Consider the following 278024-nt stretch of genomic DNA (forward strand, 5'->3'; position numbering starts at 1 on the left):
TTTTGCAAGCTTAAGATTGAATACCACAGAATCAATCACCAGAACGTCAGATTTTGCACTTGCTTGTCCCAGAATGCTTCCAAAAAAGGACTAGGGAAGGCAATGCATTTACATTAATGATACATTTATATATCTGAGAACTGAATGAAGCTCAATGTATTTAAAATGAGCAGGACACAGATCTAACAGAACTTCCAAAAGAATCACCTTCCAAGTGAGATTGTTGAGCCTAAATAAGAACTTATATAACAGCTTGAATAAAAGGATCATGAAGAAAATTATTCCAAGGTAACTTTGAATCCTATGTACATTTAAATTTAAATTTAAATCAGTGGAGATCTGTTAAAGGCTCCAGCCAAATCCAGTGTTCAGCCATGCAGAGAACCAGATGCTTATGTGCCAACCATGCAGAGAACCAGATGTTTTCATGTCAACTTGGAAAAGGACTTAGAGCATGATGTATGAGGTTACTTAGGGTCTAATAATTTTGCTGGCATGGGACATGAGTATACATCCAGCAGCAATCAGTGTGAAATTAGTGGTATTGTAAATGTGAATTAGTGGTATTTTAAAAGAACAAATAAAAATATTTCACTGTATCTTACTGAGTTCACCATCAGAAGATCCTGACAATTGCTATCTTTTGCTGTTCTTCCCTCCCAATGGAATTCCTGAATTGCAGCCTGCCACAATGACCATTAGGTTACAAGGAACTGAGTGTGCATTTTACGTGTTCTGGAATGCACAAGTGCCTGCAAAGGACCTCTGAACTGGGGGGATTCCTGGGAAATATGTGAGGACCTGTGACATGTCAAGCATGGCACTCCCACACAGGGAACAATACCTAGAGACAAATATCTCCTAAACTGCACCTAGGTCTTATGTGAAGATGCTTGCTTAGTTCCCACAAAGCAGAAGCACATACTCAGCCTTGTGGCCAAGATCCAGGAGTTCTTGGAAAGTTATGTTCTTGTCAATGTAAACTTCATTTGTGTCATATTTAAGACTGCGGTAGCTATTTCATGGAAATAAAGGCTACAAAACACAAAAGTGTGTTCTGAAACAGAAATCCAAATGGAGAAGTTACAAATGTAAAATAAACCACAAAATGGTATGGGGAAAAAAAATAAAACAAAACAAAACAAAACAAAACAAAAAAAAAACAAACCCCCCCCCCAAAAAAAAAAAAAAAAAAAAAGCAAAACATAAAGATTTTTCTTTGAATTTTTTTAAAGATTCTTGTCTCTAGCAGGTGAAAGGCCCTCTAGAAAAAAAACAGTCTGACTCATCAGGTGCCCTTTGAGAAACAGCCAGAACAAATAAAGATGGCTGATAATGTACAGTAAATGTCATCCACAGATAACATTCAGCCTAAACACACTCTGGGAAGGAAGAAAACTGAAACATGAATATGATTTCTTAGTCAGCCTGATTTAATTATCCATGCCCTCAGAAAACCCACAAAAGATAGTAACTTCCTATGGAAGACTTTACAAAGAAAAAAGTTTTAAAAATTTTCTGAAGTACTCTTTTCAGAGTACTTCATTGGTTACATTCTAAAATCAAATATATGAAATAAAAATGTTCTGAACCAATACATCTCACAGGTATCATGACAATCCTCCAATCAGGATTAATGATTCAGCATCAAAGTGATTTTGAGGTAGGCAGAAACTCTGTAACTATTTTGTATGGTGTCAATCTGCCCTGGGAGATTTATTTTATCATTTCTGTCTTCCCATATATAGTTACAGACCTGAAAAGAGCCGATCTGTACGATGATGAGGGAGGGCAACAGCAGTTCCTCCAGACAATCTTTCCCTCTCTCAGAACACTGCAGAGATTCATATTGCTGAGCCATGATAAACTGTGGGCAAACAATGAAAAACTGACAGTCTCCTACAGTTGTTTCAGAACTCAGAGCAGCCATACAGTTAAGTGACCTCTGCTTCTGCCAGGTCACCAAGAGGTAAATAACAAGAGAAAGGCAATAAATGAAGCATTATTGTGTAGACGCTGCCTGTACTGTATCAGTTCTGTGTAAAAATAAAGGTTTCCTGTGTTCTCTTCCTCCATGGTCTCAATTGCATGATTAAGTGAAGCACTATGCTATGCATGGTGTGAGTTAATTTGCCCCAGGCTGAGTACTGGGAGGTTCAAGGGAACAAAAAAAGTTCCCAGAATGATGTGGTTTACTCAGTGAGAGCATGGGTAAACTTCTTTATATCTATGGCCTGGAACATATTGGCTGAGCAAGTCTCAGTCCTGTGCCTTAAACTGAGAAGAAGGAAGAGGGAAGCCTGGTCCTGCAGATTACCTATCCCTTTTCAAGCCACTTCTCCCCACAGTTTACCCAGGCCATTACTTGCAACACCATCTTTCAGTGACTGCATTTACAGAACTTGGTCTTGCTCATAAAGAGCTAGTTGCATGCCTTGTGGTGGTATTCTCAAGGAAATGTTTAGCCCTTCTCTAGCAAAAAGAAAGCTTAGAAAACTGTGATGTTTTGGTTACATTCTAAAATCAAAATAATGCAGCTATATGAAACACAGAATTTTTAAAAAAATTAACATTTTGGGGGTTTATGCCTTTGATTTCTAGTCAGTCTCATGGATGCTAATTTACAGTTTTTAAATGTTCAATACCCAACATATCATGTTAAAGTAATTTTTGCTCCAGCAAAAAGGTGGTTGGATTGTCAATCAAAATATGAAGCATGGTCAATGTTGACTTGAAACCAGAGTTGAGCATGATCCTAGAAGCCTTTATTCTTTCCAGTAATCCTCACATACATGAACAGCCCCAGTCAGTCAGGATTATCCACTTTAGATGAGTTAGCTACGACTGGCCCATTATCTTCCACATTCTGAATCTCATCTGGAAAACTCATTAATGCATGGCTTGGCCACATTCCTTTTGAACTTCTTAATTTAAAGCAAGAGGTCTTCCAGGTATTTGGATCAGAACTGCGCATTATGTTTGGAATCTGAAATCTATTCCAGCCAGGTTTTGACATGCAGAGATTAACTGCTTTCATGATCCACTTAGTCCCTCTTCCTCCAAGGATCCAGACCACAATTTATCTTGTGCTTTTCTACTACAAAAGAAATTTCATACATTTAATAGGAACAAAGCAATACATGACTTCCCAGATTCAGGACCGGATTTGAAATAGCCATAGCTTTGAGCTGCAGTCCTGCTTTGTTTGTAACCCTTGCTAATACACAGCACTGGAATACATTTCTCATAAAAGCCAGCACATGCTGCACTTACAGGCTGAATTATGCTATTGGCTACCAATATCATCTTTAGTAGCTACTTTGCACTCAGTTGTCCATTACATATTATGGACACATTGGCAAAGTTGATAAGGTGACAAGTCAGTGAACAGGAAAGGCAAGACTGATGCATAAATGATGGAAGATGTGTAAAGATGCATGTGTTTACAAGAGTAAAGAGGGAGGAAGATGAAGAAAGAGACCACAATAGATAGCATATCTAGAGAATGTGTAGAATATCTGTTAAATGTCTGAGTCTGAAAATATTTTTCCCAACAAGCTTATCTGACATAAGGAGAATTAAGAATTTATTTCATTACGTCTGGCTTTTAACAAAGTATCTGTAACCAAATCAACCCTGGCTTGGGTGGCCAGGCTGCTTTGGTGGTCACTGACTTTCCCATCAGAGACATTTAAATTCATCTCAGATTAAAGTTTGACCATAATTTTATTATCTGCAACAGCAATCTATTCTCATTCAGACTGCTGATATATCACTCTGAGCATTCTGACTAACAGAGGAGGTCTTGAAAAACAGGCCAAGAAATGCCATGGATGTTTATGTACATCATACCATTCAGCTATTTTACAATGTTGAGATATTTCTATTTATATTTTCATTAGAGATAGGAGGTATTTATATTTTCTTCTAAGAACAGTTGATTAAATAATACTTGTCAACTAAACTTTAAGTTTGCACTGTTTTCAAGGAATAATCTGAGAATTAACTTTTTAAATGTTGAATTAGACTTCCTTGTAAAATGCCAGAAAAACTGCAATGTAACAGCTGAGGCCTTTCGAAGGATAGCTGTCCTCAAACTGGAGTCTCAGGGTTTAAAGTTGATTTGATTTTAGTTACTAGTGGAGATAACCACCAGAAAAGTACAACTTTTCTGCACTTCATCTGGAGAGACTGGCTTATGTGCATAGCACTTGCTTGAACATATTAGGGGCGAAGAGCTGGGCATGCCATCCAGCCATGAATTATGTGACTTGCACCAATGTCAGAAATATCTCCTTGTGTCTGCCAGTGTATGGACAAAGACAAAAATGAGTGACCCAAGCAAATACACCTGAGCCTGTAGTCACACCTTCTTCTCCTTCTTGCTGTGATTGCAGCTCTTACACAGCATAATTCTTACACAGGTATCATTCATGCTTACACCTTTCCTGGGTACATATGGCTCCTTACATGGCAAGTTCAGTTTGGCCCCTCACAGAATGACTTAGTCTTTCCTTACAGACTCCTCTACTCTGAGAAATATTTCACTGTAATTCCTTCCCAGCTGAAAGATTCATTCCATACAGCTGCCAGAAGAACAGCTCTCCATACCTCGACAGACAGAGTCCTTCAAATTGATTGCTTCATAGGGGACTATGCAAGCATCACACAAAAGCCATATTACAGAGTATAAAATTCTTAATTTATAAATCTTTGGTTCTCAATTAGTACTGACACTGTCTCAAGGAAAACATTCCAAATGCAGGGGAGAAAAACCTTAATGAGGGAATTGCAACAGCATTTGTTAGAGCATGCACACCAAAGTCATTGCCTGGCAAAACATGTGAGTACTTAATTTTCTAAATAATTGGTGCTTGGTGAAATATTTGTGCACACTTATCACTGTGTCAGAGATGCCAAGGCAAATTGAACGTCTAAGGCATTCCTCAACTGAGATGACAAAGGCCCTCCACTGCGTAATTCACACTGCTGGGGCTTAGTGAAACCTTTTATGTCACATGTCAGACAGACATATTCAAATGTATTTGCTCTGCACGACATTGGTGACATTCCTTCTCGATAGCAATGGACTTTCTCATTTAGGCTGGATCAGCTAGAGTTATGTGAACAGGAAGGATATGAAGCCCATACCACGTGCAGTTTAGTATGTGATGCACACACAATCTTTGCTTAAAAAAGCTTTCAAATATTTCTTGTATAAGTGGGTTCATTACCATTTTAGTCTTAAAGGGACACTTCTGCTGTCTTAGTATCTGCCCACAATTAGCAGGTGAAGACCATTTAATCAATACTAAAACACCATGAATATATGACTGGATTTATGATTTTTATTTCATACCACCAGGAATTCTGTTATAAGCAAGAACAAACACCCTTTCCCTTTATCTCCAGCCCATCACTAAGGAAGAGAGCACTCCCTCTGGTATGCTGTAATAGCCCCATGCCATGTCAGATATGCAAAGCAATCATAAATCCACTTTAGCTTGTTAGTTTACTGCTGTTTTCTATCACCAGACAAGCACAAAGCAACTGGAATGTGTCAGTGAATCTGGCCCTAAATCACACTTCTTTTTTTCTTTTCTGAGTGGTATTTTTAAGCTGTGCCAAGTAATAACATTCCAAGACACCCAGGGAAGAGAGTTACAGCACATTCACTGACTTTCTAGCATGTAGAGGAAATGATTCTACTGATTCTCTGTGGAGTTCTCTGGACTGCTTGGCACAGTTTGAGCAAAGCAATATAAGCCTGGCTCAACTGAGTGGTTAAATGGAGTTTACTACAGTAGTATGTACAATTATAATGGTCCTGAAAAAAGTTCACAAGGATTTGATAATTCAATTTATTTTGTTTTTGGTTTTGTTTCTGTTTTTGTTCTATAAATATATTTCAGATAATTTGGAAATTGTAGTGGAAAAAATTGTTCTTAAACATTGTCTAGGAGGAATAGTTTTTTTTTCGCTTTCTTACTTTCCTTTTATTTTGAAGAATGCTACAACTGTATTTTACTGCTGTTTTTTAAGAGGAAAACCAGAACTACATAAGCAACAGTCAAGAAGATAAAATTGCACTATTAACCCAAAGTTAAATTCATATCTGAATCAGGATTACAGGATACAAAAAATTCACATAGAAGATCCAAAGACAGTGGCTGATGAACCTAGAGAGACTTTCTTTCTTTAGCAAGACATGGAAACACATAAAAGTCTCTTTAACCTCGCATTCCTGACTAACTATGTCTGGTTCCATAGTCAGACTAAATGAAATGGTAATTGCTCATCCATTACATTTGACAAGGATGCTGCCGTTATTAAAAAAAATAATAAAAATTGCTTCATTTGTGTGCCATTCTATTCCAAAGAAAACCTTGAGAGTACACAAATGATTCATGAGACATTGTGGTGATATGAGCACTTCTGTTACCAGGGAATGACTTAAAAACATATGACTCTTATTAAAACTATGGCACTTATATTTTTTTGCTTAATGTGATGGAAAAGAGCAAGAACCTAATTCTGTTTTTCTCAAATCATGCATAACAGCTTTAGTTGCTTTAAATAAATAAGTGGATCAAATTACCTACATAGATTAAGAAAACAATTCTCAAGAAATCAAATAAAATATGCCAACATATAGTCAGTAGCAACTCAAGTAACCTAGGGTATGAGAGAGATTATTTACTGGGAGACAGCTACTACATTTGTTCCTTAACCCTCCAGTCCAGCAGGACTTCAAATAGAGCCAGCAATTAAAGTTAGTTAGGCAATCAAAGATTACATAGAGACTAATGAGGCCATAAAGGGGCCCTGCTCATAAAAAATGTTGAGAATTACAGATTTCTTTTGTGCATATTCTGTTCTTCCACAGAAAAATATACTGTATAGGTGTGTTAACTTAGCAGCATATGCTTTCTCAGAGTAGTTTAAAAGAGAGAGAACTAACTAGAGATTGGTAAAATGCAATGGCTTGGTTTCACAAGGATATGGTTGTCTTTTTCCCCGTAAGCCTGTACTTTTTCCCGATTTTTACAAAGCTAATAAAGGGCTGTCAAGGATTTCAGCCTTTGGTGCAATAGTTGTCTTTAAAATAAGCATCTTAAAAGCAGCATGGGAACATGCTTCACTTTCAGAATATCCCATGTTCATATCCCTAATACATGGGTGAAGAGCCCACCTATGCATACCTTTGCCCTGAGCCTGCTGCCATGCAGTGTATGATGATGCCCAGAGGCTAAATTTATACTAGATCATAGAACAGCTGGGACTGCTGCTCAGGTCAAGTTGCACAATTGCCTTTGTCTGTGAAGCACTTCTGAGCATTTATTGTATGAGAAGTTGTAATCTGGGATGTGTAGATTCCAGCCACTGGATGTGTCTATTTGTAAGTTAGAAAATACCTACTGAGAAAAGGAGGAAGGAAGTCCTAGAAATCATACATGACACAGTATCTCAGTTTCCATTTAGTTTAACAGTAGTCACACTCTTAGACAATTTTCTGATTAAATGTACAAAACCATATTTCACCTGTATCAGTGGCATTTCCATTTGGGAAGCAGCCATAGTGTAACATGATCACAGTATTATTCAGGTGGAAAGGGACCTTGGCAGGTCTCTAGTCCAAGATGCTGCCCTGTGCAGGGGTAGCTCTGAGGTCAGATCAGATTGCTCAGGGCTGGGTACTGTGGGGTTTGAAAACCTGACAGAGACAGCACAGCCTCTCTAGGCAACCTGCTACACTTCTTGACAGTCCTCAAGGTATGTGGATGTTGGTTTATTTTTAAATTGTATGACTTTATAGCTCTTCTGTTTCAATGTACCGCTGTCATTTCTCGTTCACCTGCCATGCATCTCCTTAAAGAACCTCTCTGTCTCCTGATGAGTGCCCTGTTATATCCCCCCACAGCTATCCCCTATCCAGGCTGAACAAGCCCACATCCCCCAGGCTTTTCCCAAAATGCAAATGTGCTCGTCCTCCTGAGCATTCTGGTGGCCTTCCACTGGATGATTTTTGAGTTCTGAACAATCACTTCTTCTGTACATGCAGCTGAGAAGGGAATTTGTGTGGGAACATTGCTTATCAAGGTTATTTAATTCAGTATTTGTTTGTAATAAACAAGAGTTCTCACTTAAGCCTGGCATCACAAACACTGCAGAGCTTTCAGATGTTCCTTTTTAGACTTTCACATCACAAATGAATATGTCTCTATTATAATAATATGTAAAACTATACTCCATATTATGTTCCTTCACTCCCTTGTGGCTTTCACCCTTCTCTGCATATCTCCCTTTTTTCTTTCTCATTCCTTCCTGCTGAACACATCACATCTTCCTTAATATGGAAAAGAACATTCCAACAACCTTTTTTAATACTTTTGTTGAGAGCGCTTTTAGATTCACAAAGCTGTAAAGTTACAAAACACACAAAAGAAAAAGACACTTAGGTCCAGCTTTGTTTCCTCTGATGGGTCTAGGCTTGTTTGGAATAATAATATTAATAATAGTAATAGAAGTGTATTATAGTAATAATAGTAATAATAATAGTGTAGTGCATCTTAAAGCAAGACTTGGCTAACTGTGTGACAATTTGAAATGAAAAATACAAAACAAAACAGAAGAAATACACAAACAAAACAATCACAGTCAGTTCTGACAGGTACAAAACATTTATTTTTCATGACTGTTTTCAAATTGCTATCCCAGCAGTTAGCATTTAAAAAGAATAATTATCTTAAGCTGACAGGTTAAAGCAATCTGAAATCTTCTGAACTATAATAATAAAGGTAAAAGACCTATTTAAACAGAAATATGACTTTGCTTTTGAAAAGCACTGGTTAAAAGAGTTTAGAGTTTGGCAACTGGTTGCCCTCTGCTTTGGACAGGGAGTTACAATTTCCTTACAGAAATTTCCCAGCTTCGGGCAGGAAAAACACATTTTGGAATTGGCATGCCAGTTTTGTGTTTTGGTCATTATTAAAATGGGCTCTAAGCTAGGGAGCAAAGTGGAGAATGAATTGAGGTACCTGCTGTGTCATTGTGCCTGTGTACATTCAGAGTGCTGCTCTTCCAAGATTAAATTTTTCAATCTGCTACTTAGACTGCTACAAAAAAAGGTGATCTATAAAAAAATGCTTCTATTCTGTGCAGAAAAATATTCAGGCCAGAAACGAAAGCATGCTGACAAGCATGATGGTCTACTTAAATGGTCAGAAACAGTGTGAGAAAAAGAGGTAAAATTTCCCATCCCTGTTTCCAGTTTACTCTGACTATATGAAATTAAACACAGCAAAAGTCCTGGCAGATGGTTCCAAAGCCCATTGAGTTGTTGCGTAAAAAGCATAATTATAAAGCCGTGGGCTGTCATTTTAAAAAAAAGTGTCAGCCAAACCTGTCAGTGTGTGTTATACATGCCTAAAATACATTAGGTGTATGGGGCATATCAGGGAACTCAGGCAGAGTTATATTCACTATCCAGATTGCAACTCAGGCTCAGACACTCAGCTCTGCTCAAATCAGAGCAAACCTGGGTGTAGCTGGAAACATGAAAGTCACAGAGAGAATTTTTAATGGCATTTGACTGTTTCAAGTTCTATACTACCTGAGTGTAATTTTATTTGGATGCATTTCATTTCAGCTTAAACTCTCCATTACCTACATAATTCCTGAGTTGTGATCTAGCTCTCAATGTACCTACACCAGCTCGTTTCCTCTTTTTCCTTGTTTCATTTCTCTTTATGGCAGATACCAACAACATAAGGATAGAAATGGTCATACAGCCCTAGGAAAACAGCTCCTATCTGACCCAGCCTCCCAAAGTTAGGAGTTCTTTTAAAGTAGTAATTTCAAAGGAGAAAGATAAATGCTGATGAACTGACCTTGTTTAAATACCTTGGACAAAAAAAAAAAAGCTCATGCTGCATGCCAAAACCCATGCCAAAAATGGTTCTGTCTTGCCTTGAGAAATGGTTTCTTTAAAATCTTTAATGCAGCACATTTCTCAAAAGATTTTTTTTTTTTATTTTGACTGCAGTTTTCTAATAAAAATCACTTTCTTGAGAAATGCCTAACTGCTTTTACCCACTAACAGGACGTGAGGATTTTTTTAAGTTAGGTTATGACATACGAGTTGGCTTTACCTTTTTGAGAAACACAGCAGACAGTTTCACCAAGCTGCAGATTTGTCTGTTTTGCACTGGTTTATGAGCAGTCAGTAGCCGGTAAACTCTGCTCCTTCCGTGCAATAACAAAAGCAATGTGCATGACAGGCTAAAGCACAAAAACCTCATGCAGTTTTCCTCAGGATTGTCCTGGCAAGTTCCTATCAATTCTTTAAAGTCTTGAAGGAAAGTTAGATAAAAACATAATTGTTTTGCTCTCCAGCCATGACATGGTCTTGACTCACCAGACAATCAGTCCCTTACAGAAGAGTCATCATCTCTTAGTGGTCCCTTGAAAGTGAGACTAGTATGGACAGAAAAACAAGGAAGGATTATATTCAAGCATCTTAAAAGGAATGATGTCAAGAGGGATAAATCAAAACAACACAAATTAAGAATGATTTATTATTTTTTCTCTTCTGGAACAAATTACAGCTTGTCACAAAAATTGTTCCAAACACTCGTGTGGTCTGGTTTTGGATTATCACAATTTTTTGGGGCTTGTTTATTCAAAACAGTAAGTGATATATAATTAAGAACATTAGGGTACTCAGTATTTCACACTGATGAGGGACATTTTGGATCAGATTATTGGCTGCTCATTTGTTCTTTTGCTTGTCTCATTTGGCTAAGACAGCACCACTTGTTTATATGTCTTGATATGGGCTCATCAGTAAAGTGGGGACTTAGCCCTGCCCTAGGACTGTCCTTAGTCAAGGGAAATTCAGACCAGAATCCACTGGAGTATTTGTTTAACCATCCTACTGGGTCAGGAAAAGTGATGAGCATATTGGCAGATCAAGTCTGCCTGAATGATACTTTGATAGGAAGAAAAACTTATATGGAACCTCTGAATTTAATGTACACTGCACTCTGGAACAAGTAAGCAGTCAGGATTTGTTATGGAAGATAAAGGAAGTACTTTCTCTCTGCTGTTATTGGAGAGACAGGAAAATATTCTCAAGGTTACACCTGGGTAAAGATAAATTGTCTAAAGACCCTGGGTGTCTCACAAAGAACCTAAATCACTTTTGAAAGGTAAAGTATGGAGCACAGGGCATCACCAGCATTTTACATAGGACATATGCTCTTGCTTCAGAAATTATCTATATCTAATTATTTTGGGCTTATAATTCTTATGTTATTTTCTGCATTTTAGTCCCAGCCAAGGGAAAAAAAAAGGCTTATTACAAAAATAAAGCACAACTGAATCAAATATATTTAGAAATTCAGAAGTGGAAACAGAAAGAAACTGTTGACACACAGTGTGTTCATAACAAACTAATCAAATGTTACACTTAAAAGCTCATCAGTAATGTGGTGGATAATCAAGGCCCCTAGACAGCTGTTGTTCAATTTTAGCATGATTTTAACAGTAAAAAGGTAAGGGAACACTGGCACTATTGGTAGAGGAAGAAAAGGTTTCCATGAATGTGTTAGGCAAAAAGCAGTGTGATCTCACAGGGTTAAAAAAGATCTATCAGGTCTTCCATACATACCATTTGTCATTGTATGACTTTTCCTCTGACAGCAAATTGGTTATTGGTGCACAGGCCCAGCAATATGTGGCAAAAGGTACCTGTTAATGTCTTATCTCTGCAGTTACAACATAAACATATTTTACTAGGATCAATATAATTCCCATCTATTCCACTCTGTTGACACATCTGCATAAATTGAGTCTAAATTTAATTCTAGTTCAGACAGTAATTTCCTACTGCTAAACCACCCAAAAAAGCCTTTCGTTTTCTAGTTTCTATGAAGAGTAGAAATCTTATTCTCAGCCTTATCTTCAGCACACAGGAAAACTGCACAACCATATATAATGAGATTTCATCATGTCACTTAGGCTTCTCCTTACCTACCTCCAAACATTGCAAGCATGCAATCCAGATAATTCCCTGCATCTCTACCTGTTCCATCTGAGTATCAGGACACACTTTTTTTACTGTAAGGGTGACTGAGCCCTGGCTCAGGTTGCTCAGGGAGATTGTGGAATCTCTAACGCTGGAGATATTTAAGTCACCTGGACATGGTCCTGGACATCCAGCTCTACATTATCCTGCTTATCAAGGGAGTGGACCAGGTGATCTCCAGAGGTCCCATTCCAAACATCAGCTTTTTTGTCTTTCTGTGGTAGTGTAATCTTCAATGCCAAAAAAAAAAAAAAAAAAGTCTTTCAAAGGAAAGAAAGTAAGACTTTCAAAGGAGGGATGATATGATACTGGCTAAGAATGAAAAAAAAAGAAGCTGGGACAGAATAGGAAATTCACCTACATTCAAATATTTAGTAAGAAAAGATATCTAAGGCTACATATTAGCTTACCATAGCACATGTAAGCATACATATAGCATATTTACCATACATTTTGCTACATGAGTCTGCTAAAATTCAGTTGTACATTTGCTTTTTCTGATAGCTGAGAGTGCATGAAGACACAGCAGAACACACTGCTTGGACTTCTGCATGATAATGCAGAACAGAACTTACATCAAATATGAAATACCCTGCCACATTTATATTACACTTCTGTCTTTGGCATTTGGTCCCTATTAAACAGCCTGGAAACTTTACCAAAGCCTCTAAGAGTGGATCCCCACATATATATCTGAAATATGGCCACATCAGGTCTCTGTAGCAGTGAGATTTACCTACTGTAAGATGCAGCAACTCTTTCAGAATCCTTTTTCTCCTCAATAACTTCATTCTTTGGTAAAGCCAAATTCTATTTCCTTCAGGGTTCTTTGTTGCCTCATGAGGAAAAGAAAAGTCCAAATAGTTCTTCACTTTATAGCATATAGTGTTCCTTTTTGGTCCACAGCTCTCAAGAAGCTCCTTAATTAAGGCTGTTCTTCAACTGCTTTTCAGATCTTTTTACAGATCTTCCTGTATCCAGTCCTGGATATCAGTAGGGATGTCTGAAGTCTCTATCTGCATGATCTAAAATAACTTAGACACTTTTTTTCAACTTCCCAGGTGTCTTTTAAGTACTCATTCTCTGATACCATTCTAAGAAGTCTTCCAGGCCTTCATTCCTCTATCAGTTCAGGAGACAGCCGTATTTCATAATATTGGTATGAGTTCATCTCACCGGACTTCACAGGAGTCCTTTGAGATGGAACCTGGAGACTTCCTTTATTTTAAGCAATCTTGTAAGTGAAATATCTTGCTTGATCTGCAGAACACCTTAAAAGCAAAACCATGTTCTGTTACTTTTCCAAATAACAGTTTACTTGATTAGCAGCTGATTCACGCAATTTGCAATTAATTGAGTTTAGATTACTTTAGTTGGACATTAAAACCACATTACAAAGATTTGTGATGTTTCTGTCAGGTCACTTCAGACTTGGTAACCGGCTAAGTACTTAATGAAGTGTTTTCATACAGAAAATCATAGGCAAGATTTGGAAAGCTTGGATAAACCAACAGATGTCCAAATATTTAAACGTTGTTTGAACTTAAAAAGTTAATGACATGAGTTTCTCTCAAATACTTCCTAACTGTAACAGTGCCAAAAATACACGAATGTTGTAATTTCTTAAAATATACTGACACATGCATATCTAATTCTTCAGCAAATGAGGCTCTGTAACCATTCAAAAACTATGTTAAACAGATTTAATTGGTATGATTTTGGAAAAGGCATTATGAATTGTGGGCCTAATTGTGCTTCCTATAATCTTACTTCTTTTTTTACAAAAAAAGTTATTTTCTAAAATACCAGGAATTATACTGAACAATTGGCAATCAATTGTGCTAAAGCAAGCAAAATCCTCTGATGGCTTCTGGAAGTCCCTAACACCTTTGCAACTTTAGAGTATTTATCAGCACAGAAGTAATGGTTAAAGTCTTCTGTGAGATGAAAAGGAATACCCAGAATCTTATACCTTCCAAATTTATCCAATTCATTTAGCTCACCTAATCTGTGTTTTAAGGCATAAATTACTATGACAAGATTCTTTTAATACATCACAAACAGCCAGTAAAAATGAGTTTTTCCTCCTCACATGTGTAGAAATAAATCATCCGTATAAAATAGAAATTGCCTGTGCGCTTTTTATGAAAATAACAGAGCAGCTCAGACAATGTAGCCAAGGGTGGGACTACCAACGGTTATAAATAAAACATTAACAACGTCATTGTATTTCCCTTGACTTCCACACTTATATCTCTGGGGAAATAAAGGCCCTGTTACTTACTAACTTGAATTCCTGTCATTGTACTTTGGGAATCGGTTGCTTGAGATGAAAACCTACAACATATACATAAGGTTATCGTATTTGGGGACATTCACAAGCACTGATGTAGAGTTTAAAAATTTTTTTTTTTTTTTTTTAAAGAAGCACAGAGTTAGAGAGACTTGTAATAAATCAAGATAAACAACAATCTATGTGATAGCAAAAATTGCAGTGGAAAAGTGAAACATGTCCCACTCTTTTTTTTTTAATTAAATAATAAACACAATGTACTGTTATAATCACAACAGGTTTTTTTAAGTTTTCAGTCCATCTGAAGTGGTGATGTGTCAAGCTTTGCAAAAACACCTGTTCATCATTTCCTTCCTGATATCTTTCCCTCCTTTCTCCCACTACTCTGTTAAAGTGAACTAATCACAGCAAAACCTTGAGCAAAATTTTTTCCTATTCTAGCAAATGCCAGTGGGTAATTTTCTCTCAGGATTTACAGGAAAGGAGGAAGGAGAAGGGGAAGGGGAAGGGGAAGGGGAAGGGGAAGGGGAAGGGGAAGGGGAAGGGGAAGGGGAAGGGGAAGGGGAAGGGAAGGGAAGGGAAGGGAAGGGAAGGGAAGGGAAGGGAAGGGAAGGGAAGGGAAGGGAAGGGAAGGGAAGGGAAGGGAAGGGAAGGGAAGGGAAAATTATTTTTCTCAGACAAATTCTACCCATTGAACTTCACTTGTATGACCTATGTATGTAATTATTTCTAGTTAAATCAGGTCAGGGACCATTCTAACAAAAAGATTGGCAGAGGCAGAACAATGCATGAGCTCACATTTTCATACTTCTTAGTTTTCTTGTAACATATGATGAAAGAGACATCTAAACCAAATGCATTATTGCTATATGTTTCCTTACTTGCCAGTAGATCCGAATCACAGTCTGCATATGTAGATCATTTCCCATCGAATATATAGGTTCAGGGAAAAATAAACTCCAAACAAATATGGATCAGTTAAGTTCATACATTAGTTGGAACTAAACCAGTTAAAATTTTGACACATTTATCAAACAACTTGTATGAGAATGTGAAGCTCTCAGGTCAAAACCTGTATTCGATTGCTATTTGTGCATAGTCAACAAGACCTAGGCCATCAAATTCAGTCAACTTATTTTTTGCATAGAAATTGTTTTTAGAGTTTCAGATAGTCTCAAAAAAAATGTAATCATCTTGATGATTCATATTAAAAAAATTCCATTTATCAGAAAACATTGTTTTCCATTTTTAAGTACCAAAAATTTAGAACGTGAAAATCTCGTCAGTAATGTAGGGTATCTGTGTCCTTTGCTCATGACAAATTTATTACACCTGGATTTTGTCCAGAAAAATAAATGACTGATGTGAATTTATTTATTTTGGTATCACTACTTTTAAGATAATTGAATTTACAAAATATATTTATTATTAATGACCTCGTCTGCCTTTCAGAAGACCAATGGGAGTGTTATTACTGATTTCCTAAAGAGAAGGATTAGGTTAAAAACATCTGAATCAATGCCAAGGAAAAGTTTGTTTTGGTCTGAGCTTATGGCTAATTCCTTAATCCAAAAATAGAGATAAAGGAAATGTTTCATCCTGATCATTAATATTAACCCACTTGAATCAAAGTATATGTTAACCTAATTGTGATTTTAGAAATGGAAACTGTATGGATTATGCACCCAGCCATTGTCTAGAACAAGTGATCCAAATTTACTGGTGGCTTAAGTGGTGACTAATGTTACATATGCAGAAATAATTGGTTAGGAAACAGATGTTAAGATGAGGAATGAATGATAGAAGAGACAATATGATGTCATTTGTCCTTGAGTGTATCTAAAATTTATGTGACAAGACATAGACAAATTTAAGGAATCCCAATAAACTCAATAAACAGATGTAGGAAACACCTTTTATTTTTAATATATTTATCCTATCCTTCTTCAAGCTAAAACTCAGACAATATAAGCTTCACCTTATTTAGTTTTAAACAGTTAAAAGATTGAAAATTTCATCTGAATTAGTTACTATACTCTCAGCAGACCCAAAGGAGAGAGAATAATAGATTACCCAGAAGACAAATCCTCTGAGCAATCCTATAAGTCCAGATGCAATTAATCACCTTCAGAGACAACTGATTTTATTCATGCAAAGAAATCTTATAAAAGCTGCTTCAGGTTTAGCATCTATCATGCAGATGCCTAGCTTGGAAATGAATGCAGAGTACAGCCTCCAGCACACTTTTTGCAGGTAAACAAGGAGATCAGGAAAAACAGAGCTCCATTTATCCAGAAAACATCTGCCATTGTCTAGTCACTGATGAAGGTTTTATTTGCCTCCTACTCTTGGAGAATTAACACAGTGGTGTTTAGGCATACTATGGCCAAGCTGCAGAGACTCATTAGGATACTTAGGTCTCCACCTAGCTTTAGAAAGGGAAGGGTTTTTTTTTTTCCCTGTTCCACAGATACAATTCCCTTACAGTTCAGACTGCAATGCTCCATTGTTTTGCCAGATGATCCTTTTCCATCAGCTGCTCATCTTCTCTGCTATCTGCATTACAAGTGGATCCTGCTCTGACTCTGTGAGAGCTTTGTCTGCTTACATTGGGGCAGTGACTCACGAGCTGCATGTTATTCCTTGCTGGCAGACGGCAACTCCAAGGTCCACTGTAACTCTGTCTTCTAGGCTTCCCTGGAAATTGCAGGATATGTCTGTAAACAGGCTTAGCCAGAAACTCAGGCATGCTGCAACTTACTTGCACACATCTAAACCCTCTTCTCCACAACACATCCCATCCCATATACACAAAAAAAAAAAAAAGTGGCTGTGTCCAGATTCTTTACTGGAACAGTCTGAATTATGCATCATCCCATCCATAACACACCCAGGCATTATCTAGGTGTCTAGCTGGCCCAGTCACAACCACACTGCTATGTGGGGGTTCTCTCAGGAGTGGTGAATTTAACTCACCCATCCATCAGCTAATTAGAAATATGTGAAATTACACTTCCTTGTTTCCCAAAACTTGCTGTTGAACAGTAACCTTTAGGTCCATAACTGTTCATGATGTTCAATGGGCTGGCATGCTCACAAAGTAAGTCACCTGTCAAGAGGGTGGTAATAAGTGGGACATTAAGCCCTCAGAAATGATGGTTGATGTACATTCTTAGGAACATATTCATCAAGATCCAAGGGAATGGCTTGAAGTTGTGTCAAGGGAGGTTTAGGTTGGATATTAGAAAAAGATTCTTCACCCAAAGGATGGTTGGGCACTGGAACAGGCTTCCCAGGGAAGTGGTCACAGTACCAAACCTGTCTGAGTTCAAGAAGCACTTGGACAATGCTCTCGGGCACTTGCTGTGACTCTTGGGAATGGTCCTGTGCAGGACCAGGAGCTGGACTCAATGATCCTCGTTCAGCATATTCCATGACTCTGCAATTCTAGCTCAGCATATTCCGTGATTCTGCGATTACTCAGCTGCTGATATGTGGTAGGAACCACTGATTACATGTTTACAGCTAACATGAAAAATTAGGGAAGGAATCTGATTCTCTAGCTGTTCTTTTATTCCAGATGCAAGAAATATATATACCACTTTCATCTTTCACCTATTGAGCCTGCTGGGGTTTAAAATATTAAAAGGGGCAAAAGGTTTGCTTAAAATAGCAGCTGAAAAAAGAATTATAAGAAAGCAAGTGGAGCATATCTTTTATTAATATTGAGGGCATGCACAGAGTTACATTAGCAGGCTCATTATTGGCCTGAAGTGTTGACTAACCCCAACTGCCTTATGCCATCAATAAGCAGCAGCAAATCTGCCTATCTGCATTATCAGTCCATAAAAAGGATTCAAATTTAGTAGGAAATAATTTTAACATTCTTATATTTGTACTAATGAGATACTTTTGGCAAACTGGATGCTACTACAAAAGTTATCAAAAGCAGAGAAAATTACAGTTGCATTCTTAAATGTTATGGCATCTTATCTTTGCCCTAATTCTCATGGCTTTTTGCTCTTTGCATCTGCACTTCTGGCATAACACAGCTATGAAAGAAATGGTTTCAGTCAAGTGATTTAAAGGAAGGTTTGCATCAATCTAAATGCACAGGAATCATATCTGAGGGATTAACTTGTATTTAACCAGGAAATTCACACTAAAATAAAGTGCCTTGTTTGAAGAGCATTCTTTGTTTAAATATAAACAAAGGAATGATGCTCATTCACGTCATTAGAGTAGGTAGGCAAGGAATCTGTATGAGAACATGGGCTAATGGGTTATCATTCTTTTATATTTAACCTAAAAATACAACTTTGGTACTTTATTTTTAACATAATAGAAGCTAGCTCATTCTGCTGACTATGAACAGAAATAGGGGAAATGGCTAAGATATATTGAAATCTTCTCTGACATTTTGCCCAAATTAGAATGACCCTTTTGGAAGATGCAATATTTGCACTTGCTTTTCTTCATTGTCATTGAATTTTCTTCCTTAACTGCTGGCCAGAAAAAGAAATTATGAAGAACCAAGTACAAGATAGCTCTTGCACAATTTCATTCCTGACTAGAAACAAACAAACAAAAAAATAGACATGGACATAGACTGAGTTCTAGAGGATTAAAGCTGTTTCCAAAAAGTGCCCAGGGAATGCACATGCCAGCTAACATGAGGTAATACAGTACTGTGAATTTCTGTTCAGTTACTTGGCACATTTTACATGGTCCCATTCTAAAAGACAATTGTATATGAATGTCAGCCACACCAGAAAAGAGGAACACAGGGCACAGGAGTAAATCCACAAATCATTTTCTCTGTTGTGCAGATAAGTGAGCACAGGAAGACAAAGGTGTGCTAGAGTAGTATTTCTGGGTCACCAGGAGACTGGTATGGTGGAGAATGAGAAATGAACACTATGGACCTGGAATTGTGAGAATTATGCAGAAGAATTTTGGAAAACAGATCTACTTGTCATTTTCAAGAAGCCGAATATTTATTTCTTTTAAGAATATTATCTGCAGGTGAAAAACCCTGGAGAATTTATTCCCAGGTTACAAAGAGCCTTTAGCAAGATAGATTCATGTGGACCACAGCTCAGTTTGGAATAGGCTTTCTAAGAACTCCTCACCTGTTTGAATAGTTTTTCTGAAACATGAAGTTGAAATTTCAACACAGAATTAAACACATTATATTCTGCCCATCTACTACAGAATTACAACCTTAGTTACAATAAAAGGACTATAAATACATCTGTGGGAAAATACTGACATTATGAAGGGGAGGAGGTATCAGCTTCTGCAAACAGTAAGGGAGCAAGATCAAGTTTCCAAAGGTAAAAAATGAAACATTAAAAAAAAAAGTCAGCAAATTTCACCTATGAAGGAAGGTAGGATAATGGCAGCAATATTTGAATATCAGTTTTGTCCAAACAGATATCTGAGTCATGCTGTTTGGCTGAGAATCTTTAATATGAAGGTCTCTCAGGATAATACGTTCATGTCATCATGAAGCTTTGAAGCGGGAGAGTTGGAGAAGAAATCAGAGGATTGCCTTGAGAAGAAATAGTATTCTGTGGCTGTGTCCTCCAATAAAGTTCAAGTTCCTCTATGGGAAGATTTCAAAAGATGTGGTCAAGGCTTCAGAAAGTATATCAGGTATAACAGGAAGAGATATGCCAGCAGCAGGATTTCAATGACAGAGTGATAAAAATATAATAATAATTTGAAAAAAAGAAAGTAATCAAAAAACAATAACAAAAAGATCAGGGAAAAGTGAAGAAAGTAGCAATGGAGAAGAGTAAACAATGGAACAGAGATAGAGCTGGACCTTGAAGACTACATTTGTACCCCATGAGAACTAGGGGAAAATGAAGTGTGCACTGATATTCTGCCATAGTAGGAAGTGTCCAGCTTAAAAAAGTGATGGAAAGAGCTTAAGGAGTTAATTTCTGAATGACAGAGTGGAATATGATTTCATTGGCCTGGAAGCTTAAAACAAAGAGATACAGGTACACTTCTCTAGCAAAACCGAGAAAGGGTCATAAAGGGGAGGTCGCAACAAAATGGTACCTAAAGGTCAAGGATGGGAGAGAGCTAAAAACAGGTTAGGGAGAACGTTTCCCTGGAGAAATCAAAATGTATTTTTGAGCAGGAAGTAGCTTTGGAGAGTTCCTCTTGAAACAAGAATACTCCATTTCCTGGAGATAAAAAATAGATTGCTGTTAGGAGCTAAGAAGTCCACCTCAGGGAATGGTGGCTTGATCTAAGAGCAAATATATGACCAGGCTTCCAGAGCATCTACAAAATGTTATTGTAGATCTGTCAACTCAGAAATAAGCAAGATAATGCTGTGTTAAGGGCTGCAAGTGGATTGACTGTACCAAATTCACACTTGTGCCAGCTGGGTACCAGAGTTCTGGTCTCCTCAGTCCAAAACAGATACAGAGTGGCTGGAAATACAGCAGTAAAAAGACACAAAAAGTATGACCTTCACAAGTCCTTTCCAACCTCAACCCTTATGTGATTCTGATGGTAGTGTCTGTGGCTACTAAACCTACTCAACTGAAGTACCAAAGACAGCAGGAGAAAATGTCACACAAAACCACAGTGATTTAGAAATCAAAATGGATTCCAGAAAAACAGAGCAAAACAACTCACAAGCACGTGTGAGAAAAAAAAAGACAGCAAACTAAGAGAAAAGTCCATCATGTAGCAACAGAGTGTTCTGTCTTTTATGGGGGACTTTGAGGTTGCAATACCTGTAGGGGCTATGTTAAAGGATTATTTTAATAGTGACCATACACCTAAACAAAAGGACCCTCTTAGGTCTTCCAGCCCTAAGAGATTCCTCAGTCTGTTAAAATAATGTGACATACTTTTGTAAGGGAAGGAAAGTTTTTGAACCCAGAAAATCTTGGTACGATCAATATAAAGTCAGATGTTGAGGCTTATTCCAGAAGCCACCTTCTACAAATAAACAGTATCTGGAGACAGAATTCCCATATTGCCTTGGCTGACAGCATACAATCTTCTAGCACTAAGTATAGATCTATGTAAAACTGGGTATTTACAATTTGAGCCTTTACCATATAAAAGGAGAAGACATTACTCCATTACAACATTTTTAAATGCTAGAAGGTAGATTTTGTTGCAAAATGCACAAGGTAACAATAATACATGCCTGTTTTCAATATATTAAGGGCTGTGTTTGTTAATGTCCTGAGAAGACATGCATCTGTAGTAAATAGAGAATGTCTGCATAGAATACAAATCCTTCAGCAACACTTTGGGATATGTATTAAAGTAGTCATATCATCAAGCAGCTGCATTGATTTGAAAGAGTGTGGTTTCAATTCATTAAATCTGGGCCTCTCAAACACCTCCTGCCAAAAATGTGGTTTCCAGTAGAACCATCAATGTTAGGAATTTCCAAAAGATAATAGCCAGCAGCAGTCTTTGCAGACCTGCAGAAGACAGTGCCCTAATGTTCTCTGAATTGAGAGATGATGAGCTACAAAGATCTTTCCATGGCCAACACCCAAAACTGAGAAAATGTCCAAGCACTATTTTCATTCTCAATCCAACATTTGTTTGAAATAAAAGTGAAGAGCTTCTTCAAAAGTCTGATCACTAAGGACCTACTTACACATGTGAGATCTTTTTATGTCCTGTAAGAGAAAATCTTAGAGCCCAAGGTCATGACGTAAATTGTAGAAAGACTTTTCAAGCTCTCTGAGCATTTGAGTAGCTTCCAGTCAACCACATAAACAGTACTTCTACCTCTTTGGTATATGGCATCTAAACATATCTCTACATGGCCACACTTGCAGAAAAGCTTGGATGAGTGAATAACAGCACCTCTTGCTGAAGTCAAGCATTTTGTCTGGAAATGAATTTAACCTAGACTTTAAAATCTTGCCTGGAGTAATCTCTGTGTACAACATAAACAATGTATGGCCAGTTATCACCTCCCTTGTATAAATGCATACATACCTTACACAGAAGCTGAAACATGTACTTTTTTTTGACAACTGATCTTATCTAGGCTTCCTGGGCAATTCTGATCCAAACTTATATTACAGCTGGAATTTAAAAGTAAACTTGTTCACCTTTATTCTATTGAAGCATCCTGGGGAAAAAAACAAACAAACATGCAAAAAAGATTTTAATCATTTCCATAAAATTCAGAAATGTTCTTCTTTCAAAACTGCAGCTACTTCCCCAAACCCATTTCAGTAACTTTTCCCTTAATAGACAATGATTCAGTGTGCTTTATACCTCAGTTTAATTACATGATGCTATATCCGCTTCAGATATGTAATTTACCTTGTGATTTCCTTTGCTGCTGCTGAATAGGAAGAATGAAGGGAAAAAATCCAATAAGTGGCATATTGGTTTTAATTTTAGAGTTAGATGGGAAGAAAAATGAACTTAGTTCCATTTAAAAAATCCCCAAACTCTTATTAAAAAGACTATAAAAAACAGATGTTTTCTTAGTACAAATTTGATTGTCTTTCATTGTTTTCATCTTGCAATCATATACAATTAATCCACATTAAAACAGGTATCTGCATCCAAACTTCATGTTTCATTGGTGCTATCTAGTAGTAAGGTTTTATTGTAACTTTTTATGATAAATTTTGTTTCATCATTTCAAGAATTAAGTATTATGTCAATACACTGCAACTGACAGCCAACACTATTATTTATGGAAGTTGCTAAGCTTTGTAGAAAAAGACAAAGCATAGCTATACATCATACTAAAAAGAACTCCATATTTATGTGTAAGACTAAGAAAAAAAATGAGACAGATAATGTCTAGTACATGAACATATGCAGTTACAAAACTGCAGTATCTTAATATCTCAATTTCTCAATTTTTATTTTTTCACAATTGCCATTGGTAATGTTTCTATAGTAACTTTTGTAACACAGAGGACTATTTTCTGACTTTAATTGAACTCATGCATCTAATGAGTGGCTCACACTGACACAGCTATTCTTTCTATTCATCCCAGATTTGCCCCAGTTAGTGGGCAAATTTCCACCAGATTCAATAAAAAGAAAAGCAGGCCTGATGGGGCAGACTTCTGAGGCTGCTTTTGTTGCTGAACAACATAGCAAAAACAAAAAGTTAATGGGATTTGCGAAAGTACCTGCAAACTCATAACAAAATTCTCATTGATTCAATAAAGTATTATATGAATTAAAACATACAATCCTGCAGTGTGTCTCATAAGCTTATTAATTGAAGGACTTTTTGATGCCATAATTGTGACCACTCCTCATGATTTATATTACATGTAACATAACAGTCTTTAAAGTCTTTCTGTTGTTAAAAATCATCCTGGTGATGATTATAAGTTACCCAGTCTTTTTACTTTGTAAATGGTATTCCAAATTAGAAAAAAAAAGCTTGAACATTATCAGTCATTGATGGAAATATTGCATCTGACTTATAATTAAAACAGTGACTGGAGAGTTCATATAATTGTTAACATCTAGTAGGATGAAATGGAGTGGAAGTGCAGAATACAATAAAATGAGTAACGCGCATTCTAGAGGATCCAGCTTTTCCTGCTTCATACAAAAGTGAACTTTCCATAGGACAAGGAGTATTTCTGCTATCTGGGAAAAAGCCAGACACATTAGCAACAGCTTACATAATCTTATATAATGTATTCCATACAATTTAGTAAGGAATTTCTTTCATAGCTTAATTAGCAGAGGCCACTTAGAGGGCACAAGTTTATTATATTTACAGATGTTTTCTCTTGTTGCAGTTTAAATTAACCTTGTTAGTTGATATTCATTCAAATTACAGTTAATTTGCCAAGATATCTGATATGGTCTTGGTATTTAATACAGTACTATCTTAATCCTCACATAGATTTATGCAAAACTGTGTTTTCCTTTAATTTTCATTAATTAAATCAGATTTATTCCACAGCATGTGCTGGGTTTAATTCCTCAAATATCTGAAAAAATACTAGAAACAAAAAAGGGTGGCAAATTTAGCTAGTTGCAGCCAGAAGCAGCTTAGATGCTTTGTCGCGTGGACTCATTTTGTGCAACATTAAAGAATAATGTGCTTTGGGTATCAGCATCTGCCCAAAACTCTGTATATACTAAGTTTGTGTATACTAACATTAAACATTTCAGAAATTAAATTGCTGTTACTAAAACTTCTGGAGCTGGCAGCAATGGAAGTGCCACTAGTAGCAAATGTCTTATGGAGCTGTGATAACAAAACTGTTATCAAATAGCAAATATATCTCACTGTGGTGACAAGATAATTCTTGATCGTCTGGATCAGCACAGAAGCCTTTGAGACTTACCTGGAACCTTGCAAGTAAAATAGCATTTTGAAATTAAAGTTAATGCTGTGTAATCGGCAAGAGTTTCTAAATCAATATTGCATTTAGCAAAACATTGTTCACTTATGGATTGCTGAATTGGAAATTAAGGAAATGCAAACTTGAAAACTGAAAAGACTGTTTAAATCCCAAGGGCTCAGAATATAATATGGAATTCAATGTTCATACCTTTATCTTTGGGAGACGAATCAATCATGGTGTTTAAAAAATAATCATGTTGCACAACACAGTCTTGAAAAGCATGAACTTGGAAAGATCAGTCTTCCAGCTGGAGTGCAATCAGCCTCCAGACACCCTTGTACAGTTTAGAAGGGACTTTAATGGCTGTATTCCACATACTGTAATTTAAAATGGAAAGAAAAATCACTGTGATGTAAATGAGGAAATTGATCAAGAATGATTGAATGGGAAAGGTGTTTAATAGAAAAGTCTTTTAAACAAAGATAAAGATGTGAAAAGGAAGTTAAATGAGGACAAGAAAAGGCTGTCTGCTCCAGTAGCACAAGGGTATGTTAGCAGGAGATGCTGGAAAAGATTAGATAAATCAGATCACCAATTTTTTTAAAAAAGCATGTGGTTTTCAGTGTTTTCCCATATGGGTTTGTCAGTAATGTGGGTGAGCAGGTTGCTTCTGTAACTAAGCATGTATATATTCTAGATTTAGCATCCAGAATGATTTAAGAAAAAAAGAACATCAGGGAGATGTACACAGAGATGCTGAAAAACAGTTTTAAATTCAACTCTCTTAAGTTAGACATGCAATTGTGTCCAACCTGCAGAGGCTGTTCTTAGTCTCCACAAAATCCTGTACAAATCTCTTTCCTCCTTTCCTTACGCTTCACCGAAGGGTGCAACGACTGGAACGAGTTCACTGAGATCAGACGCCTTGCTAAGGCTGCCCAAAGCGGCAACCAACCAGATAACCGAACTGCAACTTCAGGGCAGTCAAATTACTATTTCTGATGTCAGAAAGGTTTTGTGAAGCGCTTTAAAACGTGGCACTGAACTCGTAGACGCAGGCAGCTTCTTCAGCGTGTGCGCCCCTCGGGCTGTGCAAGGGGGGTTCTTTAGGCGGGAGAATCCCGTACCCAGCTACTGGGAGTGAGCCTCGGACAGGACAGAGGGTGCCCTCTTCTTCCCAACTGTCCTCCAGCAATGCCCATACCTCTTGTAACAACCCTCATGAAAAATTGTTTCAAAGCCCGAAAAGTCTGCTTCTTTAGGCTGCCAAATCAGCCTGGTACAAGACAAGGGAGAGGTCGCAGGGCATTCCGCCTGGTCGTTACCGAGGTTGGGAGCCCTTCGGCCGGGGGGGACTCCTGACAGCGGTGATGGGAGGCTCCGCGGGGCCGGCGGGCGGAGGGCTGGGCCGGGCTGCGCTGGGGGCGGAGGACGCGGGTGGGGTCTGGCTGTGACTGATGGGCCAGATGCGGTTGAATGTTTTAGAAAAGGGGGGGCCTGCGCCACCGGCACGACTTTGGCCACAGGGTCGGTGTGCGGCTGACGGACACCGGGCTCTGCCGCCGGCGCCCGTCCCTGCCGCCTACGCGAGCGGAGCGCCCATCGCTGGCGAGCGGCGGCAGCTGGGCCCGGGCGGGGACACGCAGCCGGGGCGCGGAGCGCGGCGACAGCCAGCGGAGCGCGTTTGCCTTGCCTGGCCGGCGGGCGGGGAGGATCGGCTCGGCTCCGCTCGGCGAGGTGAGCGGGAGACGAGCGGGGCGACGCCGAGCAGTCCGGCCGGAGGGGCTGCTGGCTACGGCCGCCACCGCGCAGCTTTTAGTCCCGGCGCTGCTCTGCCGGCTGAGCCGCCTGCAGCGCCAGCACCGCCCGGGGACAGGCAGCGCCCCGGCCCCGGCCCCGGGGCAGCGAGCGGCGGGGCGCAGCGTCCCCACAGCTGACGCCCTGTCCTCTCTCTCCGCGCAGGTCGGCGCTGACGGCGGCGGGGGCAATCTGCCGTGCCGCACAGCCATGCCTGCCCTCCTCCTCCTGCTGCTGCTCCTCAACTACCGCGCTGCCGCCGAGGACGACGGCTCCTTGCTCCGGCCGGGCCCGGGCAGGCAGAGCGCGGCCGCCGCATCCCCGACGGCCGCGACCCCCGCGCTGCGCGGCGCCGAGCACAACGCGTCCCGCCCGGCCGCGCTGCCCAAGGGCGCGGGGGCGGCCGGAGGGCGGCCGCGCTCCGCCTCTCCCCCAATGTGCACGGGGCAGACGGAGATCAAGGAGACTTTCAAGTACATCAATACGGTCGTGTCCTGCCTGGTCTTCGTCCTGGGCATCATCGGCAATTCCACGCTGCTGCGGATCATCTACAAGAACAAGTGCATGAGGAACGGCCCCAACATTCTCATCGCCAGCTTGGCCTTGGGCGACCTGCTCCACATCATTATCGACATCCCCATCAATGTCTACAAGGTGAGGAGGGGCCGGGGATGGATTCGGGAGCGGGGGCGGGGGTGCGGCGGTCACCCCTCGGTGCTCCTTGCCGGTCCCCGCAGATGCCCGTCCCCGCCGCGGGGAAACGCGTCCCTTCCTGGCTGGGAGACACCCGTGGACTTCACCTCACAACAAAACCCTGCCGGAGGGTGGTATTCTGGTCAGATGTGGTCGCAGATGTCACCTTCTCTGTGCCTCAGTCCCATCCCTCTGAGCGTTCCAGGCTGGGAATGGGGCAGAACGGAGGTGGCCAAGCTCTGAAAATCACCTGGAAGCAGGTGCTGTCGCAGGGATAAAGGAAGTTAATGCAATAGATAAATGTTCAGTGGGCTGGTCGAGGAATGGAGGTGAGTCACAGAAGACCCTCTCCTGTGGGTACCACTTGGTCCCTTGTGCTCAGCTGCGGCAAGCTTGGTCATTATACTTTACATGGGTCTGTACAGTCCCTTTTGGCGTGGGGGCTTTTCTAGGAGGAGCCAAGATCGTTCAGTTAAGCAGTTTTATACATCTCTTGGTTGGGAGGCACGATGCTTTCCTGAGCTGTGAACCCTTTCACCCTTTGCTAGTGTTGCAGCTTGGGCAGCATAAAAGGGAATGAGCCACACCTGCACCTCTCACACCTTCAGTAGTCTGTGCTTTGACTTGATAAGACTTGCCATGGAGGGGAGACAACCCCTGTCTTCTCTACCCAGCTTGTGCAATCCATTTGTCCTAAGGAATTAACTGGGCAGTTGAATCCAGCCTCTAGTTGTAATCTAGCACTCTTTGAAGGTGCTGGAATATTATACTGGAAATAATTCAGCTCCTTCTGCTTTGAAAGTTTGCAGTCTGGATCCCTGAGCACCTATCAGCAGCTTCATAAAGTGAACAGAAGAGTCTTTATCTATCATCTTCTTTTCACTTTGTATACATGATTGTAAACTAGGGGTTGTTACTTGTACTTTTAGAAAGCCATGTTGAAGGGACAGATTTTGAATCCATAATAATTATCCCAGAAGCTGCTGAGATGAGAGAATCTTCTCTCTTTATCCTTTTAAAGTATTTAAGTATTACAAAGCAGGGAATGTCATCACTGTGTTAAATTCATGATCCAGTTAATTTGGATTACATGATTGTTCTCAGATTTGAAGTTTCAGTGGTTTTTATACTATACACTCTCTTAATTCTTGTGAGAGGAGTGTACTCTTTTGAATGAAGGTGGAATTTAGAAAACAAAATAACTGCTTTAAAAATGTGGTTTTGTAAAAAAATATATTGAACAAAAAGATTCTGTTCATCTGTTCTCAGAAAAATCAAAAAGATTAAATCAATAACAGTTGTTCAGTATGAGACTTTGCGATGTCAGTGATAATTTCAAAATTAATGTTAATGTGTGGTAATATACCTCAGTTCTTACTCTCGATTGAATGTCACCAGGCGTATCATTATGAGCAGGTTGGAGCAGGAGGAATAAAGGGTCAGACTACTAACCAATAAATATTGCACCAGCTGTGAGTCTAGGATTTTTATTGTGCTACTGATAATGCTAGGAGCTATGCAATAGCTCTCAGGTGCTAAATGTCCCTCACTGCTAATCATCTTACTGAAGAACCCATACTCACTTTATATTATCCCTTATAATAATGAGTGAAATATTTGCAATTTTAAGACAGAATTTTTTAATAAAGGCAAGTTTAAAAAGAAAAGGAAAAAACAGCTATTAGATGCTATATTTATTTAATCAAATTTTGAGGGCAGTCTGAGTTGATAACTTTTTATCAACTGTACATCCCATTTCATTCCAGAGCAACAGGGAGAATACATACAGTAATGCAATAAAAAGACTGGTTTTGATCACTCAGCAGTACGAGAAGCAAAGGCTCCCTCAGTAAATCAAGTATACTTAGCATTGTAACTTGCAGTTTGAAACAATTTAAGACTGCATGAAACAGATCCAGATTCAGCATTTGCTGCCACATCATCAGTGAGGCAGCTGCATGAAACTGTGAGAGAATTTCTCATTTTAATAAAATGCCAGCAGTTCTTTCTTCAACACTTGCCCTAGAAAGTGGGAAAGTGTCTGTGAATGATTTCCAGATAGACCTGTAGGAGACAATTCAAATGCTGCACTAGAAGAAGCTTTTTATTAGGTATTAAAAGGGATAACTGCAAAATATGTCCCCTGAGACTGTTTAAGTGAATACATAAGTAGCTGAAAAAGTGCACAAATGAAAATTGACATCTCCTAAACCAAGGGTATCTAAAGAAAAATAGGTGTTAGCTGGATAGGGAGGCAAATGCAATCCAATGCATAAGATGCTAATTAGTCCATTACATTCCTAAATTTGAATATCATGCAATATGTTCACTAGAAAATGGAAAATATCAGAATATGTCACACAGTCAGGAAACTAGCTATGAAATGAGGGCTGGCTTGAATGGCATTCAGTTCCAGCATGTAGAACCTGGCAGACCTTTTTGGCTTTCTGGGTCCTGGTCTGGCTTTGCCTGGATGTTTGAGCTGTAGAATGGGAAGCAGAGGAAAGTCTGAGACAGTCATTCTGCAGTATGTAATGTTTTGGCAATGTAGAAACTTTGCAAAATCACTACTAATTGGATGTGCAGGTGATGCTATGCTGCTCCACTGAACAGAATAAGTCCTTGTTAATTTGAGGCTGCAAACAACAATTAAGGAGCAGGATGGAGTAGGTGGTCAGTGAGCTTTTTGTGTCCTTCTCTGCACTTAAACTTTGGAAGCTAAGACAGTGGCAGCTTGTGCATCTGACAATACAAGTCTGCAGTTCTAGACAGATTATGCTGACTTTCACAAGTAAATAAAGTTGTTAAGTTCCATGTCTAAGACACCAAAACATCAGGACTCGAAATTCTAAACTTACACTAGCTTTGCCTCTCATAGGCTTAAAAAGCCATAACCACATCACATACTAACATGCTTTCTCTTCTGATACACAAACAACATCTCTCTCTCTTATTTTGTAATATTTGTTCCTGTATATGAAATCAAACTTATTGTCATATCCCAGTGGACTTTTAACAAGAGGAGCAATCGAGGCTCTGCACATTATTGTGGGGTGTTCTGAACTCTTTGACTACCAAGAAATGTCTGAAGAAGAAAATCTACCTGGCAATATTGTCATAGGTTCCTTTTTCTCAGAGCACAATGGAAGAGTGGAGAAAAAATTCAAGGGAAGGAAAAAAATCTAGTCTTTATCCAAGCCACTAATCAAGGTCCAGAGTCAGCTTTGTAGGCACTGATTTATTTTCATTAACTTTATTTAGGGATTGCATAAAAATTCTGGTTAGCATAATATGGCATTATCAAGCACTGGAAATACGAGAAAGACTAGATTAGGCACTCTATATACCATGTAGATACAAATTGGCTCCTTTTTGAATCCAGGTATTCTCTGAAAAAGGCACTGAAGATTTCTGTAGAAATTTATTTGTAATGAACTTACTCTTGTAATACAAGTACTGTAGGGCATGCATTATGATAAAGCCAGCCTTTTTCTAACTTTCTAATCAAAGTGCTTCTCTTTAGAAAGGATTCTCACTCTTCCATATTAGAACTCTTGGTTGCTGGTTCTTCTGATGTTAAAGGTAGTGGCCATTTTATTGGAAGAAATGCATTATTTCCTTTCTTCCAAGATCTGAACCACTTACTTGAGGTCTTGCAAAGTTCATCTCAGAATTTCTTACAGGAAGTTTATTGATTTCTGACCGTATTAAGCCAGAAGTCTGTTTTGCTTAAGAACCTTTTATGGTGAACAAGTGCAGGTTATAGGCACTTAAAGATCTGAATTGTCCAGTGGAGGAACCTGTCTGGACTCTGCAGGCAGTGGCGGGGAGGGGTAACTTTATTCTGTATTTAGATGGGAACAGTCGATTCTGAAGTCAGGTATATGGAGTAGTGGAAATGTCTGAATGCTGATAAAAGTACACATACGTAGTTTCCATGGTAGATCTAAAAACTGAAGTTAGATGATGCTAGTAATTCAATTTGTAAATTGAAAATAGTTTTTTTCATATGTATACATTGTATATACAGTCACATGTATAAAAGATACATGTGACAACTTTCAAAGCAAGTTTTGACCTGTTTTGGCTTCTTCTCCCCTGTATTTATGCATCCCAATCTGACAGCAGCATGGCTTTCTAAGTGGTTACTTTTGATGCAGTCTTTCCAATGGAGTTGTGAAATTGCAGATATTTTTTAGTTCAACAGCACATTACGAGGTTTCTGTCATTTTCAAGATGACTCTATAAAATTACTTTATCTTATTTTTTTTTTACTAAGTTTCAAGCAGGAGTATGAAAATTGCTCCTACAAGGAAATAAAATAATTGCATGGCTCATATTAACATTTTACACAGTTTATTAGATAGATCAGTAAAACAATCCAGGCTATGCTTGAAAGCAGAAAATACATTTTCTTGTCTGTAGGGGAGATCCTCACCTGACATAAGTATTGCTAAATAGTAATAAGTTTGTAATGTTGTCTGATTTATCATTTATCCTTGACCATAATTTTAATTTCCTGGGCAAATTTTCTGTTTTGAAAAATTCTTGTTCATGTAAAATATCTGTGTGTCCCTGTGTCAAAAAAAAAAAAAAAAAAAAAAACACCAAAAAAAAAAAAAACCAAAAAAACAAACAAACAAAAAAAAGAACAACAAAACAAACAAACAAAAAAAAAAACCAAAAAAAACCCACCAAACAACAAAACCAAACAAACAAACAACAAAAACACACAAAAAAAAAAACCCCACCAAAAAAACTCAGGTGAAAATCTACCAGTCATTTCAGAGATACATTGAAAAACTGTTGTGTGTGAATTATGTCTAGAGCTGCATGTCTGTTTTCTCTTGTGCCTGCTGTTTATAATGATGAAAATCAAGTCCAGTGTCCTGCAAATGAGGCTTGCTGTGAACGCACACCTTGGCAGAAGCGTGAATTCCTGCTCTGCATTTCCCATGTGCATTCACTGCTTGGGACTGGAACACTGGTGGCAATATTCACACGTTTTGCTGCTTCTTCCTGCCCCACTGCAGCCCGTGAGCTGCTGTGGGCTGGAGCCAGGTATCAGCCTTCTGCCTGGGGACCACAGCAGCTGAGCCCTAGAGCTGCACATCGTGCTCACAGCCTGGCTCATTCCAGCAGCAGATTGAGAACATCTCTCAGTTCTTGCACAACTAAGAGAAAGCAGAGTAGGAATTGTGATTCACAGGTGTCTGTGAGTCACATCATCTCTTGGGGCTTCTTTCATAGCTCTGCAGCTTGTACATCAGTTTAGGCTCAGATCTGTCTGGTCTGAGAAAGCATTGGCTAGGCGTGCATCAGATGTATTGGTTCTTTTAAGTATGCTTTCACTTTATTCATTGCAATGTTTTCCCTTTCCTTTTGATCTATTTCATCTTAAACACGTCTCTGCTGCTCAGCAATTAAAACTTTGCCTCTGTAAAATAAGTGACTGTAAAACATTGGAAAGGTCACTCGGAATACAGCCAGTGGTAGACGGCTCTTGGCATCTTACTTATGAAAACACAACATTATTTTTCTCTTTGCTGCCACTTGGCAGCATCTCCTCTCATGGCTCCAAGTCATTTGTAAAATGATAATCTTTTTACAGCTACTCTATTGTGACTCCTAAGAGAATAATTTTAGTCATACAAAATTTCAATAGGCTACATCTGTATTTCACTAAGAATTATCATTGTCCATGAAGGTGATGCTCCCAAATACTTTACATTGGATCTTCACTGTACTTCAAAGCCGTATTTGAAGGGGATAGCAATACAGAGAACAAACAGAAACATCAAGGAAACATAGTTCAGCAATCAAAACATTCTTTTGGTTTTTTCCTTTTACTTTCTTAATGTTTTCAGGCTTTTGGTGTAAAGCCTGTATCATTAACCACTTGCAGTGGTGGAGAAACCATGATAGAGAAACTTGTGACTCATGCATTAAAATGCTCAAATTTCACAATACATCAGCTGCAAGACATAAAGCACATGTTTTTGCAATCCAGTGCAGACAGCTGCATGTCCATTCTGCCCTGATATAAGCTGGCTGAATGAAAGTAATGTTTTTATGTTATGATAAACCGAAGCTAATGCACCCTCTCAGTAAATTGCATTCAGTCATGTGCCACACCTCTATAATCCCAAACTGGAGCTGGCTCAAATCCAGTCAGTTTGGAGCACAGGTGTGACTGTCTGCACCTAAATGATAAGTATTAGTTCAGCAAAATCTACAACAATTGGCTGAACTGGTGTGATTTTAGAGGAGAGAGACAGGCTCTACATACCAGCTAGATGTAAATAAAAGTTTTCAACAGATCCTACCAATAGAGATTTGACCGAAGTCCTGCATTTCAGTTACAAAGAAAAGAATATTTTACTTCAAAGTGCTTTTTTTTTAATAAGTTCTCCCTAGTCTAGTATATACTCATGTACAATGTACAGTAGGTACCATAAATAAGTATACAATGTACTTACTACCCAGTCCTTGATTTCTATGGCAAATAGATGTGAAAGGCTGGAGGTTCACTGCCTGATTGATATAAATCAATATAGGTGTCATTCAGTTCTGTAGGGTGTAAATTTAGAATACATTTGATTATTCACATTACAGTTTTAATAGTAGATTGTTACTGTCAACCCCTTACAGAAATTCAGAAGTCATTCCAGGGAGAGGCTTTATTGAAAATACTTTAATTGCAGACTGTGTTATTTTCCTACATCATATAAGCAAAAGATACTGTATGGTTATTACAACCTCATCCCTTCTTCCTCTGCTTTATTACTTTCCATAAAATTCTTGAGAAACGTAAATCCTTAGAATTTATTTCTCTGCTTCATTTCTGCAGAGGCATTATATTTATTGTCTTACTTAAGTAGATCATTGAAAAAATAGAAAGCTGAGCCATGTTGCAGTTTGTCTACTACTATTCTTTTAAAGATTCCATTACGACACAGAGCTAAAGCAGGTATTTGGAGGTATTCTGGTATCTGAAAATACTGGTGGCCACTTCATAGAGATTCCCAAAAGCCCACCATCATGAAATGTTCTTAACTTCCTTTTTGTTCAAATAAAATTATATTTAAATTATATCAGGACTCTTCAAAAAACTCTCATGGGCCTTGTAAGTGTTTACCCTTAGATGGACATGTATGTTTGCATAAGGACTTTGCTGAACCAAACCAGTGTGAACAGGCAACTCTGTGGCTACCTTCAATTACAGAATCGTGGAATAGTTAAGGTTGGCAAAGATCTCTTAAGATCAAGTCCAGCCATCAACCTTGCCACCACTGTGCTCATCCCTAGACCATGTCCCCAAGAGCCACATGTACATCTTTTTTTGAACTCTTCCCTGAGCAGCCTGTTCCAATGCCTGACAGGCCTTTCAGTGAAATTTTTTTCTAACACCCAATCTAAACCTTCCCTGGGGCAACTTGAAGCCATTTCCTCTTGTCCTGTTGTTTCTTACACGCAGAAGAGACCAGCCCCCACTTTATTACAGCCTCCTTTCAGGCAGCGGTAGAGAACAAGGTCTCTTCTTCTCCAGACTAAATAATCCCAGCTCCCTCAGCTGCTCCTCATGCAACTTATTATCCAGACCCTTCACCAGCTTTGTTGCCCTTCTCTGAACAGAGTCCAGCACCTCAACCTCAATGTCTTTCTTGTAGTGAGGGGCCCAGAACTGGACACAGCACTTGAGGTGTGGCCTCAGCAGTGCCAAATACAGGGACAGTCACTGCCCTGGTCCTTCTCATACAGGCCAGGATGCCATTGGCCTTCTTGGCTACCTGGGCACACTGATGGCTCATGTTCAGCCAGGTGTTACTAGCACTCCCAGGTCCTTTTCTCACAGATCTTTACAGCCACTTCCCCACCACTCTTCCTGCCTGTAGCACTGCATGGGGCTGTTGTGACCCAAGTCTTGTTGAACCTCATAAGCTTGGCCTTGGCCCATCAATCCAGCCTGTCCAGAACCCTCCGTAGAAACTTTGTAGCCTTTCTGGTTCCCAGAAACATCCACACAGTCTGATGAGGTATTCTTCCGTTCTTACAGCCCTCTTAAATGAGTTGTTTGAAGAGACTCAAGCCAAGGGAAAGATTTTCCAGTGTTTTTTGATTAGTCCTCATTCTTCCTTCTCCTTTTGTATTCTGTAGCCCTGTATTTGCAACAGATTCCAAAGACCTCATTTGAAGAAAGGTATGAAAAACAGAGATGGGTTTAGATAATCTAACTAATTACAGAAACTCCGAAAGTTTACTCTTCTATATAACTGTTGCGTCTATTTCTTGGCACAACCCTTGTTGTGGAGAATGAGAATGTTGTTTTAATGAAAACTGGAAGATTTGGCTCTGCTCTGGTGTATTTGACCATCAAAGAAGCTCACAGCAGAGTTCAAAGAATAAACATTGCTAAACTGAGGCTACAGATGTTTGTCTGTTCACATAATCAGCTGTAAGTAAGGTGCTTTCTGTGTCCAGTAAATCTTTTCCCCTAAATCAGATAAAAGATAAAATGTGCAGCTGGGGATGTGACAAGATTTCCATTAAAGTGTATGATTCAAAGTGCAAGTGAGCCATCCTGAAACGCATTGTGCTATTTTCTCTATTTCTTAGTACTTAAAATTTGCTGAATGTGCAGATAGTATTTTTGGTATTATTATAGAGAATGTTGGTGAATTGTTCAATGAAGACCATTAGTGAGGGATTCATCTGATGTTTTTACCTGCTGCAAAACATTTAGATCAAACTATCTGCCTGTGCTCCTGGAATGTCCAGTGGGCCCTTTCATTTGTTCTCAGATGGTCAGCTAAAAACTGTGGCGTGTATGTTTCTTGCCAGTGTTGCCTGACCTTTCCGCTGATGGAGCCTAGACACTAAGCTTCAAATAAACTCCACCCCAGATATGCACCTGCTGGCTTTGTCCCTGTTCTGATCAGCCTCAAGTAATTTTCTGTATTTCTGACCAAGGGTGTGTTATTTGGGATGTGTAAGAAAAGCAGTGAACACTCAAGGCAAATAATGACAATTCAAAGATGTGGAGGATGCTCACCTGCTCTGTCATTTTTTTCCCTAACTTGTTTCCCATAAACAAGTTAGAAGCAAAAGGAGTGGACTTTGCAGAGCTTTAAGAGGCAGGACTAAGACTTAAGTGATACCCTTATCCCACCAGAGTGTGACTACACTGCTACTGTCTAGTTTTTAGGACACAAACCTCAGGGACTCCCTCATGAAAAGGTTCTTCTTGACTAAGTTTTGAATAGAATCATAAAATGGTTTGACTCAAACTTTAGAGGTTGTCTAGTTCCTACCTCCATGGCATGGCATGGGCAGGGACGCCTTTCAGTGGCCCAGGTTGCTCAATGCCCTGTCCAACCCAGCTTTGAACACTTCCGGAGGTCAGGCATTCACAATATCTCAGTTTAAAGACATTTCCTCTTTGTTCTATGACTAAACGCCCCTAAAAAGTCCCACCCCAGCCTTCTTTCAGGCCCCCTTTAGTACTGAAAAGTTGCTACAAGGCCTCCCTGGCGAATTCTCTTCTCCAGACTGAACAAACCCCATTCAGCCTGTCTTCACAGGACAAGACCTGGTGGAAAAGGAAAACAGGCAAGACAGAACTCCATGTTTCAGCACTGGGAAGGACTTTTTTTAAAATAATTGTTGTTTTCTTTTCACAGCTACTTGCAGAGGACTGGCCCTTTGGTGTTGAAATGTGCAAATTAGTGCCCTTCATTCAAAAGGCCTCAGTGGGCATCACAGTGCTGAGTTTGTGTGCCCTCAGTATAGACAGGTGAGACCCATTTTTCATTGAAGTCGCTAATTTGTTTCCTATATGGCCATTGGCTCAAATTCACCTTTCCACTCAGCTGATACAATGCAAATAGGATTTAATAATAATAGCCAGTTAAACTGGGTGAGTTTTCTTGTATTTTGAATTTGTAAATGTGTGCTGTTGCTTCAGGTACCGAGCAGTCGCTTCTTGGAGTCGCATTAAAGGAATTGGAGTGCCAAAGTGGACTGCTGTGGAAATTGTCCTCATCTGGGTCATATCAGTGATACTGGCTGTTCCAGAAGCTATTGCATTTGACATGATTACGATGGAGTACAGAGGAAGGTATCTTAGAATCTGCTTGCTTCACCCCACACAGAAAACATCCTTTATGATGGTAAGTCACTAACATCGATAAAATCTCTAGGCGAGTTCCTTGGATCTTCACGGTGTTGTGTGGATTGTAATGTGCACAGGTGTATGTGACATGTAGGTGAATATAATGTTCAAATGAAATACTGACATTTCTGAAGCATACTGGTTCAAAGAAGAGCATTCAGAAATCTTTGACTTTTTGTGGGCTTTGAACATACTGCTGTTTTGTCCAGTTTTCTCACTTCTAATGTACACCTTACAGAAATGCTTTTCAGGACAGGCTGACCAATTAGTTACAGCACACTTAGCAAAATGCACAGCATTTAATTCCTAACCATGTTTTTGCTTTGCTTTTTTCTTTACAGTTTTACAAGCAAGCTAAAGACTGGTGGCTGTTCAGCTTTTACTTCTGTTTGCCACTGGCTATCACAGCATGTTTTTATACTCTCATGACTTGTGAGATGTTACGAAAGAAAAGTGGGATGCAGATTGCTTTAAATGACCACTTAAAACAGGTAAAAATTTATCCCTGGCCACTCTGTAACTGTAGACAGGCTAACTAATCACTTTATTGATTTTCCTGCCATATCATTCTGTTCTTGTATGACTTCAGGATTAGAAGCAAAGTGAACTTTCCTAGCAGTGGTGCTGCTGAACTCATATACATTTGTATATATCAGAGCCCTCAGGAACATAAGATTTTAACTGAAAATCAAAAATTTGTTTCATTCTTGTTTGGTTTTAATGTTTCAGGTTTTATAGGTTTTATTTCTTTGCTATAATGAGAGTTGGCTATTTTGTAATGAAAACTGAAGTCATGCACTAGTCTAGAAGGTGGTGCTATTAAACTGTTAATTATTTTGAAAAAAATTCTTGCTGAAATCCAGTGAGGTTAACAGTATATGTTAGCAGAACATATTCTAGCAGACATTCCAAGGCACTAGTGCCCCAGACACAAACATCACTAGAATTAAACTATGATTGCTCTCTAATGTGTATTTCTGCTCCTTTCCTCTTACCTGGTTAGAGCTGTAATTGGAATCTCTTGGGGCATCTAAAATAAGATGTGAGATCAAAGTACAAGGAAATGCAATAGAAAACAAGCTGGTATTTGAAAGTGATCGGGGAGACAAATATGTTTTAAATTTTAATTTAAATTATTGCTTAAATTAATGTTTTCGTGACCTCGATTTTTCATGTTATTACTCATACTTCTTGAAATAAGAGACATATCGAATCAGTGCAAGACTGTTGTACATCTAAAACAATAGAAAAGATGAAGCACATATTCCAAGAAAATAATCTATTTGATGCTTTCCTAACTCCTATTGTGATAGGCTTTTTAATCTTGTTTATTAAACATTTGAATATTAGAAGACAACAACAATTCAGAGGGAGAGAGAGGAACTGTAACACTGTTTTGTCCAATTTTCTTTCTCAGAGACGCGAGGTGGCCAAAACTGTGTTCTGTCTGGTACTTGTTTTTGCCTTGTGTTGGCTCCCACTTCACTTAAGCAGAATCTTGAAACTCACTATTTATGATCAGAAGGACCCCAACAGATGTGAACTTCTAAGGTGAGAATGCAAAAATAAAATGTCTGTATATTGTGGGCATTCTCCATAGGAATGTTTGGATTTCCTATTGAACTAGCTTACTCTGTATGTCCAGAGTTGAACACTGCTTCTTCATGTCAGACCCTCTGGTTTCACTCCAATAGCAGAGAAAGAAAATTGTGAGGAATTCCCCTTCTTTTCCCCATCTTCCTCCTGATCCTTTTTGGGACTGTTCTTCTGTCATGTGGTGTTATGAGAATAAAAAGGGGATTTCTGTCCCTGTTTTCCATTTCAACAGAGCAGCTAGGATTCAATTTGTGCAAAATGACCTTTTGAACCTCTTCGTCCAAAAGTTAAGATAGTTGGATCTCCTGAAATTATTTTTATGAGAATGGTCTTGTGATTCAGACTTTATTGTTGAGTATAACTGTTACCCACACAAGTTAATCCTGTTGATTTAAGCCCCATTACTATTACATTTAATAGCTAGTCTTGATTAGTGAAACCGAGTCCAATTTCCATACTTGTAAACCTCTACTAAGCCTTTTCAACGCAAATGAGAAGTGTCTCACTTTAATTTCCACACAGCTTTTTTCTTGTGATGGACTATATCGGTATTAACATGGCTTCACTGAACTCCTGCATCAATCCAATAGCTCTGTATTTGGTGAGCAAAAGATTCCAAAACTGCTTTAAGGTAAGTTGCTGCTAGGAGTTGCTCCTCTGGTTAAAAGATGATGTTAGTAGTAAAATTCATTGCTTAACATGCACAAAGTGTCATTAAATTCTACTTTAAGTTTTAATTGGGTTATGGTAAGTGTTCTCTCCCTCTCCTGCTGAAGTTCCGTAGGAAGGAACTAAGGTTTGATGGGAGCAAAAAGAGAAAGCAAAAGAGCAGAGTGTACCATAAACCCTCTGGGGACCATGCTAATCAGTGCTACATCACTTCCTAACTGAAGCTGGCACCCAGCTACTTCCAGAGCACTGACGAAGCAGACTCAGACTGTGCTGCAGAGATTCATGTAGGCATATCCTCTGCATCCTGATAGGGATGAGCCTGGGCTCCCTCATCCTGACTGAGCACTTTGATTAGTCATCTGAGGCAGAGGGTGCAAATCTGTACTTGTCCCTTTGCAGCACCAACATTTTATGAGACAGATCTGTTTGTAGTCCTGGCTTGGTCTGAGTGAATAGAACTGGGCACTAATTCTCCACACAGGATTTTGGGCTCTGGATTGCATGTGGCTGGCAGCCCATAAGTCCTTCAGCTTTCATGTCTGCTTGGAAAATACGAAGAGTTGGGCTTTTTTTGTGAACCCTTACTATCTTTATACACTGTATTGGAGTCCTTGCATTGCCTATGGCAAATTGTTAGATTTTTCTTTTCTTCCTAAGCATTTAACCACTGGCCACAGCTAGGGTTATAGCCTGGCTGTTTAAATTCCTTACTAGCAAGATGGAAACATCTTTCAGTCAGTAGCCAGTCAGCTCTACATCTAGTAGTGTTAATGTATTTCCCACATAATTGTGACAGCACAGGTTGCAGAGGTTTTAGTGTTGGTCTTGTCTTCCCTGTCTATGCTGCTGGCTCCATGAAAGAGTCACTGGAGCTGAAAGCAAGTAAGAGATCTCTGGCATCCTGAGCATGGAAGTAAGTGTGAGGAAGGCACTTCCAGCAACCAAAGGCCAGACAGGACCATGAGAAAAAGGTCTGCAGTACATCTAGTAAATGTATGAATTGTATGTAGGATTTGACCCTTCTTTTTTTTTTTCTTTTTTTTTTTTTTGACTTCTTTTTTTTTCCACCTGAGAACAATGAGCTAAATAGCAGCATCTTGCTTAGAAAGCATAGATAAGAATACTTTTTTTTTTTTCCCACCAAGAGAGATTATCAGAGAAAGGACAAGGAGTCATAATTTTATTTTCAGATGCATTTAGAATTGCAGACCAGATTTGAAGGGGTATGTGTGTGGTGGCTGTTACTGTATATAACTACTCAGTATAACTCTTCCTGTATTCCAGCAGTAAGGTTGCTGATGAAGCCATTTAAGCAGCTCAGAGTTGAACCCCATTTCTGTGTTTTATGCTCTAACCCCAGAGCAGCAGCTTGCACATTTGCCATTTCCTACTCTACCCCTGAGAAAGGGCAGCTTTTCAGTGCGTTTTGCCACATGTGCAAAAACAGAGTGATGTAAAATGTTTATTTCTTTTATTTTAACAGTCATGCTTGTGTTGCTGGTGCCAATCCAAAGATCTGTTGTCCCTGGAGGAAAGGCAGTCCTGTTTAAAGTTCAAAGCTAATGATCACGGATATGATAATTTTCGCTCCAGTAACAAGTACAGCTCTTCATAAAACAAGCATAAAAGGTATATTCTCTTACATTAATGCTGGTGCCTTTTTAAGTAAAAGTGGCAATTACTTTTAACAAGGTGGCAACATCCAGAAAAATCTAGTTTTGTATTTGCACAAAAGAAAGAACATTAAAAAAATTGCCTTAAAACTCTGTCACATTGAAAATCATGGACATTTATGAAATCATCATTTATGGAACATGAAGAGAAGCATAGAAAGAACAAGTCATTGTTAGCACTTGAATACTTCTGAATCAGCACTTCCAAATGATCCCCACTTCCTGTACATTAAGTTTGTATTCTCTGTAACACTTGTAGGAACTGAAGTCACAGTAATTATTAAGCAGCATAATATCAAGTTAATTGGATCAAAGCCATTATTATATATAGCTCAATGTATTGTCTTTTATAAAGCAAATTAACCACCATCACTGCTGTGAATTTTTTTAAATAAAACATGAAATACTTTGTACTAGAAGTCTAAATATTTAAAATTAGAATTTTTATCAGGTATATTATAGAGGTAGCCACTGAAAATATTAAAGGATGCAGTAAATACAAAGGTGCATTTTACTTTGATGATTGTTTTTTACCTATAATTGTCAGAAGGAACCTCCCAAGGGCTCTATAAATTCCTTTCTGTAGCCACTGTGTGTCTTAGTGCATTTGCCAGCACTTTGGGTATGAGTATTTGTGTCTACTGATAGCAAAGGAGAGAAAAACACACCAGAAGCAAAAAATTACCACTAGCAGAAACATATGGACAACGGCTATTATTTCAGCTATTTTTAGTTGAAAACAAATGGATAGTATCCTGTGTAAAAAGTGGGCATTCCAGAGCCTGATGGCTCTTTACTGGAGATACTTTTGTGACAATTTAAAACTGTTTTACAATCCAAATACTGTCTTGGGGCAAAATTTTTTAGAAATAATGGGTGAAAAAAAAATGTAACCAAGGTAAAAAGAGATCATTTGGACTTCTATCTTCATTTAGATTTAAATCTTCATAAAGAAAATAATTCATGAACTGTACTTCTAGAGAAGCGTACTATGTAGCATGCTTATCTTCATACTGTTTTAAAATATATTCTACTTCTGTAGTTCCATATTTTTGGGCATAAGATGTGTGATTAGTTTCTGCTTCTGTAAATAGTAGTGAAAAGTAATTAATTGTAAAGTATTAAGATATGGGCAGGACCCTGCAAGCACAGAAAAAGATAAAGGTGCCTGTAGTAAACATGATGTGTGTTGCCAGGAGCAATGCATGTTTTGTACGTACATGACAGGTCATTCTTTGACTTTGCATTTCCTATTAATTTGTTACAGATGTCCCCAAAGACTTATTAACATATTTTGTGCACTAAGGCATGAATTTATCAAGAAAAAATTTCATATAACATGCTTTTATAAAACACATGTTTTCAATAGGCTTGGTATTTTATTATAATAAAATTATTTATCAAAACTCAGGATTTTTTTTTTTTTAATTTTAAATTTCCAGATATCACATGTAAGGATTTTTATATTTTTTCCAGTCTTGATTAACTTCATATTTTTTACTGAAGTGCCTCAAAGGTGCTCAGGATGAAAACAGCTTCCATTAAAATGTTCAGCTGATGTTACCTTAGATGGGTTTCTGACTTTAGGTAGCTACAGCTACCTTGCAGACAGCTAAAAACAGGGTGCTGAGCCCCATTCCTGGTGTTGCCCGCAGCAAAAGCTGGTAAGTGAATGCTTGTATAATCAAGCTGAGGAGGATCCCTGCACATGCATTTGGGCATGGGCATTTGTGTGTTTGTATGAGTGTACGTGCAAGCGTTGTGTGGTGTGTACCATAAGGTCGCTGTTGCCATCTTGCTGCAGCACATCCACTCAGATGCTATAATGCTGAACTTTTATACATATAAATCTATTTTAGGTTTCCTTTTTTACATTTTTACCTTAATTTTCATGGTAACTTTCTCACAGTAAGCCATGAATATCACTTCATGTCACCCTACCTGCATCTATTTCTGTGAAATGCGTTTCATCTGTTAAGGATGGATAATAAGTGAAATCTTAGATTTGATACTGATCAGTGTTATTTTCATCAAGTTATATCATTACAATATTGTACATGTATATTTTTGGGTTTTTTTATATAAAATATAGCTGTTGTATTGGCAACTGTGTAAAATACTTTTCATTTTTTCCTGGACTAATTGTTTGTTAAGTCCTGCTAAGTCAGATACATAGGTTTTGCAAATAAAGACCATATATACTGCCCCCTTTTTGGGTTCATATATAACTAATAGTACACTCTTAATCATTTTTTCAGTATTATTCAAAGCAGTATTTTTATTGAAGCTTTCATTTCCTGTAATAAAAAATTTCAAAACTTCTGTCCTTATACAGCTCTAAGATTAAATAATAAAATACTCCACACAGGTGTTTTCTGAAATCCTCAGTGCAGGTTTGTTCCTCCATTCACTGAAATCAGTAAACATTTAACCATTCAATTCAGTTTGAGCAGAATTAGGGCCCAACATAGCTCTTTAAAAAACCTATCCGACATTTGCCATTTTGAATGAAAAAAGAGAAAAAGCTAAATACTTTTTAAAGGAGTGAAAGAAAGAGGGTGAAATCAGCTTGTGGGGTAAGACATCCAGTCCAATGCTCTCTAATCCTCAGACGGGGTCACAGGTAGCAGGACAATTGCACAGAGACACAGGCATCTTTATAGGAGTTCGATGTGCTTGCCCAGAGCAGTGTCACAGAGTAAGAGTCATCTGTCCCAGTGGTCTGAAGAGTTCACATGGCTCAAGGTAGAAAAAACAACTTGTAAGAAACTACATCACAACTCTGTGTTTTGGCTTTCAGATAGCTGTTAAATTTTAGTTCCCAGCTGCTCTGAATTCTGCCTAAACTGAACTGAAACACTGGTACCTCAGAGAATCAAATGCAAAAGTTGATGGTTGTGGAGCATCTCCTGTGAGCTGTGACATTTCAGTGTCCCAAACAGCTCTTAATCAAGACACAGCTGGCTTAGCAAGAGAAAGTTGTATGTACTGAAATAATGTTTAAAGGATTTTTAAAAATTGTTCTGTATAGCTGTGTAAAATAATTCTATATTTCATTTTCTGTGATCACTTAAAATAGCAACTTCTGTAGATCAAACAGTGTAAACATTCTAAATTACCAATAAAATATTTGTAATTTTGATTCTTTACAAAAAGGCGTCTTTTTTTCTCCTAGGGGGTCCCATTTAATTGTTAAACAGTGACAGTGATGTAAAAGAAGTAAGCAATCCTAATCTAAATATCAAAGCTTTGGGTGGGATGGTTTTATACAGCTGCTTGAAAATTGGAGAGGGTTCAGACTTGCATATGCATTGCAAAATTGTCTGATGTTTATTGGAACAATCATGCCTATCTTTGCTCTGCTTGTTTTTGCTCAGAATGTCAGTCGCAATCTGTTCTCTACACACCCTTATATAGTCACAAATTCTCGTGTGTTTGAAACATCACAAATAAAAGGCAAGAAGCTTTTAGTTTGTTAATTTAGAAGTTTATGCACTCAATGCTGGAATATGCCACATGAATACCATCATCCCTTTGCATGCTGACAGTATAATTTTGTGTGTATTTTAATTTCCCTTTTCTTGAGGAAGTGGGAAACTGTATCAGACTAAATATGCTGTAACTGGTCAAATACATAACTTTATTTGCTTGTGGTATCTGTACGTCCCAAAATGTGTTTGATGCTACTGCTGCTTTGTTCCAAATAGTTCATTTTCCTTCTGTTTATTTGGCGGCCTAGACATAGATTTGTCTTTTTTCATGGTCCCAGGACCTTTAGCACATAGTTTCAAGTTTCCTGTACCTGGAACAGAAGCACCTGTGGAGATGAGATCCCTTGTAAGTAAATGTTCTACTTAGTATCTCTCATGGCCTCTTCACTTCCTTTCCCTTTACCTTGTGCTCTGGTCCAGGGTCTTCATCAGCCACTCATTATGAGGAAGCACTTTTTGTGCATTTTTTTTAAGATCCTACAGCCTTCTACAGGTAGGCCACAACTGCAGCTTGTTGTCAGTTTTCTAAACATGCCAGAACTTTCCCAGCAATGTGCATGTACAGGTATCTTACATTCTTCAAATACTGGCTTACTCTGACCACTCTTGAGAAGGGCAGATTTGGCACTCTGGTGTTGGTGGAGCAGGATGGTCCAGCTGGTAACCTGTGGCTGGGTCTGGTCCACAGAGTGGTTCACATTTTATTGCGCTGTCCTGTAGCCTGCTGCTCTGACCACCACGTTCTTGTATTCTGCTCAAGAAGGCAACAGAATTCTCCATGTACATGATGTGCTCTTGGGTTCAAGTTTCTAAGCCAAGTTGCTGAACACTTCAGAAGACCAAGGCAAACCAAAGGACTTAAAAGTGCTGTCAATAAATAAAACCATGACATCTCTTTGGTCTTGTCAGTCCTCCTATGTACTGTCATTTAGCAATGCAGGCAGTGAAAAGGTACCATGCACCCCTCCCCTTCTCTTACTATCAGTAAGAAAAATCTACCATAATGAAAAGTAAAACCTTCAGAAATTACTGTTTTACCTTAGTGATCAGTATCCTCAACCTTTGTGACAATCCTAAATCATTGTGACAATCCAAGGATGTCCTGATTGTGGGAGGTAGTATATGGAAGGAATTTTAAGGTACAATGTGGCAAGTAGCCAGACACATCAATATCTATATGATACCCATCAGTAGATATCTTCAACTTCAGTGTTGCTATAAAACTTTGCATCTTGCGTAGCCACCCTAGAGGAGCACTTTGGAAAAAAGTGGGAGTCAAATCCTGAAACCCAGTAAAACCTGAAAAGACACACTGGTGAGGAATTAGGGTAACCAGACCTTCCGTAGAAATTATGTCCTCCAGAAGTTACTTCTACTTTTTTTGCTCTTGGGTGAGCAGTATGAGGGGAAGCATTTGTTGCCCTTTTACCTTTTCATGATCTTCATTTCCCAAAATTTGTGTGAGTAGCTCATACACCAGATTACCCTGAAGAAACAGATCGATGGTGAAACCAAGGGAGTCAGACAATGGCTCTCATTTGAAGCTATCAGGGAAAAGAATAATGACAAATCCCCAGAAAATTCACATCTTCCCCAGATAAATGGGTCCAACACATGCAGCTTTTGCAGGAGCAGGAGAGAAATATGCCAAGTTAACAAAACCAAAACTGATGGATTTGATAAGTATTAGTTGGAGCTGCAAGTGAAATGGCAAAGCAATTCAAGCAAACTGGAATTTTTTTTCTTAACTAAACTGTAACAAGCATCATAATTGCTAACAGGTGTTCACAGGACGAGTGGATTTTGCCAAAGATACAGGAAGCTTCTTCCTGGAAAGCACCTATAGCAGGTAGCACATTCTACAGATTTGGCCCCACTGGTCTCGGGGAACTAGCGTAGATAGAGCATGAAAGGTGCATATCTGCTGTAGTCAAATACTCAACACATGTAGTAACCAGGTGCATACACTTTTGTACATAGATAAGAGTACATCGATAAGAATACATATGTATTTATATATTTATACCTATACATATCTAAATCAAATATATTTTATATTATTTAATATAAATTGGGTAGTATACAGAATACTTTTCATTAGTTTTATCTGAAAAAGTTTTCAATGAAATAAAGAATTTTTAAAAAACCATATCACTGAACAAAATATGGCCCACCGTCTTTAAAAAAAAACACAAAGACACCACTTTAAATGTATTTTATCACTTTAATCTCATATTTTGAATTTTAAAGGGTTTTTAATATATTTGGAGACAGTCTTACATTAGTTCATGCCATAATATGAGTAATGTAGGCTATGTATGTCACTCATGCAAACTATGAATATCTGCCTAAGCGCTGGACTTGTCTATTGCATTTTTAAACTTTGTGTTCATTAGCATGAATAATAAAGACTGCTGAGCACTGCTGCAAATATTTTTATTGTTTTCTGATGTGGATATCAGTTTATATTAATAAAAGTTTGAAATGCTGACAAATCGTGCACTACTCACACTGAATGGCTAAATTATGAAATGTAATGAAAATATGTATAAACATTTAGTAAGTGGTATTCATAAATTCCAAAGAGAATTGGTTAGGAATATTTTTATAATTTTGTCTTTTTAATAATTTATAATTTAAATAATTAATAGCATCAAATTCTGTCACTTTTTTAGCCATTGAATGACAACAGAAAATATACTTTTCCAAAAAATTCAGAATTTTATCTTTTTATAGGAGATGGAAACAGATTGTGAAATGACCCATGACATTAATGCTCTTCATTGAGCACCTCCACATAGCTTATAAAGATACTTCCTATCAGACTAACTACTAAAATTCTCGTTAAGTTTGTTTACCCAAATTTCATGTTAAAGTACAAATAGACAAGGAATAGTGCAAGCTTCTTGATATTTGCAACTCATTTAGAATCTTGAAAGTGTTTGATCTTTAAAACAGTGTTCATACTGAAGTTGAGATACATCACTTACAAATATCTTCAGAGGAAGAACAATATGTCACACATAGGTAAGGCCATTTAATATTTGTTTACATTTGCACTCAGTTTATGCAAGAATTCAACAAATTATTTTTAGTTGACTGAAAAAGAATAAATTGATATTGTAATAATGTGCAAGTCAAATGCCTTTAAATTACTTTATTAACATAACCATGCATATATGCATTTTTACTTCTGTGTGTGTGTAAATACCTATGTAAATATACATAAATTACATAAGATAATGGTCACAATACAAAAGACGCTGAAAAAACTAGAGAAGGTATAGCTGGGGGTAAAAATACCAGAAATACATAGCATGTGTGATTTGCTGAGACTTCTACCGTGCTTTTGCCTGAACTGAAGAGCTTACAGCTTTCAGCTAGAAGTAACCAAATTTTCCAACTCTTCAAAGTTTGACCATCCTTACTCCGGTCTTCCCAATGAATTGCAAAACCTGAAGTAGAATGGCATTTCATGGCACTCTTACAACAGAGCAGAAATGCCAGCCATGGTATCTTGGCCAAATTCCAAATTAAATAATTACAGTCTGTTTCCTCTGTTCCTCTCGCTTCCTGCCAATTGCAGTGTGGGTTAGCAGAGCATCCTGCCCCACTCTTTGGTTTCACACTCTGCATGGAGACATCTGCTCTGTCATGTGCTGGAGGTGACCACATTTCCATGCTAGAAAGTGAGAGTCTCCCAAATCTGTTGACAATTTGTAGAGTATTTGGGAGTGTTTCAGAATGAAAAGTGAAATTTAAATGTAAAATCAGAGTTTCTTTAAGCATATGTTGACTCAAAGTTAAGTGTATCTAAATCACCCCTTTTTTACTGACTTTGTTAAGTTTTATAAACATGTCTTGAAAGGCTTTTAGAACTTTTTGTGTCATTTATTTGTATACTTGGAGAGATTTATTATGATCTGGAATTTGTTAAATAGTGCTCAAATATTTGAAAAGGCATTAAGGATGTCTACAAGGCTGAGTGTAGAAAGCCATGAGCTGCAGAGATCAGTGTTCTCCAAGCTCAGACTTGAAGCAGTTGCAGTTCTTCCAAAGCAAACCAGACTAACTTCTATTCAAATCAGATCTTAGGTAGACTGAGCTAGTGTCAGTCTGCTGTCATGCAGGTGGATCCTAAGTGAGGGTTAACAACTTAAGTAGGCAAGACTAAGTGTTTGAACCACTAGACTGTACAAGTATAATGAGTTCATCATAATTTATTGCCTGTATTAAAAAAAAAAAAAAAAAAAAAGAGTTGCTTGCTTATATTCAGAAATTTCATAGACTGGTTTGGGTTCGAAGGATACAGTAGTAGGCAGGAGCAGCAACTACTAGACCTGGTTGCTCAAAGCCCGATCCAACCTGGCCTGGAATTCTTTGAGGGATGGGACATCCACAACTTCTCTCAGCAAACTGTTCCAGTACCTCACCACCTTCACTGTAAAGGAATTTCTTCCTAATATCCGGTCTAAACCTGTAGTTTCAGTTTAAAGCTGTACCCTCTGCTTCTATCACTATGTCCCCTTGTAAATAATACCTCTCTGGGGCCTCTCCAGTATATTTGATTGTATTTGTTTGAAACAATCAACAAAGAACTGGCAATATTTGCTTAAAGGTATCTAATTACTTAAATGCACTTTTGGAGGATTTGACAGATAAGGAGAGATTGAGAGAAATGGGACTCCATACCCTGGAGAAAAGAGGGCTCGAGAGGGTATAGCTGATGTGTATAAATACCTGCAATCTTCAGTGGATATTTTAGAAAGATTCTCTTATAACATACCAAAACTGACTTCATTTTTGAGAGAGCTGGACAGCTATAATCAATGGACCTGTGGAAGACAAAGATTTGTTGAACGTTCTTAGGTAATAGTTCAGTTCAGTTCAGTTTAGTTTAGTTTAGTTTAATTTAGTTTCGTTTAGTTCAGTGTGGGCAAATGCATATCAGGTATAGTGCTAACAATACTAAGCAAGTATGTTTACTTTTTAGTTTAAATATTCAGTCTGCACATCTTCTTTCTGTGGACTGTCTGGGGTTTGTCTACTCTTTTATATCGTTCAACAGGGCTTAAGTTATGATGGTGCCTCTCACTGCATTATTCTTTCATGATATAGGAAATACAAAGCCCTGCTCTTTCAACTATTCTTTTTTTGAATAGTTTTTTTCCTATAACTTGATTAAATAAGATGAACCTACTGCGTCTTTTGGAGGATGAGAAGCAAAGGTATATGTTATTTGTAAGGTGACGCTAGTGATAGTGTATACACTCTCCTCCATTTTGTCCTATAAACAATTGTATGCGTTTCAAGTGATGTTGAAGTAGTAATTCTGTTGTTCAGAAACCTTTGATTTTGTTGCTCTTCTTGAAAAGCAGGAAGGAAGTTGTGAAACACACATCACATATATACAGATGTCAAGTACAGTTAATGAAGAGAAGCAGATGCATTCCTTAATAGCAATTAAATAGGAGGAGGAAACACACTGCCCGCTTCAATTTGGAATTTTCTCTTCAAGTCTCCCTACTTGACAAGGCTTGTCAGCTCCTTCACCTCATTTATATCAATATATTTTTACATTACTCCTGAAAATATACACCACATTAAAAAAAAAAACCCACCAGACTTCTGTGTAAGACAGGATTATAGATTTGCAGCTGCAACTGCAGTGTAAGTACTTAAAACTGTGACATTTTGCTGTAACAGGCACATGATAGACACTGACAAACTACTGCACAATATTTAAAAGATATTAAAATCAAAGTTATCTCACAAAATATTCATCATACATATAATTCTCCTTTCAGCATGCTCCAAAATGAGATTTTTCTTTTTTTACAATGATAAAAAACTTTAAATTATCTTAATATATTGGTCTGATCTTTGCTTCTTGTAGCAATGTATACTACTTGCCTTTACAAAGTTTCACATTTACAGTTGCAGACTGCCTTAGTGGTCTCCGATTCATCAAGTCAGTTTTGAATTCTAGTACCATCTCCCAGACTGCTTCCAGAGTCTATTTCATACTCAATTTCTTAAGTGTACACTGTGTATAAACAAACCTGCAAAAGTGCTGAACAGAATCACACACACAAATGATTCTTGCAAAGTCTTGCTTGAAATTATCCACTTGCTTGACAGAGATAGCACCTGCTTGAGGATGTTTTTAGAACATTATGAGTTCAGAATAACCTTAGAGTGATTACTTTATAGGTAAATCTTGTTCGGGGTGTTCACGAGGACATTACGTGAGACAAGATCAAGGAAAAGTTGAAGTCCAGCCTCTAAGCTAGTCCTTATTTCTGTCTCACGTAAATCAAACACATCATTGCTTGAACCACCATTGAATATACAGATCTCTTGAGCAGACCCTTCATTCTGCTCCTGTTCATGCTGTGTCCAAGTGATTCTGTGGTGCCTTCTGCTGAAACTACCTTCCCACTCTGAGTTTGGACAACACGGATTGTGAGACACAATAAGGAAGGACTGGAAACAATCCTATGGCCACCGTGACTATCTCAGCAAGACACCTCTTTTAAAGAGCGATTTTCTGAGATATCCCTTTTTCTGAAGCAGAAGACAAGCAGAATTGATGTCCCTGTCATGGCTACTGCTTTGAGTACAGTCAGCTAGAGGTTCTGGGCCTGAAGAAATGGCTTCTTGTTTGTGTGCAGGGGGACAGGATTCTCAGTGCTGAACTGAACAGTGTTCAAAGAAGCTGTGGGAAGGGAAGGGAAGGGAAGGGAAGGGAAGGGAAGGGAAGGGAAGGGAAGGGAAGGGAAGGGAAGGGAAGGGAAGGGAAGGGAAGGGAAGGGAAGGGAAGGGAAGGGAAGGGAAGGGAAGGGAAGGGAAGGGAAGGGAAGGGAAGGGAAGGGAAGGGAAGGGAAGGGAAGGGAAGGGAAGGGAAGGGAAGGGAACTTAAAAATCTATATTCCGGTCTGCCACATAAGCAGCTCATTTAGTTAGTGAAACTATAACAGAAATACCTTCCTGAACAAAAAAAAAAAAGTCAGAGGCAGAGGGAACACTTTCTGGTGCAGCCTGGTGTTCTGTAGATTATATTCTGTACCTCATGGTCAGGTTTTTAAAAGCACAGTCACGGCACATGACCCTTAATATAGCACAAAACCCACCCTGGGATGGCACAGGATTTCCCATCAGCCTTGTATTGTCACTTGTCTGTCAGATATGCATCGAGCATGACATGGTCTCCACAGGTTCACACAAGAACATCCCCATCAGACACTGGAGGACACTTCAAATGGAGATAAATTTTGTTTCTTGAAAAACGAATCTACTTTGAAACCACTGAAATTGCCCTAAGGTCCAAACCAAATCCCAGCACGTGAAGAACATTTAGGGGCTTATTTACAAACTTCTGAAGACAGGACACAGAAGCATTCACTTTAGGAAGAAAAATTCAGGAGGCATCTAAAATTTAAGTACAGCTTTCTCCCTTAGTCTAACATGACTTTATCTACATATGTGTTTACTACTTTTACACCCATTCTCAGCCTTCTCACCTATTTCTTTGTGTAATTGCTATTTCTTTTTCAAATTATTAAAGTTTTTCTGTGCTTGCATTTAGTGAGAAGGCTATAATTTTAATTTTGAGTTTTCATCATATATTTGTGTATTGACATTGCCTAGGAAAACCCCTTTAGAAAAGATGTTGTAAAGTTCCAAGTGACTGTAACATGTAGGAAACCCTTGTTAAAGCAGAGTACATAATGTACACCCCTAACCCACACAGGTATCATGGAATCAGAGAACATCTCTGGGAAATTCCAGGGATGAGACCCAGTAATACAAATAATTACTTGCATGTTGCAAATATTTATCTGGAGCAAATAAAGAGTAAGATAGGTTCTGGTGCAATGACTCACCTACTGACTGATATGATAAACAGTTACAAACAACTGTGAAAATGTCTCCATTAGATTTTTGTCATTTCACATTTTTTTCATAGAAGAGTTATTCATTTCCTCATCATCTATTTCCTCTTCTGAAGGAAAAATAATGTCACAATAAATCCTCTGTTCAATGTTCTCATTAAATGATACAAGTAGGAACATGAGAGCCAAAAAACAGCAAAGAAAACCAGGAATAATGTGTCATAATGTGGCTAATATGCAGAGAGAACTAGACACCCTGTCATGTCTCAGCTATATCTGGATACATAAAAGAGTTTAAAATACTACAATACAAGTTACAGTAATGACTCTACCTTCATTAAAGAGAGAAGCACTTTATCGTGACCATTTTCTTTAGTACAAGAAAACAAACTTGCTTAGGGTCTATATTGAACTATACATACATCAAACAGCTGCACAACCCTGGACTGTGTAGAGCCTGCTCCAGAAAGGGAAGCAGCAGAGTCACATTATCACAGATGATTGACTGGCCCTTGTGCATGACACGGCTAATTAGCCAGAGCTCATCACCGGAATAACACTGCTGTACTGCTTATCAGATCTAAGGTAGCATCGTCCCCATGTCATTACATACAGATAACCAGCTCTCTCAGAGCACATATCCATACAGCCATAGAAAAAGAGCAGCAGGGCTCAAATACGCAGTCTGATCCCATCAATGACAGAGTCCACAGAGTCTCACAGGGTTATTTCTGCTTCAGCATAAGTAAACTTGCCTTTTGAAACCCAATCTAGATTTAAAAACTGCCAGTGATACCACACTTCTTCAGTGAGTGAATATAGCCATTAATTTAATGGATTGCTAAGGAAAAAAGTGCCTTATTTTGTGTTTGAGTTTTAACTTCACCTTTTTGACAGAGGAGCTTGTCAGACCTCTGACTGCTGGACTGAACAGCTCTTTGCTATTTGCCCTGTTTTGTGTACCGTGACCAGTTATCCTTAAGTCATCACTTTGATAAGCTGAGTAGATTGCACTGCTGGAGACTTTCCAGATCCTTAATATTCCCATGGCTTTTTGTTGACCCTTCTCCAAATTATTCACATCCATCATGAATTCTGAGCACTAGAACTGGACACTCTATTCCAGTAGCAATTGCTTCTCTGCCAAGTATGGCAATCCTGTAACCTTCCACTTCTGTCTGGTGGATATACCTAAGGATAGTATTAGCTAACTTTTTCCATGTACTCTAAATAACATGTATTCTTCAGAATCTCTACTTCACAAGAAAATCCTCTCTCTTGTTTTTATGGATTACTTTTCTATTCCTATATGATAAACTCTCTATTTGGCTGTACAGAAATGTCTCTTTTTTTTCCTATTCTTGCTTACATGTTGTCCCTGGATACTCTTTGTTCCTGATCCATGTCTTCTTCATTTTTCACTCCTGTTATCCTGTGTCATCACCAAAATTTTCCAGACAAAATGTGATGTCCTTTTGCCCAGTTATTGGTAAAAGTGCTCAATTACATAGAGCAAAAATTGTCCCCCTGGGACCTCTTGGAATACACAGTTAACCAAACAAGACACAAAAACGATTATGTTTGGAGATAAACAGTTTTGCATCAGTATAATGTCTGCTGCATTGACCTGTTTTTCTGTGGTGTATTAGCGAAAATCTCACACAGTACCAAATCAAACCTCTACCAGAAGTTTCTCAGTTCTCCAACCAAATTTGGATCTTCATTCAAAATATTCAGTAACTTTGCCAAGATATATTTCTCTCAATTTTATTGACTAAAATTAATTATCTTAACATATCTTTATGTTTTAATCTATGTATGTATACTGCGCCATTATTTGTCCTAACACTGTGCTCTGACTGCCAGACCTGCATTATTCAGGTCTGGGCTTTTTCTGTTTTAAAATAATGGCACAGTGTTATCTTCTCTGCAGTCCTCTGGAAATTCCAAGACTTCTTGAAAAGCAACCAGAGGTTCTTTACACTAATCTCAACATTAATCTTGACAAGGGTTTGGTTGCAAGATTATTGGAAATGCTAACTTAAAATCATGTGATGTCTTGCACCTGCTAGTTATGCTTAGTACCACTGGAGAATATCAGCATCATCCAACAGGAAGACATAATTAATTTTTCTCCCAGAGAAATTAATAACTTATAAATTCTCCCAGTCCATAATAAAGAACTGAAGCACTTATGGAATGCTTCTGCTTTCTCTGTGTCAGTCATTGCAATTCTATTAGGGTCATCCTGCCTTTATTATTGTTAGTATTGGTTTTGTTTGGATCTACTCAGAAAATATTTTCTCTTTAACCCAGATGGTTACTCTTCCATTCCATAATATTTTTCATTAATTTTCTTTATTTGCTGGCTTCTATGCTGTTCACTGACACCACTCATAAATATATCTCTGACATCACTCATAAATATGTCTTCTTTCTTATTATTTGTTCTGCTCTGATTTCTCATACATTGAAAATGCTCCTTTTCTTAGATACAGCACTGTTTTCTTTGGGATGCTGTAGCTTTTTCAACCTCTTGTAACATATTTCAAAGCAAGTTCTAGTTATTAATATTTCTTTTCATATTTTTTCTTCCAAGTGGATATGTATATCATATTGAGTGATAAGGATTAGTACTGTGCATACAACTAAGAGATGCAGACTGAATTGCAAAGGCTGCCACTCCCAGACGAATCACGCATCCTGCCACTTCAGCTATCTGGCAATGGACCACCACAGATTTAAAAGAGAAAACAGCCTCAAAAGGATCTAGTTACCATTGCTTTGTACAGAAAGCAGTAAGAGTCTCCCCATCACCAGACAGCAGTACCATCCTCATTTCAGCAGAAAAAGACATATAGGAAAGCTCTGCTGACACTGAAGAATTAATGTAGCATTCAACAGCTACATCTTTGTAACAGCATACACAAGACCAGTGTCAGATATTAAATATATATATATATATATATATTAAAAGTTAGTTGCAGTCCTTGGTAGTCTTTTAAATAATATGTGCTATTTGTGCATGCTTAAAATATATGTTATTTTTTTAATATTTATTTCCTACTTTGAGGCAATGAGAGGACAAAACAAAATAAAAAGAAAAATCCCTCATACAGTATTTGGGTTTCTTTTTTTTCTGGTTGTGGTTAGTAGAAGCTTTAGTGTGCATGTTTGAACACAAATATGAAGGCTACAACTTACCCTGTTGTCTGATCCCAGGAAAGGGCAGAGTATCATTCTATTCTTTTTCTTGGCTCCACACATCTAGGCTGCCAGCACGAACACTTCCTGTAGCACCTCTGCAAAAATGAATCCAACAGTTACAAATCCCAGCTGTTCTTTTGATGTGTGGCTCTGCTGTTCTTCACATTAGCCTTCCATGCCAACTTGCTTTCTCCGCACCAGCTTAATGGCAGAGCAGCATGGTGACAGAGGCCAAGTGGAAAAAATCTCCTGTAATGTAAAACCACAGCTTTTGTTAAACCTGAAATGTTTTATTGTGGAAAAAAACGATGTGCCTATATAGAAACTCTGAGATCCTTAGAACAGAATACCTCCAGCGAAAACTGCTACTGTCTACTGTGATGCTTTGGCAATCAGCTGGTAAGAAAATTTAAAAACTGAAATATAAGCATTTACTCATCACAAAATAATAAATTTAGCAAACTAAAACCCTTCATGCTTTCTCATAGATTAAATCTGTCAATTAAATCATTTCATGTATTTAAAAAATAAAAAGCAATGTTTCAGAAAAGTTATGTCATACATTGTCTTTTGCCTTTTTATAAGTCTGCTGTCTATGTGCCAATACCTTCAGAGATCCCTTCCACTTTTTTCAGCATTCATGGACACCCACTGCTTTCCCTTTGATGACACATCCAACCATTCTATTATAGAAGGCAATCAGATCCGGTTAGGCATGATTTACCTAAATCATGTAAATGTAAATGACATTCTTTTTTTCCATGTGCCTGGAAATGGTGTCCAGGAGGATTTGCTCTATAACTTCCACAGACTGAACTGAAACTGACTGGCCTGTCATCTCCCAGATCCTTTCCCTTGCACTTTCTGAAGGTGTACATGACATTTGTCTTTCTCACACCTTCAAGAGCCTCCTGCACTCTCTACTGCTTTTCAAAACCATGCTGAAGAGTATTCCAATGCCATAAACCAGCTCCCTCAGCAATCTTCAAGTCATTCTGTCCAGCCCCATGTACAGAATGCACATGTCCAATTTGTTTAAGCAGTCTCTAATTTCTACCCACCCTGCTACAGGTAACAGTTCTCTCCCCCCAGACTCTGCCACAGAGATTTGGGAAGCTGCAAAACAGACCTTGCCAGTAAGAACCAAGTCACTCTGTCAATCTGTCTTTATCCTTCATCATTAAGTCATCTATCCTATTTAGTGGCAGATTTGTAATTTTGTTGGTTTTCCTTTTGCTCCCAATGTACTTCTAGAAGTCCTTCTCTTTGCCTTTCCTATCACTCACCAGTTTAAACTCCAGTCCAACCTGGGTTTTCATGACCTCACCCCTTCAAGCTCATGCTAATTTCCATACTCCTTTGCTGATCCCCACTTCTATTTTCTGTGTATTTCTATTTTGTGTTTGAGCTCAGCCAGGAGCTCAAGTTCCCTGTTCAGCCGAGTTGGCCGCCTGCCACACCTGCTGTTTCCTGCACCTCCGGATGGTTCTCCTGTGCTTTGAGGAGTTGTCCCTGGAGATCACTGCCCTGCTCTGCTCCTTTGAGAGAGGTCTTGCTACGGAAGTTGCTGCCAAAGAGTTCAGCATTTCTACAATTCTGCTAGAATAACAGTTTATGTTAGGGTTTCCTAATCCACTTCAGACAAAGCAAACCAGGTAAACTGCTTGAACTAAAGAAATGAACCCAATCAATTTTTCCTGAAATGAGTCAAGTATTCACAAATTGCTTTAGGTCTGGATATAGGGCAGTAAATAGCACAGACGTGGTAACAAACAGCTGGAGGGAAACAGACCATTGGAACTTGGTGAATCTATGTCTTCAGCCCAGGAAATACTTAGAGCACATTCAAATGCGCAATACTTGGAGCAAAATTAGGAAAGATCGATCTGGCACCAATCAAAGTGCATATTTTTCAAGTTAGGTGGCAGAACTACCACCCCCAGCACACAACTTTATATTCATATATATATATATATATATATATAATTTTTGGACAAATAATTTTAAATTCATTTTGCTATTTTAAATGCCTTATGTACCTCTAGATACCCGAGATATTTTGATACTTTCTTTCCTTGTCTTTTACTAACACAGTTTCATTTTGTCTTAAATACTTCAATTATTCACATGTGAGAATGAAAGTTTCTTATAATTTTCCAAACATGGGGCTTCAGCCAGATGAGTAGAAAGAGTCAAGATAATCTCAGAAAACGGCAATATGTTGAAGTTGCAGCTTGGTTATGTGGATTATGGGAGAAATTCTTAATTTTCAAGGTGGGGGGGGGGGAAAGTAGAAGCACTTTTAAAATTTTTTTTAATGGATAAAGCCCTGAAAACATCTGAAAAATAAAAACTGCTCTTGTAGCTACTAACTGCTCTTGAACTAGTTGTATCCCCTCCTTGCAGTCCCACTAGCTGTCTGTACTCCTGGAGCCAAGTGCACAAGCACTCCAGCAGTGATTGTGATGATTTCTGGCTGTCAGCTTGCCAGCAGGCTTGGAAAGGTTGAAGAATAGTCGAGCTGGAAGAAACTCTCTACAGTTACACATGGGCATTGTCATCGTGCAAAATCACAGCTCCTGGCCTTTAATGTGCCACTGCCCTGTTGCTGGCAAATAACCAAACTAATAGGAGAAAATATTATTCAGGTCCAGCCTTATATTTATTACAATGCTTTTATAAAAAATCAGTCACAAATAAATTATAAATGTCAGTGCTTTGGAAAACAAAAAAGGCAGCAATTTTCCTCTTTCTTTCAAATACATACACCTTTTTTCCTAGTTATTTCCTGGGTAAAAATTCTAATGCTCCCTCCACTGCTTGTTTTTTTCGTAATGATTTTGCCATTGTTAAATCTCCTCCCCTTTACTGGAAATAACATTTCATTTTTCCCTCTCTTCAAACATCCTACTCTGCAGATGAGCAGGATACAGAAAAAGGCACACCTACTTACTGAATCTAAACATGCCTGAGTTATCATGACATCTTCAAAGTGCTCCTCTTCCTTCCACTCTTCCCCCCACCCTTGTTGCCACATAGATATTACAATTGCTTTTGATGTCAGTGTGTCTGGATTTCTGGTTCTAGTGACAACCATCATTTAGGATACTTAAAAGAAAAATTGAAAGAGGAAGAACGAGTCAGACTAGGCCTATGTATTGTTGCAGGAAGCCTTCAAAACAGAAATCATTTTAGACACAGGAATAATTGGATTAAAATCAGAGGGATTTAACCCATTTGATCTAAGAAGCTGTGGAAATATGTTGCAAGCCCAAGGTCTAAGGGCAAAAGCTAGATCCATGGTTTTGTAACCATAGCGTAACTTGGTACATTGAGGTATGCTAGGAACCAGGGACCAAAGAGCAGATGAATGGTATCAGCCATGCTAAGGCCCAAGCAGAGGTTTTCAGTTTCCTAAACACTACTGACTAACTGGAAATGTCTTGCCTTCTCTTTCCACTGTCCTCTTGTGTGGCATAGTTGATGTGCTCGGTGTAATGCATGGTGAGACACCTCTCTGAGGTCTCTGGGTCATCTTCCACAGATCCCCTCCCCAGTCACCCTACCCCCACCCCTCAGTTATTGACCCAAAAAACAACTCTACATGGGCAGTGACATTTTGGATACGGTCCCACATCCACACCAGTGAATGTCCTGTGACAGCATCTAAGCAAGCACAAGATTCCTCCTATTTTGGCACAGCTGAGCAGCTCAGCATATATCTCATGTTTATACATAATTGGGATTTTAAATTATGCTTGTTTTCCAAGAAACCCAGTCTGGCAGGTATACTCTATGCACACATAACACACTTCTAAGGAATAAACTCCATGAAGAATACACCAGTCATGACCACCTTCCTTCTAAAATTCAAAACTATGGTATTTGCTATGCAAAAAAAATTGTATTTATTATTCAAAAAAAAAAAAGTTATTCACTGTCTTATTTCTTCTCAACCCTTTATAGAGCAACTCAAGAGACCTTTAGAAGTACCTTATAAAAAGCAGGGGATGACAACAGTGTTCTCAAATCTCAGTTTTCCTTTCCTCACCTCCAAAACATGTACTAAACATCAGGCTGCAGGCTGTTATGTCAAGAAGCAAAGCTTATCCGTCCCTGATGTTCATGTGTGCTATTATACATAAATCAAAAGTGCAGCCAAGATTGATTAGTCTGGAAAACAGCAGAAAGCTGATTACTCTTCTCCAGCAATTAGGACACTCACTCACAAATATGGGCTTCTCATTCCTACTCCAATGTCTGCATTTGACACCAAACAGTTACAAGCTAGCATGAGCACTGAGTGCATTCATGATTTTCTTTTCTTGCTAAATTTTGCAAAGCCATGAATGAAGAAAGAAAAAAACCCAATGAAATCTTTCTTCACTAGAAAGAGTACCTCACCAATGCATTTCAAAAGTCATCACAAAAAAAGCTGGATTTGCTGTCTGAGACTAAATAGGATCTATTCAAGTCTCTATTTAGAACAAGGATAGTAAGGTCATGGCAAGTCAGTCACCAGAAGTATTTAATTCAGAAATCAAATTATTATGGATTGCTCTTTGTATTTCTCGTGATATGTAAAAAGAGAAGAAACACATTAAGCCGCAGCTTATGAGACAGGCTAGGTATTAGTTCTAAATTCAGATTTTTTAAGGTAGCATAGATAGCAAAAATACATCAGTGTTAACATTGACACAGATACACACAAACCTAAAATTGCTGATGGAAAAAGTCTTATACTTTTCTTAAAACAAACTGTAAATAAGACAGAGCCTTATTTAGAATCTACCCAAATGTCATGCAAGATTGCTTTGCAAATCTGGCATTTCTGTCAATGTATTTTTGTGGGTTTTTTTCTTCTCCATTTAGAACATTTTCTAAAATGTGTTGAGAGGAAGAGTGTGTGTGTAATATTTGGGGCATGTAAAAAAAATTTAATTCAGTTTCATTTCCAGTACCATATATTATCTCTCAAGCAAAACAAACAATAAAACATGTCTAAAATTTCAAACCGAGAACTGCACATGTGGGTTCTTTTTCCTTTAATAAATTTATTTAACGTTTTAAATTTTAACAAGATCAGTGGAGAACATTATGACTTCTTGGTATACAGGTTGTTAGGGCTCTTTTAAATAGATTAATTAACTTAATTTTAGAGTATGATATAATGGGTGTTTTGAGTCCCAAATTCTAAATGTAGTCAATCCATATGTGTGCACATTTCTGCAGAACATCACACAAAATATCTGGGAAAATCCACCCTCAGCAACCAAGGGAAACTACACTCTTATCACCTCTAAAACCAGCAATGCTCTGTCTGTGTTGGCATCTGGTCTTTCACTAAGGTCACAGAGAGCAGACCACAGGCAAGCAGGCAACATCCTACTCCAGGACAGAGGACCATTACTTCCCAGGCTATCCATTGCACACAGCTTTTGCCTGGTCCAGACAGCCAAGAGAAGTGTGCGGGATCTTTACTGTTCCTCAGAACTCCTGAAAACACGCATAGTTATCAATGGCCATGTTGCTTCACACAGCTTCATTTTCTGCCTGGAAAGTTAATTTAGAAAGATTAAAATCTATATATTAGGTAGATTTAAGAGGATTTTTAATATCCATCTAATATTCAGTGTGGAAATCCTGAATAATATCCTGATCTCCTGTCTACATAAACTGGATTTGTTTGCAGCATGACTAGAGATTAGCTGCACAGGAGGTTCACTGAGAACATGACTCATTTGCAGCATGTTTCATGTTTAGTTTCACATTTCAAACTGAAAGAGGGTAGATTTAAATTAGATATTGGGTTTACTCTGAGCATGGTGAGGCACTGGAAAATTTTGCTTGAAGTTGTGGATGCACCCCTCCACCCCTTCTCCATTCCTGGCACACAAGGAACACTCACATTCCTAGGACATTCCCTAGATCAGGGATACAAATGCTCCCCAGAGGAGTTTGTGTTATGGTGCATGCATCAAGCTCTGCTGTAATCCCTTTATTAAGAAAAAGTGGTTAAGCAGTCCCAGCAGAACTGAGCTGAAGTCAGGATGCCCTTCTTCCCCAAATTTCTCTTCTCCCAAGGATTCAGAAGCAGCGACCTGGTTGACACCTCCATTACCTCACAGACACTGCCATTCATCACAGAATCACAGAACGGTTAAGCTTGGAAGGGACCCTGGAGGTCATCTGCTCCACCACCCCTGCTCAAGCAGAACCACCTACAGCTGGTTGCCCAGGACCATGTCCAGACAGCTTTTCCGGTGAGGGAGACTCTATAACCACTGTGGGAAGCCTGCTCCAGTGCTCAGTCTTCCTCACAATAAGAGTAGTGTTTCCTGATATTTGAGTTTATGCCCATTGCCTCATCCCTGCACAGAGATTCAGCTTTAACAGCAAATGAGGACTTTTTTACTTTGGCAGTGATTATATAAAACAGCAACTAAGGATTCAAAGCTCTTTGTAAAAAGAAGGACTCAGAAAACAAAGCTCCCATATCCTATTTCATGAGTTCCATGGCCTGTCTCTGTTCACACAGCAGTCAAGCAAGTGATTTCCATGTGCGCAGTGGAGCACAGGCACCTATCAACTGCAGAGGGCTTTATTTTCATTTTGTGCAGGTAGCTAAGGACTTTCCAGATATAGAAGGGCTTACAGTCCACAGGAATCATAGGTACCTCAATTGGTAGCCTTAATGTAGCCCTATATGTTCTCATTGGCCTATAAATGGGCCAAGTAATGCATCAATAGAAGACAGCAATTCCTTGATGTATCAGATGGCAAAAACTATCATATAAAATAAATTGTAAGTAGTATCTAGCAAACACATCATGTCTTACATACACTCTTACTTTATTGGAATGTAACAAAGATTGGAAGACATGGAGACAAGTAGCAATTACATTAATAATTTTGTTTATTGCTTGCTGAGTCACTTCAGTCATCCTGAAAGAGACTGAATTACTAGTTTGGCAAGTCTTTCTGAAGAACAGGTACTTAACATTTAACAGAAGCAGTATTAGTTTGCCCTTTAATACCCCCTGTACGTCAAACCTGACAGCAGTTCAGCATTCGGCCTCCTCTGCACTCAATCTAAATCTCATTAAAGTCAAGGCAAGTCTCTCCCATTTTAATGGGACTTAAATCAAGCCTTTAATCCTCAGTGTCTCTGTCCTTTGTGCCATTCACAGACAGAAAATTATGAATGTGTGTTCCTGAGTAGATATTGCCGCAATCAATGGGAGGTGAATGATAGCAGTCAGTGCAACTTACTGTGAAAAACATACCTTTGTGCCTCTTTCCTGTTGAGAGCAGAGTATCTTGTATACTTTAAGAAAAGTTAAAGAAAATATTTAAGTTGTAAAATCTTGGAGCCCTTCATTCTACTAAATCTACATCTCTGAAGAGATTAATAAATCTGCATTAATTAACTTGCGTAAATATTGGAATCTACTCCTTCAAGTTCCCTTTACAGCGCAAAAGTCACCTCCAGAGGGCAATTCATCTGATATGTCTTACATGTATGTTTTCAGGTGAGATGAACAGCTTTTTTCTGATGCTTGGCATCAGAAGAATGCTCTTGGCATTGATCATACTGGTTAAATGGATAACTCAACTATCTCATGTTTAGGTGTCTATAATTAAGGCAGATATCTCTCACCCCCTACAGGGGGTGGTTTAAAACTGTAAGAGCCTGGAAACTAGGTAATCCACTTCTACTGTGATGATGTTCAGTTACATTTCTAAGGCTAGATGCAAGAGCATAACATTCTGGTTTTGAAAACTATTTTTTTCTTTAAACACACATATTTTAGGGAAAAGCAACTGGCTTTATACACATATTTTGAATTACAGAGATATAATCACATGTCTTGTTAGGTTACTACAAAACATATTATTCTAGTTCTGGTGGAACTTCATGGTTTCTTTAGTATTTGATGCAAATCCTCTCTAATAATTTGGTGTCCACACATGCAAGGCTTGCATTTACCCTTTTAATCACAGGAGTATGTGAGGAGCACATAGACAATTTGTTCACTGAAACTCTTTAGTGCTTTTGGGCATGTTGCTTTTTAAGACTTGTATCCTTGAATAGTAATATGATCTATATTCACTTTTCCTGCAGTGAATGCTTCATAATTAGTTGTACTATAAATTTGTTTCTCTCCACTGAAGAGACTCTGTGAATTTGCTCTGCTAGCAGAGCTATTTCAACAAAACAAAATACTGAAGGTGTTTTTCCACCCGTGTGTCTACCACACCTACTTTAATGATCCTCACTAAGCCAAGATTAGAGCTGCATATTGTGTGGACAGATAAATGAGTTTAGGGTGTGCATTTTTTTCCCCTAGCTCAGTTGAGACATCATACTGACAGAAAAACTTTCCACCATAGACCATATCCATACCTAAAATTTTGCCCACAGAGCTTTCCTAATGAAATTATACTAAGGGGAAAAAAGCAACCAAACAAAAAGAAAACTTAATGCACACATAGCTTTCAGTATTTGCACCAGTATAAAAATATTGCCTCATTTCTAAGTATTTAGTTAGAAGTCCCACCCCAAAATCTGTCCCTTGATGCTATCACAGTGCTCAAAAAAGTGTGTGGCACCTGTTTGAGTCTAGCATGCAATATGAGCTGCAGGAACAATCTTTCCTCCTCACATTTTAGCTGTTAATTCTCTGTGTTATTGACAATATATAACTGCTATAAAAACTTACTATTATGAGAGTTCAGTTGTGGACATTGTGATGAGGTTCCTTTGTTATACACAATGAAATTATCAAACCATGAATTCTTTTGTTCTTTTCCTGCCTTATACTTGAGAGAAAAAACCAAACCACAAAATACTAGTTAAAATTGAATAGAGGGAGGTCATTTTTTTTTTTTTGCTGAATTTTCTGGAAGTATAAAAAAATATGTGGTTAGGACTAAACTAGACACTGGAATATGTGTTAAAACACAGGAAAAGTTGTTATCCTTTGAATCATATAAAAGATGTATAACTATGAGCAAGAATGTAATTTTCAAGTCACATGTAATTTTTATATTTAGCACATATATGGGTATGTTTTCAGCTGAGGAGAGAGTTATGGTGACACAGAAATGTAAGGATCTTGAACAAGGGAACAACTGAATATTGTAATGAACAGTTCCCAGGTGTTCCCCAGAGATTCGGGCAGGGCCTTCTTAGTTCCCATGGCAACACCAAAAAAACTACTAACTCTAGCTAAGTACCGATATTGAAATGTTAATTAGCTGATTGCTCTGTTTGTTTTCTCTAAACTACCGGGAGATAACTGGCCTCCCACCCCCCATGCTGCCATTCTGGGACTAACATGCAAATAAAAAAAACCCTTAGGATCATGGGAGTATTTTTAGAAGATAAAGACACCCCAAAATCAAAAACTAAACACAGTAGAGGGGTCTAGACAAATGCTCTAGCTGAGGAAGAGAGAAACACATTCCCTGATTGACTTTTACCCATCACCATCACCTAAAAAAGAATAGACTAGGTTAGGCTGTGAGAATCAGGGAAACAGAGAAAGAGCCCTGGTGCTGCAACCAGGGAAGGAGCGGGGACAGCTGTTGTCCTGGACTTCAGCAACAGGCTCTGCACGCCTCCTAACCCTCTGGCCACCTGTGTGCCACAAGGAAAGAAGAGGGGACAGCTGCTGCTCTGGACTTCAGTGACAGACTCTGCACACCTCCATCCTTTCGGCCACTTGGGAAAGCTACAAGCACGGGTGTGAGCTCCATGTCAAGCCCCCTGCCCCGATGATATTTTTAATAAAGAGCTGAACATTAATAAAGGCGTTAGCCCTGATCATTTCAAATATGAAAAAGTATTTTTAAAATCTCAGAAAGACTAGTATGTGGTTGAAAATCTCTAAGATTTTTCTAATAAATAATTATCAACCAAGCTACCCTTGAGGGAAAAAAAAAAAAAAGGAAAGAAACAAGTAGGAAGAGTGAAGTAAATAAAGAAAATTGAGATTCAGGAGTAAATTTTTAATTTGTGGGACTACTTGAGAGTTTACAGCTCACAGCTACTGGCAGATGTAACCTCAGCAGTAGCAGTAGGTTGCTTGTGCCTTGTCTTCACAATGCTTTCTTTTGTGTGATGGCTGCAAATGTTTGACAGTCATTAGAAAGTCATCCAAGGAAATACTTCCTTTCCATGTACAAGATCCTTTTCGTGGGTTTTTAACACTGAGAATTCTCAGTAATTCAGCTATCATTAGCAAAAGAATAGTTTCTTACAGCCTGCCTCTGCCCTTAAGGGTCTTTTATAGAGAGGACAGAAGCTCTTTGTTGTCACTCCTTCACACATTATTAGCAGAGGTTTAACAGAAAGAAGAGGGGCTTGTTACATGCCCGCTGCAATTTGTTCTTTTTTGGGTTCATTCAGATTTCATGATGTCCACCAGAAGATGGATTAACCCAGATCCAGGGAGACTGTTTCAATACTGAATAGTAAATAAATTGAAACAAGGCAGACAGAATAATCTCTCCCTGCAAAGAATCAAATCATCTAACGAGATGGTGAATATTCCTGCATGCTAGACAACATTTTTGTAAAACAAACTGCTGTTCGACAAAGGAAAGTAAACTCCAGTAAGATATATTATCTTGATAATTTTATATGATCATCATTTTGCCATTGTTTTTACTTTTTTTCCCCTGCTGCCTAATTCTTTTCATGCTACCTATGCACATCCATTGCTGATCCTCCTGGTTGTTCTGCACAAAGCAGTAATTTACGGTGATTGCTTCCAATCCCATCACATTTGGGTGATTGCTGTGATAGGGCTGTCAGATGGTGTAAAATGGGAATGCTCTACTGATGACAGCAAAGTCAGGCTGACTCAACACTAGCTGAGCCACAGCTTCCTCAGTTCAGCCTTTGTCAGGGTCCAGGCCCCCATAATGACTTGTAACTTTTAGAATTCTAGCAATATTTTTGATTAATTTGGGACCATGTCCAGTATGAATCACACACAACTCTCCAGCACTGCTGGTCAGGGCAGGAAGTTGTAGATTTTTCCATTGTGGCCCAATGAGTCATTTAGGTTTCTGTGAAAATTTCTGTTGGTTCAGAATTTCATAAAGGGATGATGAAAACTAAAGACACACAAATATGGAAAGGGAGCTCACAATAACTGTCAAGCTACATATACCATGCTGATATACTAAAAATTCTACTAAAAAACTTCTTGACAATTGAGAAGTCTCAGCCTAAGATATTTTAAGAGTATCTGAATGCAGAAGCTTAAAGACAAGCTGCTTATGTGCAGTTTATCCAGGAATAAGTATCTAACCTATCTTTTTCTTAGAGCCTCTAAATCTTCTATATCATGAACAGTGCAGTGCAGGTCTACTGGTTTAGTTCACAGGGAACAAGTAATTAGATGACACTCTTTCCTTACAAGTAAAGTTCTTCCACCTATTTGGATAGGTTTGAGCAATCTCCTCAATTCAAGGAGCCAGCACAGATTTGGGTACATGTGTGTGCAATGCAAGATATTTTGTAAACAGCCTGGCAAAGAGAGCCAACAGAGCCCTGGTGGAGCCTGTGGATGATGTTGAGTCATTCAAGGTAGTGTAAGCAAAGAGAAGCATCCTGAGTGACTGAGCAGTAAAAATGGCAGTAGGAATTCTATGCAGATAAATGTGAAGTCATGAGGAAAACCATTTGTAAAAAAAATATCTGGTATCACATGTAAAAAGATGTATCACATGAGCTGATGTATTCTGCAGAAAGATTCTGCAGAAAAGAAGAGCTTAGGCTAGATAGCACTGTGAAAGCAGCAACTCAGGGTTCAAAAACCAAGTAGAATATTAGAAAACATTAGGAAAGGATAACCAAAAATAACAGGAAAAAATCTATGTCTTTATTGAAATCCATCATTCATTCACACTTTAAATAAATATTGTGCACAGCTTTGATGCCTTCATCGTAGAAGGGATATTAGGAACTGAAAAATTTTGCCCAAGTTTTCCATCCTTTCATGTCCAGACAGGGGTAGACAGGGCAGGGTAGACAGACTCTTTATCTGAACCATTCCTATGCCCTTATGTGAAGATTATTTTGTGACTGAGAGGTACAGCTTACAGTTCTGAAAATGAGTGTTGGCAGCCAGTTCCAGCTGAAAAATGCAATTTGGCAATGGTTTACCTGTTGTATACTCAACATCATACTTCCATGTGGGGATGGAGAGGAAGAAGGCTCACTTACAAAAAGAGCATTTGAAGCACTAAACATGCAAAATCATCTCAAGTATAATCAGCAATCGGGGTAAACAACTTGCTATACCTGTACACCTATACAGATGTAAAGTCGAATGCTTATGCAAATAGAAGTAATGCTATAGAATGCAGAAACTGCTCAGTACTGTGATCAGGGTTAAAATACAGCTCAAAATTTTCACTGTCTGTAATCAAGACATGACAGCTACAGACACGTATTACAATCATCTAAAGCAATACTTTAACTGGGTTATAAAATAACCAAAGGCTGCTGCACAGACAGGGCTTTTGATGCCATTCTCCTGTGTCCAGTTGAAGCCCACCCCATCTTTCCCAGAGCTGCATACAGGGCACCACCAATGCTGGAAATCTCACAAGCAAATTTATGTGAATTCTCTATTAATGATTGCATATCTCAAAAGAAGCTGATTATTCCCTCTTTGTATCAGCAATATTTGTCATGTGGGAAAGTACAAGCAATTCAAAGAATAAATTTCTGCTGCTATGCCAAAATAAAATGTCTTTTTCAGATCTCTGAAAATATCACAGACTCTGGTAACACCAACAGTACCCTATTGTTGGTGGCAGTCACAAGTAACACACACCCCATTCACTTGACTGCTCAGACACTAAGGGGGGTATTCTCTTCATCATTCTGCTTCCCCTCCACTCAGCTGCTAAAATGACAAAAGGAGGCCAGCTGAACACTGTGGGCATTTTTATGGAGTATAAAGCTAATGCCTTCACACGGTCTTAGGAAAACAGTAGTGCAAACACACTCAGCTGCTTCAGAGATACTGAGCAATATGGAGATACAAGTTGGACTAAGAAGAGATCAACATCAACTCATATCAGCACTGTGTCTAGGCTGCTTGCTGACCATGAAAAAAATGGAGCTGAAAACCTAGACATTGCTGACAACCTCTTCCTCAAATTTTATTTGGATTAGGGCTCACAAGCAGTTTGAGTGGCTGGTCACCCCTAGTACTGGTATTTCAGGTATCAGCTGGGAAAAATGGGTTCAAAATTAAGCAAGACCTTGATCAAAGCAGTGGTGAGTTCTGGTGGAAGAAGGCCTAACTGGTCTAACTGGTGGGAGCAGGGAGAACAGTTTTTCTGAAATGGGACTTCTGTACAGTATTTATTTCAGAAGCAAGGATAATATACAACAGTCACTGTGGCAGTAACCATGAAATACACCCTTAAGTATCTATTTAAAAATATGGCCCACTGTAAATGAAAAGCAACATCCATAGTGCAGTAGGTGTCAAAAATTAAGGATCCAGAATAATAGTAGAAAAGATACGGACAATTAGCCCTGTGATGCCATTCACTATACAGTCATCTTGGAAAATCTCACAGCCTGAACAGTATGCATGTAGCTAATAAGAAAGCTGCAGTTCATCCCTATACTGGTGTTTAACCCAGGATTGCACAGTGAAGGGAGAGGAAGCTACCAAAAGGATAAGAAGCTGGAAGTAGTGCCAGTAACAGAGGACCCAAATCCCAAAGATATCTTCAGCCTCAAATAGTCTTTATTCAGTGCCACTGTCTTCTTTGAATGTATTCAAGTGAAATTAGTGCTCCCCAGGTGTGTCAACCAGACTGATCATGGTAAATCAGCCTCCAGGAGTTCAGGTTCCCACAGGTCTAGATTGGGAAACTTTTGAGGTTACGTGGGATCCTGAGTTTTCAGTTCTTAGGGAGCCCTGCGCTGCAACTCTAATAGAATTAGAGATTTGCGAGGGCCATCAGCTATCTGTTGCATCCTTAATTTTTCTTTTGAATCTTGGCATTAAAACTCAACCTGAATCCCGGTGAATACATCTCAAATCTCAGTGCAGTCTAATCCAATGCTGAGTGGTGCCTTTCTGCACCTAAGCATAATCCCAAACTATACCAGTTCTCAAAATGTATTAAACAAAATTGCACAAGTGTGTTGCTATTGCAGATAAGGCAGTACATATAAAACTTCAGAATGGTGTTTTTCTCTCTTCTACATGGTAGGGCTTAGAGAAACCCTCCCTTAAATTATGTGATTTGACTAGATACCTGAATTTATGTGAAATAAACCCAGAACATACGGCCTGGACAAAAGGGTGTTCACAGTGAACAATATCTAGCAGAAAGCCCACTTAAGTATCTCTCTTATCCAGTGAAGTCAACTGGGTAATCATAAAGTTCTATTCATGTACAATATGTATGTGAGAATGAGAAATGCTTTCTACAGAACGTTCACTGCTGCATTTCTTCAAAAAGCCAGAGCAGATCATCTTACCAGGCAGTCTTGAAGTTTGAACTCAGAAAGGAAAGCATGAAAAAGAAGGAAAAACAACAGCAATGACTGCCCTTTTATACTTTAGGAAATACTTGTTTGGAAGAGTTGCATGAGAACATACAGAATTAATGTTTTTGGTTTCTTATCACGCTGGACCAAGCTCAAACCAATGACCTCAAGGTTAAAAGCCCTACATGTATTTTCCATGTTTCTAAACAAACTAACCCTTCCTACTCATAAAATACCTAATTTGGAAGTCCATACAGCTGAACTACATACAGCTTATAAAAACAACTAAGTGTAGACAAGGATGCTGTGAGGTTATGCAGGCAAAAAAAAAATTTTTTTTTTATCCTAACTAGAAGTTAAAGTGGTTACTACCATAAAAGACAAAAAGGTTTCCATAAATAGGTAAGCAAAAAAAAAAAAAAGGAGAATCTTCATCCTTTATTGGATGGATATTCTGGCTTGCTGGATGAGCTCAGATGGTTGTGGTGAATGATGTTAAATCCACCTGGTAGTCAGTCACAAATGGTGTTCTCCAAGGTTCAGTTCTGGGGCCTGTTTAATATGTTTATCGGTGATCTGAATGAGGGGATTGAGTGCACTTTCAGTAGGTTCACAAATGACACCAAGCTGGGTGGGAATGTTCATCTGCTGGAAAGTAGGAAGGTTCTGCAGAGGAATCTGAACAGGCTGGATTGAGGGGCCAAGGCCAGTTGTATGGGGTTCAAAAAGGCCAAGTACCAGGACTTACACTTGGGTCACAACAATCCCTTGCAGAGCTACAGGCCCAGGGCAGAGTGGCTGGAAAGGTGTCTGGCAGAAAAGGACTTGGAATGCCAGTTGACAGTAGCTGATCATCAGCTGGCAGTTTGCCCAGGAGGCCAAGAAGACCCATGGTGTCCATGGCATCCTGGCCTGTCTCAGAAACAGAGTGGCCAGCAGGACCAAGGCAGTGCATTTTTGGTGACCTCAGTGCCTACGTATGTCAGAGATTTGTGTGAGCAGGAATTGCTTTGCCAAGAACATGTGGGTGCATATTTATGTATGTACGAGCATGTATGAACAGAACTAAGCCAAATTCCATTCTGGGGAGGTGTAGCGGGCATAACTGGCAAGGTCTGGGTAGCAGAAGGCTATGGAGTGACTTGAATGGGAGAAGGCCATGAACTATGCTGTACCATCACAGCCAGTTCCAGCCAGCTCAACAATCAATCCAAGATGTGCCAAAACCTCAGCTGGTCAGAGGAACACACAGTGCCTCTGCTCTGACATATTCAGGAAAGGATAGGAACTGCCAGATACCCAAAGTGCATGTGAGAAGACCCAAGAGGAGACACAGGAGGGGACATGTGAAGATACAGGAAGAGGGACAGAGAAGGGGACATTTTGAAGGTCATAGGGGGAGATGCACTTGAAGGATGCACTACTTGCCAGAGGACTGGAGCCCATGGATAAGTCTGTGCCAGGGTGGACATGCCCATCAAGTGACAGTGGCCTGTGGAGAACCCTAAACCAGGGCAGAGCAATTAGAGCAATTAAATGTTTAGGAAAAACCTGGCCTGGGTCAGTTGGCGGTGTTTCATTGAAGTCCCAAGTCTGATCCAGATAGACAAGCAGTCTGCTCTCAGTAGGTGTAATTTAGGCAGGGAGTATAAAGAGGCAAGTTACAATTGTCCACAGTAAATCACTTACTCAGTCTGGATGAGTCTAAAAGATTCAGCTTCATCAACATCAAAGAATAAGTTCACCTCATAACAACTTAGGCATTTCAGAGATAGGCACTTTAAAATGGTTAAAAGATATATTGTCTTTTATGACTTTTTTCCATGTAGCCACAAAAAAAAGCCAGACTTTTATTATGTGAATTAGCTTGACAACTTAACTGGGTAAATTATGAAAGAAGCCTTTGCATCACATTTTGCATACCTGAATTCCTATAACAGAGTTGCTCATTAAAGCATATACTGTGTCTGAATTTTTTTTTTCAGTTTAATGAAATTTTTGTTTTACTAATTCAGTTCTCTGTTTGGCTGTAAACACTGCATATATTAGTATTGAATATAGTTTAAATCAAAATGCTGTTTGATTACCTAAAATTTTACTTTATTACAAAGAAAGGTAGTTAGTTCAATATATAGGAAAATGAATGTGTAATTACTATGATGTTACAAAGATGAATGAGTTGAGGGAATTACAATAATATTATGGGGACACATTCCAAAAGACACTAGTTGAAAGAACTTTGTGTCATTAACTTTATTGGGAACCCCTCCAAAAGACTCAAGTTGAAAGAACTCATGCCATTAATATATTTGGGAGTCATTCCAAAAAACAGTAGCTGGAAAATGTTTTTGTAGGTTGATTTATTTGTTAGTTGAAGCAGATAAGTTAACACTTTTTGTTGTTAGATGCTGGATTTTGACAGAAATTCACTCTACTAATGGCTCTTGTAAAGGAAACCTCTTGTAAGGTTTCCTGTACTAATGTTCATTAAATGTTGAAATTAACCTCTTGAAATCAGGTAACTTTTCTTCTGTATTCTCCAAGCCCCTTTAAATAATTTTTTCTCCCTCAAAGTTTGATTTTTGAAATGCATTGATTTTGAAATTTGGTATGCATATACTGTGCAGACCTAATAGAAGCTCATACTGTGCCTTAAGGACCACTAAGACACATGTAATTTACCACACTTGTATAAATATACAATCAGAGAAAATATCAGGACCACACAACTCAGAAACAGTATACACAAGACAGACAAAGGGCAGACAAAAGGATGAACATACAAGCACAGCAAACAATGTGGTAATAGCAAATATTATCTCTGTTAGCATTGCTATTATTTGCTTTATTTGTTCTTAAATCTCTTCAATGGAGTTCTGAGAGGAATTAGGTAGAAAAAAAAAGATAGGAGTAAATCTGTGAGAGCAAATAGCAGATCTGTATGGACAACAGGCTATATGGAATTAAGACAACAGAAATAAGCTTTTAAAGTCATTACAGCTTTCAGCTTCCACAGTTTCTACATTGATTCTGTCAGCTTTACTGTTTGGCTGGCTCAGGTCTGATGCTTCTTTTATAGATTTTAAAACCTGTATGGTGAAGAAAGGAAACACTTAAGCTCTGTCCAATTTACCATCAGTGATGTAGTCCCAGATGTCCACATGACGGTCTGTTTAAGCAGAGTAACTTCTGCCAATTTTCATTCCTAGCTTTCATTGTAAGCCAGGAAAGCTGTGCCTCTCCATCACCCCGGTCGTAAATGCACTTCTAAGCCTGATCATCTAGACATAGCCTTAGTGATTTCTAGTCCATACTTCTCAGTTTGGAAAGTTATACAGCTTTACAGAGATCTTTAAGCATCACTTGCCTATGCAGAGTATACAGCAAGGCTGAGTACTAGCTGAGGATGAGTCTTTTAAAAAATAACAAATGCAATTAGCAGAGGGTGGTCTCACCAATACTCTAAGAGGGAATTTCAGACTCAGATGGAATTTTGGACAGAAAAAGGAACATTTTTGCACACCTGCTTTTATAAAAGACCATACAGGTTATTTAAGGACTGAAAAAACAAAGAAAACCAGAAATGCTTTATATTGGCTCAGCTGAACAGAGATATTGAGCAAACTTTCAAGATGTGTTGTATATGCCAGAAGAATAAGCCAAGTCAAGCAAAAGAGCCCCTATTGGTCGTACAGGAAAAATTGTTCCCTTGGAGCAGCATAGGCTTAGATTTGTTTAGATTGGCCAAGAAAATAAATGCACTTTTTTTTTCTGGACTAAGTTTACTAAGAAGCTGTATTTTGTAAGTTTGGGTATAGACAAGTTACTGCTAGTATGCCCTTGGTCATAATCCAAGTGACTTTTGAAAAATTTACAACAAATAAATTACAGGATATAACAACTAAATACAGGTTGTTGCTTGTAGGTATTTGTTTTAGTAGACAGGGACAATTCTAACACTTTTACTGATGATAGAAGTAGATGTCAGAGTTTTGTAGAAGTATAAATACAGCTATATGCAATACGATCAATCACCTGTCTCAAAGCACTCTACATGCACATGGTGGAAATTAATGATCAGAACACTGAGGAGATGGAGGAGCACAAAGTCCAAGAAAAGTGCCTCATGCCATGCTCTATTCATATGCACTCTATTCATATGATGATTGACCAAATTTCCCCAATTTCCCACTTTTTCCCACTTACACTGTGGCTAGACAGAGATGGGCTACGATACTGCTGTTCCACATGCTTATGAGAATGACATCAGTAGACAGATGATGCTGCCTCCAGTTTCAGGAGAGGATGTAAGAATCATCCAGTGCTTTTTTTTTTTCTTTTCTAGTCATGCTTAGGTAGAAGTTTCAGCAGATAAGACATCTAAACACCAGGTTCTTAATACTATCTAAATAAACAACTTACAATTTCCCATTAGCGACAGTTATGATATTTCCAGAGAGACTTGTCATCTCAGAGACTAGTCAAAAATACTTTAGGACATGATAACCAGTTTATGTAGTAGATTCATTGCAAATATTTGGAAGCAAGCCCCATACATGTAGCTTAAGGGTTAATATATTAAGTGTTTTGGTCAGGATGTTGAGCAAAGAAGATCATGCTCTGCATGCATGGAAGATCTCTTTGATTGTGCCTCGTTGCTGGCACAGAGGGGAAAGTAGGGAAGCTGGAGGAATGAACAAAGGGACATGCTTAGGTGTGTTTTATGTTTATTTCTTGTTGTATATCTATCTAAAAAATTCATACTAAACACAAAAATATTCTGTGGGAGCATTGGTTGGTAGGACGGTCGGGACAGATGGAGACGAGAACTCTCTGAAGTTAGGTCTTGGAACATGCAGTTTATTACAAGGGGCATGGGTGCAGGGGCCCTGCTTAGAGCTGCTAGCTGCAGCTTGGAGCAGGCCCAAAAGAGCAAGAGAGAGATAGAGGCAAGAGAAAGAGAGGGCAAGAGTAAGAGTAAGAGAGTGAAGTTCCCGTCACAATATAATAAATCTTCTTCTGTGCTGAATATTCTAATTTTCACTAACCAATCTAGTACAAGATATAAATCCAATAGCATTTACATACAGCCTATAAGAATCATGACATTACCATACTGTGTTACATTTTAAGCCCTAAAAACTACTCTTTGGACCCCTTCTGCCAAGCTAGTAGGGTCTGCTTTGACCCTTGGACCTGTCTGCAAGCAGAGGGTATTGTTTCATCAAAAGGGGATTACCTTCAGCCAGCCAAACCATTGTTTTCCAGTTGTTCAGTAACTAAGGCTTGGTATCTCAAAGCTTGCTTTCATTTCAATCTTGCTTATAGTTTCTATATTTTGAAAATCTTTTGCCAGGGAATCATATTTATAAGGCTTTCCTGTTTCATCTTCCCCAGCATATTATGTAACTGCAACTCCAGTAAAAGGCCTCCTAATCCTTCATCCTAAACTGGGAGATGTTTAAAGAGCCTTCCTTGCCCTTGACACCTGGATGGTTCTACAGTGACTGAGATACAACCAAAAGTAAGTATCAAGTAACCAGAGCTCTGAAGTTCTTGGACTCAAACTAGAAGCTGTGTACTTCAGGGAAGAAGACATACATTGTTTCTGCTTCTCTGCTTCCCCTCCTCCTCTTCCTCCTTCCCTCCTTTCTGTACTGTTTAGCACTGTTTAATCTATTAATTTGTTTGGTTCATCCCAAATATCTGGAGAACTATTTTTCCAGACAAAATATGTTTATCTTCCTGGGTTTCTAGGTGAATATTCAAATCTCTTTTAGTAAAGAAACTTCTAGCAGCCTTTTTTGCTGCCAATAAGACCTGAAAAAAAGACTACTGTTGTTGTTTTAGCTTGGAAAATAAACTGTGGTGTTTGAAATCTTACCTTTAAGGAGTTCATCTTGGAGAGTGTGTCACTGATCAAAAGGTATCTCTCTTCATTACCACAAACCCTGAGGTTACCTGGTTTGCCTGTTGACCACAAACTGCTCAACAAAGCACACCACTTTGGCTGGCACCAGCATGCTTACCTCAAACTGGCTTAAGACTAACCTCCTAGAAGAGTGTCTTGGACGTGGCTGGTTGAAACAATCCAAAAGAAAGATGGGGAATGAATTAGGAATTAAACAATGTAGACCATGTTGGGTATAGTGCCTGAGCTTCTTCCTCAGCTCTCTTCTTTTCAACAGCAAGAAGTCTCTCAACTAGGGCAGAACAGAGGAGGTATCTCTGCTAACTGTTCGAGGATTGCTCCTCGGAAAACTTTGGTTATTCCAAGCTCTTACGTGGTGTGACTGTGCTATTATGTGGCTGTCACACCAGCCTTGCACCACAGTTTGCTCCTCTGCATGCAGCCTGTTGCACCATTCATAGGATATAAAGTCACAGGGAATCGCCTGCAAGTAGTTCCCAGAAGCGCACACAAACACAAAATTTCCTGAGTCTAGCTGTTAGCACGGATGGTGCTGACAGCTCTTTGGAAGGCCCTGATGATTAGGGATCTCAAGATGTCAGCCACCCTGCCCAGAGGTGGTTTGGAACCATCCCATTGCATATGTCTTTCCAGATGCCCTTTCAGATGGATGGTTTGTTTACCCAGAAAATGTCTCTTTAAGAGTCACCCCTCTTTAAGAGTCGCTGTCTCTTCTGCCAAGGCAAGGAAGGGACTGAGTTTTCACCTCAAAGCCTGTGCTATACTCACGCTCTTTAGGTTTAATGCAGATTTAAAAACTTCTCCAGAAGCTATAGAACATCCAAAGGACTTCTAGCCTGTGACAAAGCATATTCCTGGACCAGAGCTGCTAGAGGTATTATGTTACATGAACGGTCAGCTGTTAGTTTGTATCCAGTTGTATTTTCTTTTGGACATGGGAACAGAGCCATTTAAAAAAATAAAACCCAAACTACTCTACTGTGTTAGTCATACTTCTTACAGATGTTATTAACTGTCCTCTGTGACAGAAAAATAATTTTCCTCATGCAACAGTCTCTTACAAACACGATCTAGAGATGATTTTAAATATTTTTATCTCACCTTCAGGCATTACCTTTTTAGAACATTTTGGCACGTATGAGGTGTACTGTCATGTCATAGAATACCATATGACTAGCAGTAAAAATGAATTGATGTATGGAGTATGTCTATTCTGCAAAATTGCTTCAGGTATGGTATAACTTAATATAAACATCCTAGAATGTATAAACATGTCGTCATTAAAACCTACCACATAAAATTCAAACAAATGAGAATGAAGTGAGTATGAAAAAAAGGGTTTATGAGCTAAATAAACCCCAAGTCACTGTTATTTAGTTTTAACATAGTCTCATTTATCTAACTGGTACTGAATCAATTACTTTAACACAAGGCAACTCTACACCAACTGGAAAAGCTCTCTTAATAAATAATTCCACTGCTCTCAACTACAATGCCACCATATGCCTGCAAATAGAAAAATTTGGCTTCTACAAGTCAGATCAAAACCCATTATAATCAGCAATGTATTTTTCTGATAAATTTCTGTTAAATTCTATACAATGTCTAGCTCTCCAGACGGCACTGGAAAGTAGTAATTAAATGCGTTTTGATTATAAGGGGAGCTTAGACATGAATTCATTTGCAAGCATTACATTAAGGAATCTACAGTCTGGTACTAAATCCCACTCCTAAATGGTTTAAGTGGTGAAAACTTGAGATTACGGGACGTGATTCAAAAGCTTAACTAGAACAGCGCATCACGCTGGGCCTCCTGCCATCTATCAGGGAAGAGCACAGGCCTCCTACAAATTCTGGTACTTTATCTACCAGTCTCGTGTATGGCTCAAGATACCTTATGGAGCAGGCAAGTATGTTTAGAAAATTGAATAGGTTCAGTATTAGATCCCAGAATAGCTCTCAGTATTGAGAATCATTCAATTTCTAGATGTCATGAACAAAAGCCTGCTTCTGTCTACTGAGTATAAAGAAAGAATATCAGGTAGCTCTGGTATCAAAGCTGAGCAGGAGAATCCCACAGCGAATGACATGAGTGTGATGTGATGGTGACTTAACAGTACCTGGAGAATGAACCCTTCCCATTTGAAAAATCCGGAAGAGCAGTTCAGTACGTAAAGTTCAGCCCAGTCTTTGTGCATATCCAGAGACAGATAAACTATTTTAAAAATGCATTGAGTATATCATCTTGAAGAAAAAACAAGGAAAGTAACGTCATTTCCTATCTGTGGTTCATCTTGGAGACAGAAAACTCCTTTTAATACCAAGCTTACAGTTTCCAGCTACATTTCAGTGCTTTCATGTGTCAGTAGTGAATGATTACCAATTCACAAAAGCTCCTGTACTGCTGTTTACCCTTCAGGTTTTCCTCAGCCTTACAGCATGGCTGGTGAGGTACTCTTCAGGTATAATCTCACCCCAAAGAACTTAGTCTTGGGCCAGGGCAAGATGGAACCTGCCATTTCCAAAGCTCGAGTCTATCAATAAAGATTATGTATTTCAGAAGTAAATTAATTTTCTGGGGAATTAATGTTAGAACACACTCAAAAACTCCACAACAACAAACAGAAAGATGTGCCATAAGAAATTTCATGTAAAGAAGTCATTCTTACTAAGATAGGTTTTGTGGTGTGTTATATGAGAAAGGAAAGGTAAACAAGGATGGGGAAATCATGTATGTTTGTATACACTAAAAGTAGTTCAAAGCTTCTTCACCTCAATGGAAAAACACTGTGAAAACCAAAGTAAATGGACTGGAAAATTGTGGGTTACACACTAAAGATCACAGTTTTATTTAAAAAAATCAGAGCAAAAATCACTCTTCCAGTGGATAATTAACATGTTGTTTTAATCTCCAGGAAAGATGGTATTAGACCTTTCTTTTGCATCTTTACACCTTTTCCAGGCTAAGTTTTTTTTTTTAATTTCCTTTACCTAAGTCCCAAGAGTTTTCTATAGCCAGTGGCCTAAAGAAGAGCTAAAATTACACCACTGTCTTTGCTCTAAAAATCACAGTCCTCATTCTTTCCTACCATACTGAAAAATCTATTGTTTTTAATTACTCCCAGTCAAATCTCTCTCATTCTCTCACCTTGGAACTCTTTTTGGACAGAGAATTTGTTTTGATTTTACTTCTCTGCTTCCTAAAAATTATTCTGTGTGATCCTCAGAGTCTTAATCAATGGCTTTTTCCTCTGCAGCAACATTAAGAATAACGCAGAGTATTTCTGCAAGCTCTTTCTTTCTCAAATCCTACCTGCTATTGATTGCATTGAATTCTCTGGGTTTTCAAAGAATATGATGATTGCTCCATTTTGCATTTCCTCATCTGGACATCCTTTGTCTGCATTACATCCAGCATTTTGTCAGAAGTCACCATTTAACATAAAATATGAATGTACAATAATAGAGCCAGGATTCATTCCCTGTAATTATTAATATTTTGGTGAGGAACTGAGACAGAAGTGTAAATATCTGATGCTGTAGTCAATGGAGAGAAGTAAGAATTTCAGAAAGACTGAATTACCTTCCTGCTAAGTATTTCCCTCTATTGACTAAATAGGAAATGAAATTAATATTTAAGATAATATAGTTAGATGCCTGACTTTCATGAGAACACCTCCAAGAAAAAAAGATAGAAATTATACTTCTAACATAAAGTAAAATGGTGAAGTTAAAGCCAGGAGTCTCTTGTGGATGTACCTCTACTTATTTTACATATATTAAAGTAAAAAAAAAAAAAAAAGAATGTACTGCTGTCAGGCTGAGGTACCTAGCTTGATTACTGTCGAGCCTTGAATTTCAAGGTAACATCTTAAAGTCCTTGAAAAATCTCCCTCTAGTAAAAAACAGAATATTAAATAATGTAATTTCCTTGTATATTACTAACATCAGTACAAAATTTATACCTCTTTATTGTTGTGGCTCTGAAATAGGTAATTCTGAATTACCAACAAAATTCTGAAATAGGTAATAGCTTTTTTGTACTGTAGTCTAGTACAAAGAAAACTCAGGTTCCAGAATTTTTTTTTTTTTTTTTTTTAATAAAGACAAAAGATAGGCGACCTGATTTTCTTCTCTGTTATCTGTTAAGCGTACTGCTTCTTGGATGCAGCTGCTACTTTGCAAAGCCACAACACATCAGCATGAGATGATTTATTCAACATTTACATCTGTTAGGAATGCACTAAATGTGAATGACACTAACTACCAGGGAAACAAGTGGTTCCTATAACTCCAGGAATCAGAAGTAAACAATTTGCAAGCAGAAACCACAGAGAAGCATACTTGTGTAGTGGATAAGAACAGCTGTAAGCAATGACAAATTGACCTTTAAGGATAAGAAACATAATAGAGAGAAAGAAAGTGATGAAATGAAATTTAAAAAAAAAAAAAAAACAAAAACAAAACAAAAAAAAAACTGAGGAGAAATGTCTTATTCCTACATAATTAGTGTGATAGGTGCCTCCCCCTGTTGCAAATCAGCACCTTCTTTCTGCACAAACTCCAGTAGCTACTTGAGCAGTAACTGTTCATCATATTTGCTTTAATGTCTAGAGTAACTTAGCAATCAGGATACTTCAGACAAAAAAAACCCCAAATTTGTATACTATACAAGTGGTATCAATGTTGTATGTGAGTACATGCACAAATAAGACAGAGAAAGTTCATTTCCAGCACCATTTAAGTCTTTCTGAAGTTTCGCATGGGCACATATCAAATGACATCAAATAACTTATTTTAAATGTGCAAAAACACCCTCACAAGCTGTCACTGAGAAGAGAATCAGTGTTTGGAAGAAATGAACCTTAGTTTTGTCAATGAAAGATTCTTTTAATTCATTCAATACCAATCCTAATGTTCCACTGGCAGGAGTCTTGAAAGCATGGGTAACACTCTTTGCAACCATCCCAGAGGCTAAAAGACATGACAGGAATGTGTTAGACTGGGGAGAGGATTCCTCTTATCACAGAGTGTGATCTAGTTCCTAGATCCTCTCTAGTCCTCTCAGCTTTAATGAAGAGACTCTGATGCTTCCATGGGGAAGCCGACCTGAATAAAGGTCTTGGTGAAAGAAAAATTGCTCCAAAGAGAATCTTATCCTTCTTTGTTGAATAAGGGGAAATCCTGTATGGGACAGCTTGAAGGAGATACCTAACTTTGGGATGACTAAATTTCATTTAAATACATCCCTTCAGAATTTTTTTTTTTTTTTTTTTTTTTTGCTATATATTTTTTATATTTCAGAAACAAAGAAGAACAGATGACAGAGCAACATCAATACACCTGCAATGGCATTGAAGGAGGGGGAAAGGCAGTGGGCCTGGCAGGAGCAAATGGTGTGTACAACAGGGCTGTTGTCTACCAGTTGCCCTACTTGGCAGTTTATATCTCCACTTAGATTAATAAATCAAGTAACAAAACTGCGTTTCTTTGTTTTAATACTTGTTTGTACTGTTTTATGTGTTTACTGGTGTTGAACTGTGAATACATGAAAGCAACGAAAAAGCAGGCATATACAGTGGCCAAACACACAAATCAAGCAAAAGAGAAAGGCCCCTTTTGTTTTCAAGCCAGCAAATTTCATTTTGATGCAGGCAGATCAGCTACTGGAAACTCTGTCTCACGCTGGCTGCAGAGATTGTGCTGTTGTGCCGTTCAGATGTTACTGCTGGCAAGTGCTAAAATGGGTCTGCATTTCTACCAGCAAGCTGATCATATCAACAGATTTAGGTCAAAGCACTGAGGAAGCAATTCACACTTGGTCTGAAGATCTGTACAGGCTAACACATACTGATGAAAACCTTCACTGTATTTAGACTAAGAGTCTAGTTTTCTCAGTGCTGTTGTGGTTTGCTCACTATATTAGTAGTCATGTACAGACAAGCTACCTTCTAAAAGCTGGAAGGGTATTCCTCCCTACACTTTGTGGTTTAAAATTGGCCAATTGCCTTGGTTGGCTTTGGAGTTGCTTTTGTATAATTTAGCTACTGTTTCATGTAAAATCCTTAAAACTAATGAAAACAAATAGTAGCTAAGAAACCTTAGAAGACATGGAAGTAATGATAATAAGCACCAAGTTATCTCCACCAATGAACTTCCTCTCTTCCTGTGCTCCTCGTGCACTCTAGGCTATTCACATCCAATAGTGATGTATATAGAAAGCATTACAAATACGGAACACATTGCTTGTGTTAAACCAAAAATCAGCCATTATGTTATAGGAGACCTATAAGTCCTGATCATGTTTCTATTACAAACACAGGACACAGATCCATCAGTGAGTTCCCTTGTCTAAAGCCTCTGCCCAGAACAGGTATAGCAGTTCAAGCATTTTGAGCAGCAGGCCATCCAAAAGACATCCCGGACACCAATGGGCATGTTTTTGTAAAGTACTTTCTTCTTCACTTCCAACCAAACTTGAAAGAACTGAGATGTGTGAGCACTGTGTTGGGTCTTCCTTTAGAGAATCCTTGTTCAGCAAACTGAGCAGCTGTGTTTTGCTCTAGCTGAGTTTCCCAGGTGGCCTTTTTAGTGCAAGCCCACTGAGAGAGCTTTCCAATGCCACAGCACAGTAGAAGAAAAAAGGACATTGCTGTGGCTAGATCATTGCTCCAAAATTAAGCACACAAGCAATCCATGAAATCAGAGTAGCTCCTTTGATTTTGTGGGCTGAATACATTCAGATTAGACCTGAGGCACAAAAGTCAAAAACATTTCCACAACAATTTACCATTGTTTCGGAGATTTTCAAGGGCAAATGAGACCAAATAAAACCCTTAGTAAGCCAATGCAAATAATGACCTTTTAATTTTAAGAACTTTTTCCAGCTGATGGAGTTGTCTTTCTCGATCAACAAGCAACACACCCATGCATACCTGAATTCAGGATTGCACCTGAATATAGATTTCCTCAACCTGAAATCCAGTAGTCAGTACAGACAAATGCTTGTTAGGAAGGGACATAAGCAGAAGCAACATCACCACAAGGATACAATTATTTAATGTTCAGGAGAGATGCCATGGAAAAAGAGACAGTGGAAGAGCCCCACTGCATGGGGTAGAAATTTTGACAGAATTTGGGAAAGAGGAACACAGACACAGCACAGGCACCTGCAGTCCTTCATCCTGCACTGTGCTACAATTTCTCTCCAGCCTTGGAAGAGCAGTGCTCCGGTGTTCCAAATATAAGTCACCTGCACAAGACAAGAGGAAAGAAAAGCAGGATTAAGAAGAAAAGAGAAATCCATAAGTAATTTTCTAAGTAAAACTCTTCCTTAAAGAAATGGAAGAGAGTGCACTGAATGCGCTAGTGTACTGTTTTGCAGTAAAGCAAAGAGATGCAAGAGAATTTGTATAAAAACAATTCTAGAGTAAATAAAAAATTCTTCTTGATAGCCAGAAAATGGGAAAGATACACTTGGAATTTAAAAAATGAACTCCCTGTAATATAGTAAAAACCTCCAAAATAATGAGTAAACGAGGGCAGATAAGCTTTATTAAATGTTAAACAAAAATAAAAAAAAAAACAAAGTCCCTTTTCCTTTTTTTTTTTTTTAATAAGAGTACTTCTTAAGCCAGAATTAAGGAACCACACACCAGAGTGTTTCTGGTTTTTGAGTGTGCCTTAGTGGCACTCAGTATTGAGAATCATTCCTCAGGTGCCTTAAAATCCATGTATACTTTGGCTATTGCTCTTCAGGACTAACCGTGTTTCATTAGAGCCACTTGGGTATCATTTGAGTATACATTATTGTGGGTCAATAAAGTTCATTCTGCTCAGATGTTTAACAAGATACTTCTTGTCCTAAAGGAAATGTGATTTATTTCACCAAGTATGAAAGATCTGCAGACATACATTGAGGCAAATTTCACCATTTGCAAAATCACTGAGGTAAGGGGAATACCACAACCCTACAAACCCTATAGTTTTTATTTTCCCTACAACAGAAATTTACCTGTTCAAAGGGGAAGGAGATATGTATTTTATATGTTAGGTGATAAAGTATCCTATTAACTCAGAATAAGAGCTTTCAAACTTGAGAATACCTTCTCTCCCCCGTGTCCTCTGGGCAAACAAGATCCAGTGCAGTTTACCAGTGCTCTGGGGGTCTGTGTCATGCACAAAGCTTTAAAAGTTCCTGTTTATTCTGAGTGGATATTTGAGATCCTGGGACACAGATCATGAAACTAGGGTTTTTTTCTTTTATACTTTGCCAACAGCAGACTGTTCACTCTTCTGTGGTAGCATACATACATATGTAACAGCTTTTGGATCATCTGAAAGACCACATAAATGTAAGCTATAAGGAAGGTAGTGAAACTTGAGAATCATGTGTAGCTTGTCAGACAGGGAGTTATGACAGCCATCTACCTTAAGAATGAGACTATAAAGATCTCTTATGAGGAAATCCATTCTAATTAAAGCATCCACAGACAGCTGCTCATATTTAAAAAAAATACAATTACACTGCAGTACTAGCAGTCCTAGTTCTAGTGAAAAAAAAATCAAAAAAAACCAAACAAAAACAAAACAAACAACAAAGCTGTGCAGTATTACTGGGTCATGTGCTAGTGTGACAACTCCTGTTTATCTTAACTTTCTGCAGCTTTAAACATGAAATCTAAGAGGGAGGAAGCAGGAAGACAATTTAGCAGTCAAGAATAGCTGGTGTGAAAGGAAGGGAGGGAGCTTTCCCCTTGGGCTGTGAAAAGATAAGTTGCAAAGTCTTGCTGTTTCTTTCAAAATCCACTTAAAACTGAGGATGGTGATTTATTGAATACACAGGTTCTGATACATAATAGAAATAATTATGCCAACATTTTTTTTCCAAAAATATTATAATCTTCTTTTGGTCCAAAATATTTTTTTAGAAAGAAACAGGTTCCATAAAATGAACAAGAAGATTGTAGGTGACCTTGTGCATGCATATTATTTTGCGGTATATCTTAAAAATATAAACTGTCTTGGGTTGGAAGGGACCTCAAAGATCATCTATTTCCATCCCCTTTTCCCTGGGCAGAGACACCTTCTATTGGACCAGATTGCTCCCAACCCCATCCAACCTTGTCTTTTTCCTTTATTTTATATAATGATTTTGAAATCTAATTTCTATTGCTTACAATAGCAAAAAAAAAAAAAAAAAAAACAAAAAAAAACAAAAAAAAACAAAAAAAAAAACAAAAAACAAAAAAACAAAAAAATCGCCCACAAAGAACCATAATGCAGACACAAAAAATAACAAAAAACCCCAAACCACGTCCCCCCTCAAAAAAACCCCAACAAACAAAAAAAACCAAACCCCTCTCCCCCCCCACAAAAAAACCCAAAGAAACAAACAAAAAAACCCCAGTAAGTTCAAGCAAGATCTTGTCATTCAAGTTAAAAAAAAAACTGTTTCCAGTTCTGGGTTTTAAATGGTTTTAGAATGTATCTTTTGATACACTTATATTTCCTTTGGGGAAGGGAGAAGATATTCCAGTATTTTAGACAGTTGTGCAAATGTCCTCGTTTAGGGGTTTTGGCATTCAGCAATTGTAAGAGGAGCAAAACAGACTCAGCTGCGCTGCACTGTACTGTACACTCACAGGAATGGATTTTCTCCCCACTCACAAGGAGTTTCTCTTCCCCAAACCTGCAACAAATATGGTACAAAGTAAAGCTTTGGACATCAACAAACAATGGGTTCTACAGCTCTTCACATGCCTGCAGGATTTTGAGGACCTAGCACGTAAAAATCTGCAATCTTGCCACCAAGTGAAATGAAGATCTAGAGCCATGCACATTCACATACTCAGAAGCCACAGGACCTGCTGCCTGTGGCATCCTTTCTTCTACTATGATAAATCAGTCACAGACACTGTTGTAGTACTTCCACTCCAAAACTCATTTCCATAGCTTAAAATGAAGATATGTGATTAAGCACACTGCTATCTGTAGAAGAAAATTTGAGACTTATAGAAAAATGTTCTACAATTATTTTTAGTGATGAAAAGGCCACACAATAGTATAGCACACATGCAAGAGATGACTGAACATTTCTTGAGCATAGGTTTTTGATTTACAGAGGCTCTCAGGTAGACACTGTGACTGTTTGATAGTGACCTCTGATGTGAATGCTGCTTTTCCAGAAGGCAGAGCACTTGGCAAAAACCCAAAAGTCAAGAGACTTGCATGAGACACAGACATTATCATCTGTACCTTCGACCTCTTTTGTAAAATGCTAAGAACTGCCACTGTTCTCCCTTGAATGGCTGCTAAAAAGCCTAACTAATCACTGTTAATAAAGTACACTGAGGCTTTCTCACAGCATGAGTATTTGGTTCCCTGGGACAGAAGAAAATGAAAAAAAAAGAGCTATCAATGAAGAGTCGCAATTCCATCTTAGGAAATGAAATTTTATTTTAGGACTACTAAGACACACAGAATGACATTCTCAAAATGGCAGCTTTATTGAAGCCCGCTGAACTTACTGGACATAGCTGAGTAAAATATATGGACTTGTGTTTTTAAGAAGTAGCATTTTAAAAATGTTTGAGAACTGGAAATTAATGCATTAGTGCTTTGGCTCTTCAGATTAGGAACAGCCCATATAGAGTTTGCAATTAAGTATTTATTAAATATACATTGCCATTAATGTTAGGCACCTATTTTCATGCTTTCTTGAATAGGAGCAATACCAATGCTGTTTAAGAGCTTTCTCAGTCAGTTTGTTCCAGCTGCATTTATTAAAACAATCAGATAGATAGGGCTGTTTCTGAAGCTTCAAAACAGAACTCCATGTCTCCTGTGTGTAGTGAAACAATAATTATTTAATGTTCATTTGACAGAATACAAGCTCTCTAAATTATTTTTCAACTGTATGTTCACAGCATTCATTTCCCTGGTATCTGGAGAGTTAAAGAGCCTTGCTCATGTACAGCAAAAGCAATAATGTTTCTGCCAATACCTGGAATGAAAGCTGAAACAGCACTAAAATACATCTTGAATAAATGTTCAAAAACATATCCTTAGGGTAGTTTCCCTTGTTACTGGCAAATCAAGTTTGTGTGTGTCTGATAAAATGGTTTGAACTATGGAAGTTTAATACTGCAAAGAATGTTTGATGTTGTTAGGACACGCCATATGATAGATAAGCTCAGAGCAACTCACGATTCTCCTAGTGTGCCAGTTCTTGCTACTAAAAAAAAAATCTATTAGATGTATTAAGCTGGACACTCACTTTCTTTATCTTTCTAGATAGTGGCATTTTACAGTTAATTCCTGAAGTTTTGCCTCCTACCTTTTTTTGGTAAGTCTGAGGATTTGTATTAACATGTCTTTGTTACGGCACATGACATAAAACTCCCTGAACTATTTTTCCTAAATGATCAAAATGATAGTCAATGACCTTTACATTATTCAAGTGAGAAAAAAGGCACATATTTTTGCCAATGAGGAGGATAATTAGTAGAAAAAATGATACGAGGGAAAAATTCTTGTATTTTTCTCTCTCCTGATCACTTCAAATCATTACTAGGGAACTTCCCAGAGATTCAGTTAAACATAGAAGTCAATGGTGAGATAAATGGATAAACTTGTAGAAAACAGGAAAGATTTTAATCAACACAGAGTCATAAAAGCAAAGCAAAGCAAAGCATACTAAGCCAAACCAAATGAAAAAAAAAATAATAAAAAAACTACAGTAGTACTGCATTAAATAAGCTTAAAAACTTTATTGAATTGTAAAAATTGAATTGGAGAACTTTACTGGGCAGAGATGCTCTTCCACAAGCACCTCTGTTTTTGTCACCCAGCAATGTTTTACATTCACCCCAGTATGTAAAGTTCCACCCACAAGTGAGGAGACCAAGCCAGTTATGAAAGACACCCCAGAGGCTTTAGGACGGTGGGAAATATTGATCCAGTTTCTATCTATATAATTCAAATAGGAGCCTCTAGAAACTGAGGAATTACATTGCACAATACTATTTTCAGTTGCAACATTAATTCAATTTTCTTCTATTTGTGAAACTTCTACATTTCAGAAACAAGAAGTTTCCCAGTGTCCTATCAGTGCTTGTGGTGGTGTCAGAACCGTGGAGAACAAAAAGGAAAACTTTTCAGCTCTCTTTTGGATTTTAGCCATTGAGACATTCAACTAATATTTTGGCTGACACAGAGCTCTGGTCAAAAGAGAGAACTGGGATCACGCTAGATAACAAACCAGTGCTCAGCAACAGCTTGACTGCATTAGGCTTGATTTGGTGGTGACTCTGCACCCTTTTAGGTTGCAAAATGTTCCTTGATTTCTTCCAGGGCATAAAAACTGTGGACATGTTTTTTTCTGGAAACTTTTCAAAACCAATACACATTACAAGCTTCTGAAAACTGAGCACAACCTTTGTAAAGAGGTACTCCATAAAAGTATTTGCAAAATATTTGTGGATGGATACATTTGCCTTTGGCTATTATGTTCCAGTTTGCATCTGCAGAGCAATTAAAAAAAAAAAAAAAAAAAAAGTGTGTTTGTTTGGCTTATGGATTTAAGTATAGCAACTAAACACTGAGGCAATTAATATTAGGATTTTAAGACTGCTAATTTTCCCCTCTGTGATCTCCCCTCTTCTGGTCACATTTTGAAATAATAATTATAATTCTTGTAAGCCATGTCCAGGAATAAAACCCAAACAGGCAGAAACCACAGGTTCTGTCTGCTGATGCTAGTTACCACCTGCATAGAGGTTTACAATACTGAGTACATCTAACAGCTGCAGCCTCTTCCAGAAAAAAGGCTATATTACAACAGATGCATTTCAGATTTTCCTGCTAAACACAATCCTTTCTGTGATAATATACACAGCCTGCATCTACATCTTGCATCTTCTACCTACATTTGTCATGACTACTTTACAGTAACCTCTTTGGGGATTCTTCCAAGATTTTTTTTTTTTTTTAAAGAAAAAGAGCCAATAAAAGGAACTGTAGGCATTTAAACTGCATGGTAATTCCTGTATTTGAGACTCATTTAATCAACAGAAATAGTCCTAGGAGAAAACCAACCAATTAAACCAACATGGTATTTCCTTTCCCTTAACTAATTATTAGCATTCAAAGTTATGCAAAGTTATTCTCTCTGTCTGGCCTGAAGCTTCCAGTAGTCTTTTCTGTCCAGTTTAACAGGAGAGGTTGAGGGAACTTCATGGCAGTGGCGCTCCTTTAGAACCTATAAAATAGGTCTACCACTTCTTCAGGAAACATTACAACCATTGATGGCTGCATAGAGGGTTGTTGTCTTGGAGGATCTTTTAAGGGTGGTAGTTCTGTCCAGGTTTCACAAGACACATCTTTACAGATAAATATGAGACAGGATTTGGATTAAGCAGCAGGCCCACAAATAATGCACAATATTTAAATTTTAGTTCATATCCTGTTTCCCTTTCAGGCTGCTTCAGGAAACTCTCCAAGATAAATTTAGTTCCAGAAGAAGCCTCAGCTGTGCAGCCATGAGCCAGTTTGTGCCATTTGGCTTTGAGGCCAGGGGTTGTCTCATGGCCCCTTTTTAATTAGCAGCATAAACGTGTCTTCAAAGAACATATGTGGGTGTCAACCCTCATTAGAGGATTTGTGGTTGTGAATCCCAAGTGAGCAGAGTCATCTCTGTTGAAGACTTAATTCAAGCACCTGCAGTCTAGAAAAAAGGAAGGATTTAATTAGAATTTCTTTTTAATTAGCCCTAATGGGAGCACTCCTCTGAGGTGCTTCTCTTTCCCTCAGCAATTAGGATGCTTCCTTACTTTACTTAGTATTTTGGATTGCCAACTAGGACAGGAATGTCGAAGGTAGACATGACATTTTGTACCATGTAGGCACCCACCTCCACAATCAGATCCACCCCTACACTCCTCCACGAAAAATTATTCTTTTGTGGGTTTTCACCAGACTTAGACTTAATCTCTGCTCATTCTGCCTCTGCTGATGCAAATTTAAATGAAGAACAGAAACTTCCTGGTTGGAACTGCTTAGAAGTGCTTAAAAGGCCAGGCAGGACAGAACCTCACACACTAGGAAAAAAAATGAGTGTCACAAGATTTTATAACATTGAATAACAGAACCATGTTATTTTTCCTCTGCTGGTTTTCAAGTCATCATAGATGCTATCACTCCTGCTCTTCCTTTCCCCTTTAAGGGGTCAACATCTCCTCAGGGATAACTACAGCCGTGTGGTCGCTGGCTCAGAGTCCTTGATCTCACAACTAATACTTCAAGATCAGCTCCTGTGGCAAATCCAAAAAATAGGATGCCAAAGAAATTTACCAGAGACCTTTCCCTTTCAAGTACAAACAATCTAAACCTTATCTGATTTGCTCTATTAAAGTACACATGGTTTGTTTTGTTTAGTATTGTACCACCTTTTTTCCTTGCTTTTCAGATTTCTAAATCTTCAAGGCAGGAACCTGTTCTTGATTTGATCCAGTTTTACCTCCTGACCATGTGCACAGTAGCTGAACAGGTCCAATTCTGCACTGACTGACCTGAATATGAGAAAACAGAATGGTATTTTTATTTAGATGTTGTAACACACAAAACACCAAAATGTCTGGATTGTGATGGAAAGGCCAGGGCATGCATAACTAATATACACTATCAGAACACCAGGTGTTCTAGCCCAGATGCTCTGGTTCCCTATTACTTTTGTCAGCTACCTCAATATAATGTAATATAATAACAAATACAGATGAACCGCAATTGTCTCAGTTTTATACCATCCTTTCTTCTTCTTCTTCTTCTTCTTCTTCTTCTTCGTCTTCTTCTTCTTCTTCTTCTTCTTCGTCTTCTTCTTCTTCTTCTTCTTCTTCTTCTTCTTCTTCTTCTTCTCCTCAATCTTGACAGTTGGATTAGTAGCTGGCACCTGTAAGAGTGGAAACAAGAGAACACGAATATTTCCTCCATTTTCTGCTACCTGAATTCAGGTCATACCTCTATAATCTTGTCTCTCCAACATCCCAGGAAAATCCACAGTCCTTCAGGACAAGAAACAGTATATGTGAGATTAAGGTTGAGTAGCACTTATCAGTGCTTTTGATGTCTCTGGAGATTTTTTAAGCCAGCTCTCTGTATACAGCTCAAAGGAAACAGCATAGGGACAATTAAGTGACTCCCTGTTGTGGCTTTTTGACTGTTGTTGCACATGACGGATCAGTACCTCCTATGGAAGTCTCCTTGTCTTCAAACAAGTGCTGTTTCCTTCAATTACCTTTATTTCTGATTCTCTTTCTCCCCTCTCCTTTCACTTGTATTTGTCCTATTTTTTGCATGACATGAAAATACAAAACTTCATCAGCACACAGAACAAATCACAAAACTTAACAAGCTGTGCATAATTATTTCCTTATGGATTCCTAGACTTTCTAGCCAGACTTTGCTTTGCTCATTGACTAAATGCATTGATAACACAAAATAATGCCATTTACACACCATATATCTGTACAATAATTTCTTTTCAGATTTGAATAACAAAGTTCTGTTATTCTGCTGCTTTTCTTCCCTGCTACCTGTTCAATAGAATAAAAATTTATTTTCTTTACTCTAGTTCCCATAAAACCTAAACAATAACTCTACGTGTGCACAGTAAGTTTGCTAAAACAAAAACTGTATAAGGAGAAACTCAATTATGAAAGGACACAAAAATGATCAGCCTTAAAGAAAATGTATAGGAAAGACAATCCAGGTATTCTGATTTTCAGTTTATTGTCCTGACTGTTCCTCTTTTGTAATTAGTTCTACAATCCACTTGAAGCTGGAAGAGCTTTATTCACATGACAAGGTGCACAGAGCTTAGGCAATGCCCTCACTTAGACAGCCAGCTGCTTTGGACAAGACTTTTTGGCTTTATTCCATGAAATCCAAGTTGCTTGCAGCCCACAAACACTACCAGGGCACAAACATTTAATCCTATTACTCAAGTGTGAGCATGTCAGGCAGGTTTTCTGGTACTACTGAGGTGTCAAGAAATTGCATTCATTTCTACTGCTTGTGATTCTATCCGCAGGCTCACACATTCCATGAGACAGATTTTCCCATATCTTTTTTTCTACCCAGAGGAAAGGGGAAAAAAAACCCCAAACTATTTCACAACAAACTTAACCACTCTGTGGAATTAAGGAAAAGTTTCAGAACAGGGGGCAAAGCTGCCATTTACTGCTTCACAAAGGATTAAAGGAATATACAGGAGATGTACTTCATAAGTTCTCTTCAAGGAGATGGCCTGCTTTTATGTAAACTACCTTTCATCTTATCATATATTGTTCCCACTGAGGATATAAAGTAGACAGGATATCGAGTGAGGCTATGAAACGATGCAGCAGGAAACAAGGCTCTTTTAAGCAGTTTATGTTCCAAAGCACTGCTGAAACACTCCAAGATTGCCACATCTCCTTATCTTTCTTGGAAATATGCTTGTGCTTATGTAAACCCCACATGCACCTGTGATTTATATTTTGAAGCACGATGTGAATTTCTTGAGCAAACTGTTGGTTTAATCTATATGGAAACAGTAAGTCTACTCTTGGGAATGATGCTAAGGCTTTCCATGATGGAGTCCTCCATTATGTTAATGTCCCCTTAAGGGTAGTTTTTGCTCTGCTACATTATAAAGTTAACTCAGATTTTTATGCATACCTGATATTTTCAATCAGTATTGGCATTTACACTCAATTCCGTATAAAGGCATTATGTGCCAGGGAAAACTATCATCCCAATTGTCTGAAATAGTTTGCCAAATAAATAGCACATTTCTTCCTGTTTTCTTTGGAAAACAGATCACTGACAATGCAAAACAACCTAAACCACTACTTTTAACAGAATGTTCTGTGCAGTGAGTTTGGAATTCCACAAAAATACAAAATATCCATGCCCAGACACTGAATTTTATTCCAAGCCATTGTCACTCAATGCCATTGTATAAACTACTTTCTGAGTAAACTTTGATACTGACCTATGAAAATACAATAATGAAACTTCATTTTAAATGGGACCTTAGTAAGACAATATCAGGGAGATAGTTTTTTCCTAGTGTCTAATTTCAGAGGTGCTAAAAGTCTTATCACTTGAACTAGATGCAGCTGGGGCTGCAAGTACTCAGTGCTTCAGAAAAGCATACCCATGTTGTCAGACTGTGCATAATTACATTTGGCTCCTCATCAAAGAGAATCATTCAGCTCATACACAAACCATAGGGCTGGATAACAAAGCCACAGATTTGTTACCAGCTATCAGCTACCAGGCTGATAGTACTGAACATATCAAGGCAGATGCATGGTCTCCCTCCATCCAACTCACCCAACCACACAACTCCTCCTGCACAGGACAGGACAAAGTAATAAGATGTCTTCAGAAGCAAGATAAGCTCCACTAACATGCACACAGCTTCTGGATCAGACTGCACTTATCAATGAGATGAGAGCATAATTAAAGAAGTTGAGACCAGCTGCACCCACCCAAGTAGCTGCATCTGTAAATTAAGTGGGATGGGACCCATTTTATACCATCAATGCTGTTTCTCATTGATTGAAAAGATCAGGTGCTAAAAGTGTTCCTTTTTATAAGGCAGAAGAAGGTTGTTTAATGTGAATTCAGAGCTGGTGAAGAGTGAGCCATTGACACAGCTATACATTTTTGTCAGATGCTTTTTTCCTTCTTTCATATATAGAAAAATCCTTTCCATTGAATATGTATTACCTACTCAGAGCTGCATAATTTACTGCAGTCAGTGACTGCCTTGATAAACATGGATTAAATCAAAACACATTTTTCTAATTTTATTTACTCTTAAAAAGAGTATCAGTTCTTCTAAATAATTTTTTTTCTTCTGAGTTCCTGAGCTTTCATTTCAATTATTTACATTTTAAAAGAACTGAATGGGCTATCAGCAACATTATGTAAAGAAACTGTATTATAGCTTGATGCTAGCATTGGAATATCTCTGTTCTAGAAACAATGTAAGTCTCCTAAAGAGGTCAGTATTCATTTAACATATTGCTAAAATTGAATTCAACACATTTGTATTGGCTCAATGAAATTCATAAGAAAGGAAAAAGCATGTATCAAGGGTTCCAAAAATGAAGTTAGTATAACCTCCTGCAGGAAGGGTTGAAAAGCAAAAGAAACATTAGAAGTATTTTTTCTGCCTTCTATTATTGCAAAAAAAAAAGGTTCCAAAAATTTCAGTTGAAGTATATTGCAGATGACATCCTCATCATATAATATGCTGCTTCTATTACTGAAAATTTCAGTCTTGGATACAGATAATATACCTTGTTTAGTAACATCTGCGTGCAGACTGCAAAGTATTAAGGGTTGGCTGGATTGCTAGAGCTCAGTTTGGGAATTTGGCCACAGGCTCATTCTTTCTATATGTCTGGCCACAAAGACAAAGGAATATTTTGTTTTTCTAGGGGAACAACAGAAATATCAGGGCACGAAGTGAACAGACACAAAGAAGAAATATTGTTTCAATTCTTTTTAACACAGAAGAAACATTATTTTAATTCTTCTAACTAAAAATATTAGTCAAAATAGAAAACCACAGCAATGAATGCATGAACATAGTGAAAGAACTCTACAGAGCAGAAAGATCGTGTCTGAAAAGGCAAAACATTATCTTTTAGCTATGCTCACAGAACAAAAATAACATGTTTTGAGTTTCACTGTCTAGTTGGACTCTGCCCCAGAAATGAGACTCTTTTTAGCACTTTATCTTAGCAAGAAAGGAATGCCTCCTCTCTGGTACCTTCACAGAAAGCAGTGGGCAGCCAAGGCTGCATCTGGGTGCCAGGCGTGCAGCGTGCACCTGTGCTCTTGGGAAACAAAAAGGGTACTGCAGAGCAATGGATGTGTCCTGCTGATCCACACTGCATGGTCAAGTCTACTCCATGCCTAGGAGCCACAAGGCTTTTTTTCTGACCAGCCACAAAAACAACTTGCACAGCTCAGTCTCTTTCAGATGTTCAATCCCTTCAAAGAGGACTGAATTTAGTAAAGAAGCAGTGAATAACTAAGAGTTGCCTTCATTTTTGTGTATTTATCATATTTTTTTCAAGTACAAGTCACTTAATAGTCTGTGAACATTATCTATTGCCTATCTAGCCGTAGTTTCATACAATTTTGACATCTGCATCTGGTAAATGTGCACCCCTTTTGACTGTGTTAGATGCTGAACTTCTCTCTACTTCCAAAAAGTCAAGATAGGTTCACTTTTGAAGTATTTCTCTGGAAAAAAAGTTTAAAGTTCAACCACCATTCATTGTCCAAACTTCTTACCATGGTTCAGACAGCCAAATCTATATATCTGTCAGTTGTTCACATGAACCAGTGAAAAACAAGACTACCAGCTGCTTTTATACATATCATATACCTGCTCAAGATAACACATGAATTAAGAAGTGTGTTTACTTCTTTAAAGAATTAAGCAAGAATCATGCAATCATAGAATCATTAAGGTTGGAAAAGTCCTCAAGATGACTGAATCCAACCTTTGGCCAAATAACAGAAAGCAACATGTATCCTGGGCTGCATCCAAAGCAGTGTGGCCAGCAGGGTGAGGGAGGGGATTCTGCCCCTCTGCTCTGATGAGATCCCACCTGCAGTGCTGCATCCAGCTCTGGGGTCCCAGCACAGAAAGGACATGGACCTGTTGGAGTGAGTCCAGAGGAGGGCCACCAGCATGATTAGAGGGATTAGAGCACCTCTCCCATGAGGAAAGGCTGAGAAAATTAGGGTTGTTCAGGTTGCAGAAGGGAAGACTTCAGGGTAACCTAATTGTGGCCTTCCAGTACCTGAAAGGGGAACTACAAGAAAGCTGGAGACTGTTTACTAGAGCATATAGGGATAGGACAAGGGGGAATGGCTTCAAACTGAAAGAGGGTAGGTTTAGATTAGATGTCATGAAGAAATTCTTTACTGAGGGCAGTGAGGAACAGCTACATTTGCCCAGAGAAGTTGTGGATACCCCACCCCTGGAATTGTTTGAGGCCAGGTTGGACAGAGTTCGGAGATCCCTGGCCTAGTGGAAGGTGTCCTTGCCTGTGGTGGGGCATGTTGGAATTTTATCTTTGAACTCCCTTCCAACCAAAACCATTCCATGATTATGCCGAAATCAACATTTGGGTACCAAAGGATTCTTGTTTGTTTGTTTATAGGTAAGGGATTCATAATGCTTAAGACACCTAAATAATTATGGCTTATATAAAATGGCTTATTTAAAAGAGGAATGAGTTTCAAGAATAAGCTTATCTAATCACTCCCTTCCTTCCATTAGATACTTTATCTAAACTATTGTTGAACTGCACATGTAGAAACAGCACCTCTTGGGCCTCTTTTGGTCAAAGATAATCCCTTGAATTCCCCTTGCAACAACCAGGCAGCCTGGTCACATTCAAGTGCAGAGGTATAACCCCTACTCACAGACATTAATTCAGATTAAGCATAACTGTTTACCTTGGCAGGTAAGAGCTGAAAGTCCCACTGATGGAAACAGAAGACACACTGAGCACTCACTGCTCCTCAGGCTGGAGAGTAAGGAGCAGAAAATAGCAGGGTGGGAATCTGCAGGTGGATGGTCAAGAACTGCACCAGCCACACAAGCCAAAATAGCCACAAGAGCATGTGTAATCACTGAGAGGGATTACAAAATTTGAATCTGGGGAGTGCAAGAGGTAGAAATATTGATGAGGGGGAAAGATGGCTGAGCAGATGGACTGGTCAAATAGGAAAAAGAAAATTAAATCACACTAAGCAGAACATATCCTTTTCACCTCAACAGTGACAAGGAAAGTCACCCGCGCTTAGTCACCTCCTTTTTTAACCAGTATTTCTGAATTAGTAAGTCATGCATGAAGATTAAACACCATGTATCTGCTTTCAAGAGTGATTGTGCTACAATCCCAAATCCTTTTAATTATGAAACCTCACCCGTCATTCACAGTGGATATTTAAATAGTGTCTTCTGTATGAAAATGCTGGGTTTTAGTATGTGTACTAGTATATAGATATTATAATAGTGGGCCTGAAACCCTACTGGGCTTCATGCCTTAAAAACCTAAAGGAAAACGACAGCAGTCTATGTCTCCAATTTGTAGTCCAGGTATAGCTACAATCACCAGTCAAATTTAAAATGATGGGCTTAAAAGCAAAAGATGACAACACTGATAATTTAACTGTTGTCCAGCTTTGAGTGGTACTGTGGCAAAGAAAAACATCTTTTAAGAAGGATTTGACGGTGAATTAAAAAAATGGAGATGCCCAGCGATTCCCTACAGTGAGGGACAACACGGAGCTAGCAGGTGCTTTGTTTGCAGCATGAACAATGCAGGCTGGCATCATGGACTTTGATATGGGAATTCACTTCAAGACTCAATGAAAAACTAATAGCAGGGATGGGAGTCCAAGGCTTTGTAGAAGAGTACAACTAGATCACACCCATTCTTTTCAACAGAGAGGGGAAAATCAGCAATACACATGAAGTGGTCAAAGCAGTGGCACTGTCAAAGCAGAAATAGAGAAAAATTATCTTAGTAGTTTTACTTTGTGTTGGAGTCCAGGACATCCCTCTGGCTGCCCTGGCTGTCTCAAGACTCTGGCAGGGGTCGGCACGAAGCCAAAAACATCTGTGGCTTCGATTTTAGCCTGTGGAAAAAGCTGTCAATTTTGTATGAGGAATTACAAGCCACAAGGGTTCGAGTAGTGTGATATTTGAACTAACACAGGGTGGAAAAATAGAAATTTGGGATTTTTAGAATGAGGTTCAAGGGGGTACAAGATGGAAGAATTTGGGCATGTCCTAGCCTTCTACTCCTTCGTCTTGTCCTCCATGTCTTGGTGTGATGGTGGCACTTTTCTACTGGTTTAAGGCAGAGATTCACAGTCTAACATAGATAATGGGAATTGGTAATAAATTGTAAACATAGGCACGTAGTTTTGAATATATAAGGTGGGAGCCACCTGAGGCTCCGGGGCAGACTGCCATGGCTTCCTTGTTAGATGGAGCTCAGCAGGTCAGAGAAAGAATGTTTATAGACAAGAAGAAATAAACAACCTTGAAAAGAAAATCATACACATTCCAGGCTCCTTCTTTGGCTACATCGGGCTAGGGAAGCAAAGACTACGATTTCAGGGTCACCCTGACCATCAGAACCCCGAGAAATCAACAATTTTGGACAGATTTCACATTGAAAGCCACTACAAGGCCAAAGATTACTTCAGGTGAGGAGGTAAAGGATGAATTTCATATGTAGGGGTGAAAAAAAGAAATGTGCATCTTCAATGCAGGACTTTGACTTAACCAGAATATTAGCTTGTGGAAAAAATCAAAAGACAATGCCCCAGATCATGGGGCTCAAAGACTAGAAACATATTCCCATTGAATAAAGAGAGGGGAAAAGACCTTTAGGAAAAAGGTCATGACTCACCCAGTAGCTCAGGAGGTGAGCTCAAGTTTGGACTGAAGGAGATAACATCATTTTTGGGATTCAGCAACAAGAAATGCAGGAGTAGCATTTGCATTCACGGACCAAAAGTGAAGAACCAAAGAGAAAGAAGAGAGTTCTCAAAAGCTCCCTTACACTCAGAAATTATTTTTCCTTGCAAAAAGTAAGTTTGAGTCTTTAAAAATAACTGTGTTTCCCATTGCACTGGAGGAGATTCTGCCTCTCACAAAATTGAGCCCGACAGAAGTGACTTTGTGCTGCATATTCCACTCAGTTTGCTCCCACTGAGACTTGTGGTGAAGTCTGTGACACTGTGCAGCAGTACCCTGGTTCACTGATGCAAATTTGAGGGGAGACAGCCAACTCCACCAGCTACAGGCAAACAGCAGCAGTACAACAGCCCATGGCTGAAATGAGTGTGGTTCTGTTGATTCTTAGATTCAGCTGCTCACATGGGTTTCCTTCAAGAGCTTGATGGCATCCAGTGTGACAGATACATGACAAAAACACTTAGAACAGAAAAGCTGTAAGGTTACCAAATCCTGACATGATGTGTTACAAGGGAACAGGGTTAACTAAAAAGGGAAAAACAACTGGATCTTCTCAAAGAGCTCATAATATTCAAGCCTGGAAAACAGACCAGCTTTAGCTACCAAAAGAAAATATTTTCAAAGTATATACTGCCCTCCTGTGTACAACTCGGTATTAAAGCCAACAGCTACAACCTATTTCAGAAACTGGAAAATAATGTGGTGCTGTGGTGTCCCAGATAATGTAGGAACAGTGGTAAAATCCTGGCACTAGGGAACAAAGTGAGATAGTTTAGACCAGTGCTGTCATCAATGAGAAACTAATCACTGCCGTGGGCCTTCATCCATCTTTTATGAAGATCATGCTGGATCCCTAGCACCAGAAGTCATGAGAGTTGCAGAGCTCCTTCTCACAGGCAAAAGGCAAAGCACCCCCCCAAGCTGCCTCTGAACCCTACCACAATCACAGATTGTACACAAATGACTGACTGCTTTAACTAAAAGTAATTTCTTCAAATTAAAGCTTCTTACAAACAATGTGAGTTTGGCACACTCCTGCTTAAATACTTACCTGTGCTGAGATAATTTCTTTTTTTGATTATGCTTGATACCTTCTTCAACAGTTCTGTTCTTTTGGAAAATGAAAAAAAAAGGATTTTAACTGTATTAAAATAACTTCAGTGTGAAAAACTGTTTATTTCTGTTAAACAATGCTATGCTGTGCAGAGATCCTACTGCAGTAGTATACATTGCTTCTCAGCATGATGAAAGTTTTACCCACCACTAAGTATTTCCCCTCTGCTTTTATTTTAGCTTGCCCTTTTCAGGAAAGCAGGTCCTCAAGCAACTGTGGAGCAAAACTGAGAGCGAATTCATAGCCACACTGAAAGGTACACAATCTCTGTTTCCTATTGCAAGTCATATTTGCATGCTCTAAACATTAAATTGAAAAAGTCTCTTAAGATCATAGTAAGATTGATTTGAAAATAATAGATATTTGTCTTATAGTCATTCCATGGCTTCCTAACACAATTAAAAGAAAATTCAGGTAACTCAGTATCTGCAAAAATCCAGTATAATCTTTATAAAAGTTAAGTAAAAACTTATGGAGCTAAGTAGATGTGAGTAGCTAAACTCTCACAATATTTACATTGCACACTGAAGAAGAGCATTATTGCTGAAATAGATTCTTTATTTCCTGAAACATTCCAAAACAGCAGTATACACAGTTGTAATCAAATATTAAGTCATATGCCATTATAAGAAAGCATTGATTAGTGCAACTGGATTTTGTAAAAGATCTATCAAAAAGATTTATTTGCATTAAAACTCATTTTCCATAAGCAACTGTTAACAAAACATTACAATTTTATTCTTTGTAATAAAGTACTGAAAATCAATAGTAGTTTTAGAGATCACTGTACCTTTGTAAGTGCAATGTGATTTATGATGCCATTTTAAATACAAAACACTATGACAATAAATTAACAATTCAACAAATGGTGATAGACCAACAAAACCATGCTGACCCAGCTGGATGTCAATTTCCAGTGAATGCTACCTTTTATTTGTGCTTCTGCAACATAAATATACTGCTTTGTATTGCCAATTGGTAAGATTTTATAAGATATGTTCCTAGCACTAAAAAAGTACATTACCCCAAAAATATTATTTATGGCACAGAAAAAGTTAAATTATCTCTGTAGTTCAAGGTTCAGGCAAGTTTAAATGAATTTAAGTATACAAAATAAAATATACTGAAAACACTAGAAAAAAACTCAAGCACATACATAAGTACCCCGAAATTCAAAATAAAATGTGTGATGCCTTTACACTGAATAAATTATCTCAGAACTTCAGTATGGCAAAGCTGCCCAAAAGCAGAATCTCCTAGTTCATTCCAAGGAAATATTCTTGTATTTTGCACACATATAATACTTTCTTCAGTTCCAAATGCCAACACAGCCATTGTTAGTCTGATAACAATGCAGCTGTTCAGGTAACTGATTAAGTGCAATATTTAGTATTTTATAAGATGTTCATTTTTTAAAAATGACATGGCATTGTAGATGGTTACACATTAAGATCCTGGGGAAAATAATACTGTATGACCCTCCTTTTTCAAATCGTTGTTACCCAGCCAGCTGGGTAATGAAATCCACATGATGTGTTTTCCACTGTCGAGGGCTATCCTTCATCAATAGCAGCCATCTCTCCAGTTCCCATCCCGTATCGTGCTCAGTGATGACAGTGGCTTTGGAGGCTGAAGAAAACTGTATTAACCATATGACAAGGGGAAAAAAAAGGAAAAGGAGGTCATATTTCTTGTGAAAAATCAAGGTAAAAGACGTAACTTACTTCTTCAGTGACAATTGCTTTGGGGCTTCCTTAGAGACATCCCACTGGTGCATTTCTGGCTACATATTAATGCACATATAAAGATCTATGGTGAAATTAAGGCCACTTCTAATGAGAAGAGCATGAAAGATTTGTAAAAAGGAATTGAGTGAATAATTGTAGTCATTAATGAGATGCGTCTAAATGGCAATATTTGGTTTTTCAGGGCTATAGATAGTAAAAACATATTTTTGTCACTATGGGCAGCAGAGAGCTAATGGGAAACACTTTCCAAAAAGCTATTGTGCTCAGCATGCTCATGAAAAAACAGCAGTTTATTAAAATACTGTGCAAGCAGCAAAGAATTTTATCAGCTGGAGAACTCCACCAATTTCTGCTCCAGACCCTCTTTTATCTGTCACAAGACATGTGACAATGTGTTTCCAGAGCCACCAGTTCCAGCACTACAACTCCTGACTGGAACTTACCATCCCCTGGGTCCCCACCCTCACACCTGGGCTGCATCTCTCATTCATCAACGAGGATTTCTAAAACACTTCCTGACCATCTTCCAAACCCTCCAGGTACTACTGAGGCAATTATTTGAAGTAAAACTCAAATAAGGAAAAACAACCATCTGACTTGATCTAACTACTGGTAACACAACAGGCTCTGTATCTAATTTGCCACAACCATAATTTTGTCACAACCCAATTTGCTGAAAAAAATGTGTTTCGATTTTGTGAAACTATTTCATATAAAAGCAGACCTCAAGCCTTGTTTTCACACTGCTCAGCTTTTGTTATAAGTTACTGATGCCTCCTCTCCCTTCCAAATGCTTTTTTGCTGTAAAAAGGCAGAGATATCTTGTAAAGCAGGCAGTCGGTAAGTCAGTCAACAGAGCAGCTTCAACTCTCTGCTACAATTGCTTTTTTAGTAGCAAAAACATTGCACATAAGTAAAAACAGTTGGTTAAAGTTAGATTCAGCCAAGCTGCTTTTGTGCAGCTCCACTTTGGTGCAGCACCATTTATCTTTGATATAAATCCAGTTACTTGAGACTAAGAACATAATCTGCCTCTGCTGCTTTCTGCAACTGCTGCTTTGGTTTCCAGAGAAAAAAGAATTATATTTAATAATCTTAAAAAAAAAAAAAAAAAAAACCAAACCAGAGAGGGCAAAAAAAAAAAAAAAAAAAAAAAAAAAGAAGAAGAATTAGCTAACTTGAAAATAATTGTGACAAAACTGCTATATATCCAGAGGTGAATCTCTGCTAGAGGGCACTGACAGAAAAACATGCCAGCAATGAAAACCATTTCAAACAAGCACAAGCTGTTGGTGTGACATCATGCTGTTTGAGACAACAGAGTTTTGGAGGGGCTGTAGCGCATTTCTACTTTTCCATCCCCAGCTGAATAGCAGCAACTGGCTCCAGTACAAGGCAGGAATAAGCAAGCCCAGGCTCCACAGGTATGCTTACATTCCTGCCACACTTGTGCCTGGTATCTGGCATGATCCAGACCCTGAGCTGCTGACTGACGTTCTGGCTTTATGGGCACTGCAGGACAGCCCAGCCCAGCTGTCCCACTCGGTTCCCTGCTTACCCTGCCCTAAGGACAGCTGCCCCCACTGCCCTTCACACTGCATAAGGTTAAAACATAGAGAACTGGAAGGTGGGGACTGCAAGAACCCCCAAGACTGGAGTTGGAAAAGGCTGAGGGTTGTGTGGATCCACTCAACATGAGCAAAAAAAACAAGGTGCTGTCTGAGTTCTAAGCTAAGAAGAGATGGATTACACTATAACAATTTCTTTACACTGCTTGAATCACTGATGGTAAGGAGAAAACCAGTTAATATTTAGCCAAGTTATTGATCTCAGCTATTGTAATTTTTTATTACAAATTTTTAAAAGCACTCCCTCATCCAGTGTTTTATTCTATGCAGTAAATACTGAAGCTCCCTAATGTAACCCCAATATAGTATGTCTAAGAACCCATTTTAAGTATCTAAAATACCAGTAATTTGGCTACTTAACGGTCTGGCCAAAGGTAAGAAGACAGATTTGCTCTGAGTATGCACTTTTCCCTAAACATCTGATTTATTTAAAAAAACAAAAGACCTGTTCTATTTTTAATCAAGTCATGACTACAAACACTATTTAAGTTTGAAAGAAGACTTTTAAACCGATAATCAGAAATACCATTAATTATAAAATAGCACAGTGAAAAAAACTGACAACTGAATTCCTTCCAAGGAAAGTCTGTATGAACTGAAACTTCCTGTGTTTTTCCAAATGAATCTACAAAATTGAAAGAGGGTGTTGAAGAACTGCAGGCTGACATCCAGTCTACCTGTGTGTTTCGAGCCCTGTGAACTCCGCACTCCCACAGCGCAAAGACCATCCATCTTCAATGATCACTGGCTTGGCTCTATGGCAACACAGAATGCTGCTAAGGCACATTTGAAGGAAAGGAGACAGCAGCCCAGACTTCTGGGACTATAAATAGCTTTGTTACTGATTTGAATCAGTTGCTAATAAAAACAGTGTTGATAGTACAGTGTCTCAGTCTCCCACTGAAACCTCTTAATTTTGTTTTTCTTTAATATTGACTGTTGTATGACATGTTACAAAATAGCAAGGGACTGGTCTTCATGACCCAGAAAGGCTTCCTCACATGTTGCTATGAAAGATTTAAGAGCTCTGAAGAAGAACATGAAGTAGAGGAAAGGAAAAAAAAAAAGGAAAGAAAACCCTCAACTATAAAAAAGTCTAACAGAGAGAGCTTCCTGCTGAGAGCAAAGAAGGTTATAATGGCAATCTCATGGTATAGTCTTCATCAAAGAAGAAACCTGATGGCTCTTTATCAAAGTTTCACCACAGTTGGTCAAAATCTGTTATAAGTCACATCAGTGTAATCCCCAAGTAACTCAACCAAAGAGAGAATGTGAACAATTGAACTTATTCTGGATCTAGCCACTATGTAGTGAAAAGTACAAAAATGATGAGAGCTAAACAGTGACCGTTCATCCAACAGAAAATGTTGTGGTCACACAGCAGGCCCTCACAAGAGGAGGGATGCGTGCAATGTGAAAAAATAGCTGGAGGAGTTAACACAAGTTGAGAGAAGTTTTTCCTGGAGAAGACTTAATTCCTATTCATTACAGAACACGTAGCTAAGAGTTTAACCCCCAGCTATGATAAGGTGATTAAAACATATCTTTCATCAAGCCTATTTTATTGCTTGACCTAAAAATAATTAATTTGAAGATTAATTTCTCTCTTTTTTTTTTTTTTTTGCATGCAAAAATTTGCATTTGCTTAACAGTACAGCTTATTGTAACTATGTGATATTTCAGGATTCCCTGTGTGCCAATTGTCTCCCAGCTGGAATTGAAAAGATGCTGGTTCAACCCTTGACTGTACTACCCAGTGTATTTCCTTCTTCACAATGCTGTAATGGTACAACTTGCATTTTTACAGACTACTGCCATTTACAACAACAGGGATGCAGCTCTTTCTATGTGAGCACTCTAAGATTGTGACACTGAAATAGCAGTAGGCACAAGTCAGGGAGAAGGTAAGCCACATCAGTTAATGGTATGAGGTTTGTGTTTGTTTGGATTTCTTACTGACAGGTGGCAATCCATTCCTATTCACATGGGATTACACACTATCCATTAGCAGAGTTTACTAGGGGCTACCAGCATGCATTGTCCATCACTATTTCTGACAAGCAATCTTCCTCCCTTCTGTGACTCAGCGCTGGGAGACAGAAGCTTATGTTTTATAGTTCCATATTCAGGAGGTAAAAAAATTCCACAATTTAAACCTAAGCCTAAGCCATGCACACAGAGACTGAGGCCTGTTTAACTCTCACCTTCGAACTGGCTGTGCAATTTTACTTCTGGGAATGCCACTCCCATTGACAGCCAGCGATGGTCTTGGAAGAGCACTGCGCCCTACGATGCCTTGACCAGCAGTCTTGTTTGGCATTGGGATCCCAGTGCTGGAATACAGCTGAGAGTTGCTGGACACTGGAATACTGCTACTGTTACTACTCCCTTGTACGGTTGGGCTTACATAGGCAGTAGCTTTGAGAGGCTGTCTGACAGACACTGGAAAATGTCCCACACTGTGAACTCGGTGTTGAAGCTGACCTGGCGATGGAACTGTGAAGTGATAGAAAACAAATCAACAAGGTCAGTATGAAACAAATAAGACCAGGTAGGAATGCTCATTTCTAGATAGATCTGAATAAGGATGAACACACCATTATACAATTTACTTGCTGATTTCAAACTGCTGAAAAAACTCTTGAATCCAATACTGTATCCAGTAACACTGAACTGAACTAAAATAAACTAAAATATCCTATTTCACCCCCATCCTGAAAAAAAATCCCAGTCCATATTCATCCTTCTTTTTCCCCTCAAAGAGATTAAATTAGCCACTACAAGCACACTAAATCCACCTACGCACATAGAGCTTTAAACAGGAGAAACTGCTGAATGTATAAATTAGTCACTGTTAGGTGATTTGGATTTCTGTAAGGTGGCATGCAACAACCACATCTTGTTCAAGCAAGACTGCATTAAAGCATTATGAAGCATCACAGAAGTTTAAGCTTTATGCAGAAAAACAATAGAAAGGCTATAAAAGGTCTTGAATGTAACGGCATATTCCACAGCTGGTGTTATGTAAACTATCATTTTAAATCAATGCTATGAGCTCCAGAAGCTTTAGATATAGATTTTTCTACCCAGTCCTGCCCTCTGGTGTACATTTGGCAGGCATCACTTTCTGAGTCCATCTACCAAAAGCAAACTGTCAACAGCCTGAAGCATATAAATTAAGACACTACATTTAGAGCAATCCTTTTTCAAGTCTTTAAAAAAAAGGTATCTTTAAACCATTTAAAGACACAGGAAAAACTGCAGGGGACTGATTTAATTAAACTATACTGTCAATATATTGTTATGGAACTCTTATCACAACATAGCTCCTAAAATACTCCAGCACAGCCACTTATTATGAATGTTTTTTTAAAAAAGTATTTCAGAAAAATGGAATTTTATACACACACATATATAAGAACATGAACACACAAAGAAATACGTATTTCTAAAATAATAAACAAAATTAAACTCTCAATGCATGACCATGAAAATCCATGTTGAAGCCTGAACTATTTCCATTCTTATATTCAAGCAGGAAAAAATACAACAAAATAACCCATCAGTCAAGAATATTTTCCAGAAAAGAAGAAATTTCATTGAAGACATTTATGACTTGTGCTCAAATTTGAAAGAAAACACCCACAGGAGAAGTTTTTGCCAACTTCTCCCTCCAAAATCTCACAGGAAATGGAAAGCATAAGTTAAATCCCCTCTTCCCATATTATTTATTTTTTCCTCTTTTTCCACAGGCTTCTGCCTGTGTCCAGTGAAATCCACTTCTCCAATTTCCACTCAAGAACCTCAACCATTGTGCTAGAAAAGATGGGTTTGGATCTTGATCTATCTTGCTCACATTCTACATTAATAATTCATCTACTTGATCAATACTCCCTTCATCAAGAAGTCACCTAAATTAAACCAATTACAGAGAAATTTTAATTCCCCCACTCAACAAGTATGTTATACTTGAGAATATAAGCCTCTGTTTACTGCATTTCCTCAGAAGAAAGTGGCTCAACTTCAGGAGAGAAGTCATGTCTTTTAAGACAGTGTTTATACAGTGTACTGTACAACCAGCATTGTATAAATTACGAAGAAAAGCAGTTTTCAATTGTAGTATCAAAACTAAAAATGTGAGCTTATGAATTAATTGAATTAATTATGAATTAATTGCATTTTTGGTGTTTCTACAATATTACTATTTATTATTATTATTTCAGTTTTAATGCTGGCACAAGATAAATGGGCAAAGAAAAAAAAAGTGAAGAAACTTTCAATAACAAGACTGGCAGAATTTGCTTTCCAAAACAGAAACTTTGAAAATCCTGGGGTATATTAAAATCTTGTGCAAAAGAACAGTTTGCTTTTAATTTTTCATAGAACAAAGGATCAGTGACCAGGACATGTATTCTACCACTTTCTCCATCTCTTATGCTCAGCCAAAGAACACAGGTACTTACTACACGACTGCATCCTTGAAATCCCATTACTGGCTCCATGCAAATTGGAGTCAAAGCTCTGACTATTCCTCACAGTGACAGGAGAACCAGCAAAGCCAGCAGTACTGCTAATGGTGGGGGTGCTTGGCATCCGAGCAAGGTTAGGCATGCTTCTGCGGAGCTTGTCTGCAGCAAAAGAAGACAACATCCACAGTCAGGTCAGAACTTCCAACGAACACAAGCAGCCTCAGCGTCAGTCCTGTAGAAAATCAGAATTATAACGAACTATTTCAACAAAAAGAGAGGTTTTGCTCTACCAGAGTAATAAGAATATGGTATTGACAGCCTTCAAATTGAACCATTATGGCTATTGCAACAGCATGATTATTCTATTCACAAGTATTTTTAAAGACACAAATAGGCAGTACATTTGCGGAACTGCAAGGATTTAAACAACAAATAATGATTAGTTTCACATAGATGTGTAAAGTAGGTTGGGTGAACCATGCCCTAAATGTGCCTGTTTCTTTGCAGTGAATACAAAAGCAAGTCTGCACTGGCAGTCAGACACAGCTATTTACTCTGTGGATGTCAAAAGACAGATGAGAAATCAATCCCAAGTGATTTAAGTCTTGCTTTAGGTGCCAGTAAGATGCTATGTAATTCCACTCAGAACCTAACCTTATTAGCATGCTAAGTTTCTGCAAGCAGCCACATTGAAAAACTGCTAAGTCTTGATGCTGTTCAGTTGCTTAGAACTCTAGATTGATGTAAGAATTTTCAAATCTAGTGTTTCTCCCTCCTACCTCACTTGTGGTACCTGATTTGGTAGGCACTTTCAGGTAGGTTTTTTTTTTTTTTTTTTGTAGCGCTTTTCACAAAAAGAAAGCTGTAAATGCCCCCAGTGTTTTTGGGGCAGGTACAACAGTTAAGGCAAGTGTCTAAGAGGTCAGAAGACATCTTCAATCCTACTCACACCAGTTCATTTGAAGAGAGAAACTGAAACCTTCCTGACATCTCAAGGCAGCTTCCCAACCACAACACCATGAGGTAATCTAAAGAAAAACTCTTCTGGTCTCTTCTGCCATCAGGCCAGAGGGAGATGATTCAGTTATGTGCAATCAGAAGGGACTGGGAGAAAGGCACAGACTGAAGAACCTGGTCTTGTGATATGACAGACTTCAGCAAAGCACTGCTGTGGGAAAACAATGGGCATTTATTAAACTGTCATTGACAACATCACCAAGGTTTGCCTCTTGGCCAGGTTCAGAAGCACAAGTGTTTTGCCCTGCCGACATGGCTACGTCCCCCCGCTCATAGCATGGCCAGCACAGAGGTCACCAGCTCCTGTTCCTAACATAGGTTCCAAAGGCTGGTTCTTATACTGCAACAGAAAGCATGGGTGTGCTTGTCTTGTCACAGCAGCTATGACTGCTGTCTCCCACAGAGAGCAGGGCATTTCTAGACTGATGCTTTGGTTTTATGTGTAGGAACCACACAGCACACTGCTTGGAACTGCTGGCATGGGTCGACCTCCTGGCTCATACACGGCAAGTTCAGTTCACAGAAAATGCAGATTTATTTAGAGATCTCTGTTGATCAGTCCACATAAATATACAACCTATTTAGCACCATCATTAGCTCCTCTAATCCTTAAAGCTGCTAACAAGTGAAAAGTAGTAAGACATGACAGTACAGTTCTATCTATACAAGTTATTAGGAGTCACTGACAGTAACTTCAAAATTTGTGATGCCTACATAACTCCAGCAACCTGTGCCACAGAAAGGCTGTATCGCCAGCAGGAAAAGGAAATGTAAGGTTTGAATCCCTGGAATCCAGAGTACAGTCAAATCCTAATAAAGAACTACAGTACAGACAATCTTTCACCAAACGAGTCAGAATTGTGCTTCAGTGACTAACTACGGACAGCGGCAGACTGAAACTGTCAATGGTACAGCAATTAGCAAGGGGTTTTACCACTGTGGTGCATCCAGATAGTAAGTATTAGTATCAGTGATGAAAAAATGTAAAAACAGTTATCAGGCTTTCAAAACTGTCCTGGGGATGCAAACAATAGCACCCATACAGCTACTGTATGTATGTATTTCTAAAGTATTCAAGAATTCTGCAAACTGAAGAGGGAACTGTCACCCTATGAAGCAATCCTTGGGCAAGAGTGGCAAAAAAAAATCATGAATATGGGATGTCTGTAGCTACAGTTAATTCTGGAGTCCTAGCCTAACCTTTCAAAGTACTAGGTCCTGAAATCCTAATTCAACATTACAGAGCTTGGCAAAAAAAGGTCTGAGCAGCAGGATGGCAGTAGGAAGAGGGCATTGCATAAAATAGCTTTTTAAGTATCATGTTGTATAGCAGAATTCTTTGGACTCTACATGCTCTTCCACTTAAGAGACTGCATCAGCTACCCCAGGCATTATTAGTGCCTTGAACTGTCCAATGGATGCAGCTACAATAGCAGAAAAATAGGTACAGAAGTAGCTTGGATTTCCTCCATGTCTTGGGTGGCCACGTCTTTTGCCTCCTGTTCATTAATCAATCACTCCTTCTTGTTCCAGCAGTCTGCTCTGCTGCTGATTTCATTCAGTCCTTAGGGAGCAGATTCCTGCTGCACCTGCAAATTCTCATCCATCAAGCAGCAGTGTTACTTCTTTGATGGGTCCTTGTGTCTGCTGAGATAAATGACCCTGAAAAGCAATGAAAATAGTGGGTCAGTTTAGTGTTTGAAGAAAACCCAGAAATGTTCGCCTTGATGGCATTTTGCAGCTTTCATCTCTTTGGATAATGCATCCTCTTTCATCTCCTTCTTGAAGTTTGTTCTGTCACCTGCTTCCCTCCTAAGAACAGTGGAAATAGTCATACATTTTGTTTGTAAATGAAACGATGGTTCTTGTGAACTTAATATGTGGAAGCAGAAGGTGGGAATTATGTGATTCTAATATTATTTCAGGCCACTGACATATGAATAGATATGAACTTGCTGAAAATATATGAAAGAAAACAAAAATACTTTTCCAAGCTGCCTTCCTTTTCAGACCTCTTTGCTGTCCTAAGACTGATGAGAAAATTAACAGAGAGGAGGAGCAGAGATGTCTTCTCAGTTGAGAATTAATTTGCTCAAACAGTCCTGTTTGTGATGAACACTGAAATTTGCTACAGTTTCTGCTACCTCTTCTGCACTAATCTGGTTCAGTGATAAACCTAAAAAAATCATCAGTTGCTTGCAGCTGGTTTTGTTAGGAAGATGTGGATAGCAACATCAGTAAGGGACTTCAAAGGACCTACACCTGTTCAACAAATGACTGGACATGGCACTTGGTGGCACAGTTGGCAAGGTGGTCGTCAGTCAACGACTGGAGTTGATGATCTCCAACAGCGTCCATAGTTACTACTGTGACCCACTACTGAGTCTCAACTACAACTTAGGCTGAAAAAATTATGGTGTTTTAAGTAGAATGCAGCCATATAAAGCATCACAGGTGTATCTTTGCCTTTCCCAGCCTTCTTTGAGATAAAATATTATGACCTACAGACATTTTATTGTTGAGGTATTTGAACATGTGAAGAAAATTCAAGGATAGGTCATGCACGGGGAGTTAATAATTGGTTCCTGGTTCTTTCCACCTTCTAAGAATAATTCATGCATACACACATGTGCTTGTCATTTTATGAGCTTTCTTTAGGCAGCATACATTGCCCTTTCACAGCAGAATTGCCTACTTCATGTTTACACTTTTTCCCATACGTGGCATCCATGCTGAATTAGCCCATTGCCTCTACAGCAAAAGAAAAGCTGGGAATTGTGAAATACAGACCCTATGCCCTCAACTGAAAATGTACATGAAAAGGCCACCCCACAGCACAGATTGTATTCAGTACTACTAGCAACAGGTCAAAAAGCAGGAAAAAGTGCCCCTTCTTTGTCAAAAATTCCACAAATTTACAGTGAAGACAACAGTTCGCCTCTTACCCAGCTGCCTCAGTTCCGATTTTTTGCCAGGAATTTCTTCCCCTGATACTATTTCTTCTCTGAAGTCAGCTCGGGATCAGTGGCCCAGCTTCTTACTGGCAGGACACCAGAACAGAGAGCACCTGTCTTCTGATCCTCATACCACCAGCAGCTGTCCCCCTTCCACTGCTGCTTTTCTTTTCCCTTCCCTGACCTAATAATATCACTGGCCGAAGATTAATTCCATGGAGCACGCAAACAGACCTTGTTCTCCGAGCAGAGCTGCTCCAGAAGACTCTTGGTGGACTGCCAGATGGGGACTTCTTGGTCCTTGGTCCTTGTTGCAGTCCTTGGTCCGTATCATCTTCTATCAGTCAAAATGCCTCATCCAATGAGGTTCTCCTTGCAAGAAGGGCTTAAGTTGACTGTACAGTGAAGTCTCTTAAAATCCATTTATTCCTTCACAGTTATTTTATGCAAGTGTTGTCAATGTTTTATTTGAACAAAAGGACTCCCAAACCTCACCAAAAGCACAGAAATGTAATACAATGAATCAGAATTATTGGTGTCTCAGAGAAATCTGTATCACCGTTTGAGCTACCTTAGCAGTTTCTCACGCATATTTAAATCTTTCACACAAATCCTGCAAATTCAATTCTGCCTTATCTGTATTGTATGCACAAATAGGTTGGGGTAAAACCATAAGGAAAAAACCCATGCTTCTCAATTATAAATATTATGTTCTATATTATGTAGACATTCAGAGTGTGTTCTGAAATTCTTAACAAACTTCTAGACTCTATAACAACTTCTCCTGTAGACTGTATTACAACTTCACTTTTTGGGATTCATTTCTCTTCCTCACCTCTGAGGACTTGAGATCAGTATCTGCATTATATTTGTCACAGTTGTAACATTTGTAACATCCCAAATACACCAGGGTCTTTTTAATGGTCTGTGGAATCACAAGCTGATACAACAGAGACACCAGTGTTTAAAAGCACAAACACAGATTAAAGAAAGTCCTTCAGTTAAGTGAGTGATGTCATTCTCAATAATGTCAATACCTACTTTTATTCAGAATTATTACTTCATCTCATCCTGGTTTCACATGCATATGTCTCCCGCCACAGACAGTTAGGGCCAATTAAAGATTTTTCTATTAGCCTTTCGTGAGTTCTCCCACTGATCACTGTCCTCAATATAATCCAAAGGTAGCAAAGTAAGATTGTTTTACTCCTTTTCTGTAAGAAAGTCTGCAACAATTTCCTAGAAAGAATTTTTCCTTTCTTACCGAGCAAGAGAGGTTATGAGCAGAGAACACTTCATACATCTATGCTGAACCCATATCTAAACACAATGCATTGCTGCTCTTCTATGTCTGCCTGGAGTTTGCTTAAAAAACCCAAACAGCAAATAGAAACCAAAACTGAAGCATTCAAAATGAGGCAACTGCCAACAATGTCCATAATATTTCTGAAGTGCAGGCAAGAAAGTTACTCATAACTAGCAATTTCTGGAAAATAAGAACAAAGTTTTTCAAGTGAATGGTATCTGTGGCTTTTTTTATGAAGGTGTATGCCAAGCCAAAAACTTAAAAAGCAACGTCAAAAGGTAATAGAAAATACACATTAAGATTAACCAGACCAAATGCTTTGCTACTCCATGAACCATGTATTTTTCATCCACCCCTTCTTACTGTATCATAATAAACTCCTTCTTTACCTAGAATAATTTGTCCAAAATACAAAGTTTCCAATTTTCACGTATTATAAAAATGTGCACTTTAAAACGCACATAAAGTAAGTGGTGCCAGGAAAAAAGGTTGTAAGCAAGCTGATCTCAAGAGATGGAAAGTAGGCCTTAACACAAGAAAATCAATCCCATTTTCAGTATCTTGTCTGTCCTGGATTTTGATTACTCTGGATGATTTCACAGCAGTCTAGTTAACCATTACTTCTGGCTTCAGAAAATCACAAGTATAAAGGGCAAAAATACTATCAGCTAATTAATAAAATTACTAAACAGAAATAAAATATATTTTTAAAAAGTTGAAGTGAAAGCAGTTACTTTTGCATCAAAGTAACAAAAAGAATGTATATTTATGAAGAACATAAAGCAGAGAGCAGCTTGATTTTATGACTTTTGGTGGTATTTCTTCTATGAAAATGATTACATATAAAATATTCTTGATATTAGCAGTTAGCAGTTTTTTAAGTTCCTAACCAGTAAGTTCTTCAAATTAGACTAAGGGGAGAGAGACATAAGCATAAATCTTTCACTGCAAACATATTAAAAGCTTTATTGAAGTATAAAACGCACACTAACTAGACATACTCACTTCAGCTAATTGAAACAGATACTTAAAAGCTGTGCACATCCTGTCTCTCTGAGATTTTCTTTAAATTATCTATTTTCTGACCCACCAACCAATTACAAAACTCCCATAAATCAGAATACCTTAAAAACTTTACAAATGAAATTTTTCTGATGTTACTCATCATTACAGAACATTCAGCTGATTTAGGAAGAGGATGTAATTAAAAAAAGAAAACAAAACCAGACAGATTTCACACAAAGCTTACCTATTACTATATTCTTGCCAGAACTGGCAATAAAATCTATTCAAAAGCTAAGGTAACATACACACACTACAGACAGCAGCTGTGAAAATGCTGTTTAAACGGTAACAAGTACAGCTATAGCTCATGCTATAAGTGGCCGCACATACACCTTAAACACATTGCAACATATTTCACATTTAAACATATTGAGATTGGCACACACCTGCCACTTTATGCTAATGTTTACCAGGAGCCTTCCAGTACAGCAAGCTATTGGGGACTGGCAGTAAATGTGACTGACACCATTCATTCAGACATGAGTGGAATAAGGCGAGATAAAGAACCTGGACCTGAGAGTGGGGGTAACATGGTGTGGTATGGTCCAGAAGTATGTCATTTTATATTCAAACATATGTACAGCAATTTAAAACAGGGCAGAGTGTCAATATTACAGCAGGGGCAGCACTTTGCTACAACACATTGGCAAGAACAATGTATGAGCTCTCAAGTATAGCTTCAGATGTACTTGGAAAACATGAGAGACTATTCTCACCCTCAGAAAAGGCAGAAGATCACTAGAGCACCAGAAACTGCAAACCATTTATCTGCTATCTAAAATGCAACCCTGTGGATTGAGAACAAGCAGACCTTTGGCTGTAGTGAGGAACCAGACACCTGGTGCACAAGTCAGTGCCTATGTGAAGGTACCTCATGGCATCCCACAGATCCCGGGTTGCTTATGGAAGCTAAACAGCACTGGCACAGGGTCATGGTGAAGCCAGGGTGCATCAAAGTAGCTCATATATAGCTCTATCCCAGCAGCTGAATTAGACCTTTCATACACAGGTGGACACCCACACCTCAGCACTTAAATGTAGGTGCTTCTCATCAGGTAAACAATACTATACTCCTAAAAGAGTTAGTAGAGTTTTCCAGGTTTATCACACCTTCACCGTATTTTTCACATGCAGGTAGTTAAGTACTTCACCTAGAGGACCATGCCAAACAAAGATCACTGAAAGCACGTAGGACAGCATCCCTCAAACTATTTGCCTAAAGGCAAAAAATTGTAATTAAGCTAATTATGTAGACTAGTTTAGTGGAAATACTGTGTCAAAGCTAAATACTGGGATTTTTACCCCAGACTAAGTGTCAAAATTCAACAGTTACTTGCTGCTTGTTCTTTTATGAAAAGCTCTGTGAATGCCCAGATGAAGCAGAGGCCAGACCTTTGACTGCACGTACAAGAACGAAAGTGATCTCTTTGGGGGAAGACAAAGGAATAAAGATTTAGGAAGACTGCTGGAATGGCCAAGAGCAATACAGCCTGCGGTATGTGTGACTTAATTATTAATTATGGATCATGCTTTCCACATATACTGAAGGCAGAAACCAGAAGTTCAGTTTTTCCATCTTCCATGCCCTTCCTTCTCAATTGCCCTAGCAAACTAACAGTGTGGAACACACCATCCATCACAGAGAGCAGACAAATTCTTGTTTTGCAGTCTACCTCCATTTCAACGTGTAGGAATTCTTGAGAGACAACAAAATTGTTGCCAAGATGGTAAGTGCTGATGAGAAGATGTAATACTACACAGACATCCTCAGTACAGTGAACATTTGACTCCTTATCTCCTTGTCTGCCAAAAGAACACAGTCAAAGCAAAATGTTTCTCACCATCGGTATTTGCCACTTACGTGGATCAGAGCTGCATGCATTAGAGGTTGAAGGTGTAGAGGCTGAGGAACTCATTCCCTCCTAAAGACAGTGGTACTGACTATTACAGCAGTGTTTGTCATTCCTGCAAACAGGTAACTGAAGTCCCAGCTTCTGGGTTATGCCAAACACATTATCCAACACCTCCAAGTTTTTGAGAAAAAAGTCAACCAGATGATAGAACTGGTGGTCTTTTACATTTATACACTTCATAGTTAATAAACTAGTCTAATGCTTTTAGTGCCTTAAAGGTTTCCATGCCTTTCTATGCAGGAAATCCAGTGCTTAAGTTCCACTGACATGGAACATTAAAAAAAATCATTCAAAACACATTTGGGAGCCACATAAAAACATGGCAGCAACAAATCATTCTCTTATTCCTGAACAAAAATGCCCCAGAGCCTTCCTTTCTAACTCCCAACATTCCTGGAAGCCCAGCAATGCTGTCCCACTCTTGTACCTCCCCAATAAGAAAAGCAACATTAAAAATAATATGACACAAATGCTGTACCAACAGACACCCACACTACTCTACCTTCTGTTAACATCACTCCTCCTTCTACATTGCCACTTGTCAATTATACCTCCATGCCATGGCTTACCTTGAATAGAAGCGGTTTGGGCACCAACCTGTCATGTCTTGTTTGTCAGAAAAGCTACATGCATACCTGTAGCACCATAAATAGCAACTATATGTTGTTTTGAACAACACATTTATTTTCTTGCCCAAGGGTGAGCTGTAACCTGTAATGTTACAAACAAGACCCTGGCTGGAAATGGACTATTCAGAATTAACTTGGGGGAAAGATTGAAGGTATAGGACAGTAAAATGCAGAAGAAAGAAGAAAAATTGTGACTATAATAAGGAAAGAAAATAAGTTAACAGCAACAATGGAGGAAAATTTAAATAATGAGTAAGCACTGAGATACCAATCTTCTATATTCTGGAATGTATCTCAAATGCAGTGCAAAAAAGCAGCAGTATCTCAGGATAGTTTGGGAGTGACATTATCTCCAACTACTTTAAAAATCAGCCCTATCAGTCCTGGAACAGAAGCAAAGTGCCATAAGCACTCATCACAGAACAGTTGCATTAACAGCAAACTCAGGAATAAGAAAGGAAATTAAAATCTGAAAACCCGTATCTGTATTTTACTGCATCCACAATGGGCATGCATACATCAAGCTTGAAAGCCCCAGAGGTTCTTCTAGCCAACTATCAGCCTGCTAAAACATGCTCTTCTTTACTTTCTGTTTCTTTCTTCACTTGTGGTCATCTTTGCAGCATTTTAAAACAGACTAAAGCAACAACTTTCATGACCAGGTCACAGATTACATTTTGTAATAAACTGCTTAACAATAACATCCCTTCATCATTTATGCAGGCTTAAATTATTTGTCACAATTTATGTACAATTCATCTTTAAAATGGCACTGGCACTTGGCAGAGAAAAGACCACTTCTCAGAAAAGCATGCAACCCACCTCCATTAATCCTATTTGGTTGCTGCTCTGGAGTTTGGGCTTGAGGAGAGTAGAAGGGCTGCTGATAAGTATTTGTAGGGAATTGCGGGGAAGTAGGGCTCCTCCTGCAGTCCCGGATACTGGAGAAAGTCTGTGAGTGAGGAATCCCTCTTTGGAAGGGGGAGCAGCGAGTCAGACGTGGCTGCGGAGGTGGAAGGTGGTCAAACTCTTCCTCATCCTCAAGACTATAGCGATCATATTCCTGGTCACTGCATGTCCCTTTTTTTCCCGCATGCAGAGAAACACTGGAAGTGTGCTTTGACACAGATGCTGAAGTTGAAGCATAATCTTGCCTAAGGCCTGTAAATTCCAAGAGGAGGACGATTCAGCTTCTGCTAAGTGATTAACTCTAAATATGCACTTCAATTTTGAAAACTACACAGGTAAGTAGATGGAATTTTACATCAAGAATTCAATTTAAAATGTAATCAGGCTGAGGATCTGATGTGGGATTCATCTGATCTACCCTTCAGGCATCTAAGCCTGAATCCTCTCCTTCAAAATATTTTTTTTAATAAAATACTAAAAAATAATACAGGAGTCTCCAAAAGATGTCTTAGATGCCTTTCTTAAGAGGAACCACTCTCAAGAGGCACCTATTTCTCTGCCAATAAGGACAACATGAGTACTAAGTCTTTAACTTCTCAATACTCTTAATTAGATGATTTACACACACATTAGATTTTCAATTGCTATTGAACTTTTGTATTCATGCAACAAAAATGTTTACAATGACATTTCTTAAACCTACAACCCATCTAAATTTTCTGTCTCTCCAGCCTCCCTGAACAAGAATTAGCTCCTGATAGCATCCAGTCTCATGGATAAGGCTTACTGGTAACACAACTGTATTTTACACAGGTACACAATCCTACCACCCTCTTCTCAGAATGCCAGGTTTTGAAAACCATTTTACAATATGCACTACCCTGTAAGAGCCTGTTTGCTCCAGGTCAAGTGAGAGGGAAACATTCACATCCCTCGCACAGCCCTTCTTTCTCCAGATGCACAGCAACCAAGGAAAAAACATTGCACTTCCAGGAGCCAAGTAACTCTGACAGTAGCTGCAGACAACAACCTTCCTAGACTTACAAGAAGCCCTAATTTTTAACAGATGTCTTTGCTTCATAATGGAAACTTCTTAATATGCTTCCTCTCCCTCTCCTCAAGTGGGAGTTTCTATTTGTGGCTGTGAAGAGAGCGTGCCCGTGTGCACGTATAGAATTGCCACTTTCTATGGGATTAAGTGGTCAACTGTCACGTGCTCAAACATTCTCCACCAGCTGCTACTACAAGGATGAGATACAATCAACTGCACATGACACAGATTTGAAGAGAAACCAGCATTTTGGTTTCCAGACTCCCAATGCCCTGATTCCTTAAACAGCTAAGTACCTGGTATTTTTTAAACCTCACTCTGAAGGAGATGAGCACAGCTATCATTTAAACAATGCAATCCTTTGTATCCTTGACAGTAATGACTTTTTTTCTTTTTAAAATTAGAACACTTGTTAATTTCTCTGCTGAACATGATGCGTGCCACCAGATACTCAGCAAGCTCTCCTGCCAGCAGGTGATCACTCCACCTGCCCAGTCTGGTGGCTTCGGCCAGGTCACGGCTCTAATTTTTTCTGCTAATTTTATTATTTTTGTTTTATATAATCACTTATTACTCGTCATTTTCATTCAGGCCCTGTCTGTGCATTTCTCTTGCTTTTAATCGCATCACTTCCTCCTTGGTATCTCACTTGGCACTAACAGGATACAGGAGAAATACTCCACTTATTGTCTCAGTAACCTCTAAGTCAAATGCCCTTTATTTATTAATAAAGACATTTTACAAAAATTACTATTAAGCCAAACTATAATCTATGTCATAGAAGTCTCTAGGCTCAGATTTGTGCATAATTACTAGTTTTAAACCAAGATATTGAATTTAAAAGCCCAAATTCCACATTTAAGTGGAATTTCATTTCAAAACTTATCTGAAAATGTAAGAAAATGGAAGTGGAGGCAAAGGAAGCCAAGAGAGCTGCTTATTTTTACCTTTCTCATTAAATGCATGCATGAGAAAAATGCTTTAGCATCGTTCCTCTCCAGAAATAAAATTATTTCAATTAATATTCAGAAAAATATAAACATCAAATTTTGAAAGATCTGGTACCAGTTCAGGTTAACATGAACCCAAGAATATGCACACCTTCTCCATGCAGGTGAAGAGTACTTCCACCTGTCACTCAAGAGGCAATCCCACTTAAAAAATATTTACTTCACTGAGATCAGACAGGAGCAGTTTTAACTGTTATGGGAAGTCTTCCTCAGACTATTAGGAAAACCAAAAAAGTGCCACCTACTCTCCTCCTGTAGACGAGCCATGATCTGAACATCAGTGAGGTCCTGCAGCTTGTATCCCATGGAGATGGAATCATCTTCCAGCTCTGAAGTGCTCAGTTCACTGTCTATCGATGACTGTGGACTCAAAGGGGAACTCCTAGAAATGTACCCTAAGTAAGAAAACATACACTTTAGGCTACAAATATGTCTGGCCACCTTCATTCAGAATCATCTGCTCTTTACATTACAGTAGCTTAAAACATTTTCTGAATAGCACATAAAAACTTTCAGAAGTGTAGTTCAATTCACTAACAATTAGCAAAGAGCTTTGATATTCATGAGAAGTAGTAAGTGTAGGAATGGATCATGAATTCCTCAGCTTGTTCCCAAAACAGCATCGCATAGCCCAGACAATGAATAATTTACCCAATACTGTTCTGATACAGCTTAGATTAGTGTAGTCTAACCAATACCCGTATTTGCATTTCTCTTATGGGACTGTGGTTCTCCCTACTCTGTTTTGAAAAACAAGTGGATATGTGTCTCTGACTTCTGCTCAGTACTCAAAACGTTGCATCAGTGCCATTTAGCTAAATTTTACTATTGCTTTTTTAAACTATCTATAATTATCTTATAAATCAATCATAATAACAATTAAGGTTGAACATTATGCAACAGAGAAAGCATTGCTTTCTTCACAGAGCTACCTTTTTGAAAGGCTCTGGATTCTACTTTTTCCCTGAGTGTGATAGTAAAATATAAACTAATTTGCAATTAGTTGCATAAGCTAGTTGTTGTCCAACTTTAAAGAAAAATCCCATCAACCAAAAGAGTAAATAATTTTCTAACGTCCTCTGGACCACCAGAGACCCACAACCTGCAGGGCAAGAACTGCTGTGACTACGGCTCACCAGCTGTGCTTGTAGCACAGGTGTGTTTACATCCTCTAGCACTGCTGAAAGCAGTCACCTAAAATTCATCCTAAATTCAGCTATTTTCTAATAATATCTCCAAAATAAAAGGACAGGCAGGGGATTACTTTGCTTTGAAGGATTGTACGGAGTAAATGTGCTTGCTTTCTTAAATGTGCAAGTTACAGCAATCCCTGAGGTTCTGCAGAGGTAGTAACAGCTATGCTCTTTTGGAGCAGTAGAGGGAAGCTAGACAAGGTACCTGAGGGTATCTCAAATAGCATGAGTTCATTTAGGAACTAGGCTCCATTCCCTTGAACAGGGAAGACGTTTCACTCACATGTAGACAGGCATTCCGTCTGGAGCTGTTCGTACCCACAGTTCCTATATCCCTTAAAACAGCAATGCTGTTTTCTGCAGCAATTTCAAGCTTTGTAAGGAACGCTGCACACAGATGGGTGTGACACTGACCATCAACCTATCCCCAGCCCATGCCTGCTCCTGCCAGCAATAAAATGTTAATGCCTCTCCTCAGAAGATTGTTTTCTCCATTGCCACTGTAGTTTAAGAGAAGACACACATACAAACTGACTCCTGATATCTGTAGTGAAGAAGGAAAATGAAAATCCCTGCAATTTACAGAAAGTTTTCTATTTTCCTAGATCTTGTGTTCCCTGAAAAATAGTGGAAAACATAAAATAAATCTTGAACATTAGCAACAATACCAGCTTGAAAACAGGCATGATTCTGCCAGCTCTTCTTATTATAAATTCTCACTTCAAATTTCATTACACAGCTGTACATATGTTTCTGTGGACATAAGGAAGGGGCACCATGGGGCAGAAATGAGCAACAAAGCTGGGGACTGTTTAAGCTGACACAGTCACAACTGTACTACTGGGTAAATCATTAGTGGTATTTACTAGCATCACTCTCCTGTAACATGCTGCATAACACTTGTAGTTAACAGCCAAATTTTAGGCCATTAAAAAAAAACCCAAAACTACGATTTCCCTCTGAGATATGAGTTCATATACAATCATCCAAAAACAGTACTGCTGTTAAAGGCTAGCAGGATTAGATTAAATCAAGCACTTTTGTAAGCATCGTACATCAATAAAAAGATAAGCATTACCTGTCCGTTCAGGTGTTAGTATTGCTTTACTGGAAGTTTTAGAGAAGCTGGGAGTATTACAGCCATTGGTATATGGGGTGAGTCTTGCAACAGGACTATAGGGAAAAGCCAAGGAGACAGGTGTAGAGAAGAGGTTCCGCCATCGGCTAGCTGTTACAGATGCGAGGGAGGAGGGGGAGAAAACAAGATTTACAGTTATTAATAGAACAGTACTGACAGAGAGAAAAATCATCTCATCTTAATCTGTTCATCATGTATTTTTTTTACTTATTACAGGAGGAAAAAATGGTGAAAATTCAGCAGCGAATCAGAGGATCAGCACAGTCTTCTGCATGTAAAAGTGAGCTCTAAAAGGTTTTCTAGCAAATATATCTCTTGACTATATTTTACATATACAAGTTTTTAGTATATATTCATCACATACATCACTGGGTGACCAACACACAAATAACAGAGGAAGCAAAAACTGCTACAGTTAGCAGAGAAACGAAAATGAAATTTATAGTGCTCTTCAAGGAATTGTTCATGACAATTAATCATCACACAATTGAATTAGCAGCTAAATTATCAGTTATGGGACTTCAGAGACAGAGCAGTAAAAGATGCTTAACCATCAAGTGCTAAAAACAACTGTAATCTCATATCAAGCTTTTAAGCTACCACATTTTCCCTTCTCTTTTTATACCACAAAATTCCTGATTGCATAAGCATGATTTTTTTTTTTTGCATTGTTTCTGGAATAACAGAACAAGGCATCCCTTTTTCTATACATTGTTTACAAAAAGCTTGCAAGGAATCCAGTCTTCTAAGCAATATCAAAAAGCACTCAGTTGGCAAAAATAAAGCTAAAGGCTTATTTCATTTACATTTATTTAATTTACATTTTCTTACTCAGTCAGTAAAGTATTAACACAACTGTCCTTTGTTTTGGCTATTTTACATACCTTGAAAAAGTAAAATAAACAACATTCACATGCTCTTCCAAAAATAAATAAATATTAGTAATAAAATTATTTTAAGAAAAAGGAAAATTTTAAAATATATAAATTCCAGAGAACTCATACAGATACAAAGAAAGATTAAAAACATATTTCGTGTCTTTTTTAATAGAATCTGTTTTCTACTCATAGATCTTACTCATCTCTACTCATAGAGGGGGAGCCATGAAAACACTTACACCTAGCTTTGAAATCAATGGCATAACCTCAATGCTCAGCAGGTGTTCTGTGCAGTGTCAGATGCCACAAACTGATTTTCAAAACCATAAGGGTCCAAAAGCCATTCTCCATCGCATGGCTACTTAATACCGCAATACCACAATCTGCTCTGTTATTTGGACTTGTTCATCTGGTCATTACATACTAACAGCCATTCAAATAATACTCAAGTTTCCTGTTTTGAAACCTCCTTACCAACAAAATGATTTAGCAGGACATACTGACTTTATTCTTCCTTCTTGCTAACATCAACTTCAAGTAGCCATGGGAAGGATGTCTTGGCGGGCTGTCAATCACATCCTCACAACTCTTGGAATCATCAGTTTGTCACCAATCCAAACAGTGCCATTTCTCCTCCTATTCCTTTTGCTTTGACCTACTTAAATGTATCCTGGGTTTTTAAGGAGTAAAAGCCTCTTCAACTCTTCCCACAAGTACTACTAAGCTTGGAATGAAGACAACTGCTTGGTTCCAGCACAGGCACAAAGCAGTCTGCTGGGGATAAGGATTACCTGCAGGGCTCAGGCTCTGAGGAAGGTAGCTTAGTACACATAAGTAACATAAAAATTCAAACTGTGTTCTTTGCTGTCCCCTCACCAAAGAATTATTGCAACTCTCTCAGTTTTGGTGATCCTAACTCCTTCAAGCTCAAAGAAACCCGAAGTTCTGAAATCTTTAAAGGCAGCATCAGCACCACTTTCAGGAAATTGCTCGATGCCAACTAAGGCACACAACATAGACTTCCCAGCTGGACTGTTTGTTCTCAACATTCACTAATGTGATCAGTTCTGAAGTGAAGCCTTCAAGTGTCTCAGGACAAAAAAGAGAGAAAACACAGTTGAACATAACTCTAAAAACTAGTAATTAACATGAGCCCCTGGGGATGAGATTAATTCACTAGGTGTTAATAAGAGCAAATTGATCTGAGGCATTCAGTGAAAGAAATCCATATAATAAGAGCAGATCTCAGTATCACATCCACAGCTCATGTCTGTCATTTCCATCAGGAACCATCGGTAAGAGCAAGGGATGACAATTGCCTGAGATTTCATCTTCCTGCCTAGGACAAGCTACTGCTCTGTAGCAGCCTGATCATTTCCCAGGCCAATTAGCTGCCAGCATGTTCTCACCCCCAGATGTGGTCAGGCACACAGCACAAATAAACATCATTCATTACCCTCTACAATAACCACTGTGAGCTGGCCCACTGAGCACAAGGCAACAGTTAGCGCAACTCTGAAAGCAAGAACCCAAGAATTTAATTAGTATTTATGGCCAACCAGATTTCAAACTCCTCTTTCAAAGAGCATGTATTCTCAGGGAAAGATGGATAGATTGATGAGACCAAGAAGCTCTATCTACACTAACCTCTATATATACTAAATCTCTACAGATACCAATGTAAAATATTCCCAGTTCTACAAAATTCTGCCACTGTGCCTAAAATAAAACTTTCTAGTTTAAACATCAGGAAATGATGGATACTTTTTAGGCATATGAGTAAATCCATTGTTTAGGATCAAATATAAAAAACAGCTTTCATTAGGTTTCAAATGGAAATATCAATGTACCTATTGAGCACTTTACTATACTAACAGAGACAGCAAAATTAGACTGAAGTCTTGTGCTAATGCCAAAACCATAAAAAGATATGTAGGAAGTGAGTGCTGTAGACATGTAAGCAAATATGTAAATTCATGCAAAATTTGTAAAATCCCAACACTGTGCAATGGATACTCATTTTAGAACAATTATTTTGCTTCCAAACTGAATGTGAGGCTGTCCTAGTTAGCATGATAAGCACCACTCTGCTATGCATGGATGAGACAATGTTGTTAAGACCTTTATATTAAGTCTAATATAAAGCTGTTCAGATCTGAATTTTACAGTATTTGTAGCTTCTTCTTAAAGCCCCAATGCCAGTTACCTGCAGATGAAGTAAGATGATCGGGTACCCTTTAAAAACAAATTAAGTTTCTAATCTTTGCAGTTGAATAGAAACATAGATAATTCTGCTCTGAGTAACTTATACTGAAGATGCACTGAAGGAAGGAAGAGATTCAGCCATGAAAAGGAAAGCAGGGACATCTAAAACAAAAACCAAGAGAAGAGAAACCAAAAATCAATTTCATTTGCTGACATCAAAGATGCAAATACTTTAAATTTCACTTCTTGAAGCATTAACGTGGTGGAATGAATATTGTAATAAAATAAGCATAAATTGTCCCAGTCATCTTAAGTCTACAGTTATTAGAAGTGTCCAACTTTTTGCGTATTATTTCCTTGGTTTTGATAAAGAATTCAAAAGACTAGAAAGGAAAGGGAATTTCAAAACTACTTCCTACAAATCCCAAAAAACGATACTACCTTTCAGCTATGCACTTTGGAGTGTAGGGTTGTGGGGTTTTTTAACTTGGCTCTTTTTTTAAGGAAAACCTTTTACTGTACAGCTATGTAAACAGAGAAGCACAGGGGCTTTGTGAAAAATGCAACTGTCTCAGCATTCATTTTCCTCCTGGGCGCACAACTCTACCTGCATTCACACATCCAAAAGCAAATTTTCTGGTTAGAGCTAACAGCCAAATTTGGCTTCCCAGCTTCCCTCCTTTGAGAACTTGGCCAAATACTATGCTCAGAAATTAAGCCTTAGGCATGACCTAGGGTCCAAACCTCTGTTTCCTCCCTAGCTCCTACTTTTTACACAAAAAAGTCAGTCTGATGCATTTTCATTCTATTTGGTGGATTGACCAGAACCCATGAGCGTACATGAGCAGCTCACATTTCAGCTAGTTCGAAGTAAGACAGACTAAGCAGAAGACTCATTCTCGTGTACCACTACATAGGATAACCTGGAACAAAATATATTCTTCTAGTAAACCATTAATATTGCATTCATTAAGAAGAGTGTTTACCCCACTTAATTTTAGAAGCCTTCAAATAAGGCCATAAGAGCCTTCAAAAACAGGATTTTGGTAGGGATCCTTACCAAAGGGCACTATGAATGCAAAAATTAACACGGGAAGAATACACAAACTCACAAAAGAAGAATCCACCAAAGGTTAATAAATCACATCTAATTCAGAGTTCACATCTGGTTCTGTCAGTCACTGAATTGGCTACACAGCTAGGATGGTGTCAGGGCAGGTATATATACTACTTCCCCATATTCTCTCTCTTCCAGTATCTATTTATGGTGCTTTAGGATGCTGGATCCTATGTCCCAGACACAATGAAGATGCTCTTACATACAGACATCGATGGCTGACCTAGTCACCTCAGGACACTATTTATTTTCAAAAGGAAGGACAGGGCATGGTTCATCTCACCTCTGCTTGCAAAGGACATGAGCTGTACCCCTTTGTCTGCTCTGCCAACAATGGCAGCCCAGTGTGACTGGCTCCAATACAGATCTCTGCATACATTCAAATGAAACTCTCTGACTGTATTCATTATAGAGAACAATAAACAAAGCTTAAAAACAGAGTTCAAAGACTGCCTTCAGTTTTCACTTTTTCTAAGCAACTGAAAAAGACAACTCTCACAGCACTAGAGCACTGCAATGCTTGCATACCTCCTCCTGAAACCGGCTTGTATTCAACTGAAGTCACCGAACAACTATCTCGGCAGCAGTTCCAGTTGGAAGCAGACCTCTGCGTTAATTAATTTTTTTTAAAGAAGGAAGAGTGTCTCAATCCCCTTTATCAGGAAGATGAAGCTCACTTGTATCATCACATTTAAGGGAGAAATGGAGAAGTTGAGAACAGCAGCAGGAAGGTGAAGTAACACTATCTCCAAAAGAAACATGTCAGAGAACAGCCTCCGAGATGTGTGTAAGGGCAGGGGAGATGAACTCCACGTCTGACACCAATCACTTACACACCCACACCGCGCTGAGTAAAGCAAGAGCATTTTAATCGAATTTTAACAATTACCAACAAAAAAGGGAACAAAATCGTAACCACCTCATGACAAAGGTAACCTCACTCACTGGATAAAGATCTATCACCAAGATGTGCAGACAATGCACCTCAAGCCACTGAAGCATCTTCCTCCAATGCCTGCTGGGCCACCTGGATAGACCTCCTGTCTCCACTGGTTCTGGCTGTAAATTCCCAGGTCTCTGGTTAGGTTCACCCAGCAGGTACTGACTGAAATGGGCAGGGAAGCCATCATCCAGTCATCTCTACTAGTAGATCTGAACAGGCAGCAATCCCAGTAGGCACAAATGAAGAGCTCTGAAGAAGCTCTGAGGAAGCTAGTGCATTACCCAGAGGAAGGTAGGACTGTGGCAAGAAATTAATGTCTCTTCCACAATCAGCATACCTTCAAAGCAGCCAGCTGCACCAAGTTTATAATTAATCTGTTGAAAAAACTTTGCCAAAAGCTCCACACCACATTAATTTAGGAGTTGCATCTCTACTCCTCCAATGCAGAAAGGGTGTCTTCACAACGACTTTGCTATTGCAGTCTACGGCACTATGATTTAAGCAGAGCTGTGTCAGAAGTCATGACATATATACCACTTCAACATTGTTGGAGCATTGTGATATTCGTGAATCACATTTTACTCACTGCCTGTTAATCCAAAGAGGGAACATTTCTGCTAGCACAATTTGTGAAAGAGTTTATATTTTCCTTAACAAAACACAGGTCTATCATTGATTACACACATGCACGTTACCATAACATCATATGCAAAATCCAAACTCTCATACTCATTTTGCATAAACATTGTGAAACTCATCCCAACCTGGTTTTCACTCTTGAATTTGTTACCTTTGGTAACTGCTTTGTTTGTATTTCAGTGACAGCGTGATACAGCAAAATCTCACAGAGTACTGTGGGAAGAGTATTTTGCAATCACTCAGAACTGGTTTAATTGCTCTGTTTGCCACAATACTCCACAAGCAACAAAAACAGGTGCATTTTGAACAGAAAAAGGTCTTTCTGTCTTTTTCTTTAAATGCTGGTTGGGTCTGTTGCATCTCCCAGGTCTGAGAAACAGCGTGTTTGGGTCTCAGGACATCTCTTCACTGCCTACTTGCTTGCAGAGTGCTAGGAACCTTTTTTTGCCATACAGTCCATACCTTTTAAATCCAGTGGAGATTTGCTTTGCAGACCAGTATGACATATTCTTTCTAGGTCTGGAACAGTCAAGGGAATGTCTGCAGATACACAGCAGCAAGAAGTATGTGGCTGTGGCCATCGCCTCCACAGCTGCCGTAATTCCAAACCTGCAGCATCTTCAGCAGGGATGCCTGCCCAGGATGCAGCTCACACAGTAAAATACTGGTGACCAGTAGTTTGATAGCCACTGTGCCAGATTTATTATCATAAATCATGGCCCATTACCCAGAATTATGAGGACGTAGGTAGACCTGTTTTCTCTGGCTCAAAGCTGCCATACTATCATCATCTCACAGAGAGGTGCCTTCAACTGTTACCAGATCAGTGACATAGCCTCATGGAGGAGGAAAAAGGCACAAGTTTGGCAACCTCACTAGAAATCATGTTGTTTGTAGGGTTTGACACTGATTTTCAGGTCTGGTGTAAAGAAACAAAGAAAGTTGAAAGTCTAAAGTCAGGCCCTGATCAAGATATTAAAAAAAAAAAAAAAGACAAATTCCTTCGACTTTTGACATGGAAAATAGTTACCAGAGCTGTTATTTTGCAATAGTGCAAACTACTTAACAGAAAGGAACAGAACACCTGTAGCTCTACAACACCCCCTGGGCACATCCCCTGGGGCAGGCTGAGCCCTCTAATGCACAACTCTCGACAGCCAAGATTCTGGATCAATTAAGAGAAAAACCTAGTATCACATGCAAAATAAATAATATATGTTGGAGTGGGAGTTGCTTCTAATATAGGCCCACAATCATAAATCTGTGCACTTAAATAAGCCCTTCATCATCCTAAAACTTCTCAAGTGGTGAAGCTGACTGAGAGAAATCTGGCCTGCTGCTTCTTTGGACATGTTTATGTATCACTCAGAAGCAGTCTTTTAAGCTCCCAATCCATCTGGTACATACAGTGATTATGCGACTTTTATTAGAGGTCCTCTTCTTCCTCAGCCAGTCAGCTCTGTCCCTTGTGGTTATCATTATATGAGGAGTTTGCCTCACCATCCAAGAGGAAGAAGCAATTTCATGCCCCCTATTCAGAGGGCTTCATCCACCCTCGTATGTGTCATGGCAGCTGTAAAGACAATTTTTTCAGTTGCAGTAGAAGCTGGTAAATTCATTTTTGGATAGTTCTCTGTCAGATAACTTACTGTACTACTACTTACGACAATGCTGCTTTTCTTGGGCATCTGCCTTGCAGCTAGAAGATACTTGCTTCCCCTAACCAGTCTACTCCACATACCCACTCAATTGTTTTGGATTCCTTAATATAAAAATCAAGTAAGCCTGTTGGTGAAGGGGCATTTTGCCAATAGAGCAGAATACTATCTGAAAATGACTCTTACACCACTGAGCAATGTTGTTCTTTATAGAACACTCTACAGACAGGCTGTATCAATACAAGGAAAACTTCCCAGAACAAACGTATGTCCATACCAGGGACTTTGGTCGAACCAGGTCATGGATGTACATCTTTTCACATTCTTGATGAACAAAACTATACTGTATTCACATCTTTAGCACAGACCTGACCTTCCCAACACTTGTGCAAATGGCAAGAATACCACACGTAGATCTGTTATATGAGTCAGAATAACCACCATGATGTCAAGGCAAGTCTTGCAAAGTCCCCCTGTAGTAAAATCTCTAAATACAGGGCATCAAACTCCAGAGTTTGAAATAACTTTTACTGATCATTGCCAGCCAAATCTAGAGCATAAAATTACCTTTTTGTTTTCAGTCATGTGGGAAACAATACATATCAGCTTATCTCAGCTTATCACATTTTTAACCTCAAATATAAAGCAGAAGACTCCTCTCAAAGTTATCTGACACTCATCCCCTAAAGCACACAATTTGTAGGCAAATATCTGAAGGAACATAAAGATAATGCACAAACCCCAGGTAAATTAAAGACTCCAGTGACTTCAAGTAGGCTTTAGACCAACACATTTCTGCTATTTTAAGTTTTCTACTACTTCTACTTAAGCGTATGTTAGACATAATCACAGAAGATTTTTTAAACTGTATTTATTTTGTTACCTTCCTCTGTATAAAAAAATTGGAGACACTTGATTCCTGTCTCAGGTTTGCCCTAAAGTTGTAGAAAGCCTGTTTTCAAAATGTTTCACTCCAGTGTACCATAGGGTAAATAAAAGTTGGAAAGTAATTTTGCTTGATGATTAAAAATTTTTTGAGAGTTAGAGTATGGAAGCCAACCTGAATTTCAGTCACAGAGGCAAAGTAGAAGAAGAACATTTGGGAAAATGCAGCATATCTTCCATCTTTAAGAAACTGTGATCTGTATTCAGCTCAACTAGTGTACAATATTCAAATGTGATCTCCAGTCCTACCTAACTAATGATGCTACTCTGTCACTGGAGGAAGACAGATCTCATGCTCCAAAGATGTTGCTTTTTTTCAACTGGTAACTGATTTCAAGCCTGAAGTTTAAGATGGCTTAAATAAAGTAGTATGAACCTTATCTTGAAAGCACTTACAGCATGTTTAACAATGCTTAACACACAGAGAGACATATATGGTAATTAGAAATCTGAAAGCCAAAATATGAGTGCTATCATGACATTCATTCACGCTGGATCCCAGTGACAGCTATACCAACGTGTATTATCCATGCAGCACTGCACTGTGTAGATATATTGGAGCTAGGCTGTCTGGCATGCTCTGCAGGGTGTAGACAGACTGTGTGCACTGACAGGATCAGTCTCATGTTAGGTACTTCTGTTTTGGTAACACAACAATAACATGTGAGGTCTTCTGTGTGCCTGGATATGCTCTGTACCCTTCAAGGCTACTAAGAACATGAGAAGCTTTTCTCTCATCAGCAAGCTACTTTCTACATAGCCAAAAAAATTATGAGTCTTACAGTATTTTCTTAATGTCAGCCTGAGAAGGAAGGCGTGTTTTCAAGACCAGTTAGCCTAATCAGGCTTTTTTTTGGTGCAGAAATAAATCTCCCCACTCTTTTAAATCTATATGCTAGACATCCCAACTTCAATCAGCCAACAGCAGATTTAAAATCTCCCTGACAGCAATTCACCCACTCTTTTAGAAACATTCTCAGTCCTTAGAAAGTAATATCTGCTTTGTCATTTCAATTCTTTGTACTGGTTGGTGCTGAGTCATTGCAATCACAGCAATCCCAGAGAACTCTACTGGACAGACTCCCCTTCTGCAGCTTTGGTCTTTGAAGTTGAATACGTGACAGAAGAAGACAGTAAGCAACAGTACCATTGCAGAAAAACAAATTAAGATCAAATCACCACTATGTAATAATCAGGACAAACATTTAATCACAATATAGAAAATTTTATTTTTAAAAAACATTGAATATATTTCAAGAAGAGCTCAACTGCTCTGACAGTTCTGCTCTGACAAAATGAACGAAGATGAAGGGTGCCTCTGCCCTTTCATTCTTTAAGTCCACTCTTAGGGGGGTTTCCTCTAGGATAAGGAGCAAGGCTTCTCTGTGTGATACAAAGAACAGGTATTAGTTAACTCCCCTTGCAGATCAGAGCTTAGCTACTACACAAGGTACTCTCATGCTGAAAATGTACTATTCATTTAGTCTATACATTGCATTAGTAAAGAAAAAAATGCTATTATGAACTTCTTAGTGGACTCTTCAAAGACAGTAACTCCAGTTAATAAAGAGAACTTCATCTACACATGCCACACAGGATATACAACACTACTCCTAAGTGGACATGTGCTATACTGCTAAACAGACACTATAGCAAGAATTTGAATCAAAGGTGTATTTTTTCTCTGAACAAGTTGCTGGAGGAAAAATACAGTTAAAAATATGTAATTACATTTCCTAAATTTAAATTTTCTGGTAGCTTACAAAACAAAGAAGCATAAAGGGTGCATTCTGTTAAAAATTATCCATTCTGTTAAAAACAGACTCATAGAAGGACAATTTCCCATTCTTCTCATAACAGTACAGGATCTTTAATACACACCAGGTAGAATTCAAATATATGTGTCTATTGGGATATAACTCTCTTGATCATTTATGATAGATGAAAACACAGAAAAGATAAAATTAGTCCTATTAGTCCAGGATTAACCCTAAATTGCACTTTTCCTATCATTATTATTTAGTCCTGAAATTCCTCTGCATCCCAGCAACACCCATATAAACACTACAGATCCCCCTAAAACTGTATCTACTTGCCATCTGTATTCACAGGTTAAATTTCTGGCAGGAGGCTTTTGCCAGACAGCTCCATTTACAGTTTCTGACTTCAATATCATTCCAAGATGCCACAATCCCTTCTTCTTTGTTCAAGTATATCTGCTGCCTATACTGAGGCAGACTGAAAAAGCTAAATCTTAGGCTCAAATCGAGGTCAAAAGCAGCACTTACCCTCCAGGAACCCTGTGGCTTTTGGATAAATATAGCAGGTGTCACAGTTATGTGATTATCATGGGAAACTGTTAACACTATTACCAAAAGCAGAGAAAATATACAAAACACTTAAAAAATAAAAGCTACTGTGAAACAGATTTTTCATACTTCTAAAACACCATATGGGAAAAAAAAAATCATGAGAGTTTATGATTAAGGAAAGTTCTAACAGAGGTTTAACTGACTGTTAAATATAATAACATACTCAGAATATGTATCCTCACACAGAATTAAGGTTCAACACCAACCTTGAGTCAAATTAAGAAGCACTAACCAAAAATTGCTACCAGGAAAATGGGTAAAGTGACATACAGGTGTTTGATAAAGATAACATTATCATTACTGTCATGTGAGTTAGGGCTTCTGCAACAATTTTTAAGCTAAGCAGACCAGCCTCTTCAGATTCCCTTGAGAAAGACCAATGTCTCCTGACACTAACTCAGAGCACATTCCTACATTCAAGGTTCCCTGGGGTGATTTCAGGTATGTCAAGGGAGATTCCTTAAATAAATTTTGCCTTGCGAGTACCTTCCAGGTGTACATTGCACCAAGAACTATCCAAGCGTTTAACAAAGAGTCATTCTTTGCTCCTCACTAACAAGCAACACAGGTATAATCTGGCAGAAGAGAGAGGAATATAATATCACCCCAGAGCACAGTACAATAGGGAAGGCATGAGAATGGCATACTGACAGGAGTCAAAAGCACACAAATTGCAGAAGCATCATCAGTACAACTATTACACTGCTGCAGCATCCTTCTGCCTCTGTCTTACTGCTCAGGATAAAAGGTACTCTGCAGCATCTTTTAGGTGCTTCCATCACCAGAACCTGTCATGTACATGATAAGCAGAAATGGGCTTGGACAATATAATTTGAGCTGTTCCTTCAAGCGACTCTATAAAGAAACATTTTATTTCTTCCAAATAATTATCAGAGATTTATCAGCATCTACATAAACCAGGAACAGGTAAAATATTTTTTGGACTATGTCCACCACAACAAGAACATATGTGCCTACTTACAAACTGAGATTATTTTTTTTATTATAAATAAAGACTCATTTGTGATTATAGTGAAGTATTTAACACTCAGTGCTTCAAAAGACATTAAGAAACAACCATGAGGCAGTCTGAATACTGGCTATACAACTTCAATACATGAAGCAGAAATGACAAAATAGCAAACTGATGTTCCTATGGAGGAACAGGCTGAAGCCAAGATTCTACCACTCCACCCTGTCCTGTTTCACGCTGGCCTGCAAATCACTCTATATCCTGCCTTTCCTATGGGTTAGGAAGGAGAAACAAAGAAAATGGAGAAGGTTTGCTAGCATGTCACAGAGCTGCTTGAAGGACATGGTGGAGTTTTAGGAAGAAAGGACATTAGGATGTTAGGATGCTGAGCCAACTCCTCTACACCTGAAGGCAACAATGCAACAGATGACTCAGTTGCTATCACCCAGGTAACAGCAGGCCACAAAACCCTGCCCTGCAAGGACTTCAAATGTGTTATGAAGAAAAAATTGCCTGAAGACAAAAGTCACAAATACATCAAGTGCCAACTAACTCTAAAATAAAATAAAAATAAAAATAAAAAAATGTGGTACCAGTCAGACGCAAATTCTAAAGACATACTACTCATTCCTACTCTTTTATTAAGTCTGCATTGGGGTAGGATCTTGAGCCAAATGAAATTGGAATTACACTATATGAGCCACTCCTAAAGAATAAAAAAATTAGAGTCCATAGCCCTAAGAGCTCAGTTTAAATTCTGACACAAATCTTTATGTAAGTTTCAAGTGATTTTACATGAAGTAGCAAGCAGCTAATACTACTTAAGTCAACTTGCAGTGGCATACTTTCACCACATGAGTGATCTTGCACTTACTTTCTTGTGTGCTGATAATTTTTCCATGAAATGACAGCATCAATATAAAGTGCATATTGTATTTTCTTATATGTAAAAAGCAATTCTAAACAGAAAAGACAAAAAAATATGCATACATACACACAGAAGGGCCTACTTGTAGACAGCCTCATTTTAACACCTACAGTCTGGAGCAGAACCAATCCTTTGGCATAGAACAGCAAGGGCATATGATTCAGTCATCTAAACCCAGAATGTAATGACATTTTGGTGCTCCAGATGGTTCAGTTCAGTAAGGCTGTTGTGCAGATCCTGTATTATGCCCGCCTAAATACCCCAAGGATGCAAAAGAGTGTCAGATTATGCTTGGCACCTTCGCTAAGATCAATGATCACAATCAAAGGGACTGAACCTTAAACTGTGTATTTACTAGACACAAACCTAAAATTAGGTGGAACAAACTTGGACCATTATGTTCTATGAATTCACATAAATACCTGAGACCCAACAACAAGGTCCTTACAGCCAGACACAAGAGGAACAGTTCCATGTCTGGAGATGGACATTGAGACATAAAATGTATGTCCAAGGAAGATTTAGTCACACAGATACTCCTCTGTGATACAGATACAACACAAAGCAATATCCCATACATCTAACTTAAGACTAGCAGACAAAACAATAGAATTTACACCATTTCACCAGTGATTGGAATGTGGAACAAAACTTTTGTGCCTTTCATAGAAAGATACAGATAGCTACTGGTATGCGAAAACACAAAAAAATCCACAAGCATCCTGCATCCTCATTTTGGAGAATGAACTTAGCTTCTAAACAAATTATTACAAACAGGGTTGGAAGTGCCGTGATTGAAGAAATAGGAGACCATGAGAAACTAGCTCTGCATGAAAGGCACCAGGGCCTTCTGCAAAATGCAGAAGGTATTCAAAACTTGTTAAAAATCCAAATCCTTCTGATGCTAAGTACTCCAAGAGTTTTTTCTAATTAGTGGAGAGAAATTACTATCTCCAGACTCAGTTCACCCAACTGCTTAAGAACAGCTGGGTGGACTGTCCTTTGGCTTCTTCAGCATCAGTGGACAGACAGTTTCTCCCAAGTATCTAGCTTAAATGACTTAAGGTTCAGTGAAATTATGCGTAACATTTAGTATCAAAAAGAGCTCTTACAACCCCTTACTGTACTTAACTCAGAAACAATCTGTCCTCCATCATCTACAAACAAAACTAAGAAAGAGCAACTGATCTCTCCTATGCAGCAGAGGACACAATTCATCAACATTTACAGAGGAATTTATCTGATTGCATGAGGATATCTTCCAAGTTATCCACCTCTAACTCTCTGAGTAACCATTTTAGAATTGTGCACTTCAAGGTACAAGTCTCCTCACCCTGAATTAATACAGGGCAAGCAGCAAAATCAACACTGGTACTTGGTACTATCTAATGGGAAAAGACAAGTGAATACAAAGAAGCTTTCTTTCCAAATAGTAAGGAGACCTGTTCCAAGTCACACTGCAAGAAGTGCAATGCTCCCTTCTGCATTAGAGGGGCACACAGGGCTGGCTAGGTTGAACAAACAGCCAAAGTGAAAATACAGAAATAAACCTTTTAGTGAAGAAGCAGTGCTACTTCTATCACACTTGTCTGCCTTCTGAAGTGTTACTCCCAGCTCTCTTCTGCAGACGTGAAAAAAAACAGACTTGAAAGAAAGACAACATGAAAGACAAAAGCTGTAACAATAATTTGGGGACTAATAGTGCGTAAGATACATAAGACTATCAGAAGCAATAATGAAATGACAGCATCCAGAACAGTCCAGTTTTGAGAAGATCCTCGTTTCAATAGAAAAAGTATCTCCAGAGGATAGGCTTCCAAATGCCCTCAAGTCAATTATCAAAGTCTAGATTTCTTTTTAATTTCTATATAGGAAAGTAGTTGCACACTTCAGAAGCCAACCCAGGGATTAGTACTCCGCTAGGTAACACTAAATGTGCCCGTACTTTTAGCATAAAGCAGTGTTGATGCTACTTCTAGTGCTTTTAGACACACACTGCATTACAGGCGAGTATAACTTACATTGCGAGTATAAATTATTTTAAATAAGAATAAACTTACTGAAATCCTCACGTGAATTTTAACAGTGTTTCTAGCTGTTCAACCACTCATGATGAGATGATAATCCCAGCTCAGTAGTCAGCATGGATTAAAAAAAACCACTCTAAAATGGGATTGGTGTCTTCTCAACTAGAGGCATGATCTAACACCACCTCTCTACCTTTACAGACACTTCAGAATTCAGCTTCCCCTTGCAAGTAAAATGATAACCAGAACTCTGTTCTAAGCAAATACTTATGAGCTGCACAACAATCAATCCCCAAATATGAAATTAAACTCTTAAATAGTATGCATATTGTAATTTAATAAAAAGTAGAAACTATATTGAAGAGCTGCAGTAAAAAGGCAAGAGATAACTCTGCAGTTAATCGGAAGTTAAGCGTCCGATCTTATACACATTTATACACAAAAATAAACTAAAATTTTGTGCAACTTTTTTCATTTTTTCTAGAGCATTAAACATTTTATTTATGATGGAAACAACAATCATCTGTAAGCTTCTACACATTATTACTTCCTGCTTCAAAAGCATTTTACATAGAACTAACCTGCATTTTATATGAGCAAGAAAGCTACATGAAATTTTATTAATCCAGTTGAGTATCACGACATACATATCTGAATCATCAATGGACAGCAAATAAAATTAAACCTAAGAAATCTACTTCAGAAGAAAAAAAAATTCTCCTTGCCCTTGTTTCAGCATGGCATCCACTTCAAGCATACAAGATAAAAAACTTTTATTCACTTTTTTTTTCCCCAATAATATTTTCTGTTTGTTTCTGGTGTTAACAGACTACAGCATAAAAATTCCCTATGACAATGGTTTTTAACAGTTGAAGTGTATTCCATATCTTAAAGACTCATTATTTCACTATGAACCCATGCAAAGTGGAAGAGAGTTAGGATAAGATAACACTGCCTCTTCCTGCATAAGCCACAAGTTACACATCCGATAAAACCTTTTGCCTGGAGTCCTACCAGCTGTAACCTACCAGATTTTGGTTTTTACTTAATAGGTAAAAAGAACACAGTACTATCAAAAGAAATAATTTTGTTTAGTTTCCTCCCTGTTTTCCTTCTGGGTACATTGTATGTTTGGGCATCAACTTTAATACGTAACATTGGGATTCAGCATAATAACAAATAAAATTCCTCTAATGAGAATCTTTGTCTTGTGGAATCATAAGCAATGGAGAGAAACTGCAATGGATCTGTGTTTCACAATGTATCTTGTCATCCACAGATAACGTAACAGCTTCCATCTTGAAGCACAGTAATAATTTAGGAAAGAAAACAGAGGTTACCTCTTTAAACTATGAACTACTGCAGCCAACTGCAAAACCTAGACTTCAGCTGCCTACTGTTCTTAAACATCAGAAATGGTATTTCTGAATAAGAACTCATCTAAGCCAAATTCTGAATCTAGCCAGTATTGCATATTTCCCAATAAAGAAAAGCTTCCTATCTGGAAGGCTGAATAGGATGAACTACACTTTGAGGCTCTGCCTGCATAAAAGCTGAGCTCCTACAGACCGACTCCTTACTAAGCTTCTTAAGCACTTCAGTATATCCACCTGCCTGCTCCAGAGCTTTTTCAGAAGTGAAGTTAGGCAGGGTATCTTCAGCCAGGCTGTCAGTCACCACCATCTCATCAGTTTCAGAGGGGTTATACCCATCTGCATCAGCTAGAAGTTTACGTGTCACATCTCTCTGCTCACTGAATTAATGCATGCCCCAACATCTTCAACTATTGCTAAGAAAACACAGAAGAGGCTCTACCACACCGTTAAGACTGTTAGGTGGCCCTGTTCACTTCAATTAACCTAAAAAAAAAATTAGACAGCAAGACTAAAATCCAAACAGCGAGCTATTTGACCCTACAATATATAGAGAGCTGCTGTAAGCATAACAAACCCAAAAGGAAAGAAAAGATAACTGATGAAGAGTAAGAAGAAAGATGAGATCCAGTCCAGCCCACAGAGATAAAACTGAAACAAACAACAAACATTACCTCAACACTGTAATTGCTCATGGAAAACAGGCACAACTCCAAGCAAAGATCCTGTCATATGAGGTTACATTAAACTTTCATCGTCCTTAAAGCTAACATGCTTAATCCACAGAAACAGGGTTTGTAATAAGCCTAGTTCATTATAAACATTATAAAAGCTTTACCTACTTAGTGGTAGACCAGAAAAATGCTGAGAAGCTTGCCCAGGTTCTCAGAGTGGCTCAAAGAAGAACCACCTGCTGGAGACCACCTCTGTGCTTATAATAAACCTTAAGGATTTACGCCAAGATGAATTCTTAACTTCCACCATGAAATACTCAAAACAGTCATTTTCACTAGAAAAGAAACAAGCTGGTGAGTGCAGCAAAGTGAAAAGAAAATACCACCATTCAAGTAATTTCTGGCCTGAAAGACCAAGTAGCTGTTAGACTATTTCATTGCCTTGGAGTGCTTTGGCAGAAGTCTCTCACAAGACCTTTAGCCTTGTTATGAGATATCCTAATGCAGGGATCTTTCATATAACAAATGAAAACTTTTATGAAAATCAGGATGTAATGCAGTAAGAAAAACTCACAGGAGCAGGAATAAATGAGGGCAGGATTTACAATCTTAGAAAGAAAATCGGAATTAGTTACAACTTAAAAAAACAAGACTGGCAAATTTTTTTTTTTTTTTTTGGCTCACAGCTTTTCTCTCTGCACAAGAAGAGATATGCTGACTTTGCAGTCAAAAACCAGTTTTTATTGCTTTTTATTTCCATGTGCACTCTGGTGTGTGAAGAGCTGTAACAACTAAACTGGTTTAATTTTTGGCTAATGCACCATGCACTAAGCGAATTCTACCAATAAGCCATTTCAGAAATCACACCCTGGTACACTATAAATGTTTTCTGACTACTCATTTAATAGTTCTCAAGTACTTCAGTCTTAACCATTGATTCAGAGCCAAGCAGAAGAGGCACAAGTAAATTTCAAAATTCCTTGAAAATGCCCTTGCAAGGCATATGGCTAAAAGGGGAAAATACCATTCAACTTACAAGTACAAAGTTTGAAACTTTAGTACCAGAAAGAAGAATGCCATACTTAGTGAAGTCACTTATAAAATCAGGATGGATTGATTATGTGTACATATTTATACATGTACTGACTGAGTGCCCTGCAAAACAAAACATAGGGAAGTCAGGCTACAGAAAGTTTGCTGTACTTCAAAAACCGAATTTTTAGATTCTTACAAAAGTCTCATATCTGGTTGAAAAACTAAGGAATAAATCAATATAGTGAAATCAACTCCTAAAAATTTAAGAGTGAGAAGGATGATGTTTTATTATTATGTATTACTTACAAAGGTACAGGTGCTATAAGAAAATAGTTAGAAATATAAGTGTTAATCAAGTCTTAACTGAATTATTAATTAAAGCAATTTTACCAAAGAATTGCTGCAGTATAAATACAAGTCTATTCACTCCTTGAACATACTGCTCCCATAATAGGTTTTATTTATGGCATATAATTTCTCAGAAACTTTTTACAGAGATCAGGAAATTCATGAGCCAATCACCACGAGCAGAACATATGGATCAGAGTAACTCATTGTCAACATAACTCGGTGACATAAGTCATTTGCTGTGACTTCTGCAGAGAGATACTGAACTGCTAACCATAGAGTGATTTCAATTTGAAACCTTTATTGTCTATTCAATTTAAATAAATCCTTTTAAGGGGAAAAAATAGGTCATGCAGTCCTTTTGCTTGTTTCTACACTGACATTACAGGCTTGACTCAGTTGTCCATACTCAGGTGTGCCTGGCTACCTGAGAGGCCCTTGGGGAGGCCAAGGGATCATTAAAGGACAGTAAAAGCACAGGACCTTAGGAAGGTCTGCATCTGTCCTGAATAGAAAACAGGGTAACAGGCCATCTCAAAGGGCACTAGTTACCTATGTGGGGCAATCTGAACACAGCTTCTACACCAGACTGCACTCTATTGTTGGATGCCCAAACCCACACAGAGCACTTTCAGGTAAGCATGTGGGGTTGAGTGCCAAGCACCCACTACTGTCAGGGGACTCTAGAGAGCTACTAAATTCATTCTACAGTCAACACCTAAATCTTGTCACATGAGCAGCTCCCCTGATTCCTCTGACTCTACACACAAATCTTCCATTGATAGTCAAACATGACACTCAGCTCACCCTACAGACACCTGAACCCAGATACCCAATTAACAAGCCAAAGTCCACCCTAAAACTAGATGGGATGATTACCAATATAGGAACCACAGCTTGGCCCACGTAACTTGAGGCAAGTAGGCTCAACTAAGTATTTCTAGATCAATAATCATTGTAGCATCTTTCATCATCAATGTGAAGAGGCCAATGCTGCCTTCAGAGCCTGATTCAGTTAAACGCTTGATTTTGGATGAAACTTATCCAAGCTACCCATATCCTCCAAAGCGTACAGGAACACACTAAATTTCTCCTAATGATGGCTACAGCTAACTTATACAGCCATATGTTCATGCTGTCATTATCTTTATTCCTTCTTCTGTCATGTTCGTGTATTGTTCATTTTCTTCTTTCCTAGTGAGTTATAAACCTTAATATCCTCCCTTAATCACCTTCTTCAACTACACTTAATACAATCTTAATGAGACCCCAGATGGTAAGAAAGTAAGAAAAGTGCTGTCTGGTATTTATTTAAAATAAAAGTCAGAGCACACAGAGAACTCTGTAAGTTCACCAGCACTGATCAGCTGTCAGATGGATTCCAGTACCTGAGATTAACAAGAGGCCAACAAAACAGCACTACAATCAAGTTACAGCTCTTCTTGGTGGGTGCTGTACTTAGCAAAGTTCTGACACTGCACCAGATGTTGACAAATATGTCTTTAAAGATTTAGACCCCCATGATCATTCTGACTTTACAAAAAATGAAAACCACCTTTTTTCAAACCTCAACAGATATACCAACAGTGAAGTTAGCATCAATATTTCTTTGTCAGGAGAGCCTCTATTTTAAGCCCTGGATACACACTGACAAGTTAGAACAACAAGTTGTGCAGGAGAAAAGATGGATAAAAAAGGAGGCAAATACTTTAAAAACTGCATGATCAGAAACGAAAAAATTCAATCATTTGTCAGCATTTATGTAATGAAGGAAGACTTGCATACATATGAAGAAACTCCACATCTGCCATGTGTGAAGCCTGCTAAATTGTGAAAACCCCAAAGAGGAGTGAAACACCAGACCAAAAATGCCAACCTTCTAATAACGAAATTAACACAGTAAGATTACCTTGCTCCAATCTAAAGCATAGGGAACGTTTTGCAGCTTCTATCTCAGGAGTTGGATGATCCAGAACACGTCTGCACCACTGCAGAGGACTCAGTGATTTCTCTTGAGGAGTGTGAGTCTTGGTAGGCAAGACGTACAACCTTAACCAAAACACACAGAAGTATCAGCAAGATAGGCAATACTGCAAAGTTTGTTTTTGTACGCTCACTTTCCTATTATATCACTAATAATTTATAACACCCAAAGCCCTGCAAGAGGATATCAATAAAAAGAAAAATATCCTGAAGTAGAAGAGTTTACATCAGTTTTCTTTCTTCCCTCCTCAGAAAAATAGGTGATAAAATATCAACTCTACAGCTCCAGCATGTCCAAACAAAGTTCAAGTAGATTCCACATTAAAATCTCCTATCTAATCACTACCATTGTCTGAATTTCAGCACTGCCCAAAGTTCAAATGTATCAGGTGCTGTACAAACACCAAAAGTGCTCTTGCTTTTCCCTATATTTATATTTACTGGAGATTTATATAATTTCAGCATCTGATTTTATCTTCACACAGATGACCCAGATGTTGTTCAAGTCATATTTGTAATCATTAAAAACCATTTAATGAGAAACACTGAAAATCTATTTTCAATCTTCAACACCAGCAGAAAAGGAAGAAAAAAAAGCACACATGCAAAAAAAGGTAGTGTATGTGCATTATTCTGAGACAAGAGTTGGCAACTGATCAGTTGCACATTAGGAAACCAGGTTTCAAAGCAGATTTCATGGGACAATTCTTGAGGCTGAGATCTAGGTTGCTGCTGTCACCCTGGCAGATTAGCAGGCACAGCAGATGCAAACTCACCTGGGAGCGTGCTTATCTTCCAGGGAGCAAATTATTCTTGTCTGCTGGACAAGACTGACTCACAGCTCCCTGTCCCAGCCACCTCCGAGACATGAGGCTAGGGACACCCAGAGCCAGATTCTCAAGGCACCAGAAGAACACCCGGCACTCTTTAAAAGGATCTGGCCTGTACAAAGGGGGAGTGAAAGGCGAGACCAAAAACTAAACAGGACTTTGCCCCTCAAGGGGTCACTAACAGGCAGCAGCAGCCTTTCACCTTCACAGTTTTGGCTCAAGAGCTACCCAAGACCCAGCAGAGCACCCCTTCTCCAGCATCTGCTCCATGGAGTTCTTTGCCTTTGAAGTCAATCAGCACTGTCTATCCAGTTCACAAGGAACAAATATCCCCACTGCGATTGCTATCTCTCTCTCTTGGCAATCCCAGCAGAGATCAACTATTGAATTTCTCTGAGGAGAGGACTCATTTCCCCAGACTTCCTGCACTGCCTGACCACACGTTTAAAAAAAATGACAAAAACCAAAAAGCAAAGCAATGAAAAGCTTTCAGGTTTCCTGTTAACCTGCAGAAGTGCCTCAAAAGCTAAACATCTGACTGATGATCAGACCTTCCTGTAAAAAGCTGAACATTACAAAGTAGTCTGACAAGTTTGGTTGGTTTTGGGGTTTTTTGTAACTTCAGTCAAAAATAAAAAACAAAACAAGACAAAAAGCAAGCAAAACACAAAACACCAAAGGTACTTAAGGCCTAAAATTACTAATCAAGAACTAGGATAAGCACTGAAAGCTTTGGCTTTCCAGGAAGCAGTTTGCTTTAAAGACTGAGATTACAAAAAAGCCCCAAGCAACTGGCATCACATGCCTGACCTTTCATGGACAATGACAGATTTATCCTTGAACTAAAAACATTTAACAACTAAAACAACTCACTCCTAGCACAAAAGGTTTATTAATAAATCCCTGTCATTAAATTCTGCCTGTAGACACATACATATATGACATAAAGGTAAGTTCTGGCACCCAAATCTAGGATTGCTTCCAGGAAGGAAATCAAATTGGAAATTTCACTATGGCACATAATGCAACAATCACTGACAACCACCTTAAAATGTAAACAGGGAAAACATTTTGCTTAAAAAGACATTATAAAACAAATTTAATATTCCTTAATGCTTGGAAAGCTAGAAGTTAGAACCAATATAAAATTTGATTTAAGTCTGGACTGACAAGCCCAAACCAGCCCTGCACAGACTAACTACACACACATTGAAGCAACACTGACAAAAAATTCCACACAATTTGTACATGATTCTCAAAAGCCATTTTCAGAAACACGTTTTTGTGTACCATGAACAACCATCAGAAACATTTCTGACATTTAGATTAATTTTTGAACATTTTATCTCCGACCAAAATTCAGGATATTTGAACACAGCTTCCTTACACTACAATTTATTCTCATCTGACATTAACTTATAGCTTAATTCAAAAACTAACTTCATGAAAAGGAGAGCTACATAGAAGCTTAGACAGATACTCTAAAACTTATTTAAATAAAGGTGATCTATATATTGCTATTGACACTTGAAAACAAATTGAGGATCAATGACGTTCCACATGGTTACACAGACAAGACAGTATTCCATCACTGTCCCTGCGATATTCATCCACGGTGCTGAAACAGGTTTTGAGGCACTAGCTTTGCTGATCTACTTGTATCTCTACCTTGCCGTCTCCCCTTCTGTTTCTTTTTACGGGAGCATAACCATTCCAGGTTACACAGGTTAACAAGTCCAGGTCGATTTCATTTTTTGCTCTATCCATTTGCCATTCATTTCCAATTTATCCCATTTACTAGCACCCTGCCGTGCCTTTTGGAGCTACATGGGCGTGTAAGACACACAATTTAGATCAACGTCTAAAAGACAAAAGCCCTCCCAAATCCCTGAGGATGGGAGACAATTTGGTAGAGATTTTAGGATGAGGAGGCAGCGCTGCTCAGATCAAGGCTTTCCCAGAACGAAATTCCGCTGTTCTTAATTCCTTATGTAAACACGAGGCTGAAACTAGGCTGAGATCGGAACGATATTCCTCGGGGTGGAAAACGAGCTCTGCTCCCCACGGAGGGCGCGACGCCGCGGGCGAGCCCGGCGGTGAAGCCCCGACCTAAGCCGCGTCCCGTACACGGGCCCTTCCCTCGGAAGGGCGGCACGGTTTGCAGGGGGGATGGAGAGGAGGGGAGAAAAAAAAAAAAAAAAAAAAAAAAAAGAGCAGATTTCAGCGTAAGAGGGGAGAGCAAGTGGATTTGGGGGCTAATGCTAATCAGAGCCGGGAGACCGCTGCGGGAGGCCCGGCCGGCGAGCACACCCGGGCCGGGGAGGAGGGCAGGGCCGAGCCGCATATACCATGTATCCTCGTCCTCTCCGCAGCCGTCCTCCAGCTCCAGCACGGCCACCTCGTCCAGCACCGTGGCCGCCGCCCCCGTACCGCCGTCGCCTTCTTGCCCGCCGCCAGCGGCCGGCGGCCCAGGCGAAGGCTTGAAGTAGGCGAGGGGCTCCAGCGGGCACAGCAGGGTGGGCACCGGGCTGGGCACGCAGGGCGGGCCCGCGGCGGGGGGGCTGGCGGGGCGCAGCCCGCCCGGGGCCGGCGGCGGGGCCAGCAGCAGGTGCGGGCTGGGCGGGCCGGTGGCCACTGCGGTGGCGGCGGCGGCGCGGCTCCGGAGCTGCTCGTTCTGCTTCTCCAGCTTCCGCACCAGCTCCTGCAGCTTCTTCACCTCCAGCTCGGCGCTGACGGCAGAGCCGGCGCCGCTCCCCTTCACCTCCGCCATCATCGCCGGCTTCAGCAAGGCAGCCTCCATCCTGCCGGCCCGCTGCCGCCGCCGGCACCTGCTCCGCCGCGCCGCCGGAGGGCAGCGCCCGGCCCCCGGGGGAGGCGGGAGCGCCGGGGAGAGCCGCTCGCAGCGCCGGGGTCCGGCCCTGCGCCTCTGTGCCGCCCGGGCGACCCCGCTCCGCCGCTCCTGCGCCTCCCGTTAACGGCGGCGCGGGCGGGATCCCCTCCCACTCCGGCAGCCCGAGCGCCGCGCACACGCACTCGGCAGGAACAAAGAGCCGCCCGGCGCCCCCGCCATCCAGCCCCGGGGAAGGGGGGCACGGACCACCTCCGAGGGGAGCCCTGGCTGTTTAAAGAAAAGTGCCTTTCCCCCCCTGCACCCCACCGCGTCTCGCCCCGCCTCGCCCGCGGGCTGGATGCGGCCCAGGGCGCCGAACCTCTCGTGAGTCTGTAATTAGAGCCTGGTGGTGTCAGGGTTGTAATTATGCAGATTGAGAGTGTGAGGGGAATGGGAATCACAAATAAAGGCTTTGTTGGGCTTGAAAGGAGGTAATTCAGCCAAAAGCCGCCGTTTGTAGGTTTGAAACATGCTGATTCTGGGAGTTTTGGCGTAAAGCGAGGACAGTGACGAGTGTTTGAAGTTGCATTGGTGGTAAAGCAAAGACTGAACCGAGCATTGCTGAGAACTACGTAACTATATATTGGTTACGTATAGGAGAGCTCCTGAGGTGAAAGATGCCCTCGTATTGAAATGTCTTTCTTAACACAATCCAGATACATAGGTGGGCTTGTAGGTTGCAAATCTTTGAGAGAGAGATAAGTAATGTTCACTTACAGTAGTGGTTTTGCGTTGTCTTGCATTGCCCATCACTGTTAGAAGCCATTGCTTGTGTCCCTTGTGTCGCCTAGGAGGTGAGCAGAGATTCAGTGTTGCCCAAAGCAGCTCAGGCATCACACAATCCTCATTCAGTTCATTTCCTCTGGCTACAGCTTTAGGGGACAACCTTCTAAGTCACAGTCCTAAGTCTCCTACAGCTCTGATACGAAATCAGGAACCAATCTCATGAAGTCAGGGCAGGTTTAGATTAGATATTATAGAATAATTCTTCACCAAAAGTGTCATCAAGCATTAGAACAGAGTGCCCAGTGAAGTGGTTGAGTCACCATCCTGCAGGTATTTAAAAGATGTGTAGATGTGGCACATGGTTTAGCGAGGACTTGGCAGTGCTGGGTTAACAGACTCAGTGACCTTTGATGTCTTTGCCAGCCTAAATGATTCTGTGAGTCTAAGTGTTGTAAGTTGCTCAGCTACCCACTAAAAATAGCTATTGGTCAGTCACTATCCAGTTCTTGAACATCAGCTTTAGGCAGAGCAGTAGCACTGTCAGCCGCTGCTGCCTTCACCTCGCTTTGTTGCTGTCTCAGGTTTCTGGTGTGAGGAGGAACAGACATGGACTCTCTGTTCAGGGCATAAGTCAACTTTGAAATCATCCAACCTGTCACAATCCTGTCTCTTTTGTTTATAATCTGGAAACTTTCTTCTACATGTGCACAGGACAACACCACTATTGTTTGTCAGTCTTTTAAGCACTCTTGCAGTATAGATAACAACCAGTACTATAAGAATGACTAGAAAGGAAGCTAGAGTGGAGCACAAAGCATTGACTTCCAGATGATATAACTTCTATCAGAGTAAAGAGAGAGTAAATACAGCCCCCAGTGTACTACTATGCAAGCAGATAACATTTAACCCAGAACTTTGGTTGTGTCTTCTCTGTCCCTTTGGAAGAAAGAAGGGAGAAAATGTTGAGAGCGTAAAAACCATCTGGCTCCATTTCTGCCATGTTTTATTAGAATGAGTAACAGAATCCAATTTTCACTACTACAGATAGCTGTAATCTTTATTCCCACAAGGAAAAGGAGAATTGAGCTTCCACATGTTTAGTCCCAGGCAAAATGTGTATCTCTCAGTTTGTTATCACTAATAATAGTACTAACCTTAATTCTTAGAAGTGCATTGATAAGATTGCAAAATTATATAAAAAGATGAATTGGTAGCATATGTAATATTGAGTTTATTATACATCACTAGTTTACAATGAAAAAAAAAAAAGCCAAGAAGAAGTTTATTATAATATCAGTGCTGGAGGATGCAGTGCGGCAGTAGAGGTGCAGTTATATATCATAACATTTTTTTCACTGAAAGAGTAGTTAGGCATTGCAATAAGTTGCCCATGTGGGTGGTGGAACCACTGTCTCTGGAAGCATTCAAGAGGTGTCTGGATGTGGCATTTGGGGATATGGTTCAGGGGTGATTATACTGGTGCCAGGTTGATGGTTGGACTAGATGATCTTGAAGGTGTCTTCCAACTTTGATTATTCCCTGAAATACTCAAAAGAGATTCAAAAGGGAGGATTTTTTTTTTTTTTTTTTTTTTTTATTTTTTTTTTTTAACCAAGGATGCAAAGTCTTTTAGTCTTGAACCAAGGACCAGCAAAAAAACCCAATAAATGGGTATCTGAAATTTTCAGTTGTCAGAACAGGAACATGATGGTGTGGTCTGGCTATTGCATCACTAAAAATATCTTGATGCAGAAACCAGTTTGGAGCTGTTTGGAGATACATCAGGGGACACATTTGAAGACAGGGTAGAGCATGTAGCATCATAGTTCAGGATCTTAAGAGTCACTATGGGAATGCTTGTCCTCAATTATGAGTACAAACAGTTGACAATTTTCAAATGCCCTCTACTGTTTGTGCCACCTACACAAATGTTGCTTGCAGGCATTCATTTCAGAACTCAGTTGCCAAAGAGAAAAAGCTTAGGACTCAGTGTCATGCCCTAGCATGGGTACAAATACATCTTTTCCAGACAGATGCATCGATCAGAGACATCATATCACCAAGAAAATGGTCCAGAGCTTGGCTCCTCCTTGACTGGGACTTCTTAAGTGAGATACCCAGTAGCATGGGTAGAAAGCAGCTTGAAGTTGTGCATATTTCAGCTACCATGCTCACAGTCAGTGTGAGAGACTGTCTTTTTCAGGCATTTCCTGTACAAATGGATTTAGTAAAGGATAAAAATGCTTTTCACTGTGTTGTATTTGTTACTCTATTTTAAGTGTACTTGTAATTTCACTAACACATAATTCCACTAATAACATAGCTTCACACAGAGGTGCTGGCAGATAAAATGTATGTTGATAAATACACTGTCCCATGGTTTTCAGGTTGATCAGTTTGAATACTGCAAAGATGATTCGAACATCTTAGTCATTGAAATAGTTAACCTAATTGTTTGGGTTTTTAAACATAAATTACTCTCCTCCCAATATTGACATTACTAATAAATTGTTAATGAGTTCCATTCAGTATGCCAGCAATAGATGATGAGTTTGATAAACCCAGAACTTTATCAGCACTTTACAAACCACACTAAAGGCTTGATGGTTCTATTCTTTTTTTAAGGCATCGATAAAATTGTCTAACACCAATCCCAAACATCCTAATGTGCCCATGAAACCTGTTACTCCTGGACTTGAGAAATTATATGCCCTAAATCAGTAGAAATCTGCTATAGAATGCTACTTGCACAGTATCCTATGGTAGGAATTTCTGAATCAGTGTAGTTACTAATAGGCTGTCGATGCAGAGAACAAAGAAGCAGGAAGTCCGCAAATCCCATCTGCTCTTTTCTGGTAATAAGCTTGTTGCTTTATGCTGCAATAGCTGCAGGCTGGATCTGCCTTTCAGGCAAGCCAGTAAAGAATTAATTGCTGTAATCCGGTCTGGGCTATACAAAAAATGTGTGACAAAAAGGTCAGAGCATGGACAGCAAACTCCAAGTCGCGTGAGATTATTTTAAATTGCAGTTCCAGTCTGAAAAATTACTGTGAAAGTAGTTTTATAAAAATAGAGCCACTATCATGCCAGCAGAAGTCCATCCTATCCAGTATTCTGCCTTTAGCAAGGGCTGATAGTAGCTTTGTAAGGAAAATATCTCAGAAACAAGAAAAATATTGAGGGATATTTTCCCTCTTTCAAAAGTCATTGAATCAGGACATCTGGATCATTTAATTTTGATAGCAACCAATGTGCAATAATATTCCATTTGCTGAAACCCATTTTTAAGCCATTTAAACATTAGAGCTCTACAACCCCCTGTGGCAATTAGAGCTGCAATTTAATAATGTATTGTTAGGAAAACTACTTCTTATTATCTACTTTAAATCTGCTGCTTAGTAATTTGATTGGGTGCCCCTTAGTTCTGGTTTTCTGAGAAAGACAGAATGATTAATCATTCTCTATTCAGCTTCTCTTTGTCATTCATGACTGTATAAAATTTAGATACTTCTCTTCCCAGCTGACAAGCCCTAATTTATATAGCCTTATCCCCACAGAAGTCAGGCTAAGTCTCCCTTTGTTTCCTGTCTCACTCCATAATGAAAACGGAATTTTCTATCTCATTGTTTTTTTTCTGTTCTCACTTCTTGTTTTCTTATAAAGCCAAATGTTCTCAGTTAAAAAAATCAGCTTAACCAAAAGCATATTGCCTTCTCCAGAGACACTCATATATTCATGAGCATGCTCTGCTTTAAGCAATCTGTGCAGACTCTCCTCCAATATATCATACATATCCATAGCTTCTGTATGCTGTCATTTATTCCAATTTGTACAGATTGGCTTGATAAAAAAAATAAGACTAAATGAAATTTAGTTCCCCAGAGCAGTTTTCTTGGTTTTTTCAAGGCTGATGTCCTAGCTAATGCTTCCAATGTATTTGGCACCATGCCTGTTTTGAACGGTTGGGTAAATGTTTGTGAGAAGCTCAACAATGTCACACTTGAGCTTCCGTGGAGGTTTTACATGGATACTACCTAGACCTAGCAATTTGTTATTGTTAAATTTGTACATTTACTCTGCATTATTTGAGCAATTAAACACTTTATCCTAAAGTTACAGCATGGATTCCTCATTCTCAGTGTCTCTTTCAAACATTTTGACTTCCTAGCTGTTGCTAATTTCATGCTAATTGACTTTCTCTTTTTTTATACTGTTTCCTTCTCTGAACTACCATGGTTCCTCCAGGCTTTTTCCTTATTTAATTAATATTAAATTGAAGTACATTGTAATCACCATTAGAATGGATTTACTATAAGAACAAATACAAAATTTCATCATTTCAGTGAGCTCAAATTGCTCCAGTGCTTATGGCATCCAAAGATACTGTCTGTGAATTAAACTTTGGGTCTGCTAGTTTGTAGATCCATCTAGACGGAATTATCCATGACAGCTCTTGTTCAAGGGGTTGTTTTTTGATTGTTATCAAATCACTCCGAATTTCAAATGCTTTAGACCCTCCTCCCTCCCATCCCTTCTGTATATTATAAACTGAAAGCATCAGGCTGAATCTTGCAAATCAGGACGGGTTTCTTTCTAATGATCTTCACCGATAACAAAGACTAATTAGACTTTCAAAGAAGTTTGAATATTTACATTGTCTCCAGTATACAAGTATATTGGAAAGTATAATTTGTTTTACCGCTGATGAATAAGAAAGAGAAGGTTGAGGGGGAGATGTTGTGTTCAAGGTTGTTAATAAATGAGCTGATAATCTAAAAGTAAAGCTTTTGAAACACTGTTTGAGTGTGAAGATCATAATGACAGAAATACAGCTTCTCTTCAGGAGGCTAAAAATTCATGACACACCTTTTGCCAGGACTCCAGATTTCAGCTTGGTTTATCTTCAGGGAACAGTGGCAGTTGATTCAGGAAAAATGCCTTATTTCCTGATAACATGATCATATGGAATCATCTAATCCTGGTTATGATTTTTTTTCTTTTTATTAATCTTCTGTCATCTTTACTTTTTGTCTATTTGCATATAGTTGGGGAAAGAGATTAAAGAAATTCATCAACTTTGCAAAAAAGCGAAAAAAATTACTATCCATGTTAGCAAGTCCATCATGTAGATACATAAGTGATTTTTACAGTGTGCAAAATGTTAGTAAGTATAGGCCAACAGACTCAAGACTTTATGATGCTGCAAAGTGGTTTAGAAGTTATCATCTTAAAAAAATAAACAGCAATGTGCTTAGCATTGGTTATGTGATGTATGTGGGAAAAAAATTAAATAATACAAAAAACCTTCAGTCCAGCAGCAATTGTGTTTGAGAAGGCATATCTGAGTGGCACCATGTCAAAAGAGTATGGAAAATTTGCAGTTGCTTGAAAGGCTTTTCTTGTGTCAAAATGGGTGTGTTAGCTTTTCAGATAGGGAGGGAATGGTTGAAAAAAATAAGTACGTGAACTTTCATCCAAATTCAGTTTGGTCAAGCAAGAATCTTTGCTGACTATCCTGAAAAGCCCATGTAATTTATTTTTATCATTTATTTTTTACTGTCAGATGGGATAGGAAAAAAAAGCCTGTGAAAATAGTGTGTAAAAGCTTGCATGTAAAAACTTGTCCTTGCATTGTCTGTAACCCACTGAATCACAAAAGATACAATAAAATGACAAAGATACCAAGAGGGTAAATTAGGTACAGTTAGAAAACTTACATCCAAACTTTTTTTTTTTCTGGACGCTGTTCCATAAACGGTATAATTTTCAGAGTACTTGAGATCTTTGCTGCAACATCACTAGACTGGCATAAAACCCCTTGCCCTTCCTCCTGCCATGCCAGAACTCCTGGGTCTGGGTAGTGATGGATCTATCACAGGTGGTGATGGATCTATCAGTCTTACTCCCTCTGGGTCCCTTTTGTCCATCGTGGAGATGTGCAATCAGTGCTGGACACAGTTCCAGGGCTGGGGGGGAGCTGGTCTAAAATCAGCCCTTTCTGGGACAATCTGGAAATAGAAGAAATGCAGTACAGCAAAAGTATTCCATGAGCAAGTTCACTAGATTGATGAAGGGTGTATGAATTGTGTTATTACTAAAGGAGTGTATTCTTACTACCTAGATCTTTTCCTTGTGTTTGCTCCAATTTCATTATGAGAAGCAAAGTCCCTGCTATCTTCACTCCCTGTTTCATTTCTGTTTCTACTGAGGAGATTCTGATCCTGAATTAGAAGGCAGGGGAGTTTTTAAATAGTCCTGGTGATCTCCAAATTAAAACCCAGAAACCACAGTTCTCAAATCATGTGCCCTCCTCTGACTGGGTATCTGGGATGTCTCTCACTAGAGTCGAAGAGGCAGAAAAAAAACATTGCTGCTTCCTGGCTTTCATCCTTCAGCTTTCCACAGATGTCAGTCATGTCAGAACTGCTATGTTTGCTCCCAGACAGAATTTTACTGTGAGAAAACTAGTGTTTTGTTCAAAAGGCTTTTCTGTTACTTTCATATATGTCACTTGGGCAAATGGATAAAGTCAATGTTCAAATGCATTCTCAATTGTCAAAACAGGTAAAAACAGTGTTCAAACGCATTATCAGTCACATATTTCTGTAGATTTCCCAAATATTGTTTAACTATTTGGCTATTTGAAATTACAGTGCTACAAATATGGTTAGCTGATTCTCATTCTTAATTACAAGATTTGAACTACATACAGGGATAATATAATTCAAAGTTCCGTAGGTGGAGACTCCCTGGAGAAACCAGAAGATATGAAGACAGACCAATCTTTACTGCAATATTCTTCTTACAGTCAAGGTTTACTATTAATTTCAATGGCAGCATTATTTACAACAATAGTACTATTAAAATTCTTTAATTTACTTATTTGCATAATGCTTTAATCTTTTTCATAATGTTTTCTCTCTTTTCTGCTTCTTTTAGTATTTAAACATTTGCAAAAATGGCTTGGATGCCAGAAGTTTGTCCTTTCTTTCCAGAATTGATTGTGTCTTCTTTTTTTCCTGAGTAAGTAGTTTTAAAATGTTGGCTGCCAATTGTTTTGACCACAATAGCTGTCTAAGCTCCCTAAACAGACGTCTGATGACTGCACAGCAATGTCAAGACTCAGACAAGTGCTTTTGGCATGATTATATTCAGATATTGATTCTTAACAGGACCAAACCAGTCACTTTTAAGTCCTGGCACAGCCTACAATGCTGTAGCTGTCAATTTATACCTGACACAGTTATAAAAACCCCATGAAAAAATACTCAGTTTCCAAGCAGTTTTCTTGGAAAGGGAGGTAAACTCTGAATTTTTCTTGGGTCATTCATACAGGTGCAGCAGTACCACCCAGAGGCCACTGCTGTGCTGGATACTGCACAAACTGGAGAGAGTTCCTGCCCAAAAGGGCTCAGAGGCTGGAAAGGCAAAGAAAATACTAAGGCTTAGAAGAGATTATCATATAAAGATGTATTTGTAATAGTCTTCAGATGAAACTCCCCAAAATTTCATTCTCTCACTGTCCTACTCAAGCCAAATCTGAATGTAGACAGTCCCTCTAATCTTTGACACTGCTTTTCATTCTTAATTAGACCACTTGGATGAGATGATGAAATTCCAGGATTTGGTCTTTGCTACCAAGACAATGTATTTTTTGTTCAGGAGTCATTCCTGAGTTATCAATAAGCATATAATGAATAAGCAGTGTGGCTATCCAGTGGAACATGGGCCATAAGGATCCAGCCTGTTCTGGGCAGGGAATGTTGCAAAAAGACTACCAGGAACATCTTGTTTATTCCACACACCCGCATCTGTTACACAACCTGCTTAGGTATGTTGGGGGAGACATTGAACCTGGCACTCCCATTTTCTGGGCCCTGTTCCTCTGTTCAGAGAACATCATCTCCATGGTTTTAAAAGGTGGTAGTTATTGAGGTGTTCAAGAAGGTCTCATTTTAGCAGATTGTGCCAAACATATTTGAGAATATGTGCAGATTCTTCTCTCTGAAATGCAAGGAATGTTTGTAAGTCCTAGTTTTGCTGATGATATTAGAGTTGAGTTGCTCAGACCAGGCAAAGCACAAAACAGAAGAGGAGGCCTTTGAAGTCAAAGAAGGACCTTATCAGTTTAAGAACTCAGTTTTTCTGCATCAGTTAAGCAGCTAAACAGAGCTATTTTTGTCAACAATTTCAGACATCGGCACATCAAACCTACCTATGTATTTACTCTCTTTATCCTTTGTCTTTATGGAATGATGGATGTCTCTGCTGCTGTGAAGAAAAAAGAGGTGTTGTGCAGCAGAAGGAAGAAAAAGAGGCATTTCTCCCTTGTACTCTGGCATCAACTAGTCTGAAAGCTGAAATCACCTCCTGATGTAATAGAGTAGCTACAATGAGCAATGTTCACGTATGATCAGAGAGCAAAACCAACCAAGAAAGTGGGTACTTTTCATTCTAAGCAATGAGATTATATTAAAACATCAAGTATCAAGGAAGGCAAGCAGAGTAGCAGAGTTCTGACCTCATCATTGCGAGTAAATAAACTGAACACCTGGAGCTATCCCAACACTATACACATCCCTATATGAGGAAGCAAGGAATAGAGGTGACCTACAGAATAAATGCGAGATCCATTTGATGTTCTTTACAAGCCTAGTTAAGGAGACTCTGTGAAGTAACAGAGAGTATGTCTTGCCAGACTGACACTGATCTTTATTTCAAGAGGAAGAGGATGAGGGGACGGTGTTGCAGATGTTTATCACTCTGTGTCAAGCACTGATAGGAAGGGATGCTATGCCTGAGTTTTCTGTGGGAACCTACACAGGATACAGCAGAATATATTAACACAGCAAAGATGTTCTTATGACATTCCTTGTTCTTGTAAGTATCAGTAGTTTTGAAGCAATCTACATATTTAAATGCATCAATATGCATTTTATGCATTATTTCACTCCTTTCCTCTGATTGCTTGATTCCCCTCCCCATAGAGCAATGCACCAGCATTGTAAAATAAAGTATCCATTACACACAGAAAAAATGGGCCTGATGAATCACAACCCCCCACATAATTTAGTACATCATCTCTCAATAAAGCTTTTCAGTCTAATTTAATGCATTATTGAAGATAACACGTTCATTAAAACAGCTGCCAGCAAACTCTTCATTTGGATTGTTTCATGGAAGGATTAGTCAAAGGGAAATGAAACACCACAGGCTAATGATATGCAAAAGGGACAAAAAACATTTAAGTTTTGATACATTGGTATTGAGATGTTAATATGATTTCTCTTAATGAGTACTGCTCTGCCAGATATGGTAAATCACAAACGTGGTGTTTCTTCTTAGCCAACTTATAACATACAATAAAAAATAACAAAAAAAACCACATGGCAAAATTACCAGGACTGTTCAGTGAGGATGACTTAATGAGCACAGAATTATTATTTATTGTTTCTTATTGCTACTTCTCTGTCAGTAAGCATGGTCTCTGGGGGAGTGAACTGAAATCTCTCATCCCCCTCAAACACTAGGAAGTCCTAGATTCTAATGTGCTGACTCAAATGAATGTCTAATATCTTCCATTGTAACTGGGCTTTAGCAGTAAGTGTTGGTCTCTCAACAGGACCAAATTTGTGACATTAAAATTTTGCCAGTACTTTTTTAACTCCATTGTGCAAATCATTGTTTACTGGTAAAGCACAGAGTTTTAACAATTATAGTTTAACTAGGACATGTCATCAGCAAGAGACACACACCAGAAAAAAATATCAATAACTAAAGATTTATTAGAGTTACTGACATTAATTCATAAGATATTAATAACATTAACAAAACAAAGTATCTGCTGTCTCATGTCTCCATTGCATAATCAGTCTGAACATCCTTTACGCCAGACAACATCCTTACTCAGCTGCAGGCCGAGTGGTTTAAATTACACAGACATCCATACATCCTGCCTCCCCTACGAAATGTGCAGTCAAGGAGAGAGAGTTTGACTGGGACAGCCACTCACCAGTCTATTATTAACCTATGGCTTTAATACTTAGCATGCTTTTAAGCTCTCGCCTAGGTCCAGCAGCCTTCAAACACTAACTTTGTCTTTGTCATGTCCAGGAAGTCCATTTAAACTGAGATGTAAGGTAGAAAAATCAGTTCTGAATAAACCATAATCTAAAGCATCTCATGACAGTAGTCAATACCTTTTTCTGTCCAGTAAGCTACTGAACTATTGATTATTTTAGGCAACATATTATAACAAAGCATTAATTCTTCTTTCAGTTTCAATACTTATATTCTCTCCAAAAGGAAAAAAAAAAGGTTTCACTGTAGTCTCAAAGGAAGGAGTGCAACTGACACGGTGTAGATGTCTAGAAATCTAGAGCTGTTCATTCCAGGTTTCTTTGCAAACCATGGAAGTAAATATGTACATTGGTTAATGTCACAGTAAAATAGATGTTTGCAATCTGACCAACTGAATTGCTTTCTACAAATATCTGCTTCTCTATATAAAGTAGAATAGATCAAGTAACTCAGAAACAGAAATCTACACTGTAGATGTATAAATTTAGGCAAGATTAATCCATCCAAAGTGTTTCAATAGTCAGTTTAATAAAACTAGGAAAGATAAATACAACAACATACTGTCATGCAACGTAGGTATTTCATTATTTCATGGCAACTATTAAGTATGCACTTCTTAAAAAATGGTAATTAAATAGTTACCAGAATTGCAAGTGGGGTAGTTCTTAAACTACTAAATGGAGTGGGGTAGTTCTTAAAACCCTCTAGCAATTTTTGTCCAGATTCCTTTTGCAGTAGTAGAGATGCATTTTCCAAAAATCATTTGTTCTGTCTCAAACTTATAATTTAAGTTATTTGGGAAGAACCTTTTTCTGGAGTTTGATGTCTCCCCTTGAACTGAAGGTGCAATATGAACCCACTTCCCTCTACATGAAAAACAGTAGTTTAAACTGAGTAACTGACTTCTCAATGGCTAATCTTGATGAGGAGATTACCATTCATGCTGTATTAAGCAAACAGGTCTTTATATTAGAGGAAAAGAGAATACAGCCCCTTCAAAACAAATATGTAGGAATGTCCTGGCATTCAGAAAATTTCAATAAATTATCATTGATTTTACATAAAATTTAGTGGTTTCACAGATCTGATAAATACATTGACCAATATCTTGTTTTGATTCCTGCAATGTGTGTATGAAAATGCAGCTAAATTCTCATTAAAATAATTCTTTTAAGAACCATGCAGTAGGACTTCATTCAGAGAATTCCCAGCAGTAAAAATGAATAATTTCCCAGTGTTTTGAATTAACAGGCCAATACAGTTAACTAAACAATAGTATTTTCTTCATCATATGTTCTGTATGTCAAAATTAGTAGATCCATTTTTCTGCAAAAGAGAAAAGATAGGTCAGAGATGCCAAGCAAAGCATTATGCTCTAAGTGCCTTACAAGGAAACTTAAGATTTCTTTTTTTTTTTTTAGAATGTCTGTTGAAGTCTGTCTGTCTTGTAACTTGATGAAATAGGACATGCCAATTTATTGTGCTTAATATAGAGATCCTTGGTATGTCCTTCTACAGTTTCATAACTGTTACTATGCTTTATTAATTTTCTAATCTGATTATTTGCAAAATTCCACATTCCCATCAGATTTTGCAATGAGTTAATAACAGAAGTATTTTAAGAAAACAAATTTTAATATAATTTTAGTTAACATGATCTTATCTCAGAATTACACAGTTGAAAAGCAGCTTATCAGAGTATTTAATCTACATCTCTGTTTGTCTTAATTTGGTACAGAGGTACTAATTTATAGTATTGTGAAATAGTAATTGCCATGAAGAGAGAAGACTTAAAATCTAGCAACTTCTAGAAAAATTAATAAAACAAAATGTTCATTTGTCCGTGCCTTACACATTTTTTTACTCACTTTGCTCCTCACAAAGGTAAGAATCATAATCACATCTTCATTATGATTTCATAGATTTTGTATCTTCTCTCTACTGGTCACAATTACTCCACTAGGTGAAAATACCTCTGCATCCTGGCTTATTTGTTTCAGTAGGACAATCTGATTCTCAGATGGCCTTACAATTTATTCTCACTTCCAGGGCAAGGTGCCATTGCCCCCCTCTAGGTGTCTCTATTGACTGCACAGGTACAACTCTACAGAGAGACCTGAAGAGATGAACTTGCAGTGTGACCAAGATCTCCCTCATAGATAGAGGATAATTGTGTCTAGAACCTGGGGTTGGATATCATCCTAAGCACCCAGATGTACTGAAGTAGATGCTTTGAAAAGGTTTAAGTACACAGACATTATCAAAAGCAACAGCAGTGTTGTCACATATTGAAGTCTTTTGAATGAAGTTCACAAAATGGTTTTTCCCATCTTCAGTATTATACGTCTTGTGCCTTACCTTTAACTTTGGAATAACAAGGCTCACAGTGCACAGTTTGTTTGTAAATCCAAATGCTGTCTCCTGCTTTTAGATCTTCCAGAGGTCTCCTACATACTTCACACTTCAACACACAAGGCAAAGAATGAAGAAAAATTAAAATGAAACATTTCTCTAATACTCTTACCCAGCATTGTTTCCTTTAGGAAACAAGCAACCCCAGACCAGAATAGGAGTTATTAGTACTGCAATATAAAAAAATGAACTCTGAAAGAGTAGTTTTAGAGAACAAGAAGTTAGATATCTGACTATGCCACTTTTAGATACCTAAAAATCAGATACCAGTGTCTCGACTGGTTGCCTAGGTACTCATAATACTCAACAACCCTGTCCTTTCCCCAGACATTTCCAAAGGGTACTTTTACTTTCTCTGTTTTAGCTTAGGGGCTTATCCTACAAGAAGATGAATCACCATTTTGAGATCCTTTTCCTTCCTTCACTGAATAAAGGGAGAATGATCACACATACTCATCTAACTCAGAGCAGATCTTAAAGAATCTAGAACTGCTTATTTCAAAATATCTTATGACACTTTATTTTAGCTATGTTTCCCATTTTTGCAGTATCTGGACACTGCTTTCACAAATGTCTCAAAAAAGCTAGTTTTTTGAGATAGAGAAGCATTGCCTATGTTTCACGTATGAAAATGCACAGATACACACAGAGGCTGACTTACCAAGATCACAAGGAAAGTCTACAGTGGATCAAGAAGCATGGTAATGCAGAAAGTAGGATCTTGATACCCAGATAATTTTATTACTTATTTAAATCTGATAAAATAATAGTAAATTCTGGTTTCTTTGGATATTTTATCCACTGATAAGTGAAAATCAGCATTAGTATTAAGGTGTTATTAAAAAAATCTGCTGTCTTCACTGATTTTATATTTCTTTGTTTAAATTAGCAAAAGGGTGGCTATGTCTTCAAAGCTCTGATCACCAATATTAGCTAGAATTTTTACACAGAGAAAAAAAATCTAAAATTTGGATTATTTAATTAATGTACTTCTGGTAGATACCTTTACAAGGAAATTAAGATGGTGTACTGCTGTCTGCTATGTGCAAATCTCTAATGGATACAGGGTATTTGTAAGGAGCTAAAGGAATATTAGTTATAAGAAATTGCACTACTTAGCTAAATACATAACTGCAAGCATGAACCACAGACCTACATCAATTTTATTTTTTTTTTTTTTTTTTTTTTGCCAATGCTTTCATAAGTTTGCAGTTATACAAAAATTAAGCTGAATATTCCTAATATTCCTGGCCAGACAGGTTCCCACTTGATAGTAGATAACAAAAAAATATAGTTTAAAAAATAAACATTTAACAGATTATTCAGCCACTACCAACATGTTAATAATCCTAATGAAAAGCCCATTATTCTTGATCTGTCTAAAAGGAATGGAAGCAGACCAGAACTTATATTTACTTGCAATAATAGTATTGAGGATGTATTACATAGTAGTTCCCATGGAAGAAAATGCTTTTCCAGTGCTCAGAGAGTTCAGAAAGTCCACAGTAAACAAAAAGCACATGCAGTTTCATACATGTGAAGTGCAACCTTACTGCTGTATTCTGATTTGTGTTACTTTTCATGTAGTAAATAGGGACAAGAGCTGCTGTCAGAAGCAGAAGTAAATGCTGTGAAGGACTGGGCAGAAGTATGAGCTATGCTAATGCAGTGATTTTGCTGAGTATTGTTTGTTAGAACAACAAACTCTGTGTGTAGATGCAAGCAGAAATAAGACAAATGAGGCAGAAAGAAAACAGACTATGGGACTGAGCATTGCCAGGCATACCCTGAGAAAAGTTTAAGAATGAATTTTAGGCTGAGCCCTAGGGTTTGAAATTACAAACAAAAGAGAAATTTCTTCTGTGCTTTCATTCTTAATGGAAGTAGAAAAAAATTACCTACTTTTTAATAATTAAGACTGTTTTAGATGTTTAAGAAGATCTAAAAAACTTCATAAAAAACTGAATAAAATTTTACAACATGAAGAAAGTGTAATAGTATATAATTCACTGTATCAGACATGAAGTGAAGGCTTATAGGACACTAAGAATACATTCAGCTGCATCCTTCATCCTGCTAATGGTTGCAAAGGAGGAGAAGCAAGGAGGAGAGTAGAGGGAGAAGGAAAGTGGGAGATAGGAAGAAAAAGGAAGGGATTGTGTAGGGAAGAGAGGGAAACAGAGAGATTAGTATTTCCTACATTCATCTTCTCCTCCAGTCTCAAGACTTCTTATTCTCACAGGTGGAGAAGGCCTAAGGCCTAAATAATCTCTTATTATATGTGTATAATGCAGGTATTACAATCAAATTTTGTTTCTTGATAGAAGGTGAAATTTTCTTACCTTGAAGCAAGTCGAATGACAGTAAATTTGCAAGGCATCTAAGATCATTTTGGCATCTATGCCCAAGGGCTTCCTGCAGTATGTACAGATATCTTTTCCAATTATACTCCTGTGTATATAATATAACATCAGCTGTCAGAAAAAGAGCTGCCATTGAAATCTCAAGCAGAAAATTGATAAGGTTAGCACACTGCATGGGAAAGATATTTGTATACTGTACAATGGCCATAATGGAAAAATTTCATTTGTGTATTCTCTCCATTCCAGTTGACAGGTGTCATGCACGTGCCTCTGTGATGGGCAAATTGCTGAGCTTAATTGTCAAGTAGCAAAAATACCTTGGTAGAAAGAATGGTCTTCTCTGATCAACAGAATTAAGCTGCTGAATGTCTGGGAGCATGTATACTAATTAGGGATAAGGTGGAGGGGAATGATTTTAATGTTTTAATCTCAAAAGTAAACTGGTAGTTGAATTCAAACTGCCATAATTTGATCAGTCTGGTTCACAGAATTCACTGTGATGCAGAGGTGCCTGAAAACCTTTTTGACTTTCTGCACTGCAGACAGAACTCATACCTTGATGGCAGTTATAGCGGATTCTTGTATAGAACAGCCTACAATCATATTTTTTAAAATTTTAAAACAATATGATGATAATATTTTTTAAAATTTTCTCAGCTCTTGCTGCACTCCTATGTGACATCACCCTGTACTTTGTCTAGATACAACTATTGGTGTTGTTTTAGCATTACAAAATCAATGTCTCTTGCTCCTTGCCTATCAGTGACAAACTGCTGTACTAATATTTAATCATCCCCAGAGTTCCTTATCCTTATGTTGGAAAGGATACAAGTTTTTCTGATTAGGTATTTCCAGGTAGTAGGGCTGTCCAAATTGAATTGAAAATAGTGGGCACTTTTAACTTCTTTTTCCCCATGAGGTAAGTTATTACAGATTGAGCAAATATCCTGCTTATATTTGGGAATGTCTTACTGGTGTGAAAAGATAGTTTTCAACAGCACTGTCATGTGAACCTATTCCTCCATGCTTGTACATAAATTTGGTCATTGCTATTCTCACAAAGGATGGAAATTTTGCAGAGTAAGCGGCTGCCTGAGATAGAAACCTACAGAATCACAAAGCCAACTCTGTCACTTAATGCATTGGCTCTTGTTTCTATAGATATTTTAAAATGTCAGCTGTGACAAGCCTAACATAATATTAGGCTGCTGAACTGGTCATGATTTGATGGCAAGATCTCACTGAAAGAGACCTTTGTATGAAAAGCTGTCTCATGATGCTGACTTCCAGGGCTCTCTTTTGTCCAAAGACTTGAATGCTTATGTAAATGTCTGTGTCCTTTGGTACTCTACAATGTTATTAATGTGTACTTACCGATCAGAAGTAGAATAAACAGTTTTGATAGTATTTCCAGTTATATTTTCTTCATAGGCACCAAGTGATGATTTGCTGTGAAGCAGAGAATACATAGCTATCACTAAACAGTACTACATTTTTTTAAAGACTTCACTGCATCAATGATAATATGCAAAATAAACTAAGACAATGTGCTTGTTAAAAAAATCATACTTGGTGATGAGTTCTTTTTCTGTTTTTTTTCACAACCATCAAGAATAATATATCAAATAAGTGTAAATTAGTAATACAGTAATATTTGTAATATAGTGTCCTTAGACTGTGTTCTATTTTTGAATGATTCTTCAGCACTTCAAAATTAAATCCACAAGCCCACTGAGCAAAATTTACATAACAGTATTGGGTTTCCTATGCTGATATCTCAGCCTAAATGATACATATCAGAAAATGGTAACAGACAACATTTTTTCATTTTCCTCTTCTTTCACTTGTCCTCAAAAAGCTGTCAAACAGCCAAACAAAATTACAATATGTCCCTAGAATTAGAGTCTTTATAATACAGGCTTTTCAGTGTATGATTTGGGTACACTACAGTAACTGTGTTGTTCCTTTTATAAGAGTAAAAAGGAATATACTGAATTTAATTATCAGGGAAGTTAAATCTTCCATTTTTAAGAGTCCCATTTCCAAGTTATTAAATGTCAGTTTTGTTTACATGGAAGGGATGAACATGTATGTGACAGTTGAAGAAGTAATCTGCCATATGTGTTTTGAAGATTTCTGAATTGATTTATTTATCCTATTCTCCAGAAATTCTTAAGGTATATAGTAATTATAAAATGTTTCATCTCACTCTTGAATAATGTTCTACAACGTTAGGAGCAATTGTTTATAATCGTGTATTTACCAAATGTTGTTTTTTTTCCGGGAAATACAACAGATTGATAACATGTGCACGTAGAGTGTTATGAAGCTCAGATACTCTTTTCTACATACCTGTATTTTGTAAAGTACATATATCTTATTTGATTTCTGTGCAATACCAGAAATGTATTTAAATTGAAGTTACTGATAAGCTGAAATGATAAATGTTTTATTTATATTTCATAGAACATAGCAATGGGCTTGTTGTTTAATCAGAATGGTTTGCTCACCACAGAGGAAATATCTCCTCAAATGAACACCCAGTGCTCCATTTACATTTCAGGTGAGATGAAAGTAAGCTTACAAAGTAGGAATGCAAACTAAAGCTAAGTAATCACCTTTTGAAAGAGTTTCTCTGGCTGACAAATTCTCTTGACCAAGAATGTGCATAAGATATGTCACAGGGTGGAGTATATTGCTAGTGCAGTTACCTAAAGTTTCTTGCTACAGTGAAAAGTGGCAAAGGAACATAATTTCTTTGTTCCTGTAAAGTATGAGCCTGTGCTTGTTATTTTTGTTGTTAAGCTTATTTTTTTCCCAAAACTTCCATTTAACTTGTATTTAACTGTGGAATCTCGGGCAAAGTGAGTACTGTGCATTGGACACTCAACATAATATAGGTATTTACATGCTGTATGCCTGAAACTAGCATTATCTTACAGGAAGTTGTATAGAGAAAAATACTTTCCTCAAGTGTCTTAGTGCAGAGAACAGCATCCCTTGGATTTTACTAACTGTATTATGGTTGAAATACACAAATATATATAACGACAGCTTAGGTAGAAAACTACAACTGGAGTGTATAAAACAAAAAACTCTGAAGCTACAGCAAAAATATTTCCACAGCATCAGTACCTAACCTTGTCAACTGAAAGTGTAAGGAAACTCAGAACATTTAAATAAATGTATAGTCTGACAGCTTGACGAGACACCAAGTGAAAACTGAGTCCCAGTGTAGCCTGAGAATTGTGCACCTGATCACGTCCCTTCTTTCAGTTCGTATCAGTCACTCCTTTACTTGCTATGATGTGACTTGTTAATATAGCAAACAACTCAACGAAAATACTCAATACTCTGAACCTATTGCATAAAACCTGAAAGAATAGCCTACAAAGACCATTCATTTAATAGGTTTTCATGAATTAAAATGGAATTAGAGCTTCAGGTAGAGAGTATAAAGTCTATCAAATGTAAGGTAACATTGTGGCACATTCTTTGCCCTGTCGTTCTTCTATTACTGTTCTCTATTTTAACTTTCAAAGATAAGCAGAATATTACAACTCAGAGCCTGTTTGTGCACAAAATTCTGAAAAAAGCTAATTAATTTTTCTGTTGAATATTCATTTTTAATCTTAAATTGTAGACTGTTTGGCTTTGCTTTTATTCTCAGCCAATTTATGGGTTTGTCCTTCAAGGTCATGCAGAATTTTCAGAATACACAGATTTCAACTGTGCTCCAACCACAGACATAAGAATATGAGGGATTAAAGATCCTGTGCCCATTCATATCCACAGTGAGGATCAGGTGTGCATAAGGTTAAGGATGGCAACATTGACCATAATTCCCATAAAGTGAATTATGGGAAAGACTGTGACCTTTACTTTCCCTGTCAGTAAGGCTCAATAGACTTCTTCTCTCCCTGCTGAGTCAATAACCGTGATTCAGGCAGTTTGCATTTGTACAGCAATACAACGTATAGGTTATGACTTTAAACAGTCCTTCCTACATAAATATTTAATCAGTATAGATGGGTGGATTGATACTGAAGAGAGGTTTTCTTAATTCATAAAGGTCTTTCATTCAAGAACTACTTTTTTTTGTCATATTTTGTGAAAATAATTTTGACCATGAAGAACAAGATAATATTTCCTTTTATTTAAACTATTTCCTGATACAAATAGACCTGGTGTACAGCTAGCTCTATTAAATATCCCGACATGATATTTTTCACTCAGATTTGCAATATGTGGGTTTGTAGAGGCAGAATCCAGCTAGAGCATGAGTATTGCAAGAGAAATGGTTTTTAAATAGAATGTCTTGGTCAAAAAGTCAGAATCCCATGCCACAGTGTCAGTGGTTGGGTTGATGATACGTTAGTTCAGATTTATCCCATATGGGTTTAGGAAGTTAAAAAGGCACTTTTGAAGTGTGTAGTGTTTTCCTTACAGTCTCGTAAAGAAACAAGTTCATAAGAAATAAAAGCATTCAGGAAATGTCTTTCCTTTATTGATTAGATAAGAATTCTGGCTTAGCTGCCCTCCTAAATTTTATGTTTCAGCTATATCTCTAGAGCTACACAGGGTGTGTCTTGTCCTCCTCACTGTGTGCACTAGAGTTGGGATTTGTGATCTTCTGTGACTGGGATCCTGGAAGCAGATTTGGAAAGGGGCTGCCATGATACCAGAGACCAATGAGAGCTTTCTAAGCATTCCTGAAATTTATTGCATAAAAAAGAATTTTATGGATTTTTTATGGTGTTTAGATATTACAGTACCTGGTCTTTCTTTCACTGTCACTAGAGTAGTTTATTTCTGGGAGATTATTTGGAGCCCTTGGAGGATTTTCATATGCTTTCTCAATTATCCTAAAATAAAAAAGAAAGCACACAACAAGAAAATAAGCAATTTTTAGAAATCTTTTTTTCAGTTACACGGTTTTAATTTACACTTACAGTCATGAATGCAGAAGCTTGGACTAGAAAAAGTACGTAAAAGCAATTTCGCTTATTTTGGTTAAATCATTGCTGGTGAAAAATAATGCAGTCACTGACCTATAATTTTTAGTCCTCCTTTATCCTGATATATTCATATATATTCATATTGGAAATTTCATCTAACTTTAATTGAACTCTAGTTTTCTCAAAGTGCCCACTGAGGTTTTCAGCTGGGCAATAATGTCTCAGTTGTTGATAGCATTCCACATTTTCTTGTCAGTATTCCATAATGTTGTATTCTTAGGCCTACTATATTTTAGTTCCAAATTTTCTTTTTTTGGATATACTACAGTTATGTTTTTATTAGAAACGACCAACTAAACAGACACGTAGACTCGTTTCAAAAAGCAGGACTACGATTCAAGCAAGAGAAACCTCCTCCTGCAGTTTTCCCTGCCACAGGCAAACAAACATAAAAAATAGACCTTGTCATACAAATTATAGGATATCATTAATAAGTGCTAATAATGTTTCTGATGATTTTACAAAGCAGCTCAGACAAAGGCTGCTCTTGTTTGGTTCTAACAGAGGTTATATTCTGGAACAACATGATCATTATCTGCCTTAACTCTGCATGTGTGGGCTGCAGGTTGATTATTTCAGTGAGCTTGCCAAGGACAGAGGCTCTGCTGAACGACCCTCACTCAGTGCTTTTGCTGCTTTATATGCAGAGCAGAGCTGCAGGAAGCAGCACCTCCTTTGTGCCCAACTCCTGATGGGGGAGGCCCCTGCCAGAACTGAAAGAGAAACTCATTCACTGGAGATGCTCAGTATATGCTTCCCTGGTCTGACTGTCGAGTGGAACTGCTGGGAAAAAAATATTTTCTACTAAAAATAGCAAAACTGCCTATCTATACAAATAACTACATTCTCCATGTGAATATACAACTAAATGGAAGACTCAAAAAAGACACCATCAGAACCATACTACTAACCTCACTTTAATTGTCCAAAATGGATCCTAGCTTTTGTAAATAATTAAATTTTGTAAATAATTAAATCTAGTAGCAGTAAAGCTTTTATACTAGCAATGCATTTTCTTATATTTGTTTGAGATGCCAGCAGCTGAATTCACAAAACACTTAGATAAGCACAAAAATACTTAGGAGAATCTTGTCACTAGTCATTTTCATTCTCCACAAGAGATTATAGGTTTGAGTCATTGCTTATCAAAATACATGCAACTTTATTGTTATATTTGGTTAATCAGGCACATTTTAGAAATAGTACAGATATCTTACACAGGGCAAATTCTGTTTGCTTGTAATAGGAATTAATATTTTCTGGTTTGACTAAACAGCTACAAGTCTTGATATTTGATAATTAAACTTCAGAGGGAATTATGCATTGATTCTCACCGCTTTTTACTTTGGTCATCAGCAGACTTTACTTCAGTGTGATCCCCAAGGTCCTCATCTCTGAAAGTGAGAAAGACCTTAGAATTAATAGAATTATTTTCTTTAATCTAAACATATTAAATGGACTAAATTATTTATGTTGAAGAAGGAAAAAAAAACTGTATGATTTTCCCAGGTAAGACTCCTGACTACAACAAGTAAGTTATCTGTTCAGCCTTCAATATTTTTCAGTTTCTTTCCAGTGTGACACTGCAAAGGAATTACAAATGGCTCAGAAATGTCAAGTCCATTATAGTGTTGTAGGATAATTCAGGCTGGAATTCAGGGACTTCAGGACTTCTCTGGTCCAACCTTCTGCTGAAGGCAGAGGCAGCACTGAGGCCAGACCAGGCTGCTCAAGTATTTGTCTAGTTGGGTCTTGAAAACCTCCAAGGAAAGAGATGGCACAACCTCTCCAGGCAAGCTGCTCCAGTGCTGGACAGCTGTCCATACAGCCAGTCAGAATATCTTGTGTTTCAGCTCATGGCCACTGTGTCACATCATGGTGCCACACTACCAGTGAAGGTCCTGCCTACATCTTCCAAACTGACTGTGACTCTGTCATTTTAACTTGGGAACTGACTTTCTTTCAGTTTAGGCATCAGTACCATGAGCTATGGAAATGGCTATCAAAGTGTGTCCCTTGCTTTGTTGTCATTATCCAGTCCAAATCTCTCTTACAACTGCTGTTATCTAGAGTTGTGTACAATCTCTAGGTCTGTGTGGTCACATTTATGCCAGCAACTCATCAATCATTGCCTGTGAAAAAGCTGATTTAATATAATAAATTTAATGTGTTAACATATGTCAGGTATATAAAATATAATTTTACATTTATATTGTATATTAAATGCTCTGTAATAAAAAATATTACCCATTGACAAATTAAGTTTGAAGAAAGGTCACTGTTGTACTCATTTGAAAACAAATAAAAATCTAATTAATTTTACTGAACAGAATCTATTAATACCAATATCAAATCCACCATAAATATTTTGTAAGTATATAAGAGGCAGATTATGACAGGCTTACCTCTTATTTTTCTGATCAGCAGTATTTTTTTCAGTCAAATCTGAAAGGTCTTTTCCTCTGAAAAAAAAACCAAAATAGAACTGTTAAGATAGTCCCTCTATCTAGGAAGGGATAAAGTGTCATAAAAGGAAGAAACATATATATGCACACATTTAAGAGAAAAAAAGTAAACTTTTAGTTTATTTTATGTTCAAAATTTGCAAAAACTAATGTTCTTGAAGAAAATATGTTTGTAATTTTCCCCTAGCAAGGGAAAGTTCTGTACTATTTATTTATTTATAAAAATTATTATCTAGTACATCCAAGAAAATAAAAACACTTCTTTAAATTGTATTAATTCCATAGTTTAAGACTGTTCTTTGCCCATCAAGACAGTGAAGAAGAAACATGAACTTTCAAAGAATTTAGAATTCATTTACAGATTCCAAGTAGCTTAATCCATGTTTGCATCATTTATTTGCAAAAATTAATTTTTATTTAAACTAAGAAACTTCAGCTTCTGAAGACAACACCTAAATATATGGCCAAATGTCCAAAATTTCACTTCTGGAATGACAAGAAATTACCTCTGTGTGTCATCATGATTAACAATTAAAGCACTGATCATGTCTGTATTTATATTGAAAATGTTAGTATCTGAACACTCACGTATTTTGCACATAAGGAAACTTTTTCTTTGATTTCTAAATACAGTTGAACTAGAGGCTAGGTTTTCTTCTATTTTCTTTACTATTTTAAAATGGTTCAATGAATTCAAGAATGGAATGACTTATGAAAATACCGTAAGAAAAACCCCATAGTTCTCTTTGGGTAGAAGTAAAGAGCAAAACAGAAAGCCAAGTTAGCTCTGTGAACTCCTAATTTGGTCTCTTCAATTCATTATAGGCTTAAAACTTTGGATACTGCTAAAATTCAGTAGTGTCTCAAAGCCTTGGACTCTATCCTAATAAATTCTCTGTGAATTAACATTAAAAAAAAAAAGATACCCAACCTAGAGTTTAGTGCTAAATGTGCTGTATGTATGCATATGTGTAAGATTTTCTACGGTAAAATACATGATCACAGGTTGGCAACATTTATCCACTGTTACAGTTTAGAACATGGTTCTTGAAATTTATCTGCAGAGTATCAGTGCTCAATGTGACAAATATTACACAGCTCTCACTAGCACAGTACCCCACCAGTTCCTTCCTTTCTCTGTGCTGAAGGGCTGCTTGCAGACCTCCAGAAACTTGGCTTGAAACTCATTGAACTGACACACTGTTCAAAAAAGAAAATTCAAAATTTCTTTCTTTGGATGACTTTCCTTGCTGATTGAAATGCTTTGTTACACCTTGTTGGGCAACACATCATCCCTGAGTTCTACAATCTTTTGCTTACTGTCCCTTCTCTAACCATATCAAAATATTTCAGTGACAGTTTAATTGTGGAAACATGTAAGGGCTGTATGGAAGTTTGTCATAGGTAGTACTGGTTTGGCTGACAATGGACATGCCAGTGAATTAATCTGTATTTCTATATTCATCTTTCTGTATTAAGGAATGCTATTTATATATACTATACTATAAACATTTTACAGGTTAGCAACATTACCTTTCTTGATAGTCTCATAGTTGCAAACTACCCACTGCCTTAGAAAAGTAGGGCCTGAGGAACTTTAAACACTTACTCCTTGTCACTTGTGAAAGAACTTGAATTCGCCTTGCTGAGGTTATTGAGGTCTTGGTTCCTTTAGAGACAGAACAAAACCCAGGTCAAATCACAAGTAATATAGCCAGCTGACAATTAGTCCAATTAAATACTATTTAAGAAATATTATAATTGACACATTCTTTATTGAAGAAAGAATTTAACTGATGACAATCATTTTAGTAATTCAAAGGTATTCATAGATACAGCAATATCCCCACCATATGCACATTAAGTACATACTCTTCCTGGAATAAATACACCAAATTATGTTTTGGAAACAAAAAGTTTTGCCTAGTGCTATTGTCAAAAAGGATAACTCCTGCTGAACATGCATTGTGGACAACTTCAAAGATTGTCTGACCTCAAACATGCTATGATACAAGAAAAAAATCTTTACCAAGTAGTACAATCAACCAAGAACTCCTGATATGTGTGTGAATCATATCTTGCCTAAAAAGTAATTATGGATTAAGTCTTTCTGTCTAAATAAAAAAAAAACCAAAAAAAGTCCTTTTGTCTATTTGATAGGCTATCTAGAGCAGCTCCTTCCCAAGTAAACTCTCACTTCTCACAAGAAATGTCATATTTAAACTGAGGGGTGCCAAGATCTGGTTACATCCACTGATTCTTGCACTTCCACACAGGGATAGAATGTCATTTATCATTACTATCTGATATAAAGAAAAAAATCTTCCTTGAATTATATCTTATTGGTTAATTATTTTCCCTTTTTCAATATACTAATATTGAACATATATTAATGTAACAAAACTATTAAAAATAGAAGTGTAAATTAATGTATTCTATACTTTTTGAATGAAACTTTTTGTAGTATCATGGCAAAACATGGACTGTTGCTTTGAGTACCTTTATTTTCCTTCAAAGTATTGCACTGGTGTTAACATTTCTGTAAAATACTTCATTTCTGTGAAAATGCATTTCCAAAAGGCAAACGCCTCTACTTGGAAATTTTCCAGCAGCTTTACCTAAAAGGCTGTCATCTAGTAACATTAGCTCACTACAAAAAAATTATAATTTTACTCCTCAAAAGAAAGCAATAGGGAAAGAATGATGCCTTTGATGATATGACCTTCTATAGGACCTGTTATATAACCTGGCAGACAACAATGTTCCATATGTTTCTATCCTGACTTTTCATTCTGACCTGTTCTGTCATGAAACAACATCTCCATGGAACATATAGGTAGCCTTTTCAGGTTTCTTCTTGCTCATATTTGTGAGATTTGGGGCTGCCTTTGATAAGATTGTCAAGATCTCCATTTGTTTAGGAATTAAACAGTTCAGTGCAAGGAGAGTCGACTGCTATTTAGCTAGAATTCCATACCAGTCATTAATAAACTATATACTTGTGGAAAATCTCTTTATATTGTGACAGACTTAACACATTTCAGAGTATTCCTTCAGAAACTGAAGCCTTGCAGTTATCCAAAAATATCCTTTCCTTGGTGAACTGGATGGCAAATTGCTTCCTCACTATGTGAAGATAGCAACACTAAAATTATAGTAAGTGTAAATAAGAGCTCAAGTAGTTACTTAACTTATTTTTTCACAACTTCTATTAAAAAAAAAAAAAAAAACAAACTCAGCTGTGCATATGTCTGGCTTGAGTAAATATGCATTGTTATTCTTGTCTCTTGCATCCTCCATGTCTTTCTGGTCTTAGAAGTATTTTAAATATTCACTTTAAGTCTTCTCTAAAGTCTACTACAGGTTTGAAGTTGCAGCAATCTCAATTATGATCTTTATGTGCTGTGTAATCTGCACATATATCAGCCTCAGTACTGTATATTCACCCAAAACATAGGAAGCAGATTTTAAGGCTCCTGTTCATTCTGATTGCAATCACAGGATTATGTGCAGTTTACTCAGCACAGTTACCAGTAACCTTTCTGCTGACTTCTGCTGCCTTTCCCAGCGTGGAGCAATGGAAAAGCTGTGACAGTAGCAAAGCTGTGCCCTGCAGGCCACTGTGTCTGCAGCCTCCTGTGTCTGATTGTCAAAAGCATGTAAGCATTTGCAGAACCAAATCCCAGTGTGCTTCCAATGAGATTTAACTCAGTAATACAGATATGTTTGAAATTTTTATTCGTGGTGTAGATGTAAAATATTCTATTCACTTTTTTATGATTTTCAATTTAATAGTTTTAATAATTCCTGTGGGTTCTTCTTTCAGAATTAGATACCTTAATTGAAGAAGCCTTCCTATAAAAACATTCCAATACAATGCAGATAAAATATGCTTCCACAACAACACCCAAATACTAGAACTTTCCGTGTTAATCTTTGTAAGAAATGTTAAAAAATCTCAGTATTATTCTATCAAATACTACATAATTGCATGAATAATGCTATAGAAATGTATTTTAGAACACTGGGAAGTTGCATCTGTTCTTGTAGGTAGTAACTTTCTGTCAAAAGGGGGGCAAGAAATTCCTTTGAGATGAGCAGGAAAGATTCTGGCTCTAAGACATGTTCTTTTTAAGTTTTCACATGTATTTTAACACTCTTCCCACATAACTTCACAATTCTTTACCTTAAATTGCTCTGTTCACTTTGCACAGAGTTTTCAAAAAAAGAATGACATTTATCTAAAACAGTTCAAACTTGGCTTACTGCCTGTTTGGAAATAATGGAGGAAAGATATTTCCAATAATTTAAGACTTATTCCTTCAGAAATGCAAGTAGTAGCCCACATTAATCTTTGGTGCAACTCGAAGGATAGATGAGTTAGTTCCCTTCTGTAATCTTTAAATCATCATGACTTTGTAGGCGACTGCATTTTGTTACTTCCTTTCACATTATTCTGCTCTTGTCAGTGCTTTGGGTATCCCAGTGCACTGACTGGCTTACAAGGAAGATTTTACTTGCTATCTAGGTGAGGCTACATGTGCACTCCTTGTCATCTACAGCCTAATTCATAGAACACCAACGCTGAAAGGTCCTAATAAGTGAACAGAAACAGTTGCTGCTGAGGATTGCAGCACAAAAATACAAGCAGACTGACCTGTTCAGCTACACATTATGGCTCCTACGAAAGAAAAGTTGTGTAAAAGAGAACCTTGGAAGATATTAATTTATTGTACACTTCTCAAACTTTCAGGCCCAGGAAACATCTTGACATGACTGCAGCAAGTAACCAGGACTGATGTCCTGCAAATTCTTTGCCTTGAGATGGCTGGCTTATTGCAAAGTAGAGGTCATAGGATACACAACTATAAGCTACTGGTTCAAGCATATTTCAGGTTGTTAGCAACTGAAATTAAAGAGCTGTTATTTATAAAAAGGACAAAATGTAAGGTAGAACAAGCTGTAGGACATGGGGTATAACTCAGAATTTATCTGATTGTGCTCAGGGCATACTTTTGCTGACTTTTTAAATCTCTCTTTGTTAGCAAAGCTACATTTACTTTAGCATTAGCACACACCACTATCAACCAGTGTTGATATTAGAACATAATCCAGCCTCACATTAAAAATTAGAGTAGATCTGCATTACAAAACCTAAACAGAATTTCAGGTAAGGTTTCATTTGAGAGTTGTTACTGCGTTAAAAATCAGCAATATAACTTACATCTTTTTTAATACTTCTAAAAGAGAAGACAAGTATTAAAGTAGAAAAAGACTAAACTATATTCATACATTAAAAAAGCTCCTTGAATATCAGAGTATCAAATGCAGTGAAAGGGTGCTGTGGAGAAGGATTTCCAGTTGCAAATATAATTTGCGCTTGAAAATATATACGATTTTTGTGTCCAAGGGTGGCTGAACTGAATTCATACTTCTTACATTTGTCAACAACTTTTTAAAACATAGATGATGATGGAAAACAGCATAAAACTTCTATACAAAGCAGTTTAGACAAACTAGGGGGAATATATTTCAAATACGGTAGGTGGCTTGTAATAGATGTTGACATTTTTCATAGGTCATTCCAAAGTATGCCACCTCCAAGTACAGTATTTTCTGAGACAGCCACTAAATCCCTGTGAACATTCTGCCTAGGGTGAGTGTTTTTGAAATGGATGAAGATGAGGTAGGTCAGAAAGCCTGTCAGGAGGAGAATATGTAGATTGCTCACAACTTTAATAGAATGAAATATTTTAATAAAGACTCAGGACATGGCTGGAAGTCTTTAGGAGCACCTAAGTCAGGATAACTAATATTCATTTTTGTATTCTACATAACAATACTTGGAATGGCAGTACAGAGGATTTGTACTGCATATTGTGCAAAAGGCTCTCAAGTACTGAAGAAAACAAATTAATTTATTATAAAATAGAAACATTAAGATTGGGATTAAGACCTAGGTATGCTTGTCATTATTGTTAAAGTATGGAAGACAATCCTCTTGATTCATTTACTTTTCTGTTTGTAAGTGACCACCTCCTGAAAAAAAAAAAAAAAAAAGCCTATTCTGCCTTTAATGACATCTTTGCAGAAAAATGCACAAAATAGCACTGTGAATCTAAAGAAAGCCCTGCCCTGAAGAAGAGGAAAACTCAAGTGCAGCTGGGATGCTGTGGGCCTTATACTACAGACTTGTTAGCCATGAAATTTGCTGCTGCTCTCTGCTATTTTGCCTCTAGCTGCTTGTGTAAAATGGGATTAGAAATCTGACAACTAATGAAGACAGTCCAGCAGAATAAAAGACTAGCAAAGAGCATAAGTAAAGTAGGTTTTAAAAAAGCTGCCAAGGCAGGCTGCATGCAAAATGTATGGTTCAGTTTATCCAGGACTCCTGTTCTGCCATATCTTGGATCCCTATGCCTCTCAGACACAAGCAGAAAGAGAAATTTTGTAAGGCTTATGTGACAAACTCTACAGAAATCAGTTAAATTTCAAAAGCTTAATACCTCTGATCCTATATCAATACCAGCAAATGTTCCTTCTTTGTGGAACAAGTGTGGTTTACTTTACCTGATTCTATTAATGTTAGCTATCTCATGCCTTCCTTGATTAAATGTATAAAAGATCTATGGACATTTTCTGTAAGCAGTCTTTAAAAGTAGAAAAATTAAGGTAATATGTAATTGCAAAGTGTGATTTTCTTTTTCCTTTTATGCTCTGTATCAAAAAGTTAGAGAAATCGAATTGTCTACATTTTGCTCTGCATTTGATTTCTAACTCACTTCACTTGAGATAGATAATATAATACTTTTCAGTCCTGCTCTGTAATCTGTGCTTGTGAATCTCACTTATTTCAGATAGTAGTTCTGAAATTTTGGTGTAACTGGTGAAAAGTCAGATCACCATCAAAAAGAAAAACATAAATTAATCTGATCCACACATTCAAGCACATCTCACAGTTCTTTCTGATTTCTTGGGTTTTTTTTTTAATCTTGAAAACATGCAGATAAAGTTTCAATCAGGAAACATGAATCTCACTTACAAAAAAGCTTTAGTGATGTTATTCTTTAGTGAAAGCAATGAAAATCAAATGATAATATTTGTATTTGAAAATTCTGAAGGCAATGAAGAAAGCATCAATGCAAATAGACTGTCCTTAATGCTGAGGTGGAATTGAAGTTGATCATAGACATGTGGGAGTGAAAAACAAAATTTTAAACAGATCCCAGCTAAGCTCTTGAACCTCAAGGATCAGGAAGCAGAGTACGAGTCCATGACTCTCACATTATTTAGTGAATACTTACCTAACCTATAAAAATCCTGAGCCTCTATTTAGTTCCAAATGTTCTCTAATTCTTGAAGGCATTCTTGCCTTATTGCCTAGAATTTTATCATCCATCTTTGCTGCTACACCAACAGTTGACATACTGTTGGTGTAGCATCAATATTTTATTATTCTATGGACTAGAAAACTGAAGGACCATGCATATTTCAGACTTGTTGGAATGCCTTTAATGACTGCGGCACTTGATGTCAAATCCAGGGATACTCAGTGAGGTTTTGAATTTAGTCACTCTGTCGTCATCGACATAATCATGAGCAATCCAGAGGCAACTTTATTAAAGGAATCACGCACAGTATTTTAAATAGATCTGCATCTGTTTTCTGATTAAAACCCTGAACAGAATTATAAAAACTACTGAGATGACTCCCTATTTCTAATATATGATATAATAAAATATATATAATATGTTTAAATGTGATACCAAACAAGTTGCATCTGATGTCCCTTCCCCAGTGATCTCTCCCTGTTGACCTACAACACATTCTGGTCAACAGCTTCTTCTTCTGACATGATAGGAAAAGAACGCAATGAGAAAGTCTGGCTAAAACCATAAGGACATTTTTGAATTAGTCATATCAGCATAGTAGAAGACAAAAACAACCAATTGCCAAGTGGGCCTTCCAATGCTGAAATAAAAGAGTTGGTCTAGAGTATATTAAACAAGTCAGCCATCTTACTGACTGTAAAGTTTAGGATCATGGGCCCAGCTGAATTTTGATCCTCTGTTATGGCTGCTTTACTGTCCCTGTAAATCCCTGTCCATCAGCTTTTGTCAAGTATAACTGAGGATGAATAAAGGAACTTTTTGAGAGAAGATTGGCATTTATCCTGGAGGAGGGTGCATTTCCTTTCACATTGCTATGCTCACTAATCAGTGCCAGAAGCCCTCACTCAGACCTTTCAACAGCTGAGAATTAGGGGACAGAAGATGACTGCAGTCAACTGTGAAAACCAATTTATAATGTGTCAAAACAAGTGTAATGCTTAGCCCAGAGGATTTTGGAGTTATATACAGAGGAAGAAGCCATTGATCAGAACGTTTTATAGGAGATAGAGTGGGAAAGATCACTGGAAAAAGACAACTTATTCTGTTTTTCTGGAAGGATATGTATTACCCTGTAAACACTGTATTAAATTTTCATTTAGGAATAAGGGGCTTGCATCTCTTCACAGAAGCTGTGCAACAGTGAATCATTTGTATCAACATGCAGAAAAGCTGCAAACCACTGTTACAGTGAATGCCAAATCTATCAGAATTGAGAGACAGAAGGAGCCTGTCACTTGGAAGGACCTTCTGCTGAAATGCAAAAAAAAAAAAAAAAAAAAAAAAAAAAAAAAAAAAAAAAAAAAATTAGTAATTACTGTATTGATTTGTATTATCAAAAACAGATTGGAAAGTGTAAAGCGACTTCATTTTACCATAAAGAAACAATTGTCATTGTAACAAAAGCAAGCTAGTGAATTATGGGAGTGCTTATGTGAGTTCTGTTTCAGTGTCCTTGCTTCCAACAACTTTTGAGGGACACAGGTGTCCTCCAGAACATTTTAGAGGTCTCTAGATGGTCTAGCTAAAAAGTCAAAACAAATAAAAGACATCCCAAAGGAAAAGTCATACAGGAATTATTCATGTAGGAGCCATGCCTTTAAATTTTGGCCATCTAAACCTTAGTCCAACCTAAGCCTTTTGAATATTTCTTGTGGCTCTTTGGAATTGCATATCTTACAGACTCACAGAATGGTTTGGGTTGGACCTAAAAGACCATCCAGTTCCAACCCCCGTGCCATGGGCAGGGACACATTTCACTAGGCCAGGTTGCTCAGAGCTCCATCCAGCCTAGCCTTGAACACTTCCAGGGATGTCAATCTAATGAGAACACATAATTAGCCAATGATACACCTACATGTTCTTTCAATTCTGAGCTTTACACAGCTCAAAAAAACCAAGAAAGGTTTTGTCAATAAATGTTCGTTTAGGAGACCTGACATCCATGGTTTTAATTCCATTGGTTTGGAAAATTCCAAGTCAATAACAATTCACTATTTTGTTTTTTAATAGAACCCCTGCAACCTATCTTTTTTCTACTTTTAAAAGTTCCCAGTTGTTGATAGACACAGCAATGTGAGTCCTTACTACAAGAGTTAGTTTAAGCACAGGTAATTAATGTGTTCTTCTTTCACAATCTATTGCAATGAGAACTGGGAACACATCTTGGGTAAAATAGGAATATCCTTAACAAGGAGCACAGTACACACAGATTTACAGCATTGTCTGAATTTTCTACTACCTGAGAGGAGTAATAATAGTGAGTTAACCTGTACACTAGGGAAGAAACTTGTACAGGAGCAAGAATATAGGATTCTCTTAATTATGCCAGAAAATTTTATTCTAGTCCCCTGTTTCTGTTCCCTAGAAATTGCCTCTCTCACCCACATACAAATAAACAGCTGAAATATTTTCTTCAAGACAACTTCTGTAGCTGGCAGACCAAAAAGGTATCTTTATGTAAGGATTTCTGCAATATGCCCTTTGCCCCTACAGACTAATAGCTTTCCCTGCTAGCAGACAATCTCACTACAGGTGCTTTAAGAGTTGAGTGAGAGCTCTCTCTAATCTCTTGTATAGCCCATGTTACTATCACCTCAAAGCTTTTCCTCAGGTATGTCCAAGATTAATTAATTCTGATATATCTATGAAAAATAAAAGACAAATTAATTAGTTCTACAGTTTATGAACTTATGGAAATATAACCTTTTGATTATTCTGCATTCTTCGGTGGTAATAACTTTGTATGCCCTGGAAAATGTGCCTCACTGTGCCAAACACCATTACTTTCTGTAATGATGTGTAGTTCAATACATGTGAACCCCATTATAAAAGCCTTTTTATAGAAACACAGATTTATTTTTTTTTTTGTATCCTAATTGTAATCATTATTGAAAGACTGACTAAAGCTGTGTTAAACACCCTCAGAATATCTGAAATGGTTTAACATGATTTTCTAGAGAACATTGTTCTTTAAAAAATGCCAGTTTTTAAACACCTGAATTTAATGGTTTATACAATTATGGAAAGGAAAAAGGCAGAGTGAGAATCGTGCATCTTCACTGCTGTGGAAAAAAGCACAAAAAGGATGTGGTAAGCCATGAATAACAGGCCCATTGAGGAAATCAGAAAAATGTCTCTGTACATATCCAGTGTAGTGCACATCTCCTGCTGCATTTGTGAGATACCAAGAGACCTGATTTGACCTGTTATGCTCTGAAATATGCACAATTTTTAGGCAGTAATCATCACTTCTTCTGTGTTCTAGCCTACTTATGCTGCCTAGAGTATCTATAGATGCCCCTAGCTAGTCATGAGATGCCCATTCTCTTAATCATATCCAATAGGTGAAGGTCCATAAATCCATGCCTTCAGATGTGAGATGTGTATATATATATATTTTATACACACACACATACACACACACACACAGACACACACACACAGTGTTTTAAGATGGATGCCAGGTCTGTCGTCCTTAAAAACAATGCAATAATTGCTTTTTTTTTTACAGTTTTAGCCAGAAGAGAGTATCTGACATCCTTTTCAGGTAAATCCCTTCTGAAAGATTTTCCTTGTATCACTGAACAGTTTGTTAGAAAGCCAATTGCCACTTATTTTATCTTGAAATTAATTCCTTATTCCTTTAACATCCCAATCAGAATCCTGAATGACAGACAATTAATTAATTAAGTCTGATGTAAAAAGCATGATTTGAAAATCTTTCTATTCCAAGTAAAAATATAGGTAGCTAAAGGATGTAAATTAAAACAGTATTCTAGTACAAATTGATATTACTATATATACTCTTCATTTAACTGTTTACTTGCCCTGTGTGACACAACCATTTTTTGCCAAAAATGTAGTATTTATGTGACATCTTTAAAAAGGGGAACTTTTGCTGCCTGCTAATTAATGCATTTTTTGACTAGCAAAAATGTAACAAAAATCTGTCATTTTGTGAAGCTAACCCATCAGTAGCAGGTGGATGACATCTGAAGCACCAGCCAAATGTAAAGGAATTATTGCAGCAGTAGAGAGGGCTGAATTTTGCCCACTAAGATTACAGACTACTTACAGTTTATATACTGACACAAATAGCAGTGCAGTGTTGCCATAGAAACTTGTAGACCAGTAAAATATTCTTCCAGCTCTTCACCAATGAAGGGACAGGCATACAAAGCTTGGGATGGTAATGAGAGCAACCAGGGGATGATGAATGTGAACTGATTGAGGGTGAGGATTAAGTCAGACCTTAACAAGCCCTTAGATGTGAAGAATGGCTGTGACTTCCCTAGTTCATACTAGGCGTATTTAATTCTCTAATATATCCCACATTTGTTGACAGGAAAATGCTTCACTGAAACATTGGTTTGTTTTTTTTTTTCCCTTTTCCTAGGGATTACACTGTCAGACATCTTTGGGATGCCTTCTTAGTCATTTTGTACTGGTTTTACATTTTCAGGACTTTGGGAGAGGGGAACAGGATTCAAAATAGTATCAACTGTAGTTTCAGATCTCATAAAATTGAATTTTATTAATAAAATTAATTAATTTAAATTAATTTTACTGTTTACACCACTTAATATTTCCACATAAAAACTGCAAATGAGCTATTGTAATTCTCAGTGCATATCTAGAAATCTCCTTCTAATTTAATTCATTTTATAATTGCATATTCAGGCATTTTACGCTGGTCAAGGTCACAGAGTAAAATTTTTTGCATGTTTATAGATTTATAGATTTATAGAATATCCTCGGGTTGAAAGGAACCTTAAAAATCATCCTGTTCCAATCTCCTTCCCTTAGGCTTGGGCATCTTCCACTAGACCAGGTTGCTTAGAGCCCCATCCAACCCAGCCTGTAATACTTCCAGGGATGGGGCAGTTATTGCTGACTGCGTTGAAAAATATAACATCTCTATCAGTCCAGAACCTTATAATTTGCTGAAATTTTAGTTTAAAAACGTAAGGAAAAAAAAAAAAAAAAAAAGTCTGTGTCTTTTCCACCAAAAATTTTTATGGTATTCTGCAGACTTTCAAAGATTAGTTGATATGCCATCTAACTTATCCCTCAAAAGCAAGTCCATCTGTTGAGACATGCTAATTTTGTCACCCTAAAGGGTATATGTTGGGTTTTCACTATTCAAAATGCTTACACCACAGTGCACAAGTTGGGGTGTTTGTATATACATAGTAAAGTATAGTTACTACCTCTTCCATAATGTCTGAAGAGCAAAGAAAATACATTGTATAATCCATACATATAATCCATACAATTTTTCTGTTTCCAAACATTTGCAGCAACTTAAAAAACATGCTGCTTTTTAGGATGCAGGCTGGACAGACTGGAAGATTAAAAAATTAAACAGCTATAACCTAGCAAGTCAATGAGAGGGAACTCAGAGTTTGGACTTCTAGGCTAATGGTTAGGACTGTTTAAATGCTGCATTAATCATACACCATGTCCAAAGAAGCTATCAAATATAGAAATAAAGCAAATTGAGTACGTAATATCCCAATAATCAATGCTTATGAAAACACTGGTTTGATTATACTGTTTATGTTACCTTGCTGTAGCTTGATCGTCCACATCAGTCTCTAATTTCTGAGGGGTCACCTGGTCTAATGAAGGGGCAGCCCTGCAATAAGAATGGTGAAAACATACTTAAGGCACAAGAAGATATTTGAAAACATATTTTATCAGTTAAATGATTTATCATTGTAGATACTATATTTTTTTCAGGTGTACCTACTATGAGTTCACATTGTCTTTAATTTTTTTTCTTTAAATATATATTTATATATATATATGTGTGTGTGTGTATAAAGAATTATACATTTATTAAAAAAAGAAATGTAATGCTTTAGTTCACTAGATTACCACATCCACTGAGCCTTTTGAAAAACTAATATCCCTAGACTAGCTATTTTGCTAGTATGGATATAGTAATAAAGTGGAGTTTCTTTACTGTTCAAAAATTATTTTAGTAGCAAAAAAACTTGAAAAATCTTTTCTTCTACCTAATATATCTTATTTAGTAAAGGCAAAACTTTTATTTAACTAGAAAAGTACTGATTTTTTAAAAGCTAAATAAATAAACATTTACACTTTCATATTTTTATTTATGTGAACAATCAAATTGGTCGCTACAGGGATCATAAGATTATGAGTAATTATAAGAAAAGGAGAAGGTGGCAGATAGAGTTAATAAGGGTTACCTCCTTCTTTAGAGTATTTTTCTATTAGTATGGCAACTAAACCATTACAAGTTGCAGAGCTGTCTTAATTAAAATCACGAAGTTGCAGGCTGGTTAAGTATATTTTTCTTAATTTAGACCATGTGAAAAGGACATTTAATTAATGAATTAATTTAATAAATTTATTTTCTAAAATTAGAGCAACCTTTGCAGACACTCAGGTTTAGAGTACTTTGCATCAATTCATCTTAATGCCTTCTATTACAAGCCTTTGCATGTGCAGAGCTTCTTGATTTAACTTTCTTTTTATTCACATTGCTTACATGCTCTTTAATAGTTTCTTTTTCTTTGCATAACTCACACTCTCTTTCACTGACTTTAGAGCAGCAGTTGCATATAAAAGAGTATTTGCATTAGCAACATATATGACTGTGGAACTAAAACAGCAAAGCAGTTTTTAATGTTTTATGCCATTTAATGTTTTCTAAATTTGAGTAAATATCCAGTGAACTATTCTAAACTATATGCAAATAATTGCATTTCTGCAGGGAAGGAAGTCTTCTTCATGCACTTCTGCAACATCGACTACAGAGGAATCCTCCCAGGTAAATTATACAGTGTTTGTATTATAAATAAATGTGAAATAATAATTGAGGTTTATGCAAAAGACCGTGTTACATTTCTAAATCTACTATGAAGCAAAGTAAGACATACGTTGTTGGAGCCTCTGAATTTTCTGAAGTGGTTCTAGAGAAAGAAAAGAGTAAACATTTCAGAAACCAAGTAGCAAAATGCTAGTATTGAAGCACTTTGCAAAATTTAGATCAATCAATAGCAATTACTTTTACTTTTCCTTCCTTCCAAGATATTTTTTTTTAATGTAGAATATATGTTTAACTCAAGTAGCATAATACTAAATTCCAGCCATATTCTTTATGTCACTAAGACAATCATTCTTCAATTAACATTCTCCAGTTAATCACTTTGATTAATAGTGTTTTGTTTTTAGCACACAATCCACAACCATAAAACTCAAATACAGTGAGCTGCTTATAGTCTTAGCTCCAACTGCAATTACTTTCAAGTGTTCTATAAAGTGTGTTTAATCAGCTGGAACTGAGGCAAAGAACTCTGGAAGTTCATATATCACGTATAACTATAACATTCTAGAACATCTCAGAATACCAAAGGAATATAAATAACCCTGACCAAGAAAACCCACATAATATCCATGATGGCTGGACTCCCTTCCTGAGGATAGCAGAGCAGTCAGCCAATCTCAAATGTGAAGAAAATACATAGCTGACATCGCTCTTTGCTCAGTCTTTAAGACTGATAGTCACCTTTAGAAACTCTGCTCATTAGCATCTATGCATGGCACTTTATTTCCTGAAACTCACAGGCAAGTAAAAGGCTTTCCTTTGATAACTATTTTTACTTATTATAATATTCACAACTTGAAATAGCTTTCACATCTTCAAAGCACTTTTAAAAGCTGAACCAAGTAATCATTAAATGCCCATCACTTTTTTTTACCAGCTGTTTGTGATGGCAGCATTGTTAGAGGATCCAGGAAGGGTCATGAAAGCTTCAGAAAGAATATGCCTGGTTTGAGTCTTCTCTGAACTGTGAGACTGGAGGAGTAACTGGATAATTAGTGTTGAGAAGAACACAGGAATTCCAGCTTGCTATTGGAAGCTGGGTGGATGCCATATAGGGCATTATCCTATGCTTTCAAAATTACCATGATCTTAGCAAAATATTGAAATGAAGCCAGATAAATTCTTCTCAGTTGGCACATTGAGAACATCTAGTAAGGACGGACTTCAAAGAAACTTTAACATCTTTGAGCCATCTTTCTGTTGGGTGGAGAGTGACTGAATCTTGGCCAAAAAGATAAAGGGTAGTAAACACAGAATAAGATTAAAAATAATTGCTAAACTTGGTTTTAAGTTTTCCAGTGCCAGACATTCCATAAACTCCCAGGGCAATAATCTACCAAGGTTTATATCTAATATCACAGTGTATCCATTCATTTCTGTTTCATTTAATTTCCATCATTGCTGCACATGAGACTCATATTGGAAGTTCCCCAGGTTAAAACTAGGGAAGCAGAAGGCCATGCTGCAGAAAATAGTGGACACAAGAAAAAAATATCATGAAGGTTTATTTATTAATATTTTAAACCATTCAAATTCTGCTTTTAGATAAAAGCACAAGAAACATTCCCTGTTCTCTTTCTATTCTGCCAGAAAACAACCACAACTTCAGAAATAAACATCAAACATTTATCTGCAAGTAACTTTAGTCTGATTCTTCTTGGATACTTTGGTGATAGCAGATTAGTAGATTTTGAGGTTTTGTTCACACTGATACCCAAAAGGGGCAAGGGTGAGCCTCTGACTGTGAATCCAAATGGTACCAACAAATCCTTGCCCTTATGGCCAGTCTCTCCATAACACATTTGCCTTGAGAAGAATTAATTGGAATAGTCCAAACTGAAACAGTGAAGAAAGAATTGCAAGCATGATAGAAAAATTTTGGGATCACTCACGTAACCTCAGGTTGCTGGCACTTCATATGCTCAGGCCCCAGTCAAGCTGGACATCAGGCTGCCAAGAGCCCAAACAAGTACTTAGGAATGGGATGCTTTCTCTTTGCATGGCATCTTCAGCATCAAGCTCAGTCCACCAAAGAACTGCCCTGGCTTTCTTGCTCCCAAAATGAGCTCTAGCCAAGAGTTAGGAAATAAGCAGCAATCACTGATACGCACCCTTTGCTTTCCACTTTTTCTGTCGAAGTCTTACTACTCGAAACTGGGGGAGGCATCCAAGATTGCCTGTAAATTTTAATAAATAATTTTTTCAGTATTAGTTTAATGCTCTGGGCCTGAACAGCATACTGTGAATGTTAGAATAGAAGTGATGTAAAAATACCTGGAAATTTTCTTAAATTATCAGTATTTTCAAAGACTGCATGTTGATACTTTTTAGACCATATTTACAGAAAACTGAATGGAATAGGAAATAGTACAGTAATTTTATTTATTGTGAAAAATATTCTGTGTCTCTAGGTGTTTTTTTCCTGCAATCTGAGTGGTACAAATAAATGGATCATTCATGGAAAGGACAACCAGATAAAATGCACAGAGTGTCAAGTATCAACACAAGAAACACAATCAGGCTATTAGAGGTCACATAAACAGCACAAGCACTTTCAGTTCAGTTTTTACCCTCGTAACTATCAATCCAGCAATTGTTTGTGAGGTAAAAACAATTACACCAGAAGCAGCACAATTCATCAATGGCCTTCCATATCTTCCAAGAGCCTGAAGAGAACTACTGGACTGAAAACAGCATAAACTTCCACTAAACAGGTCTGTTAATATAAATGCAATGACATTTTCATTTCTACATTCATTATTCTACTGATCACATTGTTATGCATTAAATATAAAACAGAAAATTATGAATGAACAGAATTTGCAGCTGAGAAGGATGCAGAAAATTATGGCTATCACCAGCAGTACATTTTAATTTAAAATGTGTTTAGTTCTACACCCTGTTTTTAGTCTTGCCTAGATAATGTTATCTGAAATCCAGATTTTTAAAGGTAGCTCTGTATCATTAAGAAAACTGTGTGATTCATATGCACTGCAACAGCACAGGGTCAAGTTTGGCATCAGAGATTTCACAATTACAGTGAGCTACAATGCTTTAAAACTGAAAATGAGTACACCAGCTGAGTTAAGGGCTGCAGCCAAGTGTTAACATCCATTCTGCCATGTCCACCAGGCTCATAAAACTGGCTGTACAGAGATAAAAGTTGTAAATCCCATGGAAAAAGATAGAGGATGTAAAAGTTTAATTCTTGAAGCTTGCTGAGGAGTTTGAGCATGCTGGAGGAAGAAGAAGGTAATTTTTTAATGTAATTGTGATACATTACTGAGGTTTAACACTATATACATTCTGGCAACCAAGCAGTGGTGGGAATGAATACCTCTTTTTCTTGACTGGAGAAGTGACTGCAGTGGTTGTGGATGCTGCATTAGGAGTCCAAGATTGTCTGTTAAGGAAATATATTTAGTCAGTTAATCTTCAGAAATAATATAATTTTAAATTATTTAAAGAAAAAAAAAAAAGAAATCATATTTCTAATATCAGAATGATACAAATGTGTATGGTAAATGCTATAACTATGTTCATATACCACAAAGGACACAAGATGTGGAAGACCTTAAGGGGTTCTGATGTTTAGACAGCTGCATTTTTACTGGATATCCAAAGTAATTCCTGACTTCTTAAAATTTTGACTTCTGTACCTACACTTTAGTCTCCAAACACAATAATAATAATATATTTTATTTTCTTACTTTAAATTTTGTTTCTTGTTCAATTAGAATGATATATTTGTAAAACCAAGCTATATAAAATCCAAGCCAGTGATTTCCTATAACATTTATGAAAAAGTTATTGTCTTATCCTCTGCAATTCTTAATGATAGTAATTGGCAATTCATAATAACAGGAATTGAAGAATAGTGCTTTACAAATCATTTTGCTCTCTGGCAGGAAAAAATATATACAATTTAAGTCTCTCTTAAGTCCCACTTCAGAATTAATTGTTGGTCTGTAAAAAAACCCTCTCAAAAAAAACCCCATAAATCCAATTTATATCATGCTTCATCTGTCATCATCACGATGATTTACAACATAATGGTGCAAAATTATCATTTGAAAGAGTGACCTCAGTTGAACTTTAAATGCCAGAGATATTGATTTGCTCTTCAAAGTAATATCTCAACTCTTCACAAAATGACTTTTAATTGCTGTGCTCTCTAGCAACTATGTTCTGTGTAATTTATTACTGACAGAACTCTACTGACATTGAATGAAAGCACAAAGTGATGCATTTATCCGTTTGCATTTACAAGTATGGTGGCTGAGTTCTTCTGATTTTCTTAAATGAAAATTTCAATCAGGCAATAGGTGTAAGTTTTTTAGAAAATAATTATTCAGTGTTGTGGAATTATATGACATAGACAGAGTGGCCACCTCTGAATCAGCAACTTTTTAAATAAAGTATCAACAATGTTGTGCTAACTTATTTTAAATTAAGGCTGTTTTAATCAAAAGACTGGCCTTCTGACCAAAGAAAAAGTTTCCACTGGAAAAATCAGCTAGGTTATCAAAAAACTATTTTTTATGTTTTGGTACTCAAGTATTCCACTGGCAGCGTACAACAACATTTTCCACTGAAAGCATTAAATAGATTTTTTTCAATATCCTTCCTCAGAATTATATATTGTATTTGATAGATTTTATGCAGAGAATTCTAGAGCTCTAGAACATACCCACATTTTTCATAATACTCTTATTTTTCTCTTTTTTTGTATATTAAATCCATAAATATTAAATAATCAATATGCTGAGTAAATGTGTAATCTGAGCTGGTGTCCCTTTTAACACCAGCTGGTGTGGAGAAATAGGATTCTTTAAGGAAAATTCTTCTTGCTTTAATGAAAATAATTTTTTTCTCCTCACCAACTACAAAAAGAGTCCATGATAATTTAGATATAGATGCCTACATTCCAGAGGTCAGGTGGTCAAATGAAGCCTACATCAGGCCATACAAATAATTTCTCTGTATAATCTCGGTATGTATATGAATTCTAAAGTTATGGCAATATATAAGACTTAGATGATAACGCATGATAAATGATACAGTATGATAAACTATAATGCATAATACTTAGATGATAACGTTTCTGAAATTCATACCTGTTGTTTTGCTTATGGTTCAGAGTTGGGGATTTATTTATTTTATCAGTATCACTTCCAGCTGGAATTCTGTCAGAAACACAGGAATTATTTATAATACACACTTTAATTTTTTTTTAAATCCATTTTCAGTAAAATGAAAAGATGGAATATCATTTTGCCCTGTGTACTGATATCCCAGTATCACAAATACCCCAGTAACACAAAAGGTAGAGAACCGAAGTTGAAATTATATAAATTTAGTGCATTATTATCTGAAGACTCTGAGCAGCTCACTGAAAAAGTTTTCCAAGATGATGTTCAAACAATAATACTGTATCAAACCTCTCTGTTCCTAACAATTTATTACAACTCCTTTAAATTAGGTCAAAACACTTCAGAAAGAAAGCAATGTTCAATCAAGCAGTACACACAGAACTATTGCTTTTTCCTCTGCCTCACCATTCCTAGAGAGATGCAACAGACTTGTTTTATTTAAAGATTTAATAGGTCAGTGTGATGTGAAAATAATCTAGTGCAAAATCCCTGGCAAAGCATGGTATTGACCTACAGGAGTAATTTCTATCAAAGAAGTTGGATTCTTTGTGCTTGAACTGATTTCATTAAGCCATGAAATGAAATGTACTTTCATGAAGCCATGAAAGTACATGAAGGAACAACCACATGATTTTTCAAGCCCTTTATGTATTCTACAGTTGTTGCCTAAAACCCTTCAAAATTTTCACAGAAAAGACTATGTAGCTATCATAGCTGAAGCATATTAGGTTCTTATTTTATTCCAGCTTACTTCCAATATATAGAATATTCTTTTAGTAATATCTGGGGGACTCTGAAAAGCTTAAATATAAAGTGTTGTACATTGAAATAGAGGACAAATATGAAGTTGAGAGGGTTATCTTAAATATTTTATTAAATCAGCTGAAATACACCTTGAGCTACAACTTATATATAATTTTTATATTTAATTATTTATTCTCATCTATAAACTGAAGCTATAGAGGCAAAATAATTAATCCTTGAAGTGTAATCTGATGTTACGTATAAAATATTTTGTATCCTGTCTTCAAGAAGCACAGAATACTGTTGTATTTCATGAAAAGTCTTCCAGGGAGCTCTGGGACACAATCTGCACCGGCGTGTGCTTTGTGTTTTTTGCAAATCTTAAATGCAATTTTGCAAAGAACCCTCTTCTGTCAGGGCAGCATGTGATGTGACAGCAGCTACAGTTGCTGGGAAGGTCACTAGAGGTCTCACTAACCCTGCTGGCATTGCTGCGGATGCAAACCCGAGCGTTCCCTCTCATTCGCCAGCGAACCAGCATTTCTTTCACATTTCATCGCGTATTTTCAAAATTCCAGCACAATGCTTTATATAGTTTTCTATTTTCTCATTTTAAAGCCTTAAAGGTTCGATCGGGCATCCTACTCCATTGCTGCCCAATGTAGCAGAAGCTTTAAAAAAAAAAAAAAGTGAAAGAAAGGTAAGCATTATTTTAACTTCTTCTTGTCTAACTTTCAAGCTTCTGATAAGGAATCAACGAATATCCTCTGTTCACACCCACACGCTTCTCAAACAGACTCCTCTGGATCAACGGTCCATTTACACACGTATGGTTTATCTGAACCAAGTTAAACTTCTGGCCTCCACAGTATCCTGTGGTGGTGACTCCTATAATTAATATATGCGTTAAAGGAAAAACAAATGTTTCTTTCCCCTTTCCTTTCCTTTCCTTTCCTTTCCTTTCCTTTCCTTTCCTTTCCTTTCCTTTCCTTTCCTTTCCTTTCCTTTCCTTTCCTTTCCTTTCCTTTCCTTTCCTTTCCTTTCCTTTCCTTTCCTTTCCTTTCCTTTCCTTTCCTTTCCTTTCCTTTCCTTTCCTTTCCTTTCCTTTCCTTTCCTTTCCTTTCCTTTCCTTTCCTTTCCTTTCCTTTCCTTTCCTTTCCTTTCCTTTCCTTTCCTTTCCTTTCCTTTCCTTTCCTTTCCCTTCCCTCTCTTTCTCTCTCTTTCTCTTTCTTTCTCTTTCTCTCTCTGTTTCATTTTTTTTCTTAATTCATTACCCAAACATTTATAGAGTATCTCCCCATTCTTACAGTACAACAAACAGAAAATATTTTTTCATTACTCGGTTTCCCTATATTATTCTTTTCCAAGCTGAGGACTTGTTGTCTTTTCAGACATTTTTCATATGAAAACTATTCCATCCTTTCTCACCTTCCCCTTTAATTTTTTTTTTTTTCTGGTTCTGTTATAGTTTCTTCACATCAGTGAAATGATGCATGGAGTGTTCAAGATGTGGAAAGCAGGTTCAAACCACACACTGCAATGGTTTCTAGTTTGATCTCTGATCCTAGTAATTTCTATCATTCCAAAATATTAGATTATTAATAAAGCAAACAATGAAAGTATGTAATTTTCTTCTGTCTCATCTATCCAGATCTAATTACTATAGCTGCAGTTGGGATTGAGTGTTGGTGGAAGCTATTCTGGACTTAGGATCATTTAGTACATGGAAAAATAGCATTGTAATTTTCATCCCTACCTGACTTATAAAGTTTGTCCCATCTTTTGTCAAAGTGTTAGTTAGTTCCTAATAATACTTCTGCTTCCTCTGGGAAGGATGTTCTCCACTTGGTACTATTCTTATTTACACCTAAAATCCTCTTTTGGTGTACTTTGTCATCAGTTGCTTATTAAGAACCCTTTATGTTAGATATTTGTGTGTATGAAAAGATAGTCAGCTTACAACCTGAAATAATTCAGATACTTTAATATCTCAGCATAAACCAAAAAGATATCGAGTACAAAAGAACAGTGCTCCTCAGTGGCCCTGTAGAAACTAGATTTGCCCTATGACTTCTAAATTAGAAATCAGGGTTTGAGGCATGAAAATCAAGCTTTAAAAATTGTTTTGAAGTGAGTGGCCATCTGGATAAGTGTGACATAGGTGATATATGCTACTTGAATTTCCAAAATACTTCATAGAAGTCTGTTTTAAACTGTCCTCCTATGGGTAATAGAGAAAAAAAATGCTTAAAATGTAAGAAACAAAGGTTTGAAATAAATGGCAAGTTTCCAGAGTGGAAGCAGAGATCTGTACAAAACCTGTGTTCTTCCATACATTCATGAATTATCTGTAAAAAGGGAGAATGGGATGATGTTGCTTGCCAATGTCATTATTCCATGGTAGTCAAAACAAATGGTGACTGGCAAAGCTTTTCAGAAGTCATCTGCTAACATGTCAGATTTCTATAATGGCAGATGACATTCACTTTTATTGGATGCAAAGTAATGCCTGCCAAAAGAAACAATTGATCTCTGAACCAGCAATTATCACTCAGAAAAGAAATCTTGGAATTACATAGACAATGATGTCAAAATTAAAACTCACTTCTTAGCTGCACTCAAAAGAGCAAACTCAGTGTTATGAAGTACAAGGGGAGGAATTGCAAACAAAATAGAAATCATTGTTATTACTCCTCTGTGTACATACAAGGTGTGCACAAATCTTAAATACCTACATAGAGATTTTGATTTCCAGATCAAGAAACTAATATGGAAATAGAAAAGATACAAAGAAGAGCAACAGATAAATTGAAGTTATAGTATGGCTTCCTCATGATGAGTGAACCAATACAGGAGGATTCACTGGGCTGTAGAAGAATAGGCAGGGTGATGATACTGCACAGGTCTCTAGCCTATCCTTTTTCAATCTCCTGTGGAGAAGGTAAATTTTATGTAACAATTTTATATTGTTTCTTACAAGAGAAGTAAGGATCATGAAATAAAATAACACACTGCTAAAACCCAACTAAATAAAGTGCATTTTTCCCACAGAGTGCATTTAAGTGCTGGCTCTTCATAGCCTCAGCGTGTTCTGGATACCAGATGTTAATGGTGGTTGGATTTTGAAAATGCAATACAGAAAGAATCTGCAAACATAAGCATGGTCATGTCTTAACCCAGCAGAGGTCAAGGCTGAACAGAACATTCAAATTAAGCACCTGTATGACAACCATGACTGATACTGGTACTGATCATAGTATTTGCAAAGAACTATGGGTTTCGCCATCTTGTGCTTAGCTATTGGAGATACAACTTTGGTTTAGAGTTTGAAAAGGAGGAAATTGGGGAGGAGTGGTTATCAGCTGTGGAAAAATACTTACATTTATGAGGACAAGAATACACAGAAACAGGTACCAAAAAAAAAAAAAAAAAAAAGATATCAAAAGAACCTTTTCTCAAATTACATTTTCATTTGTCTCATTGAAAATTTGTGCAAAAACCATTCAAAGTCTTTTGCTTAGATGCTTAATAAATAAGAAAATGTTTAAAAAGCACTGACTTCATTCATGCTTTCCTTTTTAAGACCTTTCACAGGTATGACAATCACAACATACCATACATCCAGAAAAAGAGCCCTACCTGTCCAAGGTGGTATCAGACCTGTATCGTCCAAGAACAGCTTTCTGATCTTCCTTTTCACTTGTGCTACTGCTGTAATAAAAAAAAAAAAAAAAAAAAAAAAAAAAAAAAGAAATATTAGAAATGCCACTTTGGTCACTGTTTTTATTAACAACTCATCATTAATAAAAGAGTATCTATGTCTCAGATTAAAGTATCATATAGGGTTTTAGACCATTCAGGTGTCAACAGATCAAACCCTGGATTTGCTGCAGTGATCAATTATTGACACTGGAGTCAGATTTACAGTGAAAATATGTCTAGACTAAAACAGAACAAAGCAAGTTCTTTGCTTTGTTCATGATATAGTAAAAGATACTCAGTTTTTGGTAATATAATCAGAAAGATACTCTACTATACCTGTGTAGGCTATCTTGGGATTTGTATTGGTTAAGCACTGCCCTTCCATAGTTTTCATCAGCACTTCAAGGAAAAGAAAAACAGTAAGTATTAAAAATAGATAACTTTTTCTTGGTAAAAGATATTCTGTCTTCAATCAGATTTCACAACTGTCCACTACCACTGTAATTTCACCAGCTGCAGAACTCTGCAGTAGAAAACTCCAGACATTTTGGAGTAAGAATTATCTCTTCCTAGAAGCTGTTCATGAACCAGATAACGATAACGATAACATGGTCCCAAGGCATTGTTTTTGCTGTAATTTAAGTCCTAGTTTACACTAGAGAAAATTTAAACTGATTCTGACTTAAGGTCCTTAAAAAAACTTGTCAAGATTTATAATCCTCTTGCTTATAAAAAGATCATAGTCTTGCAACCCAGACATGTGAAATGCGGGGTTTTAATTGTAGTGCAGAACTTCATTAAATACTCAGCACTCAAAAGTCCCAATGAAAAATAGTCAGTGAATATTCAGCAAACTAATACTTCCAAAAGGCAATCAATACCTCATCAAGATAAATAAATGAGTTATTTGATTGACTTCCCCTAATTCTGGTTGATACCATCCATGCAAAAGTAGATGCTCCATGCAAAGGTACATGGCATACTGAACTAAATATGGAAGAAATACAGTTCTTATTTTTCTTACCTTTCCTCCTCAGGCCTCTTCTTTATCCAGCTGTTATCTTGCAAAAGGGTCCGTCGTTTATTAATATCATGAGTAGCCTGTTGTCTGCTTTTAATTGCAACAGAGGGGCTCTTCTTATCTACAAATGCAGAGAAACATGTCTTGAAAATGAACATGTAGAAAAACTTTGTCAACCTAAAGTGCTATTACATCAGTTGAAATAGATAAAAGTTTAATACAGATTGAATTTTCAGTTATCACACCTGTTTTACCCATATTGCTTCTTGAAAAGTCTGTAGCTTCACCTTGAAGGGCCTGCAGAAGCCCAGCTTAGCAAATTATATTCAGTTTCATCCTTAATATGAAACTGCTCTTCTTGCTTCTAATGTAAATACATTTCACAGATCTGATAAAGGAATTATGAAATTTGCATACCACAGTAATCCCAGGAAAGTCAAACTAATGAATCCTGTTTCCTGGGGTGTTGTCTGTGGGTTTTGTATTTGCAGATGCATGATAGGATTCAAATTTTGAATGAAGGCTAATCTTGAGGTGGCCACGTGGCCCTCCAACAACACCCAGCTTAAAATATGTGGATTTTCATGTTTCTCAAAGAGTTAGATTCCCTCTAAAGCTTTTTCCTCAAAGGTTGAATGAACAGAGTTTCTTTACTAGTCAGTTACTTAAACTTAATCTGAACTTTAATCAAAGCAATACCTTTACATCAAATTTAACTAAAATAGGTATATGGTTTCAAAGGTTACCAGGAGAGACAGATTGACATCCTGTACGAACATGGAAGCCTTACTTTTGAAAACAACCTAAAATATCTTTGTCCAACAAGGCTGATATTTAGTGTATTGGGAAAGTAACAGTATGATATTCACTTGATTTGGGAGAATATGGATTCTTCCCTGTATTAGAAAGGTGATGTTTATCTCCTTTTCTGTTTTTTTCATGAGGATTTTGGTCCTTTTTACTAGCAACGACTATTGTTTAGTATTCTCAGTCCACCTAAGTTTCATATCATCAGCCTGTTTGGGGTAAGAGGAAATATTGTTGTGATATTTTAACACAGCCTATTAAAATGAAAAGATAGAAGTTCAGACTGAATAGAAATTCCATCTTTTTAATTGCTATATTTGCCCTAAATTTTTCCATAGAAGAGAAGGTGAAATATTAAATATGCAAAATCCTTGTTAATAAAACAAAATAATAATTAAAAAAAAAAATATCCGAAGTACAGAGGATCTTGTGTTTTCTTCTAAAGACCTTCATGGTTTTCTCCATTAATTCCTCACTTTCTGAGCATTCACACAAAAGGATTTTCAAATTTCAGGAGACACCACTATCTGGTGTTCACTAATTAGATTGTAGACCTTGTGTGTAGAAAGAATATGTTCCAGAGAAAACACATGCAGTCAGTAATATGCCATTTATTAGAACTGTGTTTTGGCATTCTGCTCTGATTTATAAGAAAATGTACTCCTTGCATTTAATACAAGGACTTCACCTGTAGTGATAACATTAAAAAATGACAAATAGCTACAGTGAGTGAAAGACCAAATCATAATAAAGTACCAAAACATTTCTCTTAAGTGACAATGATCAAGAGTGAATTTTTAAGTACTTTTTTTTGAAAAAGTAGATAAAATAGTGATAAAATTCCATAAAAAGAGATAAAATTTGGTCTAAAAATGTATATATGTCTGTAACTCAAGCTGTGCCTGTTTCAATTCCCTATAGATATGTCCATACTGCCTAGTGAAAGAGAAGTAATGAAAGGTATGGACTCATCACTGATGTTGCCTCATTGTAAATGTTCTCTGGTTCTGTGTTGGACTTGCTCTCTCCAAGACTGAGGTGCTAGAGAAATGACAGATATTTTAGGAGCCATGGCTGTGATAGCACAGATGTGTGCTTCAATCTCTTGGACTTGATACCCAGGTTTGGCTTTCTTCTTTTTAAGCAGCATTGGTCCAGCCAATTGACAAATGACCAGGGACAGGAAAAATGCTGTTTGTAAGAATGAGCTGGCAATCACGATAGATTAACAAAAACTAATCTATCCTCATTGCATGAATTCTGCATCAGCCTGTTCACTGCCTTTTGAGCTAGTTTTTCTCTTTAAAATATTTATTAAAATATGACTTTAAAGACTTTTAAAAAATGATGGCATCCCAGGCTTGCCTGAATAGCTCCAGTGGGTTGTCAAAAATCACTTGGATTTCTCAGTAATCATGGCTTTTTAAATGGCTAAGTGTGAAGAATGTTTCATGAAACCTTATATAAAGGTGGTTGACAAAGAATATAAATTTTTTTCTTGTCAAGAAACACTTGACAAGTGTTTAGCAGATTAGCAAGCAATCTGCTAATGCCTGAGGCCCTGAGCTAGCAGAAGAGTACCCTTTTCTGGCCTAATGAATTTTCTCCTGAGCTTCAGCTAAAAGATTAAACATAGATCTGATACAACAGATTAAGTCACATGAGCACAGGCAGATGCAGCTTATCCCTGTCTCTATTTGTCAATAAAAATTTATGTTCTCAATGCAGGAGAGGCAAGAAGCTCCCTGCTGTGGCTACATGAATTTTGGTGCACTTGAGCCTGGCACATCTCACTTGAACCAGGTCCTCATGCATCTCAAAACCTTCCAGTCTATAGAAATATTTCTGAGGTTCAGGGAAATGGAAAATTTCATAATGTTTCTAGGTTGACTCTGGTTATTTCTCTGCATAGAAAGCAAATTCCAGCCCTCCTCGAGTTTTACTCCTCCAGAGAAGTAAACAATCCCATCAGACAATGATTAAACAGCTTTTCTCTCCCCTTCCTCCATTCTACTTTTCCTCAGTTTCTCTAAATTTTCCCTGTGCGAGTCAAAGAGACCATGCTGAGGCCAGTGGATCTTCCCGCTGCCCTTGCAGCACTTTCTCCTGTGGGTTTTCCGTGACAACCTCACCACCTTGCCCCACACAGCCCGGCTCCCCCACTCCACCACACTCCGCTGCCCAGTGGGATGTTCTAGCCCCAGTCCCTGCCAGCCACAGTTTATGCACAACACCAAGGGTTTGGCATCTGAAGCAGGTCGTGGTGGCCCTGATCCTGCCCCTGCTCCGTGAGGGAGCTGCGCCAGGGGCATGGAGAGGCCTGGGCAGAGCGAGGCCGCGCCTCAGCCTGCAAGTGCCGCTGGAGCAGGAAAGGGAGGAGACTCAGTGTTACCGCCTTGATTAGGAGACTGTTTTCGTATGTTGAAAGCTGACATTTGTCCCGTGGGATTGTTCCGTTCTTCTGTGGGAATCTAAAAGAAAACGTGACAAAAAAAAGGAAGTGAGTGTTGACAGCGAGACTAGTAATCGACCCCAAAGGCAGGCTAGGTTTGTTGTCCACTTCAGTCATCTCCTTGCACAAGTTTAGTCTGACAGGCTGGAATGGCTGAAGGCTGTCCACAACCCTCCTCAGAGTGAATCTGGTGGCTTTTCCCTGCCTGGTGACAGCTATGTGCATTCTTGCCCTGCCCCCCTGCCTGTCATCCTGGCCCTTCCCTGTTGGGAGCTCCTTCCCTGAGAACACTTGGTGTGGTGAGAGCCTTCAGGGGCAAGAGGAATACTGCAGAATGGGTTGAGGTGATAAGCTTAAGGGGAAGATGTTATCAGTCCCTGGCACAGCACCTGGAGCACAGGTGAGCTCATCATCCCTCAGACTCAGTGGCCAGCAGCTGATGCAGAGGACCAGGACAGAAAGCAGTTCTGCTGCTCTGCAACAGCTTTCCAGTCACTGACTTCTTCCCTTACTTCAAATCAGGTAAAAAGCCTCCAAGACTAATGATTTAAATTATATATATATTATTTGGGAGTTGAGCCACTCAAAAGATTTCGTGTTTTGCTTTGAAAGTGGATTGTGAATACTAGGTTTCCTAGAGAAAGCATCAAGCAGAACATAATGACATTTCAATGACAGAAAATTCTCCCTTAAGTTAAAAAAGCCCCAAATGCTAACATTGACTTAAGAGTTTGGGCAAAATGGACCCTCTTTAGCAAATGGACTCCTTTTTGTAAAGCAGCATTTTCCAAGACAACAATGTTATGCTGGAAAGCTCACAACCAGCTCCACTGTCAGGCTGCTAAAATTTACAGAAACATCAGAAAACTGACAGAAGCAGTCCTTAAAAATCAGAAACACTCCAGGTTCTCTGGATGACAGAACTATCCTTTTTTTCTTCTTGCAGATGTAGTGTATTGCTCACACACCTAAAATAGAGTGGAGGCCTGTGGCTCTTTCTTTACTGATGGAAGGTGAAGATTTTGGATTCTGGCAAAAGCTTAAGAATAATACTTACACTGACAATAAAATATTGTGGCTGCCACAAAGGATTGCACTTAGAGCAGATTTGTATTCTCTATGCTTTTGCTGCCCAACAATTACTAAAAAAAGATTATGGTAAAAAAAAAAAAACAAAAAAACCACCACAAAAATAATCCCAACCACGTCCCCCCCCCCAAAAAAAAAAAAAGCCTCCTAAAAATATCCCAACATAAACAAAGAAGCAAACAAATAAAAAGAAGCATTAAACAACTAGAGATCTTTCTAGAAAGTAAAGATATAAACACAAAACTAATACTGGAGTCCGAAGTCTGCATGTATCTTAACCAGTTGTGAAATTCCAAATATTTCTTAGAGTTTAAAATTCTGGCATTTTGAAAGGCTCCTATGTGCATTCCATTTTTTTAACCTTAGTTGCTGATATCAAGTAAGCATTGGCACAGTGCGTGTACAAAACATGTGACTGCTGGATCTGGTTCCCACACAATAAAAATATGCCCAGGGCTATGGTGAGCCTTATTTATTTTGCAATAGCTTATAAAATGCCTTTTAAAAATATTTGTGTAAGGTTTTAAGCATATTTGAACTGAGTTTCCTAGAAACTGTTCAGGTAGGTTATCAAGAAATCAGTTTTTTAGATAGTTACCGCTTTCACTATAAATTTTCCTGAACTGTCCCAAGATGATAGAGAGGTCTCTGATTTACTTTTCCAGCTTAGGTACAGCTGGACATCTGATGTACTCAGCCCCAGGATAATAGAAGGTTTGATATTTCAGTATATTTTCAAGCAATGAGAACTGGAACTGCTTCATCTCAAGTAGTATAGAGATGAATCCTTGCATAGAAGGATTTTGGATTTATTTTCTGTTAAGAACTTTTAAAGCCATTTGCTAAGGGAAATTAATCATAAAACTTTGAAAAAGGAGACTTCTTTTGTGAAAATTAAACCAAATGAAAAGCAATAAAGATGTTTGCAACTTCTCTTGTATCCATGAGAGTCCAGTGTGTTTCTTTCATCCTCCAACATGCAATTAATACTGGATTTTTTTCTCATCCTATATTAATTTTTAAAGATTTTTAGGGCAAAACAATATTTCTGTTGCACACGTGTACAGCATCCAGAATAAACTGCTGCATAGTGTCCCAACCCAAAAGCAGTATGCATAAATTAATCTAAAAAACAGGTACACTCCCTTTTACAGTCAGCACTGAAAATGTGCCAGGTAGTCTGAAATTTTAAACCCAGGCATTTTAGTCCTACTAAATACTGCCATTTTGTCCTTAAGGCTTTCCTCTTACATCTGAGCTTTCAAGTTGTATATCAAAGATTAATTAATTAAAATTTAAAATGCAAATTTTTAAAAAATCTTACTTTAATCTGTAGCACAGACAATCAAGAATCATCAGGGTAAGATTTAAATTTTAGGGCTTAGAAACAAAAATAATATTGCATAAAGAGGCAGAAGAGAGCTCATCAAAGCATTTTTCCTTGGCCTTCACTATTTTCAACTCAGTGTGTGTTTGTACCTGTGTATTTGAAAAGGGACTAGAGATTATGAGGATCACATTAGTTTGAAAATATCAGCTCATAAAGATCTGGAACTGTCACATTGTTCACACAGGTCAGCAAACAGCTCATCTTCAGACCATAGGGAGATAAACAAAAAGTTTTTAACTTTGTAAATGAGATTGTGAGAAAGCAGAGTTATAGCTTTCTGTACTATGCTGTAGTAGTAAACTATGTTCAGACATTTTTAATAAGATCTCAACCACCAAAGCAAAATAACTCAGCTGGAATGCAAAACAAAAACAAACAGGAATGCAACTGCAGTGCAATTTGAATTTAAAAACAGCGTCAGGAAATCTAAATTAAAATTAAAACTGCCCTGGCCAGTCCAGTAAGCATCTCTCAAATGGTTTTAAGACATGCCAGTCCTAGATTCAGACCATCAAACATTTTGTGGGAAATCCAAACATAATACCAAAGAAATTCAGAAAAATCTTCAGACATGGCTTCAGGGAAAGTAAAAGTCCATCCAACCTGGCAAGAAATTACTCCAAAAGCAGCACAAGTCTCTAACATTATTTTTATCACAAATACGTGTATTTACACTTCTACATCTCCTTTTCATCTCTTGCAGTGACTGATCAGCAGAATACCTCAGGCCTGCCTTAAATTCTGAAAGCCAGACCTTCTAGTTTTCAGATGATCTGACCACACCCATTCCTCCACCACAGAATCCTTTTGCCTTCCTTCTGCTCTTAGCTGTAGCTGTCTATGTGATTAGGCTTCACACATATGCATTGCTGTATTTTAAAAAATACATAATAATAGAAGCATTTCCTGTAAGATTTATGTTTTCCACATCAGACTGAACTAGTTCCAACAAAAAAAACTTTGCTATTTGGCTTCTAGCTATGACAGTGATTAAGACCTTATTCATAAGAAGTCAGTTGATACGTATTTTGCTTCTAATAAAACAATATTAATTTCCACAGCTTAGAGGCAAGAGGCCTCTGCATTATCATCACACTGTATAATAAGGAATTCAGCATAGTAAATGTTGAAGGAGTGTCAAGAGAGATACACCTCCTTCTCTTAAAAGTCAAAATATTTGTTTTTATACGGAGGTTTTTCATATAAAGCATTGCCAAATTCAAATGCCTAAAATGTTAAATTTCCTACTATTATTAATGAACTGGGTGATACAAAAAGTGGTAGCTGAGCAACAGACTTAAAAAAAGGAATGTTTCAGAATTTGCCTGTCATCCAACTTCTCACACTGTATTGCTAAACCAGCCTCAGTTGTAGAGAAGTTGCTGAGATTGGCATGTCCACATGAAACACCAGCTGGAATGAATGGGTTCCATATATGGCTCTACACAACCACAGCTTGCTGGCTGCTGTTTGCTACATGATCTGCAAGTTCCAGCTTTTTGAAAGCATCTAATATTTGCCATGTGAAAAAGAAAATTGGCCTATACTTCATTCTTTCTTTATCCCAAATATGAAGCTTGCCACCAAAATTTGATCTTCTTGAAGAGCTATTCTGCTCTGAACTAAGCTGAACAGTCACTATCATGTGAGCAACCGGAGCTCAAAATTCTAGAATCATTCCATTAGAACTGAAGATTTACTTCAGCTCTACTTTTTGTTTTCCTTTGTTTTCCCTTGTAACTCTTAATCTTAATTCTATAGTGTGTATTTTATCTTTCATTTATGTGAGCTGAATGTAGAGAATATGATGGTTTAAAGAAAAGCACATTTGGTCTGAATTACCGTTATGAAAGATACAACAGTGTTTCCTTGCTTTCAGTTAACAACTTTCAAGTCAGCAAGCTTCATCATTTCCTCTATCATTTCTCTTGAATATAGTGTGAGCAAGCAACTGAATTAAGTAATTCTGACTTGATACAGGATAAAGATTTCCAAGCTGTATTACTAAGACACTGGAGACACACATAATTGCAGTTTTGCTTCTAGACAGGCACCTGTAAGCGTGTGATCTTTATGGTCTGGAAGTCAATAGCAATTTTGCTGTTGTCCATATCCTTCCTTTCTCCCCTCAGATAACAGTGCTGTGACTGGGCTGTCAGATCTGCCTACCTATACTTACACTCAAATAAGAATTTCCTGATTGCTGTTTTGTAAATCACCATCACAGCCAGAACCATTCAAGGCTGTACAATCCTTCATAAATCCAAACTTGTTATTACAGACAAGAATATGATCTCTTCGAATAGCCTTAAAGGCCCCTTCTGTCGGATGCAGATCTATATGTATAACTGATGCTCTAATTTCTTCCCTACACAATTGCCAACAGTAACATGCTTCTGTTTGTTTGGCAATTAGTCTTTTTGTCCTTTTGCTGAAAACTACATTTAAAAATTACTACATTTATTTTACAGACATTAAACAATCACAAAAATGTGTTCCTAAACAGTTGGTTTTTTTTTTTCAGAAGTTACACTTGAGCATCAGAGCAATCATCAGAGCAATAGCCATATAATACATTTGTGAACTTCTGGGAATAATACGTTGTGTTTAAAAAAATATTTTACTCTATCGTTTTGCCCGCAGAACTAATAGCACAGAAGAATTCACACAGCAAACAGAAATAACGTGTATTTGTGTAAGAAAGAAAACAGGCAAGATAGGACTAGAGACCATGTGAATGTATGACAGCAATCATTCACCTATTTGTAGCTGAAAGAGCTCTCAAAACTGGTTTTTCAAGATGTGGGTGGAGGAGATTCTGTTTTGAAAGAAGCTGTGGAACTGTCACTAACGTAAAATCAACTAAATCACAGTCCAAATTTGTATGTATTTTCAAATTAGAAATACACATTCAGTTTTAAATGTAGGTTTTTGTTGGTTTTTTTTAAATAGAATGTAGAAAAGGGGGTGATGTTTTTAATTTTCTTTATTCAGCTCTGTCATTCAATTCGCTAGATTTTTGGTGAAGACCCTTCCTGTTCATACATGTATTCTGGTCATTGTATAGATAAGTCCTTGCATTAAAGTAGAATGGGTATTTTTGCAAAGGTAAAAATTAGGAAAAAAAAAAGGGAACTGCTGTTTTGTTTTTTTTTTTTTCCAGAATAATAAAGATAATTCAAGAAAATTATAAAAGAGTAAATACTCTTTAATTTTAGATTAAAAAAATCCAAATATAGAATATACTGAACAATAAAATGAACCAAAGAGCAAAAATGACATTAAAACAGCCATTCATGAAAAGTGGTCTGAACAGTGAATTTATCATCAGAGAATTATCACTAGAATAAAATACAATTAGCAATATAATATAAATAATGAAATAATTAAGATGGTATGGACAGAAGAAGTCAGAAACATCCCAGGAATCTGAACACCAAAACTGTATAACTTTCAGAGCTTCATTTTCATAATCAAGTTGTCCATATTTCTTGAAAATCAGATCCTTTGAAATAGCATCCTAAACTGGACATTAAGAAATCACAGAACATCTAAAAGTGTAGGAGTTTCCCTATATGGTAGGGAACAGTATAAAACCAGAACAGTTAACATCCTTACCTATGTATGGTAGAAGTTAGTGTCCTAGCGTGGCTCAGTGTAGTTAGTCAGCCTGGAAGGGAGGCACAATCAAAGCAGACAGAGAGCTGAACTGTTCTTCCCCATCCAGCTGTCTGAAAAGTCAAGAGATTTCTCATTCAGAAGCTGAGTCACTTAAGGAGGAGGTAGGAGGTGTGGAAAAGGGTGGCACCTTGTAGAAATACCAGATCAATTAAGAGTACGGGTGAGTTGTTGTCCTTCTGTGCTTGCTGTTCTTTTCAAGTGCAGTAGGGTTGGGTTTCACAAAATGAACTGCCTTCACAGACCTTGAAAACAGAAAACCAAGCAATTACCATTTGGAAAAATATGCTAGAGTAATTTGGATTTTCCACAGAAATACATGTTGCAGAGCTATAGGGCTGCCTCTCAGCCAGAGTTTCAGGTTCATTTACAGGGATGAACATGAAGTAACACCATATTTCACCAAAGAGAAGTTCTGCAGAAGTGTTATGTGGGGATCACACACTGGGATCTGATCTGCATTAAGTATTTGCACCATTTGGGTATGTGGGCAGAGGCAAAAGATCTGGGGGGAAATCCCTCCCACATCAGATCTTGTTGCAAGTCTCTCTTATCTCTGCACATTTGCATTTCTCCTTCAGTACTGCCAGCAATAAACAAACGAGGGAAGAACTTGTGTTCACTTTGTTTTTTCTTTCTTTTAAATAGCTGCAAATAGGTTTGTAGAATAACTAAGAACTGCCTTACTGTTAGTAAATACAGTAGTACGAAATCAGTACTTTTTTTATAGGAATGCTGTATACAACTCCATGCTTCTCTTTAAGATACAGAGGTTGGTTTTAATGTATCTTATACAAGCCCATGTTATTTTATATTTGGGCAACTTTTGTAATGAAATATGCGAGAGGTCGTTTAGCAAGATGCTGGCCAACCGTTAGTCGTATTATCTTTTGTGAAAATTAAGAATTTCTTTGAACACAAAAAAAGCAAAATGACATGAATTAACTTAGTAATACCCTGTATTTTTGTCCCTGGTTACCTTTCCATAGGCTTGATATTCAGTAGTTTGAAGCTATTCTCCAAACATTGGTTCTATTTGATAAAAGACAGCTGATGAAGCAGAGCAGCAGATAAGAAAATACCACATATTATAGTGGTATAGTACAAACTATTATACTATTATATTATAGTATAAACTATTAACTACCACAAATCTCAGAACTAATGAATACAAGCATGCACACATTTCTAAATTTTGTACATCTCAAGTTCTGTGTCTCTTAAAGTCAAAAATACTTACAGCAGTCCTGAAACTTTCAGGTTCTATGTGTTTTTCTTTTTACAGTCAAGAAGAAACTTTTGTGAATACATCTCTTTACAGACACATTTAGAATTTAGTTGCCTCCCATATGAAACAGATGTCTTTCCCCATAAGAAATGAGAAATTGGCATTAAATGGGAATTAGCTTTAAAAAATCTACATACACTTTAATTTGAAATTGACATCTAGCTTTTATTTATAGTAACACCTGAGACAAGGAATATCTTCTTTTTTGAAACATTTTTCTTTCAAAATTCAGGTGCTACATGATATGAACTTGTTATCAGTTTCCATTCAACCAGACAAACCCCACTTGTAAATCAGAGATATGCTTAACCTGTCTCACAGCACTACCTTCTTTAGCCAAAGTGTTTGAGAAACACAAATAGAGATGCAAACAATACAGTCTGGAGAAGTTAAATTTATATTTTCCTGTATGTATGGCCTTTGAACACAGAGAAGAAACTTTGGGGCAGAGCAGGCCAGTTCTGCTACCCCAAATAAGCCCAAGGCTTATTCTAAGGCAGTCCTTGCTGAGTCTTTGGTGTCTGCTGTGGCAGAGTAGACAGTCTATTAGAAGATGCATACATATGAAATTCCAACAATGGTACTGACCTCAGCCTAGGAATAAAGCAGACCAGCTGTCTTTTAGTGACTGGTCTGTGACAACCAGTATATTCATGGGATGGTGAATTTTTGGTGTTAGTTATGCTGATTACTTAATATTTCAAAGCTGTAAAAAATAATTCAAACTTTTTTTATACTAAAGTAAATCTGACTTACTTATAAACAGTCTGTCTCATTTTCTGTATTGTAACCACATGCAAGCATTGTTCCTAATGAATAAAGAATATATGATTCAGTGCTGTATACCAGGAATTGAACAGTTTCAGCATAAACCATAACAGTGAAAATGACACATAACTATTTTCCATGAAAAAACTTCCCATACTCTGAAGAAATTCAGCTTTCAGAAATTCAGAGGAACCCAAACTTTGCCTTTGGATCTCAGTATAACATGTAACACTTACAAATCCAGCCATGCCCAGAGTGTGAGAAATGTCCTGCAATCAGGCTCCATTTTTCTTTTAATTCTCTAGTATATGATCCATATTAAATTGAAGAAAGGATAGAAGTGAAATACAGCAAAATGTAATTTCTCAGACTATTTCAGAACTTGAATTATATCTGCCTTACTACCTTTCTCACTCTTAAGAAAACATCCAAGTTGAAGGACAGACAGACATTATTCTAGACACAGATTTTTCCATAGTGTCAGAAAAGAGCAATGCAAAGAATACAAACAAGTTTGTATTGACAACTGATGACTATCAATTATTTACCTAATCATTGCACTGGGCCATGTACTACTATTGATTTATCACATTTCAAGGATTTTTTAATTTTTCTTTATAGTTCAACCAGTGAGGTGCTTTGGTGCAAACAGTAACTTGTTTCGTATCTATCTATCAATAATCTACTTGCTGGAACTTAAGTAAATACTCTGCTTTTGCTTGTCATTCCCTCAAGAGGAAAAGAGGAAGTTCTCTGAAAAGTAGATACAAGTATAACTGGCAACATCCTAGGCTTATATAACTCCATCAAAATCATTCTGATAGCTTGATTTAGCAGAGTGTGTGGCCTGTCGTAATTTATGATAGAAAACAAGAAATATCTTAGAATTCCTCCCTACAATAAATCCTCTTTATCCTTTATTAATAACCAGCAATTGGGACATATTGGTGATCAGTAATGAGAGGCCACTATCTCTTGCAGCTTAGATTTTTGACACAATTTAGAGGACATTTCAAGCAGGCTCATTTTAAAATACCTCATCTACAATGGAGGCTTATTTGGCATCCAAGGAATTCTCACAGTGCCTGCTAAGAAACTGCCAGTAAGGGATGTTGACTTTTAAAATATAGTAGCACTGACAGAAACCTGAACAGAAGTATTTCACAAGTGCCATAATTTAGTTTTGAATGGCTTATTCAGTGTCATTAAAGTCAAATGCTTATAGCACCCTACAGTGGCAATACATTACCATACTTCCCAACTCTCTTAGTTTTCTGAACAAGATGATTGTGTTCCTTGTTCTTAGCTTCATCTTTATTCACTTTGCTAAAATGTCTATGTCCCTTGATTGCTAGTAAAATGCATTTTTCTCTTCATGATTTTCTTGTCAATTTTTGTTGCTTTTCCATTTTTCAGTACAAAATCTACTGCAAAATATTGTGCTACCTCCCCATCTTTGTTAAGGTTTATAAGATAGCGTAATGAAAATAGCATAGTGTAGTCTAGCTCCACCAAGCTTTTATGTAGATTCACAACACAGAGTTGGGAATGAACAGTGACTCAGAAGAAAATTTCTGGACAAATATGGTTCTGTGACTCCTCCCAAAAAGGGAAGAATACTTTAGAGAAATCCTGTAATACTTCAGGCTTTCCAAGTAGGATAGGTTAACTGTGGTGTTATGGGTTATAAGATTCTATAACTGGTATGTTCAAAAGATTTGAAGACAGCCTAGCAAATTATGTTCAATTTTTTTAGTTTCAAGATAGGGTAAAGCAGCTACATTTAAGCTATTAAATGAAACATACCAAAGCCCATTATCTGGCCTGAGGACAAGGAGCACAGCATGTTCTGTACCTGTATCACTAAAGTTGCTTTTCAAAAACAACTGTGTGGCCTCATCCACACTCCTACTGAAAGCAGTCCAGAACTTGTAACAGGGAGATCTGTCCATGCCTAAGTATTTTTTCAGAGACAGATAATTGACATGAACAATACTGTATCAAGGACTGTGCGTGATAATAGTATGGACGAACAGAGGATACTGCTCAGGTCCAGATCCTATTCCTGCTAAGTTAACTAGTATGGTCCTATTAACGTGCCCTCATTTCTCCAAATTTAATTGTGTTCAATAGAGCTCATGTCAAAAGATGACTAAAACTAAACACTCTGAAACAGATAGATAGGTGTAGGCAGTGGATGGTGCCCAGCTGCAAGGCAGCATTTAGCAGACTGACACAGCTGGTTAATGTAATCTTTACCGGGGACGTGGGTTGCACATCTGTGCCACCTGCACATTTTTCTTGCTTAAGCTTAGTGTAAGCTCACCTATGTACATAGACAGCAGTTCCAACAGGTTAAATCAAAAGGGAAGGGGTCACTTATGCAAAAAATCCAGTGCAGCAAATAGAAAAGGAAATTATGCTCATGCATAGGGTGACACCTTCATCTTGAACACAAGGCCTGCTCCTCCCTAAATTCCCAGTCCAGCCCTACATAAAATAAGCTGATGGTTGGGACCTGTGCTATGTCTTTATACAGAGTTACTTTTCACTCTGATCAAAATAATTAATTAAGGGAATATATTGCCTATGGGTATGCACTTACCAAGAGGTATGTGTGACTCAGAACCAGATTATGAATGTCTCTATGAATCCTAGCAGCATTCATGGCTGCAACACAGAGGAGAGGGAGAAATAAGTATTACTTTTTTTCCATGGGCAGGTTATTCTAACATTATAAATTCCGCCTGAAGATTCTGGTCCTCATGCTCCTTGACAGACATCTTAAAATAAAATATACTAATGATCTAATGTGAGATGGAAAGCCCTTTTCTTCATGGGCTTCCTTGCTCCTACTAGGATATGGGTTTTAAAGGTAAATAAGTAATGTCCTGGGCTGCCTTGCAAAGGGCAACTACTGGCACTGTTCAAAAATTAGAATTCTTCTGCCTAATTCACATGCAAGGCTCATGCTGTTACAAACTGATGATTAAGAGATGCCTCTACCCAGGTTTAGGTGCAGATGAGACCATACGCCTGAGTTAATAATACAGATTTATTTGAACACTGAGTGTGAGGTAGAGAGATAGAAATAAATAGAAAAGAGGTGAGGGGGACAAGGGGGATGGAGGGGAAAGAAGAGAAAGAGAGAGAGAGAGAGAGAGAGAGAGAGAGAGAGAGAGAGAGGGGGGTCCCAGGCTTGTTCAAAACTTTTCACCATTTATACATCTCTTATTAATTAGTATTCTTTCTCTATTTCCCTCTGCTCTAAAGCTAATTAGTCTGCATGCTCAGTCTTTCTCTTCTTTTGGGTTGGTGGGTTTCGTGAGTCAGTGGGTTATGAATTGGTGGCCATGATCTCCCCTGTGAATTGTGTTTATTAGTTTTTTCTTATCTTCTGGAGTTCTGCCAAATGTCCTTGTATCCTGTAAACTCTGCATTCTTTGTGTCCACAATCAGTGATACATTTTTCTTCCCAAGCTTTGCTAGCCTCCCCCTAGGCCTGAGATCACTGAAGTGTGTCAAGCCCTAAACTTTAGCAAGTTCTACAGACAAGTAATTTTTCCTCCAACACACAGATAATAGTACCACCTTTATACAGCCCAAGTTCCAGGTATCCACAGAGACATATCTGGAGGGGCTTGGTGGCCATTGGTGGCTGCAGATGCCATCTATCCCATTATTGGGGTGATCCTTGTTTGACCAGTGATATGTGTATGAGCATATCTGTTTCTTTTCACAGTTTGCCATGGTGAAAATTTTTGTCCAGATTCATTAACGAGAATGTGCTCACCAGATCTTGCCTTCACCAGCCTGGAATTAGGGCCTTCCTGTCTCAAATTCATCCCTTCTCTGCCCACTGTGTGGCTTATTTTATGGCAAGTTCCTTCTATGGCCTAACAGTGTTTGAGACAGGCAACTGTGCTCTTTAGCTCTTTAACACACACTTAACTCTCTCAAAGAACAGGACAAGAAAGCAACAGTTTACCAATTGGAAGGGTCTTAGCATATTACTAAACCCAAGTTCAAATAATTCCTTCTTTTGATAACAGCTTATTTTTACCAGCAGACTACCTTAACCACTGAGTTATAACTTTTTGTGTAAGGGAACACAGTTACCTGGGGTTTTCTACCTCCTGAAAGTTTAAATATTCACTGGAGAAAGAATAATGCTACAGCCCTTTTACTATGGCATACAAATATTGGCCTCACTACTGTCAAAATGAATATTTTGACATTATGTATGGAATTCTCATTTTTCTTTTTGTGTTGTAATTTATCAACATTTTATCACTTGAATTATATAAATAGGTAGACATAAGAGTTATTTTTAATATGGTGTAGCGACAGCTGTTGTGCAGAGGCAGAAGAACTTATAAACACTTTCACTAGATTAAGTTACTGTCAAAGTGAGTACAGCATTTCACAAAGTCTGATAGGAAATACCATAATGCACCAGCGATAATGTTGTGTTTTACGGATTAACTTTTGCCAGCCAAGCCATTTCCTTTAGTTATTGTAGGTTGCTGTTCTTGGGGAAGACCTTTCAACTGGTTAAATTAAGGCATGCAATCTTTTTTTAACCACACCTTTCTGAATACAGGAAGGAGCAGTCAGAGCTTTTTTTATATGCATTTTTGGAATGCTAAGAAAATCTTAGTCACAATACAGATGCATTTGTAGCCAATTGTTCTCCCAAAGGGTGTGGCAAAGTTCATAAACTAAAGGAGGAAGAAAAAATATCATAAATATTGTGCAAAATGTCTCAAACTTTTCACATCTTCTAGTTGCCCCAGAAAATGTCTGAGCAGTGTCTTCTGTTCATAGCTGGTGCCAATATATTTTGTGGAGGTACATTGTCTTCAGTGTTATTTGGCCTGATTTTCCCACAATTTGAATAGGTCCTTATTCTGAAAATAAGTAAAATATATTTCAGAAGTCCCCAGAAGTCTGGTCCATAGCATGCTAAACTTGAGTATTTTGATCTTGCACCACTGCCATTACTGCCTTAGCTAAAGAACACAGTTACTAGTTTTATCAGTTACTGATGAGATCAGTTATTTGAGGAAAACTGTGCTGAAAATCTGGCTAAGTCAAATGACATCTGTGTGGTACTAGATGAACGGGTGTAGCAAGTTTTGTAGCTTATGTCATTGACAAATAGCTTATTTGTTAATTTGTTACCAGTATCTGAATTAACAAAGAACATTCACATAGGTGGCTAAAGAATCAGATTGTGACCTACAGTGGTAGAGGGAGTGTGAGAATTAGGATTAGATGTGCTTTTTTCATTAAAAAGTGACTTTGTAATATCTCTATCAAATCCCCACTGAGAGAGCTCCGGGAAAGAACAAACGGTGCTGATCTCAGGAAAAGCCATCTCTAAAATATGTTAGAAGAGACAAAGTTAAAAGGAGAAAAGTTTTTTCCTGCTCCTTGTCTGAAATTTTCTTATAGCATTTAATTGGTCATGGGCACTGGAAATACATAGGAGACAATCCCCACAGGCTGTTCTTTTATATGGTGCAGATAAGGAGATGTATGTGCCCCAAAGAATGATATCCATGTGAGGAAGTTCACATTACACTTATCTGATAGACTGGTTCTCCTATCCTTGCCCTGGTACTGTGTTCAGATTTTCTGCTAGGGCTAAGCAGCCTTCTCTTGTAATTCCTTCTTTTATTATTTGGATCAAATTAGTTGACTGAGAACTTGATTGTCATTTGAAAGCCTACATGGAAATTTCATACCAATCAAAACAACCCAACAAACCAATATGCCACATATTTAATGAAATCTTCCTTTGATATACATTCCATACTGGTGTTATCAGCACACTTAACTGCAGTGCACGATAGCCAAATGTTAAAGATTGTGATCCTGTTCTCTCTCCACATCAAAGCTGAATATGGACATGGAAGAAAGGAAGGGCTTTCCCTGTGTCTGGAAGATGCTGGCTGTGGTGTAGTTAGCACAGAATAGCTTATTGTAGAAAAGTTGTTAGAAAATATGTTCTAAAATCAATAAATGCAAAAATAAGACACAGACCAAAAATGTGAATCGGAAAGGATGGAGTTGAACTTAAAAAGGTTCAGAGAAGAAAAAAAAGATGATTGAAAATGGATAATTACTTCTCCCCACAGTGAACAAATGTGTCATCTAAGACTGTCTTAGTGTGGTGAAAGTGTAAAAACATCACAAACAGTATGAGAAGGGTGTATTTAAATTCTCTCCCAGTACAAGAGCTATTTGGCATCAACAGAGAAGAGAGAGAAGAGAAGAGAAGAGAAGAGAAGAGAAGAGAAGAGAAGAGAAGAGAAGAGAAGAGAAGAGAAGAGAAGAGAAGAGGAAAAGGGAAAAAAAGAGAGGTGTTTCTTTCTATATGTAGGATGTAAACTCTCCTTGCTGCAGGAAGACGTATTTCCAAGAGTTTATCAAATGCAAGTTTATTTATATACGTATCTGCCTGTACTTGTACGTGTGTGTGTGTATGCATGTATGTACTTATATAGGCATGTGTGTGCAGCCATACATCAAATAGCTCAATGAGACACAAGCTTGAGGAAGAGAAAAGCAGTGATGGTTATTAAATAAACAGAAACTCCACTGGGCTAAAGAAGAGCCTGACAAGCAAACTGATAAACACTCTAAGGACACTTAGGGAAAACAACTTAAATGCTCTCCCTCTTGTTCCACTCTTTCCTGAACTCCTGAATTTTGCTTTTGGCAACTGTTGGAGACAGAATACGGGGCTGACCAAGGAGTGCCCCTTGTTATGTGTCATGTTATGCCCCTATGGTCAAAATTTCTATAATCCACATAACTTAAATTGCATTAAAATGTTGATTCATCGGGTATTAAAATAAGCCTTAGTGAAGGGGTTGTCATTCAGCCCCTCAACTGAGAGTCATACAGCATTGTCACTTTATTTCTTCAGACTTTCTTCTCTATTTATATGACAAATGTGAAAAGTATGCAAATATGTAAACATGGAGAGAATTTTACTTTGTTCGTACATGTTTAAGATCCTTTCCTTACTAATACATACCTTTGCAATCCAGTAAAATTTTTCACCGATTCAAATAACAGAAAAAATAGCAAAGCAGATTTATGTAGTTCATCTGCAGGAGTAAAATTGAAAATGATATCACAGAAATAGCATCAGCCCTTCACATTCCCCTTCCCTGGAAAAGAATTCAGTTGGCTTGTTCTCCCTTATCCACAGAATTAGAAGGTTTAGTTGCATCTTCTAAGGAATAAACTTCAGGTTCAGATTTCAACCACAAACTATGTGAAGGAAAGGAGAATACATTTCCTTAATCAACACATCTGCAAACAGGGCCTTAAGAGCTGGAAAGCTGAAGAAATAACTGAGCTTTCTTCTTGCCTTTTCAAAATACTTGTCCTTTGATATAAACTGGCCAATAGACTGTTATCAAAGTCAGTACATTTTATTTTGAGTAAAATATATTCTTCTAAAAATTTTTTTCCAAATTGTGAGACTTTGAAAATAATGTTGGTGGAAAAAAAATTTTTTTACATGAGTTTTAATGTTCAGTACATGAAAAAGAATTTAAGATTTTTTATTTGTTTTTGTTGCTGTTGTTAAATGAAATTAAAACAAGGCTGGGCTTTGAAATGGGATGATTTTTAAATAATTTGGGTAATATTACAAGGGAAAGAATCAAAACAGAATTATTATAATTGTCTGGATGTAATCACAGAGGCCCAGATAAGTTTCTCAGGTTCTAGATCCTGCCACAGTGCAGTTAAGAGAATAATGTGAAGAACCCAGTAATTTCAGGTGTAGGCTTCTCTGGATCTCCATGCAGGCTATTAGGCTAAGAGACCTAAATGCCAATTAATGTGTAAGTAAAGAATTTGAATTCTACTCAACGAAGGAGACGCTAGACCAGTGACATCAATTTTCAAACACTTGTTTCCTCAGAGCTGGGCAAGACTTTCCATCACAGGCCCTATTTAGCAAAAAAAGCTAGGCTAAATTAAAAGCTATGATCCTATCTCTAAATTTATCACTCAAGACACCCCCAATGTAATCTCACACAAATGCAGATTGAAGTAGGTCAGAGGATTGGGCTGTGAAAGTTACTGTTTCTCTCCACTGTTTTGAAAGGAAGCCTAAAAATGACAAGTCAGATTTAGGCACCTACACTGTCGATACCTATACATGTCGGATGAATTCCATGTAATGGCAGAATTTCAAATATTTTTTTCTCTTGTGGAAAGCAATGGCTTCTTATCAAATTAAAAGGAAAAGGAAACAAGGTTGCAGGTTTTTTTTTCTCTCCGTCTGGACAAAATTCAAACTTATTCTGCAACCTCAACAGTACTGCATCTATAAAAATACGCTCCCCTACTGCACTGTGGTCCCTCACACAAAAAGTGTGTCTAGAAAACTATAATCCGGCCATGTGGGAGTCTGACACACAAAGAAATCGTAAGATGAGAGAAAAGAGAAGGGAGAAAAACAAAAAAAATATATTGTTTTTCCTGACAGTTGCATCCCTTTCACTCATGGGTACTAAGGAAATATTACTTTTATTCTTAGAAAGATTATGTCATATTTTTCTGCATCTGACTCCTCTAGCTATAGCAACCGTAAGACTTGAATTTTGGGGTTTAACTGCTTTACTTGTAGGTGTCTATATGCACTGTGTTCAGATCCCCGATCTTCAGATAAAACAGTATTAAATTAGTTTTGGCATTTTCTATGAATTTGTGAATAGAACCTCATAGCACTGTACATAATCACAATCTTTGAATTCTAATTTTTTTCTTAATTTTCTTAATATAATTTTGAAATAAGCAATTCTGCTCCAGAATATTTGAGACGTCTAAACTCACAGTGCTGAACTCATTTTAGGTTGAAGCAGAAAGCTCCAAGCTAGTGAGCTTTGTTGTAACTTAATTATATGGACAAGCTGGGTGTGTGAAAATATCCAGTGTGCACTGGAGAATAAATTGCTGGGCTTGGTTTTTCTTGATTTACAAGTTGCTATAAGTGGTGCATGTTCCTAGGGAGTGGTGAAAAGTAGGGGTGTGTTAAACAGGTTTAAGAACATTTTAAAGAAACACTGTCAGGTTTGAAACATAGTAGATTTGGTGTACATCCTCCCTCCTTCCAAATAACATTTTCTGTTTCTGTGGTTTCAAACAGCTGCACACTGACTTTCTGTTTAAGCAAGACCACAAAATCCAGTGTAGCAGTTATGTGTCCCACTGTTGCTCTCCTTTTTTTCTTTATTTTTGCCATCAGTGGGGAAACGAAACTGTCAGAATTGCTGTTCTCTGCTCTCCTTGGAGAACACAATACACGTGCCATTGAGCTCAGCCAGTAAAATCTTGTGGTTTTCTGCAAAAAATAGCTGTGGTGAGGACAAGCAGCTTCTGGATCAAACAATTTATCTGCTCAGAGTTGTACAATAGTTATTTGATAGTGTTGCTGGGGCCACCACTTCAAGGTCTGAAACTCTCCAGTATAAAGTCTGGGCTGCAAGTTCCCAGGAACCTTGGAAAAGTCACATGATTTTGAACCTAAATCTTTTTTTGTTTCTCAGAGAAACATGGAGAATGGACATAATTTTAAATCTTTTATACACATAGCACTGATTTTGAGCCTTGGAGACCTAGTGGGTATTTCCTTCTTCTGGATATCCTACTGAAACTAAAGATAATTCCAATTGAAAATGAGAGTAAACTTTCTTAAACAGATTTCACAGGATATGTCTGGAATATCCATTTCAATAGCTTGTTTAGTATAGGAGAATAGAATCAGCTGAGCAGAGTGTATATACAAAATTCTGTATAAACAAACAACTATTTGCCATTATTGCAAACAATACTGAAGTCTTTGTTTGGAAGGATTCAATGTTATTCTCTAGGCAACATTTTGAAACCACTTTTTCTTCCCAAAGCTGGTAAATCTGTTAATTTTATTTATCTCTCCTGTGGCATTATGCAATAGAACTTACAGTGTTATTCAAAATTCTATAAAATAAAAACATGCAATGCCAAAAGGTCCAGGAGAATCATAGAATATCCTGAGCTGGAAGGAATGCACAGGATCATTGAGTCCAACTCCTGGCCCTGCATGAGGAGTCCTCAAGAACCACACCCCATGACTGAGATCATTGTCCAAACACTCCTTGAACCCTGGCAGGCTTTGTGTCATGACCTCTTCCTGGGAAGCCTGTTCAGCATTTAGTTATTTGAGTAAATACCCCCCTTTTTAAATTCCCCCTTCCAAAGGGAATAGGGGAGCACCTTGACATGCTCACAAATCATTGTTTGCCAGAACAACACTTAGTCCATGAAAAGGGGAGAGTGGAGTTGTGATTTGCAAGTGCCATGGTTTAGAAGATACAGAGCAGAGGGAGACTGAAATTTGGAAGCAGGTATCAAAGTAACTGAAGAGGATTTGAAATAAGAATGAAGGAAAAATATGTCAAAGGAGAAATGGAAGTAAGCAAGAAAGGATCTCAAAGGTCAAAGATCAGTCTGATTTCATACACTGACAATGCAAATCCTCCATGGTAGTGTCCATGAAGGATTTCAAGAACAGTATCCTTGTAAATGAAGATTAATGTATCCTTCTGTTTTAAGCAATGGTAGAGATATTTGTGTAAAAAATAGAGAATTCTTTGCCCGGAAATTGTACACTTTAGAAAAAGTGCAATCAAATGAAGATAGACAGGATGAGCAGTGATGTTGCATGAGAACTATGTCATGAACAATGCATGGTATGTCAGCCATTCCATCCACATGGCTTGTGTTTGGGACAGATTAATATCTGAATTATGCTGCAGAAGGAGCAAATAAAGGCAAACACAGAGAAGAGGGTTGATGAGTTGCAAACAAGGGAACCAAGTGATTTGAAGACAATGCCACAAACAAGCAATACTCAGAAGTTTGGGCATGAGGTCAAGGGCAGTTTTATAGCTTCTCAATACAATTTTTTCTCAGGGTTTTGCAAGGTCAGCCTCCTAAACCGACAAAGGTATCACTGCAGGGACAACATGTTCAGATAACACCACAGAGATTGTCATGAACCAGTATCTCTATCATTTATCTAACTGTACAGTGCAGTGATCCAGTAAATGGGTGTTGACAATAGGTTTTGCAGTGAACAGCAAGGGTGTGGTTTCTTTATCAGTTTAAAGTGATCTAGTACCACATTCCCACCAAAAGTAACAGTTGTGCCTGGCCTGTCCTGCCTTTTGCCGTGCTGTCCAACTAGTCGCTTGGATTGCCTTGGTCATTACCAAATATCAAGATTTAATTCACTTCAAGTCTCATAATCAAAAGAATTGAAGCAAAGCATGTGGAGAAAAATATATTCCAGGTAGGCCAAGTCCATTCCATTGCCAGAGTGTGATTGGATGGTTTACATCAGTCAGGAAATCACCTTTTTCAAGTTAGCACCTTAATTTAGTAACTGTTGTAACCAAAAAAACCCACAAAACCAATATTTTAACCTCTCTCTGAATTCAGCTGTATTGTTATAAGCGATTTTGATTAGTAATTTCCCTGCCCTAACAGCTACACTGTTTTTAATACAAGAGGCGTCCCACAGGATTTCAATTGAAATGATTTTCTAATACTTAGAAGGAACCATCTATGGCTTTTCTGAGGGTGTCCAAAGTTTCTTTCATTAGTTTTTCTCTCATCTACAAATCACACTTGTTCAGATCTCTACATGCATATGTATGGGAAAGGTTAGTAAAACATAATTTGGTAAATATGGGTAATTTGCTAATTATCACCATGTCCTTTTCCATATGAAGTAACTTTGTCTAATAACAACACTTTTTTCATATTAATGGTCTTTGATATCTTCCAGACACTGCTGGGAAGGGTAAAATTTGAGGGTAGGATTTGAATGACAGGAACTATCACTTGAGGTTTAAAAGGAGCTGTCGACCTCCAAAGCAGTCAAATGTGCTCCAGTACTTTAATCATCACTGCACTGGACTCAGTCCAGTAAATATCATTTTTGTACTGGGTAATCCAGAACTGGACACAGTACTCCAGATGTGTCCTCACCAATGTTGAAGAGAAAAAGGATCCTCTTCCTTATCCTGCTGGCCATGCTCTTACTAATGTAGCCCAGGAAGCTGCTGCCCTTTTTTGCCATGAAGGGTGTGTTGGCAGCTCATGGTCATCTGGTTTTCCATTTCCTGAAAACTTTCACTCCAAGGACCTTTTAAGCAAAGCAACTTTCCAGCCAGTGGGTCCCCAGCATGTACTGGTTATTCCTCCACAGATATAGGGGCTTGCCTTTACCATTGCTGAAGCTGAGATTCCTCTCCTCCGTGTTCTCCAGCTTGTCATGGTCCCTCTGAATGGCAGCACAACCACTGGCACACCAGTCAGTCTGCCCTGTTTGTACCAGCTGTGAACCTACTGAAGGTGAACTGGGCTCCTTCATCCTGATCACTCATAAACTATGGAGAACAGCATCAGCCCCAGTACTAAGCCCTGGCATTCAGCACTAGTGGCTTTACCAGATTAGATTCAACCATCTAAAGCACAGACCATCCTGCTTCTTGTGACGAAAGCCAATTTCTCTTCTTCCTAAGCAGAATGTACACTATATAAATTGCTACCATCCCAGAGGGAAGACCAAGCCAGAATTAATAACTTTGAAAAGAACCCCATGCTTTCTCTCTTTAATTATATAGATCTTCTTTTCAAGTGACAGCATTAACCTGCTTCCTTCCTCATTTTCTCCCATTCTTGCCACATCCCATCTCTGACAACCATGTAGAAAAAAATTAAGGGCTTCCTTGAACACTTCATTTAATAACAAACAAGAAGGAAGGAGGCAATCACCCATACATTGGCAACTCTATAATTATAAAGTCAATGAAATGTAAACCATCTTCACTACTGCCTTCTAAATAATTTCTTGTAATTACTAAAATGCACTGATTTATTTTCATTCTTCTGTTGTGACAGAAATGACTATCAAAAAGTTTGTTAAAAAATAAAGAATATTAGAAGCCCAAAATCCAAAATTCACACACAGGAAGATGTTTAAATGTAAGCATAAATTTGTATTAGAAGCAAAGAAGATGAACATAATAAATAGGCATGTTTTATTGCAGTATTTCCACTGAGGTATTTAATCACTTGCAGTTTTGTGTAAGGTACTAGAGAAGTTGTTCTGTGATGAACATCCAAGCTAATCTGAGTACAGATGTACTGTATCTCATTAGCAGTAGTACTATGGAAGGTAAAATAAACAACTGCTTTGATTTATCAACAAGGTACAGAATATGCATTCAGGTAAATATATGACCACACACCAGAAGGAGACTTCATAGATAGTATGCAAATGAGTGAAACTTTAAGCACCACTTTATGTGTTTTAATTCCACAGTAAATTTAATGTATGTATGAGATAAATATTAGTCTACTGAGCTTAAATATGGTCATGTACAAAATTAAAGGTCCACATGACAAGCTTTCTCTATAGTTGTCCTGAAAAGTGTGCCACCATACAATCGGGAGGAGTCTCAATTCTGGCCCCTGGGCCGTTCATGCAGTCTCTGATCCCAAGGTGGCCACATGTCCCTCGTATTACTTTCTCATCAATTTGTAGTTAATGGAGTGGCCCTTAGTCCGCTCCATTTCTTTGAGGAAATGGTGGTGTACACCAGTTCCAAGTGGCTGGAACTGGTTCCAGTGTTCCAGTTCCTGGAACTCCAGTTCCAGGTGGCTAGAGTTCAGAATAAGGCTCCTGCAAGCCAGAAGACATACTCTGCCATCAGTAATTCTGCACTGACCACTCCTAGGTGACTGTACAAAGGGAAAGGGAGTTCCAGGTGGTTCCATAATCAGGGATCTTTGGCTCCATGCATTATTTAAGGCAGGCAGAGATGGCCTGACTCAACTTTGAATGTAAGTGGCAGACAAGTCACTGGTGTGGTGAGGTCACATATCCTCTGGTTATGTCTGACCTCCTTCGAACTTCTTTAATTTTATTGTTGAGATCTTTGAAAGTTCTACCCATAAATTCAGGGAGAAAGTTGAGATTAAGACCAAGAAAAGTGCAAGTTCTGCAATTGTCACAAAGCAGCACCAAACTCAAGGGATTATGTTACTCCCTTATAACAGACACAAGGAAATATCTGCTCACCTCTCTTGGTGAATAGTGATTTTCAGTAAATATACCCAGGCACGGCCAGGTGTGAATTAATACAGGTCTTGGACTGGGATGTGCCCCAGCTATTGTAGCCCCTGCCTCCCAGCCCCATGCAGTGCCTTCAACTCACAGCCACCATTCAATTTTGTTAGACTGAAGCTTCAAAGAAGGATCAGACTTGAGAGCTTCTGTCGTATCTCAGAATCACTCAGTGCAATAGACAGAAAAATCTGTGAGGGGTTTATTAATTATTTCTGGCACCACAAGATGAATTTTCAGGAGACTGTTCAAGTTGTATGGACAGATGTATTACCTTAATATAAGAGGAAGAGCAGTGCCTTAACTTCTGAGTGCAGGTCCTTGCACCTTCCTCTGAAGCATCTCCCTCCAGGCTTCATCAGAAACAAATTACTGTCCTGGATGGTCGGTATGTCTAATCTAATGTGTCCATGCCTCTCTAAAGGAAAACATTAAAAGCAGAAGTGTGCTTCTTCCTACCAGCCTTTGCAACAGAAAAGAGTGATTCAAACTATGATATTGCCATTGAAATGTTACAAATATTGAAGCAGGGTTACCCGTCATTTTTAAGTGTGATAATTTATTTGATTTAATTTTCTACACTGTCTCTCAAAAAAAAAAAAAAAAAACAAAAAACCAAAAACCAACAAACCATATCTTCATCCAAATACTCATTAGTGCAAAGATCACAGGACAGGACTATATAGACAAGTCTGAAGAGGAGACATAGTGCTAATTTAATTTAATCATCTATTAAGTATTTACATAAATACAGTCCTCCAAGGAAATAAGCTTTTATTTTGCCAAGAGCAGTTTCTTGAAGGATGATACAGCAAGAAATTCTAAACATATTATTACAAAAGATTATTTAGAAATAAAAGTATTAATTTTAATTATATTGGGTAATACTGAGGCTTCCCATTCTTTCAGAAATTAATTTATTCTGCTTGCACCAGTTGATAGTTGCTTTCAAACACAGACAGTAGGTTTTTCTTCTGTTACAAAGTTGTATGTTCCATCCCCTTGGAAAGACACACTCTGTCTGAAATAATACAAGGCTCAGATAGTCTTCACCTGACTGGGCAACTGTAGAGAATAAAACAGTCCCTCACCTTATTATGATATAAGACAAGAACAGCCGCTTCCAGAGGGGCGGGACTTTCTCTCACACCCCACATACAGACCCTGCCCTTTTCAAGGGCTGCCTTCTCTACTGCAGTTACATCCACAGCAATCCCTTGCCTAGTTTACATTTCCTGGCAGATGATTTAAGGACTCAAACCAAAGCAAACCTATGCTTCAATGCAGGAAACTTTCTTTCAGGAATGTGGAGCTCGGGTATCAACAGATAATACAATAGTACTATTCACTTACACCTCCCCATGCATTCTCCACTAAAAGCACTATTTAATTAATATTATTTCACAGATAAGGAGAATTTGAGTGTAAATAAATTTTGATTTTGCTATTCAAAAAAGAAGGTTGTGCATAACAGAAACTGGTGTAAACTTGAACAATTCTGTAGCTCAGAGTTCATAGTAATGTTCACAGTGGTAAAAAAGATACAGTATTTTAACAAGGAGGTTCTGCTAGAAAAATGCTGACCTATACAGTCCTATGCACTTAGTCTTTTGAAAGGTTAAACAAGTTGTTCTATGAAATGAAATTTAAATCTAAAACTAGAACAAAAAAAACCTCAACCTGTGTGTTGCCTCTACCCAGAAAAATGTAAATTCTGTAGGAAGGTCATTGTATTTGGAGTTCCCTACTGACATACATATATGCCTCTGTAGAGATATCTGCATGGCTTGAAGCAAATAGCTTGGTGTCTGCCTCACATCTAAAGTGGGAGAGGAGCATCCAGATGACCTAAAAGGAATTTGGTGCAGTACAGGTTTTCAGGGTGGCTTAATGCAGCAGTCAGTGTTGGGCACATAATATACCAGAGGAGATGCAGAAGCTTTATTATAAAACAAATGTTATCACAGCTGGTGTAGTACAAAGGGGCCTCTCTTGTTTTATTCAGAGTTTATGACATGTTGTTTCATTTGTGATTGGTACCCTGTTTTTACCCAAGAAAAAGTGGCCACAGCTGTGCTGCCTCCTACCTGTTAAACCAGAGGTTACTACACTCTCCTAAACCAAGGACATTGTAATTTCTTAGTCTGGGCATTAACTCATTCATATTTTGCTCACATTCAAAGAGAAAGCACAAGGGAAAAGCAGGAGCTCAAGCCATTTTCCTAAATAAAATGTTCAAACTACAAATTGTGGAACAGGAGGTTCCATCTTCCCACATGTCAGGCACCAGGAGAAATAACCATTCTGTTTGTCAGATGGTGCCTGTGGTACAGCTATGAGTTGTTTAACTATTTTGCTTTTTATAACCATATAGACCATAAAAATTTTGTCTTAGAACCTGAAAATTATTTAAAACATCACTTGTCCTGTCTGTGTATGCTTACATAAGCCTGTCCATAAGCCTCCTGCGACATTTGACAAGGTAAATCCACAAGTTGTGTCTTCAGTTGTTTTCAACCTCCTGAAAAAAGTACAGATTTCATAGTCCATCACAAAATCTCTCCTTTTTTCATCCTGCAACACCATAAAGTTTTTCAATCCTCTAGTTGTGTTACTAAAAAGTTATGATTGTTAAAAATTGTGAGAGGTGCTTTATACCGTGAACTATATGAGGAAAGACTATGCAGATGAGTCCAGCTCAGAGCTTCCAGGTGTCTTAGCTATCCCTTTCTAGTCCGCATCTTGAGCACACACTTTTGCCTGTGAGCATAATGAATGTCTCTCAATTACTGTGGTGTAGTCCTTTATATGCATTAATTTGTTTTCAGTTAACAGGAGAACTACCACCAAAAAATGCATCCACAAGAGGGATTCTAAGAGTTAAACAAAAGAACTGACACTCCTGTTTCTGCACAGATCATGCAGCAAAGACCATATAGACACTTGACAGACTTTATTCTGGGAACAGGTGTTTTTTATAAAAGTGATATTTAATCTTACACTTGCTTATTTGTACTACAGATTCCCTGAAAACAGAGAGCGACACCGAATTGCCGTTCTGGGTTCTAGAACATACGTACAGCTTGGTGCAATGTGCACTTTGAGCACTAGGTGGAAACAGAGCAATGAAAATAAGACCCGTTATCAGACCTCCAGCACAAAAATGGAAGAGCTTTTCTCAACATGACCGATCCCAGAAGGGAGGAATGGCAGCTAAAATCCACTTCATTTTGTTGGGAGGCTTCTATCATTTTCTCTTCTTTCACACACGAATAAGAGAAAATATTATCCTTAGTCTCCTTAAAATTGATTTTTAATTTTCTTGCTTTAAATTTTGGGATACCTTTATTGAGAGCACTCAGATACATTTCTGTTGGCTATTCTTCAAATATTTCCATGGGAATTAAACACATAGCAATCTTTCCTCTGTTGCTATTGCAGTTTTGCAAAATTTTGTGTTGAACATATATTACTGTTTTTGTCAGCTGCCATCTCCTTGTTATCGATTCTAAGCAAACAAAATAGTGAAAATAGAAATGTAATTCTTTCACTTGCTTATGCAACAGGAAAATCAGAGCTAGAAAAGTTACCCTAATTTTGCTCCTTTTATCAGACAGTTCTAGGGGACTCTTTATTGTAATGTTTTTTGGGATTTTTTTTTCATCTCAAGAAAGAGAACTGGAACAATATTTCACTTTGGATGGTAGCCATGTTTTATATATGATGTTGCTTGTGGAAAATTTGGCTACAGAAAAGTCTGAATGCAACTGCAGCAAAAGCCCACAGAAGTGAGGAGGAATGATGTGGCATTACACTGGAAACCACAAAGCACAAGTGACACCCACCACAGCAGTTCTGGTCCAAGCATTCATGGTCAGGATGGGACATCCAGGCCTTCTCATGTTACATCCAAGATTAATGGTATAAGACCATCCATTTGAAAGGATATAGTCATGATTTATGCAGCCTCAAAGGAGCCTAACCTAGTCATCCCTCATGCTTTCAGCTCTGTCTGCAGAGCTTGAAAGGTCTGGGTTAAGAAGCTGCTACAATAGCAAGGGACATCTCTAGTTTTATTTAGAGTTCATGACATGCTGTTTCATTTGTGACTGCTACCCTGTTTCATTTTCACTTCTTCCAAATTCTTCTATTTTTTTTCTTTAGCTAAAACATTGGTGATTACCTATAAGCTGCTCAATTTCATTATGCATTTTTGCCCAAGTTCTGCATCTATGCCCACCTTTTAACCAAGAAGAGGCCAGATAACTCGTATCTCAAGCCAATTTTATTAATTGAAGCAGATTTCAGCTGCCTGAGGTGACTTAGTCAATCGGCTCAGATGCCAGAGCAAATACTCATACAGATGGAATTCAAGTCAAAATCTGAACCAAACTTGAAACCTGTTGAAGCTTGGGGGTAACTAAGACTTTTTTTCCAGATCCAAGAAAATATAATCTTCTATCTACTGGGTAAATGTATTCAATAAGTTAGATTAAATTATTTGAAACACATTTTCTAAATTCTGTAGGAACAAATGCTAAGCTAAATTCAAAGAGCTAATATCCGATAGGTGCATAAACCTACTGTCCACAATCCCAAAGGAAGTTTGTGCATGATGTGTACAATGAAGATTAGATAGGTCAAGATATAAATGCAATTATAAAATAAAACCTTAGGTTGTGGAAAGGTTTTGAGGAATTCAGGGCCTGTTGCCATTAAATTAAACCTGCCAGTGGGATACTGTATATTTCCTCAATAATTTTTGGAAATAGTTTAGAAAATAAATAAATTCCATAAGACAAGTGTGTCTAACTTAGTCCTTTGTCGCTCATGAGTTGGTCATCCCAATCCTTATAATTATGGTCATCTTTTAGAGAAGACACATGTTAAATAGCATGAAAATCTCATGCAATATAATAAAAGTGTCACTCATTCTTCACTGACAATTAAAAGGTAATTAATTCTTAAATGAAGTACAGAAATTGCTAAACACATCTTTAAGAGGTTCTTGTGTACATTCATAACATCTCAGTTTGAAATAGTGTCAGAACATACTGGCATGCATTCAATTGCTCCTATTTTTCCAAATCTGCTAATTATTTAGAGACTGGATTTTGTATCAATGGGACTTTTTATTAGTCTAGCTACATGACTGAGCAGTTTCATGATGGCAACTTAAAGAATTCACGTATTGCTTATGAAATAAGAAGAAAAAAAGGACTTTTCAGGACAGTCAAAGCCCACATTACAGATGGCAGGAGTACAGGGGAAATTCTATTTCTAAATTAAACAGACATTATATGGAAAACACTGCAAATCAAGCACAGATGTTCTTTTTTTTTTTATTTCAAATTAATTCCCATTTTAAGTTCCTCAGGTAAGCTTATTGCTACAACATGGACTTACCAATTTTGGCACTGAAGACTGTAGCTCAGGAGAGCTTTCCAGATGCAAAAACTTCCACTGCTCAGAAAGCCTTTGAAGACTTGACCACTGAATAGAGGATGCCTGATGTGCCTCCAGTTACTTCCAACAGCTAAAATCCCTTTTCCACCAAGATTCAAACAGACTGGAAGTTTACCTCTGCTGTTATCTGCTTTTGCTGGCTGGCAGTTGCTGCTGGTGACTGGAAGTGTTACTAGGAGTGGTTTTGGCTCTGAATAGGAGAGCCGTGAGTCAACATGTGGGATAAATCCAGACATGCCCAGCTTTCCTTCTGTTCTGTAAACACAGTGATCTGATACAGAAATCTGACTTTAAAGCACTTCAGATGCATTAAGTATATCTGTGCCTTTCTGACACATAAAGACTGTCTTCATACTCAGCCCAACAGTCATGTGGCACAGGTTCTTTTTTGAAGCACTTGAAATTGCAATGACTTCCTTGCCTGCAAGGTCAAGCATGAATGATAAGCATCAAGACTGAGATCCTGACTGCTGTAAAGGCAAGAGAAAAATCTCATCGATCTCAACAGAATAATGGCAGTGCCTCAAGACACTGCAGATCACTTTGAAGGAGACTTGACACAGAACCCATTTTTTCCTCTCTATTGTACTGTTCTGGCCACTTCTTTAAATCTTCTCCATCTGGAGCCAGTATCTTCTAGCAGAAAGCCCCTCATGACAAATTTCCCTGTCCCATTTCCTCAAACAGGCTGCTTTTATATTCTTATTTGTTTTGATAAAGTGAAATTCCAGCTAATACTGTTATCTGGAATATTTACACACTATTTTCTTTTTTTTTTTTTTTTTTTTTTTTTTCTGGGTGAGTAGCTGTGTTAAAGCAAGAGTCATTCAGCTGAGTTCTTTAGAGTATGTCTTTATGCTACGCATCAGGAGGATAGCAATTGCTTTCCTGGGTTTAATATCACACATACCACACAAGTTTTGGCAGTGTAGAATATCTCCTGCAGACAGACTGGATTTTAGGCAGGTGACCATAAGTAAGCTGTATTTATTCATTGAAGCTACTAATTGACGCAGTAAAAATGGAATTTCATATATGGAATGTTAAAGGAATATATTCAATAGACAAACTGCTACCCTGCTTTTGCAGGAGAGGACATCAGGAATTTGTGTTTCAAATATTTAGAAAGAAGATGGTCATAGACAGAAACAGACATACATGGCCATATTCTTTGCAGTCTCTGTCTAATCCTGCTATCTCCAATAAGCAGAACAAACAGATATAAACACAGTTTTCAAAATGTTTATTAAGAAAATTCAAGGAGAAAAGAAGACAGAAAGAAATAAGAAGACTGACTCCAGTGAAGTCAGGATTCCTCCATGAGTGGCTACTTATATCACCTACTCATCCACTTATGAATCTGTGCATTTTTGTCCCTAAAATATTTTAGGATTAAAAAGAACATTTTGATCTTTACTCTGACATCCTGTAAAGGCCAGTGAACTGCTCTGAATTTTGTTTGTATTAGAATGCATTTTTGTAAGATAAAGTGGATAATGTAATTTATTAGACATAATAAATATATGTATATAATATAAGTATACCTTTATCACAGATAGCAGAAAACTGGATCCTTGCAGTGATACTAAATCTGCAACCCAGGTATTTGCAGAATCCATTTGCAGGGCATAAAAAAGTTTGCTCTTTACTCAAATTAGGCCATCAAACTGGCAGGGCATGAAAGAATTCTCAAATGGTTCTCAGATCATTTTCCATCATCCTTTAGCACTGTAAAATTTATTTGCCATTGGATCTTTGAGTGAACAGCTATAGGTTAATCTCTCCCTTAGTCAACAAAAAGTTTGACAGCACTTGATTAAAATGTAAGCATCTTAGATGCAGAGCTGCTTGTAAGGTATATTTAGAAGTTGAAGGCTTATCTAAAGCAAAAAATAGTTTATCTATGTGGCTTGATTAGCTTTTGGATGCTGGTCTCCCTCTTGGTAACTAAAATGTACTGAAAGCAATTAGTTATGAGCTCTGCATACATAGGTATGCACATTCATGAACATACTCGTATTTAATTGTCGCTACATCAAATTTCTCTTAGGAGTCTTGGATATCGTAAACTGTAATGATATTATACAACCAAATAGACCAGTATCTGACAATACTCAGTGAACAGCACTGAAAATACCACTTATATAATAATACATTAGGTTGATACAACCCTTTCCTATTGAACTAGTTCATAACTGAAAATTTCTTAGAATATTCAGTATACACCATCATAAAATCACAGTGAATCATTAAGTAGCAGCCCTAAGAGCATTTTAATATGACAAGAGTGTTTTTAATGTCAGTTAACAATGAGTGCAACTCTAAAAATATACACTGTCTGTGAGTCTGTGTTTCTTGGATAGTAATTCTGGACGTGTTACTTTATAATGTCAGTCCTGTGTCACCTCATCAAAACCTTTGATTCAGTGCCCCATGCAAAATGGCACAAGTTCAAGAGCATATCAAGGAGTGGAGAGTTTAAAGCACACACAGTCACTTACAAGTATTACCATGCACTCAGAATAATTTCTACTAAAAAAAAGCCAGGGGCTATCAAGCAACATTTTAATCTTAATTCAGAGTAACTACAGTATGTTAAGCCCCTCTCTGCAGTTTCTAACTGGAGATTCTTAAATATATTTTCCTTTCCAGCTGATATGAAGGGAACTATTGAGGAATTCTCATTGACTGGTGTTTCCTTAAAGTACCGGAAATTACAAGTAAACACAACTGCTCTTTCATTGTTTTATTTAGATTAATTCATTTAGATGTTTTTAGATTAACAATCCAAAACCAAGCTGAATTTTGACTGATAGCATATCTTCTCATAGCTGTATTTTAAATAGAAGCCTATTTGGCACATGAAAAAGGAAATCTTGTCTTACTACACACAATATATAGAAGTGTAACTTGTATTTTAAAAATTCAGTTTGTAGCATTTTGTGTTAACCTACTGTACTGTGCCTTCTATCACGCTAAAGAAGACAAATAATAAAAATGCATATTGTGCATAAATTGAAATTGACTGCTTTTGGTCTTGAATAAAGAGATCACAAAATCATGTCATCCATTACAATGCAGTATGGACACATGAAACTTTAAGAGAAAAAAATTGAAAACTCCCAGAGGTGCAACTGTTTCATTCATAGAAGGTAGCTCAGTAATAAATGCCCAAATCTGTTCTTCAGAATTGAAATGACACATCCTAAACTATTCCAAGACATGGAGAATGAATGCCAGTCTTAAAAACAGAAAGAAATTCTTGTAAAATCTGCTGTGAACGAATCCAGGCCTGGTAGCTAAACCAGAAGGAAATATAATGTAATTACTCCCAGTGTTCTCACAGGGCCTTGCTCAGAGTCATAACAATGAGAAGTAAAGCTGTGCATCACTCTTCTCATTAATTAACCTGTTTCTTTCTGCAGGTGCGACATAAGAAAAAATAAAATTATGGAGACATAAACTGTCACCAGGTCTCTGGGCTTCATTGTGCAGAGGGTCTCCATGGGAAAGCTCCTTATTCACCAAGTAGCAGGGAGCAATGCTTGTCTCTTGTTCTGTCAGAGGAGAGCATGCAGGCAAGCAGACAAAGAAGTCAGCTGGTCACTTCAGCTTTCACAGAACCGCTGATCTCACCCTCTCCTCCCACTAGCACAGGGTAAAGAGCTGCCACACTTTGACTGATTGGTTTTATTTTATTACCTACTCTTCTGACATATAAGAGAAGTTCACGCCCAGTTCTTGATCACTTAAATTAATTTGGAATTATTGGACACAAGCCAGCTGGTGATGGCAGAGCTTGAGATTTTCTCCTCCCTCTATGAAAAGGAAAACAGTGCTGGACAGTTACATCAGCACTTTTTAGCAAGGCATTAATAAATCTTGTGGAGATTACTGATACTGATGATTAGTCACAAGCAATACTTGAGAGCTCAAGTTCCTGAAAAGAACCAGGTGCCTAAAATATGTATTTCAATTATTATTTGTGTATTGAGAATGTCTGCCTTCTCTGTACTGATGACATAAAGTTAGTTCATGAATTATAGAAATACTATGGGAATGCTTTGCTTGATTCAATGTTATGTTTGTATAAAAGTAGTATGAGTATGAATGGAATCTGCTTTATTTTGAGAATTTTTTTCTCATTAACAGATGCCTAGGTACATTCATTGTCATTTAATAGCAGAGTTTAAATTTGTCTCATAAGTAACAAAAAAAAAATTGGTAACAAAATCTGCTTCTCACTGCCATTGAAAATAGCAGCACTATTTTAATGGTTGGACTGATTATGAAAAATGGATACAAAAAAAAATCTACATGCCCAAATTATATACAAGTGAGTAAACTATTTCAGAACTGTGTCACCTGACCTACCTTGTCATTTTGCACACTGGCAAACTGCTAAAAAAAAACATTTAATATAGTTTGGCTCTTGTGATTCTTCCTTGCTTTGTGGTTTTATACCCATCCCTGGATGTTCTGCAACCCTGCTTTTCTATTTCTTTAAACAAAAGCTGCTGCTTTGATCATCTCTAGCATGTGCCAAGACACAAGACAGATGCTCCAATGGTGCAGTTGTGCACCCTCAAAAGGAAACTTATTACTGTAGAAAAAATAACCTCTGCACTCGAGATTAAAGAGAGGATTTACTCTTCCTTTGGTTATTCTCCTGCTGCAGGCAAAGTGCAACTGCCTCAGCAATCAGCCAGGAGATTCTCCCTTTTCTCAGCAGCAGTGAATAGCAGCTTGGGCTTGGATTGCCCAGATTTGCAAACACAGGAAACCACCTACAAACAGCTCTCAGGAATGCAAAATGTGCAATGAAACATGTGGCAACACTGGATGATTAATAAACACATCACAGCTAGCAAATGACTACACAACTAAGTGGTAAAACCGCCAGTTATAGAGTGCCTTCACTTTTAAAAATTTAGGGAAGGAAAGAAGGGAGGGAGTGAAGGAGAAAGGGAATAGAAGGGAAGTGGAAGAAAATATAAAACAAAAGGGAGAGGGATGGTGGGAAAACTTTGTATTTGATTTATATATATATATATATATAGTTTTAGATAATTTTTTTAATTTCCTGATGAACTGCATGAGTAAATACAATGTTTATATTAGAGCATCACAGAAGCTCTACAAGACAGCCTTCACAATTTACATATTCTGAGTTTATTTTTGTTTTAACAGTTTTTGCTGTAGTAGAAATCTGTGCTCCATCTCTTTCCCATCCCCTAAAGATTTTCTGACATAATCACTGGGACTGTGTTAACAATTCAGAATGACTCGGTCATGTTCTTCTGCCAGATCAAGCCCAACTGTTCCAAGTCAAGCAGGAACTCCATGGTTTCAGTTAGACACTTCAAATATGTACTTCTGAAAATAAACATTATCCCTTATTTCCTGTGATCAGATGAGAAGAGCCACATCTTAAAAGAGTCTTGAAATTTCTAAGATACCAAAATAGTGATGTTTATTGGTCCAAGTAAATCCCCTGTAAATAATTATCCAGAGTTAATTGTTTAAATACAATCATAGAATTGTATCCAGACATAACATTTATTGATACGCCCTTATTGCTGTTTCATTTTTGTACCAAAGAAGTTGCCCTCTCCAATGACCAGGTATGCAATCTCTTTCAGAAAGGAACAAGATGAAAATAAGCCCATTCACTTTTTAATAGGGCTCTGTCATCCTCTCTTCTAAATCTCAGAGGTATTTATGCTTATACAAGAGTCAGTTACAGTTCATCATGTTGCTCCAGCTCTACATTTGTAGCAGCACAATGCCATTAGTCATTTCCAGAACCATAGCTATTAGAGATTGAAGTGACCTTTTAATGTCATCATATCCTACCCTGATTCCTACTATCCATGGCAACAGACTAATGTCAAACGCACAATTATGACTTCACTGCAAAGTGTAGCAACAGAGAAGCTGATTTCCAGTTTTAAGCTAAATTTCAGAAGTCAGAGGCTTCTGCCAATCAAATCAGTGAAAGTTATTTGTATTCCATTTGTAAATTGTTCAATAGTCAAGGTATTTCTAACCACCCACCTCGCACTGGTACCTAAGTAAAACATTAATTCTTTTTGGCAGAGGAGAGAAAATTAAAATGGCCACATCATGCAGAAATTGGTGTTTTATCCAGGAATCTTTCAAACAAAGGACAGCTTTTTTATAACATGGGGTGGACATGTTTTTTCTGTCTTCCTTACCCCAATCAAAGCATGAAGGCTCCTGTATTGCAAGGGTGGAGTATGTACAGGCCCATATCCATTTTATATAATATGGACTCCAGTGCAAAGCAGTTCACAGTTATATCCCCCATCCCCCTGCTGGAACCACCCTGCTCCACATCAGACTAAAATAACACATCTGCAATACAAGGTGTTGGAACCTGGCATAAATACAAGGTTCACCAAGGTTGGAACCTGGCATAAACACAAGGTTCACCAGGTTTATACTGTAGTGTAAATACAGTTTTGGAGATGAGCAGTCTCTATCTGCTGCATATATCTGGGTGTGCATGTATCTGAAATGCATCTCTGTGTGAAGATATTGCAGCTTGCTTTAGCCTAATTGCAATACAATGCAGTTTCAATGTAGCATTACACTTATGGGAATTAGCCCTTCCTCGGAGGTAGGAATACTCACGCTGGGCCACTGCCATGCTAACACACATCTACTGCTTGCAGGACCAGAGCTGATGGTCCTACAGGGACCTACAGCTACAGAGGGTCCTACAGCTGATGGTCCCTGTATACAGGGATATTTACTGGGCCATGCCTGCCCATTCCAAGTGCACTGCGCTTCACTGAAACTCACTGGAGAGTTTGCTTGCTATAAACATGGTACCTTAGTGTAACAGAAACAATCAAGCCTCCTTTATTTGTGGTTAATGACATTCCTGCAGCTAACTTGCTTGGCTTGCAAGAGTTTAAATGCCAAGAGTAATCCCATCAAGATCATTTATCAAGAATTAAGATATGTGACTCAATTTTGTAGCTGGACCTCCATCTCTAATAGGATTTAAAGGACATTTCAGAAATAATTAAAACCCTCACAATTAGCATAGAGAGTTAGACTCCTATGACATCTCACCTCTGATATAAACCCACAGGCTATTGCAGCTAGATACCTATGGTAATATAGCACTAGGTAAGTGCAAAGTGCTTAAAAAAGTACTCAGACAAGGTCATGTGTAAAAGGGAAATTATTTTGTAATGAAGAAGATTCATTTCCCACTGCCATTCCAGTAATCAAACAGAACAAAAGAGATATATTCTTGATTTGTCTCTATTCAGATGAATTCATACTGGAATAAAAAAGATATCCTTAATTTCTCTTCAAAAGGACTGAACAGGACTACATAAGGGCTTACTTAAGGAGTTGGCTCAGAGCTTTGTAAAATGTAGTGTTGGGAAACTGAGCATCTGTGGTTTTATATTTCAGGGATGAGATGATGCAAGGTTTTTCAACCTTTAAATTACAGCTTGTGCAAGCAATACTCTGTTATTTAACAGATTTGCAGATGTGTCCATCTCCAAGGTAATGGGCATTGCATTTCTGTCATTCAAAAGGCTGCAATTCAAAATAAATCAAAGAATGAATTAATCCAATCCCCTCCTTCTCTAAAAGCTTCTAAACACTACTTGGAGGGATTCTAGCAGAGACTATAATAGATTTGTGTACAGATACTCCTGAAAGAGTTTTCAGATAAAATAAAGAATTTTCCATTTTAGAAGCTAAAGGTATGAAGGAGCTTTACTTGAACCAGTTATACAGGCAGCCACTGCCAAAGCTTAGGCTGAGGTCTAGCTACTCCTCCCTTTCTGTCCATCCCCTGAAAAAATCCAAAAGGAGGGAGGGAAGGAGGGAGGGAAGGAGGGAGGGAAGGAAGGAGGGAAGGAGGGAAGGAGGGAAGGAGGGAAGGAGGGAAGGAGGGAAGGAAGGAAGGAAGGAAGGAAGGAAGGAAGGAAGGAAGGAAGGAAGGAAGGAAGGAAGGAAGGAAGGAAGGAAGGAAGGAAGGAAGGAAGGAAGGAAGGAAGGAAGGAAGGAAGGAAGGAAGGAAGGAAGGAAGGAAGGAAGGAAGGAAGGAAGGAAGGAAGGAAGGAAGGAAGGAAGGAAGGAAGGAAGGAAGGAAGGAAGGAAGGAAGGAAGGAAGGAAGGAAGGAAGGAAGGAAGGAAGGAAGGAAGGAAGGAAGGAAGGAAGGAAGGAAGGAAGGAAGGAAGGAAGGAAGGAAGGAAGGAAGGAAGGAAGGAAGGAAGGAAGGAAGGAAGGAAGGAAGGAAGGAAGGAAGGAAGGAAGGAAGGAAGGAAGGAAGGAAGGAAGGAAGGAAGGAAGGAAGGAAGGAAGGAAGGAAGGAAGGAAGGAAGGAAGGAAGGAAGGAAGGAAGGAAGGAAGGAAGGAAGGAAGGAAGGAAGGAAGGAAGGAAGGAAGGAAGGAAGGAAGGAAGGAAGGAAGGAAGGAAGGAAGGAAGGAAGGAAGGAAGGAAGGAAGGAAGGAAGGAAGGAAGGAAGGAAGGAAGGAAGGAAGGAAGGAAGGAAGGAAGGAAGGAAGGAAGGAAGGAAGGAAGGAAGGAAGGAAGGAAGGAAGGAAGGAAGGAAGGAAGGAAGGAAGGAAGGAAGGAAGGAAGGAAGGAAGGAAGGAAGGAAGGAAGGAAGGAAGGAAGGAAGGAAGGAAGGAAGGAAGGAAGGAAGGAAGGAAGGAAGGAAGGAAGGAAGGAAGGAAGGAAGGAAGGAAGGAAGGAAGGAAGGAAGGAAGGAAGGAATTTTTCTTTGACTATTGAACATAAGACATAAATAGCTGCATAGGTTTATGACTAATATCTGCAGTGATGCAAGCTAAAATAACAGTTATTTCTCAGAAATAAATGCTGAGTTCAATGAAAGGAAATAATGTTACATGTGTACAATCACTGGGAAACACCGACTGGCATTTTCCCTTTTGACCTTGCATGACAGTGTTACATTCCAATGGAAAACATTGCCAAGTCTCAATTCAGCATAAACCAACACAGAGGAAAATACTGTGTAGCAAACAAACAGAACTAAGAACTGTTTCAATATAAAAAAAGTCAGACTTGGAGCCATCAACGTCTCTGAAAGACTGTTTATGCTGTTGCCTGAAATCTGACAGGCCCATGATGAATTAAATATACTACAATTAAAAGAAGTGTTTGGGGCATACTAGAAATGCTTTGTTTTCTTTTTCACACTAGGACTCAGCTGACTTACATACCACATCACAAGACGCAAGGATGTGGCAACTCTGCCTTTCTTGCTGTGTGACATAAAACTTAAAAAAAAAAAAAAGGCTATGATAAAATTAGAAACAGAAATCTTTAAAGCTTAATATTATACAAGATATTCTGCAATACAGGATTTTTTTTTTTACACTTCAGTTTCGTGATTTGGAGTTTGTGGCTGTCAGTTTACAGAAATAACTCTCAGAGAGTCAGATTTGTGTGGGACTTAAGTGCTGCCTCAGCTGTCATAATGCTCTCTTTGCACTGGGTTGGAAATATCAGGTGGTTGACCTGCTTTTTCTGAAATAAAGGAAATAGTATGTTTCACTAGGAAACTAGATTTTACCAGATTGCCAAAAGTGTTAGTTGAAATGAATCTTCTACAAATTAACCTCTTTGCTGTGCTGTGCTCTTTCCCCTTCTGAAAAATTTTCAGACTCTGGCCCCTGAGAAATTTTTGATTTCCCAAAAGGGACAGATAATAAAGCCACTGTCTGTAAAAAAGAAGCAATACTGTGCCTGTACAACAAAAGTCAGAATTCTCTCCCTTTATCACAGTCAGGACAAGGATACTGAAGAAGTATTTTTTGAGGAGTCTCCTCTGCACTTGTACTGCTACTGCCTGGGCTGGGAGCAAAGAGATGAAGGTTCCCCACAAGAAGGTGGCCCACCAGCTCCAGAGGAGACTATGGATCCAGAAGGAGATCCATAAAGGTCTTAAAAAGAAGTCCACCTGGTTATGTTTATATTGGCAGACTGATGTTAACATTGTGATTTTGCCTCCTCTATTGTTAAGGAGTAAAACAGTCCCTGGTATGAGGCCCTGACCAGTTCCCAAACAAATCCTCAGCACAGGCCCAGAGTTAGAAAAAGCCATGCACTATTTCCCAATAGATAGCTGGGATGTAGCAAACTTGTTTATGAGCCTTCAGTGGTAGGAACAAGACTAGTCCATGCCAGCTGGCCAGAGAGGATTGAAGCAAGGATCCCGGCGCTGCTCTATTTGCAAGTGCAGGGATAGCCCTGCGTTGATGAGACAAAATCTCTGGTGTTTACTACTAGGAATGGGATGAAATCAGCATGACTCCTAACATTAATAACACTTGTGGAAGAGCCAAGAGACCCAGAGAGGTGAAAAACAGCTTATATCCTGTAGAACAGTAATGTTGCTTTGAGTAGGGAGGAAATCAGATAGAGTGAATGGATGTGCTGTTCAGAGGAAAGGGGGGAAATAGGCTTCTCCCAACACATTTTTTACATTAAAAGTCCAATGATTTTCTTATTTTTTGTTTCTCAGTGTTTGCAGATGTGTTCAATATTTTCAGGATTCAAGATTTTTTTGGTGTTCCTTTGTATCTTGGTCAACTATATTTCATGGCTTTGGGAGCTATTGGTATTACAGCAAACCAAGATGGGCTTTCCATGTCATGGACTTTTGTTATAAATTCAAAATGCCGAGTAAAAATTTGCCAATTTTTTTAGACAAACTATTATGAGGTATAAAAGGCTAATTAAGCTGAATGAAAAGGAGCAAGTGCACATCTACTGAATCACCATGCTTTATAATTTTTTCAAAGAGATTTCTATCTGTAGACAAAGCTGACCATCAAGTTCAGTAGCAAAAATAAGCCCTCTTTATTAATTTGAATTTGCTGGTAATGTTCACTGCCTCTGCAGCAAGAAGTCAGATGAAATCCCATGAAGTCGGGTTGACAAATTTTAATAATTGCTTTGTGTTGGAGGAGGGAATGGTAATTTTATATCATTACCCTTTTTTGAGATTATCCAATTGCCAAGGTTAAAAACCTGTTTTTATCACCTTTAAAATTACTTTGAAACAAATAAGGATTATTTCAATTGCACTTGTAAATGAAAAAACCTCATTTAGATTCATCAGTTTTAAATCCTTTCCTTTATCACTGTTAACACAACAAAGTCAAAAGAGACTATTAAACGCTACCCCTTCTTTAGGAATTCATTAAGATAGATTAAATGCTAGATTTTGACTATCTCATTTAATTAGAAGATAAATTTCGTTTTGGTACACAGAACCACTAAAGCATATTAACAGCTGTTTTAGATAGGTGTTAATTTAACCCCCAAACCAGCAAAGATTTTGCATGTGCCTGAGCCCAAAATGATGTGCATATTTTCCTTTAAGATAGAGTTGAATTGAATGTTGATTTTATCTGACATCTACTTTTGCTGAAGTTTCATTTCCTGTATGAACCTGTTCTACCATGGCTTTTTCACTGATAAATAACACACTAGATTCTAATGAAAGACTGGAGATCATCTTACAGCATTTCTTACTGCCTTATGAAATAGTTATTTCACCCATTACCTCCTCACCACATCTTCATTAAATTGCCACACCCATATAACAACTTATGACAACAATATAGAGAATACACAAATTTAAGGAATGTAGGGGCCCCCAAGCAAATTTTGTTTCCAGCAGGAATCACAAGAAATTGACAACATAATAGAGATACCTGGAAAATTTTGCTAAGATGGACAGAGGAGAGAAAAGTCTGTGTCCTAATTTGCCAGTGCCTCTTGACGTGGTATCTGCTGTCTAGGTGGCAGCACTGCTTTTGAACTCATCTCTATAGGGATGTCTTCACACTGCACCACGGGGCAGAGCTAATCCTGACAAGTCTAAATCAGCTAATGATTTCACACCACAGGAAGTCAAGTTGTGGAATGATGACAGACTATAACGTGCCAAGTGCCACAGACACACCAGAGATGTGCATGTGAAGAGAAAGACGAACAGAGGCATCCTCCAGAACTGATCTGTTTTCTTTCTACCTAAAAGGGCCTGGGTTGGAAGCAGTATTGGGAATGAATATGTGTCTCTGTATCCAACACTGCAAGACCAAATCTGCTTTGTGTGCCCAACCCCCAAAATCACATAGACTCGCCAATCGCCTTCTTGTTTGGTTTTAATTTGCTTTAATGAGGATTGACTTAACATACATATCCCCAAGTGTCACACCAACCTGATACCTTCCATCTGCTTCACCTCCACAAAGATCCCAATCCAGTTCTTGGTCTAAAAATAAGACAAACTGCAATAAAGTGAGGTTCCATAAAAATAGCAATGGACTTTGGAATTTTTCTTTATGTACCTCCAAAGGCAAAGATGGTGGTGTTACCCACTCTGTGTCAGATTATACAAATATTAGGACACTCACCAGGACATGGAACATATTCCATCTTTTATCCTGAACCTGATGGAGACTCAAATCCACATATCCCTTCTCTGAAAAGGTAATCTAACCACGGGGCTATGAGTTATGCAGACAAACAAACAAGTGGCAGAATTGTATAGTGCCACAGCTCCAGAAACAGAAGGAAGGAGCATCTGAACCCAAAGTAGCCTGGTAGAGAAAGGATTTATCTAGGATGTGGAGAAGATGGGGTTGAGCTCTCCATCAGCAGAGTAATGATCTGAATCTTAGTTTTTCAATGCTTGAGCATGAGCTGAAATTTTAAAGGAAAAAGCAAAGAGAACAACTCCAAATTATGATTTCAACTTTTAAAATTAAGAGTGTGCCCACCCTGAAGGAAAGAAAAAATCCTGTCTTCAGGAGGAGACTTTTAGTAGTATATCACAAGTAGAAAAAGGCTTTGTAAAAACAAGCAAGGCACAGAAAGACTCATAGAGCACACCCTGTGCCAATTCAGATGCTGTACTTGGCTTGGTGGTGCCATACCATGAAGTGCTAGTCAGCCTGGCTTTGAATGCTAGCTCAATGCAGGGAACGACTATTACCCTTAGGAAATAAATGGAAAATCTACACCACCTTTGCATGGCTGCAAAGGAACTCTTGAGCCACAGTTCAATGAGGGAAGTTTTTGTCCATCCTTTCCTTTCTGCTCCTTCCTACCTTTCTTTCAGCCAAGACACAAAGAAGGTGCAGAGCCTTGTTCTTCCCCTCAAATCTGACTTGGTCAACCTTCTGTTGAGCACTTAGGGAACTTGTTCCATTCACAAAGCACACAGATGCCCCAAAGTGTTCTCACCACTCAGTTAATGGTTTGTTCTTGTCTAATTTCATCCTAGAATTTCTGCCTTTTAAAGCACAGATATAATGTCCCTGGATAATAAGAGCAGCTATTTCTTTTTATAGTGGTATTAAAAAGTCCTGGGTCTGAATCTTGTTAAATTATTTCTCTACAAGTTTGGTATTTACATTCTATAGGCACATGGGAAAATATTGTAAATATTTATAGTACTCTGAATGAGGAGACTTGAAAATTAGCGGAAAGAAGGTTTCCATACTGCAGTGAAGGCTGTGAACATTTGCTTTCCTAGATAAGATGTGCCTATTTTCACTTTGAAGGCTTGCCAGGCAGTAAGACTGAGTTAAAGTACCTGGCAAACATGAGTTCTGGGTACATCAGAGCTGTCAGTTGGGCCTGCTCCTATTGCCCATGTGCACATGCTGGATCCTTCATGGAGCAACTTGGTATCCACCCAGCTAAAACCTGGAAATGACTCAGTGATAAAACCATCTCAGGGCCTGCTCCAATAAGCATTATGGGTGGAAGCAAGCCAGCTCCCATCACCTCCACCTGGCCCAGCCTTGAAACCCCTTCCTAGCAGGCAGTGAGCTGTCATAATACATAACTCCTTATGCAAACACACCTTTGGCATCCTGCACAGATACACCAGTGTTTAACGTGCCTGGGAGTAGGTGGCTGCAAGGGATAGCTGCTGCATCTGTCATATCCTAGTGCTATAGATAGGGCTAGGCTGCTCAAGGGGGCGTGCAGCAAGTTGTAGAACACAATTCACTGATTGACAAAGTGGGAATCCATCCTTAGAGCAGGTGGTGGGACCAGCACAGACACAATCATCCTTTCCCTGCTGAATCCTTTCAGACAGAGGTTGTGTGCAAGCCAAACCCAGAGAAGCTGCAACTGAGAAAAGTCTAGTTATGCCAAATACTGAAGCTTATTTGAAGCTCATTTCCTGCTAAGTCTCAGCTTGACAACTAGTATCAGCCAGTCATGCACTGAATGTCCTACTTACTTTACTTACTTGCCTATTTTTTGGGGAGGTTGTTGTTTGTTTTTATTTTAACCACTGATAGAGCCAGTGCTGAATGCTGTAGATCAGGTTTGGTTAACCAGCATTGCCTGGGGCTTCATGCTGCGTACAGATTCCTGCATGCACACCCTACTTTTTCTTGTTTGGTGACTCCTCCTGGATTCATTTTCCACTTTCACCCCAATGTCTCTTTCTATTTTCTGTCCTTCTTGTGGCTTTGTCCAGATGCCTTATAATCTGCATTTTCTAGGATCTGTAAACAATTTTGTTATTTTTATCTACTTTTATTTTTATTTGGGTTTTTGGTGTTTTGGTTTTTTTTTTTTCTTCTTTTCTTTATGTCAGCTCTGTGATTACCTGCAACCTATTACATAAGAACACAAACACATAGTTCAAGGTTTGGGGATTCTCTTTGATCATTAACAACTATGATTAGATGATACCTCTAAACTCTACAGAGGACTAGTAGATTTCATCATCATCTACAGCAAATATATTGCTCAAAAGGTAAAATCGTTGTAGTTTTAGGAGTTATTATTCAAATAAAGTGACAATTTATTGAAAAAAGCTTTTGGAATAAATATTTAAAGTAAGAATTGATAGTTATTCAAGCAGTTTATTAAAATTAACATAAGAACTATACTACTTTATGCCTTTTAGCCAGTGTTTTTTTCCAGCAAACTTTTTTCTTTGGCAATTTTTCTCCACTCAGAACCAAATAAGTACTGACTTACATATTGCTCACTGTATTTCTTTGTTCTACAAACATCTGTCTAAAAATCTGATGACCTCATAATACTATAACTGATAAACTCTTTTCTTCTTATATTTATTATTAAATATAAGTATTTTTCTATAACTGGATAGATTTTTTTTCATTTTTTTCACCAATTAGAATTATCATAAAAGTAGATTAAGAACTTAAGCATTCAATGGATATTTTAATATCTATATTCTAAACTTGTTTTCTAATCTGTTTCATAAAGCCCTTTTCATGATGGTTTCTTATTCAGTGGTGGTGAAATTACCTGAGATTCTTCTCCAAGAAAATTATTTGTTACAAAATCTTTCTTACTCTAAGTGTGCTATAATCAAAGCCTAGTGACACTTCTTTCATTCCTCATCCATTTCACCTTTCCCAAGACAACTTTTCAGCCAGGCTTTACTTTCATTTCACATTTCATCAATTCTGCACATGACCCTATTACTCTTTCCACCTTGCAATATCTCTTTGTACTTATATTGGATAGTCAACAAAAATCCCTGGAGTGGCAGCAGGCTCTTGCTGACCTGCTGTGTTGGTGGGTTCAAAATTAGGCACGCGCCACACACAAGCCAGCAGTGCACCTTGGCAAAAGATGCTGAAGATGGCTGAAATCACCCAGAACTGTATTAACAGGAGAACAGCCAGTATTTCTTAGGTCACATGAATAATAGTGTCCAGTTTTAGGCCTTCAGTACAAGAAGCAGCAATAAAGAGTGATGAGTTCAGCAGGGGCAGCCAGGATGATTGTGGCTGGACCATTTGTCCCATGAAGTGAGGCTGTGGGACTGGGACTTGCTCAGTCAGGAGAAGAGATGGCTTTGGAGGGACATGACAGAAGCCCCCAGTATCTGCAGGGATGTCAATTAGGAGATGGAGCCACAGTGAGTCTGAGAAACAGCAGGCACTAATTAATACAAGAGTGGTTCAGAGAGGATATGAAGAAAACCTTTCTTCCCATGAGTGCTGTCAGGAGGAGCAGGTTGTGCTGAGAGGTTATGCCATCTCCATTCATGGAAGAGATGACTGGATAAATCCCTGAGCATCCTGGTCTGACCTCATGATTTCAGCAGGAGGTTGGGCTAGACCTCCCAAGGTCCCTCCTATCTGAATTATACTGTAATTCCGTGGTTACAAGGATTGCCTGCAGAGCAGCATTAAATATCACATAATACAATTCTCATAGATCTCCTTATTAAAATTGTTCAGAATAAGCATTCTGGTTTGCACAAAGACTGCATTTCATACTTGTAACAGTCATAGCTGATGGTGAGATCTAAAGCTCCAGCTCATTTCATATACTCTTTGCTATTGTGTAGAGACACTAGAGCACATTCATGCTCTTGTTCTTTGCCTTCTGTCTCCTAGCAACTCCATCTGCTGCCTTATTTTGAATGTTGGAAGTACAAGTCAGATTTATTTTTTCTAGTTGGGAAAAAGCTGCTCCTTCCCCAGTTCCAACATAGCTTAACAGTTTTATATTTAAGATGCTGGAGTGCCTTTTGCACAAGTAAAGATGATTTCATCCTGAATTCTGTCATGATAAGAACCTCTTTTCCACAGATCTAGGCCACTTTTTTACCCATGGGTTCTTGACTACATAGGAATTTTGGTGACTATTAGTATTGTCAGTTGTCTGCAAAAATCATTAATCTACCTTTGGTTTGAGGGAATGATTCTGTTGGGTTTTGTTATTGGTTATTGTTTGGTCTTTCATGAGCTATAATTAGACATTCTCTGGCATCCATATTTCACACAAATCTCTCTTACTCATTCCCTGGCACATGACATATTTCCTTGCCAATATTTGTGGAGCACACTGTGAACTGAGTGGCGCCGAGAAGTACGTAATGAAAGTGCTTATCCTGTACATGCCTGTCAATTACACACCCGTTAAATTTAACTCATCCAGCTCCACTGTGATATTTTTATCCTTCACAAATGACTAACCATCACAGCAACATAATCTCTAATGCGTCCAATGGATAAAACTATCAGGTGATGGGTAGAAAAAAGGAGGGAAAAATCAATCTACACATGGAGGATGTGAGAATGCCTCAAGAGAGCACCAAAATATTGCAAAATATTTCACCTTTCTTAAAACATTTGATTATTTATATGTGGAGGACTGACTTTTATTAACAAAGTAACAAACTGAAACCTAAGCCTTCCTTGTAGCCTACAGAAAAATCATAATGACTTTAATGTATCTTCAATAGAAATGGAGCTGAACCTTTTGTTTTAGAGGTCCCTGGTTCCTTAGTCTGATTTTTTCCCTCTTCAATAGCTTCATTCTTTTCCGTAGCTGGAATGTTTATGTCAGTCATCTCTCCAAAGCTCCTTCACTGATCTTTGTAACCGCTTCAGGCATTGCCTTTTCTGATATTAGTGAAATACACTGTTGGGCTGCTCATTTCTGGAGTGGGGCTGCTCAAAACTTGAAAAGGTGAATTGAGTGGGAAAAATAATCTGTCCTTAATGCATTCAGGTTGGATTGTACCCTAAAATAGAATCTGAAATAGGAAAGCGGCAAGTGCAAAGGCTACAAAGTATTTTTTGGTAAACATTCAAATGAATTTTCAGTTTTATAAATCATCATTCCTTGGAGTCTCTCTTTTGAGCTATAGGACTGAGTTGTGACACTGGAACCAAATTAGTTTAGTGGTTGTAGCAGTTTTAGGAGAACAGATTAAAAGGAAATGCAATCATCAAAGTACAATATAAGAAGCTACCTTTATACAACATACACTGTTTAGCTGTAGCACAGCCAAATTATTTATTTTGACTCCTTTATATATTATTCCTTATACAGAAGGCTGAGTTTCAAGAAAACCCACACAGCAGTGATTTCCAGGTTATTAATTTTTAAAACATTCCCAAGCAATATCTAATGGCTTATGGTTAAACAATACATGTGATCATTGTGTTGGTATATAGGTGATGTCATCAACTATATCTCATTCCCAAATTCTCATGTGGAAAAAAGGTAGAATGTAACCCAACAGCCCTTTAGTCTCCCTGGAATCTGTTGAGGCTGTTGTGAACAGAACCAAGAATCAGCCAATTTAACAGAGCAAAATTATGATGATGAGTTTATCCTCCCAAAAATTTTGCCTATGACACAGTAACAAATAGAAAACAAGCATGGAACACACTGGTTGCTTGTGTTTATTCTTCTGTAGTTGCCCCTGGAAACAATAAAATTAGCATGTAAAAAAAGAGACATATTTATACATAAGATACATATTGATTTTATTTGACAAAGAATACACAGTTTTGAAAATTTTAAAAATAGCTGGGGGAAAAAAAAGAAATAAATATTGTGATCTTTTTAAGATTTCTATTTTAATTTGAACAGCTGCAGTCTTCTATCATAGTGAACTAAATGAACCAGGCAAAAAATACCAGGCAACTGATACTTAAATCATATATGTCTTCTAGTTTGCAGCTCAGCATCTGCTGCATCATTTCTCAGATTTCAAAGAGGCTAGGAAGAGAGACCAAGAATAAGAAAAATGCATCTTTTTAGCTGAAAACATGTATTTTTCAGTGACAAAGGACTGCAGGCCATTTTCCATTGCTATTACACAATAGCGGGGCACTCTGAAAGTCTCATTTTAATTTAAAGAAAATTCTACCTCTCTGATAGCAATTTGAGGGGAGAGGATGGTCACAGGAAAAAGAAACTTGACTCAAACATGTCAAATTTTCATGTTCAGGAAAAATTAACATACCCATTTTTCCAAAAGAAGTAATGTTACAGTGCAGACAAGCTGTTTCCAAGGAGGGGTAACACCTTCAGGTACCTCCAGAAACCAGCTCAGGGAAGTTGTTGTATTTCGTACTCTGCACTAGTTTTTAGTGCCAGAGTAGAGTTCTGATATTAAGGGTTTCTTCCTTAAAATGAAAGGGCCATATTCTTCTCTTACACTTCTGGAAATTAGGGGAGAAAGACAATAGTGTAATACCAGCACTGAAGCAAGGAAAGGATAAGAGACAAGAGCTTCAATATATTTTATTTATCACCCTTTCATTAAAAGGAATTAGAATTAATTAGCCCAGCTTGTAGCAAAATTAAGATATTCCATGCATATCTTATTTAGCCTTTCTATTATCTTTCGCTGCATTTTCTCTGCATTTGTTAGAGCTTCTATAAAGGAGCGTATTACATGACTTTGCCCCACATCATTAGCAAAATCAATATTTTTTAGATTAAAATCAGATCAAAATACTGTAGCTCCAAAAAAAAAAAAAAAAAAAAAAACACCCCCAAAAAAAAACCAAGCCAAAAAACATTTGCCACAAAGAAAGCCAACCTTGAGCAGCCAGTTCATGCCAATGCCAATAAATCCCCAAAATTAGCAACCAGTATTTCACAAAACAGACATAACCATTGACTAGAATTTAGAGACTGGCACTCAGCACCAAAATGGGATGAAGTGATGAGGTTCCCTTCCTACACTGGTGTTCATGGGCCAACCATGGGGGTTAGGGCTGCCAAGCCCTAACTAGTCTGATGTGGTCAGAGTACCAGTTGTTATAAAGTTTTAGGGAAAAACTGATTAACCTGCTGGGGCTAAAGAATGGGGATGCTTTTTCTTCCTCCAAACTTCTCACTGAAGAACAATAACCTTGTTTGGCAGTTCTTTGAGTCAAACAAGCAGAGGCGTGGTCACAGCTGGAACAAATGGCTCCTTTCAGTCAGGATTCACCACTGGGAAATATTTACTGATTCCTACAGATTAAAGACACCTCTCAAAAACCATTCCTGTTTCTTAGAGCATCTGAAGGGTAATGAGCTGTGTTAGGGGATTTCAGCTGCATTCTCCATGTTCTTCATAACCATTTCCATTTTTCAGGCAGTATGAAGGCTGTACTGGAAAGAGGGAATACTCTCAATTCTTCCTGCTATTTTTTACCTTGAATAAAACAATTAACTTGTGACAGGGAGTGTCAGCACACAAATGAAGCCTGCTGTCCAATTAGGTTTATTACTCTGGATCCTAGATCAATGCAAGTATTCCATGCAGGGTCATGTTACTGTCTTTTTTAAGATACCTTTCCTCCATGTGTCTCACCAACCAGCACCTTAACAGCTCTTTATCTGACTTGATGAGGTTTTATGCTTCCCCCTCAAAAGCCCTGATTCTATACACACATGCACACACAAACACATCACAGAACTATCTCTTCTGATGTGCATGGTGCTCTCATCCCATGGTGCTACAGAGTGAATTCCTGGCCCACACTGTCTTTGCAAGGCACATTTTGTAACAGCACATTTTTCTGTGAATGCAGCCCTGGTGTAAGAACCTAGTTAGGTGCTTTTCAAAACGTTAGCCATGTTGCTTGGTTGCAACACACAATATTTAAGAACTGGACAAACCAGACTTAAGTAACCTGGTGCAAGAAACCATCTAAAAAACAAAATCCAGCCTACCATGTAACCCCTGGTCTGGACAAATACAGACGTCAATAAAACAAGCTTTCTCCATTACAGCTCATTGACAATTCACCCAGTTTCAACACTAGATATGAAAACGTATTCCTGAAAAAGGTTACTTTGCACATTGATTTGAAAATTGTGAAGCACAATTTCAAAACACATCTGAGAGTTTTTGCTCCCAGTATATCAGGACTTATTATTTGTCTTCTTATGATCTGTCTCCTGTCATTAAAAAGGATGCCTGGGAATAAAAATTCACTCTTGCAGTGCTAAATAAGTGCTATCATTAAGGAATCTAAGACACTCAGCTTCAACAGCTCACTTTTATAGCAGTAATTTACTAGGTTTTCCTTATGACATAGCAGTGTATCACACACTTAACAAGGATGTTCATAATCATTCAAATATTGAGACAAACCTCTGGCTGTTGCTATGATACAGCACTCATTTCACATTCCCATTTAGGTTAGAAGAACATTTGCTCTTCTGTTTACTACAAAAAAGGCAAGACCAAAAAAAAAAATCTGTGTTTTATTTCCTCTCCTATTTAAGGATGATTTAAAATTACTCACAATACCTCTCACCCTGCTTTTTGTTAGAATTACAGGGCTGAGACATCACATTAGATAACAGTATTGAGTGTCCCAGCTTATTGCTTTTAGCCTAATTACTAAAACATTGAAAATTAATAAAAAATATTACATGTAGGCTCATATGATGCAATTTACATCTCTGATAAGGAAACAGCCCAGAAATAGTTACTGATAGTTCTAATTTCTTCTTCCCCTTGTTCCCAACCTGAGATTTAAAAGGAGCTAGTAAAGGGGAGAATCATGTTGTTGGCAGGTGTGAAGTTTGCCTTGGAGATATTTTGTTGGCATTGCCAATGGAGTGGAAAAATTAACAAGGAGTAAATTATTGAGTGGGGAAAATTAATAAGGGTCAGCTAAAGTGCTGTTCTTTTCTTCTTCTTTTCACTTTTCTTTCTTATCATTGCATTTGAAGTTCTTGCCCTGTGGTTTCAACTAGGATCTGGTACTGGCTCTCCTGTATCTCAGAACACTTCAAGCCCTGCTTGGGACTGAAGGGATCTCTGAGTTCATCTGGTCCAAGCCCCTGCTAAAGCTAGTTTACGTAGAGCAGGCTGCACATGATTGTGACCAGGAGTCGGTTTATATGTCTCTAGAAAAAGAGACTCCACAACTTCTCTGGGCAGCCTGTTCCACTGCTCTGTCACCCTCAGAGTAAAGAAATTTGTCCTCATATTCACATGGAACTTCCCGTGTTTAAAGTTCACACATCTTGTCCCCTTGTCCTGTCACAGCACCTCCCCTTAAGATATTTGTATACAATGATAAAATCCCCTCCTCAGTCATCTCCACAAGCTACACAGGTCCAGCTCTCCCATAACAAAGTTGCTCCAATTCTCTAAAATAACCCTCCACTGGATCCTCTTCTCATTCCTTGTCTTGTACCACGGAGCCACAAAATAGACACAGTACTCCAGATTTGGCCTCACCAGGGCTGAGTAGAGGGGCAGGATCACCTCCTTCATCCTTCTGGCAAAGCTCTTCCTAATGCACCCCAGGATACCACTGGCCTTCTTGGCCACAAGAGCACACTGCTGGCTCATGGACAGTTTATTGTTCACCAGGACCCCCAGATCCTTCTGTACAAAGCTGCTTTCCAGGACAGATTATCCTGCAGCTATTTTATGGCAGGATGGATTGTTTTGTCTGCTCTTGAGATGGTGATGGAGTTGCTTTACCCTGGAAAATGTTGTCTCTTACCATACAGTCTTTTGTTCCACCTGAGGAATATATGCCTACAACTATATGGTGTCATTCTGACTTTGCTGTGCTTTACATCCTTTCCTTCTTCCACAGAATAGCCTAGCCTTTTTTGCTTTTTTGTACAATTTGAGAGATTCTGGAGGGTTAAAAGTGGTAAGCAACATGGTTGTCCAGACCACCACAGGAATGAGAAAAGTCTGAAGGAGAGCAGTGCCCATAGAGAGGAATGACAGAGTTTCCTGTCCACAGGATCTTGTATTTCTTTTCTCTTGCTATCTATTGGTCCTGTCATTTCCTTAGAGCTTTACAGATCTTCCTCTCTCATCTTTTATCTCCATAGGATCCCACCACCTTCCTAGAAACCTGGTTCTCTGGAAAAACTTGTTGCTGTCACAAGATTTGAGTTAGTTCTGGTCCTTAGCCAGAAGGGAAGTGGTGGCTTTGGAGATAAGGGAGTGAAAGGTCTAACAAGCATCACAGTGGAGAGAGGTCAAGGCTGGTCATATAATTGTCTTGATTATAAGGTGGGTATATGCAATTCCAAATTCCCTGTTGGATGGGGATTAATCCCTGAATTATATTGGCAGGAGGTATTGTGGGTGCCTGTGATAAGCTCAGCTAGAGGGGATTTCGTGGTGATTGTTTGAGCTCTTTGTGTAAATATAGAATTGAGTATTTCAACAAAAGCATCAACCAATATGCAGGAGGACACTTAAAATACATAGGAAATAATCCCAGGCAGTGGGTGAAGACTTCTGTAGGTGTAGCAGTGCAGCCACATGTCATATGTTCATACTTTCAGAACAAAGCTGCTGTCTAAAAGGGAGAAATTTCTGGTGTAACTATTCTGGCATATCAGTATTAGCAATGGGTTGTTACATTGGTATGATTATATCCCACCATAAATGCACTGGTGAATTCTCTTGTGCAAAAAAAGCCTTGTAGAGGAAAATGCAGTATCCATTACTTCCTAATGAAAGACTAAAATATAAAAAGAGCAGCATGCACAATCTGCCCTTTGAAAGGAAAAACAGCAATTCTGAGTGTCTGTCTTCCTCACAGGCAAACATAAAGGAGTTGAAGGCAAGCCTGTTGTATGTCTGTTTCAGTGCTCTCTGTCCCTCCTTTAATGAAAGCACAGGACTGAGGAAGAGCTAAATCCTGCTGTTTTACTCAGGTTAGTTGCCGTTGACTTGAATTAAGCTACCTGCAGGATTAGAAGTAGAAAGATTAAGACCTTAGAGCAGTAAATTCATTTCACTCTGTTTTCAAATGCAGATAGTCGCCTCTCAGTTGTCAGCTTGATTCATCTGTTGGTTGTTTAGCACAATGGGGCTCGGATTCTGCTCCCTGATTGTGTCTCCTAGGCTGCTCTCTACCACAAACATACTCAGCTTCCATAGAATAATTGGGATGGAAGTGGAACAGTAAGTCCTCTGCAATTTTAAAAATATATACTAATATATATTGATGCATAAATATATTTCAAACTAGGCAGAAAAACTTTCTCATAGAGAATTTGTTCCATTAGTTGAATCTCTGACCTTCCCGTTTGCAACATGGTTTTATACCTATTTTATCTCTTATGTGGACAAGTTTTTCTCACCTCTTGACCCCACCGTAATGCTGAGGGAGAGACACTGACTTGACAGGAAATATGAGAAGTCTCACATTATCTTGCAGCTGATGACACTATCCTGTGAAACCACTTTACAGCTGCTTTTATTAGAATGTCTTCAGCAAGTTAAATAAATTACTCAATAATAACTCATCTGTAACCAAGAACATGTTTTGATCAGAAATGCAATTTTAATATATAACCTGTCATTTTAACATATATATTAGTTATTTTGGATGGGGCACTGCTGACAGATTACTGTTGCTTTTATTTAAATTATTTGAAAAAAACAGTACAGAAGACTGTTCCTGTGTTTATCAGAAGCCTCACCAAATTATTCCTAATTGTACAATGCATACCTTTACCTCTACAGCTATGCTGAATCTTTCAAGAGCTTCTTTTTGATAATTTATTTGATTTGTCACTAAAACTATGTTTTACCTTTCTACAAAAAAAAACAAATCCCAAATAAAACCATTAGGTCAATGTTATCATTTCTTTATTTTTATTTTAAAGAAATAACAATTGTCATTATGTATCACTGAAAAGTATTACAAAAGGAAGACAGTAATATATCATGAGGTTATATATCATGCCAAGGTGTTGAGTTGAAAAGAGAAATTAAAAATTAGGAAAAAATAAGAAAAGGATACAGCTTTGCAGAGCATATTTAAATGCTGAAACTGATTTTAAGAAAATATAATCCATTTGTCTGCATTTATAGTGTCTCGAAATTCTATTTTAAAGAAGCCATGGTTTATTTTAAGCACTTCCAACTTTGTAGCAAGGATCACCGTGTGAGTCTTTACTGCTTATATGAAAATGTTCAGTCTTCTGAAACTAAATTTTTTTTGAAAAATAGTGCTCATTAGAAGCAGCATATTAATGTAGCCCTCAGAAACTTGGGTGCTTTACTGGGTGTTTGGACAGCAAGCTTACAGCTGCATTTGCCTAGTCTGCTTCTAAAGAAGTCAGTACTCCTGGGTATGTGCCATCTATACCAATTCTGACTGAGGAGCAAAAGCTCAAAAGTTGGCACACTTTTCTAAATAAATATTTCAGGTCTTATTTCTTGAAGCTTTAATGTTGCTGATTTTTTTTTTTTTTTTTTAATGTCTTGCCAGTTCAAACCTTCTTGCTTTGGTTTTATCGTTGCATTGTCCCATGGATGGCAGTAAGATTCATTTGAGGGAAAGGTGCCTTGGAATATAGGAGTCTAGGATGACAAATCCTGATCAAATTTAATAAAAAAGGTGGGAAAAAACCCAATCAATTACCAGGCAATTCTGATTTTGCAGCAAGAAATACCCTGGATAAATTTATAGTCCAATTGCAAAGTCAAATATGTGATCTAGCTTTAAAAAGTCAGCTGAAGGGAGGCATAACAAATATGGTGAAATTGGGATTTGAGTTTTGTATTTAACATGTTGTGCTGGTTTTGGATGGGATAAAATTAATTTTTTTCATAGTAGCTAGTATGGGGCTATATTTTGGATTTCTGATGGAAGCAAGATTGATCACATGATGCTTTCGTTGTTGCTGGGAAGTGTTTACACAAAGCCAAGGCCTTCTCTGCTCCTCACCCCACCAATGAGGGGGCTGGGGGTGCATGAGATGCTGGGAAGGGACAGAGCTGGGGCAGCTGATCCCAACTGACCCAAGGGATATCCCTTACTGTCTGGTGTCATGCTCAGCATATAAAGCTGCGGGAAAAGAAGAAAAAGGGGAACATTTGGAGTGATGGCATTTGTCATCCCAAGTCATCATTTTGTGTGATGAGGCCCTGCTTTCCTGGGGATGGCTGAACACCTCCCTGTCCATGGGAAGCAGTGAATGAATTCCTTGCTGTGCTTTCCTTGCATGTGTGGCTTTTGTTTTACCTGTTAAATTGTCTTATCTCAACCCATGAGTTTTCTCACTTTTACTCCTTCGATTATCTCCCCCATTCTGCAGGTGGGGGAGTGAGTGAGCAGCTGTTTGAGGTGAGCTGCCCGCTGGGGTTAAACCACAACACATAACAAACTTTGGAAAGATGTTTAACACAATAATACAGCAGATTAATAAATAGTGAGGTACAAATTAGACACTTGTTTTTACTCTTCAAAGAACTGTTCAGACTGACAACAGACAGCAGCTAACCACACTTATTACAAGGTCATGGTGCAGAAAAAGGCTTATAAATGAGGTAATAGAGTTAAGTGAAAAATAAATTATTTTCCTGGTGATATTTCACACAAATACTACAACATCACAAATTAAATGCTAAAATAAAGATATGCTTAACTCTGTAAGATGCCCAAGCAAGTCTTTATTGTATTGCAATAAACATTTTGCAGGTAAAATGGGCTGTAAATAAAACATTCATTTCAATGCATTAGTTCTTTAATCATAGAATTGCTAGAGGTCTGGCATGGCTCAGAGGATTAAAAAAGTGCTGAACTTCACTAATATTAAATGTAGGCCCAGGCATTTGACTTACAAATATATGGCCAACCCACATTGCATTTGGTAGTAACTAGATTGCAAGTAGATCTTGGATAGTAATGAATTGCATTTAGAGAGTGGTGGTCAACAGCTCAGAGTCCTGATGGATGTCGGTGACAAGCGGTGTCCCTGAGGGGCCCATACTGTTTAAACTTGTTTAATATCTTCATTAATGACATAGACAAAGAGTTCAAGTGCACCCTTGGCAAATTTGCAGATGACACCAGGCTGAGCAGTGCAGCTGGCACGCCTGAGGGATGGAATGGCATTCAGAAGGACCTGGACAAACTTGAGAACTGAGCCGATGGGAATCTCATGAAGTTCAGTGAGACCAAGTGCAAGGTACTGCACCTGGATTGGGGCAACCACCGGTACCAACACAGGCTGGGGAATGAACAGATGGAGAGCAGCCGTGCCGAGAAGGACTTGGGAGTGCTGGTACATGAGAGGCTTGGCATGATCCAGCAAAGTCCCCAGCACAGGAAGGACATGGACCTGATGGAGCACATCCAGAGGAGGCCACCAAGATTTGTAGAGAGATGGAGCACCTCTCCTATGAGGAAAGGCTGAGATAATTGGATTGTTCAGCCTGGAGAAGAGAAGGCTGTGGGGTGATTTAACTGAGGCTTGTGAGTATCTGAAGAGAGCCTATGAGAAAGATGGAGAGAGACTTTTTACAAGGGCTTGCTGTGACAGGACAAGGGAAATGGCTTTAAACCAAAAGAGGTTAGAGTCAATATGAGAAATAATTCTTTGCTATTTAGGTGGTGAGGCATTGGAACAGATTGGTCAGAGAAGCTGCGAATGCTCCATCCCTGGAGTTGTTAAAGGCCAGTTTGGATGGGACCCTGAGCAACCTGGTCTAGTGAAAGGTGTCCCTCTCTGTGGCAGAGAGCTTGGAACTAGATTTTCTTTAAGGTCCCTTCCAACCCAAACCATTTTAGGTTTCTGTGAAGTAGAATTCTCTACTGGTTGTTGAGTGACCAATATAAAGCACATCTGACAGAGCTGTGGAGGACACATAGTCATGCTCTCAAACCCTTAATGCTAAGCTCAGAAAGTCCATAACCCATGAGCTCAAAAAACAAATATTTGTGAATAAAGGTACAGAGTTTCCCCTCCTCAGAAATGCATTTTCAGTAGAAAAGCAAGCAGGAATAGGTTTCATTACTGAGGTTTTTCGATGAGGCTTCATTTAGCCCACAGCTCAGAATCTCTGACAGCAGTATCATGGCACCTCTGTTCAGCACAGCCTGTCTTGACTTATATTGAAATATATGCATATGTTTTTAGAAATAGCTAGGATTTTGTTGCTTTAACTGATTGTGAATACAATGACAGAATATATTTGAAATAGAATGGCAAAAAGCAATTTCATTCCTTTCAGAATGATGCTTAACTTCTGTTTTGCATAAAATAACTCACATTAAAAGTTCAGAGATTATCATTATAAGACTAATCCATAGAAGGAACTTAGAGGCCTAAAAGTCATGTGATGAAGTAACCTGATGTAATAAAATGTCTCCTGAGAATGATCTGCATTGTCACAGTAAAGGGAGATGTCTCAGAATGGAATTGAAAACAGACAGCATGCTAAGCAGGCAAGTGTCTAGACTTAACTAAAAGATATTTGAAATCCCACTGCTCAAGCTCAGGGTCTTTTGATCTGCATAATGTTCTCTTGAAAATATAGGTTCACATTATTTATTTCAATGAACTTTGTATGACTACAAATGACTTTTTAAAGTGATGGAAGTTTTAGTGACTACTCAACAAGACTCATACTCACCTGACTGCTAAAAGGAAAAGTAAAAGTAAAATCAGCCTTAGAGCACAATAGCCAGATTTTGAACCTTCAACTATTATTCTTGGCATTTCTATGTTGTAATGTTACTTTCTCTGCTATTCTCTTGCTTCCCAAAGCTTTGAACTGCTTTCAGGTTTGACATGAGGCAGGATAGAGCCTGCTGTTAAGACATTGCCATGAAACTAATAGATTCTATCTCCTTCAAACACATCACTGAGTCAGTCACACAGGTTGAGTGGATGGCAACTCTTCTGGGTTACTGCAAAAAGAATTATTACCTTTCCTTCTTCTAGCTCTCTTCAGTAAGAAAGGAGACATTTTCAACCAAGTTTTAGGAGAAGCCTGATTCATTATGTTTGCTGTAACTACTCCAAAAGCTCTTTTGATATGTGAGTTGTGTGTTAGTGGATATGCAAAGGACAAGAGAACCCATTTTTAGGGCCTCTAAGTAAGGTAATAAATTCTACTAGATGTAATGCATCTTAAATGGAAACCATTTCTAATCAGATGGCTTGAGAAAAGTGTAGGCAGTAAGGAAATATATGTGTAGGCATTTAGATATATGCAATAGTACACTTGCATTTAAAAAAAGCTGGAAGATTTTCTTTGAAATTGCTTTATGGTGGAAGGGTATGTTATGTACTTATTTCCGGAAAAAAAACTGAAAATATTTCAATTGTATTAATTTCAGAAAAGGGCATCCTGATTATGACAAGATAAAAGAAAATTTGATGCAAATGAAAGAAGAAAAAGGCAAACACACATCTGCTCATAATCTAAGATTTATTATATGTATGGCTTATTTGCAACAATACTGTCCTAGTATTTATCTAACATAGAATTTAAAAAAGCCCTATATTTGTACTTATGTATGCTTTCCAGTTAATACCAAGGAAGTATACAATACTCATTCAATTAATTTTCCTACACTCTATGTTTTCTCTTATTGGAGTACAAATACAAAGGCAGAGGAAATCTGAGTTTGATATGAATTTAAATCACTCATGTTTGAAATGGTTTGTAGCTATGAAAAGCTCATTACAACTTTTAACATACTATATGACCAAATTTTGGTCAGAAAACAGATGAAGATTTGGTCAGAATTTGGAAACGGTATATTAATCAGAATTATTTTCTAAAAACAAATTTTGTGTTGTAGCTATTAGTTCTCCCTTTTTTAATATCTCAAGGTTAATGAAGCAAGTGACTAAGTATGTTATCATTGTTATTTTAAAAGACAGAGTTTACTGGCTATCTCTTGTTTCCTTTTTTTTTTTTTTTTTAATTGCAGAAAGAATATGCACATGCAGTATGCCAGTTTCTAGAACACAGTTTTGAAGACATTCTTTCCCTCAGAAAAAGAGAATTTGGTATTGAACCCACAACCATTAGCATGTAATGGCATTTTAGCTGCTTATAGCATATGCTGCATCCACACCAGGTTGGTAGGTATGACACAAACCTTTTGGAAGGCTGCTTCATTTTGAAAAGCCTTCTGTGGGACTGCTTAGATGCATGCTTTTGGTTTCATACTTTAAAAATGCAGTACTCTCATGGTTTCAGAATTTTTCAACTAAGAACAAAATAAACAGTGTGTAAAATGATCGGGTTTGTTTTATGAGCAAGGAAAGGACAATCCCATGGGACACCAAGGAGGTGCTAGGGCAGGGCAAGTTAGCTGAGAGCATCCTCCTGGCTGACATGCATAGTAACAGTTTTCACCACCATAACCAAGCCATTTTATTCACATGTGTTTTCTAGGAGAGCATTTGCTGGACCAAGAGAGGAAAGCCAGGCAGTACCAGAGCTGTACTCAGCACAGTGCTGTCACCTGCATGGTCAAGTTTATAGAAATATCATACAGCCATTTCTCTGCTCAGCAGCTGGAAAAGCCCATGTTTTGTGGCTTCCTTGTGTTCACAGTAGTACATGGATGCCATCATGATTGATAGCATTTACAGCTGTGCAGATAAAAAAGGTCAAATACCTGGATTATTGTTTATTATAATTGTAATTCATAATGATTTATATAATATTTGCAAATAATTGCTTTAGATTTCTGTTTCTTATTTCATTAAATAAGTCTATCAATCATAGTAATTATATACCACTGTTTCAGTTCTGAAAGAAAGTCTTGGGACTGTAATTTTAACAATTTCTGTGACAGACAAACATTAATTTATTGACAGCATGAGTAGCAACCTGGAAGAATGATTGAGGCCTTCATAGTAAAAATTGCAAAATAAATCCCCCAATTCCTGTGCCTTTTCCTTACATGTTAATGTCAAAAAGCATTTAAATATTTTTGTATGGATGATTATTTAGACTATTTTATATGGATATTGTCTGTGCTTTTGTGAGCATTTTTGGTTGAAACAGCACACCAGAGCCCCATGTAGACATGATTCATCAGTTTACTGTGTTAAGAAAATAATAAATGCTAAGTAATTTGTATTATTTAAATATATGTCTATATATATGCTATAATTAACAAAACATAGGCTAAAAAGCTCCATGTGGTACTCCATAGAAATTACCTATATTTTAAAATGACTTCAAATGAAAATACAGAGACCATCTCATTAAACTTCACTCATTTGCAAACAGTCTTTAGGCGCAGTGGTACAACCTACACATTAAATTAGGCTTTTAAATATTCATAGATCTAAATTAGGTATTTGAAATAATTTCCATTTTGAGTCTTAATATGAATATTAAAATCCCAAGGCAACTTGCATATTTAAAACATATTTCAAATTTACTGATAACTTCTTAAAAGTGCTGTAATCTGTTGAGTTAGAGCTTGGAACTTAAACCATAAGCAAAGTGTTTCATAATATGACCTACATTTTAGAAGAGAAACTATGGTTAGATGGTTAGTTAATTTATAGATTAATTCTGTGGATGCTTTTGTCTCCCAGTTACAATCACAAAGAATTTCTCTGTCTTATTTTCTGTCTACATTGAATTAATAAAAAAAAGGAAAATTGTTAATATATTTTACATAAATTTTAAATTCAAGTTGCTAGCTGAAAATGAGGAGGAATCAAAGAGTTTCATCAAAGCCCCCTGGAAATGGGAAAGACAGGTTATGCTGCATGGACCATTTATGGTACAAAATACAAGTTAACAAATGACCACTTTTGTAAGAAAGAATGTCTACTTCAACTATGCAGGTCCAAACGATCTCACAGCCCAAACAGACTTTTAGGACTATGCAAAACATTTCAGCTTTAAAACTAGTTTTGTCAGGTTTGGCATGAAAATATTTTAAATTGGGTACTCATATGTCTTAAACTTTTGCTGTAGAACATAATGCAGAGTACTGACAGAAAGACATCTGCAAGTTTTTAAAAAGATGCTGAAAATAAATTGGAAATTATTTAGATTACCTTGCCCCACATGATGATAATTCCAGGTGATTTTGTTGCATAAACATTGTGCCAGAAACTTCCCAGAAAAACATACCCCATGCAATTGTTTCATTATCAATGCTGGAAAACTTTGTAACAAACCCACAGGGCAAATTCTGACAAACCAGACGAGATGAAGGTGACAATTCATTTCCCCAAGTGATGGGCAGATGAGTTTTTAAACTACAATACCTTTCAGGAAGATGGATATGAACAAGACATGAAAATTATCTATTTATTAAACTTCCAGAAGTTAAAGACCCCAGAACATGTTCAACAAATATATGCTTTATTTCCCCACACATTTTTACCCAAAGATCTCATTCTTTGCATTCTTATAGTTTTTGATTAATTAGATTTTAGCAGCGGCCTTTGATACATCTTGCAAATGCTTTGTAATAAATCTGAGTGTGAAAAAATAAATCGTAGTTTTTCATTATTTCTTAATTTTCATTTTGTTACCCTCATGCTGGTTCACTCGGTTCCATCAAGTATGCTTAGCAGGATGGCCTCTAGTTGCAAGCTTGACTAAAGCAGAGCTATCACATCTGCTTATTTACTTGTGTTCCAAACTTGAACAGACTGGCAATAAAGTAATTGCTGACATATGAGCTCAGTACACAGGGATGTGGGCATTCGTTTTCAGCTAATGTGGTCCACATTATGTGGTCTCAGGTTGCAGGGAGTAAGAGTGCTTGCAAATTACACCTCCCACTCTGCCTGGAACAAGGAATTTTGCAACAACAGTGCCTTCCCAGAGAAAACTATTGATGCTGTAATTTTTATTCATTTATCTCCAGGATGCTTTCAAAAACTCTCCAAGGGAATCATTAATAGATTGCAGAAATCAGCTGTCACTTTAAAAGATCCTCCTTCCTCTTCTTCCCCTCTGTAGGGACCAATGATTTCCATTCAAGATCAGAGTTTTAGCTGCACTTTATGCAAAATTCTCACTAAACATAAATGAACATAAATAAGATTCATTAATATAAGCTACTATTTTTATATTTTCATTTGGGTTTCTTTTATTTGATCAGGGGATGCCACATGCAGCAAGTCTTATTTCAATAACATGATTCACCTTCTCTGCTGAAACTTGGCATCAGATTTTCAGAGATTTGAAACATAAAATATAAACATGTATGATCTTGTATATAAAATTTCTGCATTTCTTTCATTATTAATATGATTCCTAGAGAAAGGTACAAGCTACCCAGCTGCTAAGTCATTAATGAAGTCCTGCTAGCTAATTAATCAGAAGAAGTAGCTATGGGAATGGCAAACCTATAAATATGTACTCTGAAACAGTCTCAGTTCCTAAACTTTGGCATTGTCACAAAATTCCTAATACAAGGACTCCTAAGGCAAATCCTTAACCAGCAAGGTAATTCTGACCCAGCATCAGGGATTATGATAGGATACAGGTCTACTCACTCTTCTAGATGGATGCTGTGAGCCTTATACTCAAAGCGGAGATATGGGTTTGACCTACCTGAGGGACCCCACAAATCTCCCAACTCAGCTCTTCAATATTTTCTCACCCCAACAGGATACTTAAGAGCTGTCTCCCACACCTTTTGCTTCTAACTGCTAATGCAACTATTGTTCCAAGAGACTTACTGAAGATATTACTTAAATTCTGATGTTCCCAGCCTAGCAGAAATATGCCCTGTACATAGAATAACAAAACAGACATAAGTTGAGGAGTGATACTAAGTAACTGTATTTTCTGGTCTATTCAACTCTAAGATGTAATAGGAATTAATTTATCTTAACATTGTTGGTTTCTAGTTTTCTTTAAAATTTCCTTGTAGTTAGGAGCTACATGAATTAAAGGTGAAAAGGAATTATTTAGTAATTATTAGCGCAACAAATTTTTGGCTATTAGGGACCACTCCTTTATCTAATCAGAAAACAGTAGAGAAGTTGGATAGACATACATTTTACAATTTGAGGCTTTAACAGGAAAATAGTAACTCATGCAAAAAATTACACAGAAAAATAAATATTTAACCAAAGTTTTTTACTTTGCTCAGGTTCCTGAAGATAGGCCTATTTAGTCTGTTCACTGTACTCAGCTACTGAAGAACAGTCTCTTTGCAAGCTCCATATTAAACTGCAGCCTTATTTGCATTTTACAGCATTTCTTGAAAATTAGATCTCACAGTGGATGCTTGGCTCAGTCAAATATTTTTCAAGCACCTAGAAGGTGCTCATCAACAGATGTTTTGCTCAGTCAAGCTTTTATCTCCTGGTTCAATGTTCATGAAGCTTTTCATGAAGGAGTTCTTATTAGAATGTATATTTGTATGTATGACACGTCCTCTAATCACAAGTGCAGTAAAGCATGTGTGAGCAAACTAATTTGTGGGCAGCAACTACTTGTTACTTCTTAAGACTTTAATTAGGAAACGAAAATGACATCTTATGATTTGAGTTGCCAACATCATAGACAATCATGAATAGCAAGTCATAAAATTTGGCAGTAGCTTGGCTAACCTTGACTGATACACTTATGCAAATTATGATGCTTATAAATAAACAACAGAAAAAAAAGTAATTTAATCTAAAATTTAATTGCTTAAGACACTTTATATAAATATAAATATAAATATAAATATAAATATAAATATAAATATAAACCAAGAATATATTAATAAAATAAAACCATGAGAAACAAAAAACTTCTTTTGTTATGCAACAAAAATGTTTAACTAAACACACAAACCTTTATTTATAGCAGACAGAAATATTAATTCATTTCACAGGGTGATACTTGGAGCATCAGAAGATGTTAATCTGATATCAACATGGCACCTTTCTCCTAACAAATTTTACAAAGCGCATATCACACCAGGAATGTGTGTATCATTTCATGCCAAGAACACCCTAATCTGCTATGTCCCATCTCACAAACTGTGGAAACTATTCTGTAGGTACTGCATGAGAGAATTTAAATTAATTCAGGCTGGATAGAGGCAGAATTATTGCAAGTATCAACATATTTTATACATACAGTCCTACAGTCTTTTACCTGCTGTAGTCTCCACAGGATCTTAAAAAAATTTCACCTGCTTTGATCAGATTACAGGAGCCAATCACATCTCCTTTGCACTACATTCAAGTTAAAGCAGCTCAATCACTTACCAACAGGATGTTCTGTTTAAAAAGATTTAAAACTTTAAGAAAATCTCTTTAATTTAAAGGAAATAAAATAAACCAACTTCTGAAATAATCATTATTATTTGGTACTATTGAATGAGTCCACAAAATCTTACCTTGTGCTTTAACTAAAATTCCTCTTTCGAAACTGCAGCAAGGAGAATCACAGGCAGGCTTATAATGATAGAAGGTGGCAACATGCCACTATTCTTTTGTTGTCATTGGCAAGAACACAATTATGTGCCCTTTAATCTTTGTTATTTAGCCTGCTGCTCATATGGATAGCACAATCAACCACTTCTTTCAATCAAAGGAATAGGGACAGAATTGGCTGCTCTGAGAGAGGTGCCAGGACCAGACAACTTGTGAAATCCAAATACTCAATAAAAATGTCGATAAAAGATAAAGCGATAAAAGATGTCTTTGTTTTGCTGTTGATTTACAAGATATCCATAGTATGGCACAAATTAATTTCCTAGGTAATAATTTTAATTTATTCGTGGGTTTTATTCATACATCACCAAATACAGTGCGCACTTATTGCATTATTGGTAGTAATAAATTGCTACAAATAGCAATACATTTGAAAAGTTTCATATATTCACCCTTACGGATTTTTGATTCCTAGTGCTCAGTCCATTTAAGCCTGTGCCTAATCCTCAAGAACTAGAAATCCTGGTTAATTCTATGAAATATTTTAAGATTCCTTGTCTGGTTTTTATCTCATCTGAGATTTTATAAAAATAGCAACATCTGAGCAATTGATAACTGCCAATGTAATCTCTCTTGTTGACTTTTAAAAGGCAGTTTGAAATAGTTTCAGACCTCGCTGATTCTGTGCTTCTACCAGCTCCTTTTAAAGGATTTGTATATTATATTATATTATATTATATTATATTATATTATATTATATTATATTATATTATATTATATTTATTATATTGTATTATATATTGTATTGTACTACATGACATGACATGACTTGACATGACATGATATGACATGACATGACATTACATTACATTACATTACATTACATTACATTATATTAATTATATTTATTATTATTATTGTTATTTTTGTTATATTTATTATGAAAAGGAGATTAGGGTTAGATTCAGGGGAAGGGCTTCAGTGTAGCAGGTCACCCTTAAGTAGAACAGAGCTCAGACCTCAATGCAGAGTGTAGGAAGAGCTGCCTGAATTTAGAGCAGTGAACAGCTATCCTAAAAAAAGCTGCATATTTTAAACCCTGCTCTTTTGTGCATGAAATCCCATGCATCCACATGGGATTCACAGTCCAGACCTTTCTAGTAACAGTATAGTGTTTCCAAGAGTATTAACCTTTTACATGGGACCTTTAATATGTAGAAGACCCATGGTTTTTTTCCCTTGTGTGCCTGAGATCAGAGATGTTTTGGCATGATACTCTCCAGCAATTCAGCACCTGGATAAACTGGAATTACTCAGGGTGCCAGAGGTGAGAAGGGTGCTGTGCAGTTGACAGGAATAAGTAACTTTCACAGGAGGGAAAAGACAGTCATGTAAAGGCACACACAAAAAAAGATGTCTTCCACACTGCAGATTAGACAGATATGGCCATGAAGGACCTAGAAAATCTGACTCTTCTTACAGAGCAGGCAGCTAATTAGATAGGAAACTTGTCTTTTTCATAAGAACTTAACCACCAGTACAGTTTGCCTTAGATAGCTCTTTGATCAAAAAACTGTACAGGTGCCTCCAGCCCCTGGATTACTAAGTTGACATCTTCTATACCTTTCCCATTTTTGGCTGCAATATATCCTGGTTTCAAGAAGAATGGAGGCACCACTCCCCAGGCAAACTAAGACACTTTGATAAGGGTGAAGGTGTTGTCATGAAAGGACTTATGTGTAAATGAATCACCTCAGGCTGGAGAAGATAGGAGCTCAGGTTTCCCAGTTCTTTTGTACATGTTACAGTGATGAGCCTTCAGTGAAAAAAAAAGGTCCTGTTGTGTCCATTGTGTTTTTTGGGAATGAAAACACTGACCTTTGTGCACACCTCAGTACAATTTGCATGGATTAAGTTTGACTAAAATGCTTGGATGCTTCAGCTTCTCTAGGGGACTTAGGTAGAGTTTAGTGACCTCACAGTCTAGTATCTCAATTAGTTAGGGAGCTTAAAGACTGAGACATCATGTAAGTTCTGGGTAGCACGTTTTTTAAAGAGCTCTTGTATCATCAAATTTCCCTCAGTTCTTGTTAGGAGCTGGGCAAGGCCTGGGGCAATACAGTCTCAATTGTCCATGGTACTGATTATTACGTACAAGTATTATTTCTACACACATAATAGTTATGCTTATATTTAGAATATATTTAGAATATTTCCTTCTAAGGAAACAAAACTTATTCTCTCTTCAAATTTTTCACAAAATATAGTGGCATAGAGTTGATACAGAACAAAACAAAGAAACAAACAAACAAAAAAAAACAAAAAAAAAAAAACACCAAAAAAAGCTTGGCAAAAACAAAAGGCAGTCAATGCAGTCAATGGACCATCATTTCTCTTACATGTCATGTTCTAAAAATCAGAAAAGTCACTGATCTGTCAAATATTAAGCTTGTGCTTCAGAGACTTCACTAACGAAAGTAGTCTGTAGATAATTTTTCAGTTTTTGCATTTTATTTTACTAGTTTCAAGTTCACAGGCAAGGGTCAACTCAAAAAAATACAAGTAACTATACACAGAAGTTAGGCATAAAAAGACTATCAGAATTGAAACACTACCATGTTGTGCATATGATCTTAATTATGACGTTATTATTTAAGGAAAGGTCCCGCTCATTAAAAAATTTGCCATTGGAATTTAGCTAAAACATGTTTACAAAGAAAATCAGTGGAACAAAACAGACTTCATTCAACAGACAGATGCCATCCAATCCAAGTTACAAATGCATATACTTTATACACTCACAATTCAGTATTGTTCCTTTTGGATTAATTGTGAATATGAAACATTCATTATTTGGATATACCAATCTTGATAGTTCTTGATAATAGATCTTTTAAAACCTCAGTAAAAGCTTAAACCTCACTGAGTCCTTATCTAGGTTATACCTTGTTTGAACGCCCTCACACTGTCTACTATACCTCCCAAAACGAAGACAGTGAAAATATTTCTGAAGATCATTCAGCACCATTTCCCAGAGCCTTGCAAGAAGATTTACAATCAAGACAAATTATGTAAATACAATCTCTGTTCTAACTAAGAAAATGCTAATACTTCATACTTGCCTTAAAACAATTTAAATAATTTGTGTGCAGTTCACCTTCATCTTTATGTCATTATATACAGAGCTAATCATGCTCATACTAAATATTTTACACTCCTCAGGCTCTCATGTGACTCACGGTGGAGGAAACTAATTTTTCTAGGAAGAACTCTCATTAGAACATCAACACAAGGAGTGAAAATGCTCATGGTAGCAAAGGCCTGACATTTAAATACATGACAGCTTTCATAAGAGCAGACTTTTAATTCCAGAAAAAGATAAAAATCTAGCTTAATTCTAGGTCTGTTGGTCTGAGATCATAGGCAGTTTGTCTTCTGTGAAAGCTTATCTATGGTGCAAACCCACTTTCATTCCTCCAATGACACCTGGGTAACTTCACAGCTCCCTCATACCCTCACACTAGTCTTACATATTTATGTGTGATGGACCTAACACTGAAGCATTCAACACTTTGCTAAAATGCTTTCACTACTACTCTGCCTAGTTTAATTTAAGAATGACCACTATAGTGCAATAGATCTCAAACCCTAGGCATTTTTCCAGATCATCTTCTTAAATTTCATCAATTTGCTTAGTTTTACTGAGTAACTCTGTCTCTAGATTTCAGACAGTTTAGATATTTAGAGATAACCAACTCCTCAATTTTAAACACTGCATATGCCAAATATATGAAAATTTAAATACATAGATGTCTAGAAATTGTACAAACTTAAAGAGTATATGAATAATTACTTAAATATGCAGATATTTGTTTCTTTGTTTGTTTATATAAATAAATGTTTAGGGCCAGGGTCCAAAACTTTATAGAAGGGTAGGCTCCTGGACCTGACCTCAAGCAACTACCTAATCCTTTCCTATGTCCCAAGAAATTAGCAGCTAAGCTTAATTCATTCTGCATGTTTGACAAGGGAGTGGCCTCACTGTCCTGGAGACAGAAAGTAGTAATATTCACAGCAGTACTTCACAAGTATCACCAGTTAATTAGCCCGAGGTTCAAGCAGATGCAGTACCCATCAACTAGAAATAAATAGGGCATTGAATTTCTGACACAAACTACCTTTCTTGGTTGTTGAAGAAGAGCCATCCAAGAATAAAAGATTTTGCTTCATTTTGCTTCATCTTTTTTGAAGAAATGATAAATGAAGCTTATGATACTATGATACACATCAGAAGACAAGAGCAGGAATGGACCATCCACTGCTAAATGATGAAATAGGTGGAAGGAGAGGAGAGGAGAGGAGAGGAGAGGAGAGGAGAGGAGAGGAGAGGAGAGGAGAGGAGAGGAGAGGAGAGGAGAGGAGAGGAGAGGAGAGGAGAGGAGAGGAGAGGAGAGGAGAGGAGAGGAGAGGAGAGGAGAGGAGAGGAGAGGAGAGGAGAGGAGAGGAGAGGAGAGGAGAGGAGAGGAGAGGAGAGGAGAGGAGAGGAGAGGAGAGGAGAGGAGAGGAGAGGAGAGGAGAGGAGAGGAGAGGAGAGGAGAGGAGAGGAGAGGAGAGGAGAGGAGAGGAGAGGAGAGGAGAGGAGAGGAGAAGAGAGGAGAAGAGAGGAGAAGAGAGGAGAAGAGAGGAGAAGAGAGGAGAAGAGAGGAGAAGAGAGGAGAAGAGAGGAGAAGAGAGGAGAAGAGAGGAGAAGAGAGGAGAAGAGAGGAGAAGAGAGGAGAGGAGAGATATATCTGACTAAAGGCCTGGGCACAGGGAGATATTCTCCAGCCATGAATATTATCTATTTAACAGTATTGCCTTAAGAATGAATTAACATATAAAATATTATTTTAAGTTACATCTGGTTTCTAATCAGCAAACCAGTTGTTTCATACAAAAATTAGGGCTTGGACAGCCATCTTTATGTTATATTTCTGCACTTGACTTTTTTCTTTCAATATGTAAAGCCTTTCATTCTTCATTACATAATTCAAACACAACTATTTTAGTCAGATTGACTCCTGTCAGTCAATATCACTTTGAGCTATCCTTAGTGCTCATAGACAAATTTATATTGCTTACAAATGCAGAAACCACCCTCTATATCCTTGAGACAAGACATTAGGAGTGGCACTAAGTAGTGTCCAGCCTTGGATAGGCTTTTGTGCAGCCCTTCTTGATCCATCCCTACAGTTTGACACTAAGCCATTGAAACCATTCTCCCGAGCTTTATTTTTGCACCTAGATGTGCAGCCTTGCAGTATGATTATTTTGATCCCTAGCTCCTGCATGAAACTGTCATGTGAAATGGTGCCTGAAGCCTTTCTGTGGTCAAAATAAATCATATCTCTTCCTTCTTTACCCATCAGCCCATTACCTTGTCAAAAAGGCAAATAATGTGGTTTGACATGATCTGTAACGGACAAATTGATGAGAGCTCTTACTTTACATCTTGCTTTCAATAATTTTGTTATTGTGTACTTACATTAAGTTGTTTAGTTGTATATAGTATCTTGGCTTACCTTCCCCCCCCCCCCCAGTTTTCAAGGATTAGCACTATTTTTACTTTCTTACAGTTTTTTGGGACTACATCCATTCTGCGTGAGTTCTCAGATATAAATGCTAACAGCTTTGAGATGGTCTCATTCAGTTTGCTGAATCTCCTGCTGGGAATTTTACTTGGCTGAACAGATTTGAAAATTACTAATGAGTCTCTTCCCTCTTTTTTTACTTACAGTACAGTGGTTCTTACCTCTATTTCTATATGTCTTAATAGTGTTAACCAATTATGTATTTTAATGAAGAATGAAAAACAAAGAAAACATTAAACATGCAGAAATCTCAGGATATTTCACGATTGGATATCCTATTCCTTTTGTAGAGATCTTTCTTTACTCTTCTAAATACCAGTATAATTACAGACTATTTTTTTTACCTCCTGATAACTGCATGTCATTTTATACTTTTTTGATTTCATGTCTACAATTCCATGTTGTTCTTTTATACTCACCCTTAATAAATTCTGAGAAATCCCTTCTGGTGTGTGAGGTTGGTGAAGAGTTCATATCCCAGTTAAGCTCACGGCATAACATAATTTCTAGCCTTTCTTCACACTGAGTTCTGTATTTGTGACCCATAAATGGCTTTTAAGAATCTATCAGACTTTGTGGTCTTTATTCCTGCAACTTCACTTTCCCTAGCTTCTTATCTATCACTTCTCTGAGTTCATGGAAGTCTGCTTTCCTGAAAAAAATCGTATTAGTCTCTTTCTCCATCTTAAGAGAAAATAACTTCAAAATTCATATTTTCATATTAACTCTTATCCATCTACTTTCACTTTCTCAGTAAGGTCTTCCCAACTGGCCACAACCGAGTTCAAACAAGTATTATTGTCCATCACCTCACTTTAACCCATCTGTTCTATCTCTTTGCAAGCAGATGCCTGAAGAACTATAAGTTTTTCACTGGCAAGAAAAGAAAAAAGCAACCTGCCTGGTTTTAGTTGGTAGTTCCCCTTTTAAAAGCACAACATCCAACACTTGCTTATATTCTACTGGAGACCTTGAGCACAATAGTAAATAACCCTTAGTCATTGGCCCCTGAATGGGTTGGGTTGGATAAGGATAGGGTTTATTTTCTCCACAGTCATATGGGGCTGTGGTTTGGATTTCTGACGGCAACAGTGCTGCTGACACTGCTGAGCAGAGCAGGGTCAGAGTCTCTTCTGTTTTTTACCCACACCACCAGCGAGGAGGCTGAAGCTGACAAGGGCTTGGGAGGGAGCACATCTGGGACAGCTGACCAAAGCAATATCCCACAACATATGGCATCATGTTAGTATATAAGGCCGGGGAAGAAGAAGGAAGAGGGTCATGTTCTGTAAATATTCCCAGAAGACAGAATATTCTGAGTTGGAAGTGACCCACAAGGATCATTGAGTCCAACTTTTCAGTGAATGGCCCATCCAGGGATCAACCCCCCCCAACCTTGGTGTTATTAGCACCATGCTCTGACCAGCTGAGCTCATCCCAGGGTCACATGTTCAGATTGATTATTGGTATTTATCTTCCCAAGTCACTGCAACCTGTGATGGGAACCTGCTCTCCTGGGGATGGCTGAACACTTGCCTACCCGTGGGAAGTGGTACTTGTTTTGCTTTGCTCACATGTGCAGCTTTTGCTTTCCCTGTTAAACTGTCTTTATCCTCAAACAAAAGTGTTCTCACTTTATCTTCCAATTCTCTTCAACATCCCACTGGAGGCAAGTGAATGAGTGATCATGTGGGACTTGGCTGCCAGCTGGGATTACACCATTTCACCAATTAGGTTCAACATGTTCTATGAGCATTTTGAGGGCTTGAATACCTTTATATGTATTTTTTATATTCAAGGTAATATCTTCTTTCTTTTCCATTCAAAATCACACTTTATTTTCAATACTATCAATATTCTAAACCTGTGAACTAATTTTCCATTATGAAAATCAAATCATTATTTCATTTGTGTAGTAAGACATCAAGACCATAATTTTCATCTAAATCTATTCTGCATCTATTTAGATGAAACACCTAAAATGTTTAAAATACACTTTTATCCTTTCTATCACCATTATGGCACAGTAACTTTCCTCTTTTCTATTTTAAGCCTTTAAGACTAACCTGTAAACTTATGATGGCATCATTTGCTAATGTAGACTAAAATTTTTCTCTCCCATAGCTTTGAGAATGTACCTTCTTCCTTGGTATGACCACAGTGAAAACTTCAGTGGAAGAAATGAACCTCACCTCTATCTCCCTAAGAACATCACCCATGGGCAGTGAAAACAAAGTCATCCTGCCTACAATTCTGCAGATACACATTTTTATTCAATTTATATATACCTATGTGGACTGTTACCAGTAGCTATGGGTACTAAAGGGAATTCCAGCCGGGCTCTCATTTTTACTCCAGGAACGATGTAGCTACTTATCTTCCTAAAATTACTCCTGGCAGCATCCATACAGCCTATGACTTATAAAGCTATCAATGCCACAACTTTGGGTAAATTAATTAATCTGCCTTCCCACCACTGTTATTCTGTGGTTCTAGCATACTGTTTTCTTCCTTGTCCCTTGAAAAAGCACTATTTCCTACTTAATTTGAAAAATGCTACCTACCTAACCATTCCATACCACTCTTAACTACATTTATTCTCTTAATTTTATCTAATGCACATACATGTACTCCACATCCCAAGTGGGATCTCACTTCCCTGTTCTGTTATGATTGTAACAACTCCAAGTAGATGCTTTATTCAAAATCTCTTACCTCAAGATAGTACCTCTTTTTTCCTACTGATCAAAGCTATTCCTTGATTTTTTTGTAACTTTTTTCCTCAGAATTACTGGAGCAACATTTTCCTTGTCTCTCTGCAGCTGCAATATACTGTCATCTGCAGCTTTGTTGGCAAAGAGAGAAAAGATATAAAACAGAAATGGTTCTAGGGAAGGTACAAAAAGAAAGCTAGATAGAAAATTAAGAATGAATGTGAGAAAGATAAAAATGTTCAGGAGACAGATTTCTTTTCTCACATGCCTCAGCTCATATTGATTATATCCACAATAAGACACCTACAAAGTCACAGCTTCTAAACTGTATATGGATTAAAAATATTGACACCAAGAAGCTGTCAGATAGTTCTTGATAACTTGTTAAGAAATGTCAAAGAAAGGAAAATTAGGAAAAAAATTAGGCAGGGATAGAAGTAATGGAAGTGAATAATTTCAAATCTGGTAATTTCTACATATTTACCTTTTATATAGTTCCCTGGAAAATGACAGTAAACTGTCCCCTGCCTCAAGCCCTATAACTTGCCTATATGAGTTTTTGGGTTAAGGAAAATGCCTGCCAAGTGGTAACTAACTGAGCATATCTCAATATGCAAAAGTTATTAAGAAAAACAGTTGAAACTGAAGAGTAGCAATGACAGTAAATATAATGAAAAAAACCTCCTTGGTAGCAAACCTATCTTGTCCTTTTCATTGTTATTTTATATGTAAATAAAATGAGCAATTATGTATGTAAATACAATGAAGCCAAATTAATTATCTACTTCAAAATATTCTCCCAAGGGAGCCAATTATAAGCTCCTTCACTTAATACACTAAAATGCTGCAATATAAAAGAATAAAAAAAGTTCTAACAGACAGCAAACTATACTAGATAATTCACCATGAAAGGTCTTTTCCATATCTGATGAGTCAAGGATCTATAAAATCATCAATTTTCAGGGGCTGTCAATTCCATTTCCTCACTAGTAATTTCTGTTATCACTAGAAAACAAAGTTGCCAATAAAGACACCAGTGAAAAGCTGTTAGTTATCTGTATTTAAAATGCAGATCTTTTATTCAAATGCTGCTATGACATATAACATTTCCCCAAAAAACCCACTGGTATGTATACATTTTTATCCAAGTAAAAATATGTTGCAATGTTAGTTTGTGGAAATAAAAATAGAATTGAAAGTTGATACACTTTTATTCCTTTCTGCTCTCATCCTAATCTAGTACAAGAGTACAGACCTGATGCAATTCTATCATATAATTAAATGGTGCAAGATCAAATGTCTTCTGCTGCATTGTTAAAACAAAATCAGGACTATGTTAACTATCAATAGTTCAGCTTGTCCTGTTCCTGTGAATGGGCTTCTTAGATGCATGTATAGTAAATGAGGATTAGAAAATAAATAAATAAATAAATAGAATCTAGATGCTTTTCAGGTGCTTAAGTTGTTCATAATTTTATCTAGTCTACCATATTTATCTAATTTATGGGGGGTTCCTTAGAGTTCTGCTTATGTTTTCCACAACAACTTTATTTTTATGTTATCCATGAAAAGTAATATGTTGACTTCCCATGAATTGTGAGGAAACAAAATTATTAGTTTTAAAATAAATCAAATCTTTGAAATTGTAGAACACACATACCTGAGTCTTACTTATGATAACATTATGAACTAGTTCCACTCAGAACACGGGTAAGTGAAAATAAGCAGGAACTCTTATGTTATTCCAGAATTTGTTAACTTGTATTTTTTAACATGTGCACAATATTTGTTGAGGCTTACTTGCAATGTGAGAAAGTACGAAGAATAAAACAATACCGATAAAGAGTGGTAGTAGAAATGAAAAATTAATTTCCACATTAAAGTTTTAAAATATAGGCCAATAATAAAACATCCACTTAGGTGATTTTCCAATCCGAACTAACATCTTGTAGAACACCAGTTATCATAAACATGCAATTAAAAACTAGGTATTAGAGAGAGGAAAATTTTGGTTTTTACATAACATTGAAGTTATGTAAGGTTTCTAATCATTCTCACACATGCAAACTCTCTCAAGCAGGTCAGTTTTGCCTAGCTTGACAATCTTCCAAATTAATTTCATAGCTCTGAAATACATAAAATATTCACGTCTCCATGTATCTCTTTAGGCATTTGTGCTGGTTTTGGCTGGGTTAGAGTTAACATTCCTCACAGTGGCTGGTTTGGGTCTCAGTTTTGGATCTGTGCTGAACACAGGGCTGGCGATATAGAGCTGGTTTTGTTATTGTGAGCAGGGCTTACAGAGAACCAAGGCCTTTTCTGCTTTTCATAATGACATCCTGGTGAGGAAGTTTAGTTGCTTGGGAGGTTGGGAGGAGGTCGGACAGCTGGGATGGGTGACCCCCCCCCCCCGACCAAAGGGATATTCCAAACCTTATGACATCATGCTCAGTATATAAACTGGGGGGAGAAGGAGAAAAATGGGGATGTTTGGAGGGATAATGTTTATTTCCCCATGTCACCCTTGCATGTGATGGGGCCCTGCTCTCCTTGAGATGGCTGAACACCTGTCTGCCCATGGAAAGCAGTGAATTAATTGCTGGATTTTCTTTGCTTGTATGTGAGGCTTTTGCTTTTGCTTTTTTTTTTTTTTTTTTCCTATTAAACTGTCTTTATCCCAACCCAAGAGTCTTCTCACTTCTGTCCTTCCCATTCTCTCCCCAGTCCTGCTGGTGGGAGAGTGAACAAGTGGCTGCATGGAGCTTGGCTGCAGGCTCAGCATGACAGAATAATGAAAATGCATCAAAATACTTTGAAAAGTGATGTGGTGTTTTATTTCTTTATTGAAATTACTGTTCTTTAGTTCTCACAGCTACACTAATTTTCCTTGTTGTTCTAAACATATTTTTGTAGTCTATCCTTCAACTGACTTAAAGAATGAGAAAAGTGTATTTCACCTTCTGTTTTGTTTTGAGCTTGTGCCTTTTTACTTCCACTTTTCCCTACCAGTGCTCCCTGACCACACTCATTCATTGCTATTCTCAGAGACGAGTTTTATTCTGTAGTTTCCCAGTGTCCCAGGTTGCCTATGGTATTGTTCATATTTTCAATTTTAAGAACTGATTTTGCACATATCAAGGTCATTGGAAGTTTGGGACTGAAAGGAGTAACAATGAAGTCAGGACTTTACATGGAAAACTGGGTAAAGGCTTGCATTAAAAAATACAAATAACACTAAAATATGCTCTCAATAACTCATTTTGAGTTGCGGGGTTGCCAGGAAGACATACATTGTCAAAAATAGACTCTGAATGGGAAAATAAGAGTGATGGAGAAAAAATAAAATTCAAAATGCAAGGAAGAAAAGGAAAAAAAAGAAAGAAAATAGAACTGCAAGAAGGAGAAGGGATCCAATCCATTATATTAAATGAGTTGACACTAAAACCAGCAAGATATTTTATTTGTAAGCAATACATTTTTAATTTTTATATCATATGATTTAATGAAAATGTAAGACTCTTAAGCCGGTGGCTTTAATCAGTTCTGACTGATGAAGGAATTTTGAGAAATATTTTTTTTTATTTCTTGTTGGTGTTTTTTATGAAATCTGAAATACCAATGTTGTTTGTACAAAATGTTCTGAATTGATCATGCTCAGAACCCAAAATATCATATCACTGAACTTAATACTAACTTTTAAACATATTGCATAATGAAGGTGAAGTTTCTTATCATATGGAGCTACAATTTCCTTTATTTTCTTTTGTTTTACAATGCATATTATTTATCTCTTTGTGACCTATGAAGAACTTACATGGAAAATTTTATTAATGAAGGTATATTGATCTTAGTGTTGCCAAGGCAGCCTTGGCAAGATAGCTGTAATGAAGACAATGCTCACATCGAGTGAAAAATGGAGAAATATTTTTCCAAATGAAAAGACTTAATTTGTCCAATACATGAGCTGTACAGACAAAGAAAAATATCATTTTCCAACACTTGGGTTAGGAGAGATATTTGAAGAAGTCTTTGTTAGTGCTCTATGGTGTTAATCAGTTGCTATGAATACTTGTGTGATAACAATGCTATAAAAGTTTGCTGACTGTCATATGCAATCCTACAGAAAAAAAAAAAATCCAATTGTTTAAGAAGATACCACCTTCAGTTGTTAATTTAAGGTTATATGAAAACACACTTGAATTCTTGTTTACTTAAGATAGCTTGCCTTAGTTCACTTTAAGAAACCTTGGGAGAATACACTGCTGCTCTTAGTACTAATTTTCCAAACTGCCCTAATTCAATTCTCAGTAGGTTGTCTCTCCATACCTCCATCTTCAACCCGAATAATGGAATAAAATAATGTTTTCTCTTTAAGTAGCACCATCTCCCAGCTCAGAAGACTATTAGAGGTGCATAAACACTTAGAACTGGCCCACTCATACTTAGCACACATATGCAGTTCTGTCACTGGAATACCAGTGTCTGCCTTCCAGGTCCTAACCAGATTACTAAGTTCAAAATTGCTCTTTTATTTATTTCTCAGCAGCATAATAAATCTTGGATTATTTTCTGCCAAGTAAATAGTGGAGCTTTCAAAGAAAATGCCTTTTGCCACCATCCTCCTCACATCCCGACAGTGAGGTCACCCCTCAGAAATAGGAGCTCTTGGCTTGAATCAGTGAGTCAGTGATCATGAAATCTGAGACAGCAGTAGCAGTCAAGATAGTGAAATCTGATAATGATTCTTTAAGACATACATGCCTAGAACTTTTGCTCAGAAGTGATAATACTAGCATCTAAATGACTCACCTTCCTTTCTGGTGGGAGATATTTATGTGCATACATTTAATTATATAAACATGTATTTGCAATATGACATCTTTATGCATTTCTTTATGCATTTTTTTCTTTAAGCAGAAAACTGAAGAAATAAAAATGCAATGTACCATGAATATCAGGTTTTTCTCTTTATGGCAGTACATTATACGTACTAGAAGGCCTTCACAGTAAGATTCAAGCTCATTTCAGATCACATCTTTCTTTAATTAAGGTAAATTAGTTGCTCATTCTCCACTGAAAATTCATTTTATCTTTCATATCTCAACACGCTAGTTTTTTAGCTAGTAACAGAGATTTTTTTATTTTTTACTAATTCTTTAGCAGTTCACTTCCATGTCCCTACAGAAGCTTTGTTTTGCTAAAGGGTCAATCCTTGTTATCACCTCCAGGTAAGCTAAGAGGTCTTTTTTATGACTGCAGCCATTCAAAGTACAGAGCTCCTTCTATTTCAAAACAAGTGACTAATGGACAATTCTTTGACACCATTATTTTTGCCCCTAAATGTTATGCTTGATAATATGCTTTTGCAGCCTCACCGACAACAGGAGGATCACCCCACCTCTTCCTTTCAACACCATAGGCTTTATATTTTCAAGTACTTTTTTTACTTTTCAGTTTTCCCAACAGATATTTTAATCTTGTTCAAGTTCCATCAGCATCCCGAACTGGAATATGACTGCAGATCCAGACGGTTCCCAGAAAAGCCTCTCAGGAATCTGGATTAACACTTGCACTATGAGAACTTGTGTAAATTAAATGCCTTCTGCACTCATCCTTCTTTGATTAGCCTCTCAGATATGACCATGAATGCTCAAAACTAGGATAAAAATAGGATCATAAAATGCAACACCCCAAAAAAACCCAAAAAATAAAGAAAACAAGTACAAAAACAAAACAAACAAGCAAGCAAAAACCCAAAAAATACAAACAACAAACTCAAAACCAAACCAATTAAAAAAACAAGAACCCCCTTAGCAACTTGTAAGCAAGAACATGAATGGCTGTAGGTTACAGAAACTGTGCAAATGTGACAACAAAACTGGTACTGTGGTATTTGGTTTTCATTTTGGTGGCCATGACAAAACCAATATATATATTTTACCACATATAAAAGGATACTAATTAATCTATGAAGATAAATCCATCCAACTCTAATTTTCCTGTTCCAGGTAGCCTTGGATATAATCCCAAATTATGGGTTAAAATATGAAAAAGTAAAACAATTCAGCCTATATGTCTATTTAAATAAAATTGCCTTACTTGATTGTTAGAAGAAAATAGATACCATAGAATATCCTGAGTTGGAAGGGACCTCCAGGGATTATTGATTCCAGCTCCTGGCCCTGCACAGGAGACATATACACTGTCTTTTACATGGAACTCAAGACTGTGCACTTGTAGCATAAAAAGACATTTATATGCAGCCTGTAAAGGCACCAGAGCTTCAGAGAAGGGCAGAACTCAGGTACATTTCTAAATGCTTCTACTCTGTAGCAGCATGCTCCATGAAGTCGGATGCATTGGTTCCTACTCTGAAGCTCCAAATTCCTTCCTTTCTGAGCACATGATTTCCAGGTCAGCAGCCCAAATTTCTTGTACACTGCTCATAGGCACAGATGCCTAAAAGCATCTAAGACCTCTAACTCTAAACAATTAAGATGTTTATTGCCTACAGCCTCTGCCTGTAACAGCATTTCCTTTCAAAGCCTCTAGAGTCTTAACATTGTAAGCTGTTTTTTGAACTCCTTTTACAGTAATTCTGGGTTTTTTCCATTTTCTCCTTCAGGAAAAATGCCAAAAATTTTACTTTTCTGGAAAACCACTTGTCTAAGGAAATGCATGATTTGATTTATATCTTAAGTTCTATATTTTGTGCTCTAGAATGACCCTAGTTGAGCAGGGAGCTTAGACCAGATGATCTGCTGTGATCCCTTCCAACCTGACCCATTCTGTGATTCTGTGATTTTTAATTTATATCTTATATGTTAATGCTGATAATTAATAGGCTAAGGCCAGTCTTTTCATACTCTCATGGATTATAGAAAGTCCATTAAATCTTGGAAGCTTGCAGAAGTTAGCAGTTCTATCTCCTCTTACTGTCCCATCTGTTCATCCCAGAAATCAATAAAGGTTTGAAGAATGTATTTACCCCGAACACACACACGTGAAAGTTTATGAATGAGAAGCAGCTGTAATTTAAAACTATGCCTGCAGACAGATGTCATGAATTATTTTTAGTAGTTACGATAACATCTTGGGCAGAAGCCTAAAGAGCACTTGCATATATACTTGTACATATATATCCATTTCTACATAGCCACTTAAACTCTGCATGTTCCCCATGTGTCCTGAATTTAAATGCATACCTAAAAGAGCAACAGTCTTAAAAAGCCAAGTGATGTGGCCCAAGCCTGCCCATGACCAGCAGTTAAGCTGTCCTCTGCCTTTGTCCATGACAGGCTCTCCAAGGCAGTGAAAGCCAGGTGCAGGCACAAAATGCCAGTGCGGCAATCCCTGTCTTTTGAAACAGGTCAGTGGAAGTGTCAGGCTATCAAATGTTATATCAGGAAACAGCTAATTGATAAAAAAACACCTGCCCAGTGATAAATTATGGGATCAGGTTCCTCACAAAAATGGAATGACATTTCCTGAAAGACAACGTAATGGTTATATGGTTTGCATAGGAGGAACTCAATTAACTTTTTATGGTGCAATAAACTTTGAAGTTCTTGCTGCAATAGCTGGCACCTCTTTGGGAAATGAGATGGAAAGCATCTGCTCTCAAAACAGACCATCCGCTGTTTAGGCTGACTCTCTAGAGATACAGATTTGAATCCCTCGGGGAGATTATAGTATTCAAGCCAACCAGCTGCTTCTTCCCAAATGCTCCAACATGGAAGGGTAACATCACATAGCACACTCTGACAATACAGTAAGGAGAGGCATCACTAACAACTCTCTGTCTCGTTAGGATCCTTCTATCACATTTTGAGAAGGGATTAGTTCTTCTCACATGTGCTAGGCTTGCTCAGTTCAACTGTAATTGATTAGGCCAATGGGGACATTAAACATAAACTTGCCTGATAGACACAATGGTATTCAGCCTGCTGAAGTCTATTTCTATAATGTAGATGTTCTACATTTAAAAGAAGTTTGAGGGCTTCTATTACTTTAACAGAGAGATAATTGGCCCAGTCACTGAACTCAAGAAAGCTGTTGATCTCATCCAGGGGTGGACACCCACACTTCATCATCTGAATACATCTCCAGCTCTGGATAGCTATCAATCATATCTAGCTCTAGATATAATATAATTAGACCTAAACCACCTAGTTCACACACAGAAAACACCCCTAAAATTGATAGGTTGTATTCTACCTTAGCCGCATAAAATATCTAGGATGAAAAAGAAACACGACTCTTATGCAACTGGACTTGCATGGGAATAAGTTCAACATCATCATTTGAAAAATATCTTCAGGGATAGAAGCCAGGGAGTCAATTGTATCTACTGAGCAGACTCACTGGGTATCCTGGAAAAGAGAATATTTAATTTCATAGAATTGTATGAGTTATGAGCCTGACCCCATACATTTGTTTAATGATTACCTACATGGTTTGGAGAGTGGACCCAAATGAAACGTCAGCCTCTGATTCACCTGACACTGAATTTACTCTGATCGGAGTCAGACAAGCCCAGAGCTGTTCATTGGCTTTACATCAATACTTTCCAGCTCTCACTTTCTCTCTGTGAGAAAAAGGTTTTCAAGTTTTCCAGAAGATTGCTGACAACCCTTTAAAGACTTGAAAAACCAGTCAGTGAGTCATGTTTGGTGGGATGCTAATTAGTACTGATAATTAGTGCTTTATATTGTCTTTTATCTTCAAAGCACTTAAAAAATGCTGACTTGGCATTAATTCTCACAGTGTCTTGTCTAACCTTGCTGAGTATACTAACAACTGAACAGCTGATTAAAAAAAAAAAAAAGGCCAAGAGAGAACACATCAATGTTTAGTTTCTACCTGTATTCTGTAATATATTCATAAGCACATATTCATAAGCAATAGGTCCCTACTATGGGCAGAAACCGACCATATCATAAGTTCAGACACAGCTGAATTCCTGAAACTTTAAAAGGGATTTATCTGTCATGTGTAAGTTTATGTTTTTTTACATTTCATAGTGTGCATCTACACACTGTTTTTTGTGACTCCAGTTCTTAGGTGCCTGAATATTCCAGAGCTCCAGACAAAGCTTTATTCCTTATGTCTTATTTGCAGGCATAAATTTTAATATTTATCAAGGAACCCAACATCTAGCTGCTGCAAAACACAATTTCTGTTTTGTAGGGCTAGCCTTAAATGATTCATAGAAGTGAAGTTCTGGAAAATACCTCAAAGATCTTTCTTGTGCTCACAGAGAAGATCAGATTTTATTTTTTTAACCAAAAATATATTGACCAATTTCTCTTTCTAGAAGCGTTAACAACAGAGTGAACAGAATGGAAGAGTATATAGGGTTGTTCAGGAAAATTTCCAAGGATGGAAATTTCATTACATTTCTTGGCAAACTATTCAAGTGCCTAACAATTTTCACCCTGAAATTTGGTTCCTCATATTCAGTTACAATTTTCTTTATTGCAACCTGTGCCAATTAAATACCTCTTGTCTTTTTGCCATTCACTTCCTACAAGAGTCTGGCTTTACAAGGCACTTTTGGGTTACTGAAGACAGAAATTTAACTCCCTTTTAACTTTCTCTTCTCCAGATCAAGCAAATCCAGTTCACTCCACCTCATACAATATGTGCTCCAGTCACTCAATCCTCTTAATGACACTTTGCTGGACTAACTTCAGTACTGGGGAATGCAAAGCTGAACACAATATACCAGA

The 278024-nt window shown here is 37.7% G+C and overlaps 3 protein-coding genes and 2 long non-coding RNA genes across 7 annotated transcripts; 2 read left to right on the forward strand and 3 right to left on the reverse strand.

The window, feature by feature from the left end:
• The first annotated feature begins 26228 nt into the window (after nt 1-26228).
• Nucleotides 26229-44465, forward strand: EDNRB (endothelin receptor type B). Its single transcript, XM_053971352.1, has 8 exons — nt 26229-26458; nt 26684-27172; nt 36892-37004; nt 37176-37380; nt 37724-37873; nt 38800-38933; nt 39501-39609; nt 41134-44465. Exons 2-8 carry the CDS (start codon nt 26729-26731, stop codon nt 41263-41265), a joined length of 1287 nt encoding a protein of 428 aa, XP_053827327.1. The 5' UTR covers nt 26229-26458; nt 26684-26728; the 3' UTR covers nt 41266-44465.
• Nucleotides 44466-89523: 45058 nt separating this feature from the next.
• On the reverse strand, nt 89524-90915 carry LOC128804258 (uncharacterized). The gene is made up of 3 exons (XR_008435984.1): nt 90835-90915; nt 90300-90486; nt 89524-90113 (listed from the first exon to the last, which is right to left on the reverse strand). It is a non-coding gene; the product is annotated as an uncharacterized LOC128804258 (long non-coding RNA).
• Nucleotides 90916-100501: 9586 nt separating this feature from the next.
• Nucleotides 100502-145962, reverse strand: SLAIN1 (SLAIN motif family member 1). 3 transcript variants are annotated; one of them, XM_053971745.1, is made up of 8 exons: nt 145378-145962; nt 142126-142265; nt 122042-122191; nt 120016-120165; nt 117623-117961; nt 107911-108075; nt 105652-105943; nt 100516-101710 (listed from the first exon to the last, which is right to left on the reverse strand). In XM_053971745.1, the coding sequence occupies exons 1-8, from the start codon at nt 145827-145829 to the stop codon at nt 101635-101637; spliced, it is 1764 nt and encodes a 587-aa protein (XP_053827720.1). In that variant the 5' UTR covers nt 145830-145962; the 3' UTR covers nt 100516-101634. The 3 variants fall into 3 exon arrangements, with proteins under 3 accessions (XP_053827718.1, XP_053827719.1, XP_053827720.1); XM_053971743.1 differs by lacking the exon at nt 105652-105943 and having other exon boundaries at nt 100502-101710; nt 145378-145928; XM_053971744.1 differs by lacking the exon at nt 117623-117961 and having other exon boundaries at nt 100505-101710; nt 145378-145928.
• Nucleotides 145963-156410: 10448 nt separating this feature from the next.
• Nucleotides 156411-225029, reverse strand: SCEL (sciellin). The gene is made up of 20 exons (XM_053971556.1): nt 224938-225029; nt 203400-203514; nt 203210-203322; nt 197053-197131; nt 193857-193974; nt 193169-193231; nt 192770-192841; nt 188351-188419; nt 186571-186636; nt 185345-185410; nt 183286-183318; nt 181941-182012; nt 170593-170652; nt 168924-168980; nt 167853-167912; nt 166276-166365; nt 162875-162949; nt 161480-161588; nt 159084-159186; nt 156411-158051 (listed from the first exon to the last, which is right to left on the reverse strand). The coding sequence occupies exons 4-20, from the start codon at nt 197093-197095 to the stop codon at nt 158035-158037; spliced, it is 1173 nt and encodes a 390-aa protein (XP_053827531.1). The 5' UTR covers nt 197096-197131; nt 203210-203322; nt 203400-203514; nt 224938-225029; the 3' UTR covers nt 156411-158034.
• On the forward strand, nt 185907-190662 carry LOC128804091 (uncharacterized). The gene is made up of 3 exons (XR_008435923.1): nt 185907-185947; nt 189749-189830; nt 190599-190662. It is a non-coding gene; the product is annotated as an uncharacterized LOC128804091 (long non-coding RNA).
• Nucleotides 225030-278024: the final 52995 nt, after the last annotated feature.

The sequence above is a fragment of the Vidua macroura genome, chromosome 2 (assembly GCF_024509145.1).
Source record: "Vidua macroura isolate BioBank_ID:100142 chromosome 2, ASM2450914v1, whole genome shotgun sequence".
NCBI lineage: Eukaryota > Metazoa > Chordata > Aves > Passeriformes > Viduidae > Vidua > Vidua macroura.

What these genes read in the sequence shown, in the direction of transcription:
- EDNRB (XM_053971352.1), top strand. Translation starts at nt 26,729, where the DNA reads ATGCCTGCCCTCCTCCTCCTGCTGCTGCTCCTCAACTACCGCGCTGCC. An exon ending in TCCCCATCAATGTCTACAAG is followed by an intron (nt 27,173 to 36,891) that starts GTGAGGAGGGGC and finishes TTCTTTTCACAG; the next exon opens with CTACTTGCAGAGGACTGGCC. An exon ending in GATTCCAAAACTGCTTTAAG is followed by an intron (nt 39,610 to 41,133) that starts GTAAGTTGCTGC and finishes TTATTTTAACAG; the next exon opens with TCATGCTTGTGTTGCTGGTG.
- SLAIN1 (XM_053971745.1), bottom strand. Translation starts at nt 145,829, where the DNA reads ATGGAGGCTGCCTTGCTGAAGCCGGCGATGATGGCGGAGGTGAAGGGG. An exon ending in GGCTCGTCTACAGGAGGAGA is followed by an intron (nt 117,962 to 120,015) that starts GTAGGTGGCACT and finishes TGGAATTTACAG; the next exon opens with GCCTTAGGCAAGATTATGCT. An exon ending in TTCAAGGATGCAGTCGTGTA is followed by an intron (nt 105,944 to 107,910) that starts GTAAGTACCTGT and finishes ATCACTTCACAG; the next exon opens with TTCCATCGCCAGGTCAGCTT.
- SCEL (XM_053971556.1), bottom strand. Translation starts at nt 197,095, where the DNA reads ATGTCAGCTTTCAACATACGAAAACAGTCTCCTAATCAAGGCG. An exon ending in GACGATCAAGCTACAGCAAG is followed by an intron (nt 170,653 to 181,940) that starts GTAACATAAACA and finishes CTGTCTCTAAAG; the next exon opens with GAACCAAGACCTCAATAACC. An exon ending in GATGACCAAAGTAAAAAGCG is followed by an intron (nt 166,366 to 167,852) that starts GTGAGAATCAAT and finishes TTTTTATTTTAG; the next exon opens with GATAATTGAGAAAGCATATG.